General features: G+C 39.1%; 9 protein-coding genes across 13 annotated transcripts; 5 read left to right on the top strand and 4 right to left on the bottom strand.

Annotated features, from left to right (window-relative positions):
* Nucleotides 1–4034: 4034 nt before the first annotated feature.
* auh (AU RNA binding protein/enoyl-CoA hydratase) lies at nucleotides 4035–15978 on the bottom strand. The gene is made up of 10 exons (XM_067483254.1): nucleotides 15702–15978; nucleotides 14041–14108; nucleotides 13155–13242; nucleotides 11315–11401; nucleotides 10794–10886; nucleotides 9775–9831; nucleotides 9321–9508; nucleotides 8438–8488; nucleotides 7733–7780; nucleotides 4035–5296 (listed from the first exon to the last, which is right to left on the bottom strand). Exons 1-10 carry the CDS (start codon nucleotides 15928–15930, stop codon nucleotides 5219–5221), a joined length of 987 nt encoding a protein of 328 aa, XP_067339355.1. The 5' UTR covers nucleotides 15931–15978; the 3' UTR covers nucleotides 4035–5218.
* Nucleotides 15979–17410: 1432 nt separating this feature from the next.
* Nucleotides 17411–23215, bottom strand: nfil3 (nuclear factor, interleukin 3 regulated). The gene is given in 5 exon segments (XM_067483253.1): nucleotides 17411–19194; nucleotides 19196–19264; nucleotides 19266–19328; nucleotides 19330–20611; nucleotides 23078–23215. Coding segments are annotated over 4 exon segments (1341 nt in total). The 5' UTR covers nucleotides 20496–20611; nucleotides 23078–23215; the 3' UTR covers nucleotides 17411–19151.
* A 4947-nt stretch (nucleotides 23216–28162) lies between these two features.
* On the bottom strand, nucleotides 28163–71006 carry ror2 (receptor tyrosine kinase-like orphan receptor 2). The gene is made up of 9 exons (XM_067484047.1): nucleotides 70440–71006; nucleotides 50690–50761; nucleotides 41497–41784; nucleotides 40963–40993; nucleotides 36199–36320; nucleotides 35745–36059; nucleotides 34888–35142; nucleotides 32915–33120; nucleotides 28163–32057 (listed from the first exon to the last, which is right to left on the bottom strand). The coding sequence occupies exons 1-9, from the start codon at nucleotides 70507–70509 to the stop codon at nucleotides 30609–30611; spliced, it is 2808 nt and encodes a 935-aa protein (XP_067340148.1). The 5' UTR covers nucleotides 70510–71006; the 3' UTR covers nucleotides 28163–30608.
* A 7360-nt stretch (nucleotides 71007–78366) lies between these two features.
* On the bottom strand, nucleotides 78367–94392 carry sptlc1 (serine palmitoyltransferase, long chain base subunit 1). Its single transcript, XM_067484048.1, has 15 exons — nucleotides 94296–94392; nucleotides 93350–93457; nucleotides 93166–93260; nucleotides 92547–92640; nucleotides 92384–92456; nucleotides 91987–92119; nucleotides 91668–91797; nucleotides 91376–91465; nucleotides 90054–90161; nucleotides 87101–87196; nucleotides 84392–84488; nucleotides 84209–84263; nucleotides 82769–82886; nucleotides 79596–79669; nucleotides 78367–78999 (listed from the first exon to the last, which is right to left on the bottom strand). The coding sequence occupies exons 1-15, from the start codon at nucleotides 94347–94349 to the stop codon at nucleotides 78906–78908; spliced, it is 1419 nt and encodes a 472-aa protein (XP_067340149.1). The 5' UTR covers nucleotides 94350–94392; the 3' UTR covers nucleotides 78367–78905.
* A 2580-nt stretch (nucleotides 94393–96972) lies between these two features.
* On the top strand, nucleotides 96973–156775 carry megf10 (multiple EGF-like-domains 10). 4 transcript variants are annotated; one of them, XM_067484365.1, is made up of 25 exons: nucleotides 96973–97131; nucleotides 103359–103494; nucleotides 103625–103726; nucleotides 105780–105880; nucleotides 110338–110430; nucleotides 123003–123249; nucleotides 124394–124514; nucleotides 126876–127012; nucleotides 130382–130594; nucleotides 135950–136124; nucleotides 136974–137094; nucleotides 139467–139630; nucleotides 140151–140253; nucleotides 140952–141098; nucleotides 142266–142400; nucleotides 142912–143040; nucleotides 143214–143342; nucleotides 143552–143680; nucleotides 144109–144237; nucleotides 144404–144631; nucleotides 145414–145526; nucleotides 145627–145750; nucleotides 150935–150979; nucleotides 151063–151272; nucleotides 152766–156775. In XM_067484365.1, the coding sequence occupies exons 2-25, from the start codon at nucleotides 103376–103378 to the stop codon at nucleotides 152930–152932; spliced, it is 3381 nt and encodes a 1126-aa protein (XP_067340466.1). In that variant the 5' UTR covers nucleotides 96973–97131; nucleotides 103359–103375; the 3' UTR covers nucleotides 152933–156775. The 4 variants fall into 4 exon arrangements, with proteins under 4 accessions (XP_067340466.1, XP_067340467.1, XP_067340468.1 ...); XM_067484366.1 differs by having other exon boundaries at nucleotides 151063–151268; nucleotides 152766–152914; XM_067484367.1 differs by lacking the exon at nucleotides 130382–130594.
* Nucleotides 156776–158527: 1752 nt separating this feature from the next.
* Nucleotides 158528–173754, top strand: LOC137103331 (long-chain fatty acid transport protein 6). The gene is made up of 10 exons (XM_067483581.1): nucleotides 158528–159175; nucleotides 160035–160238; nucleotides 163610–163768; nucleotides 164906–165030; nucleotides 165619–165813; nucleotides 167532–167622; nucleotides 167695–167893; nucleotides 168173–168270; nucleotides 170643–170773; nucleotides 170863–173754. Exons 1-10 carry the CDS (start codon nucleotides 158698–158700, stop codon nucleotides 171037–171039), a joined length of 1857 nt encoding a protein of 618 aa, XP_067339682.1. The 5' UTR covers nucleotides 158528–158697; the 3' UTR covers nucleotides 171040–173754.
* A 3942-nt stretch (nucleotides 173755–177696) lies between these two features.
* prrc1 (proline-rich coiled-coil 1) lies at nucleotides 177697–188940 on the top strand. Of its 2 annotated transcripts, XM_067483583.1 has the most exons (10): nucleotides 177697–177922; nucleotides 178028–178175; nucleotides 179546–179658; nucleotides 181190–181588; nucleotides 182044–182189; nucleotides 182502–182604; nucleotides 182707–182870; nucleotides 184411–184514; nucleotides 185514–185616; nucleotides 186254–188940. In XM_067483583.1, exons 3-10 carry the CDS (start codon nucleotides 179562–179564, stop codon nucleotides 186461–186463), a joined length of 1326 nt encoding a protein of 441 aa, XP_067339684.1. In that variant the 5' UTR covers nucleotides 177697–177922; nucleotides 178028–178175; nucleotides 179546–179561; the 3' UTR covers nucleotides 186464–188940. The 2 variants fall into 2 exon arrangements, with proteins under 2 accessions (XP_067339684.1, XP_067339683.1); XM_067483582.1 differs by lacking the exon at nucleotides 178028–178175 and having other exon boundaries at nucleotides 177698–177922.
* Nucleotides 188941–189410: 470 nt separating this feature from the next.
* LOC137103333 (uncharacterized) lies at nucleotides 189411–198222 on the top strand. The gene is made up of 2 exons (XM_067483584.1): nucleotides 189411–189978; nucleotides 193289–198222. The coding sequence occupies exons 1-2, from the start codon at nucleotides 189948–189950 to the stop codon at nucleotides 193711–193713; spliced, it is 456 nt and encodes a 151-aa protein (XP_067339685.1). The 5' UTR covers nucleotides 189411–189947; the 3' UTR covers nucleotides 193714–198222.
* Nucleotides 198223–201117: 2895 nt separating this feature from the next.
* lmnb1 (lamin B1) lies at nucleotides 201118–220767 on the top strand. The gene is made up of 11 exons (XM_067484493.1): nucleotides 201118–201655; nucleotides 211538–211694; nucleotides 212203–212328; nucleotides 212830–213000; nucleotides 214061–214186; nucleotides 215157–215377; nucleotides 215474–215702; nucleotides 215829–215933; nucleotides 216367–216486; nucleotides 217337–217444; nucleotides 219780–220767. The coding sequence occupies exons 1-11, from the start codon at nucleotides 201300–201302 to the stop codon at nucleotides 219819–219821; spliced, it is 1761 nt and encodes a 586-aa protein (XP_067340594.1). The 5' UTR covers nucleotides 201118–201299; the 3' UTR covers nucleotides 219822–220767.
* Nucleotides 220768–221001: the final 234 nt, after the last annotated feature.

Raw genomic sequence — 221001 nt, forward strand, 5'->3', positions numbered from 1 at the left:
AGCTGAATGTGAATTATTGTTATTATGTTAGGGTTTGGATTAGTTCACTGAAGTTATTGAATTGAAATTAGGACTGTCATCATTTTATTGGGAAACAATATGGCTCAATTGAAGAATGCGTATGAACATGGAATAGTTACAAAGTTAAAGATTTAAATCTTCTGTCTTTTCAGGCAAAAATAAAAGTATCCAAACTACAGACACAACTACAATGTAGTGTAATATTATTGTATTGTATTAAATGCATGGAACATGGCAAAAATAAATAAATACTTACAGTAACTTTGAAAAGAGAATTGAAACATGATCAAGCAGTGTTGAAACATGGTGAGTGTTGGCCAGCTGCATAGCAGCTCCCCCATCAGTGTGTGATTGTGAGTGTGAATGGGTGAATGAGAAGCAGTGTAAAGCTCTTTGAGTATCAATAGGTAGAAAAGCCTTTATATGGATGTGAAAAAGCAGGAATCTGCCCAATATTGAGTAGGTCCCCCTTTTGACACCAAAACAGCCCTGAACTGTTGAGGCATTGACTCCACTAGAACTCTGAACTAAACCATCAGTAGCAGGTCTTTAATGTCTTGAAGGGTAAAATGGGGCTTTCAGGGATCGGACTTGTTTTTTTCAGGATGCCACACAGATGTTTGATTGGATTAAGAGCTGGAGAATTTGAAAATGCATCTTAGTGCCATCACTTCTTAAATGTTATATGTTACCACCACACACACACACACACACCTGCTGGCCATTCTTGACTGAATGGTTGATAAGATCAGGCCAACTTATTCTGTTGCTCTGTGGTCCAGTTCTGATGCTCATCAATCTGTGTCGGTGTAGCACAAAATATTTCTTGTATGGACATGACACAATTCACTTGTCTGATTCTAACACACTCACCTGAGCCATGTCACCACCTTTGGATATTTTGGGAGGTTGGGAAACATCTCTCTGGCATGTGACAATTGTCAATATTAAATGTACATTTAACTGTAACTCCTCAGGGAAACTAGTAGAATCTTCTGAAAGTAAGCTGTAATGCACGGTGGACTGTGTTAACCAGCTGCTGGTTTGTTAGATAGTGCTACATCCAGCCCCTCCCTGTTCTATTCCACCACACTCTGAACAACCCTTCAAGTATTAATCATTATCACTTCACAATAAATTCTCTAACTGGTCACAAAGGTGAGTTTTGTTCCAAATATTTTAGGAGTGAATATGTCTGTGAGTCTAACTTCAGAGGAGGCATAGACAGCACCCCTCACATTAGGGATGTTAACATAAAATTATCAAGCATTTCTTACAAAAATATTTAACATAAGTTTCATAAATTGGCATTTTGAATATAAACAATAAATAACTTAAATAAATAAGTAGACTTGTACTACTTTCATTGCACTCATTGTCGCTTTTCCTGTTTCATTTAAAGCATGTGTGCAGCAACCTAGAGTCATTTCAGCCAACTCTTAAGAAGAAAAAACGACTTGAGGACTAGACTGGAAGAATCCGTCCATGCCACTAGTTTGATTGTGGGATTTACTAGTCTATCAGTTATTACTTAATTACCTACAGATACTGTAGCTGCCTCCAGCCCCAATACAATAACACACCTGTTTCACAAATAATAACAAATATTAAAATGAATGATGTCTAAATTCCTTGTAGCAGATTCAGTTACAGTGACCCAGGATAAACACTGTCAGAGCCCTGTCCCACTGACACGGTTTAATGAAACACTTAAACAAATGTGCTGCTAATAACACCTGAGTATCAGGTGCTAGAGCTCTTCCTAAATGTGACAAACTAAGCATTTCTATAGACATTACTGAAATCACTGTTCCTGAGGAAAATGCACAACCAAACTGAAGCCAGCATGAGGCCTGAAAACCACCTGCTGAGAAACAGTTATGGGGGACAAACAAGTGTACCCACAAAAAAATGAACCAAAAAATGCTTTGAAGGAAGCGTTTACAGTTACACTTTCAACGTTTCCCATGAATAGCGTCTGGGGTGCAGGCCTCCAGTATTGGGGAACCGGTCGTTCTTTACGCAACCTTGGCTTGTGGTGGGATTCCCCCCGGCTTAGTGCTGGGACATCTGCCGGAAGGAGGCCAGCCACAGTGGGGATGTGAAGCCTGGTGTCAGGCTCTGTGCACTAGCAGCATGTACCCACAGGACAGGCCTGCACGCAACCGCTGGTCAGGGCCTCAACAGTCTGTTCGCAGGCTCGCACGCACACACCCTTTACTTATATACTTATACCATGATAACTCTGACCCTAACATCAGCACTGTACGTCTAATTTAAAGCTGAGGGGTTTACCCTGAACTCTAAGTCCTTATCGTCCTGCATGCACCGAACAAGCAATTCATTTTAGTTTTAATCAAGAGAATTCCTACACAGACACAACAGGGATTCTATAAAGACAAAGCTTGTTTTTGTAAATTGATTGTAAAATCACAAGTGCCATTGCATAGTCCCAGATAAAGAAAGAAATGTGTGGTTTGCTGACCAACATCAATATGTCAGCCGAGGAGAACAGTACTGGTTAAACATTGTGACAGCTGTAAAGAAAAACCCCAAAATAACAGTCAGTGACATCAGGAATAACTTCAACAGAGCAGGAGTGAAGGTATCATAGAAGGAGAACTGGGAACTTGTGTGTTTTCTCCCGGATACTTGTCTTTCTCCTTCTCTGTCTCCTTCTCTTTGTCCCTTTCTGCAGGTGTCCCCGGCTTTGGAGCTGTGTGTTTTCCAGTGTGCAGCTACTGGTCCTACCAACCTGGCCTATGTTTTATTGTTGCTCTTTTCTTTTCTCTCTCCACTTTCCACTCACCCCAACCGGTCGAGGCAGATGGCCGCCCACCCTGAGCCTGGTTCTGCTGGAGGTTTCTTCTGTTAAGTTTTTCCTCTCCACTGATTTTTTTGCCTGTGTGTCTAGGTTCACTATGCTCCCTACAGACACTCTTTTCTATTCGGAAAAAAAAAAAAAAAAGCCCTTTTTGGGGGTTTGGTTTTATAGTCCTGACTTTATTATGGAAAGTGGCTCGATATGACTTTGTTGAGAATTGGCGCTAGATAAATAAAGTTGAGTTGAATTGAACCTTCACAGACCATGATGCCCAGCTAAGTAGCTGTTGCTTGGTAACAACAATCTCTGTGCTCCCTGGCTGCCGTGTGCCCAACCAGTGGTGAATCTTAATGCATTGTGTACCACAGGGTCACTATAACACACAATGGTTATTCAAATTCAATGATTTTTTTTTATATAGCCCCCAATGATTTGTATTAAGTTAACTTTTCTCATAGTTAAAAAAAACTGTTCAAAGAAATAATTTAAGGTCCATTATTGCCATGGGAATCATGTCCACAATGAGTGTACAGAATAAAAACTTTGGTTCCCAACTGTATGTTTTCAAAAACATATAAGGAGCATTTTGGGTATAGAGATTAAACATGGACTGAACAAAGACGTAGATTTAAGAAGATTTTACTAAGAGGGATTGTGATGTGATGTGGATGTATGATTGAGATGTGGTTTGACAACAAAGAGAATGGTTTTTCTGCTTGTTCTTGATTGATCCCTAAAAAAAGGTGCAGGCTGAAACATTAGGCCTTGATATAATGTGATGCTGCTTGATTAAAGAAAACATGTACATGATTTATCCTCACATCCACCTTTTCACCATCATCATTATTTATTGGACTTCATACCATAGCTGTTTGTTGTAAAGCTCTTATCTCATTTATCTTATCTCTTTGTTCTGATTCAACTCCTTCTTCTTCTGTTGGGCATAAAGACAATACAATGGCAAATTACTGCTTTGATCTGTCTGTGAAGGTTCTCGGTCATCCATGTTTGGTTATCAAGAGGTTAAGTTATGGCAACTGGACTGACTTGATTCCTTCGTTCCATCCATCCAACATCTTCACTGCTTATCCTGTTCAGGGTCATAGAGGGCATAAGCTTAACGCATGTCAGTGTGTGTGAGAAGGCTACAGCCTCTCAGGGCCAAGAAAGAGACATACACAGACCAACATTCACTTTACGAGTGACAGAGAGATGCTTTTAATTTAAAAAAAGTGTGCAAGCTGTTGCTGTTAAACTGGCTGTTGACAATCTCTCTCTCTCTCTCTCTCTCACACACACACACACACACACACACACACACACACACACACAGAGAGAGAGAGGAAAAGCTGCTTGGTTTCAGTCTCAAACTGAAAGACAAGAAGATTGACATTTCACACATCTCTTGCTCATTGTTACAGTTCCTTTGTGGGCAGGTAGAGCTATGGAAATGATTACATAATATTCAAATTTATTTTCATTCCATTTCTGTCTGCAGCACCTTTTTTTAATGTCACCAGCTTGGGCCAACAAAGCCATGTGTGAGTCTTCGTACTAGCAACACATTCCTGTTGTGATAGGCTAAAGTTACTGCTGCTCAACACTTTAACAAGAACCACTCTGTGTCATTAAACCATGTTAAAATTATTGGAATAGCACAAGGTTTGATCTGAAAAACAAATTCTGACAATCTGGGTTAATCTTTGATTTAGGTGGTGTTATGTTTTCACTTGTGTGTCAAAATATGTTTGTTTCAACCTGAGGAAAAATATGAAATAGTCAAGTCCTACCCACAGTCGTGATGTGTGTTAAATCAAAAATCTCTGCCCTGTTTATAATATTCAAGTGAAAAAAAAAAAAACCTGTTTTATGATTCATGCAGACACCTTTGGTGTTTTTGTGTTTTGAACACAGTATATTTCTGCCAAGGTCAAATAAAGATTTAACTATCTGATGTAGAGCATTCACAGTTCTTTATGAATATTTCTAAAGCTCTTCTATTAGTTTGTTAGTCAACAAACCTACTGTTTGTTATTAACTAATCACAATGCAAATAGCAATAACTTTAATTAGAATATGATTTAGATTGCAGAGGCTTCAAGTGTTAAAAGCTGTGACCAGTGACTGGTTACGTTACATGGTTGCTCCAATGCTTTTGTCTTAGTTGATGCATCCAGGAGGACTTTACACTTGATGCTTAAGTTATTTTTAAATGACCAGCAAAAACATCATCCAGGATCAACCTAATGTCCTGCAGGGAAACAGACATCTGCTGGCTCTGTACAGGTCAACACGTAATGTTCACCAATAAACATTTGGAAAGCAGTAGAAAAGTAGAAGAACTGAAGGCCGAACTCTGGTAGATGTGTGACCTCACTCCCCTTTGAAGTGAGGAATCCTCTTCTCCTTGAACGCAGCCAAACCCTCCAAGCGATCTTTAGTTGGTACCACCTTAAACACCACAGAAAAGTGTCAGTACTAAGACGTAAGCACCTCTTTATCTGGAGTTTATTTCCGCTCATTGGTTTTTAAGGGGCGACAGTGGTGCAGGAAGGTAGAGCGGTTGTCCCCCAATCTTGCAATTGCTGGTTCAATCCCCGGCTCCTCCGGTCACATGTCATGTGAGCGTTGGACAGCTGCATAGTATGAGTGTGTGTGAATGTGAGTGCAAGTGGGTGAATAAGAAGCAGTGTAAAGCCAATAGGTAGAAAAGTTTTATAGAAGTGCAGAGCATTTACCATTTAAGGGACTGTGGTTTAAAATCTTTTCTCCACTTATCAAAAGGGCAGAAAATGTGTACTACTTACAAAAAGTTAGAGATACTCAACTTTCTTGTGAAATTTCAGAATGCATTTAAAATGCACTATAACCATTACAGGTAAACTTCTGAATGCGTATGTCCAACTGTTCAATGTTTTAGTAGTTTGTTTCAGGACGGCGTAATATCATGTTCTCTTAATAGTTTGTCAGTTGGTCACCTTGTTGAGACATTCACATTTTTTGTTGCTTCTACTTAAATTCCCAACTTTCATAATTTAATATCACTGTAGCATGAACGTTTTACATTTTTAATATTTTTAATAGGTTTCACCCTAAAGTTGAATATCCCTAACTGTTTGTGAATAGTGTATATAAAACACCTCCCACGCAATTCAACAGCAGTCTAAACCCATGGTAAATTATCTGCACTTATAGTATATAGCACTATTCTACCAAAAACCCGGTGGACGACTGCTCTACCTCCTGAGCCAGAATTGCCCAGTGGAAAAAACAGTGCTTATAGTCACTCAGTGGTTTTACATGGACGGAATTAACCAGGTTACAATTGGCATTTTCTGCAAAGCCAATTTCATTACTGTCTTGCAAACAGGAAAGCTGGTTTCTAAAATTGGACTAGGGCATTAGGGAAACCTGTTCTCCCCAGGTGGATTTCTCCTGGAGAGCACAGATTTCTCTGCCATGTGTATGTGTAACATGGTTTCTAGTCAGCTTTCTTCAACAGTCATGTGCATAACAAAAAGTTCCAGATTGGAACAAGCAGCTGAGTAAAAGACCTACTGAAAGGAGAGATCATCAGTGGGGCAATGTAGCCTTGTATTTCAACCAAAGTCCTCCTGAAGTCTGATGTGGTAACACAAATGGCCTCGAAGAAGCAATAAGTGCCTTTTCACTGCTGATTTTTTTTACACATTTTGACAGTTACTTTGCAGCAGTATAAATACAACCGAAAAAAACAAAAGCCAGGAAGCAGCATTTTCTGTCACTTTACAGTTAAAATCTGTGAGCCAGGCTTCTAAAATAAGTCAGAGGTGGAGGAGAAATCAGATTACTCTTCTGCTGCATGTGACCGGTTCCTTAATTGAATGTAAATATCTTTCCCCAATCACAAAAGAAAGCAGAATTTTTTCGAGTAACTTACTTAAATGTATCTAAACGCATTCACTTAAGACCCTTGGTACTAGAAATCCACATACAGTATATTGTACTTCCCGGTGCAAAATGTCATTCAGCCTTTCACTTCTCAGTTTTTCCTTTCTGGAACTTTCTTGTAAGGCACATTTACTAATGTAGAAAGGAAATTAGACACCATACTGAATCCTACTGAATTAATGGCAGAGCAATCAGCACAAATCTACCTGGTTAGTTACAGTGTGCAACATTTTCCTCATATATTATAAATAGAACTTTGTTATTCAATTTGTCTGTAAAGGCTGAAAAGTGAGAAAGCAAAGTAACGAAAAACGTGTGATGTGAACATCATTCTACTGGAGGAGATTAAAAATTGTTACAACACAGTGACACTTTTAATGCCTATATTGTGTTCTGGGATTTTTAAACATCCTCTGCTCTAGTACAAGTTTATTCCAGTCAGATCAATTAGAAACTAATTTAACAGGATAACTCACCTTCTTGTTTTTATGAATTGCTTAACGAAACACAAAAAACTGCACGCAAAGAAACCAAAAACTAAGAAATAGAGAAAGTGAAAGGATTCCTAGAAAAAAAAAACCTCACTTCCAACCAAGTGGTCTGTCTGCCCTGTGTTTTACTCAATAAGAGCATTTTCTTCATCAATGACGACAAAATGCTAACTTGTTAACTTTCAGAGGATAACATTACTCACCATCCCCTTCACTCTAATCTTCCTTATTATAAACTTACTAGGGCTTGAAACACTGTTGGGTGCAGCATCTTTTGCTGCCTGGCAGACCTTGAGAAACTGAGGGGCTAAATGTGATTGTGAACTGACAGCTTGGGATGACAGATGGCACTGCTGAATGAAATGGCTGATCACTAATTATAATTAGTAATTGTTGGCCTAATAACCTGCCAACCAAGTGTACATTTCGTGCTGGAAGTCACCACTTAACCTGTTTTATTTCTCACCTGGGCATAGCAGGCCTCTTCAATCGCCAGACCTGTAGATATATCAACCTGAAAGAGAATATAGTAACTGCTCAGAACATCAACATGCATGTTTATCTGTCCTCATGTCATACGGCCCTGATGCTTTCTAACATCATTGTTTCTCTGCTACACAACATAAAGAATGTACACTGATCATATCAACACAGCCTGGTGGTTTTAGTATTTAAAAAATATATAATGAATTAATAAATGCTAAAAGATGTTTTGCCATAATTAATCCAATCAGTACTCTTTAAAATACATTGTTTTCGTAGCGGAGTACTGTTCTGTACTTGGTTGAAAAATCCCTAACTATGCCATGAGACCACCGGTATTAGTGTTGTTGTTGCTCAGTGTAGATTTCTGTTGAATGTACATTATACTATACTTGTACTGTTCATGGGAGCTGAGTGAAATGACCACAGGACAGAGAAATACTGAATTACTGGACCAACAGAATGTCAACCTCAAAAATAACCAAGGGTCAGCACAAAAAAAGCTATCGATTTGAGAGTTGTGAGCAATTTGAAACAAGTTTCAGATGTCTGAGAGAGACACCAGCTGTGACCCAAAGGTTTTAAAAGACTTAAGGAGTTTTGCTAATTAGAATTTTATTCTGCAAACTGAGCTAAATATGTCATAAAATACTGTAAAAGCTGTCCTGCGCAACTCTCCAAGTCTTACCTCTATCCCCTGATTTATCGCCAGTTTTGCCATCCTTATTGCAATTGGACCCTGGCATGGGGGGACAAAAAAGAAACGGAGTGATGATATTTTAAGTATTATACTGAATACATTAACAAATATATGTAATAATTGCTGGGCAGTTATCACCCAAGTGCAGGATGTGTGGTTCAATCCCCTGCTCCTCCTGTCATAGTTCAAAATGTCCTTGAGAAACGTTTACTAAATGCCAAATTACTTCTTCCTGGTGGATCAGCCCAGCTACTTGGCAGCTCACCCAAGTTCTGTGTGTGCTGATAAGGTAGAACAGGCTATATAAAACCAGTTGATATAAACTACTGTCGTATATAGTTTTTGTAGTTTTTTTCTTTGGCTCAGGAGGTAGAGCACTTGTCCACCAATCCCAGGGTTGTTCGATCCCCGGGTCCACTGGTCACATGTCGAAGTGTCCTTGATCAAGACACTGGCGAGTGTTGGTCAGCTGCTTTGCAGCTTTGCAGCTTTGCAGGTGTGTAAGCAAGGTACAAAGAAAGCAAAAATCCAAATCAAGGAGAAAACCTCAAAGCGAAGTGCTATCAGAGGAAGTACTTCCGTTGCAATGAGATGCAAGTAGAAGAAAGTGCAGATAGGATTTTTTTTTGTAGATTTAAGTGCATAGAAAGGTGAAGAACAGTTTTCTTTCTTTTTTTAATACTGGGAGTCAAAGTGAATCAAAAAACAAACAAACAAAAAAACTGAGTTGCAGCACAAAGGGCATCCAGCGTAAAAACCAAAAAACAATCAAGGTGTGGAACACGTTCTGCTGTGGCAACCTGCGAAGGGACAAGCTGAAAGCCCTTCTTTTTTTGTATAACTTTATTGATATTTGTCAAATTGCTATTACCTGAGGGTTGATCTCCCGTGCGAGCTCCAGAGCCCGCACATATGCTGCGTCTCCACATTTATTCTGTTCCACAGAGTGACTGACGAGACCAAGACGACATGCATCTGCTCCATCCACCACCCGAGCAGTAAAGATGAGCTCCTTAGCAAGAGAGACACCAATCGCCCTGGGCAGACGTTGTGTACCACCTGCACAGACATGAGAAATCTGGTGAGTTCATGCTTTGCCATCTTCACATGCTCTAATACGGAAAATGTACACACACACTGGCCACTTCATTAGATACACTGGTACAATCTAATGCAATCCAAAAGCAGTTTAAAAAAAAAATGACCACCTCACCGGCTAAGTGTTAGAAAGAAATTTGAACCAAATAAAATAAAAGACATAAATAGGACACCTTTGAAAATGGACATTTATTAAGGAAATTATAGGACAAAAAGCCCAGGCTCACCTGCTCCAGGTATAATGGCAAGTTTAGTCTCAACCAGTCCCATTTTCGCAGTACTGGCTACAGAGATACAAGAGCTGAATTACTATTTACATAAAACTATAATTATTTACACAAACACACAAATCAAATTTATTTAAATAAAATAAGATAAAGAAAGACAACAAGGAATAAGAACCAATTAAAATGCCCAAGAAATAAAACCATGATTGAAAGAAAGTATAAGACTCTCCAATGCACGAAAAGCCAATAGGAATAAGTAACTTAGCATTTGTATATGGCTATTGGCACTTCTTAAAGAAATTCAATAATGCACTGAGTGAAGGTGGTGCCGATCCAGCCTGAAGTAAATAAATAAATAAAATTGAAAATATACAACTTGTCTGATGTCTGCACAACAATTTTTCTTCAAGATAGACACCAATGAACGTATGTACGATGAAAACAGAACTGGACCAAAAGCAGATCCTTGATGGTGCCAATACAAACAACAAAACTTCTGTTAATAAGATATGAACTGAACTTGAATTGTCCCTTTTGTTTTTAATATGTTTAGCTCTCACAACTGAGAAGAATCCAGTCTGATATTACTGCTATAATGTTCTACCACTGCTTAGTGCTGACACACCACCTTAGTAGCAGCCAAAAAAGTGGCTTGATCTCGATTTGAAAACTAAGCTGGTTCCACAGGTTAGGGTGGACGTTTCCTCTCCTCTTGAAATAAGTGGACCAATCAAGCTCTAGTGAGCCCTGTGTGAAATTCAGGCACCGTACAGAGTCTAGGTCATTCTTGTATTGGAAACGTTAACCGGGCAAAGACACAGTTCAGCCACAGCTGGGAAAAAGCCAATCTGGAGCGTCTTGCTTCCAGTGGAAAATTAGTCAGGGAGAAAGTTTACTACTATACATTAGTAAATTAAAAAGAGAAAAGGCTGATCGTCAGACATATTTTTGCACTTCTTATATTCATTTAAAAGTGTTATGAGCATAGAACTGAGAACATAAACCCCACTCAGTCTTACCGGCAATTCTGATGTCACAAGCAAGAGCCATTTCCAAGCCTCCACCTAAGGCAACTCCATCAATCGCAGCAATTGTTGGCATCGGCAGATTACCTGTAAAATAAAAGACAATATGGCCCCAATTATGATACCTAAAAATCCATAACATTCATATGGAACTAACTGCATCCAGCCACTACTTAGGGCCAACTACAGTTTATTTTTGCTATGAAAAAGATTCTCCTTATGTCTCCATAATATATCACTGCACATTCAAGTTGTACAGTACATGATACTGTTTTCTGAATCTTAATCCATTAAAATCCTGGCTTCTCAATTAAGAAGAAAAACAGATCAGAAAACTGAAACTGATTAGCCTATTGTGTCCTTACTTGTTTCCGATTTTTCATTTTAAATCAAAATTTAAGTCAAAATTATATAATTAAAAAGTAAGACATGAACATGTAAGCAAAGCACATGTAAGTCAATCTGCAGTTAACTGATGAACAGGTAATGAATTCCATCATTATCAATGGTCCTGCCTAGCTCTGTGATGAGTGCTCTTGCTTTGGACACAAATGGTCCAACTTCATTCTGGTGCATCTTGGCTCGCTCCTTCAGATCTGCACCTGCACACAGAGAGAAAGAAATGAGATCAAGCAAGAGGGCTGTGGCTTATTATTAACTATTATTACTACAGCTACTAGCTATTAACTACAGGAGCTGAATGTAAAGGGGAAGAAACTGCTGTTACATGATATAAGCTACAACAGGATGTTTCTGAGTTGGTACTTTTTTTTTTCCAAATGTACCTGAAGATAACTAACTTAGCTTTAGCACAGCTACAGTGTTTATAAAAACACCCCGTTACAAATTTTCAATTTCTATTTTCTAAAACACTGAATTATGGGATGTTAAATTTGGCTTTTGTAAAAAACTTCACACATATTTCTCTCAATTCTCATATAGCATACAATCAATATTTATACTATTTGTTTGTCATTACATACTATCAGTCATACTGACTTTGGCACACCTTATAGTCCAAGAGCTACTTGATTCAAATAGGGTATTCGAGGATGATTCGGAACTACAATTTGATTTCTTGACATGATATGAATATTTAAACTGTAGCGTTAAGTAGACATAAGAGGTCTACACTATGAAGACAAAAAAAAAACCTTCAGTCAGGGAAGAGATCCAAGACCATTTCTAAATCAATAAAGGCCTTAATTAATAACGTGTGTGTTAACGTGGAATTAGGCAGAGGGGAATTATTGGCAACTATAGGTGGTGGAGTCTTGCAGGGGGTCCCGATGGGCACAGCTCCCAAATCTCAATAACAATTCCACCAGCCGGCAAAGAAGAAAAGGAAGAGAACAAGAGGAGATGAAAGTTCTCCTCAATGTTCTATGTTTTTAATGCAAATCAATCTACCATGTTTGTTGTGAAGCAACTCCCGATTGTACAACAGTGAGAGTGTTACTATCTGGAAAAGTGCAAATTCATTTAAAAATTTGGTCTAGAAGCAGATATTCTGCTTGCAAAAAAAAAAAAAATCAGACATAACTGCAACCCCTCCCCCCACTTCACATGTTTGTTCACAACAGCTCCCAGGCAAAATATGGACAGTGGGGGGCTGATGAGACAAATTAGCCTATAGTCAGACAATAACACACATGATTTCCTTTGATATGACCTCATTTTTGGTCTCATGAGTCAAAGACTACCCTAACTGCTCTTTTTCAGGAAAAAAAATATAATTTGTAATATGCTTTCTATTAAAACTCTGGAGCACACTGTATGGACCAGAGAAGAAAGAGAGCGCCGGTCATAAACTGGTCATGAAATGGGATCTGACCTTCACCAAAGTTACGTAACCAACAAACAACATTTCTAAGCTGATAAAACACAGTCCAGATTTTTCCTTTGTTTACTGAACACACCCCTTAAGCATACAAAGTGATGATAAAAAAAAAAGTAATGTTAACAGTGTTATAATAATTAGATGAACGTTTTTCAGTAATAACCTCAAGCACGCACTCCCTGTAGCTGTGTATTAGACCTGAGTATTCTTTAAATCAAATCCAATAAAAATAAATACAATTGAAAACATTTTTGAAAAGTTTGGAAAGACCTACACTATTATCTTTTGTTGTTGTTGTTTTTTTCAATCAAATTGTTTAAATGGATCACAAAACACAAATGTATAAGCATATTAGAGGGTATAGCAGGTGGTGGAGTCGTACTGGAGTGCATTATACTAAGGTGGTGGTGGTTTGAATGCTTTGGCCACTGTATTTAAAATGAATGAGGAGACCAAAACATTAGAACCACTGCTTGATAAAACGCCCTCAAATGCAAACAACAAGAACAATGTACCTGCACAGAAAACCCCAGGAACCAAACTGCATAAAATGACACTGCGCACTTTGTTATTCTTCTTGATATCCTCCACAGCCTCAAACATCTATAAAACAAAGAGACTTGAATGTCATTTATATAATTTCTAACCCATAATATATTAATTAATAAAAATAACAGTATGCCTAAAGACAAACATAACATCAAATACTGAACAGTTTTTAGAAAAAATTAACTAGAGTGGTTGATACCAGTTCATGTTATAGGAACATCGGCCTTTTAATAGATAATGCAGGATCATGTGTAGTAGCGATGCTTTTCATAGTACATTTGAATACTTCCTAATATTGAGCACTGATACAAGTACTGAACTGTTTTGTTTCTAGTATGACTTGCTGGACAGTAAAATCCTGGTCCAAACAGTAGCTGGAACTGCAAACTTCATGTAATGTTAAACTTACTGTAGATCCCCCACTTTGGTCACCGATGTCAGTTGTAAATATGTTAGAAATAATCTTATAAGAATGAGTGAGCAGAGCTTGTAAGTCGACTTTAGTCATCGTCACTTATCTTTAAGCACCTCTAAACCAGAGATATGTTCCACCACTGCCTACCTTCTCGAACAACATGGCATTAGGTTCAGTGCAGGAGAAGTTTTACGAGTACATGAGTGAAGTATTGGACGTAAAACTGGTATTGGTATCAATACATCCCTACGGATCGCAGGATTACAGAGGAGCTGGCCTCTCAAATCTAAACAATGAATCATTCCAATCTGTACATCAAGCAAACTGATTAGTCGATTCAATGTGTGATATTTAAGACTTATCTTTACCATTGAAAAAAGAATTAAAAAAAAAAAAAAAAAAAAAAAAAAAAAAAAGGGGTAAAAAGTACTACTTACCATTTTGACAAGATTTTTGCTTATGGCATTTTTGGCTTTTGGTCGATTTATCTCAACAACAACAATACCTGAAAGACATTGTTAAATTACACAGATTAAGGAAGGCAAGCAGATCCACATGTTGAGGAGCAGCACATTAGACATCATGTACTGTAACACAATGATCGTACACCATCTACTATACCACATCATGAAATGTATAGGACTGTCCCCTAGTGCAAAAGTATATATATTTTATATTATATAAATATTTTCCCAAAATGTTGAATAGCCATTTTATTTTTCTTAATGTGTGCACAAGAATTTGTAATGACATTTTTAACTCTTGAGTATTTAGTAACTTTAAAATAACACACAACATAAACTTCTTTAAAATTTGCATCACTTAGTATTAATATTATGAGTGCCATAAAATAAGTTAATTAACCAACATTGTAGGAAGTGAGGTTGAAGAAAAATTAGATAATGATCAGTTGACAAACCAGTAACTCTTCAAACGTTTATCAACCATTTCAATAATTTTTAAGAATTCCAAACAATACATGACAGCGAGGAGACCAATTGTTGCCTTTCTTTACTATATAGTAAATTGATTGTCTTGAACGCTGGGCGACCCATCAATTTATGATAGTTGACAGGTCAAGCACTCAATCAAGGTCAAGCAACTAATTTACAGCACACAAGTCAATCCAGACTGGGAAGATGAACATTTATGTCAAAATATAGACATGAAAATGCACTTGCTGAAAGAATGAATTTGCTTAAAGCTACATTGTAAGTTGTCACTTGATTTCTGTATAGCTGCTAGGGAAGTAACAGGTCATTGTTGATTTGTAATCTGCATGGTTACGCCACACTCTTGTATTTAAAAAACAAAAAACAAAAAAACCAATAAATTACTCCTTTAGATTTATAATATGTGGTCCGTTTATGCAATATATGTCTGTTAATAAATTTGATCTGATGTTTTCAGTAATGTGAGAATCATTTAACCAGATGAGAGTGATCATGTCAGCAACCTGTAGTCCAGCTTTTGAGAGGATATTAGCATAAAGTCATCTTAACAGACTAATCTCTAATTGCTCACACACATTCATATACATGCACTTTTTTTGGCTAATGAAATTTAACATAAGCAGCGTGGTGTAAATTGGATTTTTTTTAAAATATGTATTTAGGCCAACGTACAGCCTACAAGTTTGTTCTTCATCACCATAACAGTTGTTCTTGTATTTTTCTACTTTATCATTGTACTGTACAGTTGTTTTTAAATATAATCATTGGTGCCTAGATAAATTGCTGCTGCCCCAATAGTAAACAATCCTCCTGTCCCAGTCCGAACTGGGTTAGGGGTCTGTGACGTAGATTGGACGCACGCGTACGAACTCATGCGTACGGCGGACGCTCTGCGTACATTTAATGTAGGGAAGAAAAAGGTCAAGCTGACTGATGGTGGGCGGGGTTCTCTTTGTTTTTATGCGACCTGGGAGGCGGACTGTGTATCAAATCTTAACGGTCGTTTACCTAAGAGCTGCGTTTCATATCAAACGTTTAACCATGCGGTTGGTCGGAAAGCTAACGTGGCTTCTGTTTTGACAATAAAAGAAGGTTAAGGTTAAGAAGGCATCGTGCATTGAAATCCGCCCCACAGGGAAACTTACCGGCATCGTCTCCGTCAAGGTATCTGACACGCAGGTCATCCTTGTAGTCAGAGCTGTACTGTCGTGTCAGTGTTCTGTGACGGCTCAGGAGAGAAGCCGAGACCTTTCCGGAGTTAACATACTGCCTTGAACAACTCAAGGTCGCTCCCGGTCTGCAGGCGCTGTCCCATTCTGCTGTCTGCACGCGACAGAGTTGAAGCAGGGCTCTTCGTCCCAGCAGGGCCGCCATGCTAAACAGCTGCAGTGCTGTTTGGAAATGTTTGACTTTCTTCAACTTTGCACCCAGTCACGTGTTGTCGTCACGTGATTCATCCACTACCAGGCAAAAATTCTAATCATCGCCTCATACACTTATTTTGTAACGTTTTATGCTTCAAAAACATATGATAGGCTTTAGAAATGTAATAGACTAAATATCGCTTTATAATTTAGTACACACACTACAAAACTAACATTTCACATCAAACAGTGGCACATTGTCAGGTGTTGAATGAAGTCAACTGGTCCAAAAAAATTTACATGTTTCCTTTTTAATTAGCAGCATTCTGGAGTAATTAGATGTAACTAGTTACATGTACATGTAATTACATTGCAAAACACATGTAACGTCATAGATAGGCTATAAGACAAATAAGTTATGGTTACTAATCAACATGTTGCTAATTACAAAACAGTTACATATACATAATGTTTTTGGGGGAAACACGCTTATATGTAGAATATCTTCTTTTCATGGTTCCAGACAACACAGGTCAGCAAAAGCATTGAATGCAACATCAAGGCTAGGTTGACTTCTTAAGAGATGGCGCTACATCCAGATAGGCCTCTTTGCACACATTTTGAAGTATGTGCTCAAATTTTGAGCAATATTTTCGATTGGTTCACCGTTTGACTTGTCTGCAAATCAAAAGGCTGTGGCCAAGGCAGGTGGTCATGAGCACTTTTCAGTGCTGGAAGTTCTGCATATTTCAGGAATCAGAACAAGTGCTCTGCTTAACATGAATTATTTGGAGTGAGGAATATTAGACTTTTTTGTTAGACTACTTTTGGATATTTTTCAGTGAGCCATTTGGTCATATCAGTGGTTGTCTATGGAAGGCACTTGGCTACAGACAGAGATCACGAACAGTAATGGTCAACTTTTAACCTTGGCCAAAAGTTCTTGTTCCAGAAGTTAGTTTTTGTGGAATGTTTCTGAAAGCTTTTCACAACTTGAACCACCTGACCTTGTTGCTAATCTTCAATTGTCTTTAGGTTCCCGTGAGATGAACCAGTTCTAGGCAGAATTCATTGCAGGAATAAGTGCAAAATGTATGTGGATAATTTTATGAATGGCACAATCTTTAATGTTTTGATATCATATATATTCATGGCCTCTGATAACTTTACAAAAACAAGGCAACTCTAGTTCTTGGAGGAATGTGCTGCATTTGCTGTCAAGACCTCCGGGCATGATGAAATATGCTTTTGACGTAAAATGCTCTGCACTTATACAGCAATATTCTAACTTATATATACCCAAAAAGCTGTGTTATGTTTTACTCATTCACAAACCAATGGCTGTTGCTGGAGCTACTTTTGGCTTCCTAGCTCTTTCTGGGAGGAGAAATGTCTTCTTTGAGGACAACCTAATCTGTAGTTCAACTTGCACTTCAACTTATTTTTTGTAAAAATGTGTATCTATAATGACAAAATTCCAGAAAAAGGCATTGATGATTCAGTGAAATTTATTGTAAATAAAGCCTCAGGTAAAATGAATTTTGAGAAAGGTGTTCTGATACAGACAGCAGGACTTCACTCTGCCAAGCAAATTGTCATTGTTATCGTCATTGTAGAGATGATCCAGACTGACATTAACAGAGCTTTACCAAATAATATTACACTCCTGTCAGCTCCATCAGATGTGTGTGTCACATGTGTCATACACATTCTCTGAAACCAGCGGCCTACAGGGTTTAAGTGAAGATAATTTAAAAAACCCAATACAATATAAAAAGACAGGAGGTGATGGTAATTTGTGGACCAGTAAATGTAGCAAAGCATTTCTCAGTAAAAGTTACACAAACCCTGGCTTTTAAACTACAGCAGACAAGACAGACTTAATAGTGTAGTGTTAGCCATAGACTGCATCATGGACAAGCATCCAGTTCTGTTAACTGAGGTGATGAAGGTAAACAGCATCAACACTTGTCAATCAGAAACAGTGAACACAAATGCTGGGTTTTATAGATCGGTAACTTGCTAAAGGTTTCCTTGAAAATGTCCTTAAAAGTTGTCATTTCACACAATTAATGCAAAAAACAGGAATCCCCCTGAAAAAAAGCCCCATTTAAACTTTAGGAAATATATTCATTATTTACCTATGAAACCCTTTCCTGTTTGATTGTAATTTGACTGTAGACAAACTCTATATTTTTGGCTCTGATGATGTGCTGTAGAGTCTCTGGTTACATTTGCAGGCCCTTTATATGAAGTAACTGTTAGTTTCAAAATTTAAAAATGTATTGGATACCAAATTATCTTTCCTGAAAATTCTTAAGATATTACAAGTCTGCAAGAACACAGGAGACAAAGTGCAGACTTTTAGTCTGCACTTTGTCTCCAATGAAGGTCTGTCACCACACTAACCATAAAATGAAAACAATAACCATATTACATTAATTAAAACATTAGGGATTTTAGCTCTAAGGCAAAGGCTAGACCACATGTAAAAACAAAAGCAGGAGGCCAGGCAAGATCCAACTGTTAAATCTGGGCCTTTAGTGTCCCCCCAAAAAAGGAAGCAGTGTTCTGAGACAGTACCTGTATCTAATTTGGTAAAAGAAAACATATTAGCTCCACACATAATATTGTACTCAGTAATGATGGTACATGACATTAATGATATATAGCAATTTCTCAAACGGTACCAACAGACCCTTCCAATTACTAGGGTTTATTTAAGGGTCACTTTTTTTTTTTAATTTTTATTTCCAATTTTATGTCGGTGTTACATCCTGTTTTATGAAAGATTTTCTCGGTCTACTTATCGGTTTCTTGTAACACTTTTTCAATGTTGAACATCGATCAAGCTACTGTTAATTAAACTTAATACTCAACACCTTTTCACAATAAAAGCCCTGCGTCGGTCCAGCCTTTAATGCTAAAACTGCAGTTACTTAACTTACTGGAAAAAAAAGAGGCAATTAGTTAACAAGTAAATGTAAACAGCATTTGACGTACAGAAAATTGAAAGCAGAGTGGTTAGTAACACATAACTGTTGATGTGCCCATGGATTTAGTGCTGTATTTCTAAACATTACACTGAATTGTCCATATGAATTATTGCAGCCACACAACACATTATTTAAGATGGCCCTATTATTTAAAACACATTTTCTGTGAAAACTCATGGTTAATGAATTGTAATTGAACACAGTATAGCAAATGAAGTGCAAAACATACAAAAGGTCATTCAGCAGAAGATCCTTGATCAGTGGTGCTTTTGGCTGATTATCACAGAGCCTTGCTGCACTGTGGTCAGTCTTTTCAAAGAGGGAACTTCTGCAGACAGGGCGACAATGTTTCATGTACAAATCCCCATCATCTGAGTGTGCATAGGATTTTAGAAATGTTATTTTTTTTTTAGATTGGGCTTGGGGTTAGCCGGTTACTGTTGCTGCCTTCTTGCTCTGTTTCTGTGCCGCTGTTATGCCACTGGTCAGGTCGGTGGGCCCATCCTTGAATGTTGGTGACCTGTACTGATAAAGGGCACAAGGTGGATTGTGTGTGCTCAGAGGAATCCTGTGTGGTTTGGTAGCATTCTTCACCTGAAACACTAATGGGAGAGGAGGACTTTCCAGAGAACTCGTATTCAGGGTCAATGGACTCCACTTTTATTTGGATGGTTCTGGCTTTGATCCGTAGTTTATGGGGCAAAGCTGAAGAACTGGAATCAGGCACTTTGTGTGAAGAGACAATGACACTTTTTGGATCGGCTACAGATGGTATCAGCCCTTTGGGGACCTGCTGCTCGTCTTCACCATCTGATGATTTGCTCACAGCACCATCATCTGAGCTTCTTGGAGAGTTACTAGATGACCTGGTGATTTGCAGGAATGAAGCAGGATGAGACCGGATGCCAGATAAAGGGCTGGTCATGTAGTTTCTATAGAGTTCATAGGGACTACTCCTCTCCTGTGTATAGCTGTTATTCTCTGCTGGTTCATGTTTGACCTCTGCACTCCTGCAAAGACTAAAGCCGGCCTGACTTACTGCGCAAGGCTCGGGGATGTGAGGTGAATGCTTGATGACTGATATGCAGCTGTTCTGTAGATGAGGAGACTCCAAATCCCCGCTGGAGGAACCTCGGTCAACACTGGGTGGAACAAACTCCTCGTAGACATTGATAGTGTTGGAACTGGATAATTTCTGGGCTTCTTGGACATATGCTGCCGAGCTCACAAGGCCAAATTTCAGCTTTAACGACAGCAGCTCAGCCTTGAGAGAAGCATTTTCCTCTCCAAGAGCCATCAGCTTGTTCTCAAGCACCATGTCATTTATGCGGCGCTTCTCCCTTGATCGTTTGGCTGCCTCATTGTTTTTGCGACGCCTCTCCCAGTAAAGAGTGTCTTTCTTCTCCTCTGGGATAAACTCCCTTTTTCTGCGACAGGTAGTTTTAGACTTAAAAGGAATTGCAGAGATTGTGTGGCCTAGCAAGTCTCTGTTAGACCCTTGTAAAGCAACAGCCAGGACCAGGGCATCATCTCCACTGTAGGACTCACTGGAGTCCACTTCTTGCTTGATTGATTGCATATTATCACTGTATGCCAGTGTCAATATGCCTGTAGTCTCTTAAATGTACATTATAGGGCTTGTATGCATTAATAGCAAATGACACATTTAATAAATCCACTTGAGGTTGAAGAAATCTATGGAAAAAAATGTAGATGTCACTGTCAAGTTCAAACAAAAGTTATCAAAATATTAAATTAATGACATTTTAAATTCTTTCATGTAGTTATATTATTCTGCTCTATACCCACTAACCCTGTACATAAATAGAGAAGTACTAAAAAATAAATAAAATACCTGACCATTTCCATAGAAAGAAATTTGTAGTGTGCTGGCACAAAATGAATGTGTTTCAATAGCGTCACTTGGGGTGTGATGTCATATTGGGCCTTTGCGAATGATTAAAAAGTGTACAGCGCATTAACAAAGCGTTTCCTGTTTGTCCAGCTGGTGATTTTTTACAGCAATTCCCTCTCTCTTCCTCTCATGTTTCCTGTCTACCCTCCACTTGTAAAGTTTAAAACCCTGAGTGTGAAATATGTTGATCAGTGAAATGATTATTATAAATAATTGATTAAACAATAAATTAACATTTAGTCATTTAGCAGACACTTTTATCGAATACGACTTACAAGTGAGGTACAAGGCAGCAAAAATCTAAGTCAAGGAGAAAACACCAAAACAAAGTCCTATCAGAAAAGGGTTTACATACATACACAAGTTAACCAATAAATCAAGAAAACAAGACATACAGTATCACTCAATTGAGAAAATAATAGTTGCAGCCCAAAAGGTTACGTTACTAAATGCTGAAAGTTAACAGCATTAGGACAGTGCTAACCAGCCAATTCTTCACAAGATTGAAACTTTGCATTTTGCACTTTTCACTCATGAAAGTTACAGTAAGCAGTGATCTCAGCTGATAAATTATTAAGAAAGGAACAATGAATTGTTTTGGGCTTCCAGGCTCCAGTGCATCTTTAGAAAGAACAAAAGACGTCACACATGGCCTGGCAGAAGCTAAATCACAGAAGGAAACAGCCTGTAATATTGAGGCTATCACTTAAAATGATTCCTGCACAATAAACGGATGCAATGTTTTTATAAATTACATTAAATCTTCCTTATGTCCTTCATGTGCAAATCTACATTAAAGGAGGAAACATGATGAATAAATCACAAGTAGACTGAACTGACTATAGCCTTAAAATAGAATGTGGCTGAACACGATTTAATACGATTCCCAAACAGGCTCACTGTCTCTGTACAGCAGTCTGGGTCCAACTTGCAATTCTGTGGAAGATTTCATGGTTATTATTATCACTTGAAAAACCCTAAAAGAGTTACGGGCGAGTGATCCACCTTAAAACTACGCTTTTGTCTATTTTAGATGACTGTGCAGGTAACGCGCCTGGTCTCTTGCAGAGATGAACGCTCCCTTTTGTCTTCGCTAAGGAGGCAACATATGACATCAAGACTAAATTTGGACGACACGTGATGAGATCGAATGGTGCTGCTGGACCATCGCCCGTTCGGCCGCGACTTGCCGGTTCGTAATTGGACGTGGAACCAATGCAGCCCAGCTGCAGTGGGCAGTCCACACATCCTCTTGCCCCAAAATCCCTCATTGTGTCCGTATTACACAACACAAACTCCCCCCGGCCTCCTCCGACTACCAGCAAGTTCCATGGCTGTAGACATTATGCAATATTCGCCTGTTTGGCAAAAACAATACACGCCTGGGTTTTCTGTTTGTGTGTAGAAGGAAAAGCGTGAATTCCTGACGGCTAAATATGAGCTGGACACTGAGGGTAACACCTGTGTAACGGTCTCCTCAGACAACAACGTGGACATTCTGTTACATTACATGTTTGCCCCGCTTACTCACTGGGCTCCATCTCCGCCCTAATAAGTAAAACCGGTCTAATTTTGAGAGAAATCCCCGCAACAGCAGCATATAACACGTTGCTCTTTTACCGTTGGTTTAATTCATAAGTCAGTGACTGCAGTGTATGTGTGTTCGTAATCAGACATGGTCACTGATAACGTTACTGAAATAACATTTGGAGCGTTGTGTCGCAATCCGTGAACTCCTGGTAACGTTCCTGTGCCGCCAGGCCTGTTTCTCACACCGATCCCGAAGCGCTAATGTCAGTCGAAGCTAACGACCTGCTAAAGGAGCACAAATGATGACAGTCCAATGCCATAATTCACCACAAGAAGCTCGGAATTGAGACTGGTTCCGCCATAATATGAATAGAAAGTTGCTGAACTCGAGTTTTCTACGTTTAAAAGAGGAGTTACGGAAAATAACGTCAATGTTAACATATAACACGAAATCAGCAAACGTTATTGTTGGGCGAGCCGCTGGGATTCGGGTTGGTACTTCAGAGCAAGTAAACGCAACACAATCCCGCAGAAATCTTTCTAACTAGGATCCAGAAAAAGGCTTAGCATGGTGTTAACCCTCAAACCAGAATCGGTACCTTTTCTACCAGCAGGCTGAATGCTTTTGTCTGCTTTTCCACCAGGTCTCAAGCACAGTGAGGAAGAGCATCGGGAATTAACTGGCGACAAAATCCTACAAGTTGCGAAGTACCTACTTCTCCTCCCTTGGCTTTTTTCCTTTCAAGGTGGCTTCTGACTCACGGATCTGTGTTAGTAGGTCAGTGGTTAAATGTATTGGCAGCGTGAGATTAAATGACAGCTGCAGCAGCCAATCGGATTGCAGCATTTTCTTTTTTTGGACCAATGGCTCAAAACTATCAAAAAAAAAAAAATCGAAAAATGCACGTCGCAACGTGTGTGAGACATTTAGGGGCGTCAGGTCACCACAAAGAACTTGGATTGTTTTAATTTTACAACGACATCTTCATTTAATATTTATAGTATTATTTAGTACAGTATCCACGGTGCATTATTTACGAGTGTGTTATATAGTCAAAATATGTTGTCAGATGTCGTTATTTGTATTTCATGCAGATCTACGTGTTCTGATCATTGAATCAGTGTATTTATTTATGAAGCTTTAACCAAATTATTAAAAAATGTAATGATTTAATGAAAAAAAAACATATATACCACCACATAATAATAATAATAATAATAATAAAATAATAATAATATTTAAGACTACATCCTCCAAACCATCAGCTTAGCCTAACCCAATTGATATTTAATATTATTATTAAATATTATTAGCAACTTATAGATGCGAACAAAACAACATTAAGTGAGGCAAACAAAACAGAATTTCCTAACAAAAAATAAATAAATAAAACCCTTACATTACAATAAAAATACATAAAATCAATAAAATGCTCTTTGAATCAACTCAATATACTTTTATACTATGCGTCATCATTTCTACATATATTTCTGTTCATGTCTGTAACCTTGCAGACATGTGTAGCCTATGTTAACTCGTTACCTTTGCTCATACAGTTGAATTCCTCTAGAGGACGCTGTTGGACAGCTGGTGTACATTTGACTTTCAGAGTTACGGTAAAATGGCTGCAGCATACTGAGGCATTTTGATCTATCACAGATACAGATGTTTCATTATGTCCCACGTGTAAGACCAAAAATGAAAAGCACTGGTTTTCAATACATCTATATTTCCAATGCATCTATAATTGACCTCAGTATGTGATGTAAATCTAGTTGGTTAATCTACAACTCCAATTCCAAAAAGTTGTCAAGAAGTGAAAACGTAAATAAAAACTGAATGTAATGACTTGCAAATCTCATCAACACAAAATTTATTTACAATAGAACATAAACAACATTTCAGATGTTGAATATTGTTCCATTCTTGTCTGATGCACGATGCTAGCTGCTAAAGAGTCCCAGGCCTTGTTGCCTGATATTTGGTTTTATAATGTGCCTAATGTTTTGTATTAGTGAAAGGTCTGGACTGCAGGCAGACCAGTTCCTCTCCTGCGAAGCCATGCTGATATGATGGATGCAGTATGTGGTTTAGCATTGTCTTGCTGAAATATGAAAGACCTTCCCTGAAAGAGACGTTGTCTGGATGGGAGCATATGTTGCTTTAAGACCTCTGTGTACTTTTTAGCATTGATGGGGCCTTTCCAGATGTGCAATAGACATTATTGCACCCCCATACCATCAGAGATGCAGGCTGTTGAACTGTCAGCTGATAACAAGCTGGATGGTCCTTCTCCTCTTGGAGACCCCATGGTTTCCAAAAAGAATTTCAAATTTTGATTCATCTGACCACAGAACAGTTTTCTGTTTAGCCTCTGACAATTTTAAATGAGCTTTGGCCCAGAGAACATGGCAACATTTCTGACTTGTGTTCACATATGGCTTCTTCTTTGCATGATACAGCTTTAACTAACATTTGTGGATTGCACAACAAACTGTGTTCACAGACCGTGAATTCTGGAAGTGTTCCTAAGCCAATGCAATGCTGTCCAGTAGATAAGCAAGCCTGTTTTTAATGCAGTGCTGCCTGAGGGCACGAAGATCACTCACATCCAGTTTTCATCCTTATTCTCTGAATCTCTTAAGCAATTTTAAGTTAACAAACATTTTTCGGAAATTGTTCTGCAATTTTTAGACCCAGTTTGTCATAGATTGCTGAACCTTTGCCCATTTTAACACATGAGAGGCTCTGCCTGTCTTAAAGGCTCCTTTTACACCCAGTCACGTTACTGACCTGTTTCCAATTAACTTAAGTTTCAAATGCTCCTCCATTTGTTTTAGATTTGTGGCAATTACTTTTCCAGCCTTTTGTTGCCCCACTTCCAAATTTTTTCAGATGTGTTGCTGCCATCAAATTCAAAATGGGCTAAAATTATTCATGAAATGGTGAAATGTTCTACTGTGAATAAAATATGGGTTCATGATATTTGCAAATCATTGCATTCTGTTTTTATTTACATTTTACACATCGTCCCAACTTCTTTGGAATTGGGGTTAAAATGTGATTAACTTAAAGTGAATTTCTTGACCAGTTTGGATATAGATGGCACTTAACTTAACAGCCCTATTTCAAATTGGATTTAATTCATTATTTTCCTCATAATACAAACAATACCCCATAATGACAATGTGATGGAAGTTTGTTGGAAATCTTTGCAAATTTAGTGGAAATAAAAGGTTTAAACAAATTACATGTACATTCACAGCCTTTGCTTAATACTTTGTCGAAGCACCTACAGCCTCATGTGTATTTGAGTATGATGCTACAAAATTGACCTCTTTTTGGGTAGTTTCTCCCGTTCTTCTTTGCAGAACCTCTCAAGCTCCATCAGGTTGGATGGACATTGGTGCACAGCCATTTTCAGGTCTCTCCAGAGATGTCAAATCAGGTTAAAGTCTGGGCTCTGGTTGAGCCACTTAAGGACATTCACAGAGTTGTCCTGTAGCAAATCCTTTGTTATCCTGACTGTGTGCTTAGGGTATTAGTTCTGTTGTAAAACGAACCGGCACCCCAGTCTGAGGTCCAGAGCGCTCTGGAACAGGTTTCATCAAGGACACCTCTGTACATTGCAGCATTCATCTTTCCCTCGATCCTGACTAGTCTCCCAGTTCCTGCCACTGAATAACTTCCACACAGCACGATGCTGCCACCCCATGCTTTGCTGTAGGGATGGTATTGTCCAGGTGCAGAGCGGTGTCAGGGGTCTTCAATGGCTCATTGGGACCTTCAATGCTGCAGAAATCTTTCTGCCCAGATCTGTGCCTTGATACAATCCTGTCTCTGAGGTCTACAGACAGTTCGTTGGACCTCATGGCTTGGTTTGTGCTGTGCACTGTTAACTGTGGGACCTTATATAGAAAGGTGTAGGCTTTTCCAAATCATGTCCAACCAACTGAATTTCCCACAGGTGGACTCCTATCAAGATGTAGAAACAGCTTAAGCATGATCAGTGAAAACAGGATGCACCAGAGCTCAATTTTTACTGTCATGGCGAAGGCGGCAAATACTTATGTACAAGTGATTTTTTATTTTTAATAAATTTGCAAAGATTTTAAACACGTTCTTTCACGTTGTCATTTCATTTCATCACGTTAATTTATTTTTAAATAACATTAGTAACATTGTATTGTAACAATAACATTTACATTAGAGCTTCAATTAGTAGTAACAAAATGAGATTCTGCCATAAAGTAAATGAAATGATTGATGAGCTAGTATTAGCTAAACAACTAAAATAGTAAATGCCAGTAGAGCTGCTCTTAGAATTAATTTGTAGACTATGAAATATTTTAATGTGTTCTTAAATATAAGGATTTGCTCCCTTTCTATTTAAATAAGTCTGAAATAGGTAACACAGGCAATTGGTTCACCAATTGCCTGTGGAGGAAACCCACACAAACTTTGGGAGAAGTGCTGTGTGTGTCCCTTTAGGAATGTTCTGTTATGATGCCAAGTATCTTAAGAAAACAGAAACAAATGGTATCTGGAAATAGTAAGAAACCACTTTACCTCAAAATAATGTGAAAACGCCGTATGTCTTACATAAAACACAATTCGTCATAAAGAGAATCTTTTTTCTTCTTGAGAAGTGTTCTGCCTACCTTCCTGGGGCGACTGTGGCGCAGGACGGTAGAGCGGTTGTTCACCAATCTCACAGTTGTTAGTTCAATCCCCGGCTCTTTCAGTCACATGTTGAAGTGTCCTTGAGCAAGACACTGAACCCCAAACTTAGTTGCTCCTGGTTAGTGTTGGCCAGCTGCATAGCAGCTCCCCCATCAGTGTGTGAAAAAGAAGCAGTGTAAAGTGCTTTGAGTGCCAATAGGTAGAAAAGTGCTATATAAGTGCAGAACATTTACCATTTACCCAATCTGTCATTAACTTTATTTATTAGTGTTAAGCCAGTTTTATGATATGTGTGACACAGCAATCCATGATGGAATGTGGAGGACTCCACCTCCAAAAGTATTTGAACCTCACATGCAATCCTTTTGTTTTTGCTATATGACATCTGGGTGTTAAGAAGTTTTTTTAGCTTAGAATTTCAGATTTTAATTAATGATATTGACACTTAGATATGTTAAACATAACAGAACATACCATATTTTATATTACATCACGCAAATGTTAGATAAGCAAAAAAGCAGTTTTAAAGCAAATTAACTTCAAATTTATGTCACAAAACGTGTCATGTTCTATGTTGTTTTCACCTTTTGGTTTTTTGTGTGCAAACTAACAAATTGGTATTGCCTCTCCAAAACTTTTGGAGGGGACTGTATCTGAGGCAACTAGCAACCATTTCCTCCATAGTATAGTTTGTCCACCAGAGAGCACCAATTATTACATTTTTACACTAATGTATTTCAGTCACCACATTTAAGTAGTGTCAAAACATTTAAGCAATGGTACTGAACCAATACTTTGGAAATAAGCCATTTTGAGTTAAAGTCCTGCATTTAAAATCCTGCTCAAGTAAATGTATGGGAATATTATAAAGAAAGCACATTTACAAAAATACCTTGCAATCAATACATCATCATAGAGAATTTTCCATCATCAGAAGTTTTTTTTAATGCAACTCCCAACAACTCAAAGATGTCTGACATGTGTAAAGACTTTTGTGTTCATCTTAGATTGCATTTTAAAAGCTTATTATATTATTAAATGTTGTAAACCTCATAAAATCAAGTACAATTTTATTTCTATAGCTTCTATACGTCAAACTATACTGAAAGACCCTTAAATCCTCAACTCAAACAAGGAAAATATTTCACAGGGGACTAAGTAGCAGAACATAGTTGCAATAAATGGAAATGACTAAATAAAACCTGAGTAAATGTACTTCTACTATTATGTAGAATACTGTGTAATCATACACTGGCCCTTATTCCAAACAAGCTATTATTAAAATTAATATCATTTAATAATGATAATAATTTTGAACGTAACTTCTCTCTGGCAAAGAATATGTTTTTCACACTGATATACTGTGATTTTGATTATCTGGTCATATTCCTTTCCATCAGTTTTCTTGATCAGGTACATGCCTGTGTAATATAAAAATGTTGGAATCAATTGCTGGTTTGCGGCAAATAGCTCACATTTGATTGATCACTTGTTGGTGAGGCCCCCCCTGTATTTCCACATGTATATCCTGTGCATCCTCAAAACAATATGTCATTTTGCACACGAATATATGACCATAGACGATGGATTAGTTGTGATTGTTTACAGTAGTTCTCTCTCACCTGTGTCTCTAATGATTCATATACAGCTGCTCTCACAGGTGACCACCAAAAGCCCAACTCCATCTGCAAACAGAGGGCTCAAGACTTGGCTCAGACATTCTGCCAGGATCTGTCTTCTTCTGCAGGTCTGAATCTACAGGTCTGCACCAAAACTTTAACAATACATGGTGTTCATCTACTATTTTTGTGGCGCCATCTTGCCTGGTTGAAGTACCTTAGACAGTACAGTGTGTAGACTGTTCCAAGCCTTCACCACAGTTGATGTACAGTTTATACATAGGTTCACTTATACTGTGAAGCTGTAAGAGCTTTATCTAAAACATCTAAAGTATCAAACAACACATTATGATTGAACACAGGCATGAAATAAACATGTGATCCTCAGCACAAAGGTACAATACACAACTGCTAATGTTCTTTTCTTAGTTTCAGACATAAATGTTTTCGTAAATCATTTGCTCCAAAGTAACTTGACGGTTTGTATATGTAAGGATTTATTAAATTCTAGCACACTTAATGTCGGATGATGAGAAAACATAATGCACACTTGTTTTTCTTCTCTTTAAGGAGAAAATAAACAATTTTGTTCATATGACTTTATTAGATAAGCAAAAAACGGCTTAACCAAAGCAAACATGGTGGAACAGACACGGTAACATCAGGCCTAGAAATCTTCTTTAAAAAATAATAATAAAAAAAAACAAAATACAAATCAAATGTTCAAATTAAAACACATTAACTATAAAGTTGTTATTAATGTTGATGTCAAAAGGATCAAGTTCGTGTTAAATATTTGATGTGGAATGCAGCTTTATGTCAATCATCTGATTTTACAAGTTTCTTTGTTTCTGTTCTTTGTTTTCTTAAATCTAGGCTAAGTTCCAGAAACAGCTCAGTGAGTTTAAACATTCACAAAGTTACTTATCGACTGTTTCTTTACAAACTACTACAATATTTATTTATACATTAAACATTTTAGTGTTTGCTGATTTTGACTTTAAAAAAACATGGAATATTAACCAACAAAACAACATTAAAATAGTTTCTAAGATCTCCCACTACAGAAACCTGGCTCCAGTTTTAGTTTCTGGTAGAAAAACCCATGATTTGGTTGTGCCTTTCACTAAACTCAGCTGCATCATGGGTAGGAAGAGGAATCATCTAACGTTCTGCTGAACTAGCAATTCATGCTGTTAGGTCAGGGTGCCTGTACAAATAAGTATGATTACTTCCGTCTGTCCAAAGCACCTCTGAAATACTCTTAGATAAGAAAACATTTCCTTCAACCTTCTGAATGGCAACATTATATCAACAAGGTATATAGAGGAATGCACTATTCAGCTTGCTTAATCTTCAGCTTGCTTCATGGTCCTATGCATATGCGATGTCTTATGAAACACAAGTGGCCCACTCCGTTGTGAGTATGTATATTTGTGCACTGGTGTGTCTGTGTCATGCTGCAATTAAACTACCAAAGTTTCTTTGCCACTAGGGTGATTTCTTTTTTGGTATTCTACAGACAATAGTGACTAAAACTGAGAATAATGTGTTGTAGCACTTACTCTGCTGAAATTACTGCAAGGCAGGAAAGAGAGTAACGGTCATACAACCACTAAACCAACACAAGCATAAAGTGGACCAATCATAGTTACTGTGGTCCACATTGCTGTAGTGCATAGTAATGCGTAGAATGCAGGACCTACAACATAGTTTTGAAACAATATTAAATCAAGCTTTAGACACAGGAGTTGAGGAGGTCCCAGCATTAAAACACACTTGACACTCAAATGTTTCAGTACATATAAAAGAAACTTAGAAAAAACATTCAGTCATAGGTCTGTAAAATTGCTCCCTTCTTTTAACGCTGCTCATTGAACTTCTGGCAAGCAAGAAATGCTCAGAAAACATCTTTGCTCTACTGTCCATGAAGCAGCAATTTAGTTATGTTTCTGACAAGTGGACTACTAACTCATCCTTCTGTGGAGGGTCATTTTCATCCAGCAATTCTGTTTCGGGCACTGACAAGTCCTTGTTTTGGTCGAGCTCTTCTCCTAAGGCCTCATCATTTGCGTTGGAATCCTCATTTAGTAAAGCCGCTCGCTCTGTGACAGACGTGTTGGAAGGGGCTGTGGTCACATAGCCTGTAGATGTGGACCCACTGCCACTATGATGAGAACCAGGTTTATTAACCATTTGCAGAGGGTGGTGCATCTGCTGGTGGGGCATAGCCATGGGTATTTGCATAGGGTAAAAGTTCTGCAAGTATGGGTAAGCTGACATGGGGTGATATCCATTGACAGAGATGTAGAGCTGTGGGGGAACCATTGGCCGATGCACTTGACCTTTCATGGGCATGAACTGGGGCTGATGGAATGGTGAGCTCTTTTTAGGACTGGTGTAACGTGATGCATTTGCTGTGCTCATGCTTATGTTACTAACAGGGCTGGTACTGAGAGAGCTAGTCTGGGTTGTGTTGCTTGTTCCACAGGTCTGAGCAGAGCTGGTGTAGTTAGAAAGGTTCTCCCAGGAGCGCAGGCGTGTGTGGATGTCCTTAAAACGAGGCCTTCTTGCTGGGAATTCACTCCAACACTCCAGCATGAGGCTATAAATCCAGGCTGGACAATCATCTGGACAGGACAGTAGCTGGTGGTTGCGGATCATGTCGATTACATCCTGGTTGGAATAGCCACAGTACGGCTGCAGACCATAACTAAAAGTTTCCCACAGCAACACGCCAAAAGACCAGATGTCGGAGTCAGTGGAGAACTTGCCATACATGAGAGCTTCTGAGGACATCCAACGAATGGGAAAAGAGCTTGTCCCCATGAGATTGTAGTAATCAGCAGAGTAGACATCTCTGAACAGGCCCAGATCCATGATCTTAATGCTAAGTTTGTCAAAGACCAGAATGTTTCTGGCAGCGAGGTCTTTATGGATTACTTGCTGGCTGGAAAGGTACTCCATCCCCGCAGCAATCTGGGTAATAACATGAAGAAAATCAGCTTGCTCCAGTGTGGATTTGACAGTCTTGTCATCATCTGAGCTTCCAACATCTGAGTTGGGGGAACGCATAACTAGATACTCATGAAGGTCACCCAGACTGGAGTAGGTAAATATCATACTCACTGGCTGCTCTTTGCTGACCAACCCCAGCAAACAGACAATATTTTGGTGTTGCAAGTGAAAGCGGATCATGGCTTCATGGCGAAATTCCTCAAAGAGAGTGGCATCCACCTTGTCTTTTAATGTCTTTATAGCCACCACCTGGGTCTGCTCACCAGGTGTGGCTGCATATAGGTGGCCCTTGTAAACCTTGCCAAACCGATCCTCACCAAGCTCCTCCATAAACCGCACTGCTGACATGTTGATCTCCCGCAGCTTGGTCTGCACCTACAAAGCCATAAATACAAATATGTGCCTTCTTCATTGAAGCGTTTAAACCAAAATTACACAACATTGAGGCAAAAGCATCTGCGTTGGTGGGAATTTGTTGGTTCTGGTATTAACACCAGATATATTCACTCCATTTGTGTTACACAGTTATACACCGTGTTTGTGTGCTTGCATGTATCTGACCAATACAAGGCCTGATTACTGAATTGGCAAGAGAGCGACTGAGCAGGAAGGCTGAGTGAAATGTAGTGTGAGCTCGACTGTGGATACTAGTCCTACATTATCCTGTGCAAGCTGATATGCACCTCGTCATTTTTCCACAAAGAAATTTTTCCCTTCATGAAGAAGGATTTACTGTAGAACTGTTGGATTATATTTTAGCTTCGTGTACCCAATAAACTAATTGAACAACAAAGTAAAAAGTATTAATTTTAGCAAAATCACTTTAAACTTTATCTCTCTTTAATGTAAAATCTACATTAAATGAAGAATGGCCCTAACATTAATCACAAATAAGCAGAGGGACAGTCTGGGAATGGGGAGCAGCGGTCTGGGACAGCTGAAAACACACTGTATCAGAACTCAACTGTGTTAGGCTGAACATTGTCCACACACCATAACTATATTTTCAGATCAGCTAATCTCATTTAGTGTTTTCTTTAAGTGCAAATAAAATACCAAGAATCTAATTTAATTTCATTTTTATTTTCAACACTTGTTAACACATTGGGCAAAATTGGCTCAAGCTGCACAATTGCTGCAGAAGGCAACAGGTCTGTAGGATTACTGAATATTTGCAATAATGTCAACATTTATTTAATAACACACTATGTTGGATTGTGCACACTTCTTACCTGGTGTTTTTGATGATTGAGGTGAGAAAGCTCTGTGTCCTGGCTGGGTGAGCTGCCAAGCGTGCAGCGAGGTGGTCTATCAGTGGAAGCCTTTTGCTTATTGCGACACATACAAACCAGAAAGAAGAGGCAAGCAATGACTAATGGGATGGCAATTGCAGGGATCAGAATGAAGAGGACTTCTTTTCTGTGGTTCTCGGGAGGCACTGGAGACAGAAAGATACAGAGATGATAGCACGTCTCATTTGTCACTGTTGTCAATTCTTAGCAAATGTATTTATGGTATGAACTGGTGTTATTGGAAAACTGCTATGGGCTCAAAAAGACTTAAACAATAACTTTGGTTATTTTCTAAATTAGTTGTAATACTTTAAACGCATCTGCACACTAAAACCAACACTGACTCTTTTCTAATTCGGTTTGGTTAGTTGTCCGCCTGCAGCCTAAATTAGCTCTTCCTTGCCAAGGACCAACAATGTGTCCAAAAACTATTAAAAACACATAAGCCAGACACAGTGCTCCACTGGATGACATATTTCATCATTACATGGTCAACATAAATATTGTCCAAACTGAGGTAAATTGATATAACTTCACTAGAGATCTCACAAATGACCATAGAAGATTCAATGTTGGTTTTAGTGACTGTATGGGGATTGTGGGGACTGTGTAATATGATTAATTAAAAAATGAAATTCTCCTTCAAAGACGTCAGAATACAAAGGGAAACAACGAGACAAACGCACAGATATACACGGTAACTAACAATGAGCCCATTGGTAATTAGACTTTTCAGTCATAGCTTCTGTGAAATTTTTGAGAAAAGTTAAAGTGTATTGATTTCATTAGAAATGAACTAAGAAAAGTTCATTATTTTCTAAAAGCTGGTTAACAGTAATCCAAAAATTCAGAGTTGCTTATTAGTTTACGTTTATGAAGTAACGAGTAGCTTAGTTCAGCACACTGTACTTTTAAACTCCCACACTTGCAGGAAGGAGTAAAACCACACAGTTTATATGTTAAGTGGACCACTGGTGGGATTTCATTAACTCGGCACCTGCTGCCAACCGGTCTAAACACTGTGGCAGAGCATTGGAGATTCAGCACTGTTTCAAGAGTAAGAAAAAGACAGAATGGGAAAAGAAAAAGAAAGAAAGAAAGAAAAAAGAAAGATATTTGTAATTAGGTCCACAAAGGGGTCACGACCAAGAACCAACAATATGAAAGAATAAGTTTTCTGTTCATTTCGATGCCATTCTAATGTTTTTTAACTTATTTTGTTGTGATGTGTTTGAGATTAGTCACAGACCCTCTTATGCTATGTTCAGCTGTGTTTTTCATTTTTGAAACGCAACTCTGGACAATGTTCGAGGCTGATTTCTGCTGACATTGTCCGGAGTTGCATTTCATACCTTTACATAATGTTTGTTTTTTTATCATATAACTAAACTACAGTTAGGTCAGTGTTTGAAGTTGTTTTGTGAAATTTCGTATAGTTTGTGTTTGCTGATTAGCTGACCATTCTATCCATCCATCCAATATCCCAGCTGTTAATGAGTGAGAGGTGGGTTACACCCTGGACTGGTCTCCAGTCCATCTCAGGAACAACACAGAGTCAACAATTAATAAACAGGAAATGCTCATAAAAAATATGTTCCATTGCTGGAATTTTGTAAGTGGTCTTCCCATGTTTTGGTATTCAATTTTGTTTGGCTCAATGGTGGATGGAAATATTTGTGATAATAACTGGAACATTAACACATCATGAGTCATGAATCAGTTAAGCACTGCTTGAGTATATGATTTGTGCTACCAATACGTGTATGGGCTTATGTGCTACTACAAAAGTACACTGTGATATCTGCAAGCTTCATTAAAGCATCTTTTATGCTGAAATAAGTTGTAAATGGTAACGGCCCAAAACAGTGGTACAGTAAATATGAAGAATACAATTATTGTACAATGGCACTTACTGCAGGGCTGGATGTCACACAGGTCCACTCTAACCTGAGGGTCCATGGTGAAGCACCAGGGTGCCTGCATCAGACCCCCTGGGTTACGGCAGAAGTTTTGACTCGACCAGAGCTCGGGGTATTCCTTGGACAGGGGGTGACTGTGAGGATACTGAGCACTCCATGGCTGGCAGTCATGGCTAGATTTGGTGATGCTGACCGTGCCCCTGTAATCAGCCCCACTTCCATTGTAACAACTGTGGTCTGAGGGGGAATCTGTAGAGCAGACCATCACTCAGTATGGATACCTCCACCCACAATGGCAGAGATGATTTACATTTTGTGAAAATTATATTTTCATTTTCCATGAATAGAAAATGCTTCCTTTAGAAGCAAAAACTACTAACAATATGTTATATATTATTATATATGCCCCAACATGGGATTTCTCATCTATTTCAGCTCTTCCGTACTTAGACTTGCCCAGCCGGCATTTCTACATTTATTTTCTTCATCCAAGTAAGACTAAACATACAGTTGATAACATCCTTTAAAAATGTAAGGTCAAGCAATACTTACTGAATTACCCCACACAAAGGTCTGTATACTTGTATCATACAGAACATGGTCTGCATTTGGTCTACTTATTTAGTGCTTTTTAGTGAAAGACAGCGATAGGTTCTTTGTGCTTGGGATTTAGCGTTTTAAAAAAGATTGAACTAAGCTACAACCACATCCTTCCTGAAGACTTTGTGTAATAGATAAATTACACTGGGTTTAGTCAGGTTTTGGTTAGTTTTATGAAATGTTCATTCATTTAAGAAGTAAGCAGCTTTTACATCAACAGTTGTAATATTTGTGCCATTGTATCCACCTACTTGGACCAAGCTTTTCTGGTGGAACACCTATCTTCATACAGGAAGCAGCATCAGGTGTCCCTGGTTGTGGTAGCAGGTGGCAGCTCGGGAGCTCCAGCTGCATAAGGATCATAGGATTGGATCGGGCGATGGTGTACTCAGCATGACACAGGTCATTCTCCAGGGCCTCACACTCATCTCGACAGAGCTGACGCCGCCGAGGACCCCGAGAGCCTTCATCACACAGAGGAAAAACATAGTAGCAGAAGGATGGGATGGCAAACCTGGAGCACTGATCCGACAGGTGGGTGGAGGTGCCAATCATAGTGAAGGCCGCTTGAAGTGGAGAGACAGAGACACACATTTAAACTATTTCCTAAAATGCATATGTAATTCCATTAATCTTCCCTAAGAATTATACACAACTCTTTATTTAGAATAGTATAACATGCCAAGAACCAGTTGATTTTCTCACCAGTGATGCGGTTTTCACTCTCCCCCTGCATCTGCAGGGACTCTACATAGATGCTCTGGTTGCCAATAAAGCGAGCGCAGGCAATACCTCGGTATGGCTGACAAAAACCTTTGTCATGTGACCTGGAAAAAGAGAATCAACAAAACAGAATAAAAACATGCAGCCAGCAGACACTCTGTAGTCCTATTTGAGTACATTGAACAGAGGGAGGTTAGTTGTTTCCCCATTTTCTAAGTCTTAAAATGTAGCTTTGTGATCAGGATCCTGGCTATGGGCTAAATCTTAACTGTACGCACATGAAAAATGGATATATCTGGATATGGAAAAATGGATTAAAAATAAAAATGGATTTATCTTTTTATCTAATTCACGGAAGAAAGAGAACGGACAAAATTCTGTCCCACCCGCTGCCTTTTGCATCCCAGCCCAGTGCTCTACCACTGATCCACCAGGCCTCCTCCTATTACTTGAAACAATATAATTTCTAGATTTAAAGCAGTGTTCACAGTCTGGGGGACAGTGTTTATTATTCAGGGAGACTTTACTCTACATGACTACACAAAGAACGTGACTGAAGGCAATATAAGATCCACTACACAAAATTATGGTAACGAAAAACTGCACATAACAGTTTTAGAGCTTTGCTGCTCCCAACCAGAGAAAGAAGCAATTAAAGGCTAATGAGATTAGCTCTGTGGAAGAGGTATTTAGAAACAGTCGGCCTGACTCAGGACATGAATATGCATTCTTTCAAGTTCAAAGCAATCCTGTCCAAACCACTGGCGAGTGACTGTTGGTTGAGGAATCTATTTTAATTCCAGTTCTAGTGGGTCAAACCCAAAAAGGAAGAAAAGCTGCATGGCTGCTACCCCTATCAACTGGTTTTATCAGCCGTAGTGGAGCATAGCCCAAGGTCATCCTCATTTCAGATACTCAGCCAAAGCACTGGAGGTATGACAGCTAGTTGACATGTCTTTGCCTGCCCATTTTGGTTTTGGGCAGGCACTTCTAAGACTAAAACAGATACAGACACCCATCAGATGCACGTTTTTCCCTAACACAATCTTCTGTCACCGCTAAAAACCTTTAACTAGTTTATACAAGCAGGTCAGTTGAGGTACTTTCTAAGGGAGAATGAGAAGGAGTGTAAAGTGCTTTGAGTGCCAATAGGTAAAAAAGTGCTATATAAGTGCAGAGCATTTACTTCTCAAAGCACTGACCTGTAACTCCACAACTCATTATATAATACACAACAGCAAACCCATCACCAACAACATTAATACCACTTGTTGGTTTCGTTAATATAAAAATATAATTACTAAAAAAAAAAAATAATTAAATGGTGATCCTTAGTACATCAAGTGGTTAAAATCAGCTCTAGCTTATTAACAGTAATCCTTGATCCTCATTTTGTATAAATTACCACACATGGTTTGCAATACTTAAACGTTTAAAATACATAATATCTACCTTTTCTGTTGTTCAAGTAAAATATAGATAATCTGGTTAATACTTTAAAAGATAAAAAAATTTTTGCCCAATATTTGCACTTTTACTCGAGTATTAAATCATGTGTTCTTCTACCACCCGGCCACCAGAAAATAACCCCCAATTTTTTCTGAAATATTATGAAACTGACTGAATTAAAAAGGAAAGGTACACCATCAGTCACTTTCTGAAAGCAATAAACAGACAAACAAAAACACTATAAAACCAACTGGAATTGCCAGAATGGATGTTAACAAGCCAGAATTTGTTCTTTTAAGTCTATTATGAAATGTCTATTAGAAAATTGCACTGTGCTCAAAGAAATCCATGGGCACATTCCTGCCTTTACGGCTGTGTTAGAGAGGAACTTGCCACACCCCTTAAAGTGGATTAAATAAAATGAGGAGGCCCAGGAAGCTGCAGTGCATATGTCATCGAGTGATGGTCCTGGAGTGCAGCTGCAGAGGCAGACATTCCTTTGGTGTACTGTGAATGACAGTTTTCTAGAGGTTCCCTCCCAGATGCCAGAAAAGACTAGTGGATGGTGTCAAACAGTCGATGTAATAAATGCTAAAACAGGTGAACTCAGCAAACGATTTTGTTAATGGACAAAAAGTGCTCCAAATAGTGAATTTCAGCTGTGTGCGCTATATAATGGGCCTGAGCACCTCATGGCCACTTCATGAGAAAAACCTAATCCCTCCAGATGCTTCCTCTCAGCAGTCAAACCCACATACGCTGACCTATCGTTGGGAGGCTCCCGATGATGGAGCTGCCAAGGCCGGCCCACCAACTACCTCTGCAGGCGTGAAACCAAGAGGCTCTGGCCCAATCCAGGAGCTAATCTGATAGGTGGGACAAGGTGAGCGGGAAAAATGCAAACTGCCAATCTGTCGAGCTGGGTCCAAGAGCAGTCACCAGCTGTTATGACATGATGTCTACGGGTTTCTGTTCCATCAGTGATAGGGTGTGAATATACCGTACATATCATTTCAATTGAGATAAGCCAATCATCCTGCACACTGCCTCTTTTATTCAGAATAATGCTGAATGAGAGGCAGCTGGCAGCTGGTTAGCATACCACCAGAGCGCTACAATAAAGTTACAAGTTCTTACAATAATGTGGGTCAAATGTTTTTACCAGTGTGGATAGGGACAGATTTCTCTTTCTTTTTCAAGGTACATCAGTTAGCAATATTTAACTGTCCAGCCCAAGAAGTATAGTAACACATCAATTATATTGAATAAATGCATATTGATCAAGTAACCTATTGTTGGCTGACACAGATTTATACTTTTTAAAATTTTAAAAGGGATCATAGTTTAGGCTTTGCTTGATGTTTGGTGCTTGTGTAGTGCATAGGATAGACAATAAACAGTTTGGACTAAGGTGCAACACTCTCGACTAGATTATTTTCTCACATCAACTAATTACAATGATATATAATAACAAGCACTAAATGCCACTTGCAATATGACTAATTATTGCTACCTAAACCTGAAAAGGTTTACTCAGAGATTAATATTAAACCCCAGTTTAAGATTAAGACCCAGGTGATAAAGTGGCCTTAGAGTTGAATTTTGTGGGGAAAGGCATTTTAATCACCATTTATTTAAAACATTTTCTCATCTTTGCTCTGCTGTGAGGGTAATTCATGGCATTGCTTTACTGTAAGGACACGTTAGAAGGTACCTCCCCTGAGATCACCTATGCTTAAAATATCTTCATTTGGAAGCTTTTTGTCCTGTACTGCCCTGTCACAGGAGGCATCGATCGCAGCTAAAAGAAAACATCAGACAATACCTTCTACACCTTATCTGATCAACCGGTCCACGATGCTGGAAAAGTCCACCGGACCACATTCTCTGGTCCAGGTGGATAACCAAATTGGAAAATTCATAAACCACTTCTATTTGTTATTGTGTACCATCCAATCCCTAATTCTGAGTTTTTGACTGAATTTTCATATTTTCTATGGAATTATAGTGCTTAGTTCAGATAAGGTCATTATAGTGGGTGACTTTAACATTCATGTAGATGCTGACAGTAACTGCCTCAACATGGCATTTAATTAATTATTAGATTCAAGTGTTCAAAATGTAAAAACAAAGCAGTGAATCAGAGAAAACGACCTCCATGGTATAATTCACGAATGCGCACCTTAAAGCAGGCGTCACAAAAGGCAGAAAGGAGGTGGGATTCCACAACTTTAGACAAATCCCATTTAGCCTGGAAAAATGACTTCATGACTTTCTTTACGAATAAAATAGTAGCTATTAGGGAAAACATTCACTAGATCCTCCCCACAAATATTACAGATACATCTTCATGTACAACAGCTCTAGAATAATCAATAAGCTTCCAATCGCTCTAAGACTTAGCTCAGCAAAGTTATATTCTAAAAAGAACATAACCCTGTAATGTTCTTTTAAGTAGAGAGAAAAAGAGCGTAGACCACAACCTCGTTAATGTTTTTACCAGACACTTGTCATAGCCATCTTTATTATTAAACTTCTTCTTCCTCACCCAACCTTCTTCATTCAACCGCTGTCATATTGCCACCTACTGGTCTCCTTTATATCAATCCCTATCACTAGATTACTCACAGACTTTGCTGAGCTAACCAAACCAAATTGCTTAAAGATGTTTTACCTTTAATAGACATACATACCTAATACATATTAGGTTTGATCAATATATTTCCGGAAACTGGCTATGTACCAAAGGCCAATAACGTTGCTGTAATTAAACCTCTACTTAAAAAAACCTTGTCTTGATTGAGGTGATTTAGCCAATTACAGACTAAAAAATAAGTTGCAAAACATGTGCATGTGACCACCTCTGCAGAAAACACCTGTCTGAAGATTTACAGCTTCTCTACAATGGCTTCTCATAAAATCTAGAATAAAATTTAGAACCCTCCTCCTTACATACAAAGCTCTTAATGGTCATGCTCCACCACATTTAAAATACCTAATCGTCCGATTAGACCACTTTGATCTCAGAATACAGGCCTACTTGTGGTTCCCAGAGTTTCTAAAAGTAAAATGGGAGGCAGAGCCTCTAGCTATCAAGCCCCTCTCTTGTGGACCGGCTACCAATCCAGATTCAGGAGGCAGACACCCTCTCTACTTTTAAGACTAGACTTAAAACCTTTCTTTTGAAAAAGCTTATAGCTAAAGCTGCTTATTCAACCTCTATAAATAAAGTTGAATTGAATTTAATTGAACTGAGGACAGTAACAACACAGTATACCACAGAAGGTGTTCACTTACGGTTCATTGGGGCCATGTGTGGGCATCTGTCCTGTAAATCCAAAACAAAAAAATTTTGAAAAAATCTGATAAAGGGCACATCTTTTGTACATCTTAGAATACAAAGAAGAATGTGTAGAAACATTTTTGGTCCTTTTAGCTTATGCCGTAAGTTCAGGGTCACCACAGCGGATCATTTGTTTGCATGTTTATTTGGTTTTTACACCGGATGCCCTTCGTGACACAACCCTCCCCAATGCGGACGGGCTGTTTGGGGTTCAGTCTCTTGCAAAGGGACACTTTGACATGTGGTCGGGAAGAGCAGGGCACGAGCCTCCGACCCTATGGTTGGTGGGGGGCCACTCTAACAACTGAGCTACTGCCACCCCAAATGTGTAGAAACATTTGATGGTCTTTAATGACATCATTAGTTAAAAGAAAAATACTAGCTCTCAGTGAACGTTTCTCACTGAACTGAAAAGCATTTAATAATCAAAATAACTTTAGTTTAAGTATAAATAATTAAGTCAGTGTCTATACGAATGTGAACCTTACCTAGTTTGACATACAGGACACCTGTGGCAGAGATGACCTTGAATGAATTGGAGGCAACACACTGATAATAACCAGTGTCTGTTGTGTCCAAATCCTGAATGCGGAGCTTGGATCCTGCCTCTGTCCTGCGGATAGTTATGCGTCCCTGTTCCTGGACCACGGGGGCATCATTCTTGAGCCAGCGGATGGATGGGCGTGGGTTTCCTGCTACTTTGCAGTGTAGCGTGGCTGTCTGGCCCTGGAAATGGGTGATGTTGTTGACTGGTTCCTGGAACTCCAGATAATTACCTTAAGAAGATGAAACATGTTGGTTTAAAGGTAAAAAGAGGTATTTATTATGAGAAACAGTCCAAGTTAGGTCACAAAAGCATTTAGAAAAAGTAGCATTAATTCAGCTAGAACATCAACAGCTGTTTTTTTTTTATGCACATCAGTAGTCAGTACAGTCAGATCACATTCATGCTGGAGTCATCTTCAGCACAGCCATTATATTCCAACATTTAATTCCACCACTGCTGTTATGTAATTTATTGTATGTATTTATATTTTTTGCTGAATTCTGAAACATTCCGCACACCGCTACTTCAGTTTGAGTGAAGAAAAACCCTGTCATGTCAACACAGGTTGACATTTTTCAGCTGCTTAACACTATGTGAACACTCTCCTAATGTGCTGTAGTTTTTCTCATTTTTGGTTTTAGAAGACTTAGAGCTCTCCAGGGTTCTCATGAAGTGCAATTACAGTTATAACCACAACTGTATTTATCTATGGAACCAGATGAAAATAATCAGTTAATAAAGCCTCAAGCATGCCTACAAGACATAAAGGCCTGGATGTCCCACAATTTTTTACTTTTAAACTCAGACAAAACTGAAGTCATAGTATTTGGGCCCAAAAATATCAGAGATATGATGTCCAACCATATTGTTACCCTAGATGGCATAAGTCTGGCCTCCAGTACTACTGCAAGGAACCTTGGAGTTATTTTTGATCAGGATTTGTCCTTTAAGTCACATATAAAACAAATCTCTAGAACAGCCTTCTTCCACCTACGGAACATTGCCAAAATTAGGAGCATACTGTCTCAAAGTGATGCCGAAAAACTGGTCCATGCATTTGTTACTTCTAGGTTTGGACTACTGTAATTCCCTACTTTCAGGATGCCCCAGTAACTCCCTAAAGAGCCTGCAATTAATCCAAAATGCTGCAGCAAGAGTGCTGACTGGAACTAGCAAGAGAGATCATATTTCACCTTCACTAGCTTCTCTCCATTGGCTTCCCATTAAATTTAGAATAGAATTTAAAACCCTGCTTCTTACATATAAAGCTCTGAATGGTCAGGCTCCATCATATATAGAAGACCTCATAGCACCATATCATCCCAGTAGACCACTTCGCTCTCAGAATGCAGGCCTACTTGTGGTTCCCAGAATTTCCAAAAGTAGAATGGGAGGTAGAGCCTTTAGCTATCAAGCTCCTCTCTTGTGGAACCAGCTCCCAGTTCAGATTCGGGAAGCAGACACCCTCTCTACTTTTAAGTCTAAGCTTAAAACCTTCCTCTTTAATAAAGCATATAGTTAGTTATAGTTATGCTGCCATAGGCTTAGACTGCTGGGGGACCCACCCCCCAATGCACTGAGCTCCTTTCCTCCTCTTGACCATCTCTCCTCTCCTCTCACCCCGCAATTCTCACCACTGTATGTCATTAACTCTGTGTGTTCTCTCCCGTAGTTGTCTTTGTCCTCCTCTGTCCCCCTCTCTCTGTCCCTTTCTGCAGGTGTCCCCCGGCTTTGAAGCTGTGTGTCTTCCAGCGTGCAGCTACTGGTCCTACCAATCTGCCCGATGTTTTGTTATTGCTTTTTGTTGCTCTGTTCTTTTCTCTCTCCCCTTTCCACTCACCCCAACCGGTCGAGGCAAATGGCCGTCCACCCTGAGCCTGGTCCTGCTGGAGGTTTCTTCCGTTAAAGGGAGTTTTTCCTCTCCACTGTTGCCTATGGCTTGCTCCAGGGGGAATTGTTGGGTTCTCTTTATATATCTTTATAATCTTGACTTTATTCTGTAAAGTGCCCTGAGATGACTTTGTTGTGAATTGGCGCTATATAAATAAAGTTGAATTGAATTGAATTGTTGAATTGAAAATTGAACTGTTACAGTCAAGATTATCTTTTACTTTGCTTTGATTATCTTGCTCCCTTTTTTGCATATTTTCATTAAGATGCATGCAGACACCAATCAGCCACAACATAAATACTGGTGGTCTTGATAATACAGTATAATGCGAGACAAGGGTCACAATGGCCACTCTGAGTAGCAGCTACACAGCTTCATACTCAGCTGTAATCCACTGTGTGCAGAGGTGGTAGAAGTACACAAACTCAGTACTCAAAGAAATTAGTACTAGCCAAAAATATTCTCTACTGCAAGTACTACTCAATAGCTTTTACTCAGGTAAAGGTACATAGCAGATTATTGACATTTTACTTAAATTAAAAAAGTAAAAGTACTTCAAAAGGAAAACAACGTATTTTAAACTATAATGCACATTAAACTAAATAAAATAGGGGTCAAGGTTACTGTAGTAAAGATGGAGGTAATTTTAACCACTTTATGTGCTAACAGATGGTTAACCCAAAATGATACTTTCTGATATTATCATTATTATTTTATGTAGTTATATTACTATATTGTGTTTAATGATGCTAGGATCCAACTGATCCTTATCATCACCTTCGTAGCACAGCAGAAGTCACTTTGCCAATGGTTTGCCGAAGGTTTTTTTATATATTTCTTTTCGAAAACAGTTAACACACATCATTCAGCGACCCAAAACTTCCTTGAATTAACTGTATCAAACAAAAAGAAAACACATTTTTTACAGACGAGAGAAACTATTGCAAAATGATTCGATTTAGCAATAAGTGCCTATTTATCTATAGAGGATCATCTCTGTGTTGGTATTGGGATTCTTTTTATTTTTCAGTATTTTTGTAGTACTATTAACAGTGTTCAGCTTTTCTGTACTTAAACAATATAGAAGAAATTAAATCTGTGTCATATTGAGTGTCTGAAGTGTTCCAGTCTAAATGCTTACTGTTGGTCATGCATGTCGAAGACAGTTGGGTGCAGAAAACCTGCACACAGGAATGAAGGAATGTTTTGCCAGTGACCATAAAATTGTTAAACCCCTGGGTGGTGATAATGTTGTGGTTGATTGGTGTACTCTACATGTTTGGACACGTGTGCCCTGCTGAAACACTTCAAAATACGACAAGCATCTATAACTTGCTGTCTACATGCCACATATTTGTTGCTTTCCTTCTATTCTCCCTTTTTTGTAATTGCATATTTTGTGTATTTCATATAAGTTGAAGATCCATCCAACACAAAAAAAAATCAATGGATAAACAGTGACAGATCTGAAAAGCTCATAGGACTTTACTTAAAAAAATAAATAGAGAGCATTGCGTGTAGAAGTTATTAACAGTTGGAAGATCTAGGCCTGTTTAAAATATGTCCAGATAATTCCTGCTTTAGGTCCACATACTAGTCTCAAAAGACTAAACTGCACTGAAACAAGCAAAAAATTGTATATGTGGGCAAGGCATTAAATCATCTGAGCCAGAGGTGGGAGGAGCCGGAGCCAGAGATGGAATTATTTCACTTCCAGGACGAACAAAGACACAGATTTTTCTTTTTAGTCCACAATTAATTTGTCTTGTGACCATTATGTCTTTGCACTTGTCATCAATGTATTTCCCATACTCAATACTTTCCATACAGAGCTCCATGAAGAAAAACATCCTGTGTTTTTTTAGGTATGACATGCTAACGTATAGAAATGACAGTAAACGTGTGAGAAAACCCCAAGCTAAGCCCAGCAGAGAGGGCATGATTAATGGTAGTAATAACTTTTATTATCTGATCACTGCAACTTATTACAATAAGAAATGATCAAAATCACAGGAAAGTAAAATCCACTCCTTAGTTAAAATGAGGTAAAGGAGTAGCAGAAAGCTTTTCTTAACATAGTGGTACATGAACATTTCATTTTAGTCAAGTCAACACAAAACCCTCGACTGGCCCCAGCTCTCATTCCAAGAACTGATTAAAAACCATGCACTTTAGTTCTGCAGAAAGAATGAGCCAGGTCAGCTTGGATAAATGTACTTTAAGGAAAGAGGACACAGTGTTGGAGTGATTTTCCAGTTGGGGCCTGGTAGCTTGTTTGCTTTTGTCAACATTCAAGGCAACTTTTTTCTTTCTTTTTCCGTCCTTGTCTTTCTATCCTTCATTACCAACAGCCAGTGGTCACATATTCAGTCACAATAACAGTACTTGTTCAACTGTTTCAACAGGAAATCACTGGAATTTTTAGCGATTTTAACAATACCGTACTCTAGACTCTCTGCTAGGACCCCAGTTAGCTATGCAGATTACTGTATAAGGAAATAACAAAGCATGGTTGGTGTGCAGAGGCAATGATAAACACACACTCAAAAGTCCCCTGGCTTTTCTATCATCTGTACTTTGAGCAGTAGCCAGACTCTGGAGTTGACCAAATGGAAAAAAAGACACGTGCCCAGCAAGCTTCCTAACCTGACTACAGCAAAGCTCCTTGTAGAACAGGCTGCAGATGAGTGATGTCAGGATGCAGCTCTTTAATTATAATGTCTTCATCCTTCATTAAAGGAGGCACTGCAGCTTTTAAAAGCTAAAACTTTACCATGCCTCTAGATAGTGGGCTGGGAGCTGTTGATATTCCAACTGGAAAATGACTCCAGCATGGTTTTCTCTTTCTGCAAAAGATTTTGGAGACCACCAACCACCAACTGTCGAAACAAACTATTCTAATACAAACTTCTTTTTAATCTGTCTCTGTGTTTCTCACGCTGATGACACACAGCTGTGTGAGAGAGGTAACCTCACCAAAAAGGCAGTAATTTTTGCCCTTAAGCAGGATTAAAAGAATAATTTGGGAATTTTGGGTCATAATATTTAAGATATAACTTCATACATTAGATATAACAACTTTGCTTGTAAAAATCTTTGCTGCTTAGTACAGTTCCTGTAAATGCTTCCACTGTGACTAAACTGAGGGCTATGCTGCACTGCCCCTGTTTGATGGAAAAAATACTCTTCAGTGTTCAACAGAGACTCATATAAAATGTCAGCAGTCCATAAGCAAAAGCAGATTGGAATCTATCAGTTACAGCATTTCAAAATAAAATTTCCCTTTCCCTTGCCTGGGGCTGCATTAGAATAAAAAAGCTGTTCCCTTTTTGTTTTCATTCCAGTGACATGTTGTGAAAGGACTTGGAAGCGTATCTCTTTTTCGCCGATTCAACAGCTGGAGTATTTTTGCAGTTTGTGGTTTTGAGACACAGATTATTTAATAAAACTCACTCCGTACTCGGTCTGTGTTTGGATTATGTTTGTGCTTGTGTAAATTGCTCCAGCTATTGTCATCCCGACAACGCAGATTTGTTTCTGCCAACAGGGATCATTTATGTTTATGGTTTTATCTGGGTAGTTGTGAAAGAAACAAGAAGTAGTTGGAATTGATCCACAGATTCTCCCTGAGTGATTGTGAGAGAATGAGGTTGTGGCTAACAGTGATTAATGCATCATTTGCAGACTATTACATGTGTGTGGATTCTCAGAAGACAATGCTGTGAGAAAATATTTGAAGGCTGTAACAGCGGATGTGGGCTAAATATATAGAAATTTATGCTCTCTGTTATTTTTACCTCAGCTTTGTCGAAATAAATGTTAGTGTATGGCAAGATAAATATTATGGTAACTACAGAGATCAGGATACTGGTTATATTTTTGCTTTTGAAACAGTTTGCCCTTAGTCTGCTTTTTTCAGTGTACTCTAGTTCACTACATGTCAAACTGTCTCTGGGCAGGACACTGAACCCCCAAGAGCCCATTCCCATCCCCAGCTGTGCAGTGCTGGTCCAAGTCCAGTAGAAATTGCGGAGGGTTGTGTCAGGAAGGATATCGGACATAAAAACTGGGCCAAATCAACATGTGGACAATGATCCGCTGTGGCGACCCTGAACTCACAGGACAAGTCGAAAGGACAAAAAAATAACAAATAAAGAAAAGTACTCTGCTTCATACATTTGTGCTTCATCATAAAATATAAAAGGGTCCTAAAACTCAAAGTGTGATATAACCATTAGTTTGTGCTTTACTCTGACGAGTAAGTTTATTATATTCCTCAGCATTAACTCAGGAGACGAAGAAAGAGTATGAAACTTTTCTTAAAACCGCTGTAACTTTGATAGATTTAAAATGGATTTAGTCATTACTCTGCAGTTAGAAGTCATCTACAAAGGTAATGTTTTGTTCCTCCAATACCAACAATTAAAATTCATAATTAAATCAAGAATGAATATAACTAACAGCCCAATACACTGACGAGACAATAAAAATCACAAGGCTCAAAGAAACTGTTGTCTAAACTCTATAAAATTATACCAAACATCAAATATAATAACAGTCCGAATAGAAAAATTGAAAATTGATCTTACTCTCTCCACCAACTCTGACTTTTGGAAACACCTTCTCCATCAATAGCAACACAAATGTACAACATATACAATACAAGACAATTCACAGAACCCACATCACTCAAAGCAAAATGTTTAAAATGAGCTGAACCAACACAGATACCTGCTCACAATGCACCTCAGGTAGCACAGACGGTTACTTCCACACCACTTGGGCCCGAAACCCACTATCCTGAGGTGCAGAATCCCCAGATCTCCATCCCTCTGTTTACTTGGAAACATCTCAGAAGTTGATCATCTCCAAGTTACATATAAAAACCCAGTACTCATTTCTCTAACAGTCACCAAGAAAATAATTTTTCAAAACTGTAAACCTAAAACCTCACTACATATCAGTCACTGGTGTCACAGCGTCTGCTCTCCCATCCTCCCCTCTCCTCTTTTTCTCTCTCCCTGTCTGTTTTGTGTTTTTTCTCCTAGTGCACCTGGACTTCAGCGGCGGCCACACCTCCAGGCAATCACTCATCCTAATGACAGCAGCTCATATACCGGTCTCCTTCACACCACAAGTCGCCAGATCGTCTCAGTAACCTCCCCGGTACTCGAGTACACTAAGCTATCCGGAAAAACACGTCAAGTATCGTATTGCTAACCTGCTCTTTTGTCTCCCAACCCTCAGAACCTCCGGCCGCCGTTCTGTGTTCAGCAATCCCTTCGATTCCTTGTCTCCACGGTTTCCCCCCCACCTTTACCATTCCTCCTCCTCCTGCGACTTGCCAATCCAACGCTTCCCCCCGCACCGAGCGTCAAGCTCCTCGGACCAGGCTCTCCTTCTCCCAGACATCACCCACCGACAGAACTCCCCATTCCCCCGGGCTCAACCTGTGCTACCTTCCATAATTAAATCATTTAAACCTTCCTAACTCCCTGGTTCCTTCACTATTTCTGGGTCCGCAAAACATTGACTGCACTCTTGAGTCTGACAACTGGACAAATCTTCTCAAAGAATACATCAGCTACATACAAAAACAATACAGCAAACTTTGATGAAGCTTGGAACCCATTTCTAGAATATTTCAAATTAAACAAAATGCCTGGGACTGAAGCCACGTACATCTCCACACACACCCCTGCAACAAACAGTTAAAAATTAGACTAGTCATGAGTCATTTTATCTTTTTTATTATTGCTAATGTTGCTATCAGCCTATTGGTTAATATTAGTTTTATTATCACCATTATTATTACAACTATTATTATTGATATTATTAACATTATTATTGTTATTCTTTGATATATATATATATATATATATATATATATATATATATATATATATATATATATATATATATATATATATATATATATATATATAGTTTTCTCATAAATAATTATTATAAAATATGTAATGTTTATATCTTTAGTATGTATACTCCTATACTGTACTTTCCCATCCCTCTCCCAACTATTGTTTCTTTCACAATTATACCCATTCTGCTCAATCTCACTACCCCTCCTCAATCCTCCTACCCCGATGCACCTTCATAAGCAAACATATTTTGTACATGGGTAACACATCTCTTGTCTTTTTTTCATATGTCACACTGTTTTTATGCTTTTATGTTTTGTATTGTGTTGTTTGTACTCTCTTTTTGTTTGTGGTGAATACAAAAAAAAAAGTAATGTTTTGCCATTTAATAAACAGCAGCCAAATAAAACGTTACACAATATGACCTAAAGAATTTTGGTAAAATACTGTAGATATATGATGACTCTATCCATCTTATATCTAAACCTTTTCATCTGAGACGCATGCTGATGGATTGATTGATTGACCTAAAATACTGACTAAGGCAAGGGAAGCACAGACTTCCTCTTCTGTTCTTAGGGACCAAAATGTTAATAAAAGCTATTACTGCTCTTGACTCACTTAGGTCCTGGAAAATACACATACAGTCCTCACACTGTAACGCTCTATTTCTCAACTATGGTATTAAACCCACCGTGCCACAGCAGTGCTGAAGCATCCCCTTACTTTTAACTTAGGAATAATTCCCACAGGCCTGAAGGCCACCATGAGGCCACCAGAGCTAAGAGGATAGGGCTCAAAACTAGTCATTAACAAAACTATTTCTAATCATTATTGCCTCCTTTAATGCAACTGAATCCTCTGATGGTTACCATGCATTTGTTAACATAGAAATTTTTTTTTAGCATGGTAAAGTATTAATATTAGTTGCATCACTTATTAAATTCCCCTTTTTGAAATGTGTTGTTGGTATTAAAGACAAAATAAACAAACCTGTCAAATGTCTCAACATTTAGGTTGTTTGTGTTATTTTTAATCACAAATGGGTCTTAAATGATTTGCAACTCCTGCCCTTTGTCTTTATTTACACTTTATACACCTAAACAGTGTTGGGAATACAACATCTCCACTGGCTGTTTACAGGGTGGACATTGGGATGATGGCCACTCAACTAAAGTGGCCACCCCACACAGAAACCTGAATCCTAATATATTGTTTTAAATCACGTTTAAATGAATGAATGAATGAATGAATAAATGAGCACCCAATTAATTTGGAGCTTTGTATGGATCAAATCAAGCAGATGTGATGAAACAAACAAATTCTCTGCAGCAGCTCATAAACCAAAGTAGTTCGTCTTTTACCTTCAACTGTAGGTGCAGCACCACTCTGAGCTTCGGCAAGACTGTCTGTGTCCACTGAGAGACCAGGGTCAGCTATGGAAATAGCAATAGCACAGTATTAGACAAAAAGAACTACATTAAGAAGTCTCAAAGAAACAGTTGATCCTTACACATTAACAGCTACAGGAATCCATATCTTATAATGAAAATAGGAGACAAAATAATGACAACACATTTTATTGTAGTATAAGTTACTGCAGTCCTTGTCTCAGTGCACAACCACAGGAATTTCACTGTTCCTCCATTAGCTGTCACCGCTTATCCTATTTGAGTTGCAGGGGGAGCTGACCCTATCCCACCTGTCACACCCTGGACAGGTTGCCAGTTTATCTCAGGGCCACAGAGAGACATACACAAACAGACAACCATTCACACCCACGGACAATTTTAGAGTCACCAATTAAACTAACATGCATATTTTTGGACTGTGGGAGGAACCCGGAGCACCTGTAGGAAAACCCATAAAAGCACGGGGACAACAAGCAAGCTCCACACAGAAAGGCCGACCAGGGCGGGAACTTGCAACCTTCTAGCTGTGAGACGGAAGCTCTAATTCTACTGTTCAGTGCTTGTTAAAGAATTTAAGACATCAAGACATCCTCTGCCACTGTATGTTTGGAGTGATAATGTACTATTGTCCCTTAAGACTTTAGTTCAGTGAACCTTTATTTCCTAAACCCCTGGTTAAAATACATGCTGAGATCTTTATGCCTCTCTGCTCGAGGCGCAAAACATAGAACATAGACATCCAGCAACAAAAAAATAATACAGTACATGTAATATATTTTACAATGAATAACTATTGGATACTTTGATCCTGTTTTGACTGGGATACAGACCATGTGCTTGACATATGTTGGTGGTGAAAGAAATTGGTTGTTAGAGGCCTGTAGTAAGCAAAATCATACCACATTCTTTTCATTGGCAAAACTCTCCTCTATAGATTGGAGTTCGATCACTTTTTAGCTTTAAGTAAGAACCGTCTCCTGCAAAATGGGAAGGATTAAGTATCTTGCTGTTTATTTCTGGCATCAGGTGCAGATCCTGAAGTTTTATCTACTCTGTCTTAGCTGCACCCTAAAATTGTCATTGTCATTTGTACACAGGCCTGTTGTATTAGTTCCCACAGGGTTTAAATTATGTTTTTATTTTGGATCTTGTTCCATGTTCACAAAACACACTGATTTGCTGAGCTCAGATTCATTAGCAATGTGGGCAGATTGTTCACATTAAGCTATACATTTCCTTTTCAGTCAGTTCTCAGTTTAAATCATAAATAACATTTCCTTAATTATTTTTAACATTTGCTACAAATGAGTGGTGAATCCAGTTGAACTTGGCAATAATAAAACATGCATTGTACCATTGTACCAGACTTAGCTATTAGCTCATTTCCATCTGTGGTCCCTGAGCTGGTTCACAATAGACAACAATTAGCTAAGTATCGTTTTATTAATACAACTTAACATTGCAGAACTCTATAAAATGAATTAAATCATATATTCCATAGCAGCAAACTAATGTATTATACACATTACTGCACCCTCTGACCACAGCTACCATGTGCACACACGCATAGCATCCTTCCTTCCTGGTTGCTTAAGATCTATTTTTTGGCTTTACAAGAAAATATTAAAATTAACACCTTTTTGTAAGCAACAGGGAGATTGTTCTGTTTCCATGTAACCCTAAAGTTTTAATAAGCAGGATTTTGTACCTTTAAGTGAGTTGTCGTCCCCTAACCTTGCAGAGTGTAATTTACTTTTACACAACTGTAGTAAATACCAGTTGACCCCTCCTAAAAAATGTGCATTTGTTTACAAGCTGTAGCTGTTACTGAGCCGGAAACAATAAGACAACAAACAGTAATTTTGACTGACATGCTGAGTGGAGCAATTTTGTCTGATGTAAGAAACAAAAAAACCCAGCAGTGCTAAAAACTTTCCATAGACAGAAAGTAAACTAAAATAACCCTTCAAATCTTGGACAGCTTTTTCAAAAGGAAAACATGGATAGCAAGTTACCCACACAGCTATACAGCAACAAATGGACGGAACAGCTCCAAAAGCCTGTTAGTTTGTTTTCAAAAGGTTTACAACATTTGCTAAACAAACGTGGATGACCAGAAATGTCCAAAAGATCCTTTTTACTTTATCACAACCAAGCAAACAGAAATCTTACCAAGCAGCTAACAAGTTTGACCTTTTTAGCCCAGAAGACGGCCTCCTTGGCTTCTGTCTTTTGTCTCTTCATCTTTAGCTCTTGCCAAAGAGTAAAAGTTACAATATTTACAATATTTGCTCTGTGGTGTCTCTTTTTCTCACACAACTCAGATGCCATTTGCTTTATCCGTGTAGCATTAAAATCATACTGAAGTCATTTAAATGTAATATATATATATAAATGCAAGCAAAGGGCAATCTTATATAACAGGCTTTTGTTTCTGATGTAATTTATAAACCAAACACACTGGATGTAATTTCATAAATTCAACAATTTCAGTGCCTTGTGAGAACAATTATAATGCAGCAGCTTTTGAGTACAGAGTGACTAAAGAAGAATTATACAGAACAGTGACATTAAGGCTCTACATAACTTCTAATGGCATTAAATAAAATGTTTAAAAAATTAGGGTTTAATCTTTTAATCTCAATATTTAGTTTTAACTACACACTGTAATACAGTATGCATTTTAGGAAGATGATATTCTACACACCATTTGTTCCTCTCATTATTTGCAAACTTTAACAAATGTGTGGTGGGCTTCTGATGGATTCTTTAACACATTATAGATAACATTTTTCTTTTAAACTCAGTATTAAGAAAATAAACGTGACATGCTTCAAATACTGTTATCTAAACACATATATACTCTCAAATTAAAAAAAAAGGAAAAAGATTCACTTTAAGACTGGCTTCATTTAAGGCCAAAAAATTAGTAATTAAATGTGAACTTAAAAGTGGCATTTGGGAGATAAAGAAATCCTGTCTGTCATCCTTTAGAGAGAGTACCATCGTACTGTCAGACATTATGTTGCATGTAGCAGAATTAATGGGCACTGCTCATTACATCTTATTGGAAAATATGCAACACCCACTATTAATCTATTATATTTGATCATTTGATATTGTCCAACTAGCAATATGTAGGATTACGTCTCACATACAGTACATGTAGCATTAATTTCTAATAATGTGGACAAATGACGATCAAAATCACTGCAGGCTACATGAGGATGTCATGTTGTGAAGGCATACGCATAGTTAACAGCAAGTATATCTTGACCCTTAGAATACCAAAGCATCTTTATGTTGTTTCATTTACTACTAGTCTACTGTGGGGTGTAAGGTATGTTGCAGTATCTGGGAGACATTAGTACTGTTTTAGTCTTGTAAATTCTTCAAGATTCCATGGAGCTAAACAGACACCCTACAACTAATTAACTAATGTAGTATCACACACTAAACTTGTCACACAAGAAAACCAAGACAAGGAACTCAGTTGAGCTGGTTGCACAGGGTGGGTATGATTGATGACATGTATCCATAACCCTGGAAAGTGACAGTGGCCATCATGACAGACTGGGGGCAATAAGATGTTGTTCAATCCACAAGATGCAAAAGACTGCTGGTTGCAGCATTCCAACAACCGCCTGCCTTAACTATGAAAGGGCCCTTTGAGAGCTAAGAGACCAGGCCACAGCTCCATCTACCGTTTTCTCTGACGGCCTTCTGGCACACCTCAACTTTCCTTTCCTCTCCTGTTTAATATGCTTGTGCGTGCGTGCATGTTTGTTGTGTGTGTGTTGGTGTCTGTCTGTGTCTTTCTTCTCTTGCCTTTCAGTTCTTACGTTTTTTCTATATTGCTACTGATCCTCATTTTCTGATCTCACTTCCCTGAGTTTTTCAGCAAGTGCTGAGTTAACAGTTTACAAAAAGCAGACTGGAGTTATACAAACATTCCTTAAGGGCAAAATTGCTTTGGAGGCAGAAATGACGTTGCCGGCTGAGTTAAACCTCAGCGGGTGGAAGCAACCAACCACAAAGTGTAAATGGAAGAAAATATGACTGAAAAGTCTAGTTTTGTTCTCTTTGAAAATGTAAGTGGTTAATGGAGTATTTTTAAGGGGGATACAGAAGTCGCTACATCATGTCACATAACCAACCAGTAAGTACTCCATGCCGCACATGCAGCTCAGTGGTCTGTATCGGAGGTGGATGTTTAGTTAAAAGGTTGATTCCACTGATGGTGCATTTATTATTCCCAGTATATGTTCTTTTATACTTTTAACGAGACCTGTGCTGCAAAACTCTGCTTAGCCTACAGTTACACCATCCTAGCCTGAGTGAGGGCTAGAATCCACACACTTTTTGAAACTCCACACTGCCCTCACTAGCACCTCCTCCATGATGATTGGCTCATGGGTTAGAGGCAACCATGATCCAACCACTTCCTTCTCTCCCTCTTTCGAATGCACACAGATGGTAAGATAATTTACGGTTTGTACAGACTAAAAACAAAATGAAAGCAAGTAGAACAGAACGTGTTGTACATTGTTTGCATACTGAACCTGTAATGTTATGACAACGAACTGAAACATTTGCTTTCGGGCGACTGTGGCGCAGGAAGGTAGAGCAGTCGTCCACCAATCTCACAGTTGTTGGTCCAATCCCCGGCTACTCCAGTCACATGTCGAAGTGTCCTCTAGCACTAAATCCCAACTTAGTTGCTCCCAGTGAGTGTTGGCCAGCTGCATAGCAGCTCCCCCATCAGTGTGTATGAATGGGTGAAAAAGAAGCAGTGTAAAGTGCCAATAGGTAGAAAAGCGCTTTATAAGTGCAGAGCATTTACCTTGTTCTTCTACAACAGCCTATTTTGAGCTGCATTAAACTTGTCCAATGTGCGGAATAGATACATGGTCATAAACTAAGACTAATGTTATAATCTTGTCTTCTTTCATTTCATGGTGATTTTACTTATTTTCCTGATCTAAAAGCATCAGTACAGAACAAAGGGCATACTATCCGTTAACCAGGCACTTGACCCTCTTTGGTTCAGACTCAGTATACATTGTTAGTGTAGCTGGAAGGACACACATTGTCTAGCCAGTCAAAATAAGTCAATTTTTGGTCAGCCTCCCTGCTCTAGATATCCAATTCAGATCACACTGTGTACCTCCTCTGTCTCTTTCACTCTGGTCAGCCTCTCAGTTTTCTGTCATGGGAACGATTTAGTCTCAGTTACAGAGATAAGTGCTGTCTTAGTAAGAAATCCCCCAGTGATGTTTGGAGTCTTTATTTCAAAAGGTATCATGCTTAAAGACATTCCTAGATTACTCTCAAATAGTAAATTTTATATGAATGCATACACAAAAGCCAAAATAATAATACAATAACAACAACAATAATGATGATTAAATCCAAAATGAACGGATACATTTTGATGCATTTGTATTTTATATTTCAATAAAAATATAAATACTCAAAGTAGCCACCTTAATGTTACTCCTGCACAAACAGATTATCCTGTTGACAATTCTGCAGCATCACTACGTACAATACTCGATAGTGTTGCCCCTCTTAAAAAGAAGGCAGTAAACCAGCAGAGGCGATCTCCATGGTATAGTTTAAAAACACGCAACTTAAAACAGGCAACACAAAAAGTTGGAAAGGAAGTGGTGTTCCAGAAATTTAGAAGAATCTCATTTAGCCTAGAAAAACTATTTAAAAATGTACAAAAAAGCTCTGTGATGCCAGAACAGCATATTATTCATCATTAATATAAGAAAACAAGAACAACCCCCGGTTTCTGTTCAGCACTGTAGCCAGGCTGACTAAGAGCCATAGCATAGGATGCCCCAGTAACTCACTAAAGATACTGCAATTAATCCAAAATGCTGCAGCAAGAGTGCTGACTGGAACTAGCAAGAGAGATCATATTTCACCTTCACTAGCTTCTCTCCATTGGCTTCCCATTAAATTTAGAATAGAATTTAAAACCCTGCTTCTTACATATAAAGCTCTGAATGGTCAGGCTCCATCATATATAGAAGACCTCATAGCACCATATCATCCCAGTAGACCACTTCAATCTTCGAATGCAGACCTACTTGTGGTTCCCAGAATTTCCAAAGGTAGAATGGGAGGTAGAGCCTTTAGCTATCAAGCTCCTCTCCTGTGGAACCAGCTCCCAGTTCAGATTCGGGAAGCAGACACCTTCTCTACTTTTAAGTCTAGGCTTAAAACCTTCCTCTTTGATAAACCTTATAGTTAGTTATAGTTATGGTGCTATAAGCTTACACTGCTGGGGGAAACCACCCTCCTCCTGTCACTCTCTCCTCTCCTCTCACCCTACACGTGTCACTACTGTATGACATTAACTGTTTGTGTTTTCTCCTGTAGTTGTCTTTCTCCTTTTCTGTCTCCCCCTCTCTGTCCCTTTCTGCAGCTGTCCCGTATGTGTGTCCAGTATGCAGCTACTGGTCCTACCAACCTGCCCGATGTTTTGTTGTTGCGTTTGTTGATCTTTTTCTTTTCTCTCTTCACTTTCCACTCACCCCAACCGGTCAAGGCAGATGGCAGCCCACCCTGAGCCTGGTTCTGCAGGAGGTTTCTTCCATTAAAGGGAGTTTTTCCCTCTCCACTGTTGCCTACGGCTTGCTCAAGGGGGAATTGTTGGGTTCTCTCTATACATCTTTATTGTCTTGACTTTATTCTGTAAAGTGCATTGAGATGACTTTGTTGTGAATTGGCGCTATATAAATAAAGTTGAATTGTATTGAATTGAATTGAATTCCTGAGATTGCTTGTCTGACTAAAATTCTATGAATGTTGAAACTAATGCAAATGCATCATTCTTAGTTGTGTTAAGCAGAAAAATGTGTGGACTAGTGGAAATTCTCTTAATCTGTACAAACAATAGTTACAAACTTTAATATTTGTATTTTACATTTATGCATAAATCCATTTATGCATCCAGACAAACACAAAATTTAGTAAGTAATGTCCTATAAATTAAAGGCCATATAGTCATTAGGGTGTTGATTGATGAATGGTTCTTGGAGTAGAAAGGGATGTATATAAAATTTAAAAGGGTTCACGTCTATGGAGCTTGACTGCGAAGAACTTTTATAGCATTATGTCTGCTATATTTAATTTTTATAGACAAAAAAATTGACCCATGACTATTTTACTATAAAGGCCAGGAGGCAAAATGATCAGGAATCTTAATCTGGTAACCATGAAAAGCAAATGTTATGTCATCATAGCCAAAACTGTTTCAAAAAAAATCTACTTAATATCTTCCTTAAAATTGTTGCAGAACTACAGCGGTTGAAAAACAATTTTTTAATGTTGACATGGTAATTTTATGGACAGAGGCCATTTACGCCACAAGCAATGCACTATTTATTCTGAAGGAAAAAATGAGACTGGAAGTATAAGCCAGTTAAACCACATTTCCTATCAAAAACGCATTTTCACTACTGTAACAGAGATGACAGAGAGGACACAGAGACATTATAATCTGCCATAAAAACCAGGGTTGTAAAAGGGTATCTGGGGGAAGCCCTTCTTCTGAAAACCACTAAAAGTGCCCCGAAGCTGCAGACCATGCAAGCTCCAATCCTGTTTATGTCCTCCAACTGACAAAATGGTAAAAAACACATTTCACTGTATTAACATTATTACCGCTGCTTTTCTGTTACACAATTCAAATTCACTAATAACACAGTCACAATCATGTCTTATAAAGTATATCTGGCTAACCGTTTTTTTTTTTTTGTCTTTTCAGCTTATCCCGTGAGTTCAGGGTCGCCACAGCAGATCATTGTACGCGTGTTGATTTGGCCCAGTATTTTTGCCGGATGCCCTTCCTGACGCAACCCTCCCCTATTACTACAGCTGCCCCTTTATCTGGTTAACCTCTCACTAATTAATATCCTAAACAGTAACATAAACATTCACCTGAACTCAGGTTTCCAATGTTTTAGCTTCAGTTTTAGCTCCTGAGGAAATTGCCCACCTCATTTTGCCAAACAAAAGACTCCACACACACTTAAGGCTGTAATAAGCAATTTAAGGCAGCAGCAACATGACAGTTGAAATTGATCTTTCTGCTCTGCCCAGCCCTGCCTTTCCCTGCTCTACTATATTCTTCTACAGTCTGCTACACTCCATCATGCACTGTACAGACCTTCAGGTAATCATCATAATGAATTTACAATGAATGAGCAAAACATAACCAAGGAACAAGGAAAAAGAAAAACTAAGTGATGCCTTTAGACTTAGCTGCATCTATATACATCTATATCTATTTTATACTTTATATACTATCATCTATTCATATGTTCAACAATATATTTTCAACAATAAAATATTGTTTGTCATAATGAACATGCCTTTTAAATATTGTGCTACAACTAAAAAGTATGTGAATTCCTATGCTACACTGAAAACTCATTCAGCTCATGCCATCAGGTTTTCATCATACCTTGTTTCCAGCTACAGCACACAGCTGTTTTTAGTTAAACTGTCACAATAAATGCATTATACCATACAGTGGATTGAGAAGCAGATAAAGTTAGCAACCAACTTCTGAAGACAGTGCAGAATTCGGTGGCTAGAGCCACACAGGCTTGGTGGAGCTCAAACCAGAGGTGAAGAGTGCGCACTGACCAACCATTAATCCAATAGATACAAGCTCAACTACAAATGAATGTTTCAAACAAAGTGCTTTTGCCAAAATGCTTATGAAACGTCCTCCCTACAAAATTTTCCATTGCCCTCAAAGCATGTCCTGCATTTGTTTGAAGCATAATGATCTATTAATCCACCTAAAGTCATCTTGTTATTTTCAAACTCAAATTTTCTCCAGATGTGACTACTTTTGCCACACAGGCTCCATCACTCTTATCTACTTATAAACAGACATGTACAGCAAGTTTACAGTTTTTCTGACATAATGACTGTATCATGGCACTGTCTGGGTTGTCAGATGGTATCACTTGCCTGCAATGGAATTTCCCCTTTACTGGCTATGATGCTATCTTCACACCCTGGCCTCTTCACCAAGGCAGCTTACACAGCGGTAACTCCATCTCCATGACTGAGTTAAAACAACAATAGGCATCACATAAAAAAAACAGGTACTTCCGTTCAAATATTTGGCCATTTAAAAGCTCAAAGACCAGACAATAATGACTGGGAAGGTCATGATGGGGGATGAGCTGAGTAATTTGCATTTTATTGGCTTTCTGATAAAAGTGTGCATACCAAGCTGGGTCAGTGTTAAACTAAGGTAAGCTGTGAAAAAAGAAAGGAAAGACTTTTGGATACATGTAAAACAAAGCCCCCGTGCAACTTGTTTATCTTTTTTCAAACCAACACTTAGTCATTCTTTCCTTCATCCAAACAGTCTGTGGCAAAATAAGAATGTGAACTCGTGAGGCACCATCCAGCAGGATAGAGATTTAGTTGTAAACAGGTAAGAAAACTCTTCTATTTTTTAAGTTTTCCTCTCTTGCCCCTGTTTCTCAACTATGATTAACAAAGCATCTGCTGAGGGGTGTGTGTGTGTGTGTGTGTGTGTGTGTGGGGGGGGGGGGTATTATTCAACAAGCCTGCTTTAACCTATTTTCACAGACCACCATAACAGACCACCTCCACTTACTGAGGACTATCAGAACATTTCACTCATCTGCCTCCAAGAAAAGATATTGAAAAGATCCCCAGTTACACCAAGACTATATATAATAATATAGTAAATAACTACAACTCACCACTGCATTCTGTCCGTCCCAGGCTGATGGATCACCAGTTTATCTTACCCTGAAGCCAATCAAGTTTTTTTACTACTAAAAGCCAATCAAATATCTACTGTAGAAGTTCCAGATCATTGGCATGGTCCCATTCATGACTTGACAGTTGAAATAATTATTAACTGTTAGACTGAGTCTGTGTTTGAAAGTTGGCATGAGACAGTGATCAGGGAGGCTTAGTGGTGTCATGGCATGACACACAGGGAGTGTAAAAGGATTTTGACACACCATGCTGCTTCAAAGAACTAGCCAACAATGACTATCGGCTGCATCAGGTCACATCAGCTTCGTCCAGTCAAAAAGTAGTGTTATGACCGACTGCAAAGACGAGAGTCAACAAGCATGTAATGCTGCAAGTTCTGCACTTGCATGACAGAAAACGAAATCAGATCTGGGGCTGTGGATCCTCAAACTGTAAACAAAGCAGTAGCTTACTATGTTTACACCACTCTGGTTGAACACAGAACAAGTTGTACTGATGTTGTTAATACAATGGTCTCTTCCTGAGCACTGATGTGCTGAGCTGAACAGCCAATTTGAGTGGTCTCACTCACAATTCAGCATGGTCCACCTAGCACGGACACCATGGGACAAACCCCAAAGACAAGATGTATGAACGATGTGTCCTGGCCCAAAGAGAGAGACGCCAACTTGTTGATTAGAGAGACAAACGCCTCTTCTTCATTTGATTTGGGACGTTCTGAGATTCTCATTTTCTCCTGTGAAAGACTTTGTATCTTGAATTTTATGATTGTTAACTTAAACGAACTGAACATATATGCCAAAGCTGGCTCAGAGCCAAAAAGAAAAAGTGATGAAGCAATGTAAGGGGAATTTCCACGGGAATGGTGCAGCCTGGAGGTGGAACTCCACGGCTACGACACAGAGCAACATCGAGCTGACTTACACAGAGCAGCTTGTTGAACCAGACCACTCAAACACATTGCTGTGGCAATGTCAGGTTACAGAGCAGAATGAGCAGAATATTGTACGATATAGAGCAAAGCAGATAATAAACTGAAAAGTCTGAAAAAGACCTTATACCTACATATTTTTGTTTTCCTATAAGCTTGGTCAAAAATCTTATTTCTGAATGCTGTGATTTAAAAGCTGAAATCTTTATAAAGATCAACAAACAGCTGTTTTTGGATTGTCACCTGAAAGTTTTACATTATAGACATGAAAGGTTTCACCTTACACAAGCAGTCTGCTGTAATGCGGAATAAATGAGTATTTCAAGACAAACTGTGCACAGCTCCACCTTCTATACTATTTAACTGCCTTAAGGAAGAGTAAGTGGAAGATCCAGGAACAAATATAACACAAAACCCTCTGAAGTTTTGGTGGACTGATGGTTACACAAGTAGAGAAGTATGCGTCATAAAACACGAGAAGACATCCTTGGACACTCATAGGAAAATTATAAACACACTTGACAACACTGCCTTTGGCTCCAAATGTCTTGTAATCCAAATTGAGGATAGCTAAGCACATGTTGCAATTAAGAAGGATCAAAAACATAATTTTTTTCCTCTCCTCCTCTAAAAATAGTTTTAAAAAGTTTTTTTTTCTTTCTTCAGCAAAATACTACCTCAGTGTGTGTAGAGGTGGGGCTTGCTGTCACTAACAGACTATACAATTTATGTAACCCAGTTCATGAGGCGGTCCTCTCCAAACAACTGATAAAGCCTCCCCAACAAAGTGAACAGAGTGTGATGTAGTATGTGTGTTTTGTCGGCTTCAGACTAAATCTGCTTGCCCTTCTGTGAAAATCCAGCTTAACTAATTCACAAAGATAAGTCCCCACTTTATATAAAGTCACTCTCTTTGCCAAAATGAATTTCTTTAGTCCGTAGGACCATGATGGAAAATTCAGTCAACACAGGAAGAAACAAATGTACCTCCCAGTTGAACGTTGCTCTCCAAACAGTCGGCAGAGAGCCCCAGTCATGGCTCTTCCTCTTCTCCTCTTCCACCCCCACCACTGAGTAAAGGCAATAAGCAGGACTAGTAGGGGACCCCCCATTGGAGCCTGAAAGAGGCTTTTCACTGCATTTAGGCTTCTGAACACCTCCTTTTGAGTATTTACTAAGGTACTAGTGAGGGGGCTGTATCCATACCAACTTCCTGTACCAATCAGCTGAAGAAACATAACTACACAGTTATAAAACAAATACACACCATATTTGTCAGATGACCAAAAAATCCAAATCATCATTGGATGTGTTTTACTTCAAAATACCGTAAGAAAACTTGAAGATCTATAGTACAGCTTGATTCATGTTCAGATCCAAACAAAGAAAATATACTGTTTTTTCTTTACTTATCTTCATTGACTGTACACATAAAAAATGTGCGTATTCATCCATTATGCATTTGATCAGATTAAGTAAACATACCTTGTTATAATAACATAATAAACATGAATTAATCATGTTCACTTATGTTAATGTATTCTTGTTTTTTGTATTACTTACAATTACTTTTTTGACTTATACTTACATAGTTATCTTAACCGATTAAACTTTCTGTTAATCTTTTTTTTAGTTCAAATACTGTTGTCCCCCAAACTCTGGAACAGCCTCTTAATGTACCTAAAACTGTTACCTTAGGGACATCCTTAAACCTTTACTTTAAATTATTCTGTGGCTGTAATTTGTGCATAAAGTGATGTTTCTAGACCTTAACATTTAACTCCCAATCAATTGAAGCTCTGTAGACCAAAGTTGCAACAAATGTTAAGGTAATATTCTCGTTCTGGTAGATTTTTTCAGACTTTTTTCAGTACTGTCTCAGACTTTGATGCTAACCTTGCTAAGGCCCTCGTCTGTCTTGTATGTTTTTCTTTTATCACTGTGCTTTCTTTTTACCATGAAATCAAGATAGACCATCTATAATGCCCGCTGTGTGTAGTCTTAGAGCTAAAACATCAACTGTTCACTAACCAAACAGCAGTTTGCCAACAGAATCCATCTTGTCTACAAGTCAATCTGCACTGAGCCCTGCCCATGGGAATGTCTTGCAGCACTCTAATTTATCCCAGATCCAGAATTATAATTAGTACCAGGCCCAGGCCATGCCAGCATACACCAGTGAGCCTCCGGACAGTCATTTTGCTAACATCAACAAACACAGGAAGGAAAAAGCTCTTTATTGTTGCAGTTGTTTGTTTGCAGTTGATCATTGTAGTTAGACAGATTCTTGCTTTTACAATTCTCACATTGTTTCCCTTGCCAGGGCTTATTGATAAGGTGCATGTACAGCATCTGCACTCTGCGTAAAGGGCAGAGACAGACTAACCTGATGTCAAAGGAATAGTTATGATAAAGGCTGAGTGCTGCAACACCTTAAGTCAACTTTTCTGTAAAGAAATTGGACCAATTGAACACAACACCTAGTCTGCAGGCAGTGACCAGCTAGCATGCACATTCTGCACCTGTGGTTTGAGAAGAGAAAACAAAAGTGCAACACCTAGAACTCCAGATACACAAACATTAAACAAAACATGTAATTACCGTTTTCACCCCACTCTCAGTCACAGTAACAGATGATAATTGATGGCACAAAATTGACAATAAAGCAAGCAAAAAAAAACAAAAAAAAAAAACTATATTATTGTAGACTGTTGTAGATTATTGTTAACTATATATATATTTTTTTTTTTTTTTTTGGGGGGGGGGGGGGGCATAGTGTGCTTCATATAAATTAGGTGAAACTTTCTACATGTGGAGAATGGCCATGAAAGTGGAATGAAAAGCCTGCTCTCATTGAGGGGGAAGGATATTATGAATAGTACAAAGAGAGAGTGATACAGTGAGAAAAGGTTGTTTATACCTATACACCTGATCCGTCACTGTTTCTTCCTGTTGAATTATTTGTTTCAGAATGTTACATAAAATGTATCTTCATAACTGATCACAGGCATGAGTCAATTGTTTCATGTTATTGTACACACAAGACCTGACTATGCCACTGTGGCTCCATTCAGATTAAAGACCGCTGTTGCTACAGAATAAAGGACAGGAGCCTGCATTACTGCTCAGATGTGAAAGTAAGGACATTTAAACTCTCTTATGCAAACTCAAACATAACGGATTTGGCTTACAGCTGTTTCCACAACTGCAGTTGGTTACTATTGCAGTCACTTGGTGTGACCCTTTAAACTGATAAAAAATATGTTCATATCTTGTGTGATATTTCATAATGTTAATGTAAGTAAAATTTCACCCAGGGGCCTAAATGATTAGGAGTTCTAGCTTTCTATTCTACCATCAGTTATTTCCATTTGCCTGTATCAAAGAAGGTCTGTATATACAAAATACCACAGAGCCTGGATTTTTGTCAAGCAGTCTGTTGTGGTAAAGCTCTGTGTATATCAATACAACAACACCCTGCAGCCTCCCTTAAGCTTTTTCACACTGCTCTGAGTGCTCATCACCAGCTAGCAATTAGCTGCAACTTCGAACAAAGCCACCACTGTTACATGCTGAATGACTAGCCACTAGCACTGATGGAAGAAGGTTGACACGGATGAAGCAGCTGAGCAGATTATATTAAAAAGTATCCCGACCAAAATCTGGGAGAAAAAACAAAAACCATTATGTCTATAATAAAGCTGCTGGGAAGCTTTAGCTGGGAAGCAGTCAGTACATAGCTCATCAAACTCTCTAAAAAGCTGTGTACATCACAATGAGTATAAGGGACAAGCTCATAAAGAGTTCAGTGTTAAAGCAAACAAAGCAGGGAAACAAAGATCAACTTTAAAAGTTGCACTTTGTTACAGAACATATTTGTGCACCTAAATACCAACCTATTATGGGCTTACTTTAAAAACATAGTTGGGGGCTGGAACTTCAGGGGCGTATTTACCTAAAATCTGCCTTCCTTCAAACACCTCTGTAGATCTACGTCTGCTACGGAGCTACAAGCCACCTGAGACTTTTTTTTGAGTTTTCACATTTAAGCATTATGTTCCTTGCTATTTCGGGGGAAATGTTGGGCCCTCCCCAGCATCTCAACAAACTGCAGAGTAATTGACTGACCTCTGGCTAACTCCTCTGGCTTATCCACTGCTGCTTTGCATTGCCTCACTTCACAGCTAGACGGGGGAAGGTGAAACACAGACAGGGTGCAATAAAACTTTGGGAAAAGCCTGTAGTGTGTGTGTTGCAACAGTTAATCATCAGTGCCTGGCCTGTAGCAAAATAACAATGCCATTAGTTCATACAGTTCATTTAACCAGGTTGCACCCCAGAGTGGGCGATGGACTTCTTACTGCTTCTAATGTGCTGGTAGGGATTGTAGCGACACAAACAGTTAAATACAGACTATGGTTCCCCATAACTAAGAATGAGAATCCTATGAATCATTCTGACCTGCTGTTTAATGTCGGCTTTCTAAAACTGTTTCAAGAAAGGTGCAACCATTAATCATCCGCAGGTTGCGATGGTTTGCTAGGAAGGAAACCACAAGCTACTTTACTGAAGGAAAACTGTAGGTTTTTTTTCTCTATAATACAAAGCTAAATAAACAGTAAACGGTAAACCTTTTAAAGGCATTTGTTTCTATTCATAATGATGTTCAATTATTCCTTCTCTGACACGTGTGCCTTGGAGGTTTTTGAAAGACTGAAGAAAGAAGCTACAAGCCCTCACCAACCTATTTGTAGAAATACAAATGCACCAGTGTTTATTTGTTTGTAGTTGTGCAATTTTAAAAATTACAGATCATGCTAAAAAGAATTAACACTCCATTGTCACATGTGCTTTCCCCATGATATGAGTCACACTATTTTCTAAACTAGAATTGTTTTGATGTTACCTCTAAACTGTTAGTAAACAGTTAGTAACAGTTTACTTTAAATAATAAAAACAATCATAGACTCAGTCTCATTAAATCCACCAGTGTAAATAGGCACTGATGCTAAAACAGAGTATGAAATATCTGAACTTTTGTTTTGGAAGTTCTTTACTACAGCCAGGGCTCCACATGGTGAGCATTTGCACTTTGAGTTTATGATGCAGCCTCTGTCAGTTTTATCACCGATTATAGAGGTGCTACTTTTTTTTTTTTTTTTTTTTTTAAGGGATGAAGGGACTATCTCTATGCTTCTCTGCACTGGTTACTTAATTGCAGCAGTTTCTGTCTCGCTATTAATTTATTGTTATTTTTAAAAGAATAAAGTGTAGTATTTTCAAAATGATTGTGGCAGTATGTAATGCAAAAAAGTACCGATACAGGGAAAGTTTAGCACAGTAACAGACGCTACTTTACCCCACTGCTGGGCTAACAAATCTGTGGATGGTGCAGTCAACCTGCACTTAATCCTCCACCATCTTGACAGCCAGGGAACCTACATGCACATTCTGTTTGGCCTAACATTAACACCATTGTGCGAGAGCTCCTCCACATCGAGCACTCTATAGCCTTTCACTTTTGACTCTGGGTAATGTCCCGAGCTGGTTTCTCCAGAGCTGTGTCTCATACACGTTACACACAACTAGAGATTGTCCAAGTAAGAAGACTCCTCATGTAAGAAAGCCCACTTTATTTCAGTGAGGGGCCAGTAGACTTACAGTGCATCCAGAAAGTATAGGCACTTAACTTTTTCCACATTTTTTTATATTAAAGCCATATTCCAAAGTTCATTATTTTCCTTAAAATTCTACTAACAATACCCCATAATGACAACTTGGAAGAAGTTTGTTTGAAATCTTTCTAAATTTATTACAAATAAAAAAAGAAAAAAAACAACAACAACATTTAGCTCTGGTGCATCCTGTTTCCACTGAAGATCTTTGAGATGTTTCTACAACTTGATTGCACAAACCAAGCCATGACGTCCAGGGAATTGTCTGTAGACCTCTGAGACAGGATTGTATCAGGGCACAGATCTGGGGAAGGGTACAGAAAAATTTCTGCAGCATTGAAGGTCCCAATTAGCACAGTGGCCTCTATCATCCGTAAATGGAAGAAGTTTGAAACCACCAGGACTCTTCCTGGAGCAGGTCGTTCAACCAAACTGAGTAATCGAGAGAGAAGGGCCTTAAGCAGAGAGATGGCGAAGAACCAGATGGTCACTCTGAAAGAGCTCCAGTGTTTCTCTGTAGAGAGATAAGAACCTTCCAGAACAACCATCTTTGCAGCACTCCACCAATCAGGCCTGTACGGTAGAGAAGCCAGACGGAAACCACTCCTCAGAAAAAAAGGCACACGACAGCCCACCTGAAAGACTCTCAGGCCATGAGAAACAAAATTCTATGGTGCCTTTGTGTCATATGTGGAAGAAACCAGGCACCACTCACCACCTGGCCAATAGCATCCCTACAGTAAAGCATGGTGGTGGCAGCATCATGCTGTGGGGAGGTTTTTCAGTGGCAGGAACTGGGAGACTATGGCTTGAGGGAAAGATGAATACAGTAATTTACAGAGACATCCTTAATGAAAATCTGTTCCAAAGCACTCTGGACCTCAGACTGGAGCCACGGCTCATCTTTCAACGGGACAACGACTAAGCACACAGCCAGGATAACAAAAGAGTGGCTACGGGACAACTCAGTAAATGTCCTTGAGTGTCCCAGGCGGAGCCCAGTCTTGAACATCTCTGGAGAGATCAGAAAATGGCTGTGCACCGATGCTCCCCATTCAACCTGATGGAGCTTGAGAGGTACTGCAAAAAAGAATGGGAGCCCAAACATACATGTGCCAAGCTTGTAGCATCACCCTCAAAAAGACTTGAGGCTAGATGTGAAAAGCGGTGAATACCTATACTTTGTGTATTGTTTGTAGAATTTCGAGGAAACTAATGAATGTCATCCATTTTGATGTAAGATAATAAAATGTGAAAAAAGTTAATACTTTTTGGATGCACTGTACAATGTCCAACAACCTGGTCATGCGTACTCTGTATTGTGCAACAATACCACCTCCTTTCCTCCCCAACATGCACCAATAATGAGATATCCAATGTTTTTATGAGGATCAAAATGAACATAAAATCATGAAGAACTGTGCAATGAAGTTAAACGTTTTGACACATGATTACTTCGCCTGCTTTCTTCTTCTACAACAGCCTCCTTAGTGCTGGTGTAGACTGCTCCACAATGCCCACTACAGTTTTGGGGAGTTATAATATAAATGGGAGCAGGGCCTGTACCAACAATTCACGTGTTCTTACTTGCGCTGGCAAGTATGAACACGTGAATTGTTGGAACAGGCCGTGTTGATCCAGGTCTGGACTGCCATCCTCACATCATACATCATTGTCTGGTACAGTGCAGCCACATAACAGGACAACTCCCGCGAATTGTTATTGAATCTATCTATCTATAGATATATTACACTGAGAGTGGAAAGAAAGAGGTATTAATATTTACTGGTTTTAAAATGTGATCTGATTTTCATCTGAAGCCTGAGCAAAAACAAACACAACTTAATACAAGAAACAATAATATTGCCAAACCATCTTTAGCAGCAGCAACCTCAAACAATTCTTCTAAAAGCTGCTAATTAGACCTCACATTCACAGGCATTCAGGAGATACTTTGGACCATTTGTCCTGACAGAGCCCCTTTAGCTCAGCTATAATTTTACAATGTCTGGTGTCTCAGCCATGACTGAGCCACTCCAAAGGAAATATTTTCTGTTTGAAATAATTCTAAAGTACATGTGCTATTGTGCGTAGCATCTTCAGCTGCCAGAAAACCACCCCAAACCACATGAAAACACATACCATGATAATATATTATACTCATAATAATAATAATAATAATAATGATAATAGACCTTTCCAAAATGGCAGTTGTGACTCACAGCATCATAAAAGATGAAGCCAATCTAGGTCCTTGGATGCTAAGGTGGAAGTAACATGGATAAATTGAGCTTTCTTGAGTAGGCTGATTCCCTAACCATCATGTAAGCAAGAAACCTGATTACTATAATCAGGGAGAGGATTAGAAAAGCCTGATTAATTTTTAACTTGTTTAAAAAAAAAAAAAAACGCTTATTCCTCTGCCATGCAAAGATATAAGCAGGTTTCCAATCAGCTTTTTATACGTGCACACATGCAGGTTATGCACAAGTTTGTACGTGTGCACACACATACATTGGAATCCCCCACAGAATGAGGGACAGATGCTGATGTATGAATATGAACCCCCCTCCACAGCTCTCTTAATACCAAATGGTAAGTCCTCAGAGCCAGGACTGAAAACAGGAAATCTCCCTGGCACTTACCCCCCGCAGGGGGAGTAAATTAATTAGCATGACTGACAAAGAGGCGAGATCACCTGGAGCTATGCATTCAATTACCATGACAAGGATAGAGTGGCCACTTGAGTCTGACACAAGCAGCTTTCTTATGAATACTGGGAGCTGTAAGGAACACACGTCAACAAGCTGGAGGAGGACAAAGAGTGTTTTAAGTGGTCACAGATACTTCATGGTCGCTGTGGGTGTGGGGTGCACTCCCCACCCCCTTTGCCCTCAGTAAACCATAGCCAAAAAGTTTGAAATGTGCAAACATAGATTTTCATTTGGAAAGAAACACAACCAGAGAAATTCAAGCGCCTGTGGTTGATTTCGAGCCCAACGGAACCTGATGACGAGCTAGTCTAAGAAGGAGTGTGGTACCGAAATGTTTGGGTCGTGTATGGGGATGTAAAACACAAGCATAAAGACAATGGTTGTGATGCAACGTTTAACTTTCGCTACACCGAGAAAAACTGCAGAAAAAGACTCATATAAGTAAGATGACCTCCACACCTGGAGAAAACACCGAGCAACGTTCACAGACATTAAGAAGCGTGAAGCAGTTAGTTACACGCTGGACACAGCATCACTTCTCTGTTCAACCTGGAATTCTGGCTCATAGGAAACGAGTTAAAGAAACTTACCGTCACATCTCAGATCTGGAAACAAGAGAACCACCCAAAGCCAAGTCTCCAGGAGCAGGAGAGCGACCATCGCGTCACTTTCCACCCGCAAAAGTGCGCAGGAAAATCTCACTAGTAAATATGAGGAGTTTATCCGCCTCTCAGCGGTGGCCTTGCTCTGGGTCTCGTCTTATTGCGGGGTTTAAGGGCAGAAGTCGGGCTCGTAGACACAGCGGACTTTGCAGATTACGGAGCAGAATATGAAGGTGCGGTCATCCCTTGTAGACGTCGAGAGCCGAGGGGCTCCTTCACGCTCTTGGTCCCACAGTGGCCTGTGTCCTCGCGCTGAGAAGAAAAGGAGCGGAGGCACGCGCGCAGACACGCACACACAGAGCGACTGTGACGTTTTGGTGGAGGGCCCCATCTAGAGACAGAGGCGGCTTTCTGCCAGCCTCCGAAGAGCAGGGCTCACCCCCCAACATGCTGCTCACGCACCGCCAAACTCTCCCCTCACACACTTATGCTGTAACTTATCCTGCTGCTGCGGTACATATACGGTTAGCAACGCACTTTACTGTTAACTCGGCTAGAACTTACCTTTCTCTCATGTAGAAATTATCCATTATACAATAATCTACATTTAGTGTCGTTATATTGTATCATATGGATGAGTGGGATTTTTCATAGAGAAGAGGCTCATGTTTAACACCCACAAGTGATTAGGTGAAATTCATGTGTAAGTAATAAATTAATCTTCACACCTAATTGTAATCTTTGTTCTCTCTACTTTTTATATGCACTGAGTGTTTCATATCATAGTTAAATTCATTTATTGTCCTTTAAAAGTGAGGTCCATACATTCGAAAACACATTGAATCCCGACAGTGTGGCCTTTCTGTGTGGAGTTTCCATGTTCTCCCTCAGCCCAAAGACATGTTGGGATAATTGGTGACCTTAAAATGTCCGTAAGTATAAGTAGGTGTAAATGTTTGTCTGTCTGTCCATGTTACCCTGTTTTGGCCCTGACAGAGACTGCAGACCGGTCCAGGGTGGGACACCTGGGATAGACTCCAGCCCTCCACAACCCTGAACAGAATAAGCAGTTCCAGGGATTGGTGAGATTGGTGGATTACTTTATATGGAGAATGTAACAACGGTAACTATTAGGGCTATTTCAGTCATTTAGGCAAAGCAAGAAATCTAAGTCAAGGAGAATTAGCACACTCTTATGTGAGAAGATGTTTGAGGTCCATGAGGCATACGTGGAAGCCAGGAAACAAAGGAAATGAGAAAAGAGTTGGTTTTGGGTTCAACATCGACAGGAGTTTTGTTTTTAATGTTTTTATTGAAAATTGGGTTCCTTTTCAGATGCACCAATGAGTTTGGAATCTTTAGTTTTATGGTAAAGAGTCCATTCAGATGCACAGTGGTGTAGATCTGGTGGAGGGAGTTCAGGTAGGAAGGTCCTGTTAAGTTCACCGCTCTGTCGGTGAGAGCCAGAGTTGATGTCGTAGAGGGCAAATCTGCTGCCCATAGGAGAGAGAGAAGTGGTCAGTATAGCTCAGTCAATCATCAATGATGACCCCTGGATTGATGGAAGACATTGTTGGGAAAATTAGTGAAGATCCTAACTTAATAATCAAACTCTGATAAATATACAGAACAGTATTAGTTTAAAACAGATCAAATCTAGGCCCATGTCCAATTTAGAGATGCAAACAGAAATCATATTTACAAGAAGTCGGAAGTAGGCAACAGGAAATCTGTGTGTGCTTAAATCAGGAAAAACTTCACAATAAATTGTAATACATTTGTAAAAGAAAAAGACAGATTAAAGGTGTTAAAACATGAGTTTATTAAATAACATCGAGCCTATTTGTTCACATAGGAAAATCTGTGTAAACTCATTTTCAAAAACACTTTTCTTATACACATCACCTTATTTCACTCCTGTAAGATTTCTAAAAGGTAATAAAGATCAAAAAACAGTTACAAGTTGGGATAACGCCTATATTTGTATTTTAAGAGAAATAATACACAAACTTACAAAAGTACTCACAAAATAACCGAAAGGACTTAGAAATTTAGGCACAGATCAAAAGAAAGCTTCTGATTAGATTTCCCAGGATTATCTCTGAGCCGAGAGAAAACATGTGGCTTTTTAATACGTTTGCTCTGGTGGTGTTGTCTGCAAGTCAAGTCTAGTTTGTGTAAATGTTAATGGTGTTTTAACAGAGGTTTCTGAAGTAGACGGAGGTGTGAAGGAGGGCTGTACTCAGAGTGCTGCCATCTTAAGCCAGTCACTGTCACAATCATTGTTCGACCATGACTGGCTTGTTAAGACCTGTTATGCACGTTAAATATGATACGCATTTACAATGTTTGGCATCCTGACATATATTTAAGAATGATTAGATAATACAGTGATGTGTGAACGAAAACCCGGAACAATTCCATCCGTATGTTTACCATTTCCTACCCCTCACAGTAAAATACACACTTCTTTCTTGCAATTTAGCTGGATATCTTTTTTTTAATATTTTATTTGGAAAACATGTAGCTCAGTTGGTAAAGGACCACAGGGTGAGTGTTTCGATCCCCGGTTCGATCCCCTGGCTATATGTCGAAGTGTCCCTGGGCAAGACACTGAACCCCTAACAGCATATTCCCCTCCCCAGTTGTGCAGTGCCGGTCCAAGCCCGGTAGAAATTGGGGAGGGTTGCGTCAGGAAGGGCATCCGGCGTAAAAACTGTGCCAAATCAACATGCGGACAATGATCTGCTGTGGTGACCCTGAAGTCACGGGATAAGCCAAAAGGACAAAAAAATAAATAAATAAATAAATTGGAAAACTTAATGAAAAATAAGATTGATAGTTAAGAAATGAATTATGCTAGTATATCAATGACTAACCAAGTTTCTCTAGATTATTTCATGCTGTTTTGACACAGCTGTGTTCTTTTAAATAAAAACTAAAACTCACTTAAATTGACAAAGGGTAAAATTAAATGCCGCCTCATTATTCTGATTATTCTTGAAATATATTGAGTTTTATACAAAAATGATTCAAATATCATGTATACATAATTATTCAAAGCCTTTAAGGCTTTGAATAAAAGCCTCAATACTTTGTTGAACCACCTTTGGCCTCAAGCTCAAGCTCAGTCAGGTTGTATGGGGCCTATCGGTGGACAGCCATCTTCAGGTCTCTCCAGAGATGTTCAATAGGGTTCTAAGTCAGGGCTGTGGCACATTGCATAGGCTGAACTGATTACATGTTGATAGAAACTGTCTGTATATTAAAAAACAAGACTAAGGAAAATATTGGGCTGTGTTTACTGAATAATTGGACACATTATCCTCTGCTGCTATATAACACAATCACATTAATATAAAGACATAATAATTAAGGATAAATATTAATTGCAAAGGTAAAAGGTATATAGTTATGCAATATTCAAATTGAATAGTAGAATCTGACTAGATCAGCTAGTAAACAATTTTTAAATGAACAGTGAACAGTTACTGGTTGTAACTATTATTGGCATTTCTGTGATACTTTGTTATACGGAGTCTCTGTCTATACAACTTTGATTAAGGGGAATAGATATATTTGTCTGGCACTTGAAATGCTGGACGTAATTGTGTATTGGTGAATTTATGTCACACAGGTGTTTAAGGCCAATGCGTATTTGTGACATCGAAATGATAACACAACAGGTTCTAGTGGCTCTGATTGCTCTTTGGATCATTGGTGACATGGAGACATCAGCTAAAATAATCTTATGCTGGTGAACCTTTGCCTACTTCAAGCATTGTGCGTCAGGAATGAGAAAATAGATTTTATGGTCCTCTTCATTTTTGGCAAAAATTTTAATTTCCATTAATTTCATTCACAGATTAATTTCCTGCCCCTTCAAGTTAAAATTCCTTAGGAGAGGAGGATTATGACCTAGGTGAGGAATGTGACATTAGGATCTAAAGAGCGACGCTCTGCTTCCTGATAAGGGTTGTGTCAGGTGAGGCTGGGGCTTGTAGCAAGGGGAGTGTGATAAGGTGTGTGTAGTTCTCGCAAATTCAGTCTGGATAAGCAAAGAATTGCAGTTAAATGACTCAACTCTCTTAAAATGAAAAATGTCTGTCTACCTCCCATACTCAATAAATAGAGCTGGTCCAAATCTCCAGTATGTTGGAGAAGGACCGAGCAGGAAACAGAAAAAGTATAGCATATATATACAAACACCAAACCAGACCAGGAAAGACTCGTCTTTCTATACCTGTTGTCAGCACCTGGATCCCGGTTGGACTAGTGTGACCTGGGCCAGGAGCTGATCCTGGTGATGGAGAGACGAGTCCCTTCATAGACCTCCATAGGGCTCATAGGAGGCTGCGTCTTGCCTTTCCAGCATCTTCCAGTAACTTATTATTTAAAGTACCTTTGATGATGTTGGCCTTGAGATAATCTATGTTCTGTACTGGCATAGAAACACAGAATGTGAAGAACTGATTTCTGGAATATAATTTATTTTTTGATTTATTTTTGTCCTTTCATATTTTCCTGAGAGTTTAGGGCAGATTAATTGTCCGTATGATGATTTGGCACAGTTTTTACTCCAGATGTCCTTCCTGATGCAACCCTCCCCAATTTCTACCGGGCTTGGGCCCATCAGTGCATGGCTCTGGATAGTGATGGGCTGTTGGGGGTTCAGTGTCATCCCCAGGGACACTTCAACATGAGGTCGGGAACCTCCGACCCTATGGTCGGTGGGCAGCCACTCTACCAACTGCAAACCCCTGATTACGTTTTTTATTTCCATTTACAGTTTTTGTCAAACTCATAGCCATCCAAGAAGACGGACTCTCTTCAAACCACCTTTACTAAAGGGATCTTGCTATTTCCCTTTTTGGCATCAGGATACTGGGGAGTGTTTCCTCGTTTTATTGGAGAGCTAAGCCTGGATTAGAAACTGCCGCTAATAAACAAGTGTTAAGCATCTTTAAGTGTAGTTCCTGGGCCTCATAATTCTTATGCTTTCCTTTGTAACAGAGATGGTAGAGATGAATACTTTAACTATAAGTAAGTGGTGCTGAATGCAATGTGCAATATGTTTAAAAGAAATCCATGCAGACAGGAAACAAAATGTTAGTGATCGTGAATAGAAAACAAGTAACATGATGTTGTGATGTCTGTACAATGTAAAGAAGGTAAAGTTAAAGAAAATAAACACAAATGTGAAGGGCTGAAATGATGCAGTGATGCTACATTGACTCTACTGTGTCTTGCACAGTCGAGTGTACAGATTTTTACTCTTAAGGTGCAAATATTAGATATTTTCCACAAAGGGGCCATCGTGCCTATTTGTAAGAGGCTTCGGTCTGTGTGAGTGGAATGAGTCAATGAATCTGTTGTACACTTAAGTACTGTATATGAGTACAACTTTTAGATAATTACTTTATACAATTCGAGATTCTACTTTATTGACATTTACTCACTTTATTATTTACTACTACTACTTTATTATTTTTTTGTGGTATGACTTGATGTTTTTTACATTTTCTACAACATTGTCTGTTGTAGAAATTTCCATCTTGTACTCCACACTTTTAGCTAAATGCATATTCATCTGTTCAAATAAATACAAATTTACAATACAGATTGGGAGCAACAACTCTTACAACTGCAACCACAATATTTCTCACCCGCTGCTGTTACAGTCACGGAAGTTGGAAATCCCCCAGCAGAAAAGGAGTCCCCAGCCGGTACCCTCACAAGGACCTCACTCAAGGTCTGCAAGAAGGCCGGATCCTCTGAACTGCTGATAGTGCATACAAACTGCAGCCAGGGTCTCCCCCTCAGCAACGACCCTCCTGTTCCTCTGGGAAAACTCAGCTATATACATTTTCTTCTTTACATTTGAATTCACAGTATCATAAAGTGAACTCCATTTTATTTAAATAAGAATGGTGTGTGCATATGTATGTTTTTGCTCATTATTCAGTGAGCGACTTACAGCCATTCATGTCATGTTAATGTTTCTTAAATATTATAAATAATCAGGTCTTCTTTATTTGGATTAATTAGCTTGTAAAACATGTGTGAAAGCCAGACTACAGATGTTATACTAATGTGTCAGATACGTTTAATTTTTTTCAGCTCCTCATTGTATTTAATTATTTTATATACATTATTTTATATACAGTATATGTAATATTTTACCTTATATCAATTTGCAAACAGGCAGTTATTTCAAAGCTGTCTCTCCTATTGATCAATATTCATCCATTACTTACCATTATTAATTACCATACTATTACTTTGTTATATTAACATAATAACCCTGTTAAATTGTTATTACAGAAATATTACACCCTGCTATGTTGTTAGTACAAACAATTACCCAAATATTACCCTATATATAGTTTTACTCCACTATTACTGAGCTGTAAATGTCACCTCAGATTCTACTAGTAAACAGGGGATTCCAGTGTTTTATGAAGAACCTTTATTTAATCATTACGCCAAACTTTTTTTCAATGTCAAAACATTGAAATACAGTGCTGTAACTCAACTGAATTATTATGTTTAGATCTATTTTATTTATTAAAATTATTAATGTTTACCATTCTTTTTTCCTAATGTACTAACTTTATTTTAGTTTATCATGAAACATAATACTGCTTAGGATGTCCAGTAAAGTTGACCCTTGACTTTACATCTTCCAGTCTGAAAACCTGACTTCGGCTACTAGCCCCCCTTTACACTGCCCATTCAAGGTGAGTTTAACGCACCTATGCCCTGCCTTCTCTATGTAAGGCACCAGCCTGGTGTTTTTACTTTCTTTTTTCTTTTGTCAGAATAGCTACAGGTTTTTTTTACTTGACAGTCTTTCCCTCCTACATGGAAGGACAAAAAAAAGCATTCAATACATGATTCAATGTGAGAAACATGTTGAGTGATTAGACATAATGCTACGTTGGAGGAGAAACAGAATTGCCAAGACCCATTACCACAAGACCAATGCAAGTAGATTAATGAAGGCAGCAGAAGGTGGTCAGTTTTTTGGTGACAGGGTCCAATCAGTCATATTATTATGCCTACCCAAAGCCCAGTCTTTGTACTTCTAAACAGTTTCCTCTGCCCACGTCGGTCCCGTACAGTCTCGCCATTCCCCCTTCAGCCTCTCATGTTGCTGCAGGAAACTGGAGGATCATTTGCAACTTTGAACCCAAATCAAGTTATAACTGTGCAAAATGAACAAAAGAAAACTACAGTTCAAACACTATAATTGTTTTGAAAGTGATTCTAGTTCCACTCTAAATCATGCTAAACATCACACCTCTGATAGCGGTGTGAAATAAACACTGGAGCTCTTTTAGCCATGTTTTCAGTGGTTTATAAATTGACAGAGGCGCCTTAAAGAATAGCAAGCTGACCACCAATATAGAAGAATTTCTGTATAAAAAGAGGCTAATGACTGTAGAGAGGAGAATAAAGTGTGTGAATGGGTAATTCCTGCTTACCTCAGCTCCCTCATATAGTTCTACAATCCCTCCCATCCAAAGAACGACATCTGGTGGTCCCTGCACCACACAGAAGACACCAAGCAAAACTCTTCAGCTCAGTGATCCCATGATGGTGGAGCGAGCTTCCAAACTCTGCACGCTTATCAATTTCTCCCAATATTCAAAAGACTGCTGAAAACAGAACACTGCATCTTCCTATGCACTTAAATCTAAGAAATGTCTTTTCTGCTCTTTCTTGCACTCGCATCTCATAAAAGATAAACACTTCTGATACCACTTTGCTTTGATGTCTTCTCCTTGACTTTGATTTCTGCTTGTCTTGTACCTCAATGGGATATCTTTACCTTTCCTGAAGTAAAGTGCTCATAAATGCAACAAGCTCTATCAAAAGATTTAAAATTAAGTTAAATAAAAAACAAAAAAAGTAAATTTGTGAAATCAGTGTCTATTTTAGGTTCAAATGACCAGTAACAGTAAAAAATACAACCATTGTGTGAGGTTCAAGCAGTTGTGCAATGCAGACATTAAATACAACAATGAGCATATTGTTTCCTCTTTGGTCAGTATATAAAAACTACAGGTCATCGGTCTGGAGATCAGGTCTGGTCCTTAAAGCTGTTGTTTCTGGGCCATCATTATTCACAGCAGAAAAGACAACTGCTGACAGTCTTGGCGAAGACCCAAACTTACATTCATAAAAACATAAACATGTAGCACATGTAGTATTGTACATGAGCACAAAGGGATAAGAGGAAAAAACAAAAGCAAGATTAGGAGGTGTATGTTACGTGTATTCATTATAAACATCTTCACAACACGTACATTGTGCAGAGCTCACAGTGTGTGGACAAGCTTGTCCAGCTGGGAATAATCCCCTCACAAGTCCTACATAGACCACTGCGTGGACTACAGCTAAAGCCCCACTGATTTGGTCTAACTTGCAACAGGGAAAAACAATGCACTGTCATTTGAGGATGGATGAAGCTGCCTCCTGGATACTCGACACAGCCTTCTGGATGTCCTCCTTGGTTTGTTCGATGGTGACCACCACTCTGATGCTGAGGAAGCACAGGGGGAGCAGTATGACACAACAGGGTTAGAGACTGGTTAGGGAGGCCATCAAGACCTGTGACTCAAGCTTACAAGCTTCAGCAGCTGTAAAGAGCAAAACTGTATATTCTCTACAACAGCTGTTGTAGTTTATGAAATGTTCTAATAGCTTCTCTTTCCTCCGTTTCCCTTTATAATCTCCATCAACCTCTTTAAATATCCTCTGTGTAAAATATGTGGATACGAATGCTGCTCATATATTTTTACAGCATAATTGTTACAAGTCTACCTGATTGCTTGGTTGTCTGCTATTTACAGCTTTCTTCAAATCTATCCACAGCTTTTCAATGATATTTTAGTCTGGAGACCAGGAAGGCCATGGTAAAACCTTTTAAAACAGTAAGCTCAACAAAACCTGGAGGGTGTATCAAGTAGGTCAAAAGTTTTAATTTTAAATATTTACCACTTGACTATTTGTTATTTCTGATTATAAATGAACATTTGTACAAGCAGAATGGGCATTTAATATGTTGATTTAAAAAAAAAAAAAAAGCAATTCTTTTTCCCATTTTAAACTTAGGAGATGCTTTTTTTACTCTCTTACCTGGGTGGGGGGAGGAAGCGCTCTTCTTTTTCCAGGTAACGAGCGAGAGTGAGAGCCACACGTCTTTCCATGCACTGATACAAACAACATGAAACATACTGTGAGAGACTCTTTAGGTCCACACTAAAGTATGTGTTACCATTAGTGCAACAACCTGAAAAAAATTACAGAAACGTACTACTGCCACCATGAGAAAATATTTGTTCATTATCTTATAATGAGAAACGGGTATATTACTTTTCTTGTTTTTAAAAAGATATGGCATCATTACAATGACAACAGTATATTATTATTCAACAGTTTCTTATTATAACTCGTGTTAGGAGATGCCACTTTATTCTGTTCTTATCACAATAACAGAGTCAGCCAATGACAAAATGTAAACAGTGATTTCCACGGCCGAAATCCACTATGTTTACATCATTGTTATATATTTTTCCTGAAGTCCGGGTTATCAGTGGTTGGACTAAATGCTGTTATGTTGACAAATAACATAAATTGGTATTTTGCAATACCAAGAAACTGCTGCATCTGTAATAATTGTATGTAGGAATGTGAAAAATATTTCAGAATGTAATAGCATATTGTAAAAGCATTGAGAAAGGTTTTTTCTTTATTAAATAATAGTGAGCAAATATTTTGGGGGGTGTCAATATAATTTCAATTAAATTGCATTCCATGGTGACAGGGCAGCAATATCTAAGTATAAGCTCAGCCAGTTAAATTATGTTCCCCTGGATGTAACAAAGTCTGCATCCTCTTCTCTCACACCAACTAACTTCATGTCCTCTCTCACTACATCCATAAATCTCCTCTTTGCTCTTCCTCTAGACCTCCTGCCTGGCAGCTCCAACCTCAGCATCCTTCTACCGATATATTCACAGTTTCTCCTCTGAACATGTCCAAACCACCTCAATCTGGCCTCTGACTTTATCTCCAAAACATCTAACATGAGCTGTCCCTCTGATGTCCTCATTCATGATCCTGTCCATCCTCTTCACTCTCAAAGAGAACCTCAACATCTTAAGCTCTGCTACATCCAGCTCTGCCTCCTGTCTTTTCTTCAGTGCCACTGTCTCTAAGCCGAACAACATCGCTGGTCTCACCACCGTCTTGAACACCTTTCCTTTCATTCTTGCTGATACTCTTCTATCACACAACACACCTGACACTTTTCTCCACCCGTTCCAACCTGCCTGAACTCGCCTCTTCACCTCTTTTTCACGCTCTCCGTTGCTCTTAACCGTTGACCCTAAGTACTTAAAGTCCTGCACCTTCTTCACCTCTGCTCCCTGTAACCTCACGTTCCACCTGGGTCCCTCTCATTGACACACATGTATTCTGCCTTGCTGCGGCTAAGCTTCATTCCTCTGTTTTCCAGAGCAGACCTCCACCTCTCTAGATTTTCCTCCACCTGCTCTCTGCTCTCACTACAAATCACAATGTCATCTGCAAACATCATAGTCCATAGAGATTCTTGTCTAACCTCATCTGTTAGCCTGTCCATCACCAGAGCAAACCTCAAAGCAAATACTGCATCTGTTGTTCTCTTTCTAGGCATGAAACCATATTGCTGCTCACAAATACTCACCTCTGCCCTTAGCCGAGCTTCCACTACTCTTTCCCACAACTTCATTGTGTGACTCATCAGCTTTATTCCTCTGTAGTTGCCACAGCTCTGCACATCTCCCTTGTTCTTAAAAACGGGCAGCAGTACACTTCTCTTCCATTTTCCTAGACACTTCCATACCTCCACAGCTATGTCATCAGGACCAACTGTCTTTCCACTCTTCATTCTCTTTAACACCCTCCTCACTTCACTCTTACTAATCTTTGCTACTTCCTGCTTCACACCAGTCACCTCTTCTACTCTTCGTTCCCATTCATTTTCCCATCTCTATGTCTTTGTCTGTCCAACCTGTACAAATCCACCTCTCCCTCTTTAGTGTCCAACCAAAAATACAAGTCCTCATATGCTCTTTGTTTGGCCTTTGCCACCTCTACCTTCACCTTACGCTGTATCTCCCTGTACTCCTGTGTACTCTCTTCAGTCCTCTCAGTGTCCCACTTCTTCTTAGCTAACCTTGTACCTCTGTATACACTCCTGAACTTCTTCGTTCCACCAACAAGTCTCCTTGTCTCATTCCCTCTTTCCCGATGAAGCCCTTCTACCCGTCTCCCTGATCACATTAGCTGTAGTGGTCCAGTCATCAGGAAGCACCTCCAAACCACCCAGCATCTGTCTCAGTTCCTCCGTGCAAACTACACAACATTCTTCCTTTTTCAAATTCCACCACTCTTTCCTCTGCTCTGCCTTTGTCCTCTTCATCTTCCTCACCACCAGTGTCCTTTATCACACCACCATCCTGTGTTGACTGGTTACACTCTCCCCTACCAATACGTTGCAGTCACTGATCTCTTTCAGATTACACTGCCAGCATAAGATGTCGTCCACCTGAGTGCTTCTACTGCCAGTCTTATATGTCACCCTATGTTCCTACCTCTTCCTGAAAAAAGTGTTCACTAAAGCCATTTCCACATACACACAAATTGATGTATATACGTTATGGCCATTAAGGTTCAGTGTCTTGCTCAACGACAATTTGACGCGTGACTGGAGGAGCCGGGGATTGAACCAACAACTGTGAGATTGGTGGAAAACAGCTCTACCTTCCTGCGCCACAGTCACCCCCTAAAGCCTTATAATTGCTCAATAATCACACTCCTGGCACCTGTCAATACATTTCCGTCCTTATCTTCAATCACACTAAACCACTGTACATCCTTCCCATCTCTGTCTTTGTCCGGCCAACCTGTACAAATCCACCTCTTCCTCTTTAGTGTCCAACCTAACATACAAGTCCTCATATGCTCTTTGTTTGGCCTTTGCCACCTTTTCCAGCAAAAAAATATTATTTTAGATTAATAAATTGCAAAGCATGTAATTACAATAATAAGAATATTGACAATTATTTTCTCAGGGTATAATGTTGCCTTGAGAATCGATTATTAGGATAAAAATTTGTCATTTATAATACTGAGCATTAAGTGAAACAAAAATTAAAATAAAAACTACAGAATACTACAATAATTGGCCTTGTGTTGCCATTTTTAAACTGTAAAATACCATTTTGTGGATGGGTTTGATGTAATCTGCTGAACAGGGAACTTACATAGTCTACAATAGCACGGAGCAGGTTCATGTCCGAGTCTCTGGAGCCCGAACTTCTCTGAAGCTGCAAGTGAAGAGCCGGGGCAAATGGTTCTCCCACTAACTTCAGACCGGGAATTCTGATAAATAGATAATAAGGCAATATTAATATAAAACTGACATACTGGGGAAAACAATACATAAACCTGAAAGTCCAAAATGAAGAAGGACTGTTCTGCTAGGAACAATAAGTCCTTTAATATGAAACACATTTTTTCAACAATAGATTTGACTCTGCTGGTGGTATGAAGCTATGCAGCAAAGAGGACAAGTTTGTTTGCTTTTCCAAACTAAAGCCTCATGCCACTCTCCTAGAAAGACTAAGGACAGACATCCTTAAAAGGACAAACATTTACTAAAGAAAGGTTACTTTCCACAATCAGTGTACAGATGCTAAAACAAACACTTTTTACTAACATCTGGTTGGCTGTCAGCTGGCAGAATGGATTTGCAACTGTGGCATAGACCTCAGTTGTTGCCCCAAACTGATTAAAAACACACCAGCCAGACCCGAAGCTCAACATGGGGACATAATTTTTCATTCCAAAATCAGCAATAATTTCCTTATTGGATAACTGCCCTAACTGCTGAGCTACAGCTGCCTTAATGTTGGTCTTAGGTTCTGTATGGTGATGGTGGAAAATACAATTAATTCAGAAAGTTCTACCTTCTGAAGCAGGGGTTTTGACCTATAGACCTCAAAGGCCACAGCCCTGCTTGTTTTCCAAATATCCCTGCACAACTGCCATCATCCAGCTTCTGACTGACTGAACGTTGATCCATGTAATCAGAAATGGGTTTTAGAGGGGTAGTTGAAAAACGAGCACGTTTGTGGCCCTTAAGGCTTAGAGTTAGACACCCCAGTTCTAAAGCATCATCTCGCTTACATTACTTTAATTATCTCGTACTGCAAATTTTGCAGTCCCAGAGATTATATTTCAGACAGTTTCCTGAGCTGATTAGTCTGTGGTAAAAACTCAGGTGTATCTGCTTTATCATCCATCCTCCCATTTTTTCCTTACAGCAAGTGCTTAAAATTCATATTGCACAAAATTCAGTCTCAATATTTGTGATGTAGCACAACCCTGCTTGTGGAAAAAAAGTTGGGACATTGTGTAAAATAAAAAGAAAATGTAAAGATAATTTGAATGTTCATAGCATTTTCTTTTACATACATTTTTCACATTTTCACAGCCTTTCTGAAAATGCGGGTTGCAGTAAATTGTCTGACAGTGGTCTGTTTTTAGAACTAAAAACTTACAGCAAACAAATCCAGAGTTTTTACCAAACCTGGTCTCTTAAATACCCCATCGCAAAAGTTACATTTAAACCTATAAATTCACAGAAAAAAAAGGAACTTTTTTCAAACCAACAGAGACAGAAAAATAACAGAAGAACTTACCCTTGTAAAGCCTTGTAAACATGTTTGCACTTTTCCCTCAGGACAGAAAAAATATCTGTAAAACAGACAGAGATGGTGATTCATTATTTATATATAGAGCAGCATTTTAATAAAAAAAAATTCTAATCAACATAAAAACATAACATAAAAAGATGCACCAAGAACACAGTAACGAGACTGTACCTGGATCCTCCTCCATGATATTGAGGGCCTCTATGGCAGCAGCAGCCAACATTGGAGGCAGGGAAGCGGAGAAACAATAGCCCTGACCTGATAGACGCTACAACACACACACACACACACGCACACGCACACGCACACACACACGCACACACACACCTCATCAGTTTTTACACCAGTCAATATTTAATTAAACATTTTAATGCCCTTACTTTGAAATGAAAAAAATAATATAACATAACCTTTCATGACAAAATATTTAATGCACTTGACTTTTACAAATGTTAAGCATTTTAGTTGCTTCTGATGATGAAATGAATGCTCAAGTTAGAGTAAACTAATTAATCTGAAGACTGGTAAGGCAATTGAAAAACATTCAACTTATTACTTTTAAACCAAGTTTGTGTTGGTGTTGCTTTGTACTTTGAATCATTGTTTTGTTGAAGGTCCTTTGTCTCTTCAGTTTGAGCTTTTTGACTGATTACCATTTTAGTGTGTCCAGAATTGTTTCCATTAATGAATTATGGTCTCAGCAGTTATTATTGGTATCCCTGAATATTCATACTTCCTTCTTCAACTTTATTAAGGTTTACAAATTTTACTTTTAGGTCTTCTAAAAATGGTTTTCCTGATCATATTGTTTTTGGTGCTCCCAGCAAACAGCTGAAGACTGCCCATGTGTAAGCCCAGTTTAAAAGGCCTTGTCATTAGCATTAAATGTTGACAGTCTTTACCAATATATATTTAATTGTTGCTTTTTTTAATCTCTCTTTCTGTCTCTCTATATACCTATATTAGAATTATTGTATAATTATTGTATAAATCTGTGTTTCTATGGTCTGTGGAAGCTTTACCCTTAACAAATGCTGCATTCGATACCATTGATCACAACATTTTATTACAGAGACTGGAATATGAAATTAGCATTAAACAAATTGCACTAGGTTGGTTAAAATCTTATCTGATGGACTTCAATTTGTTCATGTTAATGATGAATCCTCCATGCAGTTAATAAAGCTTCAAGCCTACAAGACATAAAGACCTGGATGTCCCACATTTTTTTACTTCTAAATTCAGACACAACTGAAGTCATAGTATTTTGGCATAAAAATCTGAGAAATATGATGTCCAACCTTATTTTTACTCTAGATTAGATAAGTCTGGCCTCCATTACTACTGCAAGGAACCTTGGAGTTATTTTTGATCAGGATCTGTCCTTTAACTCACATATAAAACAAATCTCTAGAACAGCCTTCTTCCACCTACGGAACATTGCCAAAATTAGGAGCATACTGTCTCAAAGTGATGCCGAAAAACTGGTCCATGCATTTGTTACCTCTAGGTTGGACTACTGTAATTCCCTACTTTCAGGATGCCCCAGTAACTCCCTAAAGAGCCTGCAATTAATCCAAAATGCTGCAGCAAGAGTGCTGACTGGAACTAGCAAGAGAGATCATATTTCACCTTCATTAGCTTCTCTCCAGTGGCTTCCTATTAAATCTAGAATAGAATTTAAAACCCGTCGTCTTACATATAAATGTTTAAATGGTCAGGCTCCATTATATATAGTATATAAAAAACCTCATAGCACCATATCATCCCAGTAGATCACTTCGATCTCATAATGCAGGTCTACTTGTGGTTTCAAGCATTTCCAAAGGTAGAATGGGAGGTAGAGCCTTTAGCTATCAAGCTCCTCTTCTGTGGAACCAGCTCCCAGTTCTGATTCGGGAAGCAGACACACTCTCTACTTTTAAGTCTAGGCTTAAAACCTTCCTCTTTAATAAAGTTTAGTTATTTATAGTTATGCTGCTATAGGACCACACTCCAATGCACTGAGCTCCTTTCCTCCTCCTGTCTCTCTGTCCTCTCCTCTCCCCCCACAGTTGTCACTACTGTATGACATTAACTATGTGTGTTTTCTCCCGTAGTTGTCTTTCTCACAAATCAAATCATGAGTTTGCCAAAGATTCCACCCCTAATTGAGAGGACATCGATCATTAGAATAATGATTCTAATTGTTCAAACATTAAATTATATGTATGATGAATATTAATTTATTATAAATTACATATAAACTATAACTAAAGACTAGGGATGTCCAGATACCACTTTTCCAGACCACGTACACGTACTTACATTTAAGTACTGGTTGATAGAAGCAACATTGTTAAGGGCTTTCGATAAAAGTGCTATACAAGCTGACCATTTACAGAAAACTCCTGATCAACCCACTGCACAATTAAGCTGATAAGAGAACCTGGCAGGCACTGCTGGTCCAAATAGTTGTAGGGATACACCTAAAGACTAGCTAAGACTTTTTAAGACTGGACAGTTCACATTTAAATTTCTATTCCTAATTTCTAGTAGACAAGTAGACATGAAATTAACAATATCAAGATATGAATTTCTGCTCATATCACACAGCCCTATTCATAAATGTTATTATCCTTATGTTTTCTGCCCACATCTCCACTGGCTACTATTAAATAAAGGTGCAAATGGAAATATTATTTTAAATGTCTGTTGACTTTCTAATCTCAGTGGATTTTGTACCATTTGATGAAAAACATCTCAGTCTGTTTAAAAGCTTTATGCAAAACAGTAGTGCAATGCATTAGCTCGTTTACTAAATTGATTTGCTCAACCAAATCAGCAAACATCTTTAAAGCAATTTATTCAAACATACATGGTTAAAGTTATTGTATTTACCTGATGGTCGATGACAAAAGACCGTCCACAGCAGAAGCCTCCGACAGAAGCGACCGCATTCTCCATGTTAGCACTGATCAGGTCAATATCATCTATCTGCATAAAGTAGACAAAGTGCCATTGTAAATAATAGTAGTAATTAATAATAAGAAATAAGAAGAATCATCAAGAGGTCATTATCATCATCATCATATTAATAATTAACTCAAGTTTTAAAGCTAATTGACACTGAAAGAAAAGATCCAGATCTTTTTGTGGTAACAACAGAGTAAATGAAAGAGGTCCAAGATAAGACCCTCCCGGTTTCAACAGAGATACTGCTATGACAAAGGCACAATTGCAACTATTCAAGAACAGTTTCCTGGAAAAGTAGTTCCTTAAAATAAGGAACCAAGCAGAACTGCCAGAAAGATCATAAATCACTATAATGAGCAACCATGCACTTTATTTATAATTTCATTTACATCAGGGGTCTCAAGCTTGCGGCCCAGAGGTCAATGTTACCGACGTTAACGACCAACACCGATGTTATGTTGACGATGTCACTAAGGGGTGTCGATGGGGCCATCCAGCCTGCTCCCGCCCGCTTCCCGCGTTCCGCTATCCTGGTACTTTCTACCATCTACAAATGTTATAATGTTCATGTCATCATGAAAGACATGACCCCTTCTTTAATATGCAAGTTGACCCTCCTGTGCTTCAAATGGAGCTCACTGACCTGCAGTGCAACTCTGACCTCAAAGCCAAGTTCAGGGAGGTGAGTGGAAAAGCAGACAAGCTTGGGCTATTTTTAAAAAAATTGACCCCCAGCTCCCCCGAGCATGTGCCTTTTTGGGAGCACATATTTGTTCAAAACGTTTTTCTATAACTTTAATAAGTCCAAGTACAGGTCAAGCTATACTGAGAGTCTCAACTGCATCCTCCCTCAAGCCAAATGTGGCTCAGCTATGTGAGAGGAAGCGCTGCCAGGTCCCTGGCAGCAAGATGTAGGCAAGAGCAGCCATGTTCGAAAAAAAAGTTAATGTTCAGAAGAACCCATTAAAGTTAAAGAACTGTTAGTAGTGATGTTTGAGAAGATTAGATTTATTTAACAAAGCTTTTTTGTGGAATAGCTGATCCGGCCAAGCCTCACCCAGTCTCTGCTTCCTGCGGCCCCCAGGTAATTTGAGTTTGAGACCCTCTTCACATTAACCCTTTGTACTCTGGAAATCCCTTTTCTTTGTTTTACTATGTGTTTTCAGCAGATCCCTGTTCTCTTCCGCAGACGCGGGACATGGCGTCCTACTAGTAGACGACTGGGAGGGGGGTACTGGACTTCTTGTTGATGACACCTGGAAGTTTTCCCAGACAGTATCCCTCAACAAGCTGTCATCTCTGGAATATCACGCCATTAGGATCACAGCACCGATTAAAGTCCACATGATTGTAATATATGGATCACTGGGCCAGCTTAGGAACTTCTGCGATGAGCTTGACATGTTGCTGTCCCACTTCCCTGTCTCTCAGTCTTCATCCCTAGACCTACACATTCTCCCACTTACAACATTCCGCCATTACCTCAGGTCTCTTAACCCAGAACAATTCTCTTCACAACTCTGCCGCCAACACAGGACCTCTCCATCCTCGATACAGATGCAGCCACGGATTGCCTCTGCAATACACTTTCATCGTATCTGGATAGTCTCTGCCCCATGTCTTCTAGACCAGGATCAGGATCTGCTTGGATCTTTTTCTCACAGTGTCAATAGGGCAAAGACTGAATACTATCCACCCTCCTCCTCTGTAACCATCCAACTACCTGCTCTCTGGATCCGATCCCTTCCACTCTCTTCTCTTCAACTAGTTGCACCCACACTGATTCCAGCTATGACACAAATCCTCAACTCATCTCTCACAGCAGGCTCTTTTCAGACCTCATTCAAGCAGGCCGAGATTACCCCACTGCTCAAGGAGCCTTCTCTTGATTCTTCCCTTTGGAAAATGACTGACCTGACAATGGAACGAGCAGTCTTCAATCAACTCTCAGACTTTCTTTGCAAGAACAACATCTTCAATGTCAACCATTCTGGCTTCAAGAGGGGTCTCTCGAAAAAAAAGGCACTCCTGACTGTTGTGGAATCTCTTCGAGCTGCAAAGTCGCAGGTCAGACTTCTGTCTTAATCCTACTTGATCTATCTGCAGCCTTTGACACTGTGAACCATCAGAAACTCTTGTCCACACTCTCTGACTTGGGCATCTCTGGATCAGCTGTAGCCTGGCATCGGTCTTACCTATTGGGACGAACCTTCAAGGTATCCTGGCGGGGGCATCTTTCTCACTTTCATAGCCTCTCTTCCGGTGTGCCGTTCAGTTCCCTCACTGTACAGGAGTTGGTCGTATTCTCGTTTTGATTACTGCAACGCTTTGTTAATGGGGTTACCGCTTTACACAACCAAACCCTTGCAGATGATCCAAAATGCGGCAGCACACTTAATTTCTAATTAGCCAAAAGAAATCATGTCACACCACTCTACTCTTCAGAAAATTCACTCCCAATATTCAAAAGACTGCTGAAAACAGAACTCTTCCACACCTTCCTATGCACTTAAATCTATTCTATTTAAAAAAAAAAAAATCTTTCTGCTCTTTCTTGCACTTGCATCTCGTGATAGGACTTTGCTTTGATGTTTTCTCCTTGATTTAGATTTTTGCTGCCTTGTACCTCACTTGTAAGTCGCTTTGGATAAAAGGGTCTGCTAAATGATTAAATGTAAACGTAACTAAAGTAATTAGATTATTAGATTGGAATACTATATTTATAACGCTACTGTTGTTTATATAAGAGATTAATTAACAGTAAACTTATTTTACATGATCTCAACCTAAAATAATTGAAACCGATAGGTCGAGACTTTTTCAGCAAAAGCATGGCAACAGGGTGTTTAAAACCAGATGGCCTTGAAAAAGAACTCACATTAATCCCAAAGTGTTCTGTAACTCCTCGGCCATGTTCTCCCAACACACCGAAGGACATACTCTCCTCCAGAAAGATCCGCACCTTGTACTTGTACTTTAGCTTTACCTGAAAAGATACAAGACAACAATACAATAGGCAACATGGAGAGACATGACAGCCCTAAAGCAGCCATGTCTTATTAAACCCATTTTACATGGTTGTGACGAATGCAGTAGTTATTCAGGCATTAATATAAAGGGATGTCCCGATATCACTTTTTCCCAGACTGCATACAAGTAGAAGGATTTACATTGGAGTACTTGCTGATACCATATACACAGAGTGTTCCACCTACACCTTTCTGCTCAACCAATGTGAATGTGGTATCAAGTGCAATATTGGAGAAGTTTTCCGATTACTAGAAGAAGTACACAAGGGAAGCATTGGACCTGATATTTGGTATCCTGGTATTAGTATAGGGAAATAACTATTAATATGATGTTTGTTGAATGGAATCAATTACTGAGTCTTCTAAATGCCTTGTTCCCAACCTGGTGTCTGCACACCCCTCAAGTGGGTGCCAGAGATTACAGGTGGGGTGCAAGGCTTTGCCTGCTTTGAGGTTGTCAGCTCAAGGTGGACACTGTTTTGTCAAGGAAGCAAGAAGGTATTGGTTGTTATTATTATAACTCCTACTGTATAATAAGTCATGCTGATGTGCATCTGGATATTAACCGGTTAAGCCCTGGGTTGCTGTGAGGTGTGGCTTTCCTAAACAGATCAACTATTGCCAAACAAACATTGTGTGGAAAAAATATACTTGTGTGTTTGGACAGCATCTAGGCTATGTCTTCTGAAATAATAGAAAACAATAAATGCACAGCAATGTATCAACTTTTCACAGACAGTTATTTATTTTTCCTGCTATAATACCGTATAATCTCAATAATATGGCCAACAACAAATGTATATTTGTAATTTAAAAATTATTATTTTGGCTAGTAAAACATGTGCTTGGCTGATTATTCCTTTACCAGTCACCTTGGCCATGAGCCAAAAACATTATTTTGGACCTTGTTTATTGGTGCCAGTTACTACACTCATTTTAAATCATTATTATTCTTTCAGTGTTTGCAAATGTGTGCGGCCTAAGGTTGCTCAGCTTTTCTTAGAAACCAGTAGGTCGGGCTGCATGTAAAAAAGGATGGGAACAGCTATTCTAAATCACAGGTCGCTTGTCAGAACTTACAGTAAGCATGGTCAGCTTATGAATTAGTAAGATAAGATTTAATTTACAGTTTAGTCATCTTTGAGGCTAGTTACTGTATTTTTTAATTTACCAGCTCAGGGAGAGGACAGATGTCTGCAGTGTTGATGTACAGCCCCTCCACTACAATGAACTTCCGTGTCACTCGAGCTTTACGTGGATTCTGCGGAAAACAAAATTTGCACCTGTGACACTGAAGCAAATAGAGACATCAATGCTATGACAATTATTAAGAAGCAGAGTAAGACAGCTTCATAAAGTATGATTTCCACACTCGGGCCTACAGTTATAGGCACAAAGGTACAAGGCACAGACTTTGACACCCACCCGCAATTATTCTTTTCTCAAACTAATGCTTTACTAACCTTCTGGTCCTCTACTTCCTGCTCCTTGAGCAGCCTTTCCAGATCCTCCATATCATTGTGTTTGAAGTATTTGATAAGGCTACGAGATGCTTGAAGACCCTTCTGGATGGAAAAACAGGCTGCTTCATCCCTAAACACATGAACAAGTCCGCAACACAAAATACAATACAAACTAGTGAACAACAATCAAACTACTAAACAAAAAAGTGAAAAGATCTTATTTGTGTTTTTCTGTCCTGAACCTAGAAGGAACTAGGCCAATAGAAAGTGGTTCTAAAGGCTGTCTTCTCTGATTCCTTTTAGCAGATATAATACTTACACAAAGATAATGTCCCCCCTCTTGGAGTAGGCAGGGATTGCACTGGCAATGGTTGCAAATCCATATGAATAGATTATGGCCTCTTCTGTTTTCATAAATTTGGCCAGACGACTCTCCAACTCCAGGTGAACATCTGAGGGAGAGAAACAACAAATCAGCTGATGCTAACATTCATAGAATAATGAGTGATGATATTTGGGCTTACAGACAGAAGAATGAAGGCTAAGCTAAGCTAAACCTGATTCTGTGCATAAATTACTTTGACAGCATTGCTGTTTCTCAAATTTATGCACAAATGTTTGGTGATGTGGCACAGTAAAAAAAAAAAAGAAAAGAAGACTTTTTAAATACTACATCAATGTTACTAGACCATGGAAAACAATGTTTTTCTATTCACCAAAAGTTCCATAGAAGCCTCTTGGACCACATGTGCCCACACCATATTTCTTCAGTGATGCCAAAGCCTTTTGCTGTAATGAGAAGTTAAGAGGACATACTCAGAAAGGGATTTTTCTACTCTACAACCAAATGTAGCAATTGCTTAAAACATAAATACTGACCTTAACCCGCTCATTATCAAGGAGACCCAGAAAGTTAAATGATGCAAAGTTAATGCACTCTTTTCCATTGATTACAATTTTGTGGCTGGGAGGTCTGTAAGGAAAGCAAAGTTTTAAAATGCTCACTCCAAGTGTTCAAGGAACAAACCACAATATAGTTACTTACTATACCAGTGTGACACTTTAATAGCCCATTTAAATACATACTGATCGTATCTATGTATTTAATCTTGTATGTAACAAATTTCAGTCTACAATGGTTCTTTTTACTGTTTTTTGTTTTTGTTTTTACTTTAATGGACATTCACTGGAATGTAAAACTTGCAAACTCAGGAAATCCATTACAGTAAGCAACATGTCTGCCGTGTCTGGAAGCTGAGAAGGGCCATATTAGAGGCAACAGATTCCCCAAAGGTGTCATTAATTGTTGCTCAATGAGAAGAAGCTGAGAAAATAACTCATCACCAAATAATTGATGGTTTATTATTAGTCTGTATCAATACAGTGATTTAGCAATTCTCTACACTTATGTTGTAAAATCCCATCACCAAAAGTAGTGTGAATCATTTCCAGAATGAAACATCAATGACTAAAAAATGGAAATTGAAGTAGTTTTTACCCTGTGACAATGTCATAATTGAGGGAGGGATGGTCTTTGGAAACAACAGGAACAAGAGGCTCTGGTTGCCACTCCTCAATCAGGTCCTCTTTCTCCTGTAACATGGAACCACAGGAGAGCTGTGTGATGACACAGACACGCAAATGTTCGGCAATTCGGTTTCATTGCACTTAACGGAGTTTACCTTCTCTGTCAGTTTATAGGTCTCATGAAGTTTATAGGTTTTAGAGAACAGAAGTCTGATGATCCACAGAATGAGAATCCCCTCCAGAATCAGATGATAAGCAGGAGCCTGAGGAAAACATTATTATAATGTCAAATTGTTGGATGGGTGTGGATTATGTAATGATTCCAATCACACAAATGGGTCTAGATGTACAAAGCTGCTAAACATGTGTGTATATTTAGGATGTGGACTGATTGGATATGATAGTGTACAGGACCTACCCAGCAGAGATCTACTAAGTCGCAATAAAACTGAATTAGAGACAATGGATATTCTTAAGTTACAGTACACAATTTTCCAATAAAATACAAGGTACCCAGAGAAAGAACTAATGACAAACGCTTAAAAAGATGGAAAACATCAGCTAAAATGAAACAGACTGGTGACTTAAGGGCCTCAGCTGAATTTGGGGCACATTCAAGTTGGAATCAAACCGAGCGTTAAACAACCAATTGTGTGGATCTTTAAGAACGATCTCGACAGGATTTCTGTAAATTTTTAAATAAATCACGTTACATTGAAAACTGTACTATTAATTAATCTTGGCCTTGCCACAGTATATCGAGCTCGTGGAATCAACGTTACTTCATTTAAAGTTTCTGCTTATTGTTTGGGTAAAGGTGATTTTTTTTTTCCAGGGATACTGAAGCAGCATTTAGTTACTTCGTCTCTCGACGCTGACTACTTGGTAGTGACTAGTGAACACTCGGAGCAGTTTATACGCAACTGGCGATTGGCTGCGAGAACCTGCCGTCCAACACCGTCCCCAGGCCACGGACACTTCCGGGCTGACAAGTTTGCCGGTACCAGTTTGGAAACGCATTTAAAAACTACCAACGTGTGCCTGAACATGCGACGACGAAATGTATTCTACGCCACAGCTCTAAAGAGACGAGAAACGTACCTCATAAAACGCTTGTACCATCTCCACCAACACCCATTGCTGCCCAGACGCCATGTTTATCTTCCTTGTGTGACGTCATCCGTTACGATGCATTCAAGTTCCGTAGAAAAATAATAAATCTGACGCTGAGTTCTGAACTACTGTGTGGTTTGTGTGTACCGTGGCCTACTGCTAAACTACTATTTACAACTTGTATTGACGCAGTTCAGTATGGATATTGTTATATTTTTAAGTTAGAATGTAAAGAAAATAATTATAATAATTCTAAAACAAAGAAAGTGTATGTTTTTTGATAAACACGTTTATCCTTCATCTGCAACAATTTATTCAGCAGGTAAAAAAACCTTTTGGCTGCACATTACCTTATACATAATTACTGTATGCTACTTCATTAGTGTTAAACTAAGTCCTTATAACTCCGTTTTTCCAGAAGTGCATTGTTCATGCATGTCGCTCCCAGGTGTTAGAACACTTTAAACAAAGTTCATGTTCATTAAACCAATAATATAATTTATATTTGCCGCTCTCTCCATAGGACAGAGCAAGTTTGAGCTACAAATGGCGTAACAAAAACACAACATTTTCCCTTGGAAACTTGTAAGTCTATACTTGTCTTTGATAAAGAAAATGTATTCTCTATAGCCAAAAAATCAAAGATTTCTTCAAAAGGTGTAGACTATAGTCTCCAGAGACATGCTCCAACTGGATCCATTCAGGACAGAAGACAGAGGGAGAGGCCCAAGTGCACATAGGACAAGTGCTTATGAGTGTCCTCCTTAAGAAAGAGACCCCTACAGTTTTAGCATTCATTCAATTCCAGTGAACCATCACAAGGTGCAGCTAGGAGATAATTCAGGACTACAGCTCTTACTCCAGTTTTACAGCAGGAAGAGAGTCTAAGTTTAAATAGCAGCATAATGTTTTAATTTCATTTCAAAGTACAGGGCTGTTAGCACTTTCAGTCAGGACTATCAGAGTTGGGGATGCTGAGAGGGAAAGTACACTGAATAATGTTTGAACCATGTGTGTACTTGCAGCAGCAGAGTAACCTAATTTCTCCTTCACCTCTAACTTCTTTTGGAAGCCTGGGGTACAGATTTTACCTGTGTTTTGACAGAATGGGAGAGGGGATAATGCAGCAGGGTGACAGTTTAGGCAGAGAGAGAAGACAGTGGGGACACACACTGCTGATCTACAGCTGAAAGAAAAACTCCACGATGAAAAGGTGACTTAATTAGACTTTGTGACATTTTTTGTCAGACTTCGTTTTATAAATGAGGCAGCATTGCATCGTCTCTCCCTCATTCAGTCAACTATGATTCTAAAGCACAAATAAATGAAACACACCTCCACCCATGCTCTAGCCCGCTCTCAAATGACACACAGACCTGAAACCTGGAGTCATGTAGCGTTAATGTTTACATTGCAGATTTCAAACAGAAAAAGAAAGAGCTACAGTAAACTGAGGTTTGACAGAAAGTTCAGATCATCACACACTTCTTCCTCCTTGTCCTTTTGGCTGTTCTCTCTCAGGGGTCACCACAGCGAATCATCTGCCTCCATCAAACCCTTCTCTCTGTATCCTCTTCTCTTGCAACAACTAACTTCATGTCCTCTCTCACTACATCCATAAATCTCATCAGACACTGTAGGAGTTCAGTTAGCCTCATGGGCAGAATTGCCAACAAAAACAAAACCCAAAACCCTACTAATATTGGTAAATCATAAGAAAAGGTTGAAATTGGCCATAAAGTTTAATGTTTGCATCAAAGTGAAGAACATGTCAGATCCTCTGAGCAATCCTGTTTGTTCCAAGAGACTGAACCATCAATACTGCAGTTTGTGGACAATCTACTCCATCAAATAGGCCATAGACTTTGTAGGATATGTGATAATTGCTACACAACAGCAAAAACTTAAATGTCAAGTCAACACAACAGAGGTGGAAAAAGTTTATTTTGGTGATAGGACAATTCAATATTATTCTAAATCTAAAAAAGTGCTTTAAATCTAATAAGCTTATTATTTTTATTACGTCGCAGCTTCCTTCTGAAGAGTTGTAGAAAGTTGTTAAACCAGCAGGAGGCAGCAAAGTTGAAAAGGTGTCGAACAGAAGCAGGGCAGCTTTCTAAGTTTAGAATGTGTTTTGATGAATTTTGTTGAATTAAGTGTCCTCTTAAAAGAGATCTTTTAAAAATATGTTTGTTTATGTTTTGTTGCAGATCTTGTGTAATTATAAAAAAAAAAAAAATCCAGCTTGATTACTTGATTAGAGATCCTAAGAAAATCACAGTTCAGCAGAACATGTTACTGCATCCCGAGGTCATGTTGTGGATTCATTGCAACATTCACCTTCTCATGTCTATCAGCAAGTTAAGATGGTCAAACACATATGTCCACTGTCAATACATTTTTTATAAACACAACGAGATAAGGAAAAAGGTGAGTGAGCTGAGCCTGAGGGCTACTGCAATGGTCAGAGCCTAAAAGAAAATAATAATAAAAAACAAACAAACAAACTATCACTTACGAGTTTAAACGTTAATTCCCATATCAAAATAATGAGAAACGAATGCAGTATGATGATAAGCCGTCATTGGCGGAGAGGCTATTGACGTCACATAGCAGTCCGACCAATGATCGCACAGTAGAATAAGAAAAGTTTGTGAGTATGTGGATGAGACGCTGCCGCGGAGACTGTTGTTAACACTGGGAATTCAGCTTGATTTTAATCTTTCGTGTGGAGTTTACACTGGGTTTCTATGATTAACCACTGGACTTTTCAGGACCAACAGTCTCCATGCGCAAAGCCACAATCGTTTTCCTGACTGAGAAGGTAGGCGAAAGAGTTTTTGCATGATCTGATAGATGAGACAGGAGTAGGATTTTTTACTGTTGATATCAAAGCCCAGCGGATATAGGTCAGGACCGTCATTCGGCGAAGACTTGGATGGAGAGTCAGCAAACTGGTTTGTTATGCTTGTGCCCTGAGAACAGGGCCCCTACAGGCGGTGGAAAGATTCACTGGCTGATGATGTGTCGGGTTTTTTCATTCAAATAAACTGATAGCCACAACCTTAATACCACCAGCATGGCCACTCTGAGCCGTGTGCAGACACACAGTGTCTCTCGACACCTGTCAATCATGACCAACATCACATGTTGTTTTCATTCTGTCCCCTGTTCATCACCATATTAAAAGCTGGTTGGTGTAGACTTATTATATTAATTGTTCAACAGCCAGTCTGTTGTTTACCGGTACTATATAGATTTGCTGTTAATGTTTCTTAATTTTATCCAAGAATCCAGCTTTTATTAAAGTAAAAATAACTTACTAGTAATATCAATTCTGAATCACTGTCCCAATGCAGTATAATCTAACAATAGTGGGACAAACAGACACGTTGGGAAACTGTACGTATTTCTAACCATAAACTGCTCAAGTAATTTCATCCATAAACGTCTAACCAACATGGATGCCAGTTTAAACAGAGTTTAAACTGCTCTTTGTACAACACATGGCCTGACTATTTTAGATGAAGGATGTTGCCACCAGTTTCTAGGAACAGAATTTGGTTTGTTTGTTGCTAGAGTCTTGATGAAGTTTGAAGAGATGGATTGGTGTTGGCGAAATGCATGGAGTACACTACTCAACTGTCCCAGCTTGGTTTCCTGGTGACTTGACTTTGTCCTGCTGTTTGACCTGAAATGACCTAACAAAATATCATGTGTACTGTAACAAATAGCTTCTACACTAAAATATTAATTTTCACAGACTGTGGTGGGAGAATGTCAAGTAAATTGATTCAACCTCATGTCATGGTTTTTCTGAGTAGAAGAAACAGTGATGGTTCAGTCCAGCTGTAAGTGTAACATCAACCTCAATTACTGTAATTTAAGACACAGAGGAAATTATTTTTAAATAGGTGGGGATTCATTTCTTAAAATATAGCTTTATAAAACATTCTTGAAAACGTGTGATCACATATTGTCCCAACTGCTGTAAATCATCGAACCTCCATCAGAGATCTTGGGCATGAGTAGCTGACCAGCTCCAGTATAAGGAAATGCCAATTCAGAGCATGTGGGGCAGCGTTTCCATCCACAAGTTGTGGAATGAAGAAATAGGTATGTCACCCAATGGAGAAGATTTCACACCATATGATGAAGCAGGCATGTATGAAAAGACAATTATATAACCAGTATCCCAGTCTCTCTTGTTTAACATAATATACACCAAACAAATGTACACTAACATCATAAATGATGGGTTTGAAGATCTGGTACTTTTCTTCATTTTTATTTCAAAACTATTAATTTAGAGTGAGAAGAAGAGATAAGCAACATCAAGTTCAAGTTCAGGTAGCCAAAGAATAAAATTACTGCATACATGGCAAATGGTCTGCACTTATATAGCACTTATATTGGCACTCAAAGCGCTTTACACTGCTTCTTATTCACCCATTCACACACCGATGGGGGAGCTGCTATGATGCTGGCCAACACTCACCGGAAGCAACAAAGTTGGGGTTTAGTGTCTTGCTCAAGGACACTTTGACATGTGCCGGGAGGAGCCGGCGATCAAACCAACAACTGCGAGATTGGTGGTCGACCACTCTACCTTCCTGCACCACAGTCGCCTAAAGTCACCCACATACCAGCTTACTTTGAGTACTGCTAATATGTCAATACGTTTATTAAATAAGACCATGATATGAGAAAATGGAAATAGTTGTGTATTATATAATCTGTAAAGTGTTACAATTTTAACTCAACTCAAAAGTAGAGATATTTGCTCTTAGATGCGGTGGAGTAATGAGACAAAGTAGCCATAATTAAATATACTTAAGTGCATTTTTCACATATCTGTACTTTACTTAAGTACAGTAACTACTTGTTACTTTCGACCACTGCATGTGCTGATGAAATTCATAATAGGAAGTCTTTTCAGGGAGCAGGTTGGGGTGGATGGTGTGTGGCATAAGAAACAAGAATTTAGATGAGAGACAACAGTTTGTGTCCTGTTTTACATCATTAGTCACTAATGTTAGTTTAGATGTTGTTTCTGTGATTAGACCTACACTAGAGTCTTTTGTGTCCATAACCAAAAGCATGATTATTTTTAGATTTTTTATCATCCATTTATTTGCCAAAGCTAAAAGACATAGCAGTGCATGATGATGTCCCACTGAACATCATGGAGCAGGTCTGTTGGCCCATAACTATGTTGTGGATAACTGGTAACAGCCATTGAAAGTAGGTATTCCATCTTATCCCTATAATTTACTGCAACACAGAATCTGCTTGCAGATATTCTGTCACTGAGCAACATTGACAAAACAATACATATGCGGGATGTGAATCATACTCACATGTACATCCCACCATTTTCCATTGGTCAATTTGCAGTTTTTAACTTCTTAAGAATATTTCCCACTTAATGAAAAGTGTTTGTGACAATGTGCAGCAAGCAGCAGCTTTCCCTCTTTCTATACCACTATCATTCTCTGTATCTGTTCCTCATTGTAGAACATCATGGGCTTAATCTGACCATGTAACTGAAGAAAGTAAGAGTGATATCAGACGTAGCTTGTTTACAATTGCCCAAATCCACAGTTGGCTACATTCTAAAAATGCTGGTGGTCACATGAAACTAGAAAACAAATGTAAATGACCTTGTAAAAAAAATGCACAATGTAGTGGATTCCACTTGCTGGAGACCAGACAAAGAGCCCTCAGATCTCACGACAAAGGAACTGAAGACGTCTGGGGACGACCTGGGAGAGCATTATCAGGGGAGAAACAAAACGTCTGCTGATGTCTATGGTCCAAGACTTGACAGAAAAGGACTTAATATAATTATTTCATATATACTTTATATATTGTACACAGAGAGAGAGAATTAAAGGCTATATGTGCCACACAGTGTAGCACTCTAATAAAGTAACATTATTATTTTTATTATGTTTTATTTGAAATTGAATTTACTGAGTCACAGAGACTGAAGAAGAACTACCTGTGTTACTGCTTAAATAAAGTCTTGACTGTAGGTCAGTCTAACAGCAACTTGGATTTCCAGTTTACATTTTAATGTTTCCTGCATTTGAGAAAACGGGCTCTGAAAACTGGCCTGAGTGCACCTTTTGTATGGTCCTGGAGGGACTTCAGACAGCAAGTCTTGGTTCCTGGCAGTCCTTTGTTAGCGGACAGAGAGGCGTCAATACTATTCTGCCTGGAACAGTGTATCAAAGTTGTGCAACCCGGCCTAATCTGCTTCATTAGGGGTTTTTTGCCTTGAGCCCATTCACATACACAGCATGGTCCTTGTTTGTGCAGCAGTGCAGTTGTCTTGGATTGGGGAGAGTTTCAGTGTTGGTGGCTGCAGCTGTGCCCTTTCTTAGCTCAGTGAAACCAGAGAGGACTGGCCTGCTGGCCCATAAACTGCCTGCACAGACACGCTGTCAGCAGCTATGGCCACTGGAGACATCTTACAGGCTTCCTCCCTCAACTAACATTTTGAAAAGCAGGCCAGGGGACACAAGGCTAACCTCTTCATCCTCTTTAAACTCATCGAGGAGATGGGGCAATAAAGTGGCTACTTCATGCGCTGTAGTCACCAGCTGTTTCTGTACCATCAAGGAAGGAGACCAGACACACATTATATTCTGTCGACACACTGACAAATCTAAAGATTCCAAAAGACATTTAAGTGATACTTTTATACGTGGCAGTATAATTCGATTTCTGAACCTTTTTGTACACATTCTTCACACTTTAGAGTATTTAAGCCCGTTGGTCAATATTATTTTAGGGTACATATGGATTTTTTCATATTCTTATTCTCACCTTTGTTACTGGTTAATGTAATCATTCTTTAACCAAATAAAGAATTTAACCAACTTAAGCAGATGAGCACAGAGTTATTGTGACAAGTACTTTTTAATATTGAAAATAATACAACCTTATTTCAGCCGGAAGCTTGTGTGCCGCAGTTCTTGCAGTAGATTAGGTCTTGATTTTAATTCAGACTGGATGGAACAGCAGCCAATCCAGCACCTGACATGTTTTTCCTCGAATCCTTCTTTAGCCTGTACTATTTATTGTTTGTATTTTACGTGTATGTTTCCATTTTATGTTAAGTTTTAGTGCACTCTATGTATCTGTCAGCTTTAGTTACATTAGTTAGATACAGATAAAACAGAATCTAATGAACAAAGAAATGCTGATGTATTATTCTAGATGAAGCAGCTCTCAGTGCATAAAATAATTTCAATCAGCTGCACATTTACCTGCTACTGCTTTTGTTCCAAACCACGCATGGTAGAACTGAACTCTGTCCTATAAATATTTTTCACAAATATGAAATGACAATAAATATTGAAGTTGAGTTTCACAAGTGAGTAAGCTCCAGAATTTGCTTTTTTTTTTTTTTTAAACAAGCCAAAGGGTCAGTTGATTGTTGACTCTTATGGTTACCCATATGTAGTTAGAGTAACCCTGACCTCAAAATCCAATATGGCTGCTCTATTCATCATCCGAATGAAAGCTGTAGTAATACAGAGCAAATAAACAGTCATACCATGTAGTACAGCTGACGTGTCTGTGGATATATTGCTGCATTGTTTTACATGGACAGACATACATAGATTTTTCATCTTTTTATGTCAAATCAAGTATTGCCATTGTGATTGTGTTTCTGCATAAACTCCTCAGTCATATACAGCAAGTGTATGTTCTTTCTCATTAAGTGAAGCTTTGTAAAAACCCAAATAACAGCAGAGCATAGTGAAACCACCAATCTCTTACTGGAGTTCTGTCATTGTGGCAAACAAAACATAACAGCTGTGGAGATAAGAATGGAAAAACCTCATGTTTGTAGTCCCACACCAGCCAGGATGAGAGAACAGTGCTGAATACTGTTGATTATATTTGTTTTAATCAAAGGCACCACTTTGCAAGTTAAAGGTTTCCGTTGAATGTGTGTGTCATTAATGGTAAAAGAAAGCTGCAGATTGAAAAGAATGTTCAGTCTGACCTCATTGCATAAACGCAACCAAAAACATCATTGTCTTTAATAGCAACTGTTGGTGACATCTCTGGGATGACTTTATAACTTTAATTTAAAAAAGTAATTACTATGATTAACAAGGAAAAGAAGTCAAGTTGACATGATTCAATCTTCGGATAATGAAACCTGCATGACTGAGAATATTCAACGACATACAATGACTAAAGTCACTAGAATTGATGAATCCTACAGGTATATGTCTGGTCTGGACCAAATGGGAGGAATAACTGGCTTAACAACATAGATTGTGTAGTTGTAAATGTAAATACGTAAATAACGAGAATACAACAGTATGCAAATCTTTTGAAACCAATTATTTACTGTAGATTTACCAACATTCTGTAAAAGTTTGAGAACAGAGGAGACCAATTGCTTTACATTTCAAAGCCAATTATTTTCCCAATTCTTGTTTATGGTCTACATTATTGTATTTTTCACTTCATAATGCTCCAAATGGTTCAAGTGAGTGATAGGCCTGGACTGTAAGCAGGGCCGTTTAGCACCTGGACTCTTTTACTACAAAGCCATGCTGTTGAAATATCCAGAAACCTTTCCAGAAAAAGACATTATCTGGATGGCAGCATACAGCTGAGTGCAAAGGAAGCCTCCTGGTTCCAAAGCAAAAGGCCAAGTCAACAGTTTAAAAAGAGCAAGGTCAATGTTTCTACGAAGGCCTTCCTAGTCTTCAGTCTTAAATATCTTTCAGTAACACCTAAAAGGACGAAAGGTCGAAGGTCTGAGGACGAAGGTCCTCAGATAGGTTGAGAGAACATTTTAGAACATTTCATAAAGGGGGGGCGAACTTCAAAAAGCAATACAGTCCTTGACTTTTGTTACTTTTGGTGATGCAGAAACATTTGTACTAGCAAGATTTGTATTACCTCGACACAAACACCCACGTTTAATGTGTTTCTAAATCAATCTTTAATTTATGTACATCTCACTTTAGGCAACATGTAAATACATACTCCCTCCCCACCCTTCTCTGTGTAAAGGTACAGCTCTGACTGAAATGGCTGTGTCACTGTGCTGCCACAGGACAGTCCTTTTGCCTGTGGCTTTCTTTTTCCTGCCTTGCATCACTTCCTCACTCAACTTGGAGGATCCAAATGTCTGCAGTCACTGGGAGAGGTCAGTTATTTTGATGGACATTTTCTGGACACACAGACATGCACATGCCCGCATACACACACACACAAGCATGCAGATTGTGCTCATGTCCTTATGCTTAATTTCTCTCTGTGTATTCCCGTTGTTGCAGTTATTCAGTGACAGTGCAGGAGTCATATGCCCATCCTTTTGATCAGGTTTATTACACCAGCTGCACTGACATCCTCAACTGGTTCAAGTGCACCAGACACAGGTGAGGACCACATCACACAGACTTGATGCCTATTCACACTGCCTATTGTGCACTACATGATGTCAACCTCTGACGGAGAGAAAAAGAAGAGCTGTTTGTTGTATTTAGATGAACAGATTAAGAAATTAATAAAAAAAACAAACAGTAGATGTAACCACTTCACAACAACGGTGACAAGCATGTTAAACAGTTCATGCTTATGGTGCATTCAGTGAGTGTATGGTGCACACAGACACAGAGCCTGTTTAAATCTTCACAGACTTCAGCAAGTGACAAAATATAATCTAAATATACTAAAACATGTTACCTTTATCAGAGTTCAAGGATTCAATCACAGTTAGTGCTGGTATTTGAGGTTGTATTGGTATTTAGAAAAATGAAGATGGTCCTTTAACATTAAATCTCAACAGAAGATTGAAACCAATAATGTACAGTGCCTATAAAATATATTATCCCTTCTTCAAAGTTTTTCCTTTTATTTCCTTTCTACTTTGAGTCATGGTTGATAAAACTGGGTCTTTGGAAAAAAATGTACAGTAAACAAATCACCAATTAGTTAAAGTAGTGGCAATTAATTAAAAATGTAAATTGTACAGTAACTGATGGCATAAGTATTAACCCCCTTACGAGTAACTCATCTAAAACCTCACTAGTGCAGCCAGTTTATTTTAAATGTGGCACAGTGGAGATCACCTGAAGGAGCGAAAGTGATTAAAGGGTTGTAGTATAAATACACCTGTTTCTGGAAGGTCAAGTTACTGCAAAATTCTACACCATGAAGACAGAACACTTCAAAAAACTCTTTGTAAGATGATTGACAAATAGTAGTCACAGGATGGATAGAAGTCATTAATATATATTGGAATACATTCAATCCATCGCTAATAATAGTTAGAAGGGGGCACGGGTGTAAATCTGCTTTGAGCAGGCCGTCCTCAAAAACTGATTTACTGTACAAGAGGAGACAAGTGAGGGTGTCCCCCAAGATATCTATGAGGAAGCTGAAGGAGCTTCAGCAGCTGAGATCTGAGAGAACAACTGCAGCCCAGTTACTTCAGCAGGTGAAGTTTTAGGACAGTAGCAACAAAAAAGCTCATATTAAATGTGCTAGATTTTTTTCAGGGGGAAACTAAAGCTTGATTTATACTTGTGCGTCAAGTCTGAGCCATAGGTCTTACATAAATTCTGCATAGCTGCGGACCCTTCACAGACCCCTACACCAAAGTCTTTCCTGTCTTTGTGTAACAATCAGTTCAGTGGTCATATGGATCATCTCCTCTAACGTCTGCTCTTTTTTTCTGCCTAGCAGCAGTTTCACTAAAAGTAACTGCTGTTTAACATCTGTTAGCTCCAACTCAACATTATCTGCTCAGTCTCAGACACTATTTGTAGAAGATCGAAAAAAAAAAAACAGTTAAAGAATAAATCATTAAATGGTATAAAAATGGCACTGCCAACTACCAGTTTAGCTGTGTAATTGCAGCGTGACACAGACATCACCACACAAGTATAAATTCTCACAGGGGTGTGGGCCACTTCATAGCCTCTTGAAACACGAGTATAAGTCAGGCTTAAACTGGATAAGACGAAAATTGAGCAGTAAAATTTACCCGTGGTCTATTGGTTATGTTTGGAAGAAAACCAAACTCTACACATTATGAAAAACACCATCACACTGTGAGGCATGGACGTGGCAGCACATGCTGTGCAGAGGCTTCTCTGCAGCAGCCCTGAAAGGCTTGTAAGTCCTGAAGAGAACCCAATACAGTCTGCAAGAGAACAGTGATTTTGGGAGAAGCTTGGTTTAAAGACAACAACGTTATTGTAACAGTGAGGCCAAGTTAAGACCTCAATCCATTGCAATTTGTGTCTGGACTTGAAGTGCTGTTCATCATGATCCCTGTATAACCTCACAGAGTTAGAGCAGTTCGAATGGAACAAAACTGCAAACTTCCAAGAGGGATGAATGTTTTTTATAGGCACTGTACTTTTGCATTTACTGTATTAGTTGTTGTCATGTGCGCCGACAGCATTAATTCTTCTCTGTGTGCAGGGTGAGCTATCGGACAGCATATCGTAGAGGAGAGAAAACCATGTACCGGAGAAAGTCCCAGTGCTGCCCAGGCTTCTATGAGAACGGAGAGATGTGTGCTCGTGGGTATCTACACACACACGATAATGTTTTTTTCTGTTTTAGTAATAAAACCTAATGAACAATTTAAAGTGATGTATACAGAACTAAATTTACAAAATAGGTTCAAGTTTATTGAGTATTTAAAAGAGAATCGTGGGAATTATACGGTTTGGAGTAATGTGTTAATACATACTGCTTCTCTGTGCTAGTTCAGCTGAATAATTATCAGTAGTCATTAAAACAGAGCTTGTCTCACTACACATGTTGTTATTACAATGACTTCACTTGCCAGAGAGGCTACTGTGTAGCTCCCACCCCTCTCTGTCAGGAGCCAGCAGGCAGTGACAGGTGTAAATTCCCAGTGGCCAGTGGCAAAAACAACAACTGTTTTCCAGCAGTCACTGTAAAAGACAGCCTTATATTAACACACAGTCTGTTCTTATAATGGGAGAAGTAGTTGGCCATCATAAAGTCTTATTATTTGTGTGCCTTAGTGGAGTCGGAGACCACAGTTTGATTCATACAGGGCCTGAGATAACGTACCTCAGGACTTCACATGGTAATTTGTTCTGGTGTGAAAAGGCTCTGTTGTGTAGGCAGCTATCACATGCTGCTCTGACAGTGTCACTGAGCTCCTCAACTGGATGCCACAGAAAGGAGGCTTTGCCAGAGACCCCTGGCAACATCTCCACGTGGGAGTCAGATTGAAATTGAAGTCAAAGTATTTTAAGGTTAATTATATTACATTTTATTTGTAAGATGTCTATGTGTTACACATTCAATTTACAATAAAATTCACTTGTTAGTTCCAGCCATTTTTCATATTTTTCCTAAAGAGCCTAAAACTAACCCTTTCACACATGACCTGGCAACTTTACTCAGGGGTGGTATATGTAAAAATGCAAATGTCTGAATGAGATGGCCTAGAGTTTACCCAGACAGAGCCCCCTAGTACAAAGTCTGGAGTCTGTGTGTGGTTGCTGCTCTGTCTCAAATTGTTGGGAGGATTTAGGTGACCATCCTTTCCATCTTTTTTTTTTTTGCACAACTTCAGTGGGCTGTAAATAAATTATGCTCCCACAGCATAATATTCTATTATGTTTTGCCTCCCATACATGCTGACCCCTCACTGAAATCAAGTGGAGTTTCTTACATAAAACTCTTTGTGATTTAGAGAATCTCTTGCTCTGTGGTACATGTGTGAATTGACAACTCTGGACATTGTCCTGACATGATTCTCCAGAAATTGTCCGTAGTTCGATAATGAAAGAGGCTAATGAGTAACACTGTTGGTTTTTTGGTCAAATTAGATCATTTTCTATTTGCAGAAGAGGATTTATCAGCTTGTATGGTTTTACGGTGGAGAGTGCAGCTACAGTTAGGTTCACCAATATTGTCACCACCACATTGAAACTGAATTGAAACACTCAAGATGTGAGCAAAGTCAAGACTTTTAGCCTAAATTCAAGGGCTTTGACAAAAGCGTGACATTACCCATTTAGGAATAACAGCCATTTTTATACACAAACCCCCATTTTATCGTGGTTCACAAGTAGTGGAAAAAACTGACATAATTACACTCATAATGAGTTCATTTAATACTAATAAAAGGATTTTTTTTGTTTTTCCATCAACATAAAACACTTCTACTAGGATGAAATCTTGGTTTCATCAGTCCAAAGAATATTCTAGAACTGGGCAGCCAGTGGTTTCTGTTAGTCTAATCTGACCTTTCTGTTCTTGTGCATTACCAGTGGTTTTCACCTTGTTGTAAGCCTGTATTTTATTCACACACACCCACATCCTCAAGAGTCTTCTTGACTGCAACTGCATGTCAACCATTACTTCCATTTCTATATGAGCAGCCAACAATGGGAGAGTGTAAAAAACATTTGCTATAAAAACCGAATGGTTAATACCAGTCATGTCAAATTCAAATCGGTGGTGTCCAGAGGCCAAATGCCAAAATACTTATTATTGGTGCAATATTTATGAACCTGACTAGATCACATTAGAATCTTGAAACAAAGAAAAAAAAAACCTTTGGATGCAAATTTTATTGAGTGTCATTGAGCTGTTCTTTTGAATGACTATGAATATTGATGTGTTTACTGACATCCAAATCAAATTCTGGTCTAAATTAAAGGCCTTCAAGTCCAAGTCAAGCCAAGAAGTCTCAGAACAGACTTTTTATGACACATCAGCTTCAATTGCCACATCTTATTATTACAGGGTTTGTTTTTTTACGGCTGCATAACTAAATGTAAGTGCTGATGAGTGTTTAAAAGAGAATCGTGGGAATTATACGGTTTGGAGTAATGTGTTAATACATACTGCTTCTCTGTGCTAGTTCAGCTGAATAATTATCAGTAGTCATTAAAACAGAGCTTGTCTCACTACACATGTTGTTATTACAATGACTTCACTTGCCAGAGAGGCTACTGTGTAGCTCCCACCCCTCTCTGTCAGGAGCCAGCAGGCAGTGACAGGTGTAAATTCCCAGTGGCCAGTGGCAAAAACAACAACTGTTTTCCAGCAGTCACTGTAAAAGACAGCCTTATATTAACACACAGTCTGTTCTTATAATGGGAGAAGTAGTTGGCCATCATAAAGTCTTATTATTTGTGTGCCTTAGTGGAGTCGGAGACCACAGTTTGATTCATACAGGGCCTGAGATAACGTACCTCAGGACTTCACATGGTAATTTGTTCTGGTGTGAAAAGGCTCTGTTGTGTAGGCAGCTATCACATGCTGCTCTGACAGTGTCACTGAGCTCCTCAACTGGATGCCACAGAAAGGAGGCTTTGCCAGAGACCCCTGGCAACATCTCCACGTGGGAGTCAGATTGAAATTGAAGTCAAAGTATTTTAAGGTTAATTATATTACATTTTATTTGTAAGATGTCTATGTGTTACACATTCAATTTACAATAAAATTCACTTGTTAGTTCCAGCCATTTTTCATATTTTTCCTAAAGAGCCTAAAACTAACCCTTTCACACATGACCTGGCAACTTTACTCAGGGGTGGTATATGTAAAAATGCAAATGTCTGAATGAGATGGCCTAGAGTTTACCCAGACAGAGCCCCCTAGTACAAAGTCTGGAGTCTGTGTGTGGTTGCTGCTCTGTCTCAAATTGTTGGGAGGATTTAGGTGACCATCCTTTCCATCTTTTTTTTTTTTGCACAACTTCAGTGGGCTGTAAATAAATTATGCTCCCACAGCATAATATTCTATTATGTTTTGCCTCCCATACATGCTGACCCCTCACTGAAATCAAGTGGAGTTTCTTACATAAAACTCTTTGTGATTTAGAGAATCTCTTGCTCTGTGGTACATGTGTGAATTGACAACTCTGGACATTGTCCTGACATGATTCTCCAGAAATTGTCCGTAGTTCGATAATGAAAGAGGCTAATGAGTAACACTGTTGGTTTTTTGGTCAAATTAGATCATTTTCTATTTGCAGAAGAGGATTTATCAGCTTGTATGGTTTTACGGTGGAGAGTGCAGCTACAGTTAGGTTCACCAATATTGTCACCACCACATTGAAACTGAATTGAAACACTCAAGATGTGAGCAAAGTCAAGACTTTTAGCCTAAATTCAAGGGCTTTGACAAAAGCGTGACATTACCCATTTAGGAATAACAGCCATTTTTATACACAAACCCCCATTTTATCGTGGTTCACAAGTAGTGGAAAAAACTGACATAATTACACTCATAATGAGTTCATTTAATACTAATAAAAGGATTTTTTTTGTTTTTCCATCAACATAAAACACTTCTACTAGGATGAAATCTTGGTTTCATCAGTCCAAAGAATATTCTAGAACTGGGCAGCCAGTGGTTTCTGTTAGTCTAATCTGACCTTTCTGTTCTTGTGCATTACCAGTGGTTTTCACCTTGTTGTAAGCCTGTATTTTATTCACACACACCCACATCCTCAAGAGTCTTCTTGACTGCAACTGCATGTCAACCATTACTTCCATTTCTATATGAGCAGCCAACAATGGGAGAGTGTAAAAAACATTTGCTATAAAAACCGAATGGTTAATACCAGTCATGTCAAATTCAAATCGGTGGTGTCCAGAGGCCAAATGCCAAAATACTTATTATTGGTGCAATATTTATGAACCTGACTAGATCACATTAGAATCTTGAAACAAAGAAAAAAAAAACCTTTGGATGCAAATTTTATTGAGTGTCATTGAGCTGTTCTTTTGAATGACTATGAATATTGATGTGTTTACTGACATCCAAATCAAATTCTGGTCTAAATTAAAGGCCTTCAAGTCCAAGTCAAGCCAAGAAGTCTCAGAACAGACTTTTTATGACACATCAGCTTCAATTGCCACATCTTATTATTACAGGGTTTGTTTTTTTACGGCTGCATAACTAAATGTAAGTGCTGATGAGTGTTTAAAAGGTCTTTGTAATTGTACTGATCCCGTCTTCCTGTCTCCTCCGCGTCCAGCTTTTTGTGCAGAGAGCTGTGTTCATGGCCGTTGTATGGCCCCCAACACCTGTCAGTGTGAGCCGGGCTGGGGTGGCTCCAACTGCTCCAGTGGTAAGTCGTCCAGCTGTTGCTGTCTGTGAGAACTTATGGCTTTGTGTTTGTGACTCTGGTTTTCTGTGAAAGTATTCTGAACACACAAGAGGAAAAACAGATGGCATCACTGACTGCCCTATGCCACACCAACAGTGAGAAACACCAGTGTGTTCACCAGTGAACCAGTGTTCACAAGATCATTTTTTTCTAGTACTTGTATTTTACTATCTATTTCTTCTATACTACAGTCACATGGCAAATCCCGTGGAGGAATCTGGGTGGTTTGTAGATTGACTGTGTACATGAACAATTGCCATATAAATTCATGTCAGCTTTTAAAGAAATTTGTCAAAACTTGAAAATATGGGTATGAGATGATAATTTAGGGTTTTACCATTTATTTGATATTCAGTATTTACACCTCGATATATTAACCAACATAGAATATAGCACCTTTTGTATCAGACAACCCATAATTTAAATCAGCAAAAACATTGAAACAGATAGTTTAAAAGTAAATTACAATAAATAAACCTAATGTTTGATCGCATACTTCTTGCATTAATTGTAATAAGCCTATGACTCACTGACATCACCAAATTATTGGGTTCTTCTTTTGATGCGTTTCACAGGCTTTTACTGCATCTTCCTTCAGTTGCTGTTTGTTTTAGGGGGGTCTTATGGCTGCTTCGTAAAAATCAACACCTGATACTATCTCCATACAGATTAGCTTGTATGGTTTAGATCCTTTCTTCCTTCACACTTTGGCCTTCTCACATTTTACAAACTCCAGCTTGACTTTCTGATTTCTGATTTCTGAACAACCCTGAGTAACAAGAAACTACTGTCAGTCATTTTTTGCAATAGTTTTACTCACTTAATCTCTGGGTGATCTGCTACAAAAGGTGTTATATTCTATGTTTTTATTTTAACACCGAATTAAAGCTGAAATTTCATCTGATATCCAGCTTTTGATCTCAAAGCTAAACGTCTTCAGTGTGCAGCAGAAACATCTGAAATTTACTGTTCCAACACATTTGGAGATGACTCTACATCAAGCAAACATAAAAACACAACAGTTTCAGCTCTTACAGAAATGTTTTTATTTCTTGTGAGAGTGAGCTGTCAAGTTGAATCTGAATTCCATTCCATTGTCAAACTGTGGCTATAACATATCAGTGTATGCACAAATTAGACCAGTTACTGTGTGTGAGTTACTGTATGTGTACAGTAATATGGTTGGCTTTCTTCCACCACACTTGGGATTTAGTGGACAGAAATAAGATTGATATCAACTCAGACACATAAACGAAAAAGATGTAGGGTGTAGTTACTCTTTAAGAGCACACCTATGGGGTGACTGTGGCACAGGAATCCAGCAGTTGTTGGTTCGATCCCCAGCTCCTCCGGTCACTTGTCAAAGTATCCTTGAGCAAGATACTAAACCCCAACTTCGTTGTTCCTAGCAAGTGTTGGCCAGCTGCATCAGTGTGTGTGTGTGTGTGTGTATGTGTGTGTGTGCTTGTGAATGTGAATGGGTGGATGTGAAGCAGTGTAAAGTGCTTTGAGTGCCAATAGGTAGAAAAGCACTAATATAAGTGCAAACGCTTTTCCGGTTACTCTAGAATAATTAGCGGAGCATTGTTCTAGAAGTTAAAGTCTCAGGTCACTTTCAGAGTGTGATGGATGCAGTGACTACAGCAAATGGGAACATCACACACCTTATTCACACAATATCAGCACCGACTGGGTCTAATTCACATGGCTTGCCAATAACAGCATCTTATCTAGAGACTAGACAAGAACTACATCTGTATTATAATAAATTTCCAAGTTACTGTGTTTCCACTTTCCATAGTAGAGTGTAACTAGAACAGAAGCATCATCCGTGGAACTCTCTGAGTTTGTCCCTCTTTGATCAAGTTGCCATTTCATAGGTGCTTTAAAGAGCATCTCACACATTAAGTCTAGTTTATTGGTTCAGGTTTTTACTGATCAGCCTTTGAAAACAGATTTCTCCTGTGGTGCTGAAAAAGCATTGTCAAGTCTTGGGAAATATCCCCCTGGAAATGTCAAAATAAATTAACGAAAGCTTGTGTTACAAACACTGATTTGGACATTTTCATGATTGCACTATAGAAAATCTAGGAACCAGTGTTTTTGGTGATTGAGCCAAACTACGAGCTCTAAGCCAGTATATCTCCACCTCTGCATTGATGTTGGCCTTTCTTTTTTAAGCTAATTTGGTTCCACTATACTTGCAGACAGGGGCTGGGGGAAGTTACTGTTCTTATCTTTGAGGGAATATGTCTCCATGCAAGCCATGAGATGATATGCAAAATGAGTCCCCAGGGAGAACCCCTATGTCTTCAGTTCCAGCCAGTAATAAAATACTGTAGCTTATTGTTGTGTCTGGGCCCCTGGGTTCTACTGGGCTCCACCAGACTTGGCTTGTCTGCTCAGTCTCACACACACACATACACACACACACACCACTCCTCATATCATATTTATCATCAATTAAAAAAAGAATGACATAAACAAGAGAATGTCTTTCAATTTGTTCACGTATTTACTAGGCGATGAGAAAAACTGGTGCCAGTGCGTAGCTAAAGAACAGGAGGAATGAAAACATATAAATGGGTAAAAATAGGTGTAGGGTGGTCTAAACAGAGACATTTGAGACAAATGAGGAGACGAAGATGTAGTTGACAATATTAAAGTAAAGGAATTGTTCTCGGTTCATTAATCCAGTTATTATCTCTCTTACTGTTTTTCAAAATAAAGTATTGTTTGTACATTATTTGTAGGTCTTTTGTTTATCAATTATCAGTTTGCACATTCTCATTAAAATCTAACTGAAAAATATCTTTTTGCATAAGAGTTTTTCATAAGCACCGTTATACTGTCCAAATAATTTGCAGTTGTGACAACTGACAATTTTTTCCTTCCAATCCACCTGATCTTAGAACAGTTTCACACACAAAGTGTCCTTGAGCAAGACACTGAACCCCAACTTAGTTGCTTCTGGTAAGCGTTGGCCATCTGCATAGCAGGTCTCCCATCAGTGTGTGTGATTGTGAGTGCGAATCGGTGAATAAGAAGCAGTGTGAAGCACTTTGAGTGCCAATAGGTAGAAAAGCGCTATATAAGTGCATTTACCATCTGTAAATTAAAAACATCCTTTCTGTATCTTTCCCGGACTCAGATATGTAAATATTCTTCATTGATGTGTGATATGAGCACATAACTGCTGATTATTTGCATCTGCATTTATTGGGGGTTTCTTTTGTTTGAAAATTAAATAACCCAGGTTATGATAATACCTCATTAACTATAATAGACAAATTTTGTTTTTAACTAAACATCACACTCTTCTTGTGTCCATGACAATATGATCAGCAGAAGAAAATAACAGCTTTTGAAAAGAAAAATCTGGTGAGTTTTAAATAGACTTTGTTGTAATAACTTTTCTCCACAACTTCTTTTCTACAGAACAGCAATGTCAGCAGACTTTATATATAACCTGCCCTTCTAACCAATCAAACACGGCCAGACCCTGTGTGTCACATGATTACATGGGGTAATGTTTGCTTACATCTGTGTATTTATAAGACACCACAGGCTTTGACACAGAATCATTATTTGACGCCCTGAGTGGATTGATTTAGTCTCATGATGCAGCTGCTTGATTCCCCAAAAGTAGCATTTTGTAGTTTTAAGGATCTGCATACTTAAAACTAGTAAGGAAGAGATTGAAATTTATATTCTAGTGGTCATTACAAAAAACATTAAAATATTTCCCCTTTCAATGAAAATGCAAAATGAAATCTTTATGGAGCAACTGTGAGATGAGCATTTCAAGCTTCCTCAGTATTTCACCTTCATGGATTATTCTAGGTCCTAATTCAATCTAACTCCGACTCAGTACATCAAAACACAAGTGCTGAACAGCACCTGTATGTTAACCTATACATGTTCCTACGCTTTCTGGTACTTCTTCTTCATCAAGGGGGCGACTGTGGCGCAGGAAGGTAGAGCGGTTGTCCACCAATCTCACAGTTGTTGGTTCGATCCCTGGCTTCTCCAGTCACATGAAGGTCGAAGTGTCCTTGAGCGAGACACTGAACCCCAACTTAGTTGCCAGTGAGTGTTGGCCAGCTGCATATCAGCTCCCCCATGTGTATGAGTGTGTATGGGTGAATAAGAAGCAGTGTAAAGTGCTTTTAGTGCCAATAGGTAGAAAAGTGCTATATAAGTGCAGAGCATTTATCTACAGGGTGGCTGTAGCTCAGTTGGTAAGTTCAGTTTTATTCCCAGTCCTCCTGGGTAAAGTACGTGTGAAAGTGTCCTTGGGCAAGTCGCTTAACCCCCGGTTAGGTATCTCCCAGTGGATCATGTGAGCACCTTGCATGGCCATCGGTCTGTGTGTGTGTGAGGATGGGTGAATGAGAAGCAACATTGTGAAGCAACATTGTAAAGCACTTTGGATAAAAGCCATTTACTATTTACCACCTGCAGTAACCACTGGAATGGATCTGGGGCAGTAAGTGTGCAGATCAGTAGCAGTCTGAAACCCATACAATCGCCTCTTGGTTAAGATTTGAGTTTATTGTCATTTTCAAACATGTAAATGTTTTAAACATTAGACTGCACACAGGAATGTAAAGTGATGTTCCTTGTGGACCAAAATGCAACACAAAGCAGATGTTAAGGACATGTTCAAAACTATACATGCAAAAGTAGAAATACATGGATTGTAGAATAATATAACTAACAAAAAATCAATAAACCATCCACAGTGGTATCTTTAAAAAAGTGTGGTGTGTTTTTCTTTTTTTTTATTTAAAAAATAATAAGATCAGCCACCATCATCCTCTTCAGTAGCTCATCTTATATTTCACCAAGAGCCACCAAAGACTAATACATTAACTGTGTTTTACAGGTCAGCAGACCTCAACAATATGACCAATAGGATAATAATAATAGGATCAATGTGTAGCTTGAGAAGACGAAATGGGGTAAAGCCATTTTCAGGGGTAAGCAGAAATAATAGGAGCAGAAGAGTGTGCTCTAGAAAATGACCTGGGGCACTTAGGCTTGTGACTTGGTACACGGGATAGTGGCACAAGATGCTCGGCTAAAGTTCAGCTGTGAGAAAATAGCAGCAGCAACAACAATGACAATAACAACACAATGGGTTGTACTGTATATCATAGATCCCTTTGTTGTGTGAATACAACAATAGAAAGAAGACACACTAACACACAAAAATGGCACAGGCCAATTGGATAAGCTATGGCATAGCCCCTGCATAGATTCAACGTACAACCATAAATCAAGCTTTAGAGAATGAGTCAGGGTTGAGCATTGGGGGGTATATCTGCGTCTGCCTTGGGCCTTCAAATCACTAAAGCTGCCCCTGAGGGACTGAGACACAATGCACAAAACAACCTACCAATAATATTAGAGTGGACCTATAGATAGAAATATTTCCACAGTAAGAAAACTGGTGCTGATCCACTAATCTATCAGCTTAGTCAGAAAGACTGAGAGATAATATGACACAAAGTTTATTCAATGTGGCAAGTAATGACCTTCACCTCCAGCAGGTCCTAGCATGATACTCAAAATTAATCCACACTGCTCTGCCCACCTGTCCCTCTCCCTGCCCGGCTTTGCTCCTCTACGGTCTGCTAGGCTCCACCACTCTCTGCCCTATAGATTTGAGTCTTTATCAAACTTCAATAAACAAACTAAAACTCAGTGATCAAGCAGTAATCACTGTCATTATCTGGCAGGTTAGATTTTGGTCAGCACAACAAAAACTAGGAGCAAGTATCACCAAGCTGTTGCCAGTGGTTTTCAGTCAGTCTGGCTTCACAGCAGACAGCACCCCTCTTTCTAAATTAACAGCTTTTTAGGAATATTTCTACAAAAAAAATAATGAACAATTGGTTCAATTTAACAGATACAAATAAAACAGTACATATGACAGATTTACAGTTAAAAAAAGAATATGTGCATTTGGGCCTAATGCCCCATTGTCTGAGTCAGAAGGGTCTCACTTGAAAAACTCGGCTTGATTTCAGTGAATACAGCATAAAGGACGCACAATGTAGAAAATTAAGCTGTGAGAAACAGTGTTTGTTTAGATGCACAGCTTTGATGTGAAAACCAAGTAGAAAATTGTTTTTCTCTTTCTCAAATTCAGCTTTGCTAAAACTGTTTCCATCTGTAAGTCCAAGAATGGTGTCTTGGCACTGGGAGAATGGTAATTAAGTCCCAGAACAATAGACAATGACACAACAGTTAGACACACTAATCATCAAGAAGTAACATTTCAAGAATAAAGATAAATATTACTACTTAATAATCCATATCTGGTTATTCTGGCTCTAATTACCTCTTGGTAGGAGTCAGCCCCTCATCATCCTGGTTGTTGTTCTGTTGGAAGAGTCTGACGTTGGCAGTACATCTTCAAAAGAAAATAACTTTCATCCGTTGGATTCAATTTTGGTGGAGACACCAAAAAGGACTTAATGCAGTATTTTTTTCCTCTTTTGGCTTATCCCATAAGCTTGGCTGTACGCTTTCGCAACCTCAGCAGCTGGGGTTGGGTGGGTTAGGGGTTCAGTATCTTGCCCAGTGACACTTTAGCATTTGGTAGGGGGGACTACAAACTTTGGACGTTCTTTGTTTTGAACATACACATTGAATGTCTTTGTAAATTGCCTAATTTTGAGATGGTTTTATTGTAATGTAACAATAAATCTCTAGAGGAAGATGTTCATTCCTGCTCAGCATGGAAAACTGGAGGAATGTTACAGATGTTTTTTTCTCACTGGGAATCCTGTGTATCAGTGGGAAAGGCATATTCTGTTCCCATGAGTGCAAAATGCCAAGTAGGCTGGGTAATCACTAAATAGAAAAACATCCCAGTCCCCATCCCTCCTCAGTGTGGAGAGCGAGAGCTGAGCCAACCCTTAACAACTGGCAGCTCAAGTTACTCCCTCAATACTTTTTCCTCTACTTGAATGCCTTTTAACCCCGAAATCTCTCTTGGTTTGAGTGTATTAAAACGAAACTTTTATGAAGTGTCTGCATCCATCGATATGAATATACCCATATCAGAGGTTTTAACCCTTATAGAGGTTTTTATAAGAAAAAACCATGAGATCCTGTCTAAGACAGGATTGCATGCAGCCTTGTGACCAAATCCTGGCACAGTGCAGTCTTTTTTGTTCGTGACCATCTTGAATAGCCTGATGAAAGAGAACAGTCTATTCTCCGGCAAGCGGATGAGGAGCCCCAAGCTCTTGGGGTTTGGCCTTCTTTCGATCTAGGTCAGGTTACACAAAGGTACCATGATGGCAGACTTAAATGCAGGAATAGTTTTACATGTGCATCTTAGTATCTCTAATCTCCTCCTACTCTTTGTCCCTCCCCACCCCCCTCTTGCTTCTTGTTTGTGACACAGGCTAGATTGCCTGAGGAAAAGGAAGGGTGCACTTTTTATCAGGTCAGAGTGAAGCAGGCTAATGTCGAAGGAAAAAAGGAGCCTGTTAATCACTTGAACAACTTCAGAATGGTGAAATGGTTTTCTGTGTTACTCTGCATGCTGGGCACATAAAACCCAAGCTGTGGTGACATAGCTCAAAGGAAATTCATTGTTATTTAACAAAAACTTATTTTTGGCACAGTTTGTGCGAATAATTAAGGTCTGGTGATTGTAGACCTCAAATAAAATTATGTTAAAAAACAAAATCTCAACTCAAAATATTCTGCACTTATATAGGGCTTTTCTACCTATTGGCACTCAGAACACTTTACACTGCTTCTTATTCACCCATTCACACCCACTCAAACACCAATGGGGGAGCTGCTATGCAGCTGGCCAACGCTCACCTGGACAACTAAGTTGGGGTTCAGTGTTTTGCTCAAGGACACTTCGACGCGTGACCGGAGGAGACAGGGATTGAACCAGCAACTGCGAGATTGGTGGACAACCGCTCTACCTTCCTGTGCCACAGTCGCCCCAAAATCCACTTAAATGTCACTAGGGAGTGTCATCAAACTGCCAAGTTTAGATTTTTTTTTTCATGTTAAACTGTGGTTTCCATAGTTAAGAATGAACTTTAACCTTTTAGGGAAAATTATTAGTTTGGATTTAAAAGTTTCGTCCAGCCCCTGCACAATGGTGAGTCTGTATCACATGCGTTTGAGAATATCCATTAGTAAATTTTATATGACCATGTTAAATTAAAAAGAGAATCACCAACAATCAGTGTGTTTATACTCAAGTTACCAGTTAACCATGTTTCTCAAGAAAGAATATATAGGGGGCGGCTGTTGCTCAGTTGGTAAAGGCCACCACAGGGTGAGTGGTTCGATCCCCGGCCCGAGCTATATGTTAAAGTGCCCCTGTCTCTGGACCCCTAAGTCACTGAACCCCTAACAGCCCATTCCCCTCCCCTTCTGGTGCTGGTCCATGTCCAGTAGAAATTGGGGAGGGTTTCGTCAGGAAGGGCATCCGGCGTAAAAACTGTGCCAAATCAACATGCGGACAATGACCCGCTGTGGCGACACTGAACTCACGGCCGAAAGGACAGCGGCAGGTCAAGAAAGCATATATCTTATCTTAACTGCTGCTGATATATCCTATCAACTGTCAAGTAAACAGGAAGCCTGGTTTTAATATTTAATATTTTCATGTTTAATAGGCAGCTCCGTCTGCCTTGTATGTGTTTGAATCTGTTTTTTAATTGGCTTTATTAAAAGAGTGGAGTGGCTGGATGAAACATCATTACATGAAAACTAACAAAGTGACAAAGTTCCCACTGTTTAGTGACATCTAGCAGCAGTTAAGACCACCTAGTATTTAGACCCTCAAACATTTCTCAGGAGGAGTTTGTAGAGATCGGATGGGCAACTACTTCACTGATCCTGCACGTTTATTTAGTGACTAAACCTAACCCTCATGTCTTTGTCCTTAATCCTACTAAGTCTGTGTTTGGTTTGTACACTTGTAACCCAGTGTTGTGACTGGGCAAAAATGGACTTTCACCACCTGTTATTTTGGTGCCAAAAATGTGCATTTTCAACAGAAATCTGCTGTTTTATGTGGGGGTGCTTTTTGTAATAGGAGAAGTTCAGGAAAACCTTTCTGTGAAGGACTTGTGACTACCTTGCTTCACTTGGGATGGTATCTCTACTCTAGCTTCCAGTGGCTACACTCCCCCACAGAGTGGTCAACTCAACACCACTCATCCATGTCTCAGTTATCTTTAACCACTAATCCTGTTCAGGGTGCCGGGGTGCTGAAGCATAGAGGTGGGGTCCATCCTGTAAATGTCTCCAGTCTATTTTTGGGGCAACACAGAGAGACATACACACACACACACAGAACCATTTACACTAACATTCACACCTACAGACAATTTATAGTCACCAATTAACCTAACATGCATGTCTTTGAACTGTTGGAGGAAACCAGAGTAACCAAAGCTCAACAGTACTTCCCTACATAAACACCATCATACAGGTCTACAAACTCTCCCACTCACCGTACTCAAAGTGTTTCTGGTGGTCCCTGCACCACCCAGCAAACAATCACAAGCAGAGCTCTTTAGTTCATTGGTGTCATTGGTGTCAAGTCTTTCTTTTGTTCCTATATATCTTTTCCCTCAGCTTTTGTCTCGCTTTATACCTCTTTCAAAAGTTGCTTTGGATAAATGCATCTACCAAATGACTAGGAGTATTAGTGGGATAATGAGCATTGCCATAGTGTTTAAATGTGGGTCATCAGACAACAGAATATTCTTCCTCATGCTCTAACAGTCCTTTAAATGTTACAAATGTATATTGACAAACTCTAAACAGGCTTCTGTCTAACCACTCTACCATAAGGTCTGATTGAGTTTTACTAAGATGTTTGTCCTCCTGCCTTGTTCTTTCTTCTCTGCAGAGAACTTCTGAAGTTCAATTACAGTGACTATGAAGTTCACACTTCTTTTTATTTCCACTGTACTCCTGGGATCATTGAAAAAGCTCTACAGTGAGTTCCTTGGGCTTTGTGGCTTGGTTTTTGTCCTGACATGCATTATACACAGCATTCTATACCTTTCTACATGTTGGTCATTTCAATTTGCTTCAGATGGACTCATCTCAAGAAAAATGAAAGCCAACAGGATGCAAGTGACAGCAGCTAGAACTTCTGTTCTAGAAAATAACAGAAGTTATTACAAAGCAGTAACTGCTGCGAAAAGTCTGAATACTTTATGACATGACTGTCTTTATTACAATATAAATCAATGCATTTCTGAATTTATTCTTCCAATCATGCTTTAAAAGAGGGAGTCACTTACTTCAGTGAGCAGTTTTAGTAACCAATTAAAATGTTGGCCAAGACTGTGAAAAGAAGACTAAACTGCCGAGCAGTTGCCTACAGCACCACAGTAATATTCATATTGTAGATTATGGATTTCTTGTCTTTCCTGTCTTTCCTAGTAAAAAATCCAATCTTCCCTTGAGCCTAATATAGACCTTCATGACGTACTGTAGAGTCCCATAATGATAGGTCTAGGAGTCACTGTTAACCATACTCCCTCCCATGTAAGTACCAGGCCCTGAGAAGTCAGAGGCCGCATGTGTTCTCTGCAAGATGAAGGACATCTAGAATAAATGTGATCCAACACATTGGCAGGCTCAACAGTTTACCACAGTTACACATAGTGAAGCTTCAACTGCAGATTGTGATGGAAAGGCCAGAGACACGGCAGTGCTTGTTGATCTGTGTGAGGTGTGGTCTAATTAGGACTCAAACCCAGCAGCCAGAAGTTAATTAGGTGGGTTTAGGTTGTAGCCACACAGTAACTGAGTCTCCTGCTTGTTTGTGGAGTCATAGGTTTTCATGTCAGTCATGTGAAGCAGACTTTGGTTTAACTGTTAATTTTGTTTAGGTGGGTTACTTTAATTAATGATTGGGATGGCACGCAGCTCACTGTTGAAGCTTGTCATTAAGATGAAAGTCATCACAGGGACTTGTTTCTCAAGTTTATTAAAACCAGAGCAGAAGCATTTTGAATAAACATTGAGGTGATCAGCTAATGCAACAGTAGTTCAAACAATTGGAAAATAAAAGTGGCCATTCTACTAAAGTAGAATGGTTAAAAAAATGTTTGTACTTAAAAAAACAGCATAGGGAATTTTTTGTTTTGGGACGTTTCAGGAGATGGGTCAATAATTTATTTTTTTTGTGTGTGTGTGGGGGATTGTGTGTCTATAAAGGAAGCACCTGTAGCCCACATGAAGTTCATATAACCAGCTGAATTCTTTTAGGAGCATGTGCAACAAAACGTGCTATAAAAACGGTTGACCTGTGTGCAGATCTACTTGGTGACCAAGACTGATTAGAGGACAAGTGATTACATGCATAATAACAAGGGAGAAAACAATGCTAACAATGCTAAGAGCCTCCTATTCTCCAAAATATCCAAACCAAAAACAGTTTGTTAAAAAGCCCATCAGTGAGCAGAATCTTAAGCAGCCGGGCATGAACAGGGGATTCACAGAATCGGATACAGATGAGCAGTCTTGACATGAGGCAGGGTGATTCGAGCATGGATCCAAATGTGACCACAAGGTTTGGAGACATAGCAGACAATCTAGCAACTGGTGAAGGTTAAGAGGGGATATATAAACTCAGGATAAATACTGATGAAGTGCAGGTGATGACGTAATCTATCAAAAATAATAAATGACATCCTGGGCCCTGGGCAATGATGCATGCCAAAGAAGATGGTCTAAATCAGGGGTGCCCACACTTTTTTGGCTTGTGAGCTACTTATAAAATGACCAAGTCAAAATGATGTACCTACTAATACGAAACATATTTGTTTATTAATATATTGAGAATTCTTTATATGCACAATATATGTTGGTGTGGCTTGCATAACTACATGAACCCATATTGCGCAATACAACTCTGTACCTTTTTTTTTTTTCATTACCTTACTCTGATTACTTGCACTGAGTAAAATCAGCTAGGGATGCATAGTCCGGACAGTAGCAGCTGATAGCAAGCCTTTATCCTTCCTTTATCCTTCCTTTTCTCAGTTTGCCTTTCGGAGGGAAGTCAGTGTCGTATTTTTTATAAACAGTCCCAAAATGCTGCTCCACATTTCCCTTCTTTAGTATAGCGATGACCGACTGGCAGATGAGGCAAACGCACTTTGAAATTGACATAGTTTAACAAAGTCCATCTCCCCCACTCATTTTTATACCCTTTCTTAAGTTTAAAAGAAATAAATTGGAGGCTCTCGATAGCTTGCTAGAGTTTTGCAGCGCTTGGCGCCGTTGTATGTATGCGCATGCGCCATGTGTCAGAAAAGGTCAGATGTCAGACTGGCTGCCCTGTACGTCAATCAAGAGACAAATTTTATAATGAGGACGGATGATGGACTGACGTCTACTTTGTTAATTCCATGCGATCCACCCACACTACCTTTGCGATCGACCGGCCGATCGTGATCAACTTATGGGGCACCCCTGATCTAAATCTTCACAGTTTTTTCTCATCTTCCCCTCAGCTTGTGACAGCTACCACTGGGGTTCCCATTGCAGCAACAGATGTCAGTGCCAGAATGGAGCCCTGTGTAACCCCATCACCGGGGCCTGTATCTGCACTCCTGGATATCAAGGCTGGCGGTGTGAGGTCCAGTGTGAAGCAGGCACCTATGGAAATGGATGTCAACAGAAGTGCCAGTGCCAGAATGGTGCAATCTGTCACCATGTGACTGGAGAATGCAAGTGCTCACCAGGATACACTGGAGCTTTGTAAGTCAGAGGAGAAAATGTGTGAGAATCTATTTGCATTTTTTAATCCCAACAGTGATGTTAAAGGTAAAGACCACATTCTGCAGGAAGATAATCTGTGTGTTTTGAATGCAGTTTACTTTCTTTTGTCAACTGAGAACCAAGTTACCAAAGAAACCAGGTCAGACTGAAACATAGGGGCTCAGTGACTTGTGATGTGGTTGTGTTCATTAAGACCTTGAAGGACATTCCTTGTATAAATCTTCATTTTCACTGTCCCTATGTATGTGAAACACTTGTAGTCAGTGTGAGTGGCTCAGACTGAACCACTCTATAGCCACACCACACGTTATAGGTCTCATATAGGATCCCTTAAGGAAAATAATGCCAACAAATCTAGATTTCCCCTACTTCAGAGAAGACCTGAAACTGTGATGTCATGTTAGCATCAGCAAAAACTCATGAGACCAAGACATGCTCATGTGTTAGAGCAATGTGTTGCAGTTCCACTGACTAGAGGATATTTATCATCTTGGAAAACAACTTGCATTCATGAGCTGAAAGAGCTCATTCTGATCATCAATGTTTTGTAGAATGTTTGAGTTTTTGTTCTACTAGAGCATTTAATCACAACCTTATCACCCAGAGAAGCTGAGTAAAATGCTGTGAAGGGACATACCACCTTAGGCAAGCATGATGAAAATGTCAGTCAACAGTCCTGACAGCCTGACTGGACCTGACTTACAGATGAAGAGAAACATTTTTTTCTCTTCCCATTTACACATATACTGTAAATATAAGGATATTTACAGTTAGTTTTTGATTTTCCTTATTTTGTGATGTCAGTGAGTGATCATTTTACAAATAATGCAATTGTTCAAGTGTTACATGGGATCCATTAAATATGCAATAATTATGTAATTAAATATGTAATAATCTTTATATTTGTAATTATTATGTTATATTGTTACTTTAGCCAATAGTGACATTTTAATAATTATTTATACCATGTAAACTATTATAATTTTGAACCAATGATAAAATTGTTTATTTTAAAGATTACAAATCTCAGGCAAGTTTATGATTGTTATATAAATGAAATGTCCATGTATCACGTTCAAAAGTAGACTGATATTAATTAATTGGACACTTTTTTTCTTGGTAGCTGTGAAGACCTGTGTCCTCCAGGTAAACATGGGCAGCAGTGTGAGGAGAGATGTCCATGTCAAAATGGAGGAGTGTGTCACCATGTGACTGGAGAGTGCTCGTGTCCTGCAGGATGGATGGTACACAGAAGCACAGCTTACTGTCACATTACACACACAGTTGTAAATAGGTCTGATAAACAGAGTTGGAGCAGAGGTAATTACAGACTCAGCATGAAGAGGGACCATTATTAAGACGGTGAACAAGAGCTGAGAGAAAATCTCTAGAGTACATGTTACAGTATTACGGTGTTTTGAAAAAGTCTTAATATGATTTTGTCACGTAATAATGTCAAATGTAAATATATTTTATTTGGATTTTATGTGATATACCAACACAAACATGTTTAAAAAGACATTTTTCCAAATAAGTATCTGAAAAATGTAGCGTAAGTGTGTAAGTCTTTTGGGGTTTGAGTGAAATTTATGCCCATTCTTCTTTTCAAAATGGCTTAAGCTCAGTCATATTGGATGGAGAGAATCTGTGAACAGCAATTTTCAAGTGTTGCCACAGATTCTCAATTGGATTTATCTCTGGACTTTGACTGGGCCACTAACACATGAATATGGTTTGATCTAAACCATTTCCTTGTAGCTCTGGCTGTATGTTTAGGGTCATTGTCCTGTTGGAAGGTGAACCTCCTCCCCAGTCTCAAGTATTTTGCAGACTAACAAGATTGCCCTGTATTTGGCTCCATCCATCTTCCCATCAACTCTGACCAGCTTACCCTTCCCTGCTAAAGAAATTTGCGGTGTGCATGACTAATAGTTGTCCTGTGGACAGATTCTCCCACCTGAGCTGTGGGTCTCTGCAGCTCCTGCAGAGTTACCATGGGCCTCTTGGCTGCTTCTATGATTACTCTCCTTGCCCGGACTGTCAGTTTAGTTGGATGGCCCTGTCTTGGTAGGTTTGCAGTTGTACCATACTCTTTCTTTTTTAGGATGATAGATTGTACAGTTTACAGGGCCTTGTGAGATGTTCAAAGCTTGGGGTATTTTTTTTTATAACCTAACCCTCCTTTAAACTACTACACAACTTTATCCCTCAAATCTCTAACAAACCTCTGAGGGCTTCACAGAACAGTTGTATTTATACTGAGATTTAATTACACACAGGCGGACTATTGGTTCCACTGGATTTTAGTTAGAAGTATCAGAGTAAAAGGGGCTGAATACAAATGCACTCCACACTTTTCAGATATTAATTTGTAAAATATTTTGAAAACCATTTATCATTTTCCTTTCACTTCACACCACTTTGTGTTGGTTTATCACGTACAATCCCCATTAAATACATTTACTTATTTGGTTGTAACATAACAAAATGTGGAATATTTCAAGGGGTAATAGAACTTTTTCAAGGCACTGTATACTGTGACAGCATGTCGGTACGAGCTGAACCAGAAAGAAGATCATGGTATAAATAAAGGAATGTGCAGTTCATTTAAATTATGATAAACTTACAAACACAATTTCCAGGAAAAAAGAGAAAGCAATGATTCAAGATAATCTGAACCTTTTTTTTGAAAAAAATGTGAAAATTATTAGCTCATTTTGAACTTGATGCCAACAACATTTCGAAAAATGTTGGGACAGGGGCATGTTTACCAATGTTTTGCAAATAAGGAGACGAACTCCTTTAATTTTTCCCTGCAACATTTCTCCCGTTTTGTCTGATATAGGGTTTCAGCTGCTGAACAGATCGAGGGCTGCTTTGTTGTATTTTTCTCTTCATAATGCATCACGTTTTCAATGGGTGACAGAGTCCATTCTCTGAGCCCATGCAGTGATTTCCACCACAGAATCATATCTGTTTTTAATGCAGTTCTCCCTGAGGGCCTGAAGATCATGAGCATTCAATACAAGTTCTTGGCCTTGTCCCTTACATTCAGAGCTTTCCTTGTATTTTCTATTCATTTTAACTCTTTTATCCCACGGTTCATATAATGAACAGTAACAGATCAAATTATGAACAGTAGGTGAAGAATTCTGTAAGTTCCATGTTTTTATACTGACATTAATCTGACTTCATCCTCACTTCTGATAGTCTCAGATGGCCTTTTTATATCCACTCATGATCTTGAGCTTTTGACAATTAAAATTTCCACTAAGTGCTTTTTAAGCATTACACAACTTTACAGTGTTTTTTTACCGTTGTCTCAACATCTCAACTTTTCAACTTTTTGGAAACATGTTGCAGCCATGGAATCCAAAATGAGCAAATATATCATTATAATAATGTTTAAAAATCTCAGAGATTTAACATTTTTGTGGATAAGTTGTAAATAAAGTTAGTCTTTCTTCAGTCAGCAGGCATAGAAAATATAACAACATACCAGCTTGAAGGAGCAACTAAAGTTGGGCTATAAGAAGTAAAAGCTTCTCACAGGAACAGTAGTTTAGATCCTGACAGTCTGTTCCTGTTTTTGTTGCTGTGTACAGGGTACAGTATGTGGCCATCCATGTCCAGAGGGGAGATTTGGACCAAACTGCTCTCAGGATTGTCAGTGTCACAACAATGGCTTCTGTGTGTCGTCCAATGGACAGTGTATCTGCAGCCCTGGATACACAGCAGAGCGGTAGGAACTACTTTTAAAATATACTATATATATATATATATATAAAATGCCAGTACTTGTAAATGTTCTGCACTTATATGCACTTTTCTGCCTATTGGCACTCAAAGCACTTTACACTGCTTCTTATTCAACCACACACACTCACACACCGGTGGGGCAGCTGCTATGCAGCTGGCCAACACTCATCAGGAGCAACTAAAGTTGGGGTTCAGTGTCTTGCTCAAGGACACTTCGACATGTGACCGGAGGAGCCAGGGTTTGAACCAACAACTGCAAGATTGGTGGACAACCGCTCTACCTTCCTGCGCCAACAGCGCCACGGTCGACCTTATATGCATATGCATTTGTATGCAGTAGAGGTTTTATCTCGTATAGCCGCATGGGCAAACCCCACTTTTTTTAAAAGGACTATTTAGCATCAATTACAACATTTACAGACATGTAAAGATACAAAATCTATAAATTATACTTATAGATATTCAAAAAATTAACAAAGGCAACAAGTTGCATATAAATGGAAAACCCTTTATACAGTGTTGCCCCCACTAAGGTGCCACCCTGTGCACTGGCACACTACGCATTAGTCTGTACTGAAACCCCAAGATGCTAAAACTGGATTTCTCAGAATAACATAAATCAACAGAATTATTGTGTGTTATTAACTGACAAATAGTTCTAGTAAGTAAGGTACAGTACTGTGTCCCTTCACATTTCATAATTTAAAGTATTGTAGCCTAAACTACCATAACCTGTCTGTTCTGGAATCCTGCTGCACATACTTTTAACTTTTTAGATGTTTGTTTTCTAACATTTACTGTCAAATTGAGTATAAGAAACAAGATCCTCGATTTTTAAGAGATGCACCTTTTTGGCAGAACACTAGGTACTGCTGATCACTGGAAATTACCATCCTTGTGCCATGACATATGTGGGTGCCCCTCTGCGCTGGCATGGAACAGTAGTCCAGAGAGACTTGGCAGAATTGAGAAACGGCTAAATGCAATTAAACCTAGAGAACCTGCTTCAGGGTGCATGGCATCTCAGACCAGAGGTTCACCTTTGTACGTTGTGACCAAGGCACCAATGGAGTGTCTTCAGCAAAGTCTCTGTCCTTGAGTGATCCAAACAAAGCCCAGCCTTACATCCTTACACCCAGCCAACATCATTAGACAGACCTGAAGACCTGAAGTGAACAGACACTGCCCATCCAGTCTGTGGTAGTCTGTCAGGAAGAATGGCATGAACTAACTGTACCAAAGTAGATTCAAAACTGTAATTGTAAGATGTCAAAATAGTAAATTGAGCGTCTTAATACAGTTGATAAATTTTGTAAAGAAATAAATTTGCAACAATCTCTGAAATTGTGTTTGTATCATTATGGTGGGTTGAGTGTAGATTAATGGGCAAAATAAAAAAGTTTTAAAAGCCATTTAAAAATAAATCTACAATAAAATAGATACAATACAGCTTTTGTACTCAGCCGGGATTCGCAACAAACAAGACAGTGTTGCATTGCACGTCCTGATTTGGATGTCCTGTAACATTAGGGTGACTTTATTCATAGAATAGCCATGAGAGATCGCGTTTGACATTCTGTGTCCTCTGTTCCATCAGCTCCTGTGGCATTAGATTTTGTGGTTATACGTCAGAGGTCATTCTCTGATGTCTGTGAGGAATATTTCCTTCAGGGGAACCTGGAAAAAACAGAGTAAACAGTTACCATGTTTTGGAGATTGTTCTGATCTTAATACTGCAGCACAATTTGGAAGTAATATAGATAGCAATAACAGATTTGAATGACAGACATATTTATAGAATGAAATAGAGATAGAGTGCTAAAGCAGTGTGCCAGTGCCCCTTTTTACATTTTTTACTGCATGTTTTTACTATGTACTAATGAGCTGGGGACTGACAGACACGGTATGTGACCGAGAGGGACTGTCATGTTGTAGCTTTTCATCTTTGTGGGACATTTGCTGCCAATAAACAATATTCGAAATTTTTGTTAACCTTAGTTTTTAATGTGATACTATGGTTAGAAGTATTGTGTGTAATGTAACCCTACTTTTACCTGGCCTTAAACCTTACTATTCGTCCTTAACTGTACCTTAGGGAGATCAAGCGTGAAATTCTAGCACACAAAAGAGAAGACATGACCCTGTTGTCCTCACTTAACCTGATTAGGATCCAAATCAAACCACGTGGAAGAGTAGATCCTCCACATCTTCCAGATAGAAGCAAGAAAACACAAGCAGGAAGCCCAGTCAGTGTTTACACAGACAGAACACCCCACAGGGCTGCAAGCCCATATAATTAGCAATATCAGAGTGAATACACCATATACTTAAGCAGACCAGTCACCAGACAGGAATAGCTCTTATAAGTGCACTTCTTGGAGTAAAAAGGGGTTTCAGCAAAGCCAAGCATTGTGCTGTAGCGCTGGGCTGGCATGGCACACCCCATGCCACAGAAATCCATTAACTGGACAGTTTAACAGTGCTCTCAGCTAGAGTGGATGCACTGTTGGATTGCGTCTGGTGTGGTGTTATAAATGAGAAATATATTTAAAGACTGGTTCAGAAATGTTTTAATGCTCAAAACATGCAGCAGATTTTCCTTGCTTGCCCTGATGGATGGGAGGGGGGCAACCTTTGGTTTTGAACCGAGCTTGTTTTGTAGGTTGGACTAATAATAATTTGTACTGCAGTAAGAGAAGACATAACCCATCTAACTGTTGTCAAGGTTGACAATTTCTGTTCAATCTCAAATGCCCTTGTTGCCTAGACATAACTAAAAAGAGCTGAAATATGATTAGTTTGCATGGACAAAAAATCGGAAAACACATATATCAGAGCTTTTCTATTGCCATTAATAAATCCTGAGCCTAGAGAAATAAACTGTCTTGGGAAAACCAATAATAAATCTGACACACACACACACACACACACACACATATATATATATATATATATATATATATATATTTCAGTACAAAGACGTGCCAAACATGTTTCAGCTTGATTTTAAGTATGCAGAATTATTTTAACTTCCTAATGCCTGAAGCTTTAGCAGAGTGTAGCAGAGCAGGGAGAGTGAGGGCTGGGTTTGGCAGAGTGGATTGTGTTTAAATCTCATGCTGTCACTACTAGCATTAGTTAGGACTAGTAGCCTAAGTTGCATGTTGTAAGTCTGAGTATAATTTTACCCCAGAGGCATATTTGTACACTGACCGTCTCAGAGTACACATTTGTAGTAACAACCTCAACAGCAGACTGTAGGCAGGTCTTTGATTCTCCTGAGGCAGTTGTTACTGACAACCTCCCCCTTTCAAACCACTGAACATGGATGACGCTGTGTCTCTCTGAACAGGTGCCAGGAGGAGTGTCCGGTTGGTACTTATGGTGCTGGCTGTGCAAAGAGGTGCCATTGTAAGAACAACGCCAAGTGCTATCACACAAATGGAATGTGTCTGTGTGAGCCAGGATACACTGGAGAGACCTGTGATGTCCGACTGTGTCCGGAAGGACGTTATGGCCTCAGATGTGATGGGAAGTGTCCATGTTATGCCCAGAACACACACAGGTCAGCAGGAAATGTTGCCAAATGTGTTGAAAAACACTGACTATTGTCACTTAGAATAATTACTGTGTCTTTCAAATTCAAGTGTAAACAGACATAAGTAAGAAATGTTAATGTCTTGCCCTCTTTGATTGTTAACTCTGGATTCAACAGACTGTTCTGTGCCAGTAGTCGGTAATCAGTTACAACCGGTCGACTGCATGTGTTGTTGTGCAGAACAACTGTTCTGCTGCTCCTCAATGGGACTACTGTGTCAGGTCATTCAAACACCACCAAATACAATCCCAGGCAAATTCCACCTGTGTTACTGCTGCTAATCCCACCTACCAGGTAATGACAAGCATCATGGTGAATTTCTGTCCCATCCAGACAGCCCCTACACCCTCTTAATTTAAGTGCTCATTTTACTGCACCTTTTGAAAGGATAATAATAAGAATTAGAGTTCTGTTTCCTAGTATAAACTTTTGATGAGTTCTCGTTGAATATGGGTACTTTTGTTGTGCAATGCTTTGGACACAGGGTTCAAAAACACTTTCTTAGTGCCAGTTGTCTTTAACAAGTAGTGAAGAGTATTTAGTTCTATATTTCTTTAGTCTGTGTCACGGATTTAGTATTGGATTTCAAAAGGACCCGAGTAAAGAGACAAGGGGTTAAATGTTGGGGGATTTTATTGTAGGGAACTGGGGGTTGAACACAACTGAAAATTAATCCACAAGGAGGACAGGAAATAACACGAAGTAAAGGTACCAACCTAATATACTCAGTAAAACAGAACATTACCTTAAATACAGTGGAGACGGAAGATAAACTAAATTGTAACAGTGCCGGGGAAGCAAGGAATCTGGCTATATAACTAAAAGTAAAACTAAAGAAAACGAACAGGGAAAAACACTTTCATCGTGTCTGGATTCTCTCTGCCCCATGTCTTTGAGACCCGCTCATCCCTCAGCTTCTAATCCGTGGCTCACTGACTGGATCCGTGTACAACGCACAACGCTCAGGAGTGCTGAGAGGAAGTGGCGCAAATCCAAGACTCCATCTGCCCTTGCTGAGTATCAGGATCTTCTTGGATCTTTTTCTCACAGTGTCACCAGGGCAAAGATCGATTACCACCAGGAGAAGCTCAGCAACACCACGGACACTAGAAAGCTGTTCTCCACTTTCAAATCACTCATCTACCCCCCTCCACCTTTGCCATCTACCTCTCTCACTGCTGACAACTTTGCCGACTTTTTTACCAACAAGGTGGCAGCCATCAGCTCACAGTTCTCTCCTCCACAAGATGACATCCATCTAACTTCTTCCAACACTGCATTGCTCTCATCATTTGAAATTCTGCCTGAGGATGACGTATCCACCCTCCTCCTCTCTAACCATCCGCCCACCTGCTCTTTGGATCGAATCACTTCCACTCTTCTTCAAGCAGTTGCACCAGCCCTAATACCTGCTATTGCACAAGTCATCAACACATCTCTCACAACAAGGACTTTTCCAACCTTTTTTTAAGCAGGCCCAGATTACCCCACTGCTCAAGAAGCCTTCTCTTGATCCCTCTGTAGTGGAGAACTACCGACCTGTCTCCCTCCTTCCTTTTCTGGCCAAGACAATGGAACGAACAGTCTTCAATCAACTCTCAGACTTCCTTTCCAAGAACAACTTCCTCGATGTCAACCAGTCTGGCTTCAAGAGTTGTCAACACAGAAACGGCACTCCTGGTATCCTGGTGGGGGCAGCTTTCTCACTCTCATAGCCCCTCTACCGGTGTGCCCCAGGGCTCAGTTCTTGGTCCTCTTCTTTTTTCTATCTATACTGCATCCCTGGGTTCCATCATTCACTCACATGGTCTTTCCTATCACTGCTACGCTGATGACACACAGCTCTTCCTGTCCTTCCACCACTGTCTCATCGCGCATTTCTGCCTGTCTCTCGGACATCTCAGCCTGGATGAGAGAGAGACATCTTCAACTCGACCTCTCCAAGACCGAAGTCCTTGTCTTCCCAGCCAGACCTTCGACACAACACAACATCAGCATCAACATTGGATCTACAGTGATTGTCCCCACTAAATCGGCCAAAAATCTGGGGGCCAACTGATGACCAACTGAGCTTTAAGGACCAGATCACCTCAGTCTCTAGGGCAGCAGATTTGCTCTCTACAACATCAGGAAGATCAGACCTTACATCACGGAATATACAACCCAACTCATTGTACAGGCGCTGGTCATATCTCGTCTCGATTACTGCAACGCTTTGTTGATGGGGTTACTGGTATCCACAATCAAACCCTTGCGGACGATCCAAAATGCAGCAGCTCGCCTCATTTTTAATCAGCCAAAAAAGACCCATGTCACACCACTTTTTAGATCTCTACACTGGCTTCCTGTAGCTGCTCACATCAGGTTCAAAGCTTTGTCTCTTACTCACAGGGTGGTTAACTCAACAGCTCCCGCTTACCTCAACTCACTCATTCAAGTCTACAATCCTTCCCACCCGCTGCGGTCTGCCAACAAATGATGTCTGGTGGTCCCAGCACCGCATAGAAGACACCAAGCAAGACTGTTCAGCGCAATGATCCACCGATGGTGGAACAAGCAACCAAACTCTGCACGCTCAGCAAACTCAGTCCCAATATTCAAAAGACTGCTGAAAACAGAACTCTTCCACATATTCCTATGCACTTAAATCTTTTAAAAAAAATCCTTTCTCGCACTTGCATCTCGTGAACTGTGAACACTTTTCTGATAGGACTTTGCTTTGATGTTTTCTCCTTGACTTAGATTTTTGCTGCTCACTTGTAAGTCGCTTTGGATAAAAGCGTCTGCTAAATGACGAAATGTAAATGTAACAAACAAGCAAAATAATCTTAAAACACAGACTGACAGACAGGGACAAATAAGTAACCTTAGACCAAAATAGCAAAAACTGAGTATTCCCCAAATATGGGGAACAGGCAGAACAGGGAAACAGGAGAGGTAAAACAGGGCTTGCTGTCCAGGAGCATGCAGCATAACAACAACAACAAAATGGCAGGTAACTGTGGGGAAAGCCAGGTCTATATATGGAGGGAGAGAGGTGAAAGGATAACCAGGATAACCTAGGCTAAGGTGGGTAAAGAAACCACAAAGGCTACGAACAGGAAGTGGCACAAAGGGACAACAAAATAAAAGCAGAGTACAGGAAGTCAAGCTGGGGAAAACAGAGACAAACTAAACGCAAGAAACAGGATCATGACAGTCAGGCTTCATCAGCATTGAATGACATACAGAAAAGCTCTAGCTTTAGCGTTCATGACTGGTGTAAAACTTATAACAAGCCACTGTACTTGCTGTGTAGTGCTCTTTGTGGGCTGTACTGTAGCCATAGAATGTTTGTGAGGGAAGATTTCTTCAGAGTTTTAGTTCAGTCTTTGCCCCAACGTCTGAAACATCACGACAGTTTCGGGGGTCACATTCTCCCAGTTCTTCATTTAAAAAGATTTAACGACCTAATATCCTATAATCCAGTTTTTCAGAATAACCCTATTTCCCCAGTCTTGCTCTTTCTCTTCCTCCCTCTCCAGTCCCACTTCGTGTTCTTCCTTTTATTGTGGTAGTCCCTCTCTCTCAGTTCCTGTTTCTGGTTTACCATGATATTTATCTTTGTTTGTCCCTGCTGTATTCATGTATTTTCGCACCTCTGATTTTTAATTAAATTAAATTAATTAATTAATTAATTTAATTGCTCTCACCTAGTCTCCGTTAATTTATACATTTGATTCCCTGGATCTACGCTCTGTTTGTAGGCACCATTTTGACAGTATTTTGTTCTCTAGTTTTGTGGTTCACTGTATGAAAACCCCCTTCATTATATGATATATTTGCCACTTCCACATACTCTTCACCACTTTCCAACCACTTTCACATTTTACTTTGAACTCCACTTACCAGTTTGTCTCCTGCATATCTATTCCCTTGACACATATTTGTATTTGTTCCTTGTTAGGGTGACTTCCTAGTCCTCTCTTTTATGTTAAGTTCCAAGGAACCTTTGTAAAATGTCTGTTGGCTTGTTTGGTTCTACTTTGACCAGGCCCATTCTACTATACAGCAAGTCAACGTGTTATTTCTTGTCTGGTTATTTAGTTCACCTAGTTCTGTTCCTTTTTAGCTGTAGCTCAACATATCTTGCTCCAATTTAGTTCACTGTTTCTCCCTGCGCTACTTTTCACTTGTCTAGTTTTGTCAATGTGTAGAGTTTTACCTTTTTTCTAGTGATTTTTAGTTATTTTGGCCCTGTGTTCTATTACGTTTTTTAACCTAATAAACCCATTCCTACTATCTGTCACTCTGTCATTTGCCTCTTTTATGAGCCCAATGACAGGAAAAAGCTCCTTTTATCTTGAATGATGAACTTCCATAGACAAGCTCACCCAACCTTTTGAATTTTGATCTATGTATTAAAAGGTGTTATACATGTCACTCAGCGTTCCACATGGTGGCAACACTTCCATTTCCTTCCAAATATCTGCTCTCTTTTTTGTGAAGTAGGATTGTAGTGTTGTATGAGAAGAAAAAAACATTTTACACATTTTACAAAATAAAAGTTATGTAGTTTAACCTCAAAATCACTATTGTACCCAGTGCAGTACCAATAATTTACAGCCATTTCTAAATCTTCCTTGATCAAATCCCTTTTTTAGATATTTACATAGATATCTACCTGCTCTGCTTCTAAAAGACTTCTGTCATACTCTGTCGATGTGTCTGAACTCATCTCCATTACTAACTTTGTGTCAGTCTGACTTGAACGTATCATGGAATTTTCTTAGAGCATAATTTTAATCTCAATAAATTTAACATTCCTTTTACATCGGCATAACTATTATTAATTTACAGTATATATCTGCATTTTATTGTTTCATTCACTCTTTGTGAGGAAATAATTATGTGTCATATACTTAATAGATACATTATTCCGTCTTTTAAGTAAAAACTACTAGAAGAAATAAAAATAAAAATAATTACCCGTACTTTAAACGAGTCTTTCTCATTTAATCTCTGCCCAGCAGTGAAATAGCTAAAAGTAGCTCTAATTCTATAAAGCTCCATATGCAATATTCCATTGTCATTAATATACCAGTACTTTCATAGAAACACATCTAGATTATGAGTATCTTGTTTTTACCTATAATTTATTTACATGTTTCAACTTTTTTCGTTGCACGAGTTCTACTAATCAAGTATTCTTTAAAATACATTAGTGTACAACATCATTAGATTTCAGTACTTCCTCAAAGGCTAATCAACACACTCCTCCTGTGGCTCTGCAGTATAATCTTGTTTGTTTTTCTCATCATCTCCTTCCTCTTTGTTTACCAGCTGCCATCCAATGTCAGGGGAGTGTACATGTCGGCCTGGGTGGTCAGGCCTCTACTGCAATGAGACGTGCACCCCAGGATTCTATGGCCACTCCTGCCAACAGGTGTGTCAGTGCCAGAATGGTGCTGACTGCAACAGTGTGACCGGAGAGTGTATCTGTTCTCCAGGCTTCACGGTAAGTTGGAATATCAGGGAGTGCTGTAGGTCACACATCACCAGGGTTAAAATCACACCTAAAATTATTTAGATGCTTTCACTTTTTCACATTGTACGGCATTGTAAATCAATTTTCAAATGAAAAGCATTTTTGCCCATTCATCTGAACTCTATAACCCATAAAAACCCAGGAAAAGCATGTTAAAACAGACATCTCTCACTTGGATATATACAGCAGTCAGACCCTTGATTGAAAACTTTGGAGAAGTCACTTTGGCAGCAATTCCACCTTTAATTATTCTTAGGGAAGTTTCTACAAGTTTTTGTAGATAAAAAAATGTTGGAATGCTGGAAACTAGTATACATATTGGTGGGACCAATTCAGCAACATTGTGAAATTGGTAGGAACAGTTTCCTTCCATGTCCAAAGCAAAACCTATACCACTGGTGTCACACATAATTGTGATGGTGCTTACTGGACATATATTAAGTGCAGTAATCTGAAAAAGAGTAGAAAGGTGTGTTGGGATGTTAAAGACGATGAACTGATGATGGCCTTTCAGAGCTTTTAATAGTTTATTATCTACTTTAATTGGGCGGCTTTAGCTCAGTTGCTAAGGCAGTTGACGATGGACCACAGGGTCAGTGGTTTGATCCCCGCTCCCGGCTACATGTTGAAGTGTCTTTGGGCAAGACACTGAACCCCAGTTTGCTCCCGGTGGGTCAGGTGAGCACCTTGCATGGCAGCCACCGCCCTTGGTGTGTGTGTGTGTGTGTGTGTGTGTGTGTATGTGTGAATGGGTGAATGGTAATCAACATTGTAAAGCGCTATATAAGCGACCATTTACCATTTACCATTACTTCTCAGGGTCCCACCTGTTCAGTGACCTGCCCAGCAGGAATGCATGGAGTGAACTGCTCTTCCAGCTGTGACTGTAAGAACAGCGCCCAGTGCTCACCTGTAGATGGATCGTGTTTCTGTAAACCAGGTGAGCTGAGCAAGACAAGACAGAAATGAGACATAACACACTCATCTGAAAGTGTCCAGTTTTTTGTTTAGTGTTGTTTTGGTTTGGTTGACCTAAAGCGAAATAATAAAACTTGCCTATCTAAAGGAAGTAAAAGTCGTAACAAGGTTTCTTTGGGTAAACCTGCGGAAGGATCGTTACTGGCATCATATCTTACAATATGAACTGTATAACAAATCAGGGAAAAAAAGACTATGGCTTTAGTAGCAGTTTTTACAACATCTGATTTGATAATAGTGTTGGACAGCATGGTGGTGGAGTGGTTAGCAATGCTGCCTCACAGCTAGAAGGTCCCTGGTTAAAATCCTGGCCATCTGCAGCCTTCCTGTACGGAGTTTGCATGTTCTCCCTGTGCTTGTATGGGTTTACTCCAGGTACTCCGGTTTCCAGTCCAAAGACATGACTGATAGGTTTGTGACTGGGTTTGTGAATTTGTGACTCCTCCCCCTGTGACCCTTAACAGGATAAGTGGTTACAAATAATGGATGGATTGATCATCAGTTAATTAATTAGTTAATTACTGTAATATCGTTATATTACATTACAAAATTTACAGGACGGCCTTGAAGCACCTAATTTCCAATACTACTGCCTAGCAACACAACTGCAATACCTAGTCAAATAGATTCAAAAGGATAATTACAACAACTCATGGATAAACCTAGAACAGAATCAATGTAAACCCGTATCCGTTTCAAAATCCGTCAAAACTGTTGTAAGACAATAACCATCTCCTCAACACAGCCTGGTGGAAAGCTCATAAAATCATAAAATAAACACTAACACCTTGTAAACATACCCCAATATGGCACAAGCCAGACTTTTGTTTAGACAATACCCCTATTCACTTTCCAGCATGGTAGCACAAAGTAATCGCTCACCTTCACCACAGGAACTAACCCTATTTGAGAATAACCAATTCCTATCATTTAAGACGTTAATGGAAAAGTATGGAGTTGTTCCTCCAGTACCAACAATTAAAACTCATAATTAAATCAAGAATGAATATAACTAACAACCCACTGCAGCCACGAACAGTAACTGACGAGATAATAAAAATCACTAAGGCAAAGAAACTGTTGTCTAAACTCTATAAAATTATATCAAACAAAGACTATATAATAACCGTCCCAATAGAAGATCTTACTTTCTCCCTCAACGCTGACTTTTGGATAGAAATCTTCTCAATGACTAGCAGCACTAGCAACAATGCAAGAGAATTCACAGAACCCACATCACTCAAAGCAAAATGTTTAAAATGGGCTGAACCAACACAGATACCTGCTCACAATGCACCTCAGGTAGCACAGACGGTTACTTTCACACCACTTGGGCCTGAAACCCGGTGCTTTCTTTCTGGGTAGCGGTGACAGAGACACTCTCCACTATTCTGAGGTGCAGAATCCCCACATCTCCATCCCTGTTTACTTGGAAACATCTTAGAAGTAGATCATCTCCAAATTAAATAAAAATAACTTAATACTCCTCTCACAATCACCAAGAAAATAATTTATACACACGCCACAAACAGCAAAAAATTAGACTAGTCATGATCCTATTTATTTATTTTTTTAGTACCATCACTCTCATTAATATCCATCATTATTATTATTAGCAGTAATAATTCATTATGATAATAGATATTGTTATTATCAATATTATTATTCTTATTATTAAGTGGTAGTAGTAGCTTTCCTAAAGAATATCGTTATTTTCAGTTAATATTAGTTTTATTATCATTATTATTACTACTATTATTATTGATATTGTTATGAACATTTATTTTAATTCTTTGCTATATATATATCAATGTTTGTGTGTATTTTATTTTATTATTTTTTTCTTTGTTTTGTTTTAGCTAATTTATATGTACTATCAGTTTTCTCATTAATTTAATATTATTATTATACTATATATATATATATATATATATATATATATATATATATATATATATGCTTAGAACATGTTTATATCCTTAGTTTATCTACCCCTACCCTTTACTTTCCCATCCCCATTCCAACTGTTGTTTCTTTTATGATTATACCCATTCTGCTCATCCTCAATACTGCTCCACACTTTTCCAAACCCGGTGCACCTGCATAAGCAAACATACACTGTACATAGGTAACACATCTTGTCTTTTTGCCGTATATCACACTGTTTTTATGCTGTTATGTTTTGTATTGTGTGATTTCTACTGTTTCTTTTGTAAATAAAAAAAAAAGAATAATTCTAATGAAACCATTTTATTGCTGAATAATGGTTAATGTGTGTGTGTGTGTGTGTGTGTGTGTGTCTCTCTCTGAATACAACTGACATTGTTTAATCAGGGTGGCATGGGGTGGACTGCTCCATCAACTGTCCCAGTGGTACCTGGGGTCTGGGCTGTAATCTCACCTGTATGTGTAAGAACGGAGGAGCGTGTAATGCCCTGGATGGTCACTGTACCTGTGCCCCAGGATGGAGAGGAGAGAGGTGTGAACTCTCCTGCCAGGTGATGAAATATGGATGCTCCCAGAGATTTATGTGCATGTAGAAAGTACAAATGCTGTATTTGTTTTGCTTTATTTTCATATTTGTGTCAGTGAGGAACTCTCACAGCTATAATCCACTAACTTTTCTAAAGAGTTCCTCCATTTTGTATAGGTCGTTTAGCACTATAGTTCTCACAATTTTGACATTAGGGCACAATGTTTTCCAGAATGTGCACCATTGTTGCAGATTTGTATTTGCAACTATAGACTAAAATGTCTTTTATGACTTTTTAAGGTTTCATTTGTAAAAATCTGCACAGTAACATCCAAATGTTTTGTGCATCACATCGTTACAATGAGAGGTGACTTGGAGTTATTCTGAGGAAACAGATGTAGCTGATCTTATACTGTAGCTGATATATACTGTATTATTAAAACTGTGGCAGTAAAAAAGTCTTATGGTCTGAAAAGTGTCTCCCTGAAGACTAAATGTAGGCTGCATTTAACATGTTATTGAACTTCTTCACTGATATTGCTCAGGATGGCAGCTATGGTTTGGACTGTAAAGAACGGTGTGACTGCAGCCATGCTGACGGATGTCACCACACTACTGGTCACTGCCGCTGTCTGGCTGGGTGGACAGGTAGGACATAATAGCAATGTCCTTATAGCTTATGTGTTTGACAAGTTCTGTTATATATCAGAGTTTCTTCGCTCTGATCCTTCATTCATAGTGTCATGTGAATGAGGCAATTAGATGTGGAAAAAGGCAACTTTCTATTGCAAGAGACTTCATATTGTATACTGTGTTTTTTGGTTTGGTATCACATCATATGACATCTTGTGCTTAAGCTGCAAAGACTGCACAAAACTAGTTCAATGAATAATATTTGCCCAAAAAGGGACTTGTGTGTTTGGCAATTTATGTTACGTAACATATCTATGTTATGTAGTCTGTATACCAATATCTGCTGCTCATTGCACATATCTGCAATATGCAGACAACATATACAATAGTATATGTAAATTAGACTCTTCATTGATAATTTCGTTATCATTATGGTTTTTTTAGTTGGTTAAGTTGTTAACCAGCTCTATCCAGTAAAGCAAATAACAGAATTACAACAAGCTAGATATAGACAAGATAAATGCAGTAGTGTAGTGTTGTTGTCTGTCCTGTATACAGTAAGTGCACATGGCTATCATGTGGTCAGGAGCAGCTAAATTGATGTGACTGATTTACAAGGATCTTTACTGGATTTGAGATGTACACATTTTTTACGCTGTACAAAATTTTGCTGAGATGTAGCTACATGCATGTGTGTGTGTAATTGTGTGTAGGTATCCACTGTGACAGTGTGTGTGCAGAGGGACACTGGGGCCCAAACTGCTCCCTCCCCTGTACCTGCAAGAATGGCGCTTCCTGCTCCCCGGATGAAGGAACCTGTGAGTGTGCTCCAGGATACAGAGGCACCACTTGCCAGAGGAGTGAGTCCTGCATGAGTTGACCAGCACCACATGCTACTGCAATGTCATGAGACAGCTGAAGCTTTATTTCAAGTCTTATTCTCATTGTTTGGTCCACTGTTCCTAATCTTAGTATTACATTGTTCACTGTCATTAAGCCATAGGTACGGATTCCATCTGTGCTCAGGATAAGAATTAGACTGTAGTCTACAGTCTCTCTTGTGTCTCAGTCACTCAGTTAAGATAGAAACATGGTTTATTCTCATGTGAAGTTTGTGCTCATATGGGTTAATACAACTAACAGTCCAACTGTTGCTTTTCCTGTTGTGTATTGTTGCTCATGGTGCTTAGAAGAAGAGACAAACATAATAATGTAGGTTCAGTCCCTTTGCTAGAAGAAACTGTATAGATGGAAATTAGATTTTTAGAGGCAGATCTGACATTAAAAATTCAGAAAATCTGCACTTTCTGTTTTTAATTAAAAAGTTAAACTGGACCATTTCATGTTCTGTAGTGTAACATAGGCCTACATGAAGTACATATTGTATCTACATGATCATTGTAAAGAAGCATACATAAAGCCAACAGCTGAGCCTCCACCTTCCCCTGCAGCATAGCTGGCCGGGTTTCATCACGACACATATCCATTGAGAATCCGTTGATCTTGCACAACCTGAACATTTTCATGATGGAGTTTCTCACACCCTCCTTTAAAGAGGCATATCTGTTCAGTCCCTTGCTCTTTTGTAGGGAATGTTTTCAGTCTCTGAAGCTTTTTACTACATATCAGGCCTCAAATTTTCTGCAAGATTAATGTTACATCCTCTTTCAAACTCATGCCATTTGCTATCAATAGCAAATGTTCGTTTTTCCTTGAGAACAGCGAAATAACAATCTAGAAGTATCTGTTTGACTGACTCATGGGAAGCTTAATTATCCAGAATGTCATTTGGTAGAAGAGAGGCTAATGAAAGATGAACTATTGCTACGAGGTCGTAAGGCACCTGGCAATGCAGGAAAAGGTGGGAGAGATTAGCGATTAAATTAAGCAGTCACTAAAATAATAAGAACCAAGAGGCGTCAAATACTTTTTATCTTCATGTTGTCTGACTGAAATCTGATCTCCTACTTACTGCACTTACAGTATCACATTGAATTAACTCATCTTCTTCATGTGCGTGTCTGCAGTCTGTTCTCCAGGTTACTTTGGTCACCGCTGCAGTCAGACCTGCCCACAGTGTGTCCACAGTAATGGGCCATGCCACCATGTCACGGGACAGTGTGACTGTCTGCCAGGCTTTAAGGGGGCACTGTGCAATGAGGGTGAGCATCATTCAGCTGTGTTACCATGAAGCAACCTGCTTCTCCTGTGTTTGAAAAGCTTCAAGGTCATAGTGTTCTCTATGACATTTAGAAATAAATTAATGACCTCGAATTTGTTCTCTTAGGATTAATGCTGTTTCAAAGAATTCTCACGTTTTTACACTCGATGAGAACTTCCCTGACAACCGCTAGCTAAATAGCCCTTTTATGGGACATATGTTTGTATCATCATGACCCATAGACAAACTGCATTTCCCTGGTGTGACTGGAAATCACAACATTTGGTCACATAATGTACAGTATCTCTACAAGTAGCTTTATACACGAGCAATATTGAGCATTTGTGTGCATTAAGACTGTTAGAGTGAAGCTAATCAGCAGCCAGGATTCCACCATGTCAACAACAATCCACTAACACCATGGAAAATATCTGTGATGGCATATTTAATGCTAATAGCTAAACTGCATTTAAGGAACGTCAGTGATTAAAACACACATTTCTTATGTGCAGTATGTCCAAGCAGTCGCTTTGGGAAGAACTGTGCTTGGAGATGCACCTGCACCAACAATGGCACCTGTAACCCCATCGATGGCTCCTGTCAGTGTTATCCAGGGTGGATAGGCAGTGACTGCTCTCAGCGTGTGTACTGCTAATGACATGATGAATATTGTACCTCTGATGTGTTATAATGCCACTTTTATGTAAAAGACTTGTTTCTTTATTTAACCTTGTATTTTGAAGTGAAAAAACTAAAAAATATGTATGATATTTAGTTATGAACTAGTCTGACTAAGATTTTGACTGTTTTGCAGCGTGTCCACCTGGTCAGTGGGGACCCAACTGTATCCACACATGTAACTGTCACAATGGAGCCTACTGCAGTGCGTATGATGGAGAATGCAAGTGCACTCCAGGATGGACTGGTCTCTACTGCACACAACGTCAGTAGCTCAAACACACACACTCACACACACACACACAAGCAGTCTGGATTTTAATTTTATTTTTAATTACTTTTTGTTTATTAAATGACCTACGGTAGATGTATATCACCTAATTTTAGAAACATAAAGGTTTGTTAATCCACCTGTTGTTTATTTCAGAAACAGATCATTTTGAAGTCATGTGATGTATGGTGGTTTACTTGCAGGCTGCCCTTTAGGTTTCTATGGGAAGGACTGTTCCCAGATTTGCAAGTGCAGGAATGGAGCGGACTGTGACCATATCTCTGGACAGTGCAACTGTCGCACTGGCTTTATGGGACGCCACTGTGAACAAAGTATGTTACCTTGTCCCACGTCATTCCGCTTTTTAACAGAGGTTTCACTCTTTTCTTTTAACTAGGCTGACTTGAGTGTTTTTGTATGGGAGCAGCTGTAGCTCAGTTGGTAAGGCAGTCGCCTGGTGGAAAAGGGCGTCCGGCATAAAAACTGTGCCAAATCAACATGTGGACAATGATCCACTGTGGTGACCCTGAACTCATGGATTAAGTCGAAAGGACAAGCAAACTTGACTGTTTTTGCTTACGCTGTGCCAACAGCTCTGATTTCACCAATGACGTTTCTGTTCCTTTCAGTGCATGCACTTCAGCACTTCTGCCAATTTGTTTTAGCACTTAAACTCTCACTTTTTTCCATGTTCAAATATAACTGGCCAGTCCCACCCAGCTGATTTAAACAGTTGCCTTGTTACCTTTTGTTTTTGTAGAGTGTCCTCCTGGTTCATATGGTTACGGATGTCGTCAGGTCTGTGACTGTCTGAATAACTCCACCTGCGATCACATGACTGGTACGTGTTACTGCAGCCCAGGCTGGAAAGGAGCTCGTTGTGACCAAGGTGAGGATGCATCTCTATGACATTGGAATATATCAAAGTAAAAAGAAGGAGAATTTCAATTGTTACATCTGTTTTTCACACTGGCTACTGTAATTATAAGACCTCGGTTGTAATGGCAGTAACTGACTAACTATAATTCTACATCTCCCCTTTGTCCGGTCTGCAGCCGGTGTGGTGGTGGTGGGTAGCCTCAACAGTTTAACCAGTGCAGCCATACAGGTGGACACCTACCAGATTGGAGCCATAGCAGGAATCATCGTCCTGGTGCTGCTGGTGCTTTTCCTTATACTCCTCTTCATCATCTACAGGAAGAAGCAGAAGGGCAAAGAGCCCATCACACCGACTGTGACCTACACTCCTGCTATAAGGGTCACTGCTGATTATGCTATTGCGGGTACATTACAAGCTTCCACCTGCAACCATCTTAATGACATGTACAATTTCGAGGTCATTAATTTATTTCTAAATGTCATATTTTTCCATTGGTTTATTGTTAAAAACTTATTAGAAAACCACTTGTTTTTCTTCCTAAAGTCAATTCAACTTTATTCATGTAACAGTCGTTACCATCATGTTAAGTCATCCCAAGACACTTTACATATAAAGTCAAGACTATACAGATATGAAATGGAAACAACAAATTCTCCTTGAGCAGCACTAGGCAACAGTGGAGAGGAAAAACATGTTCAAGTGTCCTTGAGCAAGACACCTAACCCCAACTTAGTTGCTCCCGGTTAGTGTTGGCCAGCTGCATAGCAGCTCCCCCATCGTGTAAGTAAATGAAAGAATATAAACAAAATTGTTAGTGTAAATTATAGTACAAGACACATATCACATGTCAACATTCAACACTGCAACAATCTAATGCACTTGTATACATACACTGTCGTAAACTGTAAATGTTTTATAAAAGTTAGTGTATAAAAGCATGTCCTGTGTGTTTGTCCACATTCTGGTAATTTAGGGGTGAGTACTGCTGCCATGAAAGAAAGAAAACTGTTGCATGAAAGGCATCTTGTTAAATTGTTTCTGTACCACTTTCAAAGGGGGGAGACAAAATACAGAGAGTATATAGGCCCCATCAAACGTAGCCTAGGAGTCCAGCTCTGAAAATTCAGATGAACTGATTTATTCAGTGCATCCTGGTAAATGTTCTTTTTAACCTGTATTTTTAAGATGCTCATCCAACATTTGAGCCCCTCCCCAGCAACTACTTCTCCAACCCCAGCTACCATACTCTGACACAGTGCATCAGCCCTCCACACGTCAACAACATTGCATATGGAAAGGTATGGAAGTAGGCTTTATGGGGTTGTCTAGAGTAATGAAGACATACAAATCTACAGCTCACTAAAGTGTGAAGTTTGTCCCTTTGACTTTATTTTTTAGGTCAAGAATAACCAGCTGTTTGCAAACCTGAAGAATGCAGATCAAAGAAAAAGGGTTCCTCTAGCTGATCACACCGGCACACTTCCTGCAGACTGGAAACAAGCCGACTGCTTCAGTGACCCTGGTGAGACATGCAATCAATAACCATACGTAAGGGGTTTTGGTATTAGGACCCAGGAATACAGAACGCAAGAGGAAGGTTAATTGGTGACAAGAACTGAATAGATAAAAGGTGATCTGTACACTGGTGAGTCTGGTTTTGGGATTGCAGTATTCCGAGGGGTCTGGGAGGGGGGGACTGAGTTCTGAGAACGAGAGACAGGCGAGTACAATATATTTCTCCAGGGGCCAAGATGCAGATAATCTAAAAAAGGGGGCTTACTTGTAAGCGGTTACAGCAGGCGATGGAGAATACTGAGTGTAGTTGGAAGGACAGGGGAGTGAGAAAGGAGCCAGACAAAAGGGGAAACCAGGATAGAGGTTAAACAACGGATGACCAGGTGAGTGGAGGGGAGAAGGATAATTGCATACCAGGGATGAATGCCAGGCTATGGGTGCGTACTGCATAGTTCCTGTAGAGGTGCTCAGGATAGAGGGAAATGTTTTTGTTGCAGGAAAAACTAATAAACATTCTGGTTATCACAGTGCCAGAGTAAATGTCCATAATCCATGGTCCAACACAGAATCCCAAGATCCCAAACTTTCTTGATCCAAGATACAATTTACACAGTCCAAAAATAATAAGTAATGGGGGACTTAGGACACTGAGTACATGGGAGAAGGAACCCGGATAGAGTCTGGAGGGATGGGTTATAGACTGGCAGACAACGTGAGGAGTCAGGTTGGGAGGTTAGAGGTGAAGTTAGTAGGCAGGCAAGTTTAGCAGATTAGCAGACAGGTAATAGGCAAAACTGGTTTAGCAGCAGGCTTCAGGCAGGTGATCGCAGAGAAAGAAATTACTATGATACAAATGACACATACAGACTGTCTGGAAGGCAGGAAGTCATGCAGGGAAATCATCTGGCAGGGGACTGTAGCAAGCATTTGAATAAATATTTTTTAAGCATATCCGGTTGATGTGAATTATATTATAATGTTGTTAAAATATTTTATATCATAACATTATAATGTAATATTCAAGTATTATAGTAATAATACAATAATACAACCTTGCTCCAGAAAATCTGGGACATTGTGTAAATAAAAAAAAAGAGAATGCAATTTTCTGCGAACCATTAGAAACTTATTTTGGACTGAAGTGGGACATCGGCAGGTTTTCCAGTGTGCTGCATTGCCTACTCTTTAAACTGTGAGCAGGAACTAAGGAGAACAATTGCTTTCATTTTGAAGATTCAGGATTCGAACAACTTTAGTGATCCACATGAAAAGTAGAAAGAAAGGGAAATAATTCCATCAAACCAAGACTATAAACAAGTACAAGTACAAACTTCTGATCAATAATTAAGAAAAAAGCCAGCTGAAAGTGCTCCTCTTTGCAGCCAGCACACAGTGGAGTGGGTGGGAGGGATTGTCCAGGATTGAGATGAGTTTGGTCAACATTCTCCTCTCAGCCACAACATGCAGAGGGTCCAGCTTCTCCTCAAGAAATGCAACATTTATCCTCATTATCCTTGATATAAGATTTCAGCTGATTATTTATGTTTTTTCAATTTTATAACGTACCAAATCAGGTCTGGATTGCAGGCTGGCCAGTTTAGCCCCCAGAGCCATGTTGTTGTCTGGATGGCAGTATATATTGCTTTAAAAGGTGGAAGTGTTTCTGGATCTTGTGCACATATGCTTGGTTCTTTGTATGGTCGATATTTAACCTAAATTTGTGGATGCAACAACAACTGTGTTTAGTGGCAGTGGTGGCGTTTCTGAGTCCATTAAGCTATTTTGACTACAGAATTATTTCTGATTTGAATACCCTGAAGATCATGGCAATTCATTAATTTTTGTTCTTGTTCCTTGTGTACAGAGATTTATCCAGATTATCTGAATCAATGTATTATTATGTACTGTAGATGAAATACTATAATTCTCTGCAATTTTGTTAAAAACTATTAAACTTGCTCACACAATTTTTCACAGAACCGTAGTCCCCCCATCCCTACTTCTGATAGACCCAGTCTTTCTGGTCTCTCTCAGTTGTGAGTTGTTTATAATAAAGTAAAGTATAATACAGTGATCACTCTATATTCTGTCACGGTCACTTAACATTCAGGATGCTTTTCTACAATGAAAAAAATCAGCGATCATAATATTAAATACAACAATATGCATATGGCAAATAACTGTAGGTTTCTGTTTCTTTCACTTGAGGATTACATTTTTTAGCTGGTCTTTTTTGCAATGTAATTCAAAGTTAAGTATAAAAGCTGCTTATACATAAGTGAAAAAACGCTCAGTGTTAGGTGTAAATTTATAAAAAACCTTTTACTTTTTAACAGGAATGCAATTTTTTTAAGAGGAATATTCCCAAAGTTGCGTTCACAGTTACATTTAGTCATTTGGCAGACAAGTGAGATACAAAGCAGCAAAAGATCAGCAGGAACCATCAATAGGGAAAACATGAGAAGAAAATTCTCTGTTACACAAGATGCAAGTATAAGAGGAGGAGGATTGTTTTTCTTTCTTTTTTTTTTTTTTTTTTAGTTTAAGCACGTAGGAAGCTGCAGAATAATTCAGTCTCAATTTTTTTAATTTTGGAAGTGAGGCTGCTGAGCGTGCAGAGTTTGGTAGCTCATTCTACCACTGTGAAACCACTGAGAGGAGTTTTGCTTGAGATCATTTGATGTTTAGTGAAGGCACCATCTGACACCTTGCAGTGAGTGGGAGAGATTGTAAAACTGAAATAGGATGTGTAGGTAAGAAGGTGCTGTAGAGGTAACAACTCTGTAGGTGAGAGTCAGAGCTATGAACTGGATGTGGGTGGCTACTGGAAGCCAATACAGTGATCTGAACAGTGGTGTGAAATGTAGCTGATCAATAATGAGATCTGCTGCTGCATTTTGGATCATTTGGAGGGGTTTACTTTTGCATGATAATAGCCACGTCAGCAGAGCATTGCAGAAGTTGAGACAAGAATATGACCAGTGTGTGCATTATGAGTTGGGTTGCATATTCAGAAAGGTAAGGTCTCATCTTTCTGATGTTCTAGAAGGCAAATTTGCTGCTCAAAGAAAGAGTTTATGTGGAGCGTAAAGCTGAGTTGGCCGTCAGTGATGTTTCTCAACCTACACAGGATGGTCGTGTGTAAAATGACTCTGGTGGTGAGGAAGATGAAGAGGACAAAGGCAGAGCAGAGGAAGAAGTATTCGAAGTTGAAAAAGGAAGAATGCGGTGTGGTTTTCAGGGAGGAGCTGAGACAGACTCTGGAAGGTCAGGAAGTGCTTCCAGATGACTGGACCACTACAGCTAATGTGATCAGGGAGACAGGTAGGAGGGTACTCGGTGTGTCTTCTGGAAAGAGAGTATCAGCAAGAATGAAAGGAAAGGTTTTCAAGACGGTGGTGAGACCAGCGGTGTTGTTCAGCTTAGAGACAGTGGCACTGAAGAAAAGACAGGAGGCAGAGCTGGAGGTAGCAGAGCTTAAGATGTTGAGGTTCTCTTTGGGAGTGACGAGGATGGACAGAATCAGGAATGAGGACATCAGAGGGACAGCTCATGTTAGATGTGTTGGAGATAAAGTCAGAGGCCAGATTGAGGTGGTTTGGACATGTTCAGAGGAGAAACTGTGAATATATTGGTAGAAGGATGCTGAGGTTGGAGCTGCCAGGCAGGAGGTCTAGAGGAAGAGCAAAGAGGAGATTTATGGATGTAGTGAGGGAGGACATGAAGTTAGTTGGTGTGAGAGAAGAGGATGCAGAGGACAGAGTTAGATGGAGGCACATGATTTGCTGTGGCGACTCCTGAAAGGGAACAGCTGAAAGGAAAAGAAGAGATGTCTCTCAGATTTCTGGTGTTCACTGAAGATCGTAAGTTGTTGCTGATGGGGTCGGACTTGCGCTGCTTTCTCTCAGCAGTCCTGAGAGTAGTGGGTTGTTCATGGACAGATCAATTTGACAGAGATTAGGAGTTGAGGGACGGGCAGGCCTGGAAGAGAGGGTGCGGACACTTTTCAGCCTGGTTGAAAGTGTTGTGCAGTTACTGTCAGTGTCTGTGTCATGAACTGAAGAAGTGATCTGTGTTGTCTGTGGTGCATTTCAAGATGAGAATGAGCTCCAGATGGTTACCAGCTTTGTGGGTGAGGGGAGTGCAAACTAGTTTCAGATCAAATTTGTTCAGAAGTGTGTAAAAGTCAGCAGCCTCAGGTTTGTCTGGGTGGATGTTAACGTCTCTCAGAATGACGAGGACTCCCGTATTCAGTAAAGTAGGACAGAAGCATGTAAAGCTCATCACAGCAGCAAAATGAATTATAACAGGTGCAGTAATCCTAATGGCATGATATTCCAATGACGACAGACTGTTGAGGGGTGCTGTAGGGTCAAACTTTATAATGCCAGCATTGAGAAAACAAAACCCACCTCCCCATCGTGATGGGTGAGAAGTGTGACTAAAGGAATAATTGGAGGAGAGCGCTGCTGGGATGGGTGGCCATGTTCTGTGGGGTGATTCAGTTTCTGTTAGTGCCAGTAGCTGAACAGCTGATCGTGTAGCAAAGGATGGAATAGAGTCAGCCTTGTTTACTGCAAACTGGCAGTCACAGAGGAAAAGAAAGTATGGGCTGGGTTGGAAGAGATCTGGGTGGGGGTGTACATTTGTGTAAGTGTCATCTGCTGTGAGAGCAACGTGGAGCAAAACTTTCTACATACAGTTCTGAACACTGTAAAAAAGGTTAAATAAGCAGACTCATGAGAAATTACAGGAAATCAGTCACCTCTAAAACAAACAAGCAAATTTCACACGGGGATTTAGTACCTTTCCTGTCCTATATAGATCCTTTCTTCTGTTAGAGCTTTTCCGACACAGAATAGCTATGAAATGATGATTCATGCTATTATTACAAGTTTCTCAGGTTGTTCCATCTTTGCGTCCGCTGGAATATTGCAAAATATACATTATGTGAAAATTACAATGAGCACATGCAAGATAAACCTGCAGCCACCAATCAACAATGGAGATGTGTATAGTTACTGGACATCTTTGGGTGCCTGAGCACACTGGTATTTGCATTTTAATTGGTGTAAATGTTTTTTAACATAAGTTCCGAAACTGTCTTTGCATAGCATAATGTAGCAATAGCCATGTCTCACATCATCTTTGCTTGCAACATTAACTGACCTCCACCATTTGTTCTTACCAGGAGCCTACGGAATTGATCCACGATACATGGGGAGATCTTTACGAGGTAAGCTCTGGTATTGTACAAATGAATGTCTAATAGTTTAATAGATTTATGCTGCCATCTACTTCTCTGTCTGTGTCAAGCAGATCTGGTGAAGGGCACACCTTATCACACCAGCTCCTGTTCCCTCAACAGTTCTGAAAACCCATATGCCACAATAAAGGACCCTCCCCTTCTTACAGCCAAAAACACAGAGTGTGGCTATATGGAAATGAAGTCACCAGCCAGACGAGATTCACCGTATGCTGAGATCAGCAACAGCAGTCCCACCAATACCCGGAATGTCTATGAAGTTGGTCAGAAGCTTTAGTTTACATATTTTTCTCTTCTCATTTTGCTTTATTATGTATGTTTCAGTTGCATTAACTACATAGCGCTATGCTATATCCAACCACTGATCTATCACAATAATACCTTATAATATTGATATACACCAATCAGCTACACCATTAAACGTTCCTTAATTAAACAACTGAATTGGATGTGTTGGAAACAGGACAAATGAGCAAGTGTAAGTATCTTGAACTACTTAGACAATGGGATGATTTTAATATGCAGACGACTGTGTCGGAGCTTCTGCAAAACAACAGGTCTTGTGAGGTACTGCATTATTCAGTGGGCCATGCTGGGCCTTGTTCTTCATGACATTACAAAACAATAGAATAGAATCTTTATTGTCATCATTGAACACATTTACATGTTAGAATAACATTTGTCCTCTACGTTCAACCCACGCCCCTGGGGGAGCAGTGGGCAACCACAGGCAGCGCTTGGGGTGAAGTGAGTGTTTTGCTCATTTACACACCTGGTGCGTGGGCTGTGATTTAATGCAGTAAACTTCCACATCCCAGATGCTGTAGTGACTGAGCCTCCTGGTCACCCAAGTTAAGGTTGTAGCTGGTTGATGTAGACCTCCCATTCATGCTGTAATGATGTACCTTGTATGTTGAAAGGCAACAGTATCAAGCATCTTTGACACTATATTTAGACTGATACATGTGATTTAAGAAGCTGAGCCCCCTAAAACTTAAAAAAAAAAAAAAAATCTGAAGCAATAAGAATAATGACAAAGTGATGATCAATACCCAGAGGCAGTGCCCTGTCTCTGGGTATTGTTATGCTAGGAAACCATGGGTTCTGGCATCCCTGTGAATTTTAGTGGCCCACCACTTGCACCCAAATATTGGTGCAGATCAAATATACCCTTTGAGGGCAATGACATTGGCCGTTTTGTGCTGGAAAATTCTGCCATAGTGCAAAATGTTCATGGTTTGGCAAGAAAGGCTGAAACAGTTTAAGATGTTGCCCCGGCCTTCGGATTCCCTAAATCTTTATTTGATTGTGAACACCTTGAGCTTGAAAGGTCACACATGTTTTAGTTGCAATAGGGGGAACTGCACAATTATAGGCAACTGGTTTCTATGTTGTTCCTGGTGTGTGTGCAGTACCCTCTAAAATATTTTATCAAATTACAAACTGCAAACAAGCCGACCAAAGACATTTGCAAGGATCACTCTTCTAAGACAATTAGAGAATTTCAGTTCTTTTTGCTGGATTAGTGGATTTTGAAACATTCTTGTTTATTGTAATTTCAATATTACGACTACCTGAAGCAGAGTGTGGCAAAGTGTAGCAGAGCAGAAAGAGGAAGGACAGGGCAGAGCAGAGTGGATTGATCACAAGTATCATGCTTAAGGTGCATATTGTAGCTTTAAATTAAAATTGTTAAAAGTGTTTAAGGTTATAACTGACTTCTTGCAACTGCCAACTTGCCTATGTTTGATTTCAGAGCCAACTGTAAGCACCATCCAGCCCACTGAAGACATCAGTGATGATGTACACTTTAGTCAGGATCCATATGATCTACCAAAGAACAGCCACATCCCCTGTCACTATGACCTCCTGCCAGCCAGAGAGAGTCCGTCATCAGAGCTCAGAGAGCTGGACAGTGAATGAGGGCACAGAGAAAAAGATAAGATCTCACCTCCATTGTGTGGATCCAGCACTGGATGTTCCACACACAGATACACTTATACTCACACCACACTTTCATTTGTTGTTGCTGTTATACCTTGACACTATAATTGTAATTATATATCACAATCCCTTTCTAAACAAAGTGGGTATAGAGTTTATTTTTTTAAACTGCAATCAAGTCTCAGTAGGTCCAACTGTCTGGAAGGTAAGTAACTTGAAGGAACAACTCAAGCAAAGCAGTTTGTACGATGTGTCTGACCTTTGCTAATGGCTAAAGTGTTTCTGTGTTCTAAATGGCCATATTCAAAGTAAGGTCTGAAAAGGCCTGATGTCCTAACCTCCATCTGACTGCCTCTCTGTGTCTCTTCAGCAGTTGTCTGTCGTGTGCCTTATAGTCTCAGCACAGCAGTTCATACAAATGTGGTAACGCACACATTTGGTGAAGACTTTATTTCTGAATATGTCTGTACAAACAAAGTGACCTGCCTCCTTCTCATACTGCTGCACACCTGGTTCACTGCTGGTAAAAGTGGGTGGGATTATTGAAGTGTGTGATCTTGAAACTTACAAAACCTGTTGGGCCCCACTCAACACCAATGTTGGAAAAGTGGTTTCAGATGGTTGAATGATCAGAGCACTTTGATCAGAGCATTTTGAAGCTTTTAATTTTTGTGTCGGTAGCATTCAAATCTTTATTTTTGTAAAAATTGCTATTAGAAAATGGCTAATTTGATATAATATTAGCACTTGTATCAAAGATTAGTTGTTCGCTAAGGTTTTGTTTGGTGAGTACGGTCAAGCTGCTGTTGTTGTTGAGACATAAAACATAAAATATAGTGATTTATTGCGTATTAGTATTCAACTTAACCAAAGGTTAAAGTGCCATTTAAAAACGTTTAATATCAAAGCTCTGAAAGCTCAAAATTCTGCCTCTCATTTTAACAATACAGTATTCCATTTTTATTTTAGGGTGTTTCAGATAACTTCCTTTTCTATTAATCCACACACCAACCATAATAGCAGGTAAATGGTTTACAAAAGACACAGTGTCTGTTTATATCTGAAATAACTACAACCATAAATCTATCATATTGCACATACTGATCAGTTGTCATTATTAATATTCTAGTACAGCTCTTCCAACATGGGTGTAGTTCTACTGTATCTCACATAAAGATCTTGTTGTCAGTGTGCTGCCACTATTTTGTGTATGATTGTGTAATTATGATTGATTCATCAGTCTTCTCTGCCCATTACAGTGTGAATACCCATCATCTAAGACAGTTCAGGAAATGGTAGAACAAATGATAAACACAACTGCTATGGTCTGGTTTTCTGACATAAACTGAGGGGGTCTCTCGTGGCAAAGCTACTTGTATAGCTACAACACAGGTTGCCATACACATGGCAGTCTTTACTACAGTAACACAGACGGTTTGACTTATCAGTCCCTTTTTTCTCCTTATCCTCAGTGTCACTCACTGCATATCCAAAAAGCCACAAAGACCCTTTGCGTGGCTCCAAACTGTGGTCAAGTGCTTTCTGTGTGTTTTCATTTTTCTTAAGACTTGTCTGGAACTTGACTATACTGAACTGGAGCACATTAGCAAACTGAATAAACAGGACATTTTGATCAGCCACTAATGGCTGTGCAGCCTAATGAATCAGTGCACGAGAAGGAACCGCAGCATTAATACCACTAGTACAATTTGTACAGTTGTTGTAATTCCAATACGTGATACAGATCTTTGATGGTGGTGAGTGACAGTGGTGTGAAAATATTGAGCTAGCGCTGCTTTGTTTGCACTTAGTACACATGCAGTTCTTCGTCTTCCACTTTCTTTTCATCTCACACACGTACTGATTGTGCGACACTTCATGCCTGGCAGTTCTTGTCTTTGCTGTGTGTTCAAGTGCCAATTGTTGGCCCAGACAAAGCCAGTATGAGGTGATACAGCAGTTAGTCTTCATCTGTGCTGGTTCTTTGACGTCAACTTGGTGTGTCATGGCCTTAAAAGGTCCCACAATTCACACTGCATGTCAGAACTTAAACCAAGCTTTGAAGTCCAAGAAACTGTCTGTAGAAAAACATTGATACAATTGTGGTGAGACCAGGGCAGGGGTCTCTTCCTAGGGTTGACCGTCTGGCAACTGGCTTTGGTCAGGGAGCAAGAAAACTCAAATTTCAAACCAGGACATTTTGACAGTACTAATAACAAGGTAAAAGCAAAAACACTTAATCATTTTGTGGGACAGATCGTTTTACACTGCAATATACTTAACTACTCCCAACCTGGGGATTCAACTCAAACAGCCTTCTGAGGCTTTGTTACTATACTTACCAACTGGCACATTTTGGATTTGGGTTTGTTGGAAAAAACTAAGGAAATAGACTAACAGTATAATACAAGTGGCACTTATGTCTTTTTTATTTATTTATTTGAATGATTTTTTTTTGCTAATATCATGCCATAATACTGCTGGGGCAGGCACAAACTATTTAGTGGACCAAAATGACCCACACATTTTCATCCTCTTGTTTCAAACTGCAGATTGCAGGTACTTTAGATTCAACAAGCATTCTCGTACAGTAGTACAGATTTGGGCTGATTAGGAAGTTGTTACCTAATCAGAAGAGAACTAATGCTTGTCAGTTTTTTCTTGAGGTCCCAAGTGACCTGAGGTGTTACAAAGAGGTTACGTGAAAACACAGTTATCTCGCTATCTAAACCAAACTCCAATGAATTATTTCCAAACCCCTCCTGAGTGTTTTTTTTTTCAGCAGTCTTAAGACTTCTGAAAAACAATCTTCTTGCTGTGACAAACAGCCACATACTGACATTCATAAAAGCATTCCTTTTATATTTCCTTTTAGATTTTTCTTTTTCCTGTGTTTTGTGTTGGTGGTGGCGTCACCGTGGCTTCGTGTGGTATCGGTATGATGATCGGGTGGTACTGTTTTTGCAGCGGAAAGCAAATTTAGTTCCTTTAGACCCTTTCCCCAAAGCGGGTGGAAACCAAGTTCTCCCTTCTACCGTTGATCATATTTAGACTCAAGAACACAACAAATTATTGCTGAGTGTGATATTTTTTCATGTTGTTACCACTTCAATAAACACCCTTATAACACCAGATTAACCCAGTCATCTGTACAGTGACACCATTGCTGATGTTTATTACTATAATTTTAAAGGGCTCAACACCTTCAATAAATAGGAAAACTTAAGCTTGACTTTAGTTTTTGAAAGGTAATTGTAACAGAAACAGTTTATATTGTTCATCTACAGTAAATATCATAATCAGAGAAAAATATTCAGAAGTTTGAATTATTGTAATTTTACTTTTTATCTTTCCTGTTTCTTGAATGGCTTCTAATAGCAAACCGTCATAAGCTATTCTGAGCCTATTTCTAAAGTTGAAAAAAATGTATATACTTTGATTAGTTAAGATATAAAAAATCAATGTCATCCGGTGTCTTATGTCCAAAATTGAAAAAGGTAAATGTGGAAAACTTGATAGTACATTTGTTTTGTAATGTTCTCCCTTTGTAATTTTGAAGACTACAGTGTTTACGTGACTGCTAAAGACTTTCCCAAGATGCAACAAAACCATCTATCATGTGACTATTAATTGGTTCTTTTGTCCTCTGGTTGAAGCAATTATTTCCACACAAGCTGCCAGTACAGACTTGTTTCCCAATATAGTGACAATGATTTAGCCACAGTCTACATGTGGGTTTTGATCTATTACTTTTTTATGGTTTGGATTTTATTATAGAGGTGTTTGTAAATTCTTTTGAAATAAATTGACAATATGATGTAACAGTTTGCTGTCTACTGGAATTTGTGAGTCCTTTCACATTTTTTTCAGTAAAATAAATAATAGGTAGAGCACATAATGTTTTTACAAATTAAGCTAATAAATACAATCAACTGCATTTGCCTGTTTGTGTCAACATTAAGCCCAAATGGAAACTCTACAACTCCTGGCTAGTATGGATTCAGCAGGCATTATTATCAAGGACATTTTGATTCACTTGCAGCCCAAACCCATCAGGCTTGACGGGAGACAATAATTAATACCTGGGCTCAAAGGGAGAAGATACGTATACTCCACGTGGCTAATAGAATATAATCTTGGCTTATAATTACTGTGCAGACACAGACTGGTGTCCAGCAAAATAAATAGAATTTTGCAAACTTAAAAACACACAAACCTTTACACAGAATAACAGAGAATCATAAGTTCCCTGTCTGCTAAACTGCTCATACTATTGCTAAATAATACACAACTGCACTAGAAACAAAAATGTACAGTAATAGACAAAAATACACACTTACATCCTGCCGTCCAATACGATTGTTGTGGATAAAAACAAAAAACTAAAAGTTATCACAGAGCTATGTAGCATATAAATATTCTACATATACACTCATTAGCCACTTCATGGGTACTTTTACAACCTAATGCAATCCAATACCACAGCTCTGCAATAGATTCTACGTTTACAAGGTTAGAACGTTCACTTTTTAAGTTGAAACTGTCAGAAAAGTGATATTTCTACTTCAAGTGTGTGTTTTTAATGAGGTCATAGTGGGAAGTTGAGTCATACTGAAGTGCAATAGAATACAACAATGGGAGCACAGTCCTCCTCAAAAGTTGACACCTCTCTAAAACTCAATAAGATGCTCAAACCAGCTTCATTAAAACATAACATTAGCTGGACCTCAGCAGAGAACTGCATAAACTAACTAGTAATAATATTACTAATGAATGCGGAAATTCATATTATTACCGTATTACTATAAAAAGTACTTTATAGTGAGTAGTATGTTACTTTAGTCAGGTGCAGCATATAAACAAAAGGAGAGTGTCTGTTACCCATAGTGTGACTTTTGTTATGCAACAGAAAAGGACATGGTCATGTTTTACGCATGCTCACTGCAAAACATGTTGACCACTCTGCACAGTAGCAACAATGAAAAGAAGCATCTTAGTTTGTCGTGTTGAACTGAATGACTGGGCACGAAAAACTGAAAGAATGAAACTGTTTAAGTGCTGACAGGAATTCTGTCAGGAATGGTGAACTAAACGATATATAAAACTTTGACATATGAAATGAGTGGGTGGTTTACTTTTTTGGTGCATTAAGGCTAGGGATAGTCTGTCCACACACGATTTTAGCCTGCACAGATGTACTTAGGACCCTAAGAGACCCCAGCATGGTTACATATGCAGAATGAAACAATACTGTATTAGTGGACAAACAAAGCATAACAGATTTGTTCACAATATAAATAATTAATGATTTTAATGAATGATGTTGGGTGATGATGACCTTTAGTTAGAATTTATTGTCATATTACACTCATGATATTTACCTGTAAATACTATATGGAACATAAAAACCTACAGGGCTGCTCCAGACGTGGGCACCAACAATATGTGCTTTAAAGGTAAATAGGAGATAAAGTTAAACACTGATCAGGAAATGACTTGCTTCAGATGAAAGATGTCTCATTCCCTTTGTGACAGTTTCCAGCTTTTCCCTCATCGCCTCTTCGCCTCTTAGGTACAGGAGGCGGGATTAAGACGCAAGTGAACGAGACAAGGAGACATTTTAAGGTAATGGGAAGGGGCCTGGAAGTCTGACTGCACGTTTCCTGGAGTCCTGCGCGATTGCAGCTAGTTGTTACAAGTTTTGTGGCAGTGGGGCAGTGAGGTGTTGGTGGATTCACAGAAAGATGTGGTCTGTTGCGGTCACCACGGTTTTGGCAGGACTGCTGGCTCTGTATCTCTACCAAAGGATGAGCCATCCCTTCTTCTGGGCCGATCTGATGTATTACTTGAAACTTTGGAGCTACAGACATACGTTGCAGACGCGTATGCAAAAAGGAATCATCACATTCCTCGACTGTTTTCTCCACCAGGCGCGTACTAAGCCGAACAAACCTTTTATTATCTTCGAAGAGCAGACTCTGACATACCAGGACGTGGACCGCAGAAGTAACCAGTTTGCTAACGCCTTCAGGGCGGAGGCCTCTTTGAAAAAAGGAGACATTGTTGCTCAGTTGATGTGCAATGAGCCGGACTTTCTTTGTGTGTGGTTGGGGCTGTGTAAGCTGGGCTGTGAAGTCGCCTTTGTCAACGTCAACATTAAAGGCAAATCTCTGCTTCACAGTCTCCACAGCTGTGGAGCCAAGACGCTTGTTGTTGGCGCAGGTATCGCACTTCTCTGCTTCTACGTATGTTGTGTAATTATGTTAACTACACTGTCAGTCCTGCTCACTGTGATTTGTGAGACCTTTCTGAGGTCTAAATTATTTCTTACTGCCCAACCAATCCTCGCATACATGGTTCTCCGCCTTGCGATGTACACACGCGTTAATACGCACAGTTCCTAGTAAGTTCTTACTCTATCGCACATGATACAAACGCTTGTCCAAGCAGAGCACAGGGGCCTTGTTGAATCCCTGAGTTAAGGTCCCCAGAGTATTAACGTTATAAACAACTCATATTTTAAGTACATTGCACATTAACACTATTTCAAATTAAAATACTTAGTTAGATCACAGCTTCAAATTACAGCTGTTCAGAAATGTCATTTCTAATAGTAGGGAATAATGAATATGACAATGAAGATGTAAATACTAATACATAAAACAAAAATACCATATTCTGTAAAGCCCCAAACAAAAATATTATCAGCAAAATGCATCTGAGTTACTACTTGTATTTGTTAAAGGGGTTGATCTCTTCTAGCTTAAAGCCTAATATTTTATTGCATATTGTTAGGGGCCCTAAAAGATATAGGTACTTTATATTAACGTTTTGTTACATTTTTTTCAGTGTCATGATCATGGAAAGTTTCATCTTGACTGCAGCATCACACATTTACTGTATGTGTACATGCTGCAGCCGGAACCAAATACCTCATAATTCAGTCTGATATTAAAGTCCAAATTGCAGCCTCTGACATTGCTATAATAAAATCAGCAGGACTATGTGTGGCTCCCTTTTTTGTGTTTGAATTTGTCTTATGAAGCAGCATTTTTCTAACCCACTGTTTGTGTTTGTCTAGATTTGGTGCATTTTGTAGAAGAGGTGTTGCCCGATCTGAGGAAGGACAACGTGGCTACATGGGTAGTTGATTACACATCACCGTCCGAGGATTTCAACAGTTTGCTAGATAAGGTGGAACGCATGTCTGGAGAAACCTTAAGTGAACTTCCTAAAGTTGACATCATGTCAAACTTTCTCTTCATTTTTACATCAGGCACTACAGGTACTGCATGAACATTGTGTCATTTACCAAAGCTAAAGGTGGCCAGCCACTGTTGACTGTGTGATGAAGATAAAAGATATAAGTGCTACTGGATCAAATTATAATGAAGCACAAAGCAGCATTAGGAGGAGTAGTAGTAGCTGTGGTAGTGTCCACAACTAAATCCAGGCACAGATTTATATACAGTATTCACCACATCTCACCACCTGTACATTGTAATGAGTTAACACTGCATAATAGTTACAATACACCTGTTTATGACAAGAAAATTTAATTTAAATGTCATTGAACACCATAGCATAGCACCATAACAGCACCAATAATAATAATAATCAGATAATGACTGTATTAATAAAAGAGACAGTAAAAAGAAAAACAAAGCAAAATGACTTAATATTAGATGAGTGTGGTCTGTCTTATACACAGGTGAAAAACGATTCCATATTCTTTACTCTTTTACTTTCTTTTTTCTTTTCTTTAAGGACTGATTAAACATTTTATTTTAAAGTGGAAATATACAGGCTCTCAAATGTAACTGAAGAATAAAGTAAAAAGTCAATTTCTATTAGTTGTTTATTGGCAACAGAATCTCGTCATAATAATATAACTATCTAACTATAAGCTTTATGAAAGGAAGGTTTTAAGCCCAGATTTAAAAGTGAATAGGGTGTCTGCTTCCTGAATCTGAACTGGGAGCTGGTTCCACAGGGGGTCTTCTACTCGGACAATACAGTACTATACGTTTTTCCAAATACGATGGAGCTTTACTCTTAGGCCTTTGTATGTAGGGAGGAGGGTTTTAAATTCAGCAGACTCTCTCCCAATATTAAAAAAACTGCTGAAAACAGAACTCTTAACTCTTACTCCGCATCTTACTGTGCACTTAAATCTATTTAAAATAAATAAAATTCTTTTTCTACTTCAAGCTATGACCAGTGTTCAACAGCTGTATGGAGCTGGAGCAAGGTCATTTGTTTACATTCAGGAACAGCTGATCAGGCTGCAGCACATTCCTCGGGTACATCATCTCACCAGGCATCATCACCATGGATCCAGTTAAGGTGCAGGCAGTAAAGGATGGGCCGACACCTGACTCCTGACGAGAGCTCCTGAGAGTGTTCTTTCGCAACGTTCAAAAGACGACAATAAAGTTCATCCATGTGCTTTCTCCTCTCGCTGCCTCTTAACAGCAGAGAAGAATTATGATGTTAGCAACAGAGAGCTCTCGCCCGTTAAGCTAGCCCTGGAGGAGTGACAACACTGGTTGGAGGGAGCTAAACAGCCCTTTCTGGTCCCTACAGACCACAAGAATCTGGAAAACCTCCACTGTGCCAAACAGTTAAAACCTCGTAAGGCCCGGTGGGCTCTCTTCTTTGGTGGATTCACCTTCACCCTTTCCTACCGCCCAGGTTTAAAGAACTGCAAGGCAGGTGCCTTATCTCGCATGCACCACCCAGATGATCTCAGGATCCTGACTACATTTTACCCTCTTCTGTTTGTGTTGCCGCAGCCAAGGTTGACCTCAAAGATGAGGTCATTCAAGCCCATACCCAAGCACCACCACCCTCTGCTTGTCCTCCTCATCTCCTCTATGTTCCTGAAAATCTACGCTCCAAGGTCATCCATCGGTGCCATGCCTCTAATTTAACCTGTCACCCTGGGGTTTCTAGGACCCTTTTTGTCATCCGGCAACAGTTTTGGTGGTCCTCCATGCACAAGGATGTTAAGAGTAGTGTGCGCAGGCCAAGACTCCCAGACAATCAACCAGAGGTCTCCTCCACCCATGGCTACCAACCACCATTGTTTTCTATCCATGCCCTCCTCCAGACCCCCACCACTCGCCTGGGTCATCGATGCCAATCCGTGGATGGGGCATCCACTACTTGGTGGACTGGGAGGATTATGGGCCGGAGGAGAGATCATGGGTCATGGGAGAGATCAAGAGTTCCATAGGAACCATGCCGACCAACCTAGAAGGCCTTCATGGTACGTCCGTTGCATCCGTCACATTTTACCCCGCTTAACTAATCACCGGTAATCAGTTTCACCTTATCTCACTAGTCTGCTTATATACCTGCTTACTTCCCTCACCAAGCTGCCAGATCGTCTGCTTTCCACAGCAGCTTTCCAGCGTTCATCTAAATCAGCTATGTTTTTTTGACCTGACTCTGCCTGCTACTTTGGATATATGAGTAACTGCTCCCTATTGTCAATCTAATGAATGACTAGGATCATGAGTACTGTCATCTGCCCATGAGGGATCAAGTTTTTCTCCTTGTTCATTTTCATGTAGTTGTCGTTCTCCTTCTCTGTCTCACTCTCTCTGTCCCTTTCTGCAGGTCTCCCGGGCTTTAGAGCTGTGTGTTTTCCAGTGTGTAGCTACTGGTCCCACCGACCTGCCCGATGTTTGTTGTTGCTTTTTGTTGCTCTTTTCTCTTTCCACTTTCCACTCACCCCAAATGGGCAAGGCAGATGGCCTGCTTTTGCTGGAGGTTTCTTCCGTTAAAGGGAGTTTTTCCTCTCTGCTGTTGCCTACAGCTTGCTCAAGGGGGTTTGTTGGGTTTTCTCAATATATCTTCAGAGTCTTGACTTTATTTTGTAAAGTGCATTAAAATGACTGTGTTGTAAATTGGCGCTATATGAAAGTTGAATTGAATTAAAACTCTGTTGGATAGTTTAAATTAAAATACAATTTAATTTTTAAAGCATTTAATACATTTTTATACTTTAACATTTAATAAATAAAATATAATAATGGAGTGAATTAATGGGAATTAAACTGCACGAAGTAGTGACATCAAGGTGACAATGATGCCTAAACAAATAAAACTGGAAACTTATGCTATGTCTACAGTTGTTATAGATACAGGTCAAGCAGTGGTTTATGTGTAAATTTGTTTTTGTGAGCAAAGAACCACCTCTTGATGGTTCCACTATCACCATACAGACACTTTAGCCAGCACGAAATCTTCTCTGCTCATGTTGAGTCAGATGTCAGGCTGGATTCCCTCATTTGTTGATGCCTTAGACCTCCTTTGTTAAAAAACACATCAACACCAGACAATACAATGGGTGACGTGTCTTTTCATTCCAAAAGCAAGATCCTTGCTATAGTCATAAGTAGCAGCGATACAGTGTAAAATAAGCAAATAAAATGTAATTAACTAGAAGCAAATACAGTATATGCACACACTGGAATCAGCAACACCCCATTTCATTAATAACAGGCTTTTGCATGGCACCAATGGATTCCCAAAATCAATTGGGAGATTAAAATTTCATAAACATGGCTACAAGACAAGACTTTAACTACATTTACACCTATAGCATGTGATATATTTCTCCTGTAACATGTGCCTCTTTTTTCTCAGGCCTCTCCAAGGCAGCTCGCATAGGTCATTTGAAAGCCATTATGAGTATGGCCTTCCTCCAGATGTGTGGAGCCACATCTGATGACATTATCTACAGCCCTCTTCCTCTTTACCACATGTCTGCTTCCTTGTTAGGGATCGGAGGATGCATACAACTTGGTGAGAATAGCTCTGCTTCAGTCAGTGTAAATACTGTCTTTGGAGCGCATTTCTTAATTTTTAACAAACTATACACCGCTTTTGCACACTGAAAAGTTTTATATTACTTTTGTTTAACCTTTAGTTACCCAGGTCAGTTCCATTGAGATCAAAATCAAAACTTGCTTACAAAACACACAGAATGACAAGGTAAAATGCAAAGACTATGGTTATGTATAGACTGCTGATAACAAGGCAGATAGAAAAATAAATCTTTAATTTGAAGTTTGAAGTGAATCTCACGCTGGCTTTTCTTAAGCAGCAGCATAACCAACAATACCAGCTAGTGTACAAGGAACAAATGCACCGTATGTGTAGCATTTATAACAAAGTAATTCGAAGCCTCTGGCCTTGGTTAGGACATTAAATAAAACATTAAATAATATCATCACCTAACAATAGGGAGGAAACAACTGGAATGAGAATGTGTATGTTACTCAAAGATGTAGAGTAATTAGACTATACACATGGCCACTGAGAATCCAGCAGTCTTTTTTTAATATTCTCTCGCTGGCTGTATTTGATCTCAGTGTGAGTATACAGAGAAAACAGACAGTGCAGGTGAGCAGTTAACTGCTGCTTCTGGTGTTTATGCTAAGCTCAGCAAACTGTGTCTTTACACCAGCTCTGACACGAGCATGGGATTAGTTTTTCATATTATAACTGCCCTAATCATCCTAAGGTTCATAAACCCCAATAATGGGCTTATTATATATGTCATTTGTAGATCACATTTGCTTATTGCTGCCTTTACTAGCATCATTTACTAGGTAAGTCTGTCGTTAGTAAGGAACTCACACACACACACAGTGTCAGCATATGAATGTAAAAAACATACACAATTCCTGGAAGTTTTTTTAACATTCACTATGGTAGAAAGTCTAAAGCGAGCACTTAAGGGATTTCCTCTTTGTAGGTCTAGTAATAATTGTTTCATACAATGAGAAAAGACTGAAAGTAGAGGACATTTCTCAGTACAGCCCAGATATAAATAATTTGTATGTATTGGTAGACACTTGCTTCTAATAAAAATCTCAGTTTTTGTCTAATGCAACTCAATGTTTGCCTTGGTATCTTCTCTCCACATTCCATCCATAGGGGCAACTTGTGTGTTGAAAAAGAAGTTTTCTGCCAGTCAGTTTTGGAAGGACTGTGTGAAGCACAATGTGTCTGTGGTTCAGTACATAGGAGAGCTCTGTCGATACCTAGTCAACCATCCTGTGGTAAGACTGTCGATTTATTTAAAACGTGTCATTTTCTCCTTTTTATATTCAAATATTTGACTAGAAATGTAATCAAATAATAGAGTTCTTGGGCATTACAGTCTTCATTGCAACTACCTCGATTTCTTTTGGGGGACTAACAGGATGCTCTGTATATACTGTATCATGGAATCTACTTATTATCTGTTTTGTGTACAACTTATTCACGATGGCTCTTAATGACTTAGCTTATTTAAAGCACTGTGTTTAGAGCTGAATCTATCTCTTAGTACAGAGGCATCAAGATTAGCCACGGAAGCTTAAATCAGGTCCCTATGATTCAGGTCCCCATCTCCAAAGCCGTCTGGAAACTGGAAAATGTACACCTGGAAATTCTGTCTTGATGGTGGTAACTTGAGACAATGTTTGGGGTTTATTGAAAAATTCCTTCTCAGATGACCATATGAGGGACTATAAGTGTTATTTTTGTAGGACTAGACATTTTTCTTGGTATAAGGACTCACCAATAATGCAGTAAGCATATTACTATTAAATCTTTGAGAACTGGGTAATGCTGTTTTTTTCATTCAAGTTCCTTCCTTTCTTCAGGTTCCAGAAGAGAAGACTCATAGTGTTTGGCTGGCAGCAGGAAGTGGCCTCAAATCAGATGTTTGGAAGGCATTTGTCAAACGATTTGGTGGGATCAGAGTGAGAGAGGGTTATGGCTTAACTGAGGCCAGCATCGGCTTCCTCAACTACACCGACGTGGTTGGACCAATTGGAAGGGCGAGCTTTTTCAACAAGGTCAGGAAATTTATCCTGTTTTTTATCCCTTCTTTACTATATTTTTTAAAAAAGTTGCCGTAGAAGGTCTGGTGACTAAAGGTGTAAATTTCTCCATCTAAAAAGATTAAATACCCATCTGAACACATGAACCCCGATTTCATACAAAAACCAAACAGCTGCATTGGTGACAACATGTTACAGTATGATTCAGGGCCGATTCGATTTGTTTTGCTAAAATATGTTTTACTTTAGGTTCAGGGAAAAACTACCCATTATATGAAGGATAAAGTTAAAATGTTGTGTGTGCAGTAGTAGAACTAAGTGCTTTTACTCATGTGCTACACTTAACTACAGTATGTGAAGTAGTTTCCATTTGAATTATGTTTCAAATGGAAACGCCCAATGTTTGGGCGGAAATATAGTACTGAAAAATTGCATTTATTTGACAGCATTAGTTTGTCCCTTCAGGGTTTGCCACAGCAGAACATGTTCCGCATGTTGATTTTGCTTGTGTTTTTACGCTGGATGCCCTTCCTGCCGCAACCCTCCCATTTTTTATCCGGGCTCGGGAACCGCCAAAGTCCCCCTTGTTGGCTGGGTGGGGCGGGATTCGAACGAAGGCCATGATTCATATATAAATTCCGTCCTTTCCCTCCCTCTTTCTAAACACCAAACATGAAAATACTCCATTCAAGGAAATAAGTCAGATTTTGCTGCTGATGCAACAAACATCAGGGGTGAAAAAGAAAATGTGAAAGGAAGCTCTGTGGTGGGGAGAAGTCCACAAAATACTAATTGTGATCACAATAAACATCTCTGTATTCTAAATCTGTTTTTTTGTTTGTTTGTTTATACATTTTAAACCAAACATAAAACTGTGTAGTCTGTTTCAAAGTCAGAATGGATAGTAAAGAAGAGGTGCTTTTCTCAATTCTGTCATGTAAATGGTTTCCAATATCATTAAAGTCAGAGAGGCCAGATTGAGGTGGTTTGGACATGTTCAGAGAAGAAATTGTGAACATATGGGTAGAAGGATGCTGAGGTTGGAGCTTCCAGGCAGGAGGTCTAGAGGAAGAGCAAAGAGGAGATTTATGGATGTAGTGAGAGAGGACATGAAGTTAGTTGGTGTGAGTGAAGAGGATGCAGAGGATAGAGTTAGATGGAGGCACATGATTCGCTGTGGCGACTCCTGAAAGGGAACAGCCGAAAGGAAAAGAAGAAGAAATGGTTTCCAATATCAGTGGAAAGGAATTAGGGAAACTTGGTTTCTTTGACAATGGGTAGCAAGACTGACAAAGTTACCACATGAAGAGAGCTGAACAAAGGGGGATTGTAGGTGTGTGTGTGTGTTAACATGCCATTAATCGGGTGTGTGGAATGTGGTTAACAGGTAATGAGGAGAAAGAGAAGCAGATCAGGATCTGGGAGACAGATGGTGTGAGAGAACAGGCAATGAGTGTGTGAATGACAGAGCAGATTGAGGGCTGTGTGTATGTGTGGACAAACAAAAGACCTGAACCTGGTTTAGGACATTGACATGACCTGTTTGGGATCTGCAGAGGTAGAATTTGCTTGCAAGCTCACTAATTTTGAACCTTGCGGGACAGGCTCTGGCCCCCTGTGACGCTGAATAGTAGTAGTAGTAGTATTACTAGTAGTAGTAGTATAAATAATGGATGTATTGAAGTGATTGAATGCAAAATGATTTTAAACAAATGTCCTTTCTTGTATTTCAGCTGTCTATGCCATTTGAGCTCCTTAGATATGATCTAGAAACATATGAGCCAGTCAGAACAGACTCTGGAAGATGCATACGAGCCCAAAAAGGTAGGTGTTAGTTAGTTAGTTAGTTACAGAGCTGCTATATCAACTAAATGCACATCCTGTTTCTGTGCACAGGAGAGCCAGGGATTTTGGTAGCTCCTATGACAGCTGTGAATCAGTTTCTGGGCTACGCTGGGAACAAGTGTGAGTCTGAGAAGAAGCTGCTGAAGAATGTCTTTAAAACTGGGGACATTTATTTCAACACTGGAGATCTTCTGGTCCATGATCACAAAGATTTTCTTTACTTTCATGACCGCATTGGAGACACGTTCAGGTAACGTTACCGTCTGTATAATGGATAATGTGCTAATGCAGACTTGGTCAGTACATGTAGGGCACATGGTTTGAGTTGGATTGTGTCTCTTCTCATTGCTAAGCTGATGATGTCCAATTGTATGATCTTAAAACCTTGTGAATCTCCTAACTTTGTGAGGAGCTGCACTGCAATATGTTTAATGTAAAAATTGTTTACATGTTAAACAGTGGATGAAATAGGTATTTAAGTTTCTTGTATCAGTTATTGTTTACTAATATCTGACTTTATAATCTACAGATGGAAAGGAGAGAATGTATCCACCACAGAGGTGTCAGAGGTTTTAGGTCTTCTTGATTTTATCCAGGAGACCAGTGTCTATGGAGTTACCATACCAGGTCTGCACAAAATGTTATACTGTGATTTACACACATTAGGTAGACTGTGCTACTACCAGGTTGGACACTTTTGCCTTTAGAACCACATCAAGTCTTTATGACCTAGATTCAACAAATTGCTGGAAACATTCCTTAGAGATTTTGGTTCATATTGACATGACAGGATCATGCAGTTGCTGCAGGTTTGTTGGCTGCTCATCCATGATAAGATTTTCCTCTTCCACCACATCCAAAAGTTGTTCTGTTGGATTAAGATCTGGTGACTGTGGAGGCCATTTGAGTGCATTGAGTTAATTCTAACGTTCAAGAAAGTAGTTTGATATGATTTTAGGTTTGTGACACAGCACGTTATGGGTAGTTCATAAAAGAATGGACATAATCAGAGACAACACCCGGATAGGCTGCGGCATTTTAATCTATGCTCAGCTGGTACAAAAGGACCCAAAGAAAATATCCCCCTCCCTACTTTGCAGGTCATTTGGATCAATTTCATGTTGTTTATGCCGAATTCGGACCCTAACAACAACACTTCATAGTAGAACATAAGACTCACCAAAACAGGATGAAGATTTGTCCTCTATTGTCCAGTTTTTGTCAGCCTTTGCCAATTGTAGCCTTAGATAGAAAACATGCCTTTCCAGTGATAGATACAAATGAGAAAGTTTGTGTTGTGTTTTACCCACTTACAGCTTAAATGAAAGTTTATTAGAGTTTTTCCACTAACTGCTGGTGTTAAGTGATCAGCTGACTTGGTGTCACACCAGCAGCCTCCTGTGCTGCCAGGTTAACAAATGATACTCTATTACACCTTATTCCAAGGTGCCAGTACAATTTGCCAATTTCAAATGGGTTTCAAAGACTGGTTTCCTTCCTGACGGTTCCAGGATCACATTTTTTTTGTTAAATGGTTTGAAATATGGACATGGATATGGTAGTTTGCTTAATTGACACTATTTTAGAATATGCTGTCATAGTATAGACCTTTTTAGATTTCACTCACCCAGATAAGCCATTTGTACCATTTAGTTTTGAGTCAGCATAAATTTGTTACCAAAAGGATTCAGTACCAATGGTTTAGGCAGAAATGACTAAAATGACATCTGGGTCATGAATTTGACAGTTATCACAACAAAGCATTTTTAAACTTAATTTACTCAGTTACGACAAAGCATTTAATTATTCAGGGAAAGATCAGCTGTGATTAAGGTCTTTGATCAAGACTTCAGTGATTTTCACTTCCAACTGAACTCTGGTCTGGGCTTTGAATGGGAAAACTTGCCAATTCAAACTGTCCTCCGTCTAGAGCACTTTTTCATGTAGCTGATATTCTTGCCTCAGGCATCTTCTCAATAGCATAAGCAGCTAACGGTCTTGGGCGTCCGAGAGAATTCTCGGACTAAAAGGTGAAATCCTTTATCCTAATGGCTTTTACATGCTCCTTTGGTAGGGTACATCATTTTGAGGAGACACACCAATTTATGAAACACTTATCAAAATAACTTGGGGCTTAATTGTATTATAATGGGACACAAATGAGGTGACAGAGACAGGAGGGATGATTTAAAATGCCACAGCAGATGACTCCAAAACAAGGAAATAAAACAACTGAATGACCTGACCAAGCAAACAGGGAATAGGGACTTTTCAGTAATTGTAAAACAGGATGAGAAAACTAATTGGTGGTATATTGACAGAAGGGGTGCATGCACGCAAAAGCATCAAAGATTAACAATAAACTAAAGAGGGTGCACATACAGGGATCAAACAGACACGGATGAATTAAGCAACTAAACCAAATGCTTAAGATTGACGGGAAAAATTTGAAAGCGTCTAACCAAAATAAACTAACAGGGACAAAACAGAGAACCAAATGCTAAACAAGGGACAAACAGAGGACCAAAATGGGGGAAACCAGAGTCAAACAAACAAAGCCAGGTGGACAGATGGGTACAAACAGGGCCGGCAGGCAAATGAATCCTCAGGAACAAAAATTCTCAAACAAAACCAGAGGGCTTACTGTCCAGGAGCATAGAGTGAATGTGAACTAGTGACAAAGTGGCAGAAAACTGCGGGGAGAGCTGGGTTTAAATAAAATCGAGAACAGGTGAAAGAAATCAAGGCTAACGAGGTGGCTCACAAACCAAAAGGACTGAAGACAGGAAGTGAGGAAGAGTGCTACGAAATAAAAGCCGGGAACAGTGAAACAAAAAACAAACTGAAGTCTAAGGATCATGACATTAATGAAGAATTTTAAATTTTTATTCCAAAGCCAGCAGCTCCTCCAGCTTTTTCACAGACAAACGTGTGGTAGCACAGTGGTGGTTTAGTTTATTAGTTTGCTCTCGTTCATACTCGGTGTTTTTTGTATGCAGGATATGAGGGTCGAGCAGGCATGGCTGCCATCGTCCTAAAGCAGGATTACAAGTTAAATGGAGAAGAACTCTATAATCATTTATTAAAAACCCTCCCTGCATATGCCTGGCCATGGTTTCTCAGAATACGGGTAAGTCATGTCGGTATTCATTGCCCCCACTCTGGATTTCTGTGTCTATTGGGTGTATTGTTCATTTGTATCCATGCCTGTGATTTCAGAACTCTTTGGATGTGACGGAGACCTTCAAGCAGCAGAAGGTTAAGTTGGTCCAGGAGGGTTTGAATCTGGACCTCATTCAGGACCCTCTGTATTTCTTGGATGTCTCTCAGAAGGACTATGTTATTCTCACTGTATCTATATATCAAGACATTGTGTTGGGGAAGATCCATTTATAAACCCTTAAGTTAAATCCACATAATCCATGGCATGGCCACATTTTTATTAGATTGTGCTCAAAACCCCGAGCTTTGGTCAGTGCCACTGTGAGGGGTTTACATTACAACCCCTAAAAACAAAGCTGTGTCTACATGGGACTTCTCTTCACTTACTAGTTCTGTTCTTTCTCGGATTGTATTAAATCATTTTATATCGTCTTAAAGGACACTGTGGCTCAGGAGGCGAGCAGTCGCATGGTGGCGTCGTCTTAAAGAAAAGAAGTCAAAAAACTGAAACAGTATTTTATGTTTCATGAAAATTATGATTTAACAAGTTAATATATGATTTTGTACAGAGAAAAGGTAGATGCCTTAATTATCATGCTGGGGGCAAGGTGGTCTCCTATTTTGTTACAGATAGAAGTTCTGTGTTCAACATTCCAAACACTAACAAACTATTTGTTTTTTATTTAAAATAAAGGTCAATCCTTGATTTCCATAATTCCTGACAGTGTAGATTTTTTCAAGATTATTCATGAACATATCAGTCAAATTGACTTCGATCAGGCATTCACTACTTTTCTGCTCCTCTTCCCTGGTAGGTATGTGTACTTACCCTGTGAATGCTTGCTACCTCCTGAATCGGTTGCCACTTTATCACATAAAGACAGCCCAACAATCACATCCACATCTTGGGACTGTTGGAGGAAAGCAGAGTAATAAGAGAACCCACACATTATTTCTAGTGTTATCCCACCTCCACCACCTAGTGTCATAAAAGCAAACAGTGGCATCAGCATACAGTGTAATTGTACTACTGTAAATACTCTTCTTCTACTCCCAAGCCTTACCTCTGTTCATGACACAGATCATTTATGCCCAGTGGAGCACCCATCCCCTCACGGAGAACCACCTCTGGTTGTGAGTGGACACCTTTGGGGGGAAGAGGTTAGGATGTGTTTTCTGTCACCATACTGGCTCCCTCTCAGGTCTCTGCTATGCTCTGTCTGTTGCTTCAGGTAGTTGCTATAGCATTGTAATAAACGAGTATCTCTGAATATCTCTGCACTGCCAGCAGTGCTGTTCAGGAAGTCAGTGAAGGTTCTCAATCATCCAGGTTTAGTTATCTCAAGTTATGTCAACAGAGGAAAAGTGAGGAAAGTGTGAAACGATGCAATTAACAACAAAGAGGAGAAACTCCTGATTATTGTGTGCAGACACAACAAAACTAAAGAACGCGACAAAAACTCCTTTCATAATAGTGAAGTGCTGAGGAGATTTCCACAGATTTCTGCTTAAGGTTTCTGTGTTAGAGGGAGTTTTGCTCTCCACCATCACCTAGGCCTTGTTCAAGGGGGATTTGTTGGGTTTTTTTCTACACAACTGAATAGTCTTGGCTTTATTATGTAAAGTGCCTTTAGATTACTTTGTTTTGAATTGGCACTTTATAAATAAAGTTGAATTGAAATTAAATTGAATTGTAGGTAAGAAAAAGTTTATTTAAAATTAAGCAACACTTACTTGGGCCGTAGGAATGTGAACTTACCTGCCAAAGCAGTGAGCTAAAGAGGGGAAACTTACCAAAACATAGTGGGGAAACCAACTACAATGTTCTGAGTCACATGCACCTAGGTGACACACTGCCACACAGTCCCAAACATTTCTAGTACATACACTCCCAGTGAGGTGACTATAAGTCAAAGACAAGGAGGAAAGACTACCCAAATGCATTTTTAGACTACAACCCAGACATAAAGCGGTGGTCGAGTCAGACCATTTTCAGAGGGATGGACAGAAAAAGGCAAGTACTAAGTACAAGGTGGAGCAACTGTGGTTCAGGAAGCTAGAGCGGCTGTCCACTACTCTTGCAGTTGTTGGTTCAATCCCTGGCCCCTCCGGTCACATGTCGAAGTGTCCTGGAGCAAGACGCTGAACTCCAACTTAGTTGCTCCCGGTGAGTGTTGGCCAGCTGTGATTGTGAATGCAAATGTGTGAATAAGAAGCAGTGGAAAGCGCTTTGAGTGCCAATAGGTAGAAAAGCACTACAAAAGTGCAGACCATTTACTATTGACTAAGTTCAGGGTGGCCAATAAATATAACTTTGGTGACATATCTAAAAAAAAGTAGGAGGAGGTCATCATTCAAGGTGATTATCTAAGGGAGCTCAAAATATGTGGTAGCATGTATCTGGTGCCATTGCTCAGTGAATCCATACAACCCCAAGACACTCAGGCTATGCTGAACTTGCTTTGTGGCCCAGGTCTCTTTGCAATGTTCAGTAGATTTCCTGTGCTTGAATGAAATTATTGAGTGAGTGAAACAACACATGATTTAAAGAATATTGACATTTGAAAATCTGCTGAATTTGTAGTTCATAATATTTGACTATGCTTATGAACAACTTTCATTATAAATATGGTGGTTTCTTTAGCTTTTCACAAAACATAATGTGAAGGAGACCTACAAAAGTTGAAATGGCAATTTATAGGTGTTGTTCTTTTGAAAATTTGAAAATGATGGACTGATCGAGTGTTTTGAATAGTGGAATATGATTATTAAAACACTGTTGTGGAATTTTGTATTCCCCTGATGGGGGTGCTATAACCATGGAAAGTTTCAACTAGAAACCTACATTATGTGTGATCTAGTGGACATCTCAGTAACTATTTATTTAACTTGTAATGTCCATGACTTGTTTGAACTGTTGACTGAAATAAAGATGTAGTTCTTCATGCATCATTCACGTGTTGTAGCTGGTTCTCATTGCAGAGTATTCCAATTTCGGACTCGCAGACTTAGCAAGTTCCAACTTGGAGTCCGGACTCTTAAGACAGGAGAATTATTTAGAATTGGGGCAACAGCAATGTAGCTCAGCACTGATGATTACACTTAAACACCAATGTACAGTTGTTGAGGTAGAGTGACAAAATAATAAAAATAAAAGGACAATAAAGACAAAAACTGAGGTAAAGGATACATTTATAGGTTGCTCGATATATAAAAAAAACAATCCAATTTGTAACAAGTGTTGTATTGAGTTTGTTCTTAAGAGTTATTTCTGTGTTGAGAAAACTTGCCAGTCAACCTTTTCCCCTTCCACAAAGTGTTTTTATGCTGGAAACTTATGTAAACCCATAATTTCACACCACACCAACTACTCCTCAGAACAACAGGTGTGTGTTTCTGTACCTGCAACATTGGATGAATAAAATATCTGTTCAATGAGACATTTGCTAAACGATTGGGGAGGTTGGTTAACGTATGAAAACTTCTGTTCCAAATATGACATATCTAGAACCCACAATGAGTTTGATAGGATAATGAAAGCTATTCCAGATCAAGTTAGGGAGTTGGTCCAAACAATGGCAAACAGCTTTGCACTTTAAATTTACCAATGCTTCAAATTAATAGACAAACTTTCTTGTCTGAAGGAACCTCAAACAAATGGATACGCAATCACCTAAACAATTAACTATTCCCAATGAGCATTTTGGAAGGATTTTCAAGACTGGCTGTCAAGCAAAATTAAACTACTTGGCTCCTTTTCATCCACACATCCAAATAGAGGCAAAGGAAACCCGACAAGCAAAGTCTCTTCTTACAAGCCATGAAGACTTGAAAATTTTTACCAACCTGTAGAGCCCTATTTTTTCTATATATTTTTTATTAATTTATTTTTGTATCTCTTGAACTGTATCCCCTTGTACTTCCTATTTGTATTAGTTTATATCTCCCTTATTTCTTAGTTATTTCACCACATTTGAGTTGGATTATCTTATTGTACACTTTGTCTTACATTTTATAAGGCATACAAATGCTGTTCTGTCTTCATGTTTGTATATTTTTCTGCAACCAATAAAAATAAAAAAATTTGACCCCACATTTCTTACATCGTGAAAATAAATGAGATAACTCCTAGAGGAGTTTTATTGAAGGCCTGGTTCTTTTACCTTGTAAAATGCAGAACAGTAAAAAAGGTGAAGACAACAAAAATGGTCTTGATGTGTTGGGATTGATGTAAAAGAGTGGTGTGAATGTGGTTGAATATATATTTTGTGTGTGTGTGTCATCGAGAGAGAGCCTCCTGTCTCCAATAGGATGTCTAACGTAAACATGCACCTGCATAGACATGATACAAAAAGAGTTTGCAGTCTTGTCCGGCTGGTCATTTTATGACACCTTTCCATAGAGATCAAGAAATTGCAATTTTGTGGCACCTGCTCCGGCCATTGGCAGGCACGTAGGTGCCCCCTGTGCCTGGTCTACCACATGATGGACTTCTGCTTCTTTCCCTTTCAGCTGTTCCCTTTCAGGGGTCACCACAGCGAATCATGTGCCTCCATCTATCCCTGTCCTCTGCATCCTCTTCTATCACACCAACTAACTTCATGTCCTCCCGCACTACATCCATAAATCTCCTCTTTGCTCTTCCTCTAGACCTCCTGCCTGGCAGCTCCAACCTCAGCATCCTTCTACCGATATATTCACAGTCTCTCCTCTGAACATGTACAAACCACCTCAATCTGGCCTATATCCAAAACATCTAACATGACCTATCCCAGCTCTGCCTCCTGTCTTTTCTTCAGTGCCACTATCTCTAAGCCGAACAACATCGCTGGTCTCAACACCGTCTTGAAAACCTTTCCTTTCATTCTGGCTGATACTCTTTAATCACACAACACACCTGACACTTTCCTCCACCCGTTCCTCCATCTGTTGGACTCCTTCTAGGCATGAAACCATATTGCTGTTCACAAATGTTCACCTCTGTCCTTAGCCGAGCTTCCACTACTCTTTCCAACAACTTCATTGTTTGGCTCATCAGCTTTATTTCTCTGTAGTTGCCACAGCTCTGCACATCTCCCTTGTTCTTAAAAATGGGAACCAGTACACTTCTCCTCCAGTCCTCAGCATCCTCTCACTCTCTTTGTCCGGCCAACCTGTACAGATCCACCTCTCCCTCTTTAGTGTCCAACCTAGCATACAAGTCCTCATAAGCTCTTTCTTTGGCCTTTGCCACCTCTGTCTTCACCATACGCTGTATCTCCCTGTACTCCTGTCTACTCTCTTCAGTCCTCTCAGTGTCCCACTTCTTCTTAGCTAACCTCTTTCTCTGTATACACTCCTGAACCTGATCACATTAGCTGTAGTGATCCTGTCATCTGGAAGCACCTCCAAACCACAGAGAGTCTGTCTCAGCTCCTCCCTGAAAACTATACAACATTCTTCCTTTTTAAACTTCCACAACTTCGCCCTCTGCTCTGCCTTAGTCCTCTTCATCTTCCTCAGCACCAGCATCATTTTACACACCACCATCCTGTGTTGTCTGGCTACACTCTCCCCTACCAATGCTTTACAGTCACTGATCTTTTTTCAGATTACAACATCTACAAATGATGTAGTCCACCTGAGTGCTTCTACCTGCGCTCTTATATGGTACCATGTGTTCCTGCCTCTTCTGGAAGAAAGTGTTCAATACAGCTCTTTCCATCCTCTTTGCAAAGTCTATCACCATCTGTCCTTCTGCGTTCCTGCTTTCTGCATCACTTCATCTAACTCCCTCCAGAATTTCTCCTTCTCTTCTAACTCACATCCTACCTGTGGGGCATAACCGCTCACAACATTGAACATCACCCCTTCAATTTCCAGCTTCATACTCATCAACCTGTCTGATACTCTTTTCACCTCTAGAACATTCCTCACAAAATCCTCTTTCAGGATAACTCCTACTCCATTTCTCTTCCTATCTGACCCATGGTAGAACAACTTGAACCCTGCTCCTAAGCTTCTAGCCTTGCTACCTTTCCACCTGGTCTCCTGGACACACAGTATGTCCACCTTCCTTCTCTGCATCATGTCAATCAATTCTCTAGCCTTCCCTGTCATAGTCCCAACATTCAAAGACCCTACTGTCAGTCCTACATTCTTAGTTTTCCTATTCTCTCTCTGCCTATGAACACACCTTCCTCCTCTCCTTCTTCGACCAACAGCAGTCCAATTTCCACCGGTACCCTGTAGGTCAACAGCAATGGTGGTGGTCGTTGTTATCCCGGGTCCTGACTGATCTGGTATGGCAGTCACCACATGATAGACATATCATGATATAATGCCTATGTCCTGTTCACTTCTGGGGACCCCAGTTAGAACAGCGGCAAGTGCTTCAGGCCGCGTCTTTTATGAGAAGGACCTGAGGGTAAAAAGTGTACATTTATTAATAAACTCTAATAATAATGGTTCAAAATGAATGTTGTTATCAGTTATTGACCCAGTCAAAGCTCTAATAACCTCATCCCAAATATTCCACTTTAAACCTAATTTTTGGAAAATATTGCATATTTTGTATTTTTCCCTTTGAAAAAGTCAGGGATTAATATGACAAAAAAAGCCTAAAAACACAAAACAATATGAATTAATAATTAAAAAAAACGTTATTAGGTCTGAAATTGTAGAAAGGATTGGATGGGATAAAAGTAATATATATATATATATATATATATATATATATATATATATATATATATATATATATATAATTTTTTTTACAATTACCTAAGGGCAAAAAGTGTTATTTCATTGCTAAGCTGCCTCGAGGGTTAAACTCTCTGCCATGACCGCGGATTGGCGCGCGATGCATTCTGGGATAACTGGGTACCGCAAGTCGACACAAGTCAGCTGACATGCATCCTAGATAAAACGGGATGTACTTGGCTACACACGAACCTTGAATTAGAAAAGTACTTTTCACTGAAGACGTTTCACAAGTCCGCAAGTGGGAGAACGCTGAGAAACGGCTTGTGTTTGTCCCGGTAGTGGGAGGAGTTACTGTCAAGCAGACGTGGCAACGTGTGACGTCATCAAAGTAGGTCGGTGGTATATTCGTGCTGTACTGAAGTCCGACTAGCAGGTGAGAAGTAAAGATAACGTTATTTGGTGTGGGGTGTGTAAAGAGAAATACTTGTGACATTTGTTTCATAGAAAAATCGATAAACGCACCTTTTACATATTCCAGTTTTCTTTGGCTTGAGCTGACTGTACACGTGTACAGAGGAGCTTGTGAGGTGCAGCGTCCTGTCGTGAAGGAAGCTAACAACCCCAATACAGTTATAAATCCTAATATTTGATGTCACTAATAACCACGGGGACACACATAGCGAAAGGTACATTTATCTTATTAATCGTTTAGATTGTTACACACGGTAGCATTAGCCAAACTTGAAACAGCTGGGGTTTGTTGTTCTTTCAAGACTGAACAAAGAAGTTCTTCTGAGATAACAACAAAGGTTCAGTTAGGGAAAAGTTACATATTTACTTAATCAGGAATGAATAAGTGCAATGGCAGATGGAGGTGAATGGAATTTCTTCTTTCTATTCTTAATGCATCCAAGCCGAAGGTGCATATCATCAGGGCATTCAAGCAGAATGTAATGTAATTACTGTTGTAATTACTGTTGATGTGGTACTGTGTGGTACCATCAGACTTTCTATCAAATATACATTGGTTTCCTAATTCTATCAGTCTAACAATACTGACTGATCTCATACCAGTGCTAAGCTGACCTACTGTCTGTCTACTGACTGTAATCAGTAGTGGAATTTTTTTAATTTTCATTTACACTATACAACATCCTTAGTCAAAAATGTTAAGTGAATTAATTTAATTATGTGTATTGCCATGTTGTTTATAATCAGACTACAGAAATGTTTTCATTGATGAGCTGAAAGAAGCCAATTTTCTGAGAACATAATTTTTGGCCAGATAATAGTTTACTTATGTCTTCTATATTGTGTGTGTTACTGAGTCTGTGTTTGAGATCAAAATTCTTGTTATGAGCCGCCGGGGGATCCTTTGTTATTTACTATATATTCATACAATTTTGCATTTGTCGACCTGTATTTATTCCTTTGCAAGTTTGCATAAATAGAGAATTGTGCATAGTTGTAATTTTTCCACAGTAGTTATTGTTATTGCACTTATGTTATTGGTGGAATTAGACATGCTCCTGTGAAATCTCCTACCTTTATCAAGTCTACTAGTCTGATTTCCTTCTGGTCGAGGCAGTTTTTCACTACGTGGACCCATCCTGCATTAGAAACAAAACTGAGAAAGATGGGATGCTCACAGCATCTATTTTAACCTTGTTTATGCAGTTAGCCACGTGTACTTAACTCTTGTTTTGTATTTTTAAAGTAGTCTGTAACCCATTTCTAATTATACATGGGATGCCCTACAAATGCCCTACATGTGAAGTTCCAAAATAATGTAGGCCTAAACATTTTACAAAGATACAGTTTTCAATGATTAAATATTTTAGTAGTGTTACACAGGGGTGTATTCACTATTGGTGTTTAGTGTGCATTGAATAAATACGTTATGTGCAGTGTTTGCCTAATCAGCTTCATAATGCTTAGTGGATAGATTTCTCTTCATTGTATGTTTGTAGGTGTTGATTACCTACACTACATGTTAAACACAACCCAAACATCACATCTTATCAATTGATCTATATTGGGGTTTGTTGTGTTGTAGGTATTAGGTTGAGAAGATGATGGAAGAAAGTGGTATTGAGACTACACCTCCTGCCAGCCCTACACCTCCGGTGACTGTGGCTACCTCAGTAAATAGCACACCCATGACAACAGGTAAGACATGACCTGTGTGAGCAGACCAAGTTAACTCTGCTGATCTGAACAACGGTAGCAGGGTTTTTGATGAAAAAAAAGGTTTGGCATCTGGCATCCGCTCTGCTGCATAGTGATTTTGTTGACGCGTAGCCCAGTTGAAATTGGGGAGGGTTGCGTCAGGAAAGGCATCTGGCATAAAACTGTGCCAATTTAACATGCGGACAATGATCCGATGTGGCGACCCTGAAGTCACGGGATAAGTCGAAAGGACAAAAGTAAAAAATAGGGCAAATACAAGAAAAACGATAAAGAGAAAAATGAGCTAACATGAGTGGAGGTAGTAGCCTGCACAGTAAAAAAAACGGATGAAAAAGAATGGATTTGATTTTAAAGCTGGAGAAACAGCAGAGCTATATTTGCCTTCGAGGACAAAGATGGGAAACACAAACCTTTTCCCCCATTTGAAGAAGTAACATCACCATCTTAGTACACAAAACAAACTCCTTCTCTTCCCTCACTGTAAGACCAACAGCCAAGCCCGCAACAAACCTATTGTGGTGATGTTAGTTCAAACCCCAGCAGCAGTTTCTCTGGTTTTGACCAGGGTCAACAAGAAGGAGGGACACCCAGGCAATTTTATTACATTATTCTAAATACATGATGGCAGTTAAAACTGGGGGGAAAATGCTTTCTTTTCTTTTATCCAGAACGAACATCGAAACAGACCGTTAAAGGAAGTATCAAAACTGGTAGTTTTAAAATTTTTACCATTACAAAATGGTAAAATTATGTTGAATTTAAACTGAATATATCCTCCTGAAATTCAAATGAAACATTTCCTGATAAATTGTTATGTAAAATTCAGTTTAGTTAAATTCAACTTTATTTATTTAGCGCCAATTCACAACAAAGTCTTCTCAAGGCACTTTAAATAATAAAGTAAAAATTATAAAGATATATAGAGAAAACCCAACAAATCCCCCTTGAGCAAACCATAGGCACTGGAGAGGAAAAGCTCCCTTTAATGGAAGAAAGCTCCAGCAGAACCAGGCTCAGGGTGGGCAGCCATCTGCTTTGACTGGTTGGGATGAGTGGAAAGTGGAGAGAGAAAAGAACAGAGCAAAGTTGCATTATTATGATATAGTACATCTGCCAACAGTACAAAATAATCTGCCAGTTATGAGCTATGATGTTGTAATGGTATAGAAATATACATTTTGTAAAAAGGACATAATGAATTTAGTTGTTTCTTTTAAAAAAAGCAACATCTTGTGATGTGGAATAGACCTTAAATTTTAACTGCTGTTAACTGTTATTTGCCACTGTCCTAACTGCCATTTGGAATCATGACTGGTGTTGACTGAGAAACAGTGAGGGAAGTCTTACTGATTGATCTCATATAAGTTTCTATTGGATTGTACAGTATAATATTAGAATACATGAAGCTGTCATAGGGGCTGATGCTCATATCGTAGAAGATATCTCAGATCTCTAATCACAGACACAGGGAGATTTAGTTGAGATTTATTATTACTTCTTTGGGTTTCAGGTCTGTCCAGTCCATTGCCCTTCCCAGGTACCAGCTCTATCTCCATTGGTTCCCCAGCTGTCTCTACCACATTGCCGGCTGGTTCTTCTCTCCCTGGTTTCAGCAGCCCTCTGGCTGCACCACCCTCTGTTTCCTCCCAGTTTCCTCCTCCCTCCTCACTTAGCTCCTCCTTTACCAGCAGCTCTCCCTTCCCTCCCTCTGTTCCCTCAGCTTTGCCCCCTCTGACCTCCCCTTCCAGACCACCACCCCCCTCAGCTCCTGGCATGTCAGCCCCTCCAATAGGCCCACCTATATCCAACTTCTCTATGAGTGCAGGATATGACATCACACGAGGTCATGCTGGTCGAACACCACAGACACCACTGATGCCAACATTCTCCAGTCCTACGACCATGCCAGGTAAGAGCCCCATCATCATGTGACTGTCAAGTCATGTAATTTATTTATTTGCTACCGCTGTCTCTTTTTGATAAACACACTTCATCAACAGTTTCACTCTTAAACTTCACCCAGTTTCCATTTAATTAACAGACATATTATTGAGTCTCTATGATTACTTTATTGTAGTAGATATGGATAAATTAATTTCTATTTAGTTGTAAATTTATTAGGCTCTAACTACATCAGTTTAATCCAACACTCCTCCAGTAAATCCTCCCTCCTGTTCTGATGTTGACAACATGAGACCAAGATGAAACCTAACAAATGTTCTTATAGTGGTTTACCCACTACTGTTAGCTTTTGTTTCAAAAAACGTTTTGAGATGAAGAAATGATCATTGCATGCTTATATTTAAATGCTCTGCTTTCATGATATAATATCACTGCAGCATGAACTTTCTAACAAATGTTTAGGAGTAGTGTCCAATCCCATGGTTCAGCAGCCAACAATGACAGGAGGAGTAGACACTAGATCCACCATCACTTTCCCGGAGGAACAGGAAGATCCCAGAGTGTCTACAGACATCAACACTGGTGGAGGCATCTGGGGATTTTTTAAGGTAACTTTAAAACGCAGCTCACACAGGACTCAAGCAGAAAATATACTTTGGTGGGTTTTTTTGTTAACAGGATTTTACTTTGGTTATTTTTTCGATATTTGTAATAATAAAAGGCATGTTGGCTGGCACCATGCAAATCGATCAAATGTTCAAGATCCTATAACTCTCATCATGCTCTCTGTATTCTTTTAATATCCTGCAGAATGCATCAGTATTAGAGAGACGTAGCTAATAATGTGCAAGTTTATTTGAACAGTGTTGCCTTGCCCAGAGTTGTGACATTTATGTCCTTTGATTTGTCTGTGTCCCCAGGGAGTCGCAGGGAACCCTGTAGTAAAGACAGTCCTGGACAAAACCAAACACTCTGTGGAGTCCATGATCACCACTCTGGATCCTGGCATGGCTCCATACATCAGTGAGTCAAGCTTTTCCTGTCACCACAACGTCACTCCATAATGAGAAAAGCTGACTGCATATTGTATGTCTTCAATAATGTTGCTGTGTTATTGCTGTCCAGAGTCTGGTGGAGATATTGACATTGTGGTGACTTCTGATAAGGAGATAAATGTGGAGGCAGTTAGAGAGGCCTTCCAGGAGGTTTTCGGGATGGCCATGGTTACTGGAGAGCCTGGTCAGTCCAACATTGCCCCACAGCCTGTGGGCTATGCAGCTGGTGTCAAGGTTAGTTTGCATCTGCTGTTTGAACCTGCCTATTAAAAAAAAATAAAAATTTCCAGGATCAAATTAACAGAGAAGGCTGCACTAGCATAATAGAACTTTTAAGAGCATCAAATTTTCCTATGTAACCAGTTACCTGCTTCTCCAACCCACGTAGTAAAAAAACAAAACTTGTTTTACATAGTCTGATAATTTGTCTACATTCCTAACACAACCTCCATTTAAGCCCCATTCATATAATTCCAGAGCAGCACCAGAAGGTGGAGCGTTGCTCACAAAAATAAATACATTTAAATATAAACCAGTGCTTGGCTTGTAGGTGTAGTAACTACTGTAAACACAGCACATTTTAGAGTTATAATTATTTGTTCAGGCAAGAGTAACATAGTTGAACTTTAATGATGTCTCCATCCTGTTTTGTATTGTATTTTAATTAAAATTATCCAGCAAATTCATGAAACGGTGTCTGAAATTTCCAATCAGGTTGTGTTCTTCTAGTAACTGGCACTGATCAGTTGAGTTTCTTTCCTGACCCTGTGCTATTAAGTAGAGGCTGAGCTGACACACATACACATACAGACATACAAACATCCATGTGCCTGCATCAGCGGTGCTAAAAGCGTGTTAGTCCGATTGCTGAGGAATTTCTGAGGAATAAGTCAGATTACTTCAGGTCTCAACTGCATACATGCATTTATTTACAATACAATATCATTATTGGTAAAACTGGCAAAATATTTTTTTACTGAAGAGCTGTCCACCACTGCCCTGTCTCCCTTCTCTCTTTGTCTCTACCCACAAGTTTGTTAGAGAGCGGCAGTGCATGTGCATGCACTGCCCTATTTCTAATGGGGACCATCAATTGTGTTTTACCTTGATTAAAACATGATCTAATATTAACAGACTGCTACAAAAACACACAGGCTTCAGTGAATCAGAAGTGCTTTGCTCACAGCAAGAGCTCAGATCTGACTTCATCAGTAGCACATCAGCTGTGATCATTGTAGATTTTGACAGTTCTATATAGAAGTAGATCTTTTATATATTTTGTATTTTCTTTTATTGATTTAAATATCTGTAACAGTCAAACAGCTGTTTGATGTCTGACATTACTGCCACATGAGAGGAGGAGTGCACTTTTATGCACAACAACACTGACTTTAATATTGTAACTTTCTCAGTAAAAGCCTTTCAAACGTCTCTTTTCTGCATATCAGATACAGCTGGTTTTGATTAATAATGATTACAGCATTATAAAAGATTAAATGGTATATTAGGCAGCAGTAAATTTACCGTAAACCATTTATAGAATACAGCTCACATTATTAAGTTACATATACATATCTGCCCGATGACTAAATGCAAATATATCTAAACATCTGAGGACCTGGGAAATAATGTCATTCAAAGACGTTTTTTAGAATATTTAAGGGACACTTAAAATGGTCTTCCAACTAATTTCTTTAGATATCTCTAGGTCCTGTACTACACTTGGTCACTTAACACACCATATGTGCATCTGTGTGATTGTGTGTGAGTGCAGGGGGCTCAGGAACGCATTGACAGCCTGCGCCGAGCCGGTGTGATCCATGAGAAGCAGCCAGTGGTCTCTTTAGAAAACTTCATTGCTGAGCTCTTTCCAGACAAGTAAGTAGAAACCTGGCAGTAGCACACATCCAGTACAATTACAAAGAGAAAACTGTTTTTATTCACACTACATTGAATTCATGTATTCACACTTCTTCTTTTTTGCACTTTATTTAGTTGAATCTATCTACACTCAATACCTTGTTTTGACAAAGTGAAACCATTTTTAGAATTTTTGCTAATTTAAAATAACGCATAAAGCTAAAGTTTCATTTATGGAAGCATTCAGATCCTTAATTCAGTAAAGTTTGTAACGAGAGAAATAACTGGGATTCAGCATCATGCTTCAAGTGCTCTGTCAAGTAAGAAGGTGAGGAGCTGATTGTGTACAAAAAAATCTTGTGCTGTAAAAAGTTAGGAGTAAGAAAAAGGATTCTTTTGTTTTCTTTATGTTTTGAGTAGGATTATGTCTGTTGTTATGAATTAACCCAGTGTAGTAAGCAGCTTTAGCGGCTTATGGACAGAGCACATTTGTAACTCAGTACTGACTGATTTTAATTTCAATCATTAATTTCCGCATTCCTGGGAAAAACTTAAGTAGATTGAGGTAAATCAATTTGGACTACTAATTGAAAATTGGTTTTACTTTGAATTTGATATGGACGTAATGTGACATAAAATTATTTGATGGCGGAGAAAGGTCAGAAACAACTATCACTGGAAATATTAATAACTTTACCACTGTAATGAGTTTGCTTATGCATAAACTAGGGAAAACTAAGAGTATCAGTAGGATTCATGGCAGAGCCACTGTATTGAATTGCATTAAATTGCACAGGTGGTCATAATGTTATATTACTGTGTGTGTGTGTGTGTGTGTGTGTGTGTGTGTGTATATATATATATATATATATATATATATATATATATATATATATACACACACACATATATATACATACATATATATATATGTGTGTGTGTGTGTGTATATACACACACTGACAGACATATAAAAGCCATAAATTTTGAGATTTGAGAACCTTTTGTTGTCTTCAGGTGGTTTGACATTGGCTGTCTAATCCTTGAGGACCCTGGTCACAGCATCCACATCAAGGTCTTCACTCAGGCAACTCCTGTGGCTTTAGAGCACGTCCAGCAGGTACAAATCAGCAACTGAGGAAGCACACAGGTCACTGTCTCTTAGATCCTCTGTTTGAAAAAACAGAAACAAATGTTTTGTGAGATATTTGGGATAGTGTTGAAATGTTTAACATTTTATGCTTGGAATTATATGACACAAAATAATTGGACAGCTTAATAACATTGGTCAGAATGTTCAATTAAGTTTCTAATACGTCTGCTCCAAACTGCTTTTGCACCTCTTCAAGATGAGCCCTTGAAGAATCTGGGTTGAGGAACAAACTTTTAGCATAAGAGTGAAAGAACTATATCCACTTGCATGTACCAGGTGCTAACCTCACAGTCCAGCTGTATTCCAACATTAGCCTTAGCCATCCTTATTACTATCCTCACATACTAATTTATATGAGGGGCTTCAAAACTGACAGCGACTGGCAGCTATTCGCACATGGGTCTGTTGCCTAGGAGGAAAGAGATGAAGAGAAAAAAAGCGGTGATGCAACACAGTGTTAGTGGCATCCAATTCAAAATGAACAGACTTTTTACAGAAAACAATGAAATGCTCAGTTTTAAAATGATTTGTTGTCTCTGTACTATTTAGAATCCAAACTAGGTTCTCTTCTCATTCAAGTGTTTGTGGCACCTTCCCTGTGTAGGCTCAGTCTTTGACCCCACCTGACTACAGCCTGCGCTGGTCAGGTCTAATTGTTACAGTGGGTGAGGTCCTGGAGCAGAGCCTGCCCAACATCAAAAGAACAGACTGGCATCAGGCCTTGACGGGCATGACCCATCGCCAGATGATCAAGAGTGCTGCCACAGCGGTTGCCGGAATCTACAAACAGCAGCTACCACCCAGGACTGTTTGAGGCTGAAAGGCTCCAGTTTCTGTCATATACTGCGTGATGGATGGAAACCTGATGGAGTAAGAACTAGCTGACTGGACACCTCCCTCAGTTCCCATCTGTCAAGCCAAATGCACATATTTGTTTAAAGAGTATAATGTTTGTGCATACAGATATTTTAGGCTCATCTCAACGTGTCAGCAGGGTTTCTCTGACACACCATCAAATATCACATCCGTTGTTTGGTGCCACTTTAGGCTTTAAAGAAGACTTGGTTATCTATATCAAAATCAACCTTAACGCATGTTGTGGTAATATTTAGTTTGTTGTGTTTATGAACAATTAATGTCGAGACTATTTCATAGACTACCCATCTAAATTCTATATTCTGGCAGTCATCAAAGTTGGACAACCTACACAAATCCTAACTTGTTGGAAGGACCAGAGTTAAACCAGTTTGGCCTGGAACCTGAGGACAAAATTAGCTTACCTGACTCAGACTCAGTACAATGTGGACCTGGGACCTCATTTATCAGAGCACACATTGAAAAAGTTCTATTCACTTGTGTAGGAAACTGTCTGTGAAAACAACATTGGTATTCATCAAAGTTGTTTACACATAGCTTCATGTCAGTGAACCGCTTGGTCCTGTGTCCATCAGCAATTGCGAAGCAGAGCTCCACAGTAAAATGTGTTGGGTCTGTTTAAAAGACTGGTAAAGATGTCAGTATAGACACAGGTGACTGACAGTAGGTTCACCTCACATATAGATATTTAGTTCAAGATGATTTTGTTGAAGTTTATAGGTTCATAAACTTGAATTTGCTCTTTTATTGTTACAGTAGATATAATGTAACACAACTGTCAGTATATTGTAGAAATACAATAAATCCATTATTGTTTGCTTGCCAGGGTTTGTGTGAAGGCCTGGTCAGAATTGGCACATGTTGGGCACAAGAAGAGAATATGTAGTTTAAACAGAAATGTGTGATGTTGACAAATGAGGCCCCCAGTCTGACTTTGTTCCTTGGTTAGTTCTTAAATAACTAACTGAGATGAACTTTAAAGTCATTGCTACATAAAGTCTTACTACAAACACTTTAAATGTAACTACCAAAGTTGCCAGTCACTACTGTATGTTGCTTGTTAGTATTTCAAGGAACTAACTAAGGCTTTTGTAGTATTAAAAAGTGATACGTGATATGTGCTGATACCCTGAAAGTACTGCCAAGTTCAAAACTTTATACAACAGATGTTATCTAACATTTGTCATATAAGATGAGCCACTTCTATTTGTTTTACAAGTACAAGCGCTTGCATTTGGGTACTTGCGGATACCAAGCCCCAAAAATGAGCAGTTGGTAATGCATTATTTCTGCTATTACAAATTGCAATAAATTAAAGTGCAGGGACATTTTGTCATGAGGTCTAGTTTATTTTCTGATTGATTAAATGAAATGAAAGGTTTTCTTTAACATCCCAAACATACCATTAAATCTTGTGTGTAGGAAAACACGGCGCTGACAGCATTTTCAAGAGGGTAAATATTTGTACTGCTCCTGATACACAGCAGACTGTAACACAGTAGTTCGTAGCCTTTGTGCTTTTCCTCATTAACTCTCCAACACCTGAAACTAAAATTTAGTTCATGTAATGTCTGTTTGAAACTTGAATTTAAAAAAAAAAGTACATGCCTCTTCCATTGAACTGGCAAACGTGCAAGATCCTGTCATCTGCTCTGCTGCTGATAGATGTTCACCTTCAGTCTCCCAGAATTTAAGTCACTTTCCACAACTTAGCTCATTAAACTCAGCCGCTAAATAGGCTACAATTAGCCTTTATTTCTTCCCTACAGTAAACATAACAAGCACTGCTGCTTGATGCACTGCTTGTACTCCACCATTACTAGTTTCTTGGACATTGCACCTGATAAGATCATACTGCAAAATATGTTGGATAACCTTTGGCTTTTGTATGAAAGGGTTAACGAAGCTCCTATTGAGCTTTTGAAGGTACTTTGATTTTGGCTGCACTGAAGCAAGGCACTAATTCCCTGCTTTGCACAGTTTTCTGTGGGTGAATGTATTTGCATTTAACTGAGTCACTGTCCAGTGTCAAGCCTTTTGGAATGAGTGTGTCGTGTGCAACTGGGACACAACTAAAGTGGATTGATGGGTCAAATGATGCCAGCAACTTTAACATATATTGGTATAAGTTAACAAAATCATTGCATCACATTCATTGTTTTATTGCAAAATGTCTGCCCACTGTAACTGCTGTATGTACTGACCAAGTAAAAACATTCAACCCTGGGAACCAGCAGCAGGATACTTCTACCATACGTAAACTCCATTTCTGTTACTCAAACAGAAAGGCACTGTCAGAACCCGAAGTTACTCGTGTATTTGACTAAATATTGTGTTTTGGTGGAAACAACTTCTCTGTAGCTTGTTTCTTAAATGTGCCTTTTATTCATATAAAATAAATCACTTTTTAATGTTTGTGTAAGTGCTGCTGAATGTGGAACAATGGATTATAACTTATTATGGTTAATGCTTGAATGTACGAATGTACATTCTCAAAGTACTACATCCTCCACTAAAGAGGGCACATATTCCAGGGCATTTCACAGTTGACACACAGAGCGTATTTCACTTTTAAGTAATATTCCAAATATTCAGGTGGTTTTGCTACTATTGAACTTCACCTAAAAAGTAGGAGTGATTCCTTTGAAACTCCATGTAGCACATGTTTGTTGTGCCACTGTCTTCGGGAACTTGAGGAGCCCATTCATTCTCATAGAATAGTTTTATTTCAGAGATGCTTGTTGGCGTCCTGCACAAACTTCAGCTCCTTCCACAGCTTCTTTATAGAATTAAAGTCAGACTTTACCTATTTATTCCCTAACATTACATTGTGTTAGTTTAAACAGTTATACGGTAGAACTAGTGTTTGGGGTTACTGACTTGCTGTGATCCACTTTCCATTGAGCTCCAGTTCCCAGATGGACAGTTCTCTGCAAAATTAGCTAATTTAACTCACATTCATAACTCTTGGTGTGATCTTTGTTGGCCAACAACTCCTGGGCAGGGTAACAGTAGTGTTAAATGTTCCCCAATTCAACATGATCTGCCTGATAGTCGACTGGCGGAGTCCAAACTCTTGGGAAAAAGAAGAACATTTTAAAGAGTTCACAAACTTTCAAGCACCCCTGTAGAAGCAACTGTGTCTGTGTGCGAGAGCATCGGCTGTAGACAGAGATGTTGTTGATGTGGACTGGGCTGACCCGCCTCTTCCTCCTTCCAGAGTCAGGAAGCCCCTCGGCGGGCTGGGAGGCTGCAGAGCTTCAGACTGGGATGGCACTGGGTCGGGAATCCACATACACGGAGCATCTTCTTTTATCGAATTCCCTCGTTGTCATCTGTTTGTCGCATATGGTGCAGACAGTGACGCACGGAGGAGAAGGTAGAATGGGCCAAACCCGCTGGCCCACGATTTAACTCTGGACATGGACCCGACATCTCCGCATACAGCCAAAGGTGGGCTATTCAGTTCATAGTGTCTTTACCAAGGTGCAGATGAGTGTGAGCACGTTACCACGTTAGCTGTGTTTAGGTGTGTGTGCGTGCGTGTGTGCGTGCGTAAGAGGGAGAGCCAGAGGCATCTCTGCAACAGCCTCGTACCTGGCGGAGGTGGCGGTTGATTGGGATTGACCTTATCTTTGTGTAGAGTTAGACGTATTTGAAAAAACCTGGATCCGAAACCTGAGCTCATCTGTCATGTTTCAGTGAGGTGGGGGGATAAGACTGCAGCGTCCTGATCACACCTGCTGCCAACTTGTCTTCTTTTCCTCTCTCCTTGTCCTCTTTCCGCTCACGGTTCTGTCATGATGTTGCGTTTTCTGCGCTGCGCTGAGTGAAGCTGCAGCATCACTATCACACACGTACGGTTAGACGGTCCCCTCCCTCTTAGTGCTACTTGTTTCTGTCATTACAGTCCCACATTCCATCAAATGAAAGATTGAAAAAACTTTTTCCAGTCGATGAAGCAGAGAACAATGCTCTGTGACAAGCATCATGCTATGTGGGCTGGGATGGCTTTTAACCTAATGAAGCTGTACCGAATTTCCCACTCATTATGTTCCGCTGAAACCCCCAGAGGGGTTTTATGATTAGCATGGTATAACAAAATAATCCAATATGACCCCACTGGCCTCTCAGTCTCGTAATTATCAGTACTTTGTAATAAACACATTGGAGTGTAATAACTTTTTGAACAACATGTTACTTTACAGATTTTGCAGCTACACGGACTAAATGGCAGCTTACAGGGATTTAGAAATATTTTGTGGGCCCTTCTTACAAAATGTGATATCTTCAAACCCATGACAAACTGAGAACCAAATCTTTCCTTTTTAATGCTGCATGGTCCAGCAACTGACAAAAACAAAGTTAAATGCAAGAATATTACCTGTTCTTTCTTCCTTTTTTCTGGGAAGGTTGTTTATATGAGTCATATTCTTTCTTAATTTAGAGACAACTGTCTGTTCATCTGATTCTTCAGTCCAGTTCATTGTTGCTTTTAGTTTCTTTAATGGCTGATTAACAATAACTTTATACTATAAATTTTACAATAGCAGTACTCTGTAGCTGTGTTGGCTATTATGTTGTCAAAAATGTCTGCATACCACTGTTAGTAGTAAATATGTGAATTCAATAAAAAAGAAGCTCATTTACTCCGTATCACCAAAAACAAACAGTTTCCATGTAGGAATGGAAGGAAACTACATGGACAAATTGTACTTGCTGTGTATACAGGCAATTTAAAAACAAACAAAATGTTTATTGTCACTTAAAAAATATTCTGACTTAATTGCAGTGTAACATGTGTCCAATGTTGTCAAACTTGTTTAGAAACAAACCAATCGGAAAATGACATGAGAGGACGCTGAATACACGTACAGCCTCCAAAAGTATTCATACCCCTAGAAATGTTCCAGTATTTTGGGGGGATTTTATGTGATTGACCCACACAAAGTGGCAAATAATTGTGAACTGAAAGGAAAATGCAAATAAATATATATCAATACTTGAAAAGTGTGGTGTGCATTTGTATTCAGCCCCCTAAGTCAATACCTTGTAAAACCACCTTTTGCTGCAATTTACAGCTGCAAGTCTTTTGGGGTCTGTCTCTATCCGCTTTGCACATCTAGAGAGTGAAATCTTTAGAAAATAGCTCAAGCTCAATTTTCATTGTCACAGATTCTCAATTGGATTTATCTCTGGGCTTTGACTGGGCCATTGTAACACATGAATATGCTTTGATCTAAACCATTTCCTCCTTTCCTTTGTACCTCTGGCTGAATATTTATGGTAATTTTCCTGTTGGAAGCGGAATCTCCTCCCCTGTCTTTTTCAGACTAACAGATTGCCCAGTATTTGGCTCCATCCATCGTCCCATTAACTCTGACCAGCTTCCCTGTCCCTGCTGAAGAAAAGCATCCCCAAAACATGATGCTTGTCTCATCTGACCAGAGCACCTTCTTGCACATTTGCTGTGTCTCCCACATTGCTTGTCGCAAACTGAAAATGGGACTAATTATGTATTTCTTTCAACAAGGGCTTTCTTCTTTCCACTCTTCCATAAAGGCCAGATTTGCGGAGTGCACGACTTATAGTTGCCCCGTGGACAGATTGTACAGTGCTGTATGAGATGTTCAAAGCTTTGGATATTTTTTATAACCTAACCCAGCCTTAAACTTCTCCACAACTTTATTCCTGATTTGTCTGGTGTGTTTCTTGGACTTCATGAGGCTGTTTGTTTACGAATGTTCTCTAACAAACCTCCATGAGCTTCATGGAACAGGTGTATTTATAATGAGATTAAATTACAGACAGGTGGGCTCTATTTACTAATTAGGTGACTTCTGAGGACAATTGGTTTCACTGGATTTTAGTTAGAGGTATCAGAGTAAAGGGGGCTAAATACAAATTTACACTACACTTTATCATTTTCCTTTTACTTCACACTTATGTGCCACTTTGTATTGGTCTATCACATAAAATCCCAATAAAATACGTTTACATTTGTGGTTGTAACATGACAAAACGTAAAAAAGTTCAAAGGGGAAGGAATAATGTTCGGCTGCTCTTTCCTTGGCCATGAGCAGAGCTCCGTTCGTCATATGTGGGCAGTCCAGATTCGATTGCTGTTTATAGGTTTTGGTCTTACAAAGATGGCTTAAAATGTAAGTTGAGCTGAACGAGCATTAAAAAGTCTGCTCCAGAAAGAAATGCATTTGAATTACATTGTAGCTTTATTAGTACCATTTGTGGCTATTTCCTATAGACAGAGCCCACATCTTCCGCATCCCACAGAATCACAAATGATTGGTTATTACTGAGAACTTTCTAGAGAAACACCTTAACTCTTCTTTCCACCTACTGTAAACAGTGTAGGGTAGTGGATTCCTTCTACAGTTGCTCCTTAAAGCCCCCTCCCCTCCCCCAGCTGCTCATTTGCTTCACTAAAGAATGGATTACAGTGGAATTGGTTGAACTGAGTTTTACAGTCATGTGAGAGGATTTATCATCTCATCATTTCCACTCTCTAATTCTTTGCATGTTGTGCATCTTTCTAGGTTTGTCACACCTGCACTCAGGCTTAGCTGCAAACCTGTCAGTTTCAGATTATTGGAATGAACAAAGGTGAAACACCTTTATTAGTGTAGATTAGCTGAGCAACACACAGTGACATTTCTTTGTTTGTTTTTTCATTTGTGTTAAAATGACCAAGACCTTTTTGATTCTGACGTGTTAACAGCTTTACTTTGGTCATGTGTCCCTCCAGAAAACAAGGTCCATCTGACAGGGCTGGGCTGGGCTGGAGTTAGGAGGATGCCACAGTGCCTCTCGTGGGATCTGTGGTGTCACTATCTTCCCCCTGTCACACACTTCTCTTCCTGGATGATGGAGGGAGAGCCCTTCACCTCTGCTCTTTCCTCTCTGCTGTACTCTGCCGGGGGACACTTTGTCGCCCTTTCCTCCTCCTCTTCGTCTTCCACCTCGTCCTCAACAGATTCAGCAATTGCTGCCATGTCCTTGGAGCAGAAGACAACTTTTGCCTTGGTCATCTTCCTCTTCGTGTTCCTCCTCATCCTCATCGTGAGATGTTTCCGTATCCTGCTGGACCCCTACCGGAGTATGCCAACCTCCACCTGGGCCGATGGCCTTGATGGTCTGGAGAAGGGCCAGTTTGACTACACACTGGCCTAGTTTCAAATGCAAGATACACTCAATCAAGCACACTAGTACAGTGTATTTATGCACACACACAAACTCTCGTGTCTCGTTGTATGACACTCATTGCCATAATGTTTTCCCTAGTCCTTTACTGTAATTTAACCAATCGCAACAAATGCCTCCCCACCCCAAAACTGAACCTGATTCTAATCTGAACTCTAAAACCAGGGCAGAACCCTCAAACTGCCCTTTGAATGTGTGAGGACGGGCCGAGTTGTCCTCATAATAATAATGTAGAATTAGAATTTACAAAGGGAATGGAGGCACCAAGATGCGGGAAACCCGCCTGTTGTACTGTAAATGTCACGCCGCTGTTTTGCCTCTCACATTTACAAGTTAACTAAAGAAAAAACAGTTCATGATTCGCTTTACATGGGTGTGTTTTACTCACATTCTAGTCTGCATGGATCAAGTGGACTTCATTTTGGCCTTGCTGACTGTGCCGGGTACCCTGCCAGACTGACACTTACATGAAACATTGCTTGATGGTTGGTCTTGACATTTTTTTGGTATTTCCACACTGAACAAAAAGTGCATTCTTTAGCCTTGCTTTATTTAAATGAATTATCATAATTTTACTAAGTTAGAAAATTTCTATCTTGCAGGAACTTTGCTTCAATTTGTGCCACTGACGACAAGTTAGTCTATGTTTCTGTTCACTTGCTCTATCGTCAACTTTATATGAAAATGTTTCACTGCTTTATATTCAGTCTTATTTCACATTTTTGCTTTACATATACATGTTTTCCTAGGTTGAGTGTCATTTGAAAGTTTTTCAATCTAACTTTTTACCTTTAACAAGTAAATCCAAAGATCTAATCTTGGCATATAAATAAAGTTGGAAACTATCTACTCAGTGAAGAGTTAAGCCAGATAACAACCAGAATAGATATTGCAGATGATTGCACTTTCAAAGACAGAAGAGATTCTTTTACAGGTGATGACAGCTTCTTCACTCAAACCTTTGTGGCTTGTTGTCTGGTTTGACCAACATTGGCACTGTACATTATGCAGGTTTACCATTCTGTGTCTTCTGGTAGCAACAGTACCATATATATAATTCCCCTACAATGTGAAGCTATGTACTCACAGGACAGTTCATGTGCACATTTGCTCTGACCTCTGCCATTCCTTTGTCAAACTGTCACACTGATTTGTTTACTACTCTGTCAGCACTTCTCTTAGAAAATGTCAACAAGGCCAGAGACAGACAGTATGTGTCAGAGATGCCTCATACAAGGTAGCTATTTGTCTTCACTGTATCTCACTATATTAGTCTGCTTGTGTCTCTCTGTACTGTTTAAGAACTCGATATACCAAGCTGCCAAATACTCAAGCTTAAGGAGTGACTTAATGCTAGATACACTTTTGAGCCAATATTATTACTACAAATACATGTCTGTGGAGAGTAAGTATACAGTGTATTTCAGAGAAATCCAGTAATCCTTTCCTAATATGTAAAAAATGTTACTTTGAGACAATCATCCCCTAAATTATGGTGTAATATTACTTTCACCCACAGCCATTTCAGTTATTACAGCTGATTATCTGACTTCTCTTAAAGCTGCTCTCAACAACATGAGATTTTTTGCCTTTTTGTTGTTGGATAAAAAAAACCTCAAGCTCCATTGGCACTAGTTGTTGTCAGTTGTAGCAAAGGTTCTTAATCTTGATCCCTAAGTGTTTGGGACCAGGATTGAGAACCCCTGAGCTTTTACTCTTTAATTTTAGAACATGCTCCTTAGAGAATGGAACATGTACAATGATCAATAGAGAAAAAGAATGCTGTCAAACAACTGAGTTGGGAGAAGAACAGGGTATTAGTGTTGATATTCAGGCTTATCAGCACAAGCTGTGTTAAAGCTTAATTATATATTTTTCTGTTTTATTTTGTAATTAAATCATATGCCTCTGTGATACCATCAGTCCCTTTTAGATACCTTTCTCACAGCGAAATGAGAACTGTGAGATTCAAGTCATTTATGCAGATGAACCCCATGTAAAAAAAATAATTTTAAGCCTTTTGATACACACTACACAAGCAGTAACTTTGTAGGTATAATAAAGAGGGCAGTCAACACTGAAACATCTTACTTGAGAAGTTCTGACTAGAACCAGAACATAATGGTGATGCACAAGAAGGATTCTCTGTTGTTTATGTGGAGATGAGATCAGAAATATCAGTTTTGAACTCTCGTGGCTTCACTGTAAAACTTTTCATAACTCTCCCTTTGGTTTGATTGCTGTATGCTGCTGACCTTTTACATCCTTTTGTACTCATCCAACCCACTTCTAATCAAAACACAAAGTACACACAGATGTGCATTGAAAACAAGTTCATTACAAGCAGAAAGATGATGTGGACTGCACCCATGTAATCTTTAACAGCAACATGTTCAATGACCTGCCAAAATTATTATTTAACATTATTATTTCAACAATATTATTTAAATAAAAATGAAAAGATACGAATAGATTTTTCCTATTTACTGAGTAGCATGAACAGCATCGCACGTTGATTTGGCACAGGTTTTTGCCATGCTTGGCTCTTGGTGCTCAGATGTGCTGCCTTGAACAACCTGAGCAGCTGAGTTTGGGAAGTTAGGGGCCTGTGGGTGCTCGGGAGGTTGGGCACCGATGGGAAATGATGAGCATCCACAAGGAAATGACTTGGTGAGGATAAAAAATAGACTGTAGTCTTGTGTTCTGACCGTTCCATTGTTTAGATAAAAAAGTATGTGATCATATGCACTTATGACAACCAGAACTTCAATCATTTCCTGACCTGGAAACTTGCTTTGCCTGTATCAAATTTTGTACGTGGCGCATAGAAGGATTAACAGGAGGCCCTGGTTGCTCAGTGGTAGAGCATTGGGTTGGGATGCAGAAGGCAGCAGGTTCGAATCCTACCCCACCAGGCTTGGCTTCACCCAGCCACCAAGGAAAACCTTGGTGCTGGTCCCGAGTCCGGACAAACAAATGGGAGGGTTGCGGCCAGAATGGCATCTAGCGTAAAAACACATGCCAAATCAACGTGTGGAAAATGTTCCGCTGTGGTGACCCCTGAAGGGACAAGCCGAAAGCCGTTGATTTGATTTTGGATAGAAGGATTAACAAATGTGATTATTTAGGTAGGTAAAGTGATTATTTAGTAGGTACGGAAGCCAAGAATGTCCATGCATGCAGTTATCTTTTTTTATGCTGTTATCTCTTGAGAACGGTTTATTTATTTTGTTATCTCAGGACAACAAACTTTTTTTCTCGAAAATAATGAGATAATTTGTCATAATTTGGCATTTACAAGTGCATGTGTTTTTTCCACTTCCATACTGTTCATATTTTGCCCCCACAGCCGGTGGATTACAAGACTTTTAACATATAATGTTTAGTAATTTAGCAAGATCCAGATATCAGAATTTCTTGAAAAGTTACAGTGTCTCGAAAAAGTATGGTTTTCAAAATGTTTTACAAAGAAATATCTGAAAACTTTGGCGTGCATTTGTATTATTCCCAAAAAACGTATTATTATTTTTTGTCCTTTTGGCTTATCCCGTGAGTTCAGGGTCGCCACAGCGGATCATTGTCCGCATGTTTATTATTACAAAAATAATATTACAATTTAACACTGAACACATTTTTAATCCCACTCTCAGCAAATATGTACAGACTGCACTCTGAGGTGGCGGGAGTACACAGTACTCAAGTAAAAGTAAAAGTAGTCCACAGCCTAAAAAAAGCACTCCACTACAAGCTAAGTGCTTTAAACTAAGTAAATGACAGGTCTAAGACCTGTCAGTCGCCCTCCTTTTTACAGAGGGGGGATAAGTTGAACATTTTAATCGCCACTGGGAAAAAGGCTGCGCTGCAGGGCACAGCGTCAGACACACAGTTCTGCAGGCGGACGTACACAGGTCAGTCAATGACGCAGTCTAAGATTCTGGCAACCATGGGGGTGTCAGTGAGCATGCTTTTTAATTTGTCCCCCAGGACTGTCCACCTCACTAAACTGCACAATGTACAGTGTATTAATAGTACTGTAATTATTTTACTTTTTTAACTTAATTGATATCCTATTACTATGTATACTGTATTATTATGTGTAACAGCTACTGCAATACAAACATTTCCCTCAGGGGTGGTTACTTTTTCACATAGGGCAAGGCAGGTTTGGACAGACTTTTACCTTAATAAATGAATCATCCTTTTATATTTACTTGCGTGTTATCTACATGTAATATTAAAATTTGTTTGATGATCTCAGTCTTTTAAGTGTGACAAATACTATGCTAAAATTATAAATTAGGAAGGGGGCAAATACTTTTTCACAGCACTGTATACTTAGAGACCCATTGTCTCATAATCTATCCTGTTTAGATCTACAATAGGCTTCCGAAAAAACCATGCAATTAGCTGACTCTAGACAAAAGTCTCAGCAAGAAAAACAAGCACCTGGGTTGTTGAAATCAGCCTAATCAAATTATAATCCAACAAGGGAGAGTTAAATGTGTACTACTCATTTTAACACACACACACACACACACACATATATATATATATATATATATATATATATATATATATATATATATATATATATATATATATATATTACAATAAAAGACACACAAAGGGATGAAAGTCATAACAATTCAATCAAGTCAATCAATTCTTACCAGAGAAGCTTGGGAATTGCGGGTGCTTCCACTCTCTCTCTCTCTCTCTCTCTCTTTCTTTCTCTCTCTCTCTCTATATATATATTGTATATATATTGTATATACTAGGAGGTGTCAGATAATGTGTCAGAAGAGCTGGGCTGTGGAATTGCTGCATTTCTTTTCCCTCAATGTTTGCTTTTTATAAAGAATAAAGAATAAAGAACTTTGTAGCAATAAAATCACATATCCAAACCCAGCTAGCTAACTGGCTGATGGCATCATGTTTGACCCTGCCTGTTAAAAGGATCCACCTTATGCCTTCTTCTCTCTAAAATGGCCTATTTTAGAAAAGGAGCCATTTTCTAAAATGCTCCTCCTATCTGATATCATCACCCAAGATGTCTTCCATCTTTATGGCCTCCCCCATGACAATTGTCTCCAACCATGGCCCACAACTAATTTCTGGACAAGGTTTGGCAGGCTGCTATTGATCGCCATCAGTTTGACAGTTTCCCATTCTAATGGTCAGACTGACAGATTAAATCAAGATCCGGAGACCAGACTCTGACTCCTGTGTTCCCGGAACCTAACATCATGGGCTAAGAACGTGGTCTGGTCATAATTCCCTGCCTTCCTCTACCCTGGGACTGTTTCCTTTTTAGATAGTTTATGGCAAACAGTCTGCCCTGTTTGTAATCTAGGAATCAAAGGCAGTTGTACCATTTGCCCAAACCTCAGTCCAGAGATGCCATCTAGTCTAGAAAAGAGTTGCTGAACCTACTTCAGCCCATCCGTGACTATGAGAGATGGGCCAACAAACACAGTACCCCTGCACCTGCATGCTGATTGATATAAAAAAAACATAGCCATCTACTTCAGACCTTCCTCTTTTCCTGGAGATCAAAAAGCTTGCATCTTGTTTTGTGGGTCATCAGTTCTGTAGAAGTCAGACAGTGTGTCTGCACTGATCACTCAAAACATATCCCACCTTTCATGTATACAAGTTGAACATGTCAGGAGTAGCCTTGTGCTGACATCAAGACCACCACCACCTGCCTGGCTTATTCATGGCCTATTCATGGCTACAGTCTACATTGTTGACAGCTGTTTGTTAGGATTTCTGCTTGTTAAGACTGAAGTTATTATGAAATGTTTTTTGGCTCACAGACAGAAGATGATGAGACTGGTAAATGGTAAATAGTCGCTTATATCGCGCTTTTATCCAAAGCGCTTTACAATATAGCTTCCCATTCACCCATTCACACACACACTCACACACCGATGGCGGTGGCTGCCATGCAAGGTGCTCACCTGACCCACCGGGAGCAACTTGGGGTTCAATGTCTTGCCCAAGGACACTTCAACTTGTAGCCAGGAGTGGGGATTGAACCACTGACCCTGTGGTCCATGGTCAATTGAGCTACAGCCGCCCCCAAGACTGGCCACTGCAATCTTTCCCCTGATTAGCCCATTGATTTTATGCATCCTCAACCATATGTGATCAATCATCCCCTTATCACAACTCATTGCCATCAAAGTGAAATTAATTAAAGTTTATTAATTAGTGGAATTAGCTAAATTTAATTTTAATTGATTTATTAAGCGATAAGCCGAAAGGACAAAAAATAAAATAAAAATGGGGATGCAGACTTTTGCACTTTTCAATCATCTATATTTTACTATAACTTTTTGAAATATACACTCTCTGACTATTTTTGCTACTACTGAAGATAAAACAACTGTATTAGTTGATTGTGGAATGTTATTATGCTTTATGATTTAGGGTAAGTTTGCATCCTCTTACGCTTGGGGATGCAAAGTTAATCCCAAACCTAGTCAAAACAACAATGTACATTCATCTAGTGCAAATGTCCTTTTATCATCGGCTGTAACTATGGCAGTAGAATAGTAGATCAATTATTTGTATGTGTACTCCCATACTTAACAAAAAATTTTAAAATTTTTTTGTGCATTCCTTGCTAATTGAATCCAATCCTAAGATGATAAGAAATAACTGCTATGTAAAAATTTAGCTAATTGGGCAACAAATATTTTGTTGATGAAAAAAAAAGTTTTATTTGTTGCGCTTCTAAAATAAGGGGACAATAAATTAAGTACATGACTGTAAACAACCCATTTGCATGTGTAAAATACAATGGGGTGTATTTTTGTTTTTTTAACCCCGCACCATGCCTTATATTTGTTCTATACCTTGCCTTTTATGGTGTTTCTGTGAAAATTGAATTTCCCTCGGGAGATTATCTTAGTTTTTTATAACGTTTCCAACGTGTGGTTTGGCTTCTTATCTACTTTCTGTATAAGAAATGTTCCTCGTTAATTATCCATAAAGTCCATGTCTTCAATGTTTAATTGTAAATTGAATAATTATTTTGTATTCATTTACTTGTTCTACGGTAAAAAAGGTAACAAAATACCAAATGCGTTATCTCTCTTGGTCACTTAATACAGCAACTATTCAAAAAATGTGTTTATACAATGAAACGAATTCAGTGGCCGTTATCAAACAGAAGGACGGCGCTTGTTATATTCGCCGGGACGCTAGGATTCAATGACCAGGGTTAGCCCGTTGAATCCCCGTATACACTCCGCCTGCTTGGGTGGTTTTCGGCATGTGTCAGTTACACTTACAAACAAACCCAAAAGTTGAAGTCGAAAGAGCGCATTGCGTTGAGCCATGCCATTGGCTAGTGGTACATAACGTAAATTTTTCAATGAGCCGCCATATTAGGAAGCGTCCCCCTCTTTCATTCCACTAAGAAAGGAAGGATATAGTTCACATGCAGGGTTATTGTTATTGAGCCGTCGAAACTACATCGAAACGTCTGTACAATCGGTGTTGTTTTAATTTGAGTGTTTCGTTCGGTTTTTAGTCACTCTTCTACAATGGCGACCGCGGCTGCGACTCCGACCGGCCAGCGAAGCACGTGTGGCAGTGGCACACCGCTGAGCCCAACAAGGATAACCAGGCTGCAGGAGAAACAACAGCTCAGGGACCTCAACGACCGCCTGGCCGTTTACATTGACAAAGTTCGAAGTTTGGAGTCTGAAAACCACGTACTCCACTTGCAAATCAGCGAGAAGGAAGAAGTGAGGAGTCGAGAGGTGACCGGTCTGAAAGCGCTCTATGAAACTGAGTTAGCCGACGCCAGGAGGTGTTTGGATGATTCTTCCAAGGAGCGGGCCTGGCTGCAGATTGAGCTGGGAAAGCTCAAGAACGACCATGAGCAGCTCCTACAGAAGTAAGACTTTAACGTATTAAACGTGTTACAGAGAATTTAGAGTCATTAGTCAAAAACAGGCTGACTTTGATTTTCGAGCCCCTTTTGCAACATCACGCACGCAACGTTAAAATCGTCAAGGGGGACCTAACGTTAACGACGCTCTACGCGTCATTCAAACTCAGCCCATATAGAAAACCACTTTGTTTTTATTGGTTCATAACAATTTATATAAAAAAAATGTATTAAAAGGATTGACAGTGCCCATTAAATTACCCGCCCACTATTGTCTGTTTTGATGAGTAGAAAATGTCAAACCACGGACTTTAAAATCTTGTCCATGAATGCTAAATAAGTGTAGCTTGAATTGTTAACAAACCAGAAAACCTAGTTGTTGTTGGAATAGAATGGATCCCGCGAACATTGAAGATTGCATGGTGCAATCATGGTCCTAAAGAAGGCATGTACGAAACTGTCAGAACACCCGGAGGGCAGTGGTGCAGAATTTGAGTGCTCATTCCAAATGGCAGAACGTATTTTTAGTATTTAATATTTTATTCTTGAAGTAGTACCCATAATCTTCTCAAATACGTATTTGCTTTCCTTATAGCCGCAACTGTTGGTGTACTCATACATGTTTAGCTTGAATAGGGTATTTTTTAGAATTAAAATTCAGTTTAAGTCTTGAGTGAGCTGTTAGTCAAGCAAGATTTCCACAATAAACGCAAAGCAATGTTATTAGAAACATGTTTTGAAGTTCTTTTTAGTTGTGTGTGTGAAACCAAATTTGAGGAAAAAATTATTTCTCCAGTATATACAATTCCAAAGTACAGTATAAAGAAATCTGCAGTATAAAAGTTCTTTCTGCACAATTATTGGATTTGTTGTTATTGAACAGAAGAAGTACTGTGAGGAACACAGGTGGCAGTGACAGCCTGTGCCATTTGTCTTTGCCAGTTGACCATTCGTGACTCCACTTTGACACACACGCGTGTATGTGTGTCTATATGCATATAGACATACATGTTGTGTGTGTGTGTATAAATATATATGTATATATATATATATATATATATATATATATATATATATATATATATATATATATATATATATATATATATATATATATATATATATATATATATATATGTGCACACAGACAGAGAAATCACTTGAGACTGCAAGAACAGAAATACCAACCTGTGCACTGCCTGGATTGTCTACAAGAAAACCTACGACTCACCGCCTCACACGTTGGAACTATACAAGATCAACACGATGAGCCTTCTTTGAGAACTCAATGTGAAAGTAGAAGACAACCCTAAAAGCCTACTTCAATCCAATTGCACAAGTTCACATCAGGTGCAGCATATACTAAGGAGATGCTCTGTCCCCGCTGCTGTTCTGAAGAAGCCAAAATCCCCTCAGCCAGACATCTACAAGAGTGGTTATGGATATCAACTACAGAATGGAGCAACCATCAGCCACCGTCTCTACGTGGATGACTTCAAGCTGTATGCCAGGAGTGAACGAGACATTGAATGCACAATTTCTGCAGAAACCAGAGGAGCAATGGAAAGAAGATCAGGAGCCCTCATGAAGGGACAAATCTCAGCACGATACGGGCCACCGAAGAAGTCGCTGTTAGTGTAACAAAAAAATCTGTGCCCAGTACAGGCTGGAAGTTCCAGAGTCAAAATGGGACACACGTCCAAAGGTGGTTAAAAATGACTGAAGGTCCTGTGGGACTTGCAGATACAGACTGACGCACTGGTAATTGACAAAGAACCTGATTTATTAGTTGTGGACAAACAGAAGAACAAGGCTCTAGTGGTAGATGCAGCAATTCAAAGTCATATCAACATCAGGAAGAAGGAGCTCGAGAATTACCAAGGGCTGAAAGAACAGTTAAAAAAGATGTGGAAGGTGAAGGCACAAGTGATACCTTTGGTAACATGGACAGCTGGGACAGCTGGGACTGGGAGAGTGGCTCCAGCAGATTCCAGGAACAACAAATGTTGTGCAGGACCCTCATGCTCCCAGGCCTCTGTTAAAAGGCCTGAGCTTTAAGGAAGGAATAAGATTGCCCCAAAGAAAGGGTGATTTATTTATTGTTTGTTTGTGTGTATATGGTCAGTAACATGACTGGGTATAAAAGAGGCATTTCAGAGAGGCAGAGCCTCTCGGAGGTATGAATGAGCAGAGGTTCACCAATCTGTCACAAACTGCGGCAGTGTTTCTGCGTAAAATTGCAAAGACTTTGATGATCCCACCTACAGTATATAATATCAAAGGATTCAGACAATGGGAAGGAAACTCTCTGCACAAGGGACAAGACCAAAAGTCAAAACTGGGTGCATATGACTCTACTGGACATCATTCAGAAACACTTCCAGAAGTCACTGTCTGTGAACACTGTTCGCCATGCAGTCCACAATTATAAGTTAAAGCTGTATTGTGCAAAGAAGAAGCAATAAGTGAACGTGATCCAGAAATGCCGCACTCTCTAGGCAGGGGTGCCCACACTTTTTTAGGCTTGTGAACTACTTATAAAATGAACAAGTCAAAATGATGTACCTACTAGAAAAATACAAAACATATATTTATTTATGAATATATTGAGAATTCTTTATATGCACAATATATGTTGGCGTAGCTTGCATAACTCCATAAACCCATACTGCACAATACACTCAAAAAAATAAGATGTTCAATGAACATGATTTTATCATAGCACCTTTTAATCTAATCAAACGAAGTAAACAAGGCCCATCTTGAACATGTTAATTGACCACTACATATAGCTGTTGATAAGAAATAATTGTATTATGTTCATCCAATCTATTATCATTTTGTTGTATTTAAATGTTTTTTTTTTGGTTAGGCTAGTAAATGTATTTCTAGTTTGCTCTACATCAGTAACCCACTTTAGCACAACAAAGTTTAATCTTGTTAAATGAACTTCTTAGTTCCTTGTGCATTCCCCTGAAATCCCTTTTGTTCAATGAACTAACAAGCCTGTTTTCTTGATTCAATTAGATTTATTTTAGTCAAATTGTACATGTACAAATGTCATGAAATGACAAATTAAACAAAAATACAAAGATGAAAACAAAAACAGTTTTACAATAATTGACTAACATACATGAACAATGGCTTGTTTTCTTTAGGACCATGTCACGTTTGTTGTACTGTGTGTTGTCATAGGCCACAAATTAGGATCACAGTAACACTGTCTATTATGAGAAAGATGTATATCCAATTTCAATGTTTAACACATAGCTGGGCTAAATAACAGTTAAGCAAATTACACACATTAGTTGATTCAGTGTTTACAGGGTACCAACATGCAAGACAACTTGCCAAAGCCACTACATATTATTAATCTGAGATGCGAGTGCTTGCAGGTTCGTTCCAAATACCAGTGTCACAACTACTATTTTAGTAAAGTTAATTGCAAATGAGTATTTGTATTCTAATTTCATAACTGTAGTGGCTTTAAGAAACCAATTATGTATCTTGCAAAATGTTGAATTTGGTCATTTAGATATTAAAACAAAAACATTCAGTGTTATTTTTTAACAAGCCATTTACCAACAATACAGAAACAAACATTAAATTGATGTTTCAAAGCTTCGGACATCAACAAACCTTTTCAGTAACATCTGAGCTAAAAACATGCCCATCATAAAAGTAAACTCAGAATTGAGTGCAAGAGTATTTTAACATTTCAAATATTTTACACAAAACCAAGAGACACACGGGCAATAAAAAAAAAAAAAAATCCCAATTACTCTGAGGTACAAAATAATCAGTCTAAAGATACAACAAAAGAAATTCCTGTAATTCCCCTGTGTTGTTGTATTCTGTGAATTGAAGAAAAAAAAAAGCCTGATATTTCAGAGGGGGAAACTCCATTGTGGCAATACAAAAACTAGAACTTCAAGTTCACTCTTGAAGGTCAAAAATGCATTACTCAAAAAGTGTTTGACTTGAGTCTTGTTCAAGGTCATTTACTCAAGAAGCTTGTTTTTGAGGAACTGAACCTTGGATGACAACCTTTATCCATCAAGATTAAGAAAGATCTTCTGTAGGACTTCAAAAGTGCATTCAAGCTCTGCTGGGTAGCTTAGGTCCAAACAGTAAATGAGTCCAAATAACAGAGCACAAGCCAGTGAGTACTTCCACACCTTCAAAGAGGACACCAATGTCATGTGGGTCATCGTCAGGCAGCGCAGCATCCTTCAGTATGACATACACTCTCATTACTGTTTGCTCCATGTTACTATGTGCCTCAAAGTCTGTGTCCTGTTGGATTAAATACAAGAAGGGTCATTTGAAAGATGAAATTCCATCTAAGCACACAAGATAAAGTGTAGCAAGACAGACTCAAAGATTAAATGAAACATATATTCCAAATAATTAAAATTGAGGCATGTACAACTGCTGTAGTCATCTTAAATAAAACCTCACTCACACAAACCCCCAGCTATGGCCTAAATAATAAATGCATAGTAGAAATATCACTTTGACAGTGATATTGCTTACAAATTAAAATATAACCTTGTAAAGATGGTATTTAAAACAGAGCTGTATTGGTTTATATAAGTTTACCCAATGAAGTTGCTAGGGAGCACACATGCACCAGTTAGTAATCTCTCCCATCATAAAATCTAGCTTTCTACTATCTCCTGAGGGCTTTGAAGAACCAATACACTCAAATAGCAATAATATAAATATGAAAAGAAAAAAGTAAACAGCAGAAGTACAGGGTATGTGGGTATTTTCTGCGTAACGAACCACTTATTCCTTCACTAGTTTTTCATGGTCTTCATTAAGGTAGGCGCATAAAGACCTAAGGATGCAAGCTCTTCTAGTATGTACATTGTCATCCTGTGGGATCAGAAAATAAAATAAGAAAATGTATGAGTGAATGAAAAGGCAACAGTACTACCAAAAAACAAAAAGCATGACACAAACCTTAGAAATGGCGAGCATGGCCTGTCTTATTCTTCTTCCAGCTATACCACCTTTACACAGTGCAATGACTTCCGTCAATCGTTGAATGTATCTGTCAAGCTCGGCAAACGATGTCGGGAGGGGGACAGTGGAAATCTGCATCAACTCCTTATCAATCTGGAAAAAACAAACAATACACATTACCTGTGTATACAAAAGAATGAAAATAACTAGCATAGAAGACTCGTTTCTTGCCTGTTTTAGAACTTAATTTTCTGTTCTTCTAAATGTTCGTGGGTGAGCACATTATGAGACACTTCAAAGTAAATGTAATACAGGATATGTACCTACTTTGCAGTAAATGGAGCTGGCCATCTGCTCTCAAAGTCTGCAATCATGGGTGGTCCTTGAAGAACTTTTTGTCTTCTGTATGAGAAAGTCTTCTCCATTTTCTCAGTCACTATAAGGTCATTATTTCTCTTTTTAAATTCTGACAGCATTGCAATTCTCTCCTGTTCGAGACTATCAGAGGTTTCTCCTTTTTAGATGCTCTGGACAGTAGTTCACTTCAGCTCTTATTGGTTTTTTCACATTCAATGTTGCTAGGCTTCTTTTGTCGGTGGCCTTGTTTTTCAATTAATTTATCTCTACTTCAGCACACCCACGGCCTCATAGTTTGGTCTGGAAGTTGGCCATTTTATACTTGAGACATATCTTCCACCCATAACAGCCATTGAAAGATCCCTGTTCTCTCAAGCAAGGATGAGTTTTAACAGCCTCTGGAACATCATTCAAATCATTGTCAGTTGGGTAAGCTTTGAACTTAATGATTTCTTCTGCCAATCTCTTCAAAATGTGTGATTTCAGTTTTGGTGACGGACTCAAAAAAGCTCCACTTCTCTTGTACTCGGCATTTGCCCTTTCAAGTTCAAGTGCTGCATCAGACACAATGGTGAAAACTCTTGGCCAAACAAAGTGTCTTGTAGATGGTGAAGAATCAGTAGATGTAGATGAAAAAGGCTCTGTATAATCTGTTTCTGAGGAAACTGATGAGGTGTCTGATGGGCCAGGTACCACTGGAGAATGTGTTGTGGCATCTTCATCTACATTTTCTTGCAGGTATATCACTTCAAGATTGGCTTTGTCACTTATTTCAGAAATGTCTGATAAATTGATAAACTCATTTCCAAAGTCTGCATCTTGGTACTGAAGGCGAATCTCTTCTTGCAATCCAAAACTTGTCCTTATAGTCTGGCACAATTCCTCTAAGAAGTCTGGAAACCCTCTTGGTAGAATGAGCTTTCTGGCATCATTGTAATCAAGGATGACCCTCAGTCTTACAGGGGCCATAGTCTTTCACTGTAGTAGGCCTAAATAGGGGAAATAAAGTTAATGTATATATTGGTATTTAAAGGAGCTCTGAAAATATGGACTTTGTTCATATTACACGTGTTGTCAGCTTTAACAATAGTTTGCAGGGAACCCAATAGGATTCAATCTTCAATCATAAAAACGAGCAATCTGTTAAAAGAAACTGTGTTTTGCTTCAAACCTCATTGTCCACTTATGAACAAGAGGTCCAAAGAGGCCAATTATCAAAGGGTAGTGCTCTAAATAATGATGCTCTGGCAAAAGATTTAGGTTTGGAAACAGCTCTTTGTATCTTTGGCGGTGTTCACTAACTTTGCATTCAAGATATGAGATTGCTTCATCAGAATGGACGGGGCTACAACAAGCTCCACTATGTCTTTAAGATACAAAATGACATGCCAGACTGGTTCATCCTCTGGAATGATGGGACCAATAATGAAAGGCAATAATCAAAGCAAAGCCCAATTTGCGTGGGCATTTCCTCCGATATGTTTCCTTCCTGAAAAAGTCTGTGGTATCTGTTGAGGACGATTAGTTTTATCTCCCCATCTGTAATCAAAATTTTGGATCAAGTTGTTAAGCTTATCTAATGTGAAGTATTTTTTGGAGATCAAAGTAGCTCAACAATGAGCAAGCTCCACTAGTATGATACCCTCAAATAAGTCATGTACAATGTCTGGGGGATAGCTGCATGGAAATGTTTGAGATTCTTACTTAAAACACAATCACGTTTAACACCACAGCGCAGACTCGCAATTTCCAGGGCAGATTTTAAATGTGCTTGATGAAGTTCCTGTGTTCTAAATTGAATAACACCAGCAGTTAATGACTGAATTTCTGATTTTCTTTTTGCTACACAAAACCTGCAAATGTATTCTCCAGAAAAACTTTCTACAAAACCTGCACGACCATGGGCTCCTAAATTGTCTGCTATCACACAATTCACAGTGCCTTTAACACATTTGTTTAACTTAGCAATGTAGACACCACGTTGCTCCAAGATTACCTCGTCTTTCAACAGTAGATCCCACACTCTTTCAAACCCAAATGTTTTTAAATCTTCACTTTTACAAAGAACTGCTAAATAAATAGATGAGAGAGAGCTGAATGAGAACCAGGTGGCAAATTGTCCAGGACCCCGTATATGCCACACAGTTTTTTACGTGATGTCCCAAGAGGATTACAGGAGGACCTCAAACTCGTTGATGTAGAGTGTAATGAATCCTCAACTCCTGAACAGCTAGAAAGCTATTGTTTTTATGAGGCTCACCATCTCGAAAAGACTTGTACACAGTTTATATACCACATAAACTCTCTGTATTTTCGTGAGCTATTTGTTTCTCAATTACCTTGTCAAATATGTGATTGTGACTTAATATTTCTTGCAGTAACTATAATAAGGGGATGAAATGATCTCCTGCGATCTAAAGATAGAAAATACTCAATGGGCTCTACAACATTGAAATTGAGTCTGTAGTACTGTTTCCTTCTAAAACATGTGGCAACTGGGCCACACTTTCCCAAAACTTGAACCACAGGGTTAGAAACACACACAGAGTTCGCAGGTTCATCAGTAACAGCCTGACTGACCTGCAGATGATGGCTTTTGAAGACTTGGGTAACCGTACGCTTTGTGATTGGTACACATGCAGAACTGAGCAAAAAACCTAATTCTTCCAATAGCTATTGTTTGGCTGGAGTGTGAAAGACACATTGAAGTTTCAGCAGTAATACAGCAAATTTTTTTTCTCCATCAATTTTGGCAGAGTTTTATCCGCAACATCATTTTCTGACACAGATTCAGTTTCAACTTGAGAGTATGATACATCAGTTGAGCAACCAGGTCCTACGTCTTTAGAACTGTCTAATAAACATGCTACACTTGTTTTAAAATCTTTGAATGAAGGTAATTTATGTTTACTGTTTGTGTGTGAATAAAAAGTATTGAAAATATTTGTCCTGAATGAGCAGCCAGCAAATACACAATTTACTGTCTCGTTGTTTTTCAAATGTCAGATCTTGAAGCTCAACAGCAGGGCTTCACAGGAGAAGAGTCCAGGTGCTGAACTGGTCTGCCGGCAGACCAAACATTTCACCAATAGAAAACATTTGGCACATCATAAAACAAAAAATCCAGCCACAAAAGCCCAGGATTGTTTAGCAACTAAAATCCTGCATCAGACAAGAATGGAACAACATTCCTTTCCTAAAATTCCAGAAACAGGTCTCACTTTCCAGAAATTTACAGTAGTTATAAGAAGGAGGATGATGGACAACTTTTTTGAAATGTGTTGCTGCCATCAAATTCAAAATGAGCTAATATTTTCCATGGAATGGTAAAATGTCTGTTTCAACATCTGAAATGTGTTTATGTTCTATTGTGAATAAAATATGGGTTGATGACATTTGCAAATAATTTTTCATTTAAATGCGATGATAAGTTTGAGGATTTAGGGGCAAGAGAAGTTCTGATGTGTAAAAACAAATATCTTAAATCCTGCATGATATAAGTCAGGCTTGATGAAGTAAGTCATCGTAAGGCTTGGCAATGAAGCAAAACCATTTCAATAATTTTTTTTTTTACATCAGCTGCTGTGCCAGTTTAGAAATATTGTTTGCTGACTCTGGTGACTGAAGATCAAATTACTTTTCGTGACAATTTATGCCGAAAATCAAGAAATTGTAAACTATGCCAGTATTTTTTTTCTTGTGATTGTATTTCCAGGCTTCAACCAGTGTTGCTAGCTGAAGGAGAGCAGCATACAGCTAGTGCAGAAACAACAGGTCAGATGGACAGCAAACCCAGAGAGATGTAGCGTTGTCATTAGTTTTAAATTATCATACAGATGCAAATACACACCTCCAGCTGCTCTCTCGTCAGGTATTCAATTCAACTTTATTTATACAGCGACAATTCACAAGTCATCTCGAGGCACTTTACAGAATAAAGTCAAGACTATAAAGATGGCTAGAGAACCCAATAATTCCCCCCTTGGGCAAGCCCAAGGCAACAGTGGAGAAGGGAAAAACTCCCTTTAACGGAAGAAACCTCCAGCAGAACCAGGCTCTAACACACACACACAGCTTGAAAGCCAGGGACACCTGCAGAAAGGGACAGAGAGAGGGAGACAGAGAAGGAGAAAGTCAAGGACAAAGACAACTACTGGATGAAGAACCAACAAAGTTAATGTCATACAGTGGTGACAATTGTGGGGTGAGAGGAGAGGAGAGAGGGTCAAGGGAAGGAAAGGAGCTCAGTGTTGCGGGGGGGTGGGTTCCCCAGCAGTCTAAGCCTATAGCAGCATGACTCTAACTATAAGCTCTATCAAAGAGGAAGGTACAGATACCGACAGATAAGATTTAAGGGTCGTAATAAAGGTTGATTCACTGAATTTGTTTTCAGAGACAATGTGATGAAGGGTAGAAGTTAATTTGTTTCCTTGCAACTAAAGGGGTAATAACATAAGTATTGGCCCAGAATTCTATTATCAGGGGATCACTAGTTTTAAAACTCACCACCATCACACACTGTCATCCACATACACTCACCATGCATTGTCCTCCTTGCAGCTACAACAAAAAGGACTCTGAGGCAGCAGGAGCCCAGGCCAGGTTGAAGGACTTAGAAGCTCAACTAAACTCCAAAGAGGCCATGCTCGCTACAGCACTGTCTGAGAAAAGGAGTTTGGAGTCCACCCTGAGTGACCTGCAAGAACGGCTGCAGGAGGTACAGCACATCTGCAATATGAATATGATAAGGCTGGAGTACTTTTGGGGTTTATTTTTATTTTTTTTAAAAGTCTTCAGAAGATCATTAAAGCTGTGATATGTGTATTTTTAATATAATCTACTTTATTCTGAAACTTTAACTGAATGTCATTTATGGCTTTGTGAAGACTTAAATTAAACTTAATTTATAAATCGCCAATTCACAACAAAGTTCTCTCAAGGTACTTTACATAATAAAGTAAAGACTTCAAAGATGCGTGGAGAGAACCCAACAAATCCCCCTTGAGCAAGCCCAAGGAAACAATGGAGAGGGAAACTCTGTTTAACTGAAGAAACCTCCAACCTATAGCAGCATGACTACAACTAACTATAGGTTTTATCAAGAAGTGGCTGGTTTTGTTCTTGAGTGCTATTGTGGAGGTGCTAAACTTGACAACCCTTTGCATCTAGACTTTTTCAGAAAGCAGTAATGTGTTTGTTTGTGTGTGTGTGGGGTGGGGTATCAGCTGGACACAATCTTCGCTCAGGCTAAGAAGGACCTTGCTAATGAAATGCTCCTTCGCATTGATTTGGAAAATCGCTGTCAAAGCCTGACTGAGGAAATTGACTTCCGCAAGAGCATGCACGAGGAGGTGAGAATTTTAAATTTTATTAAGTCAAAGTAGAGAAGACTGAGCTGCAGTTAAACAGTAATAACGAAACAAGGAATGTGGTTCTAAAAATAGTTTAAAATGTAATATGAAGGGATTTTGAAGATGCCTCCTTAGTTGTTTTTAAACCTTTGTAATGAAGTCTAATAAAGAATGTCAGATTGTCATTTTGCACAAAACAAGGACTTTTTGGTTACTTTGTGGGGTATTACTTATCATTTGTATTGAAAATGTATTTCCCAATGCACTAATAGCCACAATGAATAGAAGGAATGATTACAGCAAGCAAAACTAGCTTTACTTTTCATGACAACCTTGGGTTTTCATCTGGGTTGCTCCTTGTGAGCCGCCATTTATTGTTGCATTAAAATGATGAATTTCACTGTTAGTTTTCTTTGTAAAACCTAACCAGAGTAAGCTTAAGTGATTTAGGACAGAATCCAACCTGTCTAGAGAAGGTGTTGAATGTGTTCTGTGGTACAGGAAGTGAAGGAGGCCAGGCATCGATATGAGACCCGACTGGTGGAGGTGGACTCTGGGCGAAAAGAGGAGTATGAATATAAATTGACTCAGGCCCTGGCTGACATGAGGGCTCAGAATGAGGAGCAGATAAAGATCTACAAAGACAACATGGAAGGCACCTATGTGGCCAAAGTATGAAATTACACACTCACTCACAAAAATGCACACAGTGCTGGTATATTTTTTCCATACACAAAATCCGTTTCATGTAAAGGTTTTGACTAAACATTTATGTGGTAAAATGCTATTTCATAAATTTTTGGTGTCAGCAGATAACTGCCAAATTTGAGCTTATTGTATGAATCCAAAAATGTGCCCCCAGAGCTACAGATTTGAGCGAGCGAGGGAGGGAGCCTATTGGTAAACCCTATAAAAAGACTGGAAGTTACACTAGTTAATGAAGATTTCTAAATCCAAAGCTATGATGAATGGCTCTCCATTTCTATATAATTCCTTTAGGTCAGCAAGTAAAGTCTTTAGATTCTTTAGGTTCTGAACCCCAACTTAATGGGTCCCGGTGAGTGTTGGCCAGCTGCATAGCAGCTCCCCCATCGGTGTATGAGTGTGTGTGTGATTGTGAGTTCGAATGGGTGAATAAGAAGCAGTGTAAAGCGTTTTGAGTGCTAATAGGTAAAAAAGCGCTATATAAGTGCAGAACATATAGAGGGAGACACTGAACCCCAAGTTGCTCCTGTTGAGTCAGGTGAGCACCTTCCAGTGTGCGATTGTGTGAATGGGAATCAACATTGTATTGTGCTTTGGATAAAAGTGCTATGTAAGTGGCCATTTACCATTTAGATCTAGAGAGGGATGGATAGAGAGATCTATAGAGGGATATCTATGTATCTAAAATATTTTTTATTTCAATGATTGGCCTGATATTGAGCAGCAGACTGGCATAGATAAATATTATTTTAACACTGAAACCATTGTAACAGCATGTGGTTTAACTGGTTGTAGCTGTAAAACAGTCATTATAAAAGTAGAATACCAAAATGCAATGATGGGACTTCTCTGTATACAAGATAAAGTCACCATATGCACAGAAGTCAGCTTACCAAACAACACTTAACTAACTTCCTGCAAGTCAGGAAGTGACTGATACTGCTTAGTTCCTCTTTGAGAGTGTGACGAGAATGAAGGAAATCGTTGGTGTTGCTGACTCTTAAACCATCTGTGTGGTTATCTCCAGCTGGAGGACCTGCGTCGGATGTCAGAGATGAACGGAGCATCAGCCAACACTGCCAGAGAAGAGCTGAGAGAGTCTACCCTGAGGATTGAGAGCCTCACTGCTCAGCTTGCAGGACTGCAAAAGGAGGTTAATATCTTATCTTATATATATTTTTTATTCATTAATATTTTACAATTTGGTTTCTTAGGCTCTACATTGACCATTCACCTCTGTGAAATCCAAACCCAACCATGTATATCTCACTGCTGAATCAATCTTATGTGTTGGTAACAGGTTGGTTCTAGAAAATGCCTTTGTGTTATAATAATTAATTATAATTAGTCATTTCACAGATGTTTTTATTGAGACTTGCAAGTAAGTACCTCACGCTAAGGACTTGGGGTTCAGTATCTTGCCAAAGGATACTTCTACATGTAGACAGGAGAAAACGGGATTTGAACCAGTGAACCTGCCCCATGTTTTGTAGAGAGAGAGAGAGATAATGTTAACAGTTTAAGCTAGGTTTGTAGTGCTGACTAAGCCATTTTTTAGATCACAAAACCACAACATTGTTAGGACATGCTTATCTAGTGACAAGTAAGACATAAAAGTTAATACAGGAATTTCAGTTTGATATTTTACAACTCTTCATAATTGCATCTTTCATTGCTATGACTGCATGGTCTATCTGCCAGGAATATGTAGTTATACACCTGATTGGTCAATGTCATGCTGTTTTGATGGAAGTTGAATCTCTCTCTCTCTCTGTCTCTCTCTCTCTCTGTCTCTCTCTCTCTCTCTCTCTCTGTCTCTCTCTCTCTCTCTCTCTCTGTCTCTCTCTCTGTCTCTCTCTCTCTCTCTCCTTGCCCACTATGCTTGTATTTGTTGATAGAGCCATCTGTGTAGTTAACCCCACTGTTTTCCCCACTTTCTGTACGCATTGAGAGTTTCAGGTAATGATAGAGAATTTACACCAGCAAAAATTACAAAATAATTGCTTAACAGACACTGAGCAGTGGTTTATTGAATTGTGGACCAAAGGTGTTTTAAATAACACATGAAATGACTTACAAAGTGACGTGTGAATCATTGCTGACTCTGCCCTCCGTTCATTTAGACTCGCGGTTGGCGAGACCGTATCACAGAGCTGGAGACAGCGTTGATTCAGGAAAAAGACACATTCCGGAAGTTGCTGGCCGACAAAGACCGTGAGGTAGCTGAGATCCAAGCCAAGATGCAGGAGCAGCTAAATGAGTATGAACAGCTACTGGATGTAAAACTAGCTTTGGACATGGAGATCAATGCCTACCGTAAACTCCTGGAGGGAGAAGAAGAAAGGTTAGAATCCCAAAAATTGCAAGTAGTCACGCCATTAAACACTGCTTAGCTTTTGTAGCCAGCTGGATATTCTACTGTAGTTTTTCCCTCTCTCAGGTTGAAGCTGTCTCCAAGTCCTTCATCTCGTGTCACAGTGTCCAGAGCCTCATCCAGCAGCCACAGTGTGCGGACTACTCAGGGAAAGAGGAAGCGTGTTGATGTCGAGGAACAGGAAGCCAGCAGCTCAGTGTCTATTGCTCACTCTGCCTCAGCTACAGGACCCATCTGCATCAATGAGATTGACACAGATGGCAAATTTATCTCCCTGTACAACAGTGGAGATGAGGTGAGTTTCCAAAGTTGCACTATAATGTTGTGTTTATGTGCAGAAACGTCTTGCTACTACTTTTTTGTCTTTCACTGTAACACTTATATTAGACCCAATTTTTTTGTGTCAATGACTCTTTCTCAGGACCAGGCCATGGTGGGTTATGAAATCGTTAAGACAGTTGAAGATGCTACAGCCACCTACAAGTTCACACCAAAATACGTCTTTAAGGCTGGACAGAAAGTAACAGTAAGAGTTTGTCTTTGCTTCATTTCAACTTGTTTGTGAAATGATGGTTTAATTCAAGTATGAAAACATCAGGTGGTTTGTGCAGATGCTTGCATGTCAAGTGCGTGTGTTGTCCTCTTGTGCTAAGATGGGTCCAAATAAAATTTCTATATGTATTGTCTGGTTTGCGTAAGTGAGAGAGGTAAAGTGGTGGAGTGAGACAATATAACTTCATGTGTTAATAGTAATTAAAACATATACTTTGGAATTTTTTGGGGGGGGGGCAGGTGTGCTAGTGACTGAATTCTGGTTATTGTTAGAGCACAGATCAGCAGGTTCCCAATGAATAATGTCAGTTGAATCTTGAAATTTGAGAAAAATATCAGTGGATCAATGTAAATACTGTGTTGAATATGAAATTTGGGATTTTGAATCTTTTTTTGTGTGTTGGCAGATTTGGGCATCAGATGCTGGTGTGAGCTCCAAACCTCCCACAGATTTGGTTTGGAAGAATCAGTCCTCTTGGGGTTCGGGGAAAGATGTCCATGTGGTTCTTAGCAACCCTCAGGGAGAGGTAAGACTGGACACAAACGCATCATATCACCATTCGTGGTAGAGCAGTCATCCATGAACGGCAGCATTAATGTCATGGCAAAAGTGACAGTTTCTGGTCTTGGACACCTCAGGTGTAATCAGTAAAGAAGCTTCAACATCCAGGATGTCATTTAGGGTTTTATTATCTTGCAAGAGAGAAGTACATCATCAGAGTTTCAAGTCTCCATCCTATGCAGTTCTAAACTTCATACATCAAACATTAGCTTTATAACATTCTGTTGCTGGGCAGAACATTGTCCACCCTCAGGCCACTGCTCCCTATGCGGCAAAGTTTGAACAAGATTTTAAACATCCTTCAAAAGTACACGGAGTACAAGTTGTCATTACAACAAATAAAATGCTAAGAGTAAAATTTAATCATACTTTGAACAAATGTAAATATTTCTGTTGGGTCTGTAGATTCTGCTTTGTGTTCATCTGATTTCACCACTTGGAGTTCACCCATCCAGCATCAGATTTATTTGTTTTTTTTATTTTTTTATATATATATATATATATATATATATGTATATATATATATGTATATGTATATATATATATATATATATATATATATATATATATATATATATATATATATATATATATATATATATATATATATATATATACATATACATATATATATATATATATATACATATATATATATATAAAATAAAATATAATAAATAAAATATAAAATAAAATATAATAAATATATATATATATATATATATATATAAAAAATATTCTTCTGGCAAAAAAGTGGAAGGGCAGATCTATTTTCTTGAAACTAGATTTTTGATGTGTTTGTGTGTGTGCAACAGGAGGTGGCAAAGAGAACCACAACATACAAAACAGCAATAGAAACACAGCAAGGTGAGGATGATGACAACGGAGTGGAGGCCGTTGAGGAAGACCTCTTCCACCAGCAGGTGAGATGATGCAATCAGGGTCTTGTAATTTCATGACTGTGATGGAAATTTATATACACACAGGGTAAACACTTGATAATCCTAGCAGGGGCTGGGGTGTTGTAGGGGGCTGGAGCCTATAACAGCTGGTTGTTTCAGTGTTGCTCAAATACGCCGGCTCAAAGCATATTCATACAAGTATAAAAGAAACGTGCAAATTTTTCCGATCATACGTCTGTATCTGCGTTAACATTTTGTCGACAGAAGCATAATTCCACTGTTAGTAGGATAGGCAAGTCAATAGGATCCCACTCTCCACATGTTAAACAGTGCTCTGCAGCAGTTTATAGTGCCAGAAAGTATAACACTTTTGCACTTTCTTTATTATAAATAAATTGTATCTAAATTGTAAATAACAATTATCATTGCCAATATCAGCAATATTTTGAAGCCACTATAAATGCAAGCTTTAAGGTTTTCCCAAATGGAAGATTGTACTCTGGAGCTGTCTACAGCAACACACAGGCAGCTGTAGAAATCAGCAGCAGCAACCGCATGCATTAAAACCTTTAGTGTCTGTATGTTGCCACTGTGCCGCATGTATTTTTGATTGTAATTTTATGTTATTCTGTTATGTTTTACATCTTGGTTTCTGATTAACTCTATTTTTTGGAATAAGGGCCGACAAGGAGGTGACTGAATTAGGTGTATTTGCTGTGTATCAAAGTATCAGTCTTTCTGTAAACCTAGAAAATCCGTGTTTATCTAGATTTTTAAGATTACAGTGCATCCAGAATCTTTACAAATTAATTAAAAATAAAAACCAAAAAAAATCACACACACATAAGTATTCATGGCCCTTTGCCATGACACTCAAAGTTAAGCTCTGGTGCATCTGGTTTCCACTGACCATCCTTGAGATGTTTTAAGAACTTGATTATCCCCCTGTGGAAAATTCAGTTGATTGGACATGATTTAGAAAGGCATACACCTGTTACATACGGTCCCACAGTTAACAGTGCATGTCAGAGCACAAACCAAGCCATTGTGTCCAAGGAATTATCTGTATACCTCTAAGACAGGATTGTATTGAGGCAGAGACCTGGGGAATGGTACACAAAAATTCTGCAGCATTGAAGGTCCCAACAAGCACAGTGGCCTCCATCATCTGTAAGTGGAAGAAGTTACAAACCACCAGGATTCTTCCTAAAACAAGCTAAACTGAGTGATCTAGAGAAAAGGGCCTTAGTCAGGGAGGTGACCAAGAACCCTATGGTTACTCTGAAAGAGCTCCAGTGTTTCTCTGTGCAGAGCGGGAAACCTTCCAGAAGAACAACCATTCTACCCATCAGGCCTGTATGGTAGAGTGGCCAGACGGAAACCACTCCTCGACAGCCTGCTGGAAGGACTCTCTCAACATGAGAAACAAAGTTCTCTCGTCTGATAAAAGAAGGATTGAACTCTTTGGCCTGTGTCATGTCTGGAGGAAACTAGCCACCGCTCACCGACTGACCAATCCCTACTGTAAAGCGGGGTGGTGGCAGCATCATGCTGTGGGGATTTTTTTGGGCTTCAGGAACTGGGAGACTAGTAAGGATCAAGAGAAAGATAAATACAGCAATGAGACATCCTTTGTGAAAACCTGTTCCAGAGCATTCTGGACCTCAGACTGGGGTGACGGTTTATCTTTGGACAAAGACCCTAAGCACACAGCCAGGATAACAAATGAAGTGGCTACTGGACAACTCTGTGAATGTCCTTGAGTGGCGCGGTCAGAACCCAGACTTGAACCCGATTGGACATCTTTGGGGAGCTTGGCTGTGCACTGACGCTCCCCATCCATCTTGATGGAGGTTGAGAGGAACTGCAAAGAAGAATGGGAGAAACTGCCCAAAAATAGATGTTCCAAGATTGTAGCATCATTCTCAAAATTACTTGAGGCTGTAATTGGTGTTAAAGGTGCTTCAGCAGGATGTTCAGTGAAAACAGGATGCACCAGAGCTCAATTTTGAATTTCATGGCAAAAGCTGTGAATACCTTTTATATATGTGATATTTTTTATTTTTTTTTATGAATTTGCAAAGATTTCAAACTAAGTTCTTTCATGTTGTCATTATGGGGTATTGTTTGTAGAGTTTTAAGGGAAAATGATCATTTTGTAATAAGGCTGTAACATTACAATGTGGAAAAAGTTCAGCTCTGGGAATACTTTCTGGATGTACCGCATGTTTGACTATTTTAGACCCATTAGATGTATATTTTAAAACCTCCAAAACAGCAGCCACATCAATATTTTAATATTTTGTATCACTGTTTTCTATGGTAGCATTAATGTTTGTGATGATTCTGTGTATAGGGAGACCCTCACACTGCCAAGAGGGGCTGCTTCATCATGTGATGCACCGTACCAAACAGCCATACCACCTCTTTCTCTGAGCCCAGCCAGTCTGCTGCCATCTGTAGTACCAGAACTATTTTTCTATCCTTTGTAGTGTATTTCAATGAAACGTATGAATTTTTATTTCATCCTTTGTTTCTCATACAAGTACAGTTGTTAGTTTAATGATGAAAATTGAACAAAACTTGTTCAAAAAAACTAGTTCAGAGCCTTAAGCTAAACTCAAGGATGGGTGTTGTCTTTAAGTAAACAGTGAGTTTACTTTTTTAATTATATAAGTTTAAAAAAATGTTTTTAAGTTTATTTTATTTTATCGATGCTATATGTAGGCATTTAAAGCTATATGGAAAACCACAAGATGTCAGTAATTAGGTCAGGGGTGGTTCAGATACATTTTTATTTACTCATCCCTACTGTATGATTTGGGGACAAAAATTGAAGTCTATACACTAAAATGTGAGTTAATCAATTACTTGCCATTAATATATCTGGACCTTGACAAAATTATACACAATGATTGTATTCATAGAAAGGACAGTTGTGACAGATGTTTGTTTGCAGTTGTCAAGTCACCTTAAAGCCCATTTATGTGAATTTGAAAGTAGGACTTTAGTGATAGTAGGAAAAAGAAACACAATACAAAGATTGGACTAAAAGCAGTGGACCTTCCCTTTTTTCAACAGGCCCTCTGTATTTCTATAAATTTAAAAATGTTGAATAATTTTAACAAAAGTTAAAAACAAATTTAACACACAAGGGCTTTAATGTGATGCAGCAAACATGGTTTCTGTTCATTGACTTTGAATAAACTTTGCACCACTAATTAAGAAGTTGATTGTATTAACGTTTGAAATATTAAGTTTTTAAAGTATGTTTTGTATCCGTGTGTAACTATGCATGCTATAGCTGTTATCTTCCTAGTTAAAATATTAAATGTTTTCTTGTACTTGTGTTTTGTTTTATTCATGAATCATTTTCATGGAACTATGTAGATATGATTGGTCATATTAGAAATTAAAGGGTGTTTAAGCAAAATAATTTGGATTACAAAATCAGAAATGCATATCACATTTGTTGACAGTTTAACAACTGGCCTTGGAGACCACCGGATATACATTACGGTTATAACAAAAACTAATGGGCTTAAAGGCCAAGCCTTGTTTGTTTGTTTGTTTGTTTG

The sequence above is a fragment of the Channa argus genome, chromosome 18 (assembly GCF_033026475.1).
Source record: "Channa argus isolate prfri chromosome 18, Channa argus male v1.0, whole genome shotgun sequence".
In the NCBI taxonomy this organism is placed as follows: domain Eukaryota; kingdom Metazoa; phylum Chordata; class Actinopteri; order Anabantiformes; family Channidae; genus Channa; species Channa argus.

Excerpts from the sequence above, each read along its gene's own strand:
- auh (XM_067483254.1), bottom strand. The coding sequence starts at position 15,930 with ATGGCGGCCCTGCTGGGACGAAGAGCCCTGCTTCAACTCTGTCGCGTG. Across the intron at positions 8,489-9,320 it reads CACGGGAGATCAACCCTCAG|GGTCCAATTGCAATAAGGAT; the intron begins GTAATAGCAATT and ends CCCCCATGCCAG. Across the intron at positions 5,297-7,732 it reads AAGAGGCCTGCTATGCCCAG|GTGGTACCAACTAAAGATCG; the intron begins GTGAGAAATAAA and ends GTGGTGTTTAAG.
- ror2 (XM_067484047.1), bottom strand. The coding sequence starts at position 70,509 with ATGGTCGCTCTCCTGCTCCTGGAGACTTGGCTTTGGGTGGTTCTCTTG. Across the intron at positions 36,060-36,198 it reads GAGTGAAAACCGCATCACTG|CGGCCTTCACTATGATTGGC; the intron begins GTGAGAAAATCA and ends CTCCACTTCAAG. Across the intron at positions 35,143-35,744 it reads ACCAGAAAAGCTTGGTCCAA|ATTCCCCCTCAGACCACAGT; the intron begins GTAGGTGGATAC and ends TCTGCTCTACAG.
- sptlc1 (XM_067484048.1), bottom strand. The coding sequence starts at position 94,349 with ATGGCGTCTGGGCAGCAATGGGTGTTGGTGGAGATGGTACAAGCGTTT. Across the intron at positions 93,261-93,349 it reads CCTATAAACTGACAGAGAAG|GAGAAAGAGGACCTGATTGA; the intron begins GTAAACTCCGTT and ends TCCATGTTACAG. Across the intron at positions 92,120-92,383 it reads AGGCTTCTATGGAACTTTTG|ATGTTCACCTGGAGTTGGAG; the intron begins GTGAATAGAAAA and ends TCTCTCCCTCAG.
- megf10 (XM_067484365.1), top strand. The coding sequence starts at position 103,376 with ATGGCTGTGTCACTGTGCTGCCACAGGACAGTCCTTTTGCCTGTGGCT. Across the intron at positions 123,250-124,393 it reads CCAGGATACACTGGAGCTTT|CTGTGAAGACCTGTGTCCTC; the intron begins GTAAGTCAGAGG and ends TTTTCTTGGTAG. Across the intron at positions 139,631-140,150 it reads GGTGTGAACTCTCCTGCCAG|GATGGCAGCTATGGTTTGGA; the intron begins GTGATGAAATAT and ends GATATTGCTCAG.
- LOC137103331 (XM_067483581.1), top strand. The coding sequence starts at position 158,698 with ATGTGGTCTGTTGCGGTCACCACGGTTTTGGCAGGACTGCTGGCTCTG. Across the intron at positions 160,239-163,609 it reads TTTTACATCAGGCACTACAG|GCCTCTCCAAGGCAGCTCGC; the intron begins GTACTGCATGAA and ends CTTTTTTCTCAG. Across the intron at positions 165,031-165,618 it reads ACCTAGTCAACCATCCTGTG|GTTCCAGAAGAGAAGACTCA; the intron begins GTAAGACTGTCG and ends TCCTTTCTTCAG.
- prrc1 (XM_067483583.1), top strand. The coding sequence starts at position 179,562 with ATGATGGAAGAAAGTGGTATTGAGACTACACCTCCTGCCAGCCCTACA. Across the intron at positions 181,589-182,043 it reads CAGTCCTACGACCATGCCAG|GAGTAGTGTCCAATCCCATG; the intron begins GTAAGAGCCCCA and ends ACAAATGTTTAG. Across the intron at positions 182,190-182,501 it reads GCATCTGGGGATTTTTTAAG|GGAGTCGCAGGGAACCCTGT; the intron begins GTAACTTTAAAA and ends CTGTGTCCCCAG.
- LOC137103333 (XM_067483584.1), top strand. The coding sequence starts at position 189,948 with ATGGACCCGACATCTCCGCATACAGCCAAAG. Across the intron at positions 189,979-193,288 it reads ATCTCCGCATACAGCCAAAG|AAAACAAGGTCCATCTGACA; the intron begins GTGGGCTATTCA and ends GTGTCCCTCCAG.
- lmnb1 (XM_067484493.1), top strand. The coding sequence starts at position 201,300 with ATGGCGACCGCGGCTGCGACTCCGACCGGCCAGCGAAGCACGTGTGGC. Across the intron at positions 212,329-212,829 it reads GCAAGAGCATGCACGAGGAG|GAAGTGAAGGAGGCCAGGCA; the intron begins GTGAGAATTTTA and ends TCTGTGGTACAG. Across the intron at positions 214,187-215,156 it reads TTGCAGGACTGCAAAAGGAG|ACTCGCGGTTGGCGAGACCG; the intron begins GTTAATATCTTA and ends CCGTTCATTTAG.